At 40.0% G+C, this 288,358-nt stretch overlaps 1 protein-coding gene across 3 annotated transcripts; it reads left to right on the top strand.

Annotated features, from left to right (window-relative positions):
- The first annotated feature begins 75,902 nt into the window (after positions 1 to 75,902).
- Positions 75,903 to 284,940, top strand: LOC149181171 (uncharacterized). Of its 3 annotated transcripts, none has more exons than XM_089416479.1 (10): positions 75,903 to 76,069; positions 103,002 to 104,007; positions 104,121 to 104,198; positions 105,407 to 105,650; positions 162,762 to 162,881; positions 163,011 to 163,244; positions 163,917 to 164,028; positions 231,121 to 231,262; positions 283,722 to 284,171; positions 284,446 to 284,940. In XM_089416479.1, exons 2-10 carry the CDS (start codon positions 103,171 to 103,173, stop codon positions 284,644 to 284,646), a joined length of 2,418 nt encoding a protein of 805 aa, XP_089272605.1. In that variant the 5' UTR covers positions 75,903 to 76,069; positions 103,002 to 103,170; the 3' UTR covers positions 284,647 to 284,940. The 3 variants fall into 3 exon arrangements, with proteins under 3 accessions (XP_089272605.1, XP_089272604.1, XP_089272606.1); XM_089416478.1 differs by having other exon boundaries at positions 102,988 to 104,007; XM_089416480.1 differs by having other exon boundaries at positions 75,905 to 76,069; positions 102,988 to 104,007; positions 163,920 to 164,028.
- Positions 284,941 to 288,358: the final 3,418 nt, after the last annotated feature.

Below are 288,358 nucleotides of genomic sequence, written 5' to 3'. Positions count from 1 at the left end.
AGAATTGCTTGGCAGGGTGGTCCTTGGATTCCCCAAGCCACTAGAGTGCACAGACTCTTTTCCTTACCAGCTCTTAACCTTTTTGGTCTTTAAGGGGAGGAGCCCAATATGGTACTCGATTCCCGACAGATCCCCTCAAGGGTGGCTTGAACCTCTCAAGCTCTCTAGTGCTCGACACTACTTGTGGTCAGCTCAGCCCTCTGTCTTTCTGCTTTTTTCTTCACTATCTTTTCTTTTCTCTGTCTTTGTCTTCTTCTCTCTAATTCTTCCTCTTGGCGTCCTCTCTCTCTCTCTCTATTTTTTGTTCTCTCTTCATGGCTTTAAAGCCAATTGATCTCATGACTGTTCGATTCCTCTTCTTCCTCCATCGATTCGCCTGCTGTTGCTCGCTTGGAGTTCCCTGTCTTGGCGTCATCATCAACGGCTCACAGGGAGTGGCCACTTGTCCTCTTGCGAACTGCGCCAGCTCTTCCTCATCGGTTCAGTTCTTCAGTTTCATCGGGAAATGACTCATCCACCACCTCAGTGGTCAAATCGGACCTCAAATCCTTATAGATCGCGGCTTAGTCCCCTGTCAAATCTGGTTCTTTCATCGGGCGCGTTCTCAGCCGTTAGATCTGGGGCCTCCAGATCCAACGTCATTCGCTCATTTTGCGCGGTTGACTTGCTCGACCATTAGCATGCGATGAGCGGCGGTTTTCTCTCTCCTCCGCCTACCACGTGTCAGGCGCTGAATGGAATCGCTAGGTTTCAGCCAAATCCGCTTACTGCCCAAGGGTGCCCCCGATATATACCGTCGGCTTTTGGAGCGCGGGTTCCACCTTTAGCCTTTTGCGCTTTTCCCTGCGCTTTTCCCAGCTTCCATGCTGTTAGAGTCGGTTTAGTTATCCCTCCGTCAGAGATCAAAGCTCTTTTTTGCATTTCATGTTTAAGTGTCCCATCAGTTTCGATTAGTTGCATTTCGTTAGGCATGCCATAACTCTGACGGAATGGTTTGTGTTACTCATTCCCCTCGTTAGGTCTTGGGTTGAGTCAGTCTTGTTTTGCAAAGTCTAAGAAGACCAGCAGGCCAGAGGGATGTCCTCGATAGGTGGTTACTTCAATAATTTTCATCATTATACAGATAAATTAGGACTTCTCTTCAAAACTCTGTTTTGAAGATAAGTCGTCATCTCATTTTTGTAAAAATCTTCAAAAATTTCAGTTCTTGAATCGTCCAAGCGCAGCCTTGGTCTCCTTTGCTAGATCATATCACAGCTATCCCCGCAAAGAATTGCAAAGAAAATCATTATTTCAACCAAATTTAAGGAGGAAACCAAAAAGGTCAGAAGTCTATTAATCCTGAAAAAGTGTCAACGACAAAACATTACAAAATGGGTCATGGACCAAGCAAAAATCAAAAGGGAGTCTTTATAAAGATATTTCATGACATTTTCAACTCATTTTGCATGCCAAGAGTGAAGAACATCATTCCAAAGCGAAATTGTGAGTTTGTGAGGAAGTTGGAGCAGTTTCAGGGGTGCGTGACACATTGGACTAGGCGCGCAGCGCATCAGGAAAAAAATTGCAGTGTAAAAATACACGTGCACGGCGCATCAGAGGCGCGCGGCGCACTGGGGTTTAAGCCCAAAATTTGCTTGGAAACGCATGAACTCGCCTCCTCTCCGCACAAAATTGCAGGTAGGCTCACATCCACCACTTGTGCTTGGTTTTTGAAAGATAAATGTAATGGGTTCATGATATGTTTGCCTTAGAAATCCAAGTGGAAAGCCCTCCTTGTCAATGAAATTGTTGTAGGGTTTGAATGCAAAAAAATGCTGTAAGGGTTTCAAAAACAAAGTGTAACCAAGGTTGTCATTATTTCTCCATTTCCCTTTGTTTCCCATTCCTAAATTCACCCTTATTTTTACCCATTAATTCCCTCCTTCATCCTACACTATAATCCCTCAAATCCTAGTCCCTCACCTCTATTACAAAACACATTACCCTTATCATTTCCCTTCCCTTCTCTAAGTCCCTTGTTTTTATTTCCAAATTCCCTAATTCCCTAATGTTTCCCCTTTCCTAATATTCCCTTGTGCATTTGTGTCCCCTTGGTCACAGCATTTTTAGAGCAAAATAACAGTTTACAGGCAATTGTGCACACAGTTTATACATCAGCATATATATTCCAGCTATCTTGTTTTTGAAAACATGTTAGAAACCGAGTCAGTCTATGAGCAGGAGTATGATAGTGATTCTACACCGGAGGTAAATGTGCCAAATGTGCCACGGAGGTATCACAAAGGTGGCAAAAGTGGTCAGCATGTCAGGGAGGAGCCTACTTCTTTGGCCCAATTGCAAGCTTGCCCACTTGCAATGGATTGTTTTCGGCGTCAATCATGTTTCCAATACTGTGAGATGATCTCACAAATCCAGCATCATCGGGAACTAGTCCGTTTATTTGTTCTACATTTACAGGATGGTCATGTAAACCTTGTCGGAGTGAATTTCACCTTGTCACCCGAGACTATTGCTCAGGCCACCAGGATACCAAATGTAGGGGAGGAATGGAGTAAACGCCAGCTGTTAGACAGATTCTACTATGAGCCATATATCAAACCCAGGTATATGAGACACTTGAGCGCAGTTTTTCCTTTCAGATTCCTGAGGGATGAGTATGCACCATTGATGAAACTCATCATTCGATATTTCAGTTGCGAGGGCAGATTCTCGCGTCTCTATGCGTACCATGTCCGTTTGTTGATGCATTTCACGAGGGTACGTATGATGAACATTCCGTTTTTCATGTGTCGCAACATAGAGAGGATGGTGCCTTTAGTACAAAGGAAGAGCCCAACACATCAGCATAAGAGCATATATCATTATGCGTTGATCAAAATCATAGTGATGCATCAGTTGGCACAGCAGGGCATTACTTGGGAGGATTTCATCTCCCGTGATTACTTCGCAGCGCTACAGCCGCCTCCCGAGATAGTTCATGATGAGGGAGCGCCTTCACACCAGCTAGGCATTCCCGAGACTGAGCATATAAGTGCTCCTCCATATGTGACATACCAGCAAGGCCACAGGGCCTTATTTGCATCTACACGACGAGTACTATCTCCACCCGGGGTGGAAGGGGTCTCATTGACTTCATCAGCACAGCGAGTATTATCTCCACATCATGTGGAAAGGGTCTCGCCTTCTTCTTCAGCACAGGTACAGATCCAGGATAGGGGCAAGAGGCCCATGTTTGATGAGGGTCCTTCAGGAGGTCAGGACACGGATATCATTGATCTTGATGCGAGCTCTCCTAGCTCAGAGCTAAAAGAGATCATCCGACAGCAAAGGGCTGAAAATGACTCGCTGCAAAAGAAATTGCAGATGGCTAAGTGGACGATCAACTACTTGGAGCAGTGCAACAAACAGCTGGAAGATGAACATACACTTTATGAGCTACGGCAAATCCGGGAAGACCGAGAATTGGCCCGAAAGAGACCCGGTGATTTGACACCGATTGATCGAGAGTCTATGCTCATCCGGGTGAACACTCATTTGGAGAAATTGTTGGCGAAGGCAAACAGAGACAAGGACATGCTTCGTCATATGAAAACTCACTATTGGGCTCGCATGCATGTTTGCAAAGCAAAAATGAAGATCCTTAAGAGGCGATTGAGCAAGGCACTAAAACGGCGGAAAAAGCTCGATCCACTCCAAATTTTGGCCGAGGCTTAATTGGCGGGGCACAATACATGATAGAGGGTCTTTACTCCGAATTTGAGAAAATTCGGAGAAATTTATGTCATTTTTGAAATTTCTTTCCTAAAAACAGGTTTTTTGGCTCAACGCGTAGCACGCCGCGCGCGACCCATAAGATTGGGAGATCCAAATCACAAATGGCTTGTAGTGTTGGATTTGTCATGATGAAATATACATGCTAAGCTATGGCCAAAGCATTTCATCAAGTTCTGGGTGACCAAAAGGCTCAAAAACACCATGAAAATCACCTTTCTGCCACCTTTTGCACCAGCAGGAAGTACTTCCAGGAGAATGCACTTTTGGAGGGGAAAATGGACACCAAATTGGAAAATTCCACTTGGGTTGGAAAGTAGACATCCAAGGCTTTCCAACAAGCCAACCTGAGCTCAATTTGGATGCCGGGAAGTGCCCCAAAAACAGGTGGAAAGGTGCGCGGTGCATAGGGCTCAAGCGCACGGCGCACAGGGTTTTTTGGCACAATTTTCATCTTCAGCTCAGGAAACGAAGCCAGTTTGACCAGTTTTGACTTGTGATGTGATTTTTTCACTCCTCTTGATGTAATTAATGAAACATGATGTAATTTTGGCACTTTATTACTTGTTCTAGAAGATTCATTCACTAAAAAGTGAAAATTAAATGAATGAATCAATTTCCTACCTTATAGAGGCAAGTTGTTTTGACTGCCTAGATTGTAGTGCTTTGTTTAGAATTGGTTGAAACAGCTCCTAGGATGATGAGCTCGACCCCTAGAGGCAAGGGAATGGGTTGGCTTGCCTATATTATGTATTTTCTTAGTCATTTTCATGGTTGGACTCTTGGGGAAAAGGTTTTGAGACTCTATTGTACATTTTACTTCAGCATTTTGGCAAAGGAAAGACCAGGGTTTTGCAGCACTGTTTGGAATTCATGTGGCTTTATGTCTTGATGGTGTGCTTCTTTCAGTACTTGTAAGTTGTTATGTGTATCATTTTCCTTCTCTCATCTTCTGCAATTGAACAAATGAAGTGTTAAGGTAGAATTCATAATCTATAATGCTCTGCCTTTAAGTTTGTTTGATCTCCTATGTTTTCATCTGTTTAAGGAGAATTCTTAAGGTTTCCTTGCTCTCCTTAGCTCCTCACCTGTCTGATCCACTCACCTCATTAGCTTTTAAGGCATAAAACAATTGCCTACCTTGCTCCAATCAGACCTCTGCAGAAACTGTGTCTCATCCCCGCACCCAAAATTGCCTTTCCCTTTGATTCAACAAAAACCCCAAAAAATCACCTTTAAACCTCTACACTTAATACCTAGCCTAAGATTAGTTACAATTTTAGTCATCTCGAGCCTCATTGATTATATTTTTCTGAGATTGACCCAGAGAGAGCCCTCTCCTGTCCTCGTAGGGCTAGCTACGAGGCTGAGCGTGGTTTGATGTTGCCTTGAGTTTTGCCTTCCTCAGCCTGGGGAAAATTCGAGCGTTAACACATGCGACTGAGCGCTTCAGGGCCTTTCCATTTCGAGGGGTTTTTCCCATCGATGCACAATTAGCGCATCAGAAACTGCCTCCTTTTCCCAATCCGGGCTTCCCAGGTGCCAGTTTCACCTCCTGCACAGTCTCCATGGGCCTCGATCAGCGCGCTTTGACCGAGGTCCTCGTCGTTCCATGCTGGCTGCCAACTGCCACTATTCAGAGGTTTTTTTTTATCGCTCTGTGCTCTTGAATTCGAAGTTTGTCCCGATCTGATACAGTCATGGTACTTTGATTATTTTTCAAGATCCAATTCGGATCAATATCTATGATGATTATGTGTTTCAATGTCTTCAATTCCATTATTTTATAGTAGATAGATCTTGTATGATTTGATCATTTCTTGTTTTTGTTTCTCTTGATGCAGGTACCTTTTGAGCGGATTAAGTTCAAGTGGGAGTGATGGGAGAAATTCAAAAGAGATTTAGGAAGTGAAATACTATAAGTAAGTTCCTCTATCTCATCTATCTTCTGTAAGAAAAGGTTTACTTTCTTTCTGTTGTTCTAGGTGTAGTTACCCACCTAGGGAAAATGTGTTTATCCGTAGAAGCAAATTCCATATAACAGTGGTGTCTCAGTTTGGGGCCTCGTGATCCCTGGATCAGACTGTGGATTGTGGTAAAGCCTAAGAGACTAGGAGACAGGAAAATTCCTCACGGTGTAGGTGGAGAAATCCGATGGTATCCATGCTTGTTTTGGCCTAGTGATCTGGTGGAGATCATGGTAAAGCCTATTATTACATGTTTATTGTGTTGGCCTAGTGATCTGGGATGGATTATGGTAAAGCCTGGTTTCTATTGATGAGGGTGAGGTGATTTAGCCTCAGGATGCCCTGGTTGGTTATTTTGGTTTGATTCCCACATTCATGCTTGGAATATGGCACGTGGGTGAATGGTTGAAGAGATATTTGGCTCAGCCATTCTATGGTCAAGTGGAATGTGATAGTCCCATCCCGGGTTTGGATTTTTCATCATCAATATGATGTTATTTATCCTTGTATTTATATGAATATTATACTGGTTTATATGTGGATCATATGGTTGTGATTTCATTGGTATTTCTTTTGCTATTATGTTGGTTATGTATGTGTTTTATGACAGTGGCTATGTATGGCTCTCATCATGTTTTTACTTGTAAATGAATGGACAATGCACCTATGACCTAATAGATGATAATGCAACAAATGATATGAGGGAACAACGGTTCTTAGCAACCCTTAGATAAGTATGAGATCCCATCGCTTAAATCTGTTATTTACACCTGTAGATTACATATTTGTGATATGTTTTATAAAATGCTTGTCATGGCTAGTAGGGGTCCAGTTAAGGGCTTGTTCAAGTATTTACTTTTGCATCATTTTTTCCCTATTATCTTACTATTCTGAAGTTGTCATTCAATTCTTGGTAGTGACCTAGGCTCTAGACCCTAAAAAGTGGCTCAAATCTCAGGGACGTTGGCACAACACTGAGCAAAATAGTCCCTAGACATTGGCATGCCTTATCATGAGAGCGTCCAGAGCCTCCTAGACATTGGCAGGCCTATAGCATGGGAGCGTCTAGAGGTCAAGTGGTAAAAAACTTGGGACGCAGGGACTAGCTACCTAAGTGGTTGGTATGGTTCCTAGGAGTCTTGTAGCTAATGTGGAAGGTCCGTGTGTTGTGTTTTCATTGATTCCACTTCCTTAAGGTCACGTAGGATGTCGAATCCAATCATAGTAGCCTCTCGTCACATGTTTACCTCGGTTGGCCGGTTACTTGGGTAGATCTGGGAGGAGGGTGTTACAGTTTACTATAATTTCATAAATATGCTCTTAGGAAGTTAGGGCTCCTAAATGCTCCTGAAATATGCCTCAAACAAGTCAGCTTGGCATTTCCATTATAACTTTTTCCTGAGATGTTTTAGATAGTGAAATGTGGAGGAGATAGAGGAGAGATATCTGGGTATGTGTGGTAAAATTTTCAAAATTTGGTTCTTTATAACTTCAAAGATATGCCCTATAAGTTAGCATTACTGAATAGTCCTGGAATCAACTTCGAATAGGCCAATTTGGAATTTTTTGCTAAAACTTATTTTCTGGGACCTTTTAGATTGTGAAAAATTCATATATCCGACGAGTCATACAAAAGTGCCTTAAGTAAAAAGTTCATGTTCATATTTAAAAAATTGGATACATGGCATGTTGTACAAGTTTGTTCTTCAGAAGAGGCCAAAAACAACAAATTTTGGGAGAAATGGGCCTAGTGAAGGTAAAAGAAGCAAACATACATGGTGAAGGCATAAGTAACAAATAGATCTAGTGAAGGTAGAAGCAAATAACAGACCTAGTGAAGGTAGAGGCAACAAGTAGACCTGGTGAAGAGAGAAGAAGGCAACAGATGTGGTATAGGCAGAAGTAGCAAGTAGACTCAGTGAAGTAGGTTGGTGCCTATGAACATATTTTGGTAGAGGGAATTGGTGTCTCATGTAGGTTGGTGCTTATAAATATTGTAGCAGATGGGATTGGTGTCTACTATTGGCTGGTGCCTATAAATATTTCAATAAAAGGAATTGGCACCTCTTGTAGGTTGGTACCTATAAATATTTTAGTAGAGGGAATTGGTGTCTCTTGTAGGTTTGTGCCTACAAATCTTGTAGCAAAAGGGATTGGTGTCTCCAATAGGTTAGTTCCTACAAATATTGCAGCAAAGGGGATTGGTTTCTCTTGATGTTAGTGCTCACAAAACTTGTAGCAACAAGGATTGGTGTCTCCTATAGGTTGGTGGTTACAAAGTTTTTAATAGTAGATTGGTGCTTACAAAGTTTGCATGGGTAATTTGGTGTCTACAAATATATGTTATAAAGAAATTTTATTTATATATTATGATCCATATGTGATATTTTTTTGTTATAATTCATAAATGTTTAAATTAGTAAGAAATTTTCATATACTAATTCACACACCACCCTTCCCCCCTCTCAGTATAAGCGTGAATTCAATGTCCATCATTTTCAAATTTCAATTATTAATATTTGTATTTACTAAACAATACATTATATGTTTTTTAGGTATCATGAAGGAACTACCTTTGTAGCTAAACATAGAAACAATGAATCCTCTCTCTCTCTCTCTCTCTCTCTCTCTCTCTCTCTCTCTCTCTCTATATATATATATATATATATATATATATGGGGCAATAGTTTTTATGTTTTAGTATGTATGGTGAAGGAATTAACTTTAGAGCGAGACATAATCAATTTTCAATTCTTGCATCTCTTTCTACAACCTCATGTTCTTTTCTATTGAATTCTTTTAGATCGAACCATTGGCCTCTAGTCACCACAATTGATGAAACTACAATGCTTACATAAAAATAAGTAGTTAGTTAAAAACATTTGTTTACCATGTTAAAATTGTCCATTTTTATAGTGAAAATTGAAATGTTTTTCAAAATCCAACCCTTTGAGAGTTGAAGTAATAAAACGCTTAGTTACCAAGTTAAAAAATCATTTTTTTATATGTGAAATATTTCTAAAATTTCAATCCAATTGGGAATTTAAATTATTTCATTAGAAGTGTATTCCATATCATGCTAGAACAATGAAACAAATTATTTTCAAATTTTGTATATGATATTTGATCTATCAAATCAAATACTTTCAAATTTTAAGCTTGTAATTTAATCCCCTAAATCACTTCAAATTCTAAGTTTGAAATTTAATTCATCAAACCACTTTACCACAATGCACCACATTGGAGACAATTATCAAGTGATAATATTGTCCAAAGAAAACAAATAGATGATATGTCAAACATTGTTTAAACTGTGAGGAGGATCATATTTGTGATGTAAAAATAAATTGAACAAAAAATAAAACATATGCATATGCAGCCCACTCTAACCTTTTCAATTGGCTTTCCTATGGCCCCATATGACCATTTACAAAGGGATGATTGTAACCAATATCATGATGGCTAAAAAGAAAAATTAGTACTGACGAGAAGCCTTTTAATTGCAATACTATAATGATGTTATCCTTTTAAGAGAAGTGCATTAATGACTATTATAGATATGCAAAGTAAGTTTTCTATATTTTAGTTTTTTTCATCAAAATTTGGTGATATAATTGTTGATGATATCACAATTTTCCATTGTTTAAATCATGTTTTTTTAATGTATAAATAGATTCAATGTCCTGAAAAACTTATGGAACACTTGGATTATATAGACTCAACAACTTAAATTTGCAATTCGGTCAAATTGTGACAAGATTTCAATAAAATTGATTGGAAAAAATGCTAAAAAAAATAAATAAATAAATAAAATTAAAAAAATATATAATAATAATAATAATAATAAAATAAAAAACCAAAAAAAATAAGAAAAGAAAAGAAGAAGAAGAAAGAAAGAAAGAAGAAAAGAAAAAGAAGAATAAGAAGAAAAAAGAGAAGAAAAGATAAGATCAAAATGTAAAACATTTAAATCACACTAATATAAATATGTTTATCACAACTACATGTTACCACTAAACTTCAAAGACACGAAAAAATGTTTAAAAATTTAAACTTATGGGTAAAGCTTTCATGGAAACCTAAGTTCAAGTGTTTTGCTATTAATATAAATTTATGTACAAAATACAAACATAAAAAACATAGAGGCAAATGTCCATTAATAGTTTTTTATACTTTTTATAGTATCCTAAAGTAAGATATATTAATGTCTATGTGTTTGTCTTTCATAAATGCAAAAATAATAATTCAAAATTTAAAAGTATTTGGTGAAAATGGTTGTTGAGTCCTTTACATATTACCAATAAATTATTTTAGACAATTAAATTTTTGTCTATATCAGATGATTCATATCTAACTTCCACACTACTTATCCAATTCTTAAAATTTTATCAATAGAAAATAACTTTAAATATTATAAACATTTTTTATGCTTAAGAAAATATTAATAAAAACTAATTAAATAATTTTAAATATTATAAATTATCTCATTTTAAAAGACTATTAATATACATTGAAAACAATTAAACTCATAACAACATTTTATTATTTGTATATCAATAATAATATATATACTTAGTTTTAACAATATCAACTATCACTTTATAAAGATATCTTTTTTTTTAATAAAGTCGGTTATAATATATTCATTTGAAAAAGGGGGTGAGATAAACTCTGAGATACAAAATATTTGACCAAATCACGAAGGAAGGTTGGACAAAATTCATTGATATGTTGTTTCCTACTTTTACATGAAGCTCGAAAATTCCTAACTTTCCTACTACACTTGGTTTGTAAATTCTAACATATTGTTGAAGTAGAAGAGTACATTTGCTATTCATGAGTAACTAAGGATAGATTCAAAAAATAGATATAGGAGGTGCATTCTGGTTGTGAGAGAAATAGATTTTAATAAGTTCTGGAGTTGTCTATTCCTTTCATTCTTTGTTGATCGATTTTTCCTCATTGTGTTGGAACCCACTGCAACGATCCATTGAGTTTGAGTTCTCCCCAGACTTCTTTCCCACCATTTCTTGTAGAGACTGCAAGGCATGCTCGATATGAGTGCAACGATTGTTAAGTTTACTAATGGATTTTCTGTGCTCGGTGCATTGATAATTAAGAAAACCAATTTCATATTGGCATCGTTCCTTCCATTGGTTGTGCAAAAGCTTTATCTGCTCCAACACAACTTTGATAGATTTGTAGTGAGGACAAAAATTATTCAGATCCATCGAATGACGATCAAGGGCTCGATAAATTTAGAGAAATTAAGAGAATATAGAGGAGAGAGGGCGAGACAGGGAAACGAGGGGAAGAAAAGGGAAGGCCTGCATAATGGAAATGAAGAGAAAAGGAAGGGAGACTCGCTGCAAGGAGGAGGGAGGAGAAAGAACGAAGCTTCGAGGTGATTAGAGATAGAGAGCATAATGATGCCATGAGGGAAGCAGAGACGATATAAAGAGAGCAATGGCTCAAAGAGGAACCAGTGAGCCCAATGAATCTCCACACATTGGAAATCGACTTGTATAAAAGACAGGGGAAGCAAAAAAGAGGAGGGTCTCTTATCAACTTGGGAGAAGGAGCTTTGACTAAGAGAGATTTCATTGAGATTATGACATCAACATGATTTAGAAAGGAGGGAACTGGTTTTTTATTTTTCAGCTTTACCTAAAACATCATCAGTTATTCTGTTGTTTTCTCTGAGAACATGGAAGAATGTGACCTCTCCAAGATTTTTCTTGTAAAGTTGAACTGTGGAAACTATTTGGGCTAGATCAACATTCTTGGGTTTCGTATTCTTGACCATCTGTTGGATAAGAATAACAGAGTCACCAAATATGATTTGATTCATATAATTTCCATCACTAAGAATCTATGATCCCAACAAGAAACCATAGGCCTCTGCCCTATTATTTGATTCAATACCCAAAACCCACTCAAATGTAATAGATTTTGTTCCCAAATGATCAATTATAATACCTCCAACTCTTGTAGAACCAGGATTTGATTTGGAGGCACCAACAAAGAAAAGACAAGGCCTCTTGAGATTTTTTAACCAAGTTGAGAAATCCCTCTATTTCAATCGAACCTTCCATTTATCAGATCTGAGAGGAGTTATTCTAGGAAGGCAAACCAAAATATTGCAGATGATCTAGAACAAATTTGAGATAGATTCTTTCTTCCTGTTGAACTAGCTTCTCATCCATTTTTTTTGTCCCTTTTGATACGATGAATTCCATTGAAAGGCTCTAGGTTTTGGCAAATATTCTTCGAGATTCAGGCCTTATACTTTGAAAGATGTACTTGTTTCTTTCTAACCAAATCTGCCAGCATAAGAAGGAAGGAAAGCAGGTCTAGAATCTCTTCAGCATGTTCTTATTTTTAAAGGAATAGGGGTAGTTTGAGTTCCACTTAGAAAAAAACTCAAATAAGCTAAGACTGGAGTTGATATGGACATCAAGAGGGTTGACCAGGGTTTTCCAACATTTAGCAAAGAATTTACAAGTGATAAATAGATGGTGATTGATTTCCTCTGCGTTAGAGCATAGGGGAGAGATGGAGGGACCTTAAATACCTCTCATTCTAATATTATATTTGTAACAGCCTCCTCCCACATCTGCCCAATTAACTGGCCAACTGGGGTAAACATGTGACAAGAGGCTACTATGATCTGAGTCAACTCCCCATGTACAGATAAGGAAGTGAAACGGACACAACACAACCAATCTGACCTTCTACACATGCAACAAAACCCCCAGGAGGCATCCAACCCTTCCAGGTGACTAGCCCCTTAGACAACCTAACATTTTGATGCATTAAAGCCTCAATCTCTCCCTTGACATGGGAATGCATGTGATTGGGACCCTCCTATCGCTCCCATAGCAAGGCATGCGTTCGACTGGGTACTTTTCCAAGTAGTTTTGTGCTAGCGACTCCGAATACTGTGCCACTTTTTCAGGGTCAAGTCTCAGGCCACTACCCAGAACTCCATGAAACTTCCATAAATGGAAAGTAACATCAAAACAATGATGTAGATGCAAATACTTGAACAAGGACTTGAATGGACCCCTACTAGCCATGACAGGCATTTCGCCAAACATGTCGCAATTATGCATTTTACAGGTTTAAACAACATATCTGATCATAGGAGTCGTATACTTATCTGAGAATTACTAAGAAGCATTGGTGCCTTATCACATTAGTTGCATAATCATCTATTAGGTCATGTATTCATTGCTATTTCATTTACAAATCAAAACATGATACATTTTCACTGTCATAAAACATGTTCATAACCATAATAGAAATAATGATGATACAAAAACCATATAAGCCACAAATGAACAAATACATTTACACATAAAATACCAAGGAAAGGAACTCTTATTGATGAATGAAAAATCCAATCCGATATGGGACTACCACGTTCCACCTCTTCAGCCAATCACCCTCATGCCATATTCCAAGCATGAATTTGGGACTCATAATTGAAAGAAGAACTGAATGAGCATGGATGCCACCAGATTTCTCCACCTACACCGTGAGGAAATTTACTACCTCCTAATCCCTAGGATTTAACGCAACCCATAGTTTGATTCAGGGATTGCTAGGCCATGATCGAGACACCACCCTCCAGGCTTTACCGTATATCCCACCATTCACCAGCAAGGGTTCCTAGGTCTAATCAAGGGAAACCACCTCTAGGCTTTACCGTATATCCTGCCATTCGAGGATTCCTAGGCCCAGAGTGGCACACAATAATTGGCTTTACCGTAACCCAATATCTAGTTTAGGGGTTGTTAATCCAGTGGCTTTACAACAATCCACAGTCTGGTTCATGGATTACTAAGCCATGTGTTTTTTCTTTCAGAGATCCACCTCACTCAACTTCGAATCCATCCAGTAATCCAGCTCCACCAAAACATGAGAACCCATCACCTCAGGGTTATCCAGAAATGGAAAGGCAAGGATGAAGAACATTGTCACACCTGGAAAAACCCATGTCAATGACAGCAAGAGAACCAACAATACACATGCATAACCATGCATGCCAAATATAGCAAGGAAATCACACATGAAAATCAATACCTGCAAGTAAACTCGTTGTAGCTGCTTAATCTTGATCTTCCTTGCTTGATCTTCACTTCCTCTTTTCCTTCTTTTCCTTTCTTGATCCAATGTTGAAGTGCTCTAAGAAAACTCTAAGTTTCCAAGAGTGTGAGAGAGAGAGAATAGAGAGAGAGCTCCAAAACTGAACTGAAAAAAGATACTAACTGATCCTCAGAATCATTTTTATTAATGTGGCCTCTATTTTCTTCATTTTCCCATTATTTTCCTTTATTTTCCTCCTCACATGCAACATGTGACCTTTCACCTTCCTTTTCTCCTAATTTCCATTATTTTCATAAATAAATTACCAAAAATGTCATTTTGCCTTTCCAAAGCCTTTTCCATTTCCTTTACCAATTTCCTTAGACATAATAACCAAAATGAACACCCACACTAGGATGTTTTTTCCCAACATTCAGCTTGGAATAAGTGTCCCATAACTGTGGTTATTATTTTGCCTTTATTAACTTTTATTACATGGAATTTTGACCAAGGTTGTTACAAAACCCTCCCCCTTGGGGGAACACCATCCTCAGTGTTCAATGAAACCTACAACCAACAAGATTGTTGAAAGAAAAACATATTTCCCATGGAGCTTTATAACTTAGCCCATTGTAGTATTTACAATGATCAACCTGCTGAGAATCAAACCAACATGATAACATAACAACATGACAACCATAATGACATGACACCCATACCACTTATTGGAGCTTTATAACACAACTCATGGCGATATTTACATCCATATACATATGTACATATACCAAAACATCATACCAAAGCATATACCAAAACATATATCAAGGACATTCACTCAACCAACAAATAGAGAAGGATACATAGCCCACATCTGATACGCCATCTCCCATGTATCTTCATCGGGCCCAAAGTGCTTCCACTTCACATTAACCTGCTCGATTGCTCGGTTTTGGAGCATGAGCACATTTCTCTGCAATATACACTGAGGTTCTGGTTGGAATTCTCCATCTGGATCAACCTGCAATACAGACCAGTCAATCACATGATTAGCATCTTTAACATACTTCTTAAGCAATGACACATGGAAAACATCATGTACTTTCACTGTCAGAGGCAGTGCAAGTCGAGAGGCTACTAGTCCAATCCTTTCAATAATATTGAAAGGTCCACAAAACCAAGGTGCCAGCTTGGCACATGAACCAATCTACAAGGAGCTCTTCTTGGGATTGACACGCAAGTACACTTGTTCCCCAACCTGAGACTCCCTAAACAGCCTATTCCGATCTGTATATATTTTATGTTTGTCCTATGTTGCCTTTAGATTCTTTTTTATCACATGCATTTCTTGTTCCATTTATGCTAACATGTTTGGTCCTATCAATACCATGTTCACCAGGTCACTCCAACTGATGGGAGTATGATAACTCCACCCATACAATGACTCAAACAGACTCATCCTTGGTGACTCTTGGTAACCAATGTTATAAGAAACTCAACCAACAAAGGTACTCCTCCCATATCCTCTACTGATGCATCAGATACATCCTCAACATGTCCTCCAATATCTTGTTGACCCTCTCTGTCTGTCCATCTATCTGCAGATGATAAGTTGTACTGAAGGCCAACTTTGTGCCTAAACCTGCAAACAACTCCTTCCAAAACTTGGAAGTGAACTTTGCATCGCTGTTCGACACAATCTTCTTCAGAACACTATGCAATCTGACCACATCCTTGATGAACACCTATGCCACTTCACTAGTTGAATATGTAGTCTTCGCTGGAATGAAGTGTGCTACCTTAGTCAACCTGTCCACCACAACTGATCAGATATTGATCAATGACCTTAATGATAGCTCAAATTTCAAAGTGTTCGAAAGAGTGTCGAACATGAGAAACCAGATAGATCTCGTCTTCCTAATTCTGGTGCCGTGAATGGTTCAAAAAACTGACACCGTATGAAGGAGTTATCTTAATTTGAAAAGTCCAGTAAACTGCAATTTATGGACATTTGACCAAGATTAATTTGATTTTTGAAAATATTAAAAAAAATTATATTCCAAGGAATATACCTTGCAATATTCCCTGGAATATTCCCTTTTGGGGTAAGCACTAAACCTTTCCTTAAACATCTTTCTTTAAGTTTCGTATTGAGGACATGGGTAGTATTAGGAAAGTGGGAAATGATATTTTGTGTGGACAAAAAGATGTAAATGGTATTCTACAATTTCACACGATTAACCTTAGCAGTCGACACGTAGCATGGGAAAACTACTTTTGTCGCGTGCTCTCGACCTAATATCGGTCGTGCAAGAATCTGCGCGAGATTGCGCGACAGTCATTCGATTGGACGGGTCACATCGACGGTGGAGATCGTCTAGGTTAGTTGGTGAGTAGACGACGTGATATCTGTTGGATCGAGCGGGATAGATCGATGGTGGAGATTCCGCTATTTGAAATGCTTTTGATGTATATGTAACCACCGGTTGCAAACGGTTGACACGCGGTTGCATGACCACCAGCTCTACGAAGGATTATCCCTAACCGTTGGGATTATACCGCCTCATATGCGTGCCCAAACAGTTATGTTAACGGCTACCTCTGACGGTCCAGCTTGGAAGAGCATACAAAAAGGTAGATATGCTAAATTTAACTAGAGTTAAGTGCAGTTCACCAAATTTGGTGGAGTATCCCTAGGGGATATTGACTAAATGCACTCCAGGAGCAGTTTTCAACCAAAGGGAGAGTGAAACAAGAGGCTAGTTAGGCTAATTAGAGCCTTATGAAGCCAATGGAATAGTCCAGAGAAGTTGAAGAAGTCATATTCATAGAGATTCTCATACAGGGAGATTTTGGAGCTTAGGGCCAACAGGGGTTGGAGGCAGTTGTAGGAGCTACCAGTACTCGTTCTCAGCGAACCAATAGTCATTCCTAACTGTAATGAGAATTCTAAATCCATTGCAAGGATTTGTAGAAGCATTTGAAGACTTCTAAAGGCCGAGATATTATGGGGAAGTTTGAGGCAGCCTAGTGCCAACCGTCGAGGAAGGCCTAGTTTGGGGATGTAGTGCTCATTTGGAGCAAATGATCAGTCTATTTTTGGTGTCTGATATGTGTTGGAGATAGTAAAAGAGGTTTCAGTGATAGTTGAAGACTTTTGAAGGAGTTAGTGCCATCAAGAAGTTCAGGGTAGCTCAGAGCATTGATTGAAGGAATCACGTCTAAGGGAGATTAGATTTGTTTGCAGAGTGATGACAGCCATGACATGGATATAGATGGTATTCTAAGCCCATTGGTTCAGTTCGGTAACCTTTGGAGTTAAATGGGGAACTTGTAAAAGAAACTTTGCCATAATCCCAAAGAGCCAAGTCAAGATGACAAAAGCTCAAGGAGACGTAGCCCACGATATTCGGGTGAACTCCTAGATTAAATTTATTGTTATGTGTTGATGTTTATTTGTTGCATTATATGGTTTTTATATGTGTTTAATATCAGCAGAAACAAATGGACTTAAAGCACTTAAACAGTTAAAAACAAACAACATACACCTGTCTCAAGTATTTAATTCCGCAAATATCATACATAAGCTAGACCATTTATTTGTCAAGCTTTGAGTGGTAGGTTCTTGTAAGCATAACAAGTTATCAAACCCCCACTTCAGATAAACAACCATGATGGAATCATGTTGTCTATATGTCCTAGGCAAACTCTTTGTCTGGGTCTGCAATATTTAACACTGGAGCGTTTGTCAATAGTTGCTTTAACTGCTCAAAACTTGTTGCACTTTCCTCTGTGCATTCAAATGTCTTACCTTTCCTCCACAATGACGTAATAGGATATGAAATCTAAGAGAAATTCCTGGTGAACCTCCTATAGTAACCTGCTAGCCGCATGAATGATCTTACCTCATCTACATTTCTAGGAGTTGCCTACTCCATGATAGCTCGTATCTTCTCTGTATCTACTGTTATGCCTTCCTTGGAGACCACATGCCCCAAGTAATGTACCTCTATTTGAAAGAAACTACATTTACTGAGCTTAGTGTTATAGTGTTTTCTTCTCGAAGATGTACGGAAATAAATCACCTAAGACTCTGGATGACAAACAATCTCAACAATATAAATGGTTGCTAAACATTGTATATCTATAGCAAATGATATAAAAAAACTGCAAAAGTCTTGATCTATGCCACAACCATAGTTAAACAACAAAATGGAATAGTAATAAATGCGGGTAACTCCAGTAATCCAATGGAAACCAAATATACAAAGAATAGATTTTATTAAATAACACCTGTGAAGGGAACAAATAAGTGTTACCAGTCCCCCTCTATGGGATGGGTTCTTGGCTATCCTCAAACGTCTTCAGATTTTGTAGAGTCTCTCTCCTCTATAATGTGTAAACCCAGCAAATAAAATGTTTAAGCTCAATCGGAACTCAAATGGAAAGAAATATGGTGTGTGACAGTGATAATAATCAAAGTTACAACAATGAGTGCAATAATGAAAATGATCAAAAGTGAATAATCAATGGAAAACCCTTCTATTTATAACAAAATATTGAGTTATCCTCGAATAATGAGCAATAATAAAATATTTTTAACCCCATTCTAGGAATAACCACTTGGAATATTTTATTATATTTGATTGGGAGGGAAAAAGTATTTAAACTTTTGTTTAGAAATAATAAATAAATAAATGATTTATTTATAATCTCAAAAAATATGGTTAAGGAAAAATATGGTTAATTAGTGATTAATTAATTATTCCTAGAGAAAAATAAGATAATTAATAATTTATCTGTTTATTTTTCATAACTGGGTCAAATATGACAATGAATATTAATTAATCAATGGTTTAATTAATTATTCCTAGAATAAAATTAAATAAATAGTGATTTATTTAATTATTCTTCATGGGTTTAATTATAAATTACTTAACAAATGTGGTTTATTAAGTAATTTCTCACAGTGAAAGCAATTTTACTATGGTAAAATTGGCCTTACATGGTGTACTTCGATCCATCTAGTAAATTAAGCTAGATGATCAATTTTTTGGTGATAACAGATTGCCCCCCAACGTACGAGTGTTAGGAGAAAAACATATGACCGAAGTACGTTGTAAAGACACAATCACTAGACAACAAAGTGGAGTCAGAGAGAGAGAGAGAGACCAATAGAGCTGAAGTGAAAGAGGATAGGGATAGAGGGGGCGAGACCAATGAAAGTCTCCTTTTATGTTGTGGTACCGGATCTCAGTGAGGCAGGGGAGGCATACCTATACCCACTGAGATAACGCAGTATTAGAATAATGATGCACCCAAAAACATAAAACTGAGAAATAAAGTACATGTTGAATGGTACATGACACATTGGCATAACTGAGCCAAAAAATAATACAATCTATCCCATATACATAATGCACTTTGAAAAAACATGAGCTAGGATTGAATACAATATCATCTGAGTACATGAGATATAATGGCCCTTCCCTCAAAAAAAGGGTGGGAGGGAGGGTAGAACAACTGAAGAAGCCCTGCTGAACAGGAAAGGGCTCTGCAAAACTGAATGGATCATCTGAAGGAGACGTGCATGCTATGAACACTACGATCGGTAGGAACCAAACCCATCAAATCTGTGGAACTTCATCTAAGGTTGTAGCATAATATGAATGCATATGGGCATGTGGGGGGCTACCTAAAGGGCCACCCCCTCATGAGGTCTAAAACATCTTACACACACCCGAGAATCACTGGTACAATCTGCTGCATCACTGGACCATCAAGTGTATGAATCAGGAGCGTGAAAAAACCAAGTCAAAGGGAAATAATGAGTCCCTCTGCTTGATCTGAGGTATCAAACAAGAATGGAAGCTGGAACCAAGATACACTTCCCTCTAGGTCATTCTTCTGGAATAAATGAGTTGATGTCGATAGAATAGGGCCCGTGATAGGAGAGGCAATGAGGATCCTCAACTAAGGAAAGAGGGAAAATAGTAATGTGACCAATGGACTGAAACCAGGGATGATGGAAGAAATAGTACTGAGGGACAAACAGAAAACCTCCCTTATCAGAGCATAAAGTGCATGGTTGACCTGGCAGCGACTAACTCGACTCTAGAGGGGATGGGGGGCAGTGTGACTGGAGGCCAAAATTGGAAACACAGGATGAATGGTATGCAAATATGGAGTAGTGTGACATGATATAATGGGATGTGAAACGGACTCCATGGATGCAAAGGTGACTCATCGTAGATGCTCTGAACAAGGTTGACTCGATGACGCTGCCACACAGAATAAGCCCGGTGGGGACCATGAAAGCATGAGTAAATGATGGTTACTCATGATGAAAATTGACACGTGAGACAACAAGCATTAAGGAGAGATGATCCCTAAGGTACAAGTGTTGCATATGAAGAAATTCGATTTTGAGAGGCGACAAAGTGACCCTTCTTGGAAAAATGACTTCCTAGTGAAGTATCAAATCATCAAAAAAATGAGAAAGACCCATTATATTACTCGATGAGAGCTTTCTAGCGATTCTGACAGTTCGTCAAATGGAGCTATGGTTTGGTCGCAATGTGCAACAGAAAAATTGTGGTTTCCCCTATAAAATGGTGTTTTCCCTCCAATTTGAGAGGAGGAGAAAGCCCTAAATCTTGTGGAGATCGTAGCAGAAAAACTGACCATCGGAGCCGAGATATGAGGCTTTCAGGAAAGTGGCCTTACTTGTCTAAATATGGCCTTAATTCTTCTTGGAACGATGGTTCCTAGTGAAGAATTAAGGGAAGAGGAAAATGAGAATGAACTATTAGAGGAGGTATAGAATCATTCTCACCCACTAAGTCAAACATGAGGGCTATGTAGACATAGAGTAGAACATTTGAAGATATGGTATCAAACGTCTATGATATGTGATGTGCATATGGCTCGTTGGAGAGGCCGGTAGGACAAACTATCCAAGGAATGGGAGGATAATTGACCATACCTAGATCTGGTGGGATCGAGGTCGAGACTTCTGTTAATAAATTAAGAATATGGCCAGGGGAAAACCATCATGCCCCCAAGCATGGGATATTTCTCGCAAGTATATGTGATGGAGGGGATTGATCTGGTATGCAAAGGTGGGAATGATGCCCCCTAGTAGGAGGAGTTTGTGGAGCGCTATTGTGTTCTGAGTGCTCAAAAACGGGATTCAAGCATCTCGGCCCAACTTGGAACGAGATCCTCCAAAGGATGATAAGGATATGTAGGGGTTTATGTGCCCTTGAGTATGCTATGGGCGTACTAGATGTATTTAGAGTGGTGGACTCCAAATATGGAAGGAAGTACGCACGATGGTGCATATCGTTCCAAGGATAATCAGGGGTAGTCATGGCTTCCATGATGTCCTCATCAGAATGGAAGATGGGGGGATGGGAGGAAGATTGACTACATGATGCAGCGATTATACCTGGTGCATCAACCTGAGGAAGAAGGTACACATAAGTATCATCTGGAATGGTAGACGATGATCTACAAATGTTGAGACCTGGGATTCTATTGAAAGAGGTTCTATAGAAGCACACATAGAAATCTCAGAAAGGTTTACGTGTGAGTAACTCAAGGATGATGACAAGTAAAGGATTTGGCCCATGGAGTGCGTCATCTCGACATCGGGGGGAGGGATCACGATGGTGGGACCAGAGTCCCCCTGTTTTGGTTTACTACTGGTACTAGAATCCACGGGTAGAGGAGTAGGTGATCCACTATGAGTGGTATCATATTCGCAAATCGCCTTGAGGCAATCGTGAAATTCTTCAAACGAGGGAAACAATGGCAATAGTGACCATGATGATCACACGAGGCACAAGGGTGATTTGTGTGTAATGTTTTGAGTTTCTTGGCTAGACCCGGTAAGTTAACATGGGCCTTAGGGATACTTGACTTAGGGAATGTTTCATGAACCAAAGGTTTGAGATGAGGGAGTTCGGGACAATTATTGTTGGCATGCCCAACAACTTTACACAAATTGCACGGAGGTGACGGCTTTGGGGCCTTGGGGGTTGGAGGAACTTGGGCAGCCTTGTCCTTAGGTTCTTTCCTCTTAGCTTTGCCCCCTGCCTAGATGCGTTTGCAATAGGAGTGGGTTCATATTGAGGTTGCAATGGAACTGGAGCAACAACAGGGGCCACAGGGATTGATTGAACCAGGGTCAAAGCATGATAAGGTCTTAGCTGACCAAGAAGAGTGCTTGCAAGGGGATCGATGTACCATACTGGGATCCCCAAAATCATATTAGGGAGGACCAGCGAAGCCATGATTGGACAAAAAAATATTCTCAGAGGAAGAAAAAAGAAAGGTATCTGGACTGCAGGGTAATGTCCTGGTGGAATAGCTCCTGGATGGTTGAGACATGGAGGAACAGTTCCTGGTGGAAACATAGGAGAGGCACCCACAAACGGAGGAGGTCCTGGGGAGGTAGATCCAAATGGCTCGGCTAAGTGGGTAAAAACAGGGTAATGAGGAGTTGGTTGTTGATAAGATGTACTAGACTACTTGAGAGCAGCCTGTGACGCTTGTAACATGCAAACACTCAAAGAGTTAGGCTCATAGATGAGAGGGGGAGGACCAGGGAAAGCACCCAATAATGAGGAATATTTGTAGACTCCGGGAGAAACACCAGTGGGAGGAGTGGCAAGCTGCTTATCGGACATCGATGAGATAATGGACTCAAGAGAGGTCACCGATGTCGTCTCATAGTATGTCAACTGATCGATGGTGATGATCTTCCCTTCATGGGGGAAGCACATCTTGTGGAAAATCGCAGATGCGATGGCTGACAAGGAATATATGTAACTATGACCCAAGAGAATATTGTAATCTAAAGGAGCATCAATAACCTCGATGTCTACATGAACATTTTTTCCTACAAGAGTCACTAGAATATTGCGATACATGCTAAGAGGCTAGGAGGAGTGACTGTCCCAAGCACACAAAGTGATGGTGGATGGAGACAACCCAGGTGACTTAAGTTGTTTCTAGATGACATCAAACATCACATAAGTGGATGCACCTTCGTCAATAATGCATCGAGAGATGATGGCATTACAGACTCGGATTGGTATTTGGAAAGCAACGGATGAAGGTAATGGGGGATGTTCTGATGTATCAACTGGGAGGACAATCAAACGATTGTCGGAAGGATCTACTACACCCAAAGCAATTAGTAGATATTTCTTTTGAGATGGGCATCACTAGAGTACCTCCAGCGTCGACATGGTTGCGGGTGATTACGCCAAGTCATCTACTATACTCTATGTATGGGCAACTTGGTTAGAAGGCGCGTTACAATGTAATGGTCCCTTTTGGATCTTCGAAATTGACTCAAATTTAGGCTGAGGGATCTGTAATGGGCCATTTGGTGTCATAAGAGGATCAGTAGATGTTTTGGTTTTGGACTCAGTGGCAAAAAAAGTTGATGGCTTGTCATATTGACACGACTGAGTTTGCAAGTTGATATCAGAGGTATTAACCTCATCAGAATTCATCATGAGGATCTGGTAGTCACCAGGACCAGAAGGTTGGGGGGGATGGGCTTCCTAACTTGACTGAGGTTGAGGAACAATAAATCCTTGCTGAGGGAAAGGATTTGTAAGCATTGTCAGTTGAGATGGCGTAGGATTCTGAGGCGATTGTTGGATGGGCGGTTGACCTTTAGAAGCTGCTTGAGCTTCCCACATTTGGCACATTTGGGGTAAGAGAGGACACTCATGTGTATAATGGCCATGTACACCACAACATGCACAAGGCTTGTTCGTACGAATAGCCTTGTTCTACTTGGGCTGACTGCCCTATTGTTGGTTGTTGGTGTTAGGTTGGTTCCCCTAGGGTTCACTAGGTTGATTACCTTGATTACCCTGGTTACCCTTGTTACCTTTCCCCTTATTCTTTTTCTTTGAATTTTGGGGATTGGTCGCACTCTACTGCGCAAACACTTGACCCTGGGGGGTGGTGGCTGTTGGGGCTAAGGATGCATGGGAGGCTATGGTGCTAATGCTTGAGGGGCTAGAGCACTCGGCTGTGCATAGGGATAAGATGGTGGAGGAGCAACGTTTTGATAGACAGGTTGAGCATTAGCTGGCCTTAAAAACATGTTGCTAGCAAGAGGGGCATAAGTGTTGGAGGAACTAGTGCCCCCCTACAGATAGCCATAACTTTGTTGAGTATATGGCGAAGGATGTGAAATGGATCCAACGATACTGTTAGCAGCGTGAGATGCCCCCGATGCATTTGCACCTCCAGGATGGGGGAGGTCTAGAATGACGATATAGACATAACCGAATTGCACATAAATCAAGTCATATCTCAGAGCGGTTTGGAGAGCTTCTTCCTTTGTTTGAGGAAAATGGGACATGACATCTTTGGCAATGGGTGATAAAAGGATCCTAAGAAACCAATCTAGGTAGACATGGTCTTCGAAGGGCAGGGAACGACATGTGCTCCTCCTTCTATGCCATTCCTAAACATGATCAGAAAGGCGAGTGGCAGAGGACTGATGGAATGCAGTCAAGAGCTTCGTACCAATGTCGTATCAGAGAGGTAGCTGATAATATGAGAGGAATGCTTTAGCAAGCATCAGGAAAATGGAATGAGAGGTGACGGGCTGGTCTACATACCATTTTGCAGCATCTCCAGTGAGTGTGCATTGGAACAACCGAAGACGAATGGAGTCATCGGTAATGGAATTGGATGAACACCACATATGGAAGGAGCAGACATGATTAGTAGGTTCCTCTACAGAATTACCCTCAAACTTTGGGATGTCAGAGGGAAGCTTAGTCGGCATAGCAGGCCAACCAGCATCGTGGTGTATTAGGTCATTTATCAACTGGTTAAAATCAGGAGACTTAACCCAGCCATAAAAGGTAGCATGGGAGTTAAGAGAATGGTTCCTAAGACGGTTCCGCTATATGTGACCACCGGGGTAGAACTAGAGCCAACACCAGGTTGGGTTCCTGCACCAGCTATGGGTTTAGGCATGGTGACGATATGCGGTGAAGGAGGCTTGGAATCAAATGAACCAGGAGAAGACTCGGTATGGGGACTCGGGGGAATATGAACTCGAACCCTACGGGGAGGAGTAATATGCCCAACCGAAAACTGGGGATGAAGGCCTAAGAGTCTCCACAACAAACGCCTTGATGGTGCAATGGTGGTAAGACACAAGTGACTCATAAATGGTGAAGGGAGATCAACAAGATGCTTTTGTCTCTATGTGGGGAGATAAATTAATTATGTTTAAGTCTTGGCTTGGAAGTGTAAACCAAGCACCCTTCGCTTAAGGTGTGCAAGTGTGTTTATTAATTAAGCCCAGATCGTGTTTGAAAAAAGAAAAAGGTTGCTAAAAATAAACTGAAATTGAAAACCAAAAAAGAACAGCAAATCAATTAACTAAACCCCACCCAAACTGGGTTTGCAAAATTGTCTTGGTTGGTGGCGAAATCAACTGAAAACACACTCAAAAGGCCAAGAGATCTAAGCATCAGTGTGACTGGGATCAAATGACACTATGCTGTTGGAAAGTGGTGCAACAACAACAAAAAACCGGAGAGGGAAATCGCTGCAAAAAGATAGGGATATGGGTGAAAAACCTAGGGCAACCAATGGGACCCTGAGGCAAATGATCAAACAAGGTTAAGATGAAACTTTGGATGGAAACAACCTATCTTTGAAGATATAAAACAGAAAGGTACAGATCTGGAAAATATGGCTGAAAGCACTGCAGAAACTCATACTTCTTACTTAGCTAAACTCCTCTAGTAAAGGTGGAAGCGTACTAGAAGCCCTAAGGGGATAAATTCCACTTTGATGAGCAAAATAGAGTATATCAAGGCCTAAGTGGGATAGGACAGTGGTCAACCAACCCAGCAGACAGCTCTCGGCAAAACCCAGAAACAGATCTGAAAAATCCAAGAAAACATAAAAATCATAGGTACTAACCTGATTCCTGGGAGATCGCACTTTTTGGGCCAGAAGGCGCGCTTTGGACCTCCAGATCGCACTTTTGGGGCAAAAAAGTGTGATTTTTGCTCCTTGATTCCCAGTTGGCAAGTCTGAGAAAAAAATGTCATCTTTGTCACAGCTGTGTGACCTACGGAAAATACTAGAAAACTTCTGGAAGTTAGAAATTTGATAGATCTAGTGTTAGAAAGCTAGTAAACAGCATTAAGAGACTGAAAAAAGAACAAACCCTAACCTAAAAACTGGAAGTCACCCAGGTTTCTGGATCAAAATTAAAAACCCAGTGGAGTCGCCAATTTTGCTATAGTGTTTTCTTCTCAAAGGTGTACGGAAATAAATCACCTAAGACTGTGGATGACAAACAGTCTCAACAATATAAATGGTTGTTAAACATAGTATATCTGCAGCAAATGATAGAAACAAAACCTACCAAAGTCCTAATCTATGCCACAATCATAGTTAAACAACAAAATGGAATAGTAATAAATGTGGGTAACTCCAATAATCCAATGGAAACCAGATATACAAAGAATAGATTTTATTAAATAACACCCGTGAGGGGAACAAACAAGTGCTACCAGTCCCCCTCTATGGGATGGGTTCTTGGCTATCCTCAAATGTCTTCAGCTTTTGTAGAGTCTCTCTCCTCTATAATGTGTAAACCCAGCAAATAAAATGTTTGAGCTCAATGGGAACTAAAATGGAAAGAAAAACGGTGTGCGACAATGATAATAATCAGAGTTACAACAGTGAGTGCAATAATGAAAATGATCAAAAGTGAATAATCAATGGAAAAGCCTTCTATTTATAACAAAATATTGAGTTATCCTCGAATAATGAGCAATGATAAAATATTTTTAACCCCATTCTAGGAATAACCACTTAGAATATTTTATTATATTTGATTGGGTGGGAAAAAGTATTTAAACTTTTGTTTAGAAATAATAAATAAATAAATGATTTATTTATAATCTCAAAAAATATAGTTAAGGAATAATAAACAAATAATGATTTATTTAATTATTCTAGTCAAACTTGACAAGGAATAATAATTAATTAGTGATTAATTAATTATTCCTAGAGAAAAATAAGATAATTAATAATTTATGTGTTTATCTTTCATAACTGGGTCAAATATGACAAGGAATATTAATTAATCAATGGTTTAATTAATTATTCCTAGAATAGAATTAAATAAATAGTGGTTTATTTAATTAATCTTCATGGGTTTAATTATAAATTACTTAACAAGTGTGGTTTATTAAATAATTTCTCACACTGAAAGCAATTTTACTATGGTAAAATTGGCCTTACATGGTGTACTTCGATCCATCTAGTAAATTAAGCTAGATGATCAATTTTTTGGTGATAACACTTAGCATAAAACCAATGCTCTCTCAATAGTCTCAATGCCACTGCTAAATTCCTAGCATCCTCATTCTTAGAATATATCAAGATGTCATCAATGAATACAATAACAAACTTGTCCAAATATGGACACAACACACTATTCATCAAGCACATAAAGGTAGCTGGAGCATTAGTCAAACCAAACGGGACTACAACAAACTCATAATGATCATACCTAATCTGGAAAGTTGTCTTGTAAATATCCTCTTCCTTGATGTGTACCGAGTGGTATCCGGATCTCAAATCAATCTTTGAGAACTTTGTGGCCCCCTTCAACTGATCAAATAAGTCATCAATCCTCGGCAACGGATACTTGTTCTCGATGTTCACTTTTTTCAATTGCCTATAATCGATGCAAAACCTAAGAGTACCATCCTTCCTCTTCACAAACAATACTGGTGCACCCCATGGTGATACACTTGGCCTATTTTTCCCTTGTCAAGGATTTCCTTCAACTATAAATTCAGCTCTACTAACTCTGGAGTTCGCATCCTGTATGGTGCCTTTAATGTCAGTGTTGTCCCTAGTACTAACTCAATAGAAAAGTCTACTTCCTTGTGAGCAAAAACTTTGGAATCTCTGTTGGAAACACATCTTGAAATTGCTGCAAGATTGGGTACCTGCTCAATATATTTGCATCCTCATCCTCCTTACCTTTATCACTAGAAATGTGTATTGCAAATAACACACACGATTTCCTACAGCTCTGTTTTTCCTACATAGTTGTCACCATCCTAACTGATGTTTCTTTCTTCTTAACCTGCAGGATTCTCTACTCCCCAATGTCATCCAAGCACTTAATGGCTTGTCATAAAAATCCACTTTGGTCCTATGAAGATATAGCCAGTCCATACCCAAAAGCATATTATATGACCCCAACGATAATACATTCAGGTGTGTTGATGTAGGCATACCATTCAAATCAAATGCACAAGCTCTTACCCAATGATGAACTCTTTTCTTGGTACCTGTAGCCAACTGCACTAACCAAGACTCTACATGCACTTCTTTATTCAAACCACACTTATCCACCAAGTCAGGGTTAACATAACTATAATTAGATCCAGGGTCAATCAAAATAGAAACAACTTGATCACAAAGCTTACCGTCCATCTCAATGATAGATGCCTAATGATCTGCCTGCCTGTTATCTAGCACTGCATAGATACAAGGAATTCTCTGCCCAACATCCCCAACAGTCTGCGACTCCTATTCACTATAGATCTAAGGCTTAACACCCCGATTTTGCGGACAATCCTTCCTAAGATGCTCGTTAACACATTTCCAACACTCCAACTGCCCTATACAATTACCTATATTCTATTGTTGTGACCCATGTCCCTATCTAGTTGCATTGAACTTCTTATGTGATGCAACATTCTCTTTCTCTTTTGTATTCTGAGGTCTTGCTCTTTTCAGTTGCCATTTACCTTTATCTTTCCCTTTCCCTCCTTGCTGAGAATCATTCTTACGCTTTAACTACTCATAACAGTGCTTCAATTTCCCAATAACTTCCTCAAGTGTATGAGGCTCATCATACTCAATCCAATCTCTAAATGCTAATGGAAATCCGCTGAAAAAACTCTGAACTTTAGCCTTTTCATCCTTAAGATACAATACATACCTCAATAACTCTAGGAACTTGGTTGTATACTCCTCATCTGTCATCGATCCCATTTTAAGCTCATAGTTTCTAAAGAGTCTTTTTAATTCATGCCAACTCAACTCCTTTGTCCTGATGTCTCTGACACGTTTTACATCTTCCCACCAGATGTCTGCTTTACCTTTCAGGCTGAAGATAGTTATTATGGCCTTCATATTCTCTGTATGCAGCTCGAAGAACTTATTCATGCCAAGTAACCAAGCCTCTGCATCTTCAAGCTTCTTCAACTCACCATCAAAAGTAGGTGGCTTTTCTTTCTTAAACTCATCTGGAAAGTATCCCCTATCACTCCTCCTATAAGGGTCATAACAATGATGACCATGATGCCTATTAGAAGCAGAACTAGAATAGTACTTGTGTCCATCACCTCTCCTATCCGGAGTATCCAAGAATCTACCATCTTTTATCGTTTCATCTCTATATGACCTATGACCACCATGAGACCTACTGCCATATGCCCCATTAGTCCCATTATCCTGTCCATAGCTGATCCAAAGTGGTCCCTGTCTCTACAATTATGACAAACTCTGAAGAATTACTGCATTGACTTCTACTTGTTTCTCATGTGCCTGCATGATTCTATCATTATCTGCTTTACAACTCCTTATTTCTTCCTTCAAACTCCTCAATGTGTCTGCTAAGTTAGAAGAGTGCCCAACACCACACTACTCATTTGATTCATAGGGAGAATCTTTGTAGTCTACCATCTTGCTAGTCATCTTGATCTCTTCCTGCAAGGCACACTATGTTAGCTAAACCAAATCATAAACAAACCAATGTACCTTAGTATAACTCGGGGAGGATATCTCATCTACAAGACCGACCAAATTAGCACAATACATATATAAACATAATCATATCAACATTTAATCATCATCTCAACCATTATCTAGTCATCAATGCATGACCATACCCACCACACATCATGACCTCATGCATGGAAACTATAACCATATCACTATATGCATAACAACATATGTATGACATGCACACATACACATTACATACAAACATTGACATGCATATCTAGTGCATAACTGACATAAACTCATGATAAACACATCCAACAACAATGCCATTAAATTTTCACATGGCAACACCATTGCAAACCAACACCATGCATACACAGCCAGTACATAGACCATAAACATAAGAACACATATGCAATTGACATGAATGCATGACCAACACACCGCCCATCCAGTCCAAGGGGTGAACCATGGTCTGAAACCACTCTGTAACACCGTCCTCCCACATCTACCCAAGTAACTGGCCAACCGGGGTAAACATGTGATGAGAGGCTACTATGATTTGATTCAAATCCCCATGTATAGTTAAGAAGTGGAACCGACACAACACAACCAATCTGACCTCCTACACATGCAACAAAACCCCCAGGATCCATCCAATCCTTCTAGGTGACTAGCCCCTGAGACAACCTAACATTTTGATGCATTAAAGCCTTAGTCGCTCCCTTGACATGGGCATGCATGCGATTGGGACCCTCCAGTCGCTCCCACAACAAGGAATGCGCACAACTGGGGAATTTTCCAGGTAGTTATGTGCCAACGACTCTAGATTCCGTGCCACTTTTTCAAGGCCAGGACTCAAGTCACTACCCAGAACTCCATGAAACTTTCAGAAATGAAAAGTAACATCAAAAAAATGATGCATATGCAAGTACTTGAACAAGGAATTGATTGGAACCCTGCTAGCCATGACACGCATTTCGTCAAACATGTCACAATTATGCATTCTACAAGTTTAAACAACATATCTGAGCCTAGGGGTCTTACACTTATATGAGAATCTCTAGGAAGCATTCGCGCCTTATCACATTATGTTGGCTTGATGGGGCCTGACCTAGGTTTAGATTTAATTAGCCAAACAAATCCCTACACTACTAGCCCTTTCGGAAACAACCCACGGAGCGCGAACTGAGGTCTCACCTGAAGCAATATGGGGGGATGTTCGAACCAAGTTTCCACACACTAGAGATGTCTGAGGGGTCGATTTATTCCAACTGTGAATAGCTTCGCGCACTGTCTTGACCTGCAAGACCTTTGCGATCTATTACAATCCCCTGAGGTAGCGTTCTGTGCTAATTCCCCAAGTTACACCACGTATCTTACTTATCTTCTTATAATAGTTAGTTATCTTCATGTAAACATATACTTTATCTTATATTATCTTAGCCAACATAATCATATAAGTTCACACATCATATAAACAAGAGAAATGCAATTTATATCCGATGCACAAAATAGGAAAAAGATACACAGAAATGATGTGAAACTTCTCTTTATTACTTCTCCAAAGGTTACAGCCCTGCGCACTCAGCTGCGAACTACTAGGCCTCTGCGCACTCAGCTGCAGAGCCTTCTCCTACTCTACGACCCAAGACTTGACTCTACACTTAGATAAGACTCAATTCTTCATCTTCATTTCTCTATTGATTCCCTTGATTTACAGCTTAGAGCCTCGCTCTATTTATACATGGGTAGATCTCTAAAGCCGACATTGCATTACAAAAGTGAGGGTGGACAACCCTATGACTCATTTACAATCTCGCGCTCCGCACCCACAAAATGTAGAGTCTTTATATCGGATTTGGTCAAAATATGGGTTTTAAGCCCCAAAACTTCCCTTGGGGGATCTCACGCCCAACAGGCCCCCAACACAAACATCATGACTCACCCTCGAGTCACTCTGTCGGTGCAGAGATCTTCGCACGGAGACCTCCCAACTCTACCCGGACTACTACAAGATCGGCAGTGCACTGAGCAGCTTCCTATTGTACCTCCTGCAATCGTTGTTCAGAGACCGTGGGATCTGAACTGCTTCCTTGCATTTTCTCCTGAGTTCCCTGCATCTGCGCGAGCTTGGCTTCGATCGAGGCTGTAATGTGGAATTCCTCATCGATCCAAGGCTGGACGCGCACCTTCAAAACCCCTTCTTTATGTCGCGTCATGTCTACCTACTCCTTAAGTGCTTTGGCCTGTTGCATCCATGCGAGCCTTAGTGTGAGGGCCACCGTCTGCGTGGTCCCTTTGATGTCATCGTACTATTGCTGCAGCTCACACGCCTCTATTTCTAAGCGTTGTATGTTCGAGTCCTCCTGTAGAGTGGTGAGGACCTCAAAACACTCTTCGAATAATTTGGTGTGGTCCTTTACTGCACTAGTGATCTCCTTTATCCCCGATGTAATGGCGTTGGCACACTGTTCCCTTACCTCCAGAGGACTTGAAGGATGTGCCTTCAACTGTAGCTCTGTTATCTAAAGGTTCAGCTCCAGTTGAACCTCAGTCATTTCTTCTCGTGCCTCGCGCACCTCTGTTGCTAACCTCCAGATGCGCACCTCTGCTGGGATGGCCAACTCAGGGACCATCTGGCAGGCTTCTTCAACCACCTACACAATCTGCTGGTTCTGCGCCATGACCTCATCGCGCTGTAGGCTTAGTTGCTCCATGTTAATTCACTGCTCACTTATTACCTGTAGCATGCGACCCTCCCTAGCCCACAGTTCTGCAGTTACTCCATCTTGCAGAACATAGAGTGTCTCCCGAGGGAGTGCAGCCATGTTGATCCCCACTCCCTTGAGTGCAATGATCGTAGGCCTATCGGCCTCATTTTCTGTAACCAGTGCCCCCTCAGGCAGCACTATAGTATTGGTCATGTGGACGCGCAACATTTCCTCAACTGTGATCGTGCCTACTATGAGGTTGGTCGACAGAGTACAAGCCTGAGGAGTGTGCACCTGCAACTCCTATATCTGTGCCCGGAGGGCCCCCAATGCCATCTGATTTTCCTCTGCGGTGATGTCGCGCACCATCTCCCCTATGTCATGCAGATCCCCTTCATTGAGGGTGATCGGGTCGAAATAAGTCTTGGAGGCTTTTGACTTCTTCAGCGGCCCCACCTGCTCTCTCAGGAGTTAGTGCTTCAACTGTGTAGACGTTGTCTGTGGGTCCGTGCCACCTTCCTCTGTCTCGGGCTCTTCCTTCGGCGACGATGACTTATGGCCCTCGCGCTCCTTCTCTACTACTTGTTGTTGTTCTGCGGTGACCTTCTACTATTCTGCGACTTCCTTTGCAGCGTCCCGTGCCTCCTGTGCCTTTGTTGCTGCTACCTCTTTTCTTCTCTTCTCCGCTAACTGTGCCATCCATAGTTTTTCCTCTTTCTTCTTCCTTTGTGCAGTCAGCTTCTCTGTTTCCAACGCAGAGATGGCTGGAGTGTACCACTCCAGTGGCCATGACTCAAGTATGACGAATATGACATCGTCCATGGCCAGGTACGAGAGCTCATTCCACTTCTTCGTGAGGTCCTTGCGCACCCTGACATACACGTGATGGAATTCCGCCTTGAACTCCGCGAAGCTTTGTAGACTATTATAGACAGTTGGCGATAACTTCAGCTTGCGGTTAATCCCCATTCTAATGTTCATCTCCATGAACACCCAGAATATCTTACTGTCTCGGATCCTTTGCACGTCTTTAGTGGCCCACAACAAAGTATACTTCGCTGCCTCTGAAAGATCCCGTGCAATTGTGGGGAACTGGCTATCCTCAGGCAACTCCCAAGCCACCAGCACTATGGATAGCAGAAGTCATGCATAGTGGAAGGTCTTCCCCTGTTCCCGTGCCTCGCGACAATTCTCCAAGAACTCCTTGCACAGCTACTCCGACTAGTTAAACTGGATGCCCTCTACACACTATACGGCAAGTGCTACCACCGACGTGGGCACCTCATCCACGCAACACTTCTGCATAACCTTTCCAACCAATATCTAGGTCGCAACTTTGATTGCCTTATTGTTGATACTGGAGATCACGTACCCTCTCTTCTTCTTCTCCAACTTGAATTTTGCCTTCATGGCCTCCGCGATGGCCAAGTTGTTGCTCTTACCCTCCGAAATATCCGCTGGGTCCTCCCCTTTGCAAGGAAGTTGGGTAATTCTATGAATCAAGTGGTCCGTGATGGGGATGGGCTCCTCCAGCCACAAACACCCATCATGCACCAGGCAAAGTAGCTGCCTGATGGCAAAGATAGTTACTGGGCATGATGGTAATGTGGCACCCAGAGCAAGTTTAACAACCCTACTTTCTCTACTCTGCACAACCACTTGTGCGGCTCCAACTCTATGACTCTCACATTAGTGTTTTTCTTAGGCTTCATGAGTTGTGCGGTTGCCAAATGTGGGAACTTCTCATGGTTCGCGAGATCCCAGTCTTCAAACTTTAGGCCCGGCACCTCTCCCAAGTGCGCTCCTTCAAAGACGATATCGTCGGGTAGCAGCGGAGTCTTCAAAGAGCTCTTGCTCTCATCTAGTTCCTTGGGCACCCTTGCCTTCCCCTTTCGCAGCGAAACATATGTGGGCAACCTAGTTAGAGGGTCCGCGCCCTCGATTTCCACCTCCATGTCTTCGTCCTCCTCCTCTTCGACCAAGACTTCCTCAAGGTCTTCCTCCTCCTCATCAGTTTCTAGATTAACCACTTTCCCCTTTTCTTTCATGGTCAGTTTAGTTCGCAAAGGATTTCTAGGGGACACGTGTACCGAAACCATGGGTTTCTTATCTTTCTTGGGTCTCAATGTGCACAGTGATTTAGGGATTTCCACGACTATCCTGGCGCTCTCAAGGGAATCTCCTACTATCATCACCTGCGCGGCCTCTTCGGCGGTCATCTCTCTTATATCCCTGGCTTCTTCAGACACTGCCATCTTACTTTTCCAGAAATCTCTCAACTGCTCAGATAGGTGCTCAAACAATGCCTTCAACTCTAACAGGTCTGGGTTCAGAAATCTCTAGGCGCACGATAGCTGAATTCTCAAATGGCCAAGTGTTGTTTGTTGGGCAGCCCTTTGCAATTTATAGTGCCTTTTGAATTCGAATTCGACCATTCCCCCCAAATCTGGTCCATTAATGCTCCCTTGGCGGTATATTTTCCCAAATATAGCCCATAAAGCCTGCCTTAAATGCCTGCCGCCTACTCCATTTGGTCTCAAACCAAGCATCACATCGTGAATAGTGACTATAACAGTCACTTTCCAGCCAACCCGTGCGGCAGCGCAGCTACCCTTGCGCTGTCGTGGACCTTGTGACACTTTGCTCCTACACGCAGTCCTGTCATCGTGCAGCTCTCGGGTAGGGTATTTTATAGTCCCGTGCCTCCTTTCAACTACCTGGAGTGCTAAGACTATGCTTCCCATGGCTAGTCAGGTGGCCATGCCACCTGTATATAGCTTCAACCGTCTATCATTTACTTTTCTGGGGAAAAGTTCGCCATTCGACTTCACCAACTGCATCGCGCATTTTACCAACTGCATCGCGCCACCATCTGTGATCCCCTTAGTAACATATGGTCCAATCCAAGGCATCAAACTGATCAACTCTCGGTGGTAGTCCCCAAATTCGTCAACGTAATCGTGCGCATCCTGTTTTATCACCACGGTTTTCTTATCAAGAAAGTCCTTCTTTATTCCTTCCTCAAGCTTCTTGACTTCTTCTTCTGCCATGGCACTTTTCTCCTTCAGCCAAACTCTTTCCTTCATGAGTTCTTGGAACCTAAGATTACCCTGTTGAATCTCTTCATCAAGTCCGAAGCATTCTTCTTCGAGCTCTTCCATCTGCGCGATCCCTTCTTCCAAGGCTCTGCGATCCGTCATATCCATGGGCATTGTTATGCACGGACTAGGCATAATATACTCCATCAGGATTACAGCGTTCGTTCCATAGGTCAGCCTAGAAGGCGTCTGTCCCATCAGTTTCTTGCACGTTGTCCTATAAGCCCATAAAATTGCTAGTATGCACAGGTCCCAATCATGTCGCTGCGCATTACATACCTTGTTCAGTGCTTCGCACACTTCGTTAAATGCTTCCACGTGGATAACCTTTTGCACGCTCATTCTCTCCACAGTCTATCGTTCCAACTTGAGGAACTGTTTGCACATTTGCCCCCCCAACACATGCTTATTGACCATATTTCCCAACGCGAAGCTCATGTGCATCTGCGTAGGTTGTTTACCATATGCCTATACCCACCTGGACAGATGCACACGTGGACCATCCCATCCATTGTATTTATCTATCAATCGCACTCTAGGCTTCCCAAACCGTGTGCGCATCATCCTCCTACATGCACGCCAATCTTCAAAGCTTCCTCTATGTGTACCCCACCACCTTGCGGGTGTAGCGCGCAGTACCCAATTCAAGGCCTGGAAACGTTGCTTTTCTGGCACCTCCCTTTCAAATCTGTCCAAGAAAGCATCTACCTCACCTAATCCATCATAAGTAGGCAGATCTCTCACTTCTGTCGATACACAGTGCAGTGACCTTGTCATCATGTTTCAATTAAGCATGGTTACCTCATGTAACCAGTTCTGCCATCGTTCTATCTCCTCATCCGAATCTGAAGTGTAGGAGCTTTCACGCCCCCATGATATTCGTCCATCCGCAGTGGGATTTACCCAGTCTTGCTCTCGTGTGGTTATCTTGTAGATATAGTCCAAATCATCGTCACTTTCATAGTCACGCACTGGCTCTGTATAACAGGATCCCTCAGCAGGGTCCAAGGGTATAACTACGCACAGAGACTTCTTCTCAAAAATCATTTTGCGCTTATTCAAATTAATCACCTCATTCATGTCAGTGGCCCAATCAATTCCTAAGAGCGTAGGGTAGGGATTGTTGTCATCAATAATCTCTATCACCTCAAAGTCTGCTAGCGCGCTCACTCCCTCAATATCCACTGTGATTCCCTGCAATCGCCCCAAGGGTATTACCTTTTGTTGGTTCGCCATCCACAGCTGAATAGGAGACCACTACAGTGTAGGCCTCCCCATGTTCTCCCATGTCTGCTTTGGCAGAACGTTCACGTCATATTCTCCAATCTGTGCGGTTAGCCTCATTTCTCTCCCTGTCCTAGTCTTGTGTTTTCCAATCTTCCAGACTACGCGCGGTTCTCCTAGCGCGGTCCCAACACATCTGTTAATAAGATCCTGCAATACTTTCACTGCCTTACTGTCATGCAATAGCTTCATGCATGTTTCCAGAAACATCGTAAGCATGGACGGGTCCATCTCCGACTCTAATTTATCTTTGCTTCCTGAAGTGGAGGCATCAGCAAAGCTCTTCTTGGCTTCCATAAAGGTTTCTCGAGCACGCTCCAAATCAAACTCCACTTATTTCGCTGGAGCTTTGCGAACCCAAGTGTTATCTTCTGGTTGTTTGCCTTTATCATCTCCTGTTGTAATTCCACTTCAGAGCACAATGTTCACATTTGGATCTTCCTCGCACGACTTAGACCTCATCATCTGTAGGTTTTGAGTCGGGGGAGGTGGTAGCACTCCCCTGTCGCGTATCCTAGCTATCAGCGTAGGACAATCTTCTGTCTTATGATCAAACAAGGTGCAGTACAGACAATATGGACGCCTTGGATTCATACAATCACAGGCATAATGTCCTGGCCCTCCGCAATTTTAACATATCAGATGTCTGTGACCTCTTCCAAGTTCTCCTCCGCCTCAGCCTCATTCGTTCCCCTGAAATCCGGTTCGCGCCATCGCTACACTCGGGTCTATGGGCCGTGTTTCGGCCTGAACTCTGTAGGTGGGATTTCTATGCATCATTAACTCATAACTCCTAAAATGTGCTCATCGTGTCCAACCGACCTACAGAAATTACAGAAAAATTGTTGCATATTTTGTGTGTACGTCTGTAACAAATGGCAGTTGTCCGTAGCATGATTTCCACCTATTTGACAAATTTTGCACCATAAAGTAGGCGCCACACTTGTCCTGCTTATGCTTCTGGCCTTAATGGAATCGGTCCTCCTCCCGTGAGGTAATTCACGAACACTGGGCAGTGGTCTTTGTCATGACCCTAACCTTTGCATTTTACACACCACACTTCTTTGCGCACTTCTGGTCGAGCTGTCCTATCCTGTTTCAGACTCTGCGTCTCAAGGCATAAGTTCTTCAACTGCACATGGATCTGCTGAACTCCCAAGTTAGGGTCCTGTATTGGGGTCTCATGCAGTCTCATCACGATCTCCAAGGCCTCTGCCTGAGTCATTAACCTCTGTTGCGACAGTGCGTTCCTCAAATGCGGCATTAACGATGCTACAAACCATTCGCGGTGTTGTCCATCCGTCAAAGTCATATTAGCTTCGCGAATTGTACACTTCAGCCTTTGATCTAGCTCCCAAGGAGTCTCGCCTAGTAGCATTTTGATCTCCTTGAACCCAATGATCGACTGTTCTTCTGACTTCGGTCGAATAAATTCCTTATTTAGCGCAATTTGGATATCCGCGATTCCCGCATTTGGATTACCACTTGAGTGCTTAATGTACCAGGTCAGCGCGTGATCCTGTAGGGCACTAGCCAGTCTTTCTTTCTTTATATTGTCATCTGTAACTCCCTGCGCTTCCCATACAGCTTTTAGCACAAACCATAATTGGTCTGAGTCTTCATTTATTAATCCCTTGAACACAGGAAACTTTATCGTGCTTGCCATATTGAATCATGGTGACGGTGGAGGTGGTACGGGTGAAGATGGAGGTGATGGCGGTGAAGCTAGTGGTGGTGTGGGTGGGGGTGGTATGCGCGGAATTCTCTGCCTTATCAAATGGATTTCACTTCGTGCAGATACCTTCGCGAGCTCTTCCTCGTCCCCTCACGGAGGTGAAATCAAAGGGCTATTGTCTAGTCCCTTACTTCCTTCGTTCCTGTAGCTTTTTCCACTTCTCATAACCTCGAACATCAATGTAACTACATAATCCTCTTTTCACACAATAACATTTTAATCCAAGAATTCAAAGACCTTATGTACTTACCTCGCGATCCTTTGAGAAAGCGTTGCTCTGCCTCACTATAGCTGATTGAAGTGTCTACGGCGAATTCAGTGATGAATCCTCCTATAATCCGATCAAGCCAGTGATCCACAGCACGCACGATCTTATCTTCCAATGCTTCCAATCTGCACACCAACTCTGGGGTCCACACAATAGGACCATCAAGCTTCCACCTTCCTTGGTTATCTGCTAGCTTCGCGATCCACTCATACAACTCAGTAGGGAAAGATGTGAAGAAGATCTTGTGGATCTCTATGTACAAGTAGCAGTCTGACCACTCTTCTTTTGTCAGTCGCGGATTCTTATTCTCCTATGTCGTGAACTCGTGAATTCTCATGTCTAACCAACCTTCAATTTCCTTCTTAGTTGGATTCCAATGATACGACATCAGACATCTCTATGTAGATTCTGGTCCTGGTAATGGAACCATTTGTTGGTTTGATGGGGCTGACTCAGGTTCAGAGTTAATTAGCCAAACAAATCCCTACACTACTAGCCCTTTCGGCAACAGCCCGCGGAGCGCTGACTGAGGTCTCACCCGAAACAGTATGGGGGGATGCTGGAACCAAGTTTTTTCACCCTAGAGATGTCTGAGGGTTGATTTAGTCCAACTGTGAATAGCTTCGCACAGGTCACTTCGCGCACTGTCCTGACCTGCAAGACCTTCGCGATCTGTTACAATCGCCTTCGCGCAACCCTAACTAGGGACTGAGGTGTTTTCACTGCTGAGGTAGCGTTCTGCATTAATTCCCCAAGTTACACCACGTATCTTACTTATCTTCTTATAACAGTTAGTTATCTTCGCGTAAATAGATACTTTATCTTATATTATCTTAGCCAACATAATCATATAAGTTCGCGCATCATATAAACAATAGAAATGCAATTTATATCTGATGCACAAAATAGGAAAAAATACACAGAAGTGATGTGAAACTTCTCTTTATTACTTCTCCAAAGGCTACAGCCCTGCGCACTCAGCTGCAGGGGTCCACGCACTCAGCTGCGGACTACTAGGCCTCTGCGCACTCAGCTGCATAGCCTTCTCCTACTCTACGACCCAAGACTTGACTCTACACTTAGATAAGACTCAATTCTTCATCTTCATTTCTCTATTGATTCCCTTGATTTACAACTTAGAGCCTCGCTCTATTTATACAATCCCATGGTCTGTGGACCATGGGTAGATCTCTAAAGCCGACATTACATTACAAAAATGAGGGCGGACAACCCTATGACTCATTTACAATCTCGTGCTCTGCGCCCACAAAACGCAGAGTCTTTATATCGGATTTGGTCAAAATATGGGCTTTAAGCCCCAAAACTTCCCTTGGGGGATCCCGCGCCCAACACATTAGTTGCATTGTCATCTATTAGGTCATATATTCATTGTTAATTCATTTACAAATCAAAACATGATGACAACCATACATTTTAACTGTCAAAAAACATGTTCATAACCAACATATAAACAACATAAATAATGATGATACAATAGCCATATAAGCCACAAATGAACCAATACATTTACACATAAAATACCAAGGAACTCTTAATGATGAATGCAAAAGCCAACCCGATATGGGACTACCATGTTCCACCCAACCGTAGATTGGTTAAGCCAAGTCTCTCTTCAACCAATCATCCCCATGCCATATTCCAAGCATGAATGTTGGACTCATAACTGAAAGAAAAATCGAATGAGCATGGATGCCACCAGATTTCTCCACCTACACCGTGAGGAATTTTACTTCCTCCTAGTCCCTAGGCTTTACCACAACCCACAATCCGATTCAGGGGTCACTAGGCCATGATTAAGACACCACCCTCCAAGATTTATCATATGTCCCGCCATTCACCGGCAAGGATTCCAAGGCCTGATCAAGGGAAAACACCTTTAGGATTTACCGTATATCCTGCAATCCACTAGTCGAGGATTCTTAGGCCCACTGATGCACACGATACCTGGATTTACTGAAACCCACAGTCTGGTTCAGGGGTTACTAGGCCAATGGCTTTACTGTAATCCACAGTCTAGTTCAGGGATCACTAGGCCATGTGTTTTTCCTTTCAGAGATCCACCTCACTCAAATTTGAATCCATCCAAAAATCCTTCTCCACCAAAACATGAGAACCCATCACCTCAAGGCTATCTAGAAATGGCAAGGAAATGTTAAAGAACATTGTCACTCCTGGAAAAGCCCATGCCAATGATAACAAAAGAACCAAGAACACACATGCATAACCCTGCATGCCAAATATAGCAAGGAAATCACACATGCAAATTGACACCTACAAGTAAACTCGTTGTAGCTACTTAATCCTACTCTCCCTTGCTTGATCTTCACTTCCTCTTTGCCTTCTTTGCCTTTCTTGATCCAATGCTGAAGTGCTCCAAGAAAACTCTAAGTGTCCAAGAGTGTGTGAGAGAGAGAATAGAGAGAACTCCAAAAATGAATTGAAAAAAGGTACCAACTGATCCTCATAAGCCTTTTTATTAATGTGGCCTCTATTTTCCTCATTTTTCCATTATTCTCCTTCATTTTCTTCCTCACATGCAACCTATGACCTTTCACCTTCACTTTTTCCTAATTTCCATTATTTTCATAAATAAATTGCCAAAAATGCCATTTTTCCTTTCCAAAGCCTTTGCCATTGCCTTTGATAATTTCCTTAGCCATAATGACCGAAATGAACCCCACACTAGGATGTTTTTTCCCAACATTCAACTTGAAATAAGTGTCCCATAACCATGGTTATTATTTTTCCTATATTAACTTTTATTACATGGAATTTTCACCAGGGTCGTTACAATCTGTTGTAAGAATTTTCCCCTTAAGCATGCTCCATATAAAAAAATTGATTTTTGGGAGGCTCTCAGTTTTCCATACTAAATTCCAGATAGGCCAATCAGGTTGTTGATGGTCTTCGTGAAGTTTTCCATACCCATACTTAATTGAATATTCACCACCTGTTGGATTCCATTTAAATTTATCTTATTGTCTGGAGCTAATTGGGGTTTCTCCCTTTAGATGGTGGAGAAGCATCTTCCATTGTTGAACAAGATTAGGGGGAAATGTCAAGGGATTCCAGCCATCCCAATAATTATCATGTTGATTCCAAGAGGAAATTTGATCGAGAGTTAAGATACCTATGATTTTCTTCCAAGTCTTGAGAGGGAGAATATCTTTAAGTTCAGAGAGAGAGGGATTTCCCATTATGCTATCATTCCAAACATTTATGTCATGCCCTCCCCCAGGATTCTAGAAGTATTAGCTTTAATTGGGGAATTCCATCCAAATATACTACTATTTGCATTATTTAGAAGGCTTCTTGAGGCCTCCAAAAATTGATCCAAAATGACTTTAAATATTCTAGCAACAATGCAAGAGGCTCCACCCATGAACAAGCTATCATCGACAAATTGAGAATGATTCACACCCTTAATTCCTCTGCTGAATTGGATCCCAATGATAAGACCACACTGCTTGTTGTGCTCTAATTTCCTACTTAGTGAATCAACCATTGTGATATAGAGAAAGGGAGAAATAGGGAAGCCTTGCCTGATGCCTATGAAGATTTGAAAAAATTACCCTCGTCTTCTATTAATTAAGGGGACAATCCAAGGCCCTTAGATATAAGCTTTTATAAGGTCAATGAAGTCAGAGGAAAAACCAAAATTTTGGAGGACAACTATGAGGAAGGGATGGCTAACTCTATCAAAGGCACTGGCCATGTCAAGCTTCAAGATGGAGCCCTTCTCTTTTCTGCATAGACTAGAATGGATAACTTCTTGGATCAGCTGAATATTGTCGACTATTTTTCTATTTGGAACAAAGCCTCCATGATTTTCAGAAATCAAGAGAGGGAGGAGAATTTTGAGTCTATTTGCTAAAATATTAATTCTGATCTTGTAAGATGAATTGCACAAGGATATTGGTCTAAATCGATGGAAAGAAGAGGGTCTGATTTCTTTAGGAATAAGGGCCAAGAAAGTAGAGTTAGTATTGCCTCTGATTTTTCTCTTTTAGAAAACCCAATGAATCATCTTTAGGAGATCTTTTTTTATGAGCTCCCAGAACGAGCGATAAAAGGCAATAGAAAAACCATCATGTCCTAGAGCTTTATCAGGGTGAAGGTTCCATATTGCGATTTGGAGTTCCTCTTCTTCTACATGCTTAGTTAAAGCAACATTAGCCTCATCTGAGACTAAGCTTGGGATATGTCTAATGAAGTCTTCATAATTGGTGTTCCCTTCTTCAGCAGTAGAAATGTTTTGAAGTGATGATGCACTTCTTCTTTAATTTCTTCTTGCTTTTTGATTTCATAATTCCCTTCTCCCATGATTATCTCAATGTGATTCTTAACACTTCGCATTTTGGTAAGGTTATGAAAGAAAGTTGTATTCTTGTCACCAACATGTATCCATAAATTCCTGGATTTTAATCTCCAGGTTTCCTCCTCTCTTCTATTGGTCTTGTAGATTTCCCAATAGATCTCTTTTTCTTTCAATTGCATTTCTTTTGTAACCTCTCCAGCTTCCATACTTTCCTGGACTTGATCTAACTCCGATTGAAGCTCAAGTTTCTTTTGTTTTGGCTCTTTGTAGTGGGATCTGGCCCACTCTTTTAGTTCGATCCTGACTTTCTTTAGCTTAGTTTCCCAGATGTAGCTTGGGGAACCATTGATGCTTAAATTCCATGTAGAAGTCACCAACTTCCTGACCTCTTTGATGGAAGACCACAATGGATTATATTGAAAAGGTAGCGGCCCCAAGTTTTCACTTTCACCAAATTTAAGAGAGATGGGATTACACACAGAAGCTGTTAATGGGATAATTTTTTAGGTTACAAGTATAGTGCCAGAAATGAGGCTGACTTGAATTAGAAACCTGTCCAATATTTCTTTAATATTGCCTGGACCTGTTCTTCTATTGCTCCAGGTAAATTTTCCATTCTTAGGGACGATATCCATTAGATTTTGGGATTCTATTATGCTCTCAAGCTTGTCTCTGAATGGATCTGGCTGGAAAATGCCTCCACATTTGTCTTTTGCGTTCAATATCAAGTTGAGATCACCTCCAATTATTATTTTTCTATTGATTTATGTGTCTAGTTGATCAGTTAAGGATTGCCAGCATTGGTCCTTATCTCTAAAATGAGAGGGGGCATAGATGTTGAAGATGATGATTTGATTTCCAAAGATTTTGTTTCTGATTTCTGTTTTGATCCAATGTTGCTCCTTCATCGAACAAATTAGTTCCCAGGAGGAGTGTTTCCACGTTGTACAAATAACTCCAAAAGATCCTCTTGCATTTATTGTTATTCCATCGAAATGATTTATTTTTTGGATTATCTAATTCATTTCTTATTATGTTGACTTGGTCTCTTGAATTAGAAGAATGTCAAGGTATTCAGTTCTCACAAGATCTATTGTTGCATTTACTTTCGAGGGATGCCCGAGACCTCTACAATTCCAGGAGACCAGATTCATTATTTACTATGAGATGGAGCTGAGGATCCTTTTCCTTTCATTGTTTGATTTAATTTTTCCTTATATCCTACACCTTTGTCAATATAGGTATCCATTGGTTGTTGAGTTCCCATGGCCATGTCTTTTTGTATTGCTTCATCTCGTATTTCCTTGTTTGATTTCCTTCCATATTTTTTGTGGCTCTTGGGAGGAGCAAGAGTTTCTTTGGACTAATTTCTAGTAAGAATCATTTCAATGGAGGGAATAAGAGGGCTTAAAGAAGGACCAAGGGAGGTTGGATGAGGGAGAAGGGGAGGGGGAAGGGATGGAGTAGGAGGGGAGGAAGGGGAGAGGCAATATAGGATTCAGGAATGAGAGGCACAAAATCCTCACATCTAGAGGGAAATTCAGGAGGAAGGGACAAGGAGGCAAAATGATTGGTATCAAAGGGCTGGGAAAGCGAAGAGGAGGGGGGAGGAGTAGCTCGGGGAGGGGGTTTAGAAGATGATGGAATAAAGATCTTTGAAGGTTTGTTTCTAGATTTTTTGTGTTTGACAAGTTCCCATTGAGTTTCTTATGTTTCAACTGTTTCGTTTGCTTCTCGCTTTGGACATCTATTTGAAAAATGACCATATTCATGACATACCTTTCATTTGAAGGGTAGTTTCTCATAGTCCAATTGTTGAATGTGAGACCAGTTTTCAACCTTGATCTTTACAGCTTCTAGTAGTCCTTTGCCCAGGTCGACTTCCACACAAATTCGAGCACAAGCATGCATGTTTTCTTTTGGCTCACATCTGTTAATGTATTTTCCAAAGGCATTGTTTATATCTTTTACATAATCATCTCCCCAACAATGAAGGGGGAGATGAGGGAGACAAAACCAAATTGGAATTGCGTTAGGGACATCAATTTCATGATCAAAATCAGGAGTCCAGCGATTCATGTATAGCCCTCTGGTGTCCATGAAGTAAGGTCCGATTCTGAAGATGAGGTCTCAATATTCCTTGGATTCAAAGTAGAAAGTGAAATAACCCCTTCCACAAAAACAAATAGAGATTTGGCCTTGAGTTTCGGTAGGCCAGTTCCTTTCCACTGATTTTTGCATTGTTTTTATAGAGGGTCAAAGGTCCATGAACTAACCAACTAGACCTCTCTCAACTAGAGAAAGAGCTGCTCTATGAGGCATCGAGGGAGGCAAATCGATTTATGGAATGTATTCCATTCTTTTGATGAACTTGGACATCAAAGGCCGCTCGCGGGGGGGGGGGGCACCAAAGGAGGAAATGAGGCTAGAGAAAGCCAAAGCAACAACATCAGGAGGGGCTGCATGTGCATGGTGAGCCCCTCTGAATTAGACTCCAGATAAGTCATTAATGAAAGTAATAGAGAGGAAACTTAGATCGCAACAACTCAGAGAAAAAATGCAACATGAAAAAGCAAGTCTATAAATAATACTTCATAAAAATTTCATAATCATTCAAAAAAATCATAAAAACAAAAACAAATAAATATAATTCAGATGATTTACATGAAATTTCATCATTTATCAAATTAATCTATATTTTTAACTTTTATTTATATTTAAAATTAATTAATTAATTATTAAAAATTTAACTTAATTATTATTTTTTTAATTATAAATAATTAAATTTTGTATATATATTACATCTCTAATTTTAATATTTAAACCACTCAAATATTAATATTATGGAGAAGAAAATCTTCACTTTCCAAACAAGTTTTGAATTTAATTTTAATGAGGTGGCTTAAAAAAAATGGCAAGACAAATCAAACGCAGTGTCGAAGTTTATGAAATCAAAAGGCTACCCTTATCTTTATCTCATTTGAGTTTATGAAATCAAATGGCTACCTTTATCTTTATCTCATCTCACTCTTTTCAAAGTCCATCAAATAAAAAAGCAACTTTTATTTTCATTATTAATGTTATGAGCAAAAAAATCTTCATTTTCAAAAGAAGTTTTGAATTTAATTTTATATACTTTGCTAAAAAAAATATTACAAATTAGCACCATACGAAAGTTTATGAAATCAAATGACTACCTACGTTTATCTAACTCTTATCGAAGTCCATGAAATCAAAATACAACCTTTATTTCCATCATTAATTACTAATAATAACAAGCAATAATACGTCCATAAAATATTCACAACACCATCCAATCTGTGAACAACCATTTTTTTTTTTTTTTTTTTTTTTCCGAAGGTGGCAAAACCTATCAAACTCAGGTGTCAAACCAACAGTGAGGACAGCCATCTCTGGCTGCTATCCGCGAATGTCGGTTTGACTCATCACTGTTATCAAAGAAAACCACGCCACCTGGAATAACCCGCTGGTGGTCCGTAAGGGAGCAGGCTTTCACTCCTGCCAGATGCCTCTGGGTCTTGGGCCGTTAACCTGTTTCCTTACGTCCGAGGAAGACGAGCTCTTAGCCAAGCAGAAGCAGTTTTACGGCATACTCCAGGCCGTGTGAACAACCATTTCATCATACACCAAAGGGAAAAGTGAGGAAAATTCCAATGGATAATTTTTTGTAAAACCTGTGTCATTAATGTCATTTTGAAATAACTTCAGTAAATAGTTTTCAAGTTAATAAAGAGAACACCCATTAGTGATTGTACTTTTTACTTCTTGGTTGGTTGGCTTTTTAAGTATGGGGTGTAAAAACAATTTGGTATGCATCTCCGAATTTTGAGATGCAACCATAACCCTCATATGAGAACACATTGGTATGCATTTCCGAATTTTGAGATGCAACTATAACCCCCATATGAGAACACATTGACCACGGGTCTTTTCCTATTCACAACAACTATTCAAGGGAAGGTTTAAAGAGTATGACTCAACCTTCATATACTACTTATTTTGTTTTATAATCAATTTATATTATTGTATTAAAATGTAAATGATAGAAGACACTAAGGGAGCATGGAAATCTCAACCAAACAGAAGTGTCACCCATATTCATTTTCAATAAGAGTTAAAATACAAAAACATGGAATAATTTGGGGAAAAATTGTGATTATTTTAATAAATGTGTGGGATTTCACTCTTCATTCCTTTTTAATATATATTTTTTCATAATTTTAGTTTATAGCAAGGTTTACTAAGATTACAAGATTACTATGAACAAATTCTAATATCCATTTTCAAAAGAGTTAAAATATAAGAATATGTGTGTGGGTTTTTCTCACGAGACTTTAGATTGACGAAAAATGGGTGCATTATTAAGGCACTCCTTGTGATAAGTCATCAGTGCAAATCCCCTGTGGGTGATCCTCTTGTCTTGCCTTAAAAAAAATGTGTGGAATTTAACTATTCAACCATTTCTAATAGATTTATTCTATAGTTTTGTGCATAGCAGATTGGAGAGCACTCTAGTTTATTAAAACCACCATGAATAAATTCTTAGACTATATTGTGATTCTCCAAAATTCGTGAGTGGCAAATACAAACCTCCTCCTAAGAATGTAGGTGCCTGACAAGCATACATTTATTTTTGTTTTCTAAGTTTACCAATTTATAAAAATTTAAAAACATTTTTATGGAGTCTAACATAAAATCAAGTGAGAGTCCCCCCCTCAAGGGATCTCATTTGGCAAGTTTGTGAAAATGTAAAGTAAATGTGAGTACAAGGCCCCATGTTCAATCCCTAATTGCTTACCTGTGGTCATGTGTTGGGGGGGAACTCAATTTACCTAGGAGTTATAGTGGTAGTGATTGAAATTGCCCCTGTGTCACACAAATATGAGATCGACCCAATTGTTGATTCCTCTAGACATAAAACAATAATAATAATAATAATAACAAACAAACAAACAAACATAAAATCAAGTGCAAAAGTTTGTGTCTCGCAATCAGGGTAAAGGCACTCTTGAAAACTTCAATTGGGCATGAATTCATATACTAAGAGTTTGTGAGAATGATTTGCAAAATACCTAATCAATCCAAGCAAGTATGTTGAATGAAGAGAATGTAGGACATCAACATGTTCAAACAAATAAGCCATGACATTTAATGTATTGTTCTTATAATAGAATATGGAAAAAATAAATCTAGTTTTGATATAATAATACACATGTGATCTACCATACCATGAAAGATGAACACCACATGCACTTTGGTGAAGGGGGCCCTTAGGTAGAACTCATGAATCTAATGGACCAATATTGGGAATAATACAATCTCATCAAAGTCTTAGGATTGATAGGAATTCTTATTTTGTAAGTTTCTTTGACATGGATGCTAAGCCTCCCTCCTATGGGCCTGATGAATGTCGATGTGAAAAATATCATATTAAGAGACAAGCCTCTTAAAGCAAAAGGAAACAAAGATATCTAAATTATATTTGAAAATGAAATCAAGACATCTAAATTATTTTGAAAATGAAAGAAAGACATCTAAATTATTGTTGAAATGCAAGAATTGCATGCATAAAGGAATGCAAACACTTGTTTGCGAAATAGACAATGGTAGTGTTCATCTTGTTATTACCATTAATGGAACTTGAAAAATGTTTTGGACAATGTGGTTTGAGTTATTTTTGGATCAATTTATTTTGCAATCACAAAATCATAGATGTGGACCTTTATGTCAAATCTTACCAAGTACCTTGCTTTGCTTTGGAAAACTACATAGGGATATGTAGCAGGCTAGTTTAAGCATTTTAATAGAAATCACTTAATCGTCATTGAGAATTTATGTGTATACTTTTATGAATGCACATGCGTTGATGATGGCAAATTGACTAAAACTATTTGTAGCACCGTATAGATCTAATAAATTTAACTCTAAATCTTTTCCAAAAGAGTGACTTTCATTCTTTCACAAGTAGATGAAAGAGAGGTTAATTTGTAACAATATTAATACCAAAAGATCACATAGAGGAACAACATTCCTACAAGTCCACTAGCAACTTTTGCCACCTATGCCCTTCAACTATCATTTATGGTATTACTTTATGCTTGATGTCCATTTATGCTAGCTTTCAAGGTTACTTTGAATGTGTTTACACCATGGTTTGGGGTGCTTTATGAGATGTCAAGTGCACGGTATATGGTTAGCCCTTGACTAATCCATGATGAATTTTCATATTGGAATTGGATTACTCATTGGTTATTAAACCTCATATGGATGCTTGATTAAAATTATTCCTTTGAACATTTGAGATCCTCAAACATCTTGGTGAAATTTTATAAGTTGGCCACATTGAGGAGGTTGCTTGCTTGGGGAGTGCCTTGCATTAGTGGATGATCATTTGGAATTCCAAAGGAGCACATTGAACCCAAAACATCTTTGGGTTTCTTGGATGCTTGGATGGAGTGTTGGAGTTAACTTGGAGATGTATGGGTTGTGACAATGATAATGTAAGTGGAGTGGACATGGAGGATTACATGGCCTAAGAGAGGCATTGGAGCACTTCTCATGTGTGGGCCTACTTGCATCTTATAGGTTGCTTGTCATGGAATAGGTCCACTTGATTTATAAACCTCCCTTCGCTACTTATATAAATAAAGGAAGGAGAGAGAGCCATTTCCTTCATTCATGTTTAGAGATCTTACATCCCATATATCTAAGGTTTATAAATGTAGGAGGAGCACTAGTCTCTGTTTTTCTCTCTTGTTCATTATTCATTGTACATTATCTCTCTTGTCTTAAGTGATTATGGTTTATTGAGCATTCTCGAAGTCTAAGGTTAGAGTTTGATCCTTAAGGAAGTATTGGAGTTAGGATTTGTGGATACACCTAGGTTGTACTTCTTAAGGAGGAATAAAAGAGAAGTTGTCTTGCATGACTCCAAGGAGGACTTAGTGTGACTCTAGTTTGTTGAAGTTAAGGTTCTTGTAGTTTACTATAGTTAGGGCTTTAGAGAGTTTAGAGAGTTCTATTATCTTATCTTAAGCTGAGTATGTGCTTGAACTTCATCTCTTGTGTGTGTATGTGTGTGAAGTTTTTAGTTGTTGTATTACTACAAATATGATTTTCAGCTATAATTATCTTCATGGTTTGGTAATTTCTCTCACTTATATGTCTTGTTTATTTGACATAAGTCAAGGTTGATCGTTAAGGATTTAACATTGATATTGGAGACATGATGGAGAAATTTATTATTTTCATAAAGAGATTTGTAGATCTGGTTTGTGCATGGTAAGATTACCTTAGAAGGCTAGAACTTGTGGCAAAAGTTGGTATCTTTTCCCTTGAATTGCCTAGTAGATTAGAGATATTAAGAAGTGAAATATTGTTTGTTGTTGCTACTATTTTATTATATTACAGATCATCCCCAAGGATGTAAATTTGTAGAGACTATATACAAGAAACCTCTAGTAAATGGGTGAAACTTAATTACAATTCATGAAATTTATACATGGTATTAAAGCTTTCTTGTCGAAATCATTCTCTAGGTAAAAGAGGGAGTTAGTATTTTAGTTGTGCTTTACTTAGGATAGATTCTTGAACTTATTGAGGTTGGTACCTCATTTATCTGAGGTTGTTGGATGTGAATCCCTAGGTTGCTTGGGAGAAGTTATACAACCCTTGGAAGGGTTATCACTACTTCACTTATTGCTAATTTTTTAGTTTGCAATTTTTTTTAAGATGTGTAAGATGATTCTTGGTCTTAGAGAATGTGATAGGTTTGAAGGAGCTTCTAATTTTGTTCTTCGGAAGCTTATGTTACAAATGCTCATGAAGGAATCCAATCTTTAAGAACATGTTTTGAAATGGTTCCAAAATTTGTTGATCTGACATAGTTGATCTCTCATTGTAAGAAGGATATCAAGGAAAAGAGAAACATTCTAGATTTGGTGAAGGAAACTTTCATCATTCACATTGTAGATAAGTTGGTGGATAATGACATTTTTGGAGTTTTGGTTGATTTTTTCAAAGTTCTTGTGTTTCTTGATAGATGTTATATGACCAGGATCACAAAGTTGAGAGATCATTTGGTTGCCATTAGGGAAAAAATGGAGGATAAGGAGTTGGTGTCCATTGTTTTAAATGGACTTTTACCTTTTTTAGGCCTTGCATTCAAGGTGTCTATTCTCATGAGTATATTTGACATTTTACAAAGCCATGAAATGATCTTATGCAAGAAGAAATTGGGATATAATCCTATTCAAAGCAATAAAAGGAGGCAAAAGATATTACTCTTGTTGAGAGGATGAAGAAGGGTGGTAAAAAGGTTATAAGAAGAAGGATGGTACAAGTACAAGAAAGAAGGATTTGAGTAAGGTGAAATGTTTCGATGTCATGAGACGGGACATTATGTTAGCTATAATCCATTGAAGAAGAAGGAGAATGGGAAGAAACAACTAGTTATAGCTAAGACTATAATAGGTGTAGAGGAGGATTCCTCTCAATTTGGGACTACCATCTACATGGTCCCTTCTTTATCTTCTAACATTGTGTCTAGTGTTGCATGGTAGATGGACAATGGGGGTTCGAGACATATGACTCATGATGGGTCACTCTTCAACACACTTAAGGAGTAAGAGGGAATTATGAGTGTGGAGTTAGGTGATGACGTATTTATCCTATGAGAGGAGATGGCACCATTCACTTCTAAATTCCATCAAGTGATGTTTTCTTTGTTCTTGGATTAAGGAATAATATTCTTCTAGGTTCTTGTATGACATGTACTATGTAAAGTATCATTTGAAGAGAAACAATGCACCATCAATGATTATAGTCTAGCAAGTTTAAGGACTTTGACTAGAGGGGTGAGAGAAGGTGGAAATTATAGGTTCTTTGTTGATCCTATGGAACTTGTACATTACAATGTGAAGCTAGACGAGTCTCCTAGACTCCAGGAGGCACATGTAGAGCATGTAAGGTGTGAGGCCATGGAGACAAGTTTAGAGCCTGTTAAAGAATCAAGGATTGATTCCAAGCTTGTACTTGGTGGGAGTGTTGTAGAGTATAGGGACATAGTTATTGGAATCTATTAGGCGAAGGGAATGGACCTTGATGACACTCTTGCTTTAATATCCTCTTAAAAGGTGGGAGTTGATCTAGTTATGGTTGATATGTCAGTTATTGGAACTTTTGAGGTACATGAGTAAGATACCCATGATCATAAGTTATTGATAGTTTTTCCCCGTGATGTTGAATTGAGGGATGATGTAACTTGGTAGGTTTTTTATCGTTTAGAGTTATGTCCATTCATATTCATGGGTATTTAGTGTTCTTTAGAGGTTTGATATGTTGTGATGACATCTTGTGATGATGGATGAAATGATACTTCTAGAACTTAAATTATGATTCTACATTCCAATATAATAAAAGATAGTATTAAGAAGAGTTGTGAAATTCAATGAGGATGTGGGATCTTCTAGTTCACAAGTTTCATGATTAAGGAGAATGAGGAGGTTGTTGTTCCAAATACTAATTTAGAGACTTGAGATCAAAAAAATTTATGGGGTGGACAAGGTGATATTTCCCTCACTTTGAACTCTAGCATGTAAAAAATTGATATGGATTACCTAAACATTATCAAAGACACAATAGTAGCCAGGAGCACCTAGATGTTTAGTGAGGGTGAGTATACTTCATAAGAGATATTTTGGCCATGTTGTGTTTACTTCTTCCACTTGTGACCTGACAAGTTTTTTTGAGGAGGTTCGATGTGATGACTTGGTGGAGGAGTTTGATGGAGGGGTGGTATTTCCTTTTTAGAAGACAATGGTTGATTTTGAGACTGCAACAAGTTCAAATTTTCAAATGGTAGGTTTGGCTAAGTTGTAGAGGGAGTTGATTAATGTTGGTGAAAATGAATTCCTCATAAAGATGGACTGTTAGCTTTCAAGGTGACTTTAAAAATGTTTGCACCATGTTTATGGGTACTTCATAAGATGCATAGTGCATGTTTTATGATTAGCCCTTGATTGATCCATGATGGACTGACACATTGGTGGTGGCTTACTCATTAGTTCCTAGATATCATATAGATGCTTGATTAACATTCTTCTTTGGAAACTTGGAGATCTTTAGACAACTCGATGACATTCTACATGCTAGCCACATGGATGAGGTTTCTTTCTTAGAAAATGCCCTGCATTGGATGAGTGTTTAGTATTCCAAACAAGCAAATTGAACCCTATACATCATTGGGTTGCCTGGATGCTTGTAGTGAATCTTGGAGTTGACTTGGAGATGCTTGGGATGTGACAATGATCATGTAGGTCACGTGGACCTATAGGAGAACATGAACTAGTAGAGACATTGGAGCATTATAGACCTTGAAGGAGGAGTATTGGACCTTGGACAAGGGCTATATTTGTCTTGGGGCCTTATGGATTCTCATCACCTTGAACCTTAACATGTGTCATTTGTAGGAGGAGCACTTCATACCTATGGACCTCCTTGCATCTTGTAGGTTGCTTATAGTGAATTAGGTTCACTTGATTTTTAGACCTCCCTTCACTTCTCATATGAATAAAGGAAGGATAAAGTCATTATCACCATTCATGCTTGATAGCTTATAAATCATACATATTAGGTTTGTAAATGTAGGAGGAGAAGCATTGGTCTCTTTCTCTTTCTCTTGTTTATTTTGCATTGTACTTTATCTCTCTTGTCTTGAGGAACTAAGATTTCTTGAGCATTATTGAAGTCAAGGGTTATGGCTTAATCCTTAAGGAGGCATTGGAGTTAGGGCTTATGGCTTAATCCTTAAGGAGGCATTGGAGTTAGGGCTTATGGATAAGACCTAGGTTGTATTACTTAATGAGGAAGAGAAAAGGAGATTCCTTGCATGACGCTAAGGAGGACTTGTTAGTGTGACTCTATCTTGTTGGAATATCTTCGGCGAAGCTAAAGTTTTTCTTGTTTTCCCTATATAGGGCTTTGGAGAGTTTGGGGGGTTGTACCATTTCATCTCAAGCTAAATGTACGTACTTGAACTTTATCTTACTTATATTAGCTTGATATAAAATGGTACAACCATCCAAATTCTCCAAAGCCCTAGGTAGGGAAAACAAACAAGAACAACTCCAAAGATATTCCAACAACATACAATGACACTAGCAAGTCCTCTCTCTCTCTCTCTCTCCCCACCCCTCCCCCCCCCTCTCTCCCCCCCCCTTATGTCTCCCTCCTCTTTATAACATGCATAGTTGGTCGGGTGGCCGGTGCCCCCCCGCCCCCGATCTCATCCAACACATGGCCTCCCATCCCCATCGAGGATATATATATATATATATATATATATATATATATATATATATATATATATATATATATATATACATGAACATTTTTAGTTTTTTGAAACTGTGTTATCGCAAAATTGATTTTTGCTTATTGTTGCCTTAATGGTTTAGTAATTTCCAATGCCTATATGCCTTGTTGATTGACATAAGTTGAGGTTGAAATTGTTAAAGGTTTAAGATTAATATTGTGGACATTAGAACACATCTAACACTATGAGTATTGTTGTTATAAAAGAGATATTTAGATGCATGATATGTTTGTTACATTTTCACTACATTTTTTATTATTAAATTGGAAAGAGTATTAGTGTTGTATAATTCAATCCCTGGTTCACAACAAATACATCAGACATTACAAAGCTAATTCATCAAAATTTTCCAATTGATGGTTTTCTTTAGGAGAATATATTTGAACAACAAAAAGAGGGGTTTTATAGGTGAATGCTAAGTTATAAAACTGCCCCAACAAAACACACAATTTATAGCACACAATGTTGCTAATTGATTATGAAATCTTTCATGAGAACTTGTTGGCATGCATGTGTTTCCTCTAGTTTGCCACAAAGTCACTGGGCCCCCCAATTTTCCATTTTTATATTTTCTTGTATCAACCAATTTAACTAAACATTTTTAATAGACTTCATCAGACATTAGGGAATTATAGCAGGCTTGGTTTGGTCATTAATCTTTAATTCACTTATCTTCAATTTACACCCCTCGTTAGCATACTTGTCTGCTTATCTATTGAAGTCTCTTAGGACATGGAAATATGCTTTGGATGAGATATCTTCCACAATTTTCCCGATTATTTTCATGATGTTTTTCATAGATTTCTCCTTTGGGAGGGAGCCTTTAACCATATGATGTAGGATTAGGAGAGAACCTCCCATAACCATGAGTATGTCCACTTGATGTTCTTTGGCTAATAAAAGTCCCTGGTAGAGAACATATACCTCTGCTTGATTATATGGCATATGACCCAGACCCCATGAATACCTAAACACTTTGTCCTCCTCAGGGCCATAGAATACCCCTCCCCCTCTTGCCACCCTTGTATCTTTTCATCTAAATTACCAAGTGGACTAGTGTTGTCAAAAAATGAGATATTATTTATTATTGTTGTTATTTTAGTATATTCCAGATTCACCCTAAAACTATAAATTCTTGTGAACGCGATTTAGAAATCCTTTACAAAAAAAGGTGAAATTTTTGAATTGCAAAAAAATGGACCACACATTATAAAAAAACCTTAATCTTAATCACATATTATAAATACCATTTTAAAAAAATAAGATTTATTAAAATAATAAAATACTTTTAAAAATAACTTTTAAAGATACTCAATATTAATAAATGTGTTTGATAAACTCTCTAAGCACCATTTTCATAATAACATAATATTTATTAATAAAATAATAATTTATTATTAACATTAACAATAATTTAACATTTACATGAATATCAACATAAAAACCTAATATTGCAAGATGCAATAAAGATGTAATAAGTATTTAATATTGTGATGTCTATTAATTGGTGTAAGGGATGTGCATGCTTCATTTTTAAATGTAATACTCCATTTCTCATTATATTCATGCGTGGTTATTAATAAGTAGCACAAGAAATTTATAGCTAGACTAGCCATATAAATTAAATAGTTGGTAATTGCATAAATATTAATTTATAAAAAACATCAAAATATTTATTCATATACATCTCACATTGTCCAAAAAAAAAAAAATTACAAAAATTAACTAAATTATAATCATTGCTTGGAAAGGCGCTCTGCAACCCAATATGGAAGAGACGTTGTAAGGTTATGTTATGCTATGTGACGTTATGTTATGTAAACATTTTGACTTGGTCAAAATAAAATAAAATAAAAATAATCCTATGTTAAAATAAAAATTCTACGTTACTAATTTTTTTTATCAATTTTGGTTGTGTAGTTAAGGTAAATTTGAAATAAAAATAAAAATAACCATATGTTAAAATAAAAATTCCACATTATTATTATTTTTAAAAATATTTTGTTGGGTAGTTAAGGTAAACTTGACTTGGTCAAGTTACCAGTGGTTTTTGCGCTTGAGGTTTAATAGAACCCATGTTATTCATGTGGAACATAGCCTATTTAAAGGGGGAATTAAACCAACCTAGATCCATCTACCAAGCTTCAAGAGGGATCAAATATCTTGAGATGTGAATATCTTAAGATGAAAATATTTGATTCCTCTCCTTAGTAGATTTAGGGTTAAGAAAGAAAGAAATAAAGAAAGAAAAAATTAACGTCTATGAGGCTAAAGATAGTATATGGGACATATTGCTTCTTCATGTGGTTGATGTATTCAACCCTTTTTCTGTGAAGCCTCACAATAAACACTCCCAACTTCTCAACAAACCCCTCGCTAAACAGATTATCCCAAGAGCTAGCTGCCAAAATATCTGCATAACTTTCCCTGTTGTCTTTGAACACCTCGCATTCTAAAATGAAGTGCTTTTTTGTTTCCACTTTTCTGGAAGAACAAAAAATACACACTCTTTCCTCCCACACTTCTTTTGGTCTTTTCCAGCGCTCTATTTCACAATGGAGTTGATGAGAATTAGTCCTTAACTAAGGGATAAGAATTTTGGCTCTCCAAGAAATATTGGCCTCTATGTACATTTTTTTTTTATGATTATGAGTGGGATTAAACACTTCAATATAATATTTTTTCTTTCTCCCTAGCTCCTTATCCCAATTATGCTTGTGGAACTTATCCATAACAAAAGGTTTTATCTCTTTGCTATTTATGGGACACATGTTCAAGCAAATACCCCATTTACTAAACCATTTATTATTTTGTTATATCCCAGTTTTCTTTCTTTTGCACAATATGTCATTAAAGGCAACATTAGGCCATCTACCCTCTTCCAGTTGCTATTTTTTTTTTTTTTTTAAATACCTTATGACTTGCACCATAGCAATTGCTTCAATAAGAGCAGCCCCTATTTCACTTAACAAGATATCACAAGTAACTGCACTTTTAATGTTGAATTTGTTTGTAATCAAACACTTCTGAATTTGCTCAATTTGTTTCCACTGCATGTTAGATGTACTGCTGGCCCGCAGTTCACAACCATGGAGAATCACTAGAGTCACTAGAAGCCCAAAAAGAGTTTGAGTGGTTTTCCAGTCCCATAACTCTGCCTTTCTACATCTTTTTTTAAAATCATAAAATTCTTTCCAACCCCCCAAAGTTCTTTTCTTTCTACAAGCATCCCAACTTAGATTTTTGTTGAAGTCAATTTCGAGGTATTTGTAATCTGCAACTTCTTCCAAAATGTTGCCTTCAAAGTAGAACTTATGTTGGTTATGTTTTTTTTTTTAGAGAAAACCACTACTTTCGTTTTGCTAATATTGACTTGCATCCCTACCCTTCTACAAAAATTCTCAAGGGATAGTAAGTGCTTTTGCAAACCAAGAGCAGATTTAGCAATTAGAAAAAGGTCATCTGCATACAAAAGGAGCCTTATAGCAAACTTGCACAAATGGATACCATCACCCCCTTGAGAATTTAAACACTCCCCAAGCTTGTCGATATATAAACCAAAAATGGTAGGAGACAATGAAAAACCTTACTTGAACCTGATATCGCTTCTAAAACTTTCATAAATGCGTGCTGAAGTTCTAATTTTGACTTTCACCTTTTCATACAGCCTATGCACAACTGCTTTCAAATGTTTAGGAACCCCAAGTTCCTCCATTCTGTGCCAAAGTTGATCCCTAGGAACTATGTCAGAGACTTTTCTGAAATCAACAAGCAACAAAAAACTCCTTCCTATTCCTCCCAAACTTTTTCAATGATGTGCCTTAAAGTTATACAATGATCATTTGTGGAATGTTTAGGTCTAAAACCTGCTTTCCCTGTAGCACGCTTACCTCTTTCTTCTGCCCACTTGCTGATTTTATTTTCTAGCATGCTTCCAAATAACTTTGCAAACAAGGGGTTTATTATTATGGTCCTATAATTGGAGGTATTATTAAGGTCACCACTCTTGAAAAGAGGTATTGCCAGACTAGTTGTCCAATCTGTGGGGAACCCCTGTTGTATGATGTTGTTGAATTTTTTGTAGTGTGAGGTGCAAGAATCTTTGAGCCCCACTTTAGATACTCTGCTTAGAGTTCAGCTAAGTCTTTTGCTTTTCCAACGCCCAACTTCTTGATACCCATCTCTACCTCTTGCACCGTGAACAGTTCAGTATTAGTGTTGACCAAGGGGGGAGGGTCAACCTTGGATCCTGCTCATAGAGTTGTCTTACATAGTCAAACCATTTAGAATATGTAATACTATTTTCAGTTTGCATCTTTCTCGGTTGGAGCTCCTTCCGAAATAATTGGGATTATTTTTCCCAATGAAGTTTAGTTCTTCCCTCCTTGAAACCATGAAATCGAATTTTTTCTTTCTTAGTATCTACTTGTAAGCTTTGAGCTTTATGTTATCCTTGTTTGATTCTTTCCACATTCTCCTTGCCTTTTTGCATTTCTCGTCAAACCAAGCATTAACCAGAAAGAAATTTGTTTCAAACTTCTTAATTTTTTCTCTTTTGCACTCTTCAAGTGCGCTTTGAATTAAATGTGTTAATTCATGAATATGAAGGCTATGAATTGGGATTTTCCCTTTCTCGAAGAGCCTCTCTAGCGTCATTTTGAAGGTATTACAATTTTCTCGAGTCAAAAGAATGATACCCTTTGGAAGATTTTGTTGAACACACTAAGTTTTTAACTCTAATTACTTCTTTCCAGTCCAAGAGAAACTTAAATAAATTCCCTTATGATTTGGTTTTAAGTCCCAAAGTTGATTTCCAATCAAAACTTCCTCCATTTTCTCACACAAACCATGCAAGAAAATTACATAATCTACTACACTTGCTCCATTGTAAGTATTGCAAGTGAAATTACCGGACTTTTCCCATCTAGTCAAGCCATTACAAATTACTAAATCGAAGGCCTCACATAGAGTAAGCAATTTTTCACCAAAGAGATTGCAGCCCTTGTCCTCTGAAATTCTTTCCCACTGATGATTACTCTCTTTAGTAAGCCAAATAGGGTCACAGTCTTCTTTACAAAAAAGAATGTTAGCTTGCTCGCTTGTAGTCCTAGCATTGAAATCACCCACTATAAGGACTTCACCTAGCTGATAATATGTTGCAATATCTGCTTTTAAGGCTGCAAAGAGATCTTTGTGGTCAAACCCTCTACTTTTGTAGATTTTTGAAACTTGCGGCACAAAATAGCATGCTGCAATTCTGATGTGATTTCCATTTTCTGATATTTTAAACCAAATGAATTGTTTATTTGAGTCTTCTTTTTCTAATTGAATGAGATGACCTTCTTTTTCCCTCACTAATACCATGATACCCCCGTGTCCTTTGCCATTCCCTGCTACCTTGTTCCACACTTCCATCTTCCAATATCCTTCAAACAAAGGTGTCTTGCACCCTTCATGCTCATGTGTTTCTATGAGGCAAATTATGTCTCTATCTTTCGCAATAGGCCCTAACCCAAATACTTGTCTCCATGGGTAATCTCTGCAGTTCCAACAAACTATTATTAAGGAACCTGGGTATGACTTGATTACTATTTATTTTGACATGCAAGACTCATAGTTGAGTCTTTGTCTCTGCTTTCCCATACTGACCTTGCTTCCTAATTTCCTGTTGAAGATTTTGTTGCATCTTCTTTATTACCATCTTGATGCTCTGTTTTGGAAGGAGGTCCAAATCATGCTATCACAACTTTATCTTTATATATCCATGCTCTCTTGCCTTCATCTCTTGCTGCTCTAACGTTTGACGTTTCCTCCCTCCTTTCCTCATGTTGTCTTACAATTAAATCTTCTTCTAGAAAAAAGCGAGAACCCCTCAATAGATGCTTCTTTCTTATGATGATATATTTATCGCGCAAGCTAGGCACGATGACTTTTATGGGCCTGGCTTTCTCACCGTTAAATCTACCCATCCTCCATGCTTAACATATTTGTCCTTGCCATAACAAATTGTCTTTCAAGAATTCCCTTGCAAGGTCAAGAGTACATTCATTTTTCCCATAGTCTTTCACCCCTTTAATAATTATGTTTGCTACTCTATTTTGTCTTTCCTTGCTTTATCTATCTTACATGTTGGCAACCCAAATGTTTGTTTCTTCTTCCCTATTAGCAAAATTGTTAATAACTTGAGCCCAAGTTTTGGAAACTTTTGTGGAATCTCCTTTCCTTTCTTCTCTTGCTTTCTCTTCATGGTTGTTTATTTGGGAAATTGCTTTCCCTTTATCCTGGGATGGTTTTGCATTCACCACCTCTGTAATTTCCACTACAAATTTCTTTATGTTTTTCACATCCGCCTTCATGCGTTTCCATTCTGTCTTCCCTATTAGAAGAGCTTCCTATAGCAATGCCACTTGTTCTTTCAAAACTTTATTTCTTTCTGCTAAAGCCTTGTTTTTAGCGGTTATTATATTAATTTTATGATTTCTTTCCTACTCTTTAGCTTCTAAAACCTCCAACCTCTGTTTTGCATTTAATGATTCTTTCACATAAATATTAGATGACCAGGTGAGAGGTGTGGATGTGGGACTATAGAAGGCAGAATCATCAATGACTTTTCCTCTGGACTTGTTGTTGCCACATGCTTGCAGAGGGGACTTGTTTGAATGCTTATTGCGAAGGGCCCGAGTACTTTCCCTTTGAGACCATTTTTTCCTTGTCTGCTCCCATTTTAGACATGCTAGTCTTCGTTTTAAAATGCCCCGATACTGTTTGGCATTGACCCAAACCCACTTCCCAACTTTGGCGGATGAGGCAATTTTCACTTGTCCTAGATCATTTGTTTCCATAGGTTCTGAAATTTCTTGTCCCATTGTCCCTTGTTTGTTTTGGGCATCGACCCTCTCGCTTGATTTATATCTGCTCAATTCAACCATCTTTGCCCGCAACACCCCCACCCCCAAATTAAGTATTAAGATCTATATTGGTATTAAGTAAAAACAAAAACATAATCATAAATTCTGCAAAGAAGTTACTATTCAAAATTCCACCCATTTAACAAAAATATACCAACATCTTTAACTCTTAACCATAAAACTAGCATTTGCACCTTATGTTGCAAATGAAACGTTGTAAGGCATAGAGTGGGGAAGAATAGAGACATGTATAGAGTGGGGAAGAATAGGGACATGTGAATGGACATTGTTGAAAGCAAGGGTGGATGATAATGAGTTACAATTGCAATAGTTAGTTATGTGTATTCTGAAAATGAATATTTAGTAAATAATAATAGTTTGTGGAAGAATTTATAAAAAGTATGCCATCAACTACACAATTGATATCTACAGAAATAGAAGGCTAGCAAACAAGAATTTTAATTTATAAGATCCAATTTACATGGTTGGGCAACATGTAGAAACCCCTTGTGTCATCGCTCTGTCCAAGTGGAGAATAATAATATGACAGTGGAATCACTATTGTGAATATGCAGAGACATAATACTATGGCATGCTTATAGATCGTTGTTGGCTGAATGACTTGCAATTGGCTTTCAAGCTGCTGGTTCACCATAAGTTGGATCTACAAAATATTAGTTGGATCTGAAGAACAAATAAAGCTAGGATAAAACATCCAAATTTCTGAAATTATTGGTTTCTTCCTTCCCCACCTTTCCATTGTTGTTATTATTATTATAATACTAATAATAATATTATTATTATTACCAGATAGCTCCCTGGATGCCGTCAAACAATTAATATTTATTTTATTAGAACAAATCAAGGTACGGATAGAAAGCTAAAATTTCTGAAATTATTAGTTTCTTCCTTCCCCTCTTTTTCGCTCTTAGCATTATGACACTTCCTTTCACATCCTGATTGAACTTGCAAGAAAATTCGAGGTGAACCTTATACCTCTGCCTCTTCTGTTCATTTTTGTACAAAAGGAGGTATATACATCTTCAGTTCATATTTCTAGCCATTATCAACACCTAATACATGCTTTTGTATACGGGGAATTAAATTTTCATAATGTTTGAACTCAAATATTTGCCTTCCAAGGCTGGCTAAAATGGTTGTTGGGTTGAGGGCCTCCACTGCAAATATTTTTATTAACAATGGCCCTTACAGAGAGTTTATTTTCAAGTGGCTTCTGTGGATGAAGAAAGTGCAACAGTAGTTCTAGTAAGTTGATTCAAACTGGATCGAAAGAAGTTTTTGTCCAATGTTTATTGAGAGTAAAATTAGTCTTTTAACTAGATGTTCTGTATAGGAAATTGTTAAAAATGGTCAACTAAGGTCAAATTCCACTATGGACGGCTCCTTTGTCTGAGATGATGATGGCATTGGATTCCTCTTCTCGAGAGGACCAATTTTGACCTAAAGCACGATGGATTCTGACAGGCAGAAATGTATATTTGAAGTCAAGCCCACAATGTTGGTTTTGGTCAAGGTCAGCCCCACAGTGATGTAGGCTCATGAAGCCCAAAAGACATGACCTTTGACCCACATTGAATTGTATAAATATAATATGAGTTCACTCCATTTTGGCATCATCACACATGATTTTCTCTTTCCTCTCATGATGGATTCGACTTTCTTTGAGAAACTATCTCTCTCCCATACGTGCAATTTTTTGGAGGACGGATTTCCTGTGATTTTCTACGGCTGACTTTTCCAGTACACAGAGCAACATTGACTAGGCACTTTGACCAACTATTTGACTGCGACTTTGATGGATTATTACTCTACCAGCTAGGCCGCACTTGTGAGCAGAGGAACCGAGCACAAACTGAGGTGTTTGACCACAGGTCTGAGGTAGGTTTAACCGCAGACTGTTGACCAAGTTTTGACCAGACTTTTGAAGGCTGCCTTGACTGCATTTTAACTGCCTAGAGAGGGTGAATTTCTCTCTCCTTTTACCAAATATATTGGGCTGATTTGAGTGAGCTGTTAACCGTTGACTGCTGACTGGTTAGGATAGCTTTGACTGTTGTTGACTTCTGCATATGTGACTTTGAATTTTGGACATTTGATTGGGATCATCTATGGCAAGTCAATATATTGAGTTTGACTAATGTATCATTGTACTTATGGATTTCTCTCTCTGTGAACATTTGATATTATCAAGAAGAAAAGATCTGTGGGTTTTCCCCCTTGTCAGGTTTTGCCCTAGCTTTAAGTCTAAATCATGGTGTCCTCTTGTCTTGGCTTGTCTTTTGTATTTATGTTTGATGTTTTTTCATCAGTTACTGCCATGTGATAATGGTCAATGTGATTGCTAATGGATTAATGGAATTAATAATGGGCTAATAGATTAATGAAGTAATTGACCTCTGACCTAAGCAAATAACATGTTAACTCAAAAATTAACATGGTATTAGAGCTAGCTGAGGTCAAGCCCAAGCAAGAGGAGGAATGCAATCTCAAGAGATGAAGCAATGGACTGTTAATGTATTTGAAATCTCTTGTTGCAAGCCTTAGAAAACATGAGAGGTCTCAAAAAATAATACAAGTCTAGGTATATGCAAGAGCTGGGCTAAATAGCTCATGAAGGCCATTAATCAAATCTGAAGATGTTAAAGTCCTCCTTCAGCAGCTAAACCACGTGTCATGATAAGAAGTCAATGAAGAGTTTTGTTTTAAGAATTTGTTGATCTGAGTCCAATCTTCTCATTGGATAAAGTAGTCAACAGTATGTTTGAAGATCTGATCCCTTTGGCACCTCTGCATCATAATTTTGAAGCTAACAGTCCTTCCATCCAGTCACCTGTGCTCACATAAATTCAAGTCTTGTAAACAAAGATGTCCAACAAGAAAATTTGTTGAGGATCAAATAAGTGACTCTAGGGACACATATATTTATTTGGATTTTATTAATGAATTAAAGATAGTCCTATGGAGCAATGAAGAACCGAGTTGTTGGCCTAGTTCTTTGAACCATTAAGAAGGAGCCAAGTGTTCCTATCGTTCTGAGCACAAGAAATAATAAAGGTCTACTATGCAATGGAGCTATCTCTCTTTTACATTCTAGGCATAAGTATGCTTTTGGATAAGTCTTTTGAAAATAACTTTATTCTCCTAAGAGGCCAAGAAAAGTGCAAGAACACAAGAATATGCCAAAGGTCATTTCATGAAGCCAACCTTGGAGAAAGGATTACTCTGTTCTCGATCTTATGGTATGGAGGCAGAAATGTTATGGCTCGGTGAACTCTGTCTTATATTCTCTCTCGCTCTTCAATTCAGACAGTGAATCTGACCTATTCATGCCTCTTTGTTCTCTGAGTTATTGAAGAGAAAAAGGTTTGTTAATGTCAATTTTATTATTTAAGAAGATGCCTACTTATTCCTTGTGCTTGTAATAAGGCCAAGAAGCCTATGTCACATAAAGCACTGCTATATACTATCATGCTCTGTGAATTTGGCTGACCAATATAGGTCATTGGGGCTGTGATTTCTTGATCTCCAGGCTATAAAAGAAGAAAGGTGGTGGACTTCTCATTCCACATATTTGTAAGGAAGCGGAGAATCTTTTAAAGGATAGTTCTAAGGTCCTTCATAATTTAAGGAAGTCGAGATTTTGTATGCATATATTTGCAAGCCTTGAAAAGACAATCAGTGGGCATCCTATGTCATCTATATTAGTAAAATCAAGGAACCCTATTTTGTGTATTGAAGAAGAGGCCAAGTCCTTATCATTGTTACAAGCGCACATATATATATAGATATACATATACATATACAAGTGTTAAAACCCTGTTCCCTGGCACAGAGGTTGCGTTGGATGTGTTGAGGTGTTATGTCGATACCCTACCAAACACACACTAACGTATGGGATCTGTTAAGGTATTTCAAGCATTTTCAAGTGGCTTCTGTGGATGAAGAAAGTGCAGCAGTAGTTCTAGTAAGTTCATTCAAACTGGATCGAGAGAAGTTTTTGTCCAATGTTTATTGAGAGTAAAATTAGTCTTTTAACTAGATGTTCTGTATAGGCAATTGTTAAAAATGGTCAACTAAGGTCAAATTCCACTATGGACGGCTCCTTTGTATGAGATGATGATGGCATTGGATTCCTCTTCTCGAGAGGACCAATTTTGACCTAAAGCACGATGGATTCTGACAGGCAAAAATGTATATTTGAAGTCAAGCCCACAATGTTAGTTTTGGCCAAGGTCAGCCCCACAGTGATGTAGGCTCATGAAGCCCAAAAGACATGACCTTTGACCCACATTGAATTATATAAATATAAGATGAGTTCACTCCATTTTGGCATCATCACACATGATTTTCTCTTTCCTCTCATGATGGATTCGACTTTCTTTGAGAAACTATCTCTCTCCCATATGTGCAATTTTTTGGAGGACGAATTTCCTGTGATTTTTTGCGGTTGACTTTTCCAATACACAGAGCAGCATTGACCAGGCACTTTGACAAACTGTTTGACTGTGACTTTGATGGATTATTACTCTGCCAGCTAGGCCGCACTTGTGAGCAGAGGAACCGAGCACAAAATGAGGTGTTTGACCACAGGTCTGAGGCAGGTTTAACTGCAGATTGTTGACCAAGTTTTGACCAGACTTTTGAAGGTTGCCTTGACTGCATTTTGACTGCCTAGAGAGGGTGAATTTCTCTCTCCTTTTACCGAATAGATTGGGATGATTTGACTGAGCTGTTAACCGTTGACTGCTGATTGGTTAGGATAGCTTTGACTGTTGTTGACTTCTGCATATGTGACTTTGACTTTTGGACATTTGATTGGGATCATCTATGGCAAGTCAATATATTGAGTTTGACTAATGTATCATTGTACTTATGGATTTCTCTCTCTGTGAACATTTGATATTATCAAGAAGAAAAGATCTGTGGGTTTCCCCCCTTGTCGGGTTTTTCCCTGGCTTTAAGTCTAAATCATGGTGTCCTCTTGTCTTGGCTTGTCTTTTGCAATTATGTTTGATGTTTTTTCATCAGTTACTGTCATGTGACAATGGTAAACGTGATTGCTAATGGATTAATGGAATTAATAATGGGCTAATGGATTAATGAAGTAACTGACCTCTAACCTAAGCAAAGAACATGTTAACTCAAAAATAAACATGGTATTAGAGCTAGCTGAGGTCAAGATCAAGCAAGAGGAGGAATGCAATCTCAAGAGATGAAGCAGTGGACTGTTAATGTATTTGAAGTATCTTGTTGCAAGCCTTAGAAAACATGAGAGGTCTCGAAAAATAATACAAGTCTAGGTATATGCAAGAGCTGGGCTAAATAGCTCATGAAGGCCATTAATCAAATCTGAAGATGCTAAAGTCCTCCTTCAGCAGCTAAACCACGTGTCACGATAAGAAGTCAATGAAGAGTTTTGTTTTAAGAATTTGTTGATCTCAGTCCAATCTTCTCATTGGATAAAGCAGTCAACAGTATGTTTGAAGATCTGATCCCTTTGGCACCTCTGCATCAGAATTCTGAAGCTAGCAGTCCTTCCATCCAGTCACCTGTGCTCACATAAATTCAAGTCTTGTAAACAAAGATGTCCAACAAGCAAATTTGTTGAGGATCAAATAAGTGACTCTAGGGATACATATATTTATTTGGATTTGATCAATGAATTAAAGAGAGTCCTATGGAGCAATGAAGAACTTAGTTGTTGACCTAGTTCTCTAAATCATTAAGAAGGAGCCAAGTGTTCCTATTGTTCTGAGCACAAGAAACAATAAAGGTCTGCTATGCAATGGAGCTATCTCTCTTTTACATTCTGGGCATAAGTATGCTTTTGGATAAGTCTTTTGAAAAGAACTTTATTCTCCTAAGAGGCCAAGAAAAGTGCAAGAACACAAGAATATGCCAAAGGTCATTTCATGAAGCCAACCTTGGAGAAAGGATTACTCTGTTCTCGATCTTGTGGTATGGAGGCAGAAATGTTATGGCTCGGTGAACTCTGTCTTATATTCTCTCTCGCTCTTCAATTCAGACAGTGAATCCGACCTATTCATGCCTCTTTGTTCTCTGAGTTATTGAAGAGAAAAAGTTTTGTTAATGTCGATTGTTTTATCTAAGAAGATGCCTACTTATTCCTTGTGCTTGTAATAAGGCCAAGAAGCCTATGTCACATAAAGCACTGCTATATACTATCATGCTCTGTGAATTTGGCCGACCAGTATAGGTCATTGGGGCTGTGATTTCTTGATCTCCAGGCTATAAAAGAAGAAAGGTGGTGGACTTCTCATTCCACATATTTGTAAGGAAGCGGAGAATCTTTTAAAGGACAGTTCTAAGGCCCTTCATAATTTAAGGAAGTCGAGATTTTGTATGCATATATTTGCAAGCCTTGAAAAGACAATCAGTGGGCATCCTATGTCATCTATATTAGTAAAATCAAGGAACCCTATTTTGTGTATTGAAGAAGAGGCCAAGTCCTTATCACTGTTTTTTCTCTAAATTTAGACTAATTCTATTGATAAAAAATATGGTACAATCAAGAGAGACAGAAAACCGGAAACTGGAAATGATAGGACTATCAACCTCGGTTCCGGAGCAGAAGTGAAACAAGCAAGAAGCTCCAACAAAAGGCTGGAAGCAAAAAACACTGACTTCTACCCAGAATGGGTAGAAGCCTCAACACGAAGCTTTTTCCCTTTTCTTTTTTTGACTTCAACCCAACCATCCTGGGGTGAATGCGCAATAACAACTTGAAGATTGGGGATCTCCATAGGGAGGCCCTCCTTTTCTGAATCAGAGGAGGAGGTCAAATGAACGCGCTTCTGGGCAATGGCTGAATCGGAGGAATGTGCCAGACCAACGGTGGAAGGGTCCACCGAAGGAGGGGCTCGATCCATTTCTGCATCACTATCTTCATCTTCAGAGCTAGAGGAATCAGAATCCACAACTAGAGGTGGAGAGCAAGGAGCCCATCGTTTGGACTTGGGCCTGGAGAGGTTATCCTTATTCTTTTTTGCCGGCAGAGATGGGCAGGAGTTCTGCAGATGCCCTGAATGGTGGCAATGGCGGCAACGGAATGCAGTGTTTTCGTAATCCAGAGTCTGGGTCCAGACAAAGTCGTTTATCTTGAGATTGATTTGTTCTGGAAGTCCTTTGCTCAAATCTAGCTCCACACATATTCTGGCATATGTGTAGAGACCTTGACTCGCCCGCCAGGAATCTCCCATAAGGAAACTGCCCAAGGTGTTGCCTATCGCTTTATAGACTGCCCAATGCCATAAGTGGGCAGGTAAGTTTGGAAGCCTGATCCATACAGGTGTCCTGGTAATAACAACGGTTGCTGGATCAAAATCTGGGAACCAAGGAGTCAAGAAGAGCCCTGCAGTTCCCATGAACCACGGGCCTTCTTCTAAAGACTTTTCATAATGCTTACTGTTCTCAAATAGAACTATGAAGTATCCTTTCGAGCAGAAACTGATCTTATAATGATGAGTCTAATTTTCATGGGTCCATGCATAGAGGTCCTGAGATTGCGGCCACAGCCCGTTAAATCTACAAATGATGGCTCTTTCTGCAAATTCTTGAAGCTGGTTTGCAAGCCCTTCATGGGTGATTTCAACAGAGGGAACTTCTCTATCTTGTCAACCAAAAAAGGCCTAGGTTTAAGGGCCTCCGAGGCTTTGGGATTCTCAGAGTGAACTGCATCTTTGTAAGAGAAAGGAGGAGCAGAGGATGACTGTCCCCTTGCACCTCCTCTCAAACGAAAGGTTAACACCAAAGAGCTATGTCTGGTAATGCTGTAATAAGAGAGGGGAAGAAGGTCTTCAAGTTGTTTACCTTGAGAAAGAAGTCTCTGAAGGCTTGAAGGGATCCCAAGGCTCCTTTCTAAATCCAGTTTGAGATCCTGCACCAAATCTGAAGAACTGACCCATTGCATGATGGTTCTGCCAGTAGGATGAGAAATTTGGATCTGAAAGGAATCTAAGAAGTGCCTAGACACAGTGCCATCAATTAGTGGTGTTGTTTTCCTCCTTGTGGATTCTGCAATCTCCTCTTTGATGTTCACATGGCCCCGAGGGAAAATATCAGTTTGACTGACGCCCCAAAGGTCGCTTCCCATAGTCCTCAGCCCGCAGAATTCTAAATGCCCCATGTACAAAGTGTGACTGGTGGCCGCCTTACAGGGGAAAGCATCGCGGACAGGCAAGACGCCCATGCCATCACCCCTGCAGAACCCCATTCGCTCGACAAAATCATGGGAACTGGAACGTGCAGGTCCCTTCCAGCGCTGGGTGTGAGGTTCCACAACTACCAACCCTAAGAGGAAAATCATAGGGGTGCCCAGAAGGGCCTCCAGTGAAAAGCTCACACCATCGGCCGCCTCAGTCCTATCACAGATCATTACCTCCTCGACGCAAGTCTTTAACAGGTCTTGAAAGCTTGGAGGGAGTTCATGAACCGTCTTACACCCAGCCCAATGAGGGGCCACCACAAACATATGGGGATCCTAAGAATAGGGTGCCTGCAGCTTAACTGCATCACCAGATCCAAAGCCTGTCTCTGTCATGGCCGCCCCAACCAGGGCCCCCATCCTGGCGATAAAACCCCCATCATGAAAAACCCCGCCTGCGAGTTTCAGTGCCAGATCGAGAGTGTTGACTCTTTCATCGAGCCAACAATACGCAGACCCAGGCCAAAAAAAAAATAGCAGAGTCTTGAAAGATGAAAGCGGCGTCCAAGTTCTGTGTTCTCAGAAGCGAAGGAACCCTAATCGCCATTTTCCCTTGCTTTCAGTCTAATGCTTGATCAAACTCTTCTATTTTCTCGAGGATAATTACATTAGTGTTAATTTGGCCAAGTCCTTATCACTGTTACAAGCGCATATATATATATATATATATATATATATATATATATATATATACACACAAGTGTTAAAAGCCTGTTCCCTGGCACAGAGGTTGTGTTGGATGTGTTGAGGTGTTATGTCAATACCCTACCAAACACGCACTGACGTATGGGATTTGTTAAGGTATTTCTGAGCAAGAAAATCTGATTAATTCTCTCCGACTCAATGAAAGCTTATATACCTACGTCCAAAGACAAGTAAAATGGGTGAAGTAGAATTACAGCCCATTCAGAAAACGAGATGAGAAAGAATTCCAGGGATGACAAGATCAACCGATGTTTTTAAAAGATGCAAAAGCCTACAAGTATATTATCCCCGAGTCTCCATACAAAACTTCATCGTGGAATGAAAATGACAATATTCACCAATTTATTTTCAAGAAAAATCCTAACTGCCTCAACACAAGGAAATGCCACAAAATTCGCATCATCCAAAATCAACAAAGAAAAAAATATCTGGAGCAGTCAACCTCCGTGAAGGAGGAGTTTTTTAAAGTTGTTGCGAAAGGCAACTACAAGCATACTATCCCCGACTCTCTATACGACTTAAATAAACTGACTTAAACTGATTTTTTTCGAGATCATAAACTGGAAAAGCCCTGAAACTTTTCGAGTTCCATACCTAAACCAAGAAAATGAAAAACCATAAGAAACCATAAACCAAGAAACATTTCATGCTGGTCAGCGTTACTGATATATTCATGACTGATCATCTTTGATGGGTGTGCGTTCTGCAGATAACCAGAGACTATCAAGCAATGCATTCCTTAGCAAAAACAATCCACAGTGGATTCTTACGTGTCACCCCATATCTCAAACTACCAGCTGGTGGATTTGCGGCATCGTCCTCTGGGGTGGTGACTGTGCATATTTGTCCTGCTTTTCCTCCTTTGGCTGCGCTTCCGAAGCCTAAGGCGCAATCTGCCAGCTTCTGTTGATTTTGTTTCCAGTTTCCATTGTTCCAGCAGTTGTCAATGGGGTTGTTGTTGGCTGAAGAACACACAGAGGCCTGCAACAACACAGAAACCAAATAAGCTAATAAAATCAATTCTGCTCCAGTGATAGAGGCAGATAGTTTGAAGGCCATATCACAAGTTAAATTCCTTAAATTGACCCCCTTTCATCTGCCCAGTATTTGCAGTTGGAGCAGTATCAGATTGGATCTGAATTTATGAAAGTTTGAATCATGTTTTGGTTTGGCTGTACCTTAAACGTAATTTATATATAGGGTTCAACTGAAAAAATTCAAGCATCCATGCTTATTAAAGAGTAAAGATCTGGGAGAATCAATGTTAGTTTTAAAATCGTAACCACTGAGATATTTTTATAAAAAATAAATAAATTTGTAAAACATTGATTGATTAGTGCATAACGTTTTACATTTTTATAAAGATGTTTAAATTTATAAAAATTAATATAATTTTAGAAAAAACTAACGAACTATTTTTATATCAAATATGTTGATATAGATAAATATTTTTAAAAATCTAAAAATTTAACTTAATTTTTAAACTTCTTTTTACATATAAGGATAAAGTTGCTAAATTCATTTTTCAAATTATTATTGATATTGATTATTATCTTATCGTTTATAAAACTAACTATCATATAATAATTGTGTTCTTTACTAGTACAATTAGATTATTAAATGTAATTGATATAATAATTGTGTTCTTTACTAGGACAATTAGATTATTAAATGTAATTGATATAATAATTGTGTTCTTTACTAGGACAATTAGATTATTAAATGTAATTGATATAAGCCCGACAAGCTTATATGGACACATTTACTTGACTTATAAAACTAATAAATATATAAATAATATTGTAAATTTTCAATGATATAACATTTATTTACTTTTTAAAGATTTATTCTAAATTTTTAATGATATAACATTTATGTATTTTTCAAAAAGAATATTATTCTACCGATAAGTTTTAAAAAATAACTATATTCCTTGAGCATTGAAAAATATACATTTCTAAACTATGCTTTTTTAGTATTAAATGTTGAAAATCAAATTAAGAGTGAGCTGCACTATTTTTCTATGAGATTGGTTGATAAATACACACAAACCCAATTTCTTATAATCATTCAATTAATAAATTGATTATGGAACTGCTTATATACACGGAAAATTTTTCTTCCCAAACAACTTTACCAAATGGACAATTCAGTGAAAGATAAATCACCTCCTCGCATTCAGCACCACACAGGGGACATTGACTAGGCCCCTAAAATCATTCCTTTCCCAATGGACAATTCAGTGAAAGATAAATCACCTCCTCACATTCAGCACACGGCCCCTGAAATCTTCTCCCAATGGACAATTCAGTGAAAGATAAATCACCTCCTCACATTCAGCACCACACAGGACATTGACTAGGCCCCTGAAATCCTCTCCCAAGGAGAGATTATCTGTAACACCCTCAGATCTGAAAGTGAATTTCTATCATTGACTTTTTAATCGTTATTGTGAATGAAACCATTTAAAAAAAACAAGGATTGATAACAAATATTGATTTGTTAGATAGAAGTAATAAAGAAAAAAAACAGTTGAGAAGTTGGCATGCGGATGGGACTCATTAACTAATTCTGAATTTCCAGACACAGTTGGGAAAAGGCAGTTATCTCCTTTCTTTTCCTTGACCCGGGAGATAGAAAAGTTTCCTTGACCCTGGAGATATAGAAGATCTCAGGAGGGACCAAGCAGGGGTTGGTCAGAAGGAGAAGAAAACTACCTGAAAGAGAGAGCTTGAGTAAAACTTCCAAGAGGGTTGCCTTGAGCTGGCTAGAGCCAGTGGAAACTCTCTGATCAGAGTTAAATCTGGTATTCCAGACTAGGCCAGGAGGGTCTTGAGGTCTTGGAAGGCATTCCGATAGTCTACCTATGAAACTGTGCTCGAAGTGGAGCTAGGGGGGAATTTGGATGTAATTGTCAAATCCGTTGGAAGGAAGGGAGGAGTAGTCCCATCCTTATTCCATCTTCTGATTGTCCTACACTGCAGATAAGTAGTGATATTTTCCTGTTAATTATCTGATGAATTAACTATGTGATATAAGGCTCTATTACAGTTAGGAGAACATATGTGATATCGTAGGAAATTCTTCTAAACAAAAAGCAGGAACCGTTATTGAAATAATTTCTATATCTGTATATGAATGTTCTGGAAACAGAGTAGTGATGGGGTATGTAGGCTGTGAAGCATGATTTGATAAACAAAAAAAATTCCAATCTCAGAATAGTTTACTAATTAAGTAAGTATTCTATAATTAAATGACAGTATCCTGTTGCAGTTCTGGAAACACAGGAATTCAATGTAGATTACTGATATTCATTTAGAAACAGAACAATTTAACATGAAAATATCTGGTTGACATTCTAGAGTGTTGTAAGGAGACTATCCTGCCACCGCACTGAGGATAGAACTGCACCTATGTACGATCATAGTTGCATAACAAGGGAAAGGGGGTATCGGGTTTCCACCCTGGTATGTAAAAGAGGTCTGTAGGATTAATTAGAGTGAAACCCCTCTCAGAGGGCAGCTGAAAAGAAGGGTTGGAAATACACACCAGTTTTGGAATTAACTTGTGATCGAAAAAGACACTTTAAAATTGATTTAGATATACGAATTTCATCTCCAGGTAACAATACAGTCTATGCTATTGTTAAAGTAGTAATGGATGATTCTCAATCGAAATGTCTGGACCAAGGGACCTGTAAGCAATAGAAAACAAGGATTAAACTGTCAGCATAACCTTAGCAGCAAGGAGAGCCTAACCCTTCAATCTTTCAATTTGTGTGCCATCAGTCAAATCAAAACAAAAACAAGACCGGACTTGTTGTAATAGAACTGTAGATAACTAATAAATTTGTCATATTAAACAAGTAAGTAGCAGCGTTAACCACAAGTATAACTCCATTAATTGAGATGGTGATTAAATAGTATTTTGTACATGTCATTAACAAGCAGCAACAGAGCTATAAACAAGCTTAACATCATCAACGTAAAAATAATGTACAGTTTGAGTATGGTAACCGATTCAGAAAACAAAACCCATATCGCAACCCAGCCGAGGAAAGGCTTGGAGCCTAAACCCTCAGACATGTCGCAAGTACGAAACCGCAAAGAAAAACATCATACAATAAAGAGTAGGTCGAGAACCTTGGAGGTTTCCCATACACAGTTCACCGAACCGTAGTCCTCTGAGGACTGGTAAATATGACAGACAGACTGCAGTGAAAGACTAAGAGTTACTCGAATGCCAACCTGGGAATGGAAAATCATCGCTTCTGGGTAAATTATTGGAGCCAACGACCCTGGTGGTTGCCCTCTTTACCTGCGAAAACAGCCTGCCTGTTAGGGTTTAGCTCGATAGAAGACATATAGCTCAGAAAATAAAAGGGAAAGAAATTGGCCAACAATTTTAGAAAAGGAAACATTACCTGAGCCGGAGGTGAGTGGAGAACCTCCATGCAGTCAAAATTGTACACAGTACTACAGCGTAGCAACCAAGCCAGCAAGGAATTTAGGATTTTCTTGGTAATCCAGTGCAGAGCAGGGTCTAGATACCGAGAAACGTTGAAGTTGTAGGGATTCTGCACTATTTCCGTCCGTTGGGGAGAAGCAACTGGGAAACAAAGGCATTATTTCCTTCTGTTGGGGAGAAGCAACTGGGAGCCAGGTTACCACATCTGGAGGTGTGCCTCGAGAGCCACCCAACATCCATTAACAATGTCATGCAATGAATTAGTATCATAAATAAATTAAATGCTTGCCTACGAATTAAATTAATGGGCGACTCATTGCTGAAGCAGTTCACAAACCAAATGACGAAAACAGGGGAAATGCTTGGTAACAGAAACAAAATAGCAAGACAACCAAGAGCCTGCAAAGAAAGTGTGCCGTTAATTTTTTAGGTGCAAGACACGGAAGCTCGGCAAACCGCTCCCGGGCTATGATTTTTGCAACACGAGAAAGGGCATCTCTCCAGGTTTGAATGCTGGTGGAGTCGTATCGCGGTTTCCCTTCACCCGTTTGCGCGATTTCTATCCAGATTTCAGTTTCAGAAGGGTTTTGGGGGCATGAGGATACAGGGGATGCCATTGCCAATGCCGATTCGACTATACAAACAGAGATTGGAGCCCGTAAACTGAAACAGCCATAAACCCCATGAAACCGTAAACGGAAACAGCCATAAACTCCACGAACTCTCCCGGAAGTTCGGCGCACAGATGTCAAGTGGAAAGTGAAACATTTTTTAAGGTTTTTTAATGTTTTAAAACATTTTTTTATTAAATCAGACGGCTGATTTTTGTTCAATCGTCTAACAAAAGTTCTAACGGCTACGATTAGGACAGAAAGGCATTTGGGGGAGTTCATTTCAGAGAGAAACGCCTTACGGCTTAATGAAAAATTTAATTTAAAATATTAAATATAACAATATTTAATAAAAAATCACCTATCAACCCAATAAAAAAATAAAAACGTTTCACAACCACAAAGCAGGTTTTCATGTCCCTAGTCATTATTAAAGCTGGACATCAAATTAATGTTAAAACACTTTTTATCCCTTACTATCTTGTCCCGTCATGGGCAATGTGCCTTGACTCTTGAAAACAATGCCTTTCACAATAATTTTATTTCATCCTCGCAGATGAAACCCGATAGCCACCAGTTTTTTTAAAGTGCTACATCAGTCGGATCCGGGCACCTAATGCACTCTCTACAGGCCATAATTACGGATCAGGTATGATGGCTTATCAATATCGGAGAATATTTCTTTCAAACACACTTCAGGGCCGACAAATTTAGTCGTATACTTCAACATACATCGACTTATCCTAAGTTTCTAAAACCATTCTGCAATTTTCGAAGTTTAAACTCCATGCCGCATTAGGGAACAAAATAGTGGTTCCCACGTGGTTCTGATACTTATTTTCTTGTTTTCATTGTTGGGCTCTTTTGGGTTTTGATCATTTGTTGGGAATTTTCTGGCCAAAAATTTGCTTATTGGTTTGTTTAAATAACTCCAGTCAGTGAGCATTCTTCCATATGGAGGGGTAGATAGATACATAGAAAATAGGTTAGTTTAATATTAGTAGATATCGTTGACTATTTGTAGTAAGGTAAATTGAATTTGATTAAATTTCCATTGTTGTGAAGCATCTCCGAGCTAATTTTGAGTAGTCGTCTAAGTTACTTTTGTTATTGTGATAAGCTGACACCTACACCTTTGCATATGGAAACTGCTCATGCAAGGAAATGAGAGAACACCAGTGAATCAAGTAGGCCACGGAAACTTTAGAAAACGATTTGACTTGGAAAAGAATTTGGGTATCAGATAGATAGATACACGGCTATATTAACAAAGAACGAAACTGTCAAGAAGGGAAATCCTCGTAGAGAATAGACTAGTTAGTATAGGAATTATGCAATCTTAGCTTACAGTCCCACTATTGGGTTTTTTTGATTTTGAGCTGGTGAAGCTGAGGGCTCAAATGTAACTTTATGTTTATTAGGCACCCATGTTCCCACCATAGCTTTGGAAGTCTGCAAATGAATCTTCCACAGACTTGGTCCAGCAAAATGTTAAAATTTTAACTCATAATTAAGCTCTGCACTCAATGAATAAAACATACATCTACTAAAAGAACTGAAAACTTAGTTTTCGCCTATCAAAACTTCAGATCTGCAAGTACTAAAACTCTGTAAGATAAATTCTATGGTAAAGATACATCATTCTATGAGTTACATCAAAACAGCAGATGGATTAGATTTGATCTACATCACACAGTATTCAGGAGAGCAAGGACAGGCTTTAACAACAATTATACAAGCTCTCTATTATACAGAAATTACAACAGCAGCTAACACACAGGCTGCCAATGCTTGCTATATAGACTTCTAAGCTAATGCACCCTCTAATTTTATAGACTAAAAAGAGTGGTGGAGTTACAATAGGTAGTTACTAATCCTAGGTGGAGTGCTCCTATTGACCATGCCCACCTCAATAGGCACATCCTTATCATGAGAGAGGGCTACCCCCTTTATGAATGTACCCTATTAATCATGAATAATGCACCCAATAAGCAAGAAGTAATGTGCCCAACTGCTAAGGAGTAATTTCCAGCGTTTATGACATCTACTAAAGCACCAACCTTTAATGTGCGCCCTGTCTTACCTCATGTATGCACTGTAACTCCTTAAAAAACAAAAGCAAGATAAAAGGGCCTATAAGGTGAGCTCTCTCATCAAGATCTCCTTCAGTATTGCACTCCGTCTCCAACTCTGCACTCTCTACTGCTGCATGCCTAGTAAGAAAGGAGAACTTTGAAGCAACAAGTAATCTAACACCCCCTCTTTGTGAGGAAGGTGTTTTCCACCAAACTAGGTCTCTCCTTCATCATCTCAGTCTTCACCATCTACAAATCTATAGGAATGTAGTCCAATACTACAATGCCCTTTCAAACTCAGTTTCTTAGGAAATGGTACTAATATCAATGTGCTTAGAGTGATCATGAAAAATGAGATTCTCAAAAAGCCTAGAGCAATTCTGATTTTCACAGTAGACAACAAGGGTATCTGACATCTGATTGGTCAACTCTACAATCAAATTGCAAACCATTTGGCCTCGCAATAATTAGAAGAAGCTGTCATGTACTCTGCTTCAGTTAAACTGAATGCAATTGCCAGCTGCTTCTTGCTGAACTAGAAATTCAAACCAGATCCCAAGCTGAAACAATAACCAGAAGTACTATTCCAAGTACTCGCATCTCCAGCACAATTTGAACCTAGAAATCCATGTAGCAACAACTTGTTGAGATTTATAAATATCAACAGAAGAATCGATGAAACCAAATTTCACTCAAATTTTGAAATAGCTCCTCACAAGTGCACTAGAGAGAGAGATAGGTCTCGTGTGCTTGAGAGAGTGTAAAAAGCTAAGCACAAGGGCTGGAATCAGAAATACATAAGTGCACCTATGAGAAAGATGCCAATCACATGAGAGAATGCCAAAAGCAAGTGCCTTTACACTTATAGTACTGTATATTTCAGATCAAGAAGTTCACAAGAGGAGATGCTACAAATGTGAGCTTGAGATGTATATTTATACACAACTCAAGTGAGGCGCCCCTTTGACTGCAAAAGGGCAGAAACCACAAGAGGGTTATTTGTTGATTTCTGTAGCATCAGATGTGCTCTAGCCTCAAAATTGGCAGAGAGGCTAAGGCACATGCATTCTCCAAGGCCCAGAAATCATTCGGGAAAATTCCACCTAGAGATGGCTTAATTAAAATAATTAATCATTTTTTAATGTATTCCTAAGTCTAAACTTAGGAAATGTGATTAATTAAAGGGTATTAATTAAATCTGGTGCAAATCTTCTAGAAGAAGACGAGGATCAACTCCCAGTTAATCTTAGCCTTTGATTATGTTTTAATCTTGGCCGTTGGTGCTCCAACGAGAGATTATAAGAAGGAGCTTGATGGGCACTTGGAGAACACACCGAGATAGTGAGATCTAGAGATTGAATTTCTCAAGAGTAGCAGCGCTGAGTTGTCGGAGAGAGATTGAGTGATCTTCTTGCAGTGAGGGGCAGGGATAGTAGATTGGAGGGGATTTTTCGAGTTCCAAAGAGTGCAAGGCAGAGAAGACAATGAGAGGTTTAGACTTTAGAGAGGCAGCGTAGTGCCATGCAGAGGCAGCACAATGCTTCAAAGGGAGTCCGTAATTTTGCTGGGAGTAGTCGAGATCTAGTGCCGGAAGCCGGGGTGTGAGACCACAGGGCCAAAGAGTCGAGTTCCAGTCAGCAAAGCGGTTAGCTGGAAGGGTGACGCAACTCCTAGAAGCTGTGACGCAGTGGCTATGTAAGCCCACGCAGAGGCAACGTGGGGCTAGCCATCCAGAGCCTGGATCAGATTCAGATCGCTAGTGACAGTGTGAGAATATTTATCACTACCTCTTTGCTAGTTTATTGTCTGTATCGGATTGCCAGTTTGGGCATCTAAAGATTTGTACTCAGAAACTACTGCATAATAATTAAAACCCCCAGTTGCTGTACTGTTTTTCCCACATTGGGTTTTTCCGAGGACGTTTGTCCAAAAACAATGCTGTAATTGTGTGTGTGTTCATTTCTCTCCTGTGCAGTATTTTGTTTTTGCAATATTTTATGTTGTGAAGGCTACAATAGATTTTATTTCGATGTTTACTATGTAACACTGCTGTTGATTTGGGGTAGCATCGGATGTGCTCTAGCCACAAAATTTGGTGGAGAGGTTGGGGCACATGAGATCTCTAATATCCACAAAGGGTTCGAGCAAATTCTAAACAGATAAAGAGATATTAAAATAATTAATATTTTTAATGGAGTCCCTAAGTCTAAACTTAGGGAAAATAAAATATTAATGTGTATTAATATGAATCTGTGTTAGAATGGTCCAAAAGACATGGATCAAGCCAGATCTAATCTTAGCCATTAATTAGGGACTTAATCTCGGCCTTTGAGATGTCAACAGAAAAGGTATAAGAGGAGGCTTGAGGGGCACTTGGAGAACAGACTGAGGGAGACCAGTCAGTTCAATTTCTGGAGTGGGGTTTGCTGAGAAATTGAACCAGTGGTTTGGAGAGCAGTTAGGAGGCAACAAGTACAGAACAGAGAGACAGGAGATCAACGCAGAAGAGGCAGACGTAGAGCCAGACATAGAGGCAGTAGAGGCTGCGCAGAGCCAGAAGGGCTTGCGGCATCCACACAGAGGCTGCAGGAATGACGCAGAAGCCCAGAGAGGCTGCGCAAAGCCTCAGTAGGTTGACGCAGAGGGTTTCAGGCTGACGCAAAGGGTTTCAGGCTGTAGCAAAGGTCAATAGGGCCTACGCTGGGTTTAGGAAAGTGCTGGAAGTTTGTCTATTTATGGGTAAGCCAGTTTGGCACCCTGTTGTATAAGAAAATTGTTGAATAATAAAATCCACCCTTGCTGCACCGGTTTTCCCACATTGGGTTTTTCCGGGGACATTAGTCCAAAATAACTGTGTCAATGTGTGCATATTTTTGTTTCTATATTACAATGTGATATTTGCAGCAATATTTATTTCAATGTTTGTTGAAGTAATTTCATGAATAAGTTATGATGAAATAAGTAGGAAAAGTAAATCAGTTGCTACAGTGATAGAATTTTCACAACTCCAAATAACTTGATTTAGAAATTAACAAGTAGGAGAAATTTAATCAATTGTTGCAATAGGCAATCGGGTCACCGATTTTTCACATGGTATCAGGGCACAGATCGTAAGTTGGAGAGCTCAGAGCAGAAAGGGAGAAGGAGGGTCGAATTTTTGCGTAGGTAGCAATTCGAAACCCCATGGGTAGCGTATTTCCTTGGTCGGGAGGGTCAGTTTTTTGTGGAAATTTTACTTCTTTGAGTGAGTCGACAGAGAATAAAATTTTCCAGGTTGAAGAGTACCAGAGGCAGAGGGAGCAACAATAGTTTCCTTGCAGAGTAGATCTTCAGTTGGGACGCAGATTTTGTAGTAGTTTGCTAGTGCAAATAGCATCAGGAGGAAGGAAGAGCACACACTGAGGGAATTCTTTCCTCAGGGGACTTCTAGCCAAGAAGTTCGAATTTTCCTAGCAGAGCAACAGTAGTTGTGTGTGGAGTTTCTCACTCCAGAAGGGAGTGTGAATAGCTGGGCAACAACTGTGCAGAGGAGAAGAGGAGTTCGACATTTTCAGAGAGATGGCATCAGCTGGGTTGAGAGATCAAGATCGGTTGGACGGAGCCTCCAACTATGTGATCTGGAAGGCTAGAATTTCCTGCCTTCTAGATGAACATGATCTCAAGACTTATATCGATAGTGTGGTAGTTGTACCCGCAGATGCAGATCCGCTTAAGAAATACAAGAAGGAGATGGCGAAAGCTAAGAGGCTGATTCTCGATGGAGTTCGAGATCACATGGTATCTCAAATAGTTGGCAAAGATACAGCCCAACAGATGTGGGGGGCACTAGCTACGCTGTATGAAGGATCTTTTGAGCAACGGAAGATGTATCTTGAGGAAACCCTAAGATGCACTAGGATTCAGAAAGGGGAGCGTATAGACCCCTTCCTCCCTAGGCTTCAAGATGTCTGGGATCAACTGGCTTCAGTAGGATTAGCGCCCCAACCTACAGAGTTTGTACGATTAGCTCTGAACAACATTTCCGAAGAATGGCAAGTTTTTGTCTAGAGTATCTTGGGTAGAGAGAAACTGCCAGATTGGGAATGTGTGTGGGCTGATTTGCAGCAAGAGGAGATGAGGCGAGATCTGGTGAAGAGCACCATCAGTTGTGTTGGCAGCAGCAGTGGGACGAAGCAAGTAAAGGAGGGGGAAGATGTGGCCCTCACATCTTAAGGGGCAACAGGAGCAATGCAGGAGGAAGAAGGACATTTCCAAGATCAAGTGCTTCAGATGTGGTGAGATTGGCCACTACAACACTCAATGTCCTCTAGGAAAGAAGGACAAAAAGAAGCAGGATCAGCAGGCTGCATCCGCTGAGATCGACAGGCTGTCCTCCAAATTGGAGGAAGTGTTTGCCATGATCACCGAGTTACCTCCAGGGGTGAGGTGGGGTGATTTGGAGTTGTAGCCCCAGAGAGCTACATGATGGGAAGGATTCTTGAGGAGGTCCACCTCATGAATCAATACCTTGCTACGGGAGCCCAAAGCATGCAATAGCAGGATGGATCGTGGCAGTTGGTGCAGTCAGATGCCAGAGTGACAAATGCAGTAGCTAGTGGCTGTTAGATATTGGGCAACACAAAGCAGAGTCAGCAGCAGCGTAGAGGCTTCAGTGACAGTGCAAAGTCTAGCATCAATCAGGACTCTAGTGACAAATGCATCATACTAACCACAGTTGGTTTAGTATTTTGGATACTTTTCCGTTGCAGTTGCAACAACAATAGTTGGAGAGGGTGGCAGTGCAGATGCAGTGTTGATAGCAGTTCAGGAGGGCCAGCAGCAACACAGATGCAACAATCAGAGTTGCGTAGTAGTTGATGGGCAACAAAGCTAGACATCAGCAACACAACATGAGATGGTGTAGAGACAGAGTGATGCTTCAGTGGGTTGCAGCACTAGAGCACATTCCTCGCTAAGAGAGGGATTGTTGATTTCTATAGCATTGGATGTGCCCTAGCCTCGAGATTTTGCAGAGAGGCTAAGACGTGCATTCTCCAAGACCCAGAAATCGTTTGGGAAAATTCCACCTAGAGATGGTTTAATTAAAATAATTAATCATTTTTTAATGTATTCCTAAGTCTAAACTTAGGAAATGTGATTAATTAAAGGGTATTAATTAAATATGATGTGAATATTCTAGAAGAAGACGACAATCAACTCCCAGTTAATCTTAGCCTTTGATTATGTTTTAATCTTGTCCATTGGTGCTCCAACAAGAGATTATAAGAAGGAGCTTGATGGGCACTTGGAGAACACACCCAGATAGTGAGATCTAGAGATTGAATTTCTCAAGAGTAGCAGCGTTGAGTTGCCAGAGTGAGATTGAGTGATTTTCTTGTAGTGAGGGGCAGGGATAGTAGATTGGAGGGGATTTTTCTAGTTCCGGAGAGTGCAAGGCAGAGAAGGCAACGAGAGGTTCAAAGAGGCAGCGCAGTGCTTTAGAGGGAGTTCATAATTTTGCTGGGAGTAGTCGAGATCTAGTGTCGGAAGTCGGGGTGTGAGACTGAGGGGCCAGAGAGTCGAGTTCCAGTCAGCAAATCGATCAGCTAGAAGGGTGACACAGCTCCTAGAAGCTGTGATGCAGTGACTGCATAAGCCCACACAAAGGTAGCGTGGGGCTAGCCATCCAGAGCCTGGATCAGATTCAGATCACTAGTGACAGTGTGAGAATATTTCTCACTACCTCTTTGCCAGTTTATTCTCTGTATTAGATTGCCAGTTTGGGCATCTAAAGGTTTTTACTCAGAACTACTGCATAATAATTAAAACCCTCAGTTGTTGCACCGATTTTCCTACAGTGGGTTTTTCCGGGGATGTTTGTCCAAAAACAATGGTGTAATTGTGTGTGTGTTCATTTCTCTCATGTGCAGTATTTTGTTTCCAAAGTATTTTATGTTGTGAAGGTTGCAGAAGATTTATTTCGATGTTTATTGTGTAACGCTGTAAATAACTTGATTCAGAAATTAACAAGTAGGAGAAATTTAATTAGTTGTTGCAGTAGGGAATCAGGTCACCGATTTTTCACATGGTATCAGAGCATAGATCGTAAGCCAGAGAGCTCAGAGCAGAAAGGGAGAAGGAGGGTCGAATTTCTGCGTAGGCAACAATTTGAAACCCCAGGGGCAGCGTATTTCCTTGGCCAGGAGGGTCAATTTTTCGTGGAAATTTTACTTCTCTGAGTGAGTCGACAGAGAATAAAATTTTCCAGATCGAAGAGTACCAGAGGCAAAGGGAGTAGCAACAGTTTCCTTGCAGAGCAGATCTTCAGCTGGGACACAAATTTTGCAGCAGTTTGCTAGTGCAAATAGCATCAGGAGGAAGGAAGAGCACACACTGAGGGAATTCTTTCCTCAGGGGACTTCTAGCCAAGAAGTTCAAATTTTCCTAGCAAAGCAGTAGTAGTTGTGTGCGGAGTTTCTCACTCTAGAAGGGAGTGCAAATAACTGGGTAGCAGCTGCGCAGAGGAGAAGAGGAGGAGTTCGACATTTTCAGAGAGATGGCATCAATTGGGTTGAGAGATCAAGATCAGTTGGACGGAGCCTCCAACTATGTGATCTGGAAGGCTAGAATTTCTTGCCTTCTAGATGAACATGATCTCAAGACTTATATCGATAGTGTGGTAGCTGTACCTGTAGATGCAGATCTGCTCAAGAAATATAAGGAGATGGCGAAAGCTAAGAGGCTGATTCTTGATGGAGTTCAAGATCACATGGTATCTCACATAGCTGGCAAAGATATTGCCCGACAGATGTGGGAGGCACTAGCTACGCTGTACGAAGGATCTTCCGAGCAGCGAAAGATGTATCTTGAGGAAAAGCTGAGATGCATGAGGATGCAGAAAGGGGAGCGTATAGATGCCTTCCTTACTAGGCTTCAGGATGTCCAGGATCAGCTGGCTTTAGTAGGATCAACGCCCCAACCTACAGAGTTTGTATGATTAGCTCTGAACAACGTTTCCGAAGAATGGCAAGTTTTCGTCCAGAGTATCCTGGGCAAAGAGAAACTACCAGATTGGGAACGTGTGTGGGCTGATTTGCAGCAGGAGGAGATGAGGCGAGATCTGGTGAAGAGCACCATCAGTGGTGCTAGCAGTAGCAGTGGGACGAAATAAGTAAAGGAGGAGGAAGATGTGGCCCTTGCATCTAAGGGGCAGCAGGAGCAATGCATGAGGAAGAAGGACATTTCCAAGATCAAGTGCTTCAGGTGTGGTGAGCTTGGCCACTACAACACTCAATGTCCTCTCAGAAAGAAGGACAAAGAGGAGAAGCAGGATCAATAGGCTGTGTAAAACCCTAATTGTGCAATTTAACGAGACGGTAAATTTGTAGTGGAATTTAAAAATTAAATAGGGAAGAATACCTGGAAATCAGTTTGGAGACATTTCTTGTCTGTTGCTCCCGCTCCTGCTACCAAACCAACTCTTTTCCTCCAAGCATATCTGGGGTTTACCTATCCAGTCCCCAGATCCAGAAGACTTCAAAATGGAGATTTTTGGCCCCTGTGCCCAAAACTCCAAGAACAATTGCTCAATTATCAAATTCCTCTCAATAGATTCTGACTATTGCTTCTCTGTGTATTCCCCTTTGTCTTTGTTTTCCTCAAAGGTCAAGAACCTCCCCCTTCCCTTTGTCATCTCCTCTCTTCTTATACACCAATCCTTCCACCGCCTTCCTTTCCACCGTCTCAGGGTCTTGATTAATAAAATGTTTTCTTGGTTCTCTGTCAGTCATAGGTGGAGCGAATTTCAGCTCCCACCTTGCTCTTTCATTTCGTAGAGGCGGTCACGTTTAAGAGTAATGGACTTAAGTATTGTATTTATTTAATTCATGTTGTATTCATAGTCTACTTTATAACTCCTCATGACTTTATTTTATGCTCCTTTTAATTGCATAATATATATAATGAATTCTTTTAAGTTTGTATAGTTTGTATATTATAATTTTTCCCTTTTAGTTTAATTTCATTGTATATTTTATATTGTATTTCCTTTGCTATTTTATATATAAAATGTATTATATTCAATTTATTTTTGTACCATATATATTAAATTCCCTTTTTACTTTGTATAATACATTGTCTTTCCCTTTTATTTTGTATAGTTATATATTATGGTGGTGGTACATACATTAAGTACCTCACCCAATATATTTAATATTTTTGTGAATTAGGTATTTACTTATAACTTTCAATAATTAATCCGTTCATCTTTTACTGGGCAATTTTCATAATAAGTTAATATACATACTAGCACAGTGTATCCGATGCATGTATATGTAGCTATCATATGGATGCCTCGTATGCATGCTAATATTTTTATGCTCCCTTTAATTTGAGATGAGTCATTACAGGCTGCATTTGCTGAGATCGACAGGCTGTCCTCTAGATTGGAAGAAGAGTTTGCCATGATCACAGAGTTACCTCCATGGGTGAGGTCGGGTGATTTGGAGTTGTAGCCCTAGAGAACTACAACATGGGCAGGATTCTTGAGGAGGTCCACCTCATGAATCAATACCTTGCTACAGGAGCCCATAGCATGCAATAGCATGATGGATCAGTGGTAGTTGGTGCAGTCAGATGCCAGAGTGACAGATGCAGTAGCTAGTGGCTGTCAAATACTAGGCAGCACAGAGTACAGTCAGCAACAACGCAACAACTTCAGTGACAACGTAGATTCTAGCATCAGTCAGGACTCAGGTGACAGATGCATCATACTGACTACAGTTGGTTCAATATTTTGGATACTTTTCCGTTGCAATTGCAGCAACAACAGTTGGAGAGGGTTGCAGTGGAGATGCAGTGTTGGCAACAATTTAGCAGGGCCAACAGCAACACGGATGCAACAATCAGAGTTGTGTAGTAGTTGATGGGCAGCAGAGTCAGACATCAGCAACGCAGTAGGAGATGGTGCAGAGACTGAGTGATGCTTCAGTGGGTTGCAACACTAGAGCACATTCCTCGCTAAGGGGGGTGTTGATTTCTGTAGCATCGGATATGCTCTAGCCTCAAGATTTTGCAGAGAGGCTAAGACACATGCATTCTCCAAGACTCAGAAATCGTTTGGGAGAATTACACCTAGAGATGGTTTATTTAAAATAATTAATAAATTTTTAATGTATTCCTAAGTCTAAACTTAGGAAAAGTGATTAATTAAAGGGTATTAATTAAAATTGGTGCGAATCTTCTAGAAGAAGATGAGGATCAACTCCCAGTTATTCTTAGCCTTTGATTATGTTTTAATCTTGGCCGTTGGTGCTCCAACGAGAGATTATAAGAAGGAGCTTGATGGGCACTTGGAGAACACACCGAGATAGTGAGATCTAGACATCGAGTTTCTCAATAGTAGCAGCGCTGAGTTGTCGGAGTGAGATCGAGTGATCTTCTTGCAGTGAGGGGAAAGGATAGTAGACTGGAGGGGTTTTCCAGTTCCGGAGAGTGCAAGGTAGAGAAGGTAACGAGAGGTTAAGAGAGGCAGCACAATGCTTCAGAGGGAGTCTGTAATTTTGCTGGGAGCAGTTGAGATCTAGTGTTGGAAGTCGGGGTGTGAGACCGGAGGGCAAGAGAGTCGACTTCCACTCAACAAATCGATCAGCTGGAAGTGTGACACAACTACTAGACACTGTGATGCAGTGACTGCGTAAGCCCACACAGAGACTGCGCAAAGGTAGCGTGGGGCTAGCCATTTAGAGCCCGGATCAGATTTAGATCACCAGTGACAGTGTGAGAATATTTCTCACTACCTCTTTGCCAATTTATTCTTTGTATCAGATTTCCAGTTTGGGCATCTACAGATTTGTACTCAGAAACTACTACATAATAATTAAAACCCTCAGCTACTGCACTGGTTTTCCCACATTAGGTTTTTCCAGGGACGTTTGTCCAAAAACAATGGTGTAATTGTGTGTGTGTTCATTTCTCTCTTGTGCAGTATGTTGTTTCCGCAATATTTTATGTTGTGAATGCTGCAGTAGATTTTATTTCAATGTTTACTGTGTAACACTGTAAATAACTTGATTAAGAAATTCGCAAGTAGGAGAAATTTTATCAGTTGCTGCAGTAGGGAATCGGGTCACCGATTTTTCACATTATTGAGCCAACTTATCAAGTTTGACTAGGTCAGACTTAGTTATACCTAGTAATACAATGAATGAAATAAAACATGGCCTTAACCATAATTACAAATACATAATGATACAATTGAATGGCCTGCAACCACATGTATTAGGTTACACCAATACTTTCAAGTTTCAACACCTCCCTTGCACTAAACAAGGAGCCACAAAAGGAAGTCATATAATATAAGATTACATTTTTACTTACCCCCCATAATGTTGAATGATCCCCTTAAGTTCCACATTTTTCCTTTGTAAAGTCATCAAGATATCAGTAGATGAGATTGAGCTTCAGAGAGATTTAGGTGGGAGATGTTCAAGTTTAGGAGGGACATCAAAAAACTAAATAATGATTTGTGACGGAAAATATTCCTCCTAATAGTTCTTAAATGGGATAGCAAGAAATTCAGCTGGATTAGATTTATCTTGAAAACAATTAGCAATTTGAGCAAGAAGAGATGGAAGTGGAGGAGATTCCTATTGACACACATGAATAGATCAACAAGAAACTCTGTTGCATCAATAAGAATGGAGGTAGTCCACTTAGGCATAGGTCTTGACCTATCCAAAGGAAGACTAATTGGTGTAGATGAATCATGCAAGGTGTTGCCATTATCATTGAATAATGGAATAAAATTGTCGAGACTTGCAATGTTGCACAAAGCGGGGATTTTTTTGGAAGCGAATCATCATTTTTCAAAAGTCTAGGAAGTGAAGTGTCTACTATATATATATATATATTTTTTTTGCATTTATATTAAAAAAGACATCCAAAATACCAAATTAGTTGTAGAAGATATGAGAACATGCATATTTGTACATAAATCAAGATAGGTATGACATCCATTGTACATCAATGATTAATTATTCGAGCATCAACTATTTAGATTCCAACAATTACAAACATACATCAAATGTTTAAGCATATCATAAAACATAAAACATTTAGAAGATAAAATCATAAAACATTAAAATAACTTATCTAGCAAGTGAGCAACTGTCAACATGAGTCATGTCCAAAATTCAAATAATAATGTTTACAAAATAGGCCGCTTGGCCACCATCAACTACAAATTGAACTAGGAAGAGTAAGACAAAAATGTTCAAATTCACAACAAGACTACAAGTCTAATCTACGACAAAAGTAGTAAATTGTGACTATATCTACTAACCTCTCCTCCTTCCACCACGAATAGTACGTGAGCCTCCACATGGTTGTTGAAGAATGTAACTAGTTTTAGTCTTCATAATTGTCATTTGACTCATGTAATGAGGTAAAGGTCAAAAGAAATTTATTTATGAAAAGCATGGGTGTTATGAACAAGGTTCGTACTTCAAGTTAAATACTCCAGAAGACTTGGAATATAAAGATCTCCATTGAAGATACAAGAATATATATTAAGTGTATGAATAAGAATGATGTTACAAGTGAGAGTGAGGGCCTGCTTATATATCCTAGGCAAGTACCTTTTCACGTACGATCATGTCCTTAGAGACGTGCCTCCTCATTATTAACTACTAGTTAATTAAGTAGTATTCATTTATTTACATTATATATATATATATTTATTCATAACATTGCCTTCCTCCTCAAAAAGCTTTGTCCTCAAAGCTTGCTAATGAAAAGGTTTGATCTCTTTTTCTGTGTTGAATGTCTTCCCGTCTCGGAACTGTCATCTTCGTTGATACAAGATGATATGATCCTTTGAGTGATAAACAAAACTGTTGCACTAAGAAGGGATCAGACCATCCTAAATTAAACTTCTGTGAAACTTGGGAATTACTTGATAGCTAGGATAACTTGTTATCGTCAGACTGGATTGTGCTGACATCATTTTTCTTCGGAACACAAGTTTATTGTTTATGTTCTGAGTGATATGGATTTGTAAATTGATTGAGATGTTTGTTCTTGTGATTCGGGTGTAGATAAGGAGTTCTTTTGGTTTGTCTTTCCCTTATCATATGTGAGGCAAGATTTTGATTCACTTCAGGTTCTGATGTTGTCGAGTTGGTTACAGAATCTTCACTTGGAATTTTCATTGTCTCAACATCTGAGTGTGTTTTTTCTTTAATTGACTTGTCTTCTTCTTGAGTTGTGATATTCACTGGATCAATATTCATTCCATTTTCTTCAACTTGGTCAGCTACGTCTGAAGAATTCGATATGTTTTCTGTGTTGAGTTCTTCTAGTTTGCTTTTCAATATTTTCTTGTCATTTTTAAGTTTCTTAATTTGTGTCAATAATTTCTCGCTGTGGTCCTTGAGGCAAGTAACTTCTTCATTTTTGTCAGTGGTGATTTTGTCAATTTCCCTTTGCATATTTTGTATTACTTTTTTACTTTCTTGAGAAATTACTTTTGCGATATCTTGCATATCTTCTGGTGTTACGAAATCTAGCTTCATTGTAAGTTTGTAACATCTTGTAATGTTATCTTTTTTTTTTTGTATGAAAATGTCAAAAACTTCTTCTTCATATTTAGGATAAAAGATCCTAGTGATTCGATCCAGGGTGAACCCAGAACTATATCACTATTGTCGCAAAATAAGGTTTTAACAGTGAATTGCGAGACAAAAGTATAGTCTCCAATACTTAGTTGTAGATTGCTTATGTCATATTGTTTGTCACCTGTGTCAACAAATTTCGTTTCAATTATATTTGATTCAAGAATCACTAATTGGTTAACACATTTAATAATAATATAATTACTATTTTGAGTAGGATCAATAGAGATGATAACATCATTTCCCACAAGTGATCCTTTGATTTTAAATAGCGCACCGACACATATACTAAAAGTTTTAGGAAATCTTCCCTCTTTCATTTCTGAATTAGTCTCAATTTCTTTCTCGTCAACGATTGACTCCATTTTGCTTTGTCAAGATGAACTTGGGGTTTTTTAAAATAACCCTTTTATCCTTTATAACAATACTTTTATTTTTTTCTTTAATTTGAACTTTAATACTTAGCCCTTTAATTTTTATATCATTCCACTTAAAACTAATTCACCCTTGTTTTCATACGGTGAAACAAACTTTTGATTTCTCCACAAAACTAAATAAAAGTAATTTACCCTTATTTTCTTCACGTGGAAGGTAACTTTCATTTTTTATTTAATACTAAATTATTTAAGTTGGCATTCGTTGTAAATCTCTGAAATCTAAATACGCTTTATGGTTATTTTTATTTTAATTTGGAATCCAAAAGGCATGAGATTTGGTGACTTGTGAATTATAGAGTTGTATTCTTAATTCTCTATCTGTTTAATTATTGAAGAGTCGCAATCGTTTACCAACTTCTTGATTGATTAACTAGCTTGGCAGATTGGTAGAATGAATATGGAAGGTGAAGTGTGTGCATATAGAAAATCAGAGGCGGATGCACGAAAATGTAGTGGTCGGGTCTAACAGTGGTTGAGTATGGAAATGTATGGCCAAACTATGCACAAATTGCATTCAAAAACCTATGGCTGACACGGATTGGTGTGCAATTGGTATGGTAGTTGTTGGTAATGGTGAAGCATTAGCTCGGAGTGGTGGTGGCGATGGGTAGCAAGGGCAGACTGGTCGGTGGCAGCGAGTATGGGGTCGATCGACGGTGGAAGAAAAGGTGACAGTTTCCTGCGGACTATCAGGGCTGACATGGGAATTGTTGGTGATTTTTATATTGCGATAGAATAGGTTGCGAGTCACAACAACTGCGGCAGTGGCTGATACAGGGTCGGCTTCGACTGTTGGTTCGGGTGGCGGACTGTCGATAGCGGAGTCCAGGATGCAACACACAGGCGAAGAATCCTCTTTTTTTAAATATAATTTCTAGTTTTGTCAATTTTTGTTTCCCAATTTTTATTTTTTATAAGCCCTTTATATATATATATATATATATTTGGTAGGTAAGCACCCACGGGGATTTGAACCAATGACCTATTGCAAGGAGTGCTTTAACAATGCACTCATTCACTGTCAATCCAAAGCCCTGTGGGCTAATTTATTTTTTATTTTTTAAAAACTCCATTCTTTTTTCGATTTTTTTTGGATATATATATATATATATATATATATTTTTTTTTTCTTTTCTATATATTAATATTTTTTATTTTTTTTTCCCTACCTTTTAAATATATGTATACTATTTGTTTTGTTTTGTTTTGTTTTTTTATTATATATTTTCTCTTTTTTTTCTTATATATATATATATTTTTTTATATATACATATGATTTTTTTTTCCTCACTTTTCTTAATTCTTTTTATATATATTTATTTTCCTTTCTGTTTTTTATTTTTATTTTTTTAATATATATTTATAGACATATAGTCCTTTTTTTTCTCTCTTTCCTTTATGGCCAAAGGCCTGATGATATGCAAAATGGAGAACTCCAAACTCTTGTAGCAAAATGCTTCAATGACAACTAAGTTGATGAATTTTGACGGTCAAGGACCTGGATCGGAGAACGTGGCTCTGTGTAGCGGTTAAGCGACCAGAGGATCGAACAGCTATGATACAAATGTTATGAACAAAGTTTGTTATAGCAGGTTAAACACTCCAAAAGACTTGGAATATAAATATCTCCATTAAAGATACAAGAATATATATTAAAGTGTATGAATAAGAATGTTGTTAGAAATGAGAGTGAGGGCCTGCTTATATACCCTAGGCAGGTACCTTTTCACGTACGATCATGTCCTTAGAGATATGCCTCCTCATTATTAACTACTAATTAATTAATTGATATTCATTTATTTACATTATTTATGTTTATATATATTTTATTCAAAACAATGGGTTTCATGCTCAAGTCTTTTATCATTAGATCAAGCACCCATTGAATGCTCCTAGGGTTTACATGAATTGAAATGTCCTTGTCATATTGTAAAAGTCCCATTTGAGCATTTGTATCAAGAAAAAAATTTAATTTTGTATGTAGAAGTGTCTAAAAGACTTCCAAGACCAAGTCGGCCAACCTAGAAGATGTCGGCCTAGAGGGCTATTCGACCCCCTTGGAAAGGCTATTTAAAGGAGAAACTTTCGACCTATTGTGACACACATCAATCATACATCTCTTATATTCGATCTATAGTTGAGAAAATAGTGTGAAGGTCTTGGAAAACAAGGAGAAGGCCATCGAAGAAGAAAGAAGCCCTAGCGAGATTCTGAAGTCTATAATTTTCTCTGTGAGAGTCCATGTTTATGAATTTGTTAGGTTTTTGGGAATATAACAGGTCCGAAGATTGCAAGAAGGATTGCAGACCTCACTTGGGGAAAGAAAGGCTAGACGAGCCCTGTTTTGAAGAGATGTTGCTTCGTTGCCCTTGGAGATCTTGTCTTGCATTGAAAAAGAAATTTTGGATGGCTGGCTTGGTTCTTGGTAGAAGTCTTCATCTTGGTCTTGGGTCTTGGAAGTCTCATTTGAATTGATTCTATAAGAAGAGAAGTTCTTTTTGGGTTTTCCCCTTGGAGGGGTTTTGCCTTGGCTTGGAGCCTATATCTTGTGTTCATCTTTTTATGGTTGTGATCTTCATGGTTTTTGGCAATTGATTTGATGATAAGAACTTAACAATCAAGAAGGAAATAATTATAATATCACTAATAATTGTCAAGTTACGAGAAAATCACCCTCATGCTGCCTTAATCGATTTTCCAACATGGTTTTAGAGCTAAGGTCAAAGGCATAGGCAGCTGGAAGATCACTGTTGTTTGAAGGCAAAAGGGTTTCAAGTTTAGCAAAAAGGGGACGATTTACATTAGTCTTGAAGACCAAGCCATCTAGAAGTAAATCCAAGCAAGAAAAAGGTCATTTTTGATTGTCCCTCTAATAGGATAGACCTCTAAAAAGTAGGCCGAAGTCCTGTACAATACTGTACATGAGACCAATGTTTTTGAAGAGGACAAAAAAGATCACCCCAGGCAACAACCTCATCATTTCAGAAGATTTGAGAAGCAAGGTAATAAGCCCTTAATAGGCTGAGGGTCCTGGAAGGAAAGTCGAGACCTGAAGTGACCAAATTAAAGTTCATGTGATTTAGAAGCAACCTTTAAGCCAACGAAGAAGTCTCTGTGAAGAAAAGAAAGGACCACAGTTTTTGGCAAGTATTTTAGGCTTGTTTGTGAGGTCTTTTCAGTGGTTGTCAAAGCCCTAACCAGAGGGCCAACGTCATTATATAAACTTTAGAAATACCGAGACCTATAAAACTCGATTTTAGAGGAATCCAAGGCTAGAAGTAGCCCTACAGTCCAACAAAGTGTGGCATCTTGAAGAGGACACAAGTCCGCATCTTTTGGAGAAGTGTTAGACCTATTTTAAAAGATCATTTTTGTGCTTACTGGAAGCCCTAGTTTGAGGGCTGAGATTACAGTGAAAACTTTAGGAGTTCCAAGATCTAAAAGTTTGAAATAGGTGCTAGACCTATTGTTTAAGACAATGATTTAAGAAAAAAGACTTTTGTGTCTCATTCAAGGAATTTTGAAGCTAGTAGAAGTATAGAAGCCAAGCTTGAAGGACTATAGCAGTAACTAATTCGAAGTCAAGTAAGAACAGCAGTTAGTCCATTGAGAAGAGTATTTTGTCTTGGCATCTTTGGAAGCTTCTATTGAAGGAAATATTGAAGAAAATATCAAGCATCTTGGGACCAACTAGTGGAAGAAACCTTGAAAATCTCGTCAAAATCAAGTATTGTTTTTCTCTTTATTTCTTAATCATCTAATACAATGAGTTCGTTCTACAAGAAGAGCAATAAGCTCGATGAGTCATCTAACTTCCAAGCATGGAAGAAGAAGATAAACCTCATTCTCAGAGAGAATGATGTGATGGACTATGTCAAAGGCAAAGTTGCAGAACCAGATAAGAGCAATACAAAGGACTGGAATAAGTACTTGAAGGATGAGATTAGAATTGTGGCAGAATTGGACAAAGGACATCTATGATAGATTGACAAAGTCAAAAGCAATGAGTGTGGACATTTTAAGAGACATTGTCCTAAGAACTCTCAATATAAGAACAATAACAAGAGAAAGGAAAGGGATGGAGCACACACTATTGAAGATAGTAAAAAAACTGAAAAGAAGTCGAAGGAAGAAGATCCCAGGGATCTCCTTTATTGAGTAGCTCCATCATGATCATGTCATTGTAGATAGTGTAAGGCATGTAGATTCATTGGTAGAAGTATTTGGCATCATAGATAGCAACATCTAGAATTGGAAGAATTCATTGTACATTAGTCTGTTGCATTGGAAACAGTGATCTAGCAAGGTAGAAGGGTTCATGCAACAACTTGTTGATATTATGTCATGGCTAGGAAGGATCACATAGATCCTCTTTGAATGAAATTATGGGAAGATTTCTTCATCTAGTAGAAGAAGGACCATGATGACATTGCTGATTTATTCTACAGTTCCAGATTATAGAGCAAGCTTTCTAGAAGTTTGCAGGTTTAGTTGCAACATGAAGGAAGTCTCATATTCAAGATAGAAGCAATGGACTAGGTGACTGGCTTAAGAAAGAGGTATGAATGTTTTGTATTTTTCTTTAGTTGATTCATCTTTTTCAGATTGTTGTAGGAAAAGCAGGGTGCAAGATTATGCTTGGTTGCATAAGCATGTTTTGGATAAAGTTTGGACTCTTCTGGTTGAAGACATGATGATAGTGATCAACATCCCATATGGTCTCTTGAAGCACAAAAGTTTGCTGATTCCAGAAGGAGCTATAGAAACTTTGACAGATGTGACATTAAAGCTTGTTTGAAGAAGACTCTTGATTGAATGACTAGAAGTATGGATAAAATACTCTAGCATGAAGGTGTACCATGATGAATGATGTTGATAAGAGCAACACATTACATCTTATGAAGAAGCTGTCATGACTTGGTAACTCTGATATTGATTTGGCATTGATGGTTCGATATGACTTTGCTACCTAGAACAATATGTTGCAAGAAGTTATGTGATAGTTAGGAACTGTCTGACTGCAACTCAATTCTATGCTTGGTGGATAGCTTTGGCATATGGCCCTGTTACCACACAATCTAGCAGGGGTCCAAGGAGGGGTATCTGAAGGATGATTACTGGACCAAAAGGCAACGATGGGACAAGGACCCACTATCACCTCAGTCAATGTCCCCTGCTTTTTATGGACTTTCACAGATGGGAGGAGTCCCGGTATATAGGAAATCACTAGGGGGATAAGATCAACAACAAGGTACAACGTGATTTCCAAGCCCCATTCAGGGAGATGCTCAATAATGGTGGGCACAGTTGCTTCAAAGAAGCTAGAATAGCTGTCCGAGAAAGACCTATAAGGATACCCAAACCTAAGAGGAGAGAAAGATATTCTACAATAGCAACTATCATAGACCTAAGGGATCCTATAATAGATTAAGTCATCCTAGAAGGGTTTCAAAGATGGAATCTATACAAGGTTCTAACCCTACTAAGGAGACCTAAAGGACACTCCAAATTAGACCTAGGGTTCTAGATATGTATCTTCTTTAATGAGCACACAAGGTCAAACACAGAGGGAAAATAAGGGTCTAAATTGATGAAATTCCGTTCAGCTTTTAAGTGCAATAGACCCCTGATTCTACCACTACCAACAAGGAACCTAGACAAATTTGGTCTTATAGCTAAGGCTTGGTATATCTCTCAATCCAATCGCGGGATTGGCCTCAAAACTTGAGGTCTTCTAGGAGACTCACCAAAGTTGTTGCTTCCCAATTTGATTTGGAAGAAGCTCTCTCTAATGCATTTTGTAGGGAGCCCTAATGCATTTTGTAGGAAGCTCTCTCTAATGCATTTGCAAGGTTGCTCACATAATGGGCCCTATGAACTTGGGTGATGGCTATAATGATATGGGGTAGAGCTCATGTTGGGCTTTTGCCCACATGCTAAATTTTTGTCCTGACCATCTTTTGGATTTTATGGTACATTTCTTGTTGTAAGTGGCCAAATTATTTTTTTAACTTTCTTTTTAGCTGCTTCAACCTTCGGGGCATCATTCCAGGCCTAGCCCAAAGTGTGGACAAGAGGAAGGGGAGGCTAACTTCTTGTGGACCCAAGGGACAAATGTGGACCTGGATGGGAAATATGTGAAAAGGTGTTATAGTGAGTAGAGGGGAGTGATGTATGTGGTGTTGGGAAGTGAGACCATGCAACCAGAGTCGGGGTTTCCCATATAGTGCTACCCCTAATGCTAGCAGCCAATAAAGGAGATCCCACGTGACTACGATATAAGATTAACCACCAAATTGGGGCAAGGGAACAAGAGTACAAACCAAGCCCATTGTTTTCACTGAATCCCCCCACTAATCCATGTCCAAATGTGTCTAAGATAAGCAAGCAAAAGTACCCAATTGCATAATGAAAATCCATACCTTCGGGTTTCGAAGGCCCACCTTCAACCATACGATCATAATAAATGGGCGAGGGCACAGAATGGCTGGCTCAGGCGGCGGAGAATGGTGGCACATCGAGCTATCTTGTGGTCGTAAGGGGTTGTTGGCTGTTAGCTGAAGAAAAATCTAGGAGAAAATTTCTTCTATGCGTGTCACCCATTGGTGGTGGGTAAAATTTGGCTCCAACTGGGACATGAGCTCTCAGTAGAGTGCACAAACCATGTACTTGAACGGGGAGGTCACGAGAACACCCACAGTCTCTTGGGACCATAGACCTGCTACCTGCACATCAAAGACTAAGCACACGGGGCAACATATTTTTATGGCGTCCCTTGATTGCCCATGCTTTTGTTAGGCCATAAAATCAACAAGAAGTGAAATCCAATTCTAAATGCAATTTTAATCTAAGTGCATTTAATCTAGCATGATAATATAATATGACATCAGTTCTAATGCAAAAATCAACATGCAATGCACCCTACTCTAACATGCATATGACATCAAGTAAATTCTAAGTGTAATCATAAAGCCAAAGCAACCAACACATCATTAGATCCATTTGAGAATAGTTGCCTATATGATTACTTATCCAATAAGCCCCAAAGCCAACATAGAAGCAATCATATGGAGGATGATGTGAGTGGGGGGTGGGAAAATATGATATCCATATGGTGTAGAAAGGAGTCCTAGATGAGGGGAAGGATACCAATTTAGAGTTTTGGCGACTTTCTTGCAAGCACAAAATGGATGAAAGAATGAACAAGCTCAAGAACTCCTTATCATGATTATTGTTCATAACATCATGCTTTGTGGTCGCCCCAAGGGTATGACAAGAAGAAGAAGGGGACCGAGAACATGGAGAGACATAACAAACAAATTGCTCGATACGATGGTCATATTGAAAAGGGGCAATGATTGTGTGCTCACAATCTTGAGGGTATGGCTAGGGAGAAGGGATACATCAAATGAATAGCTTTTCCTCAACATTACACTCAAGAGGATGAAAGGATTCACCAATATCAAAAATGGTATGAGGAAACGTGAGGCAAAGGCTCGTGGATAACGTGGTTATTTGCTTAGGATCCTGGAGGAGGCAAGGAAAAGCAAGGCTCATGTCGGATTCATCATCAGTATCATAAATGGGGCTCTTGCTAGCTTCTTCTAACAATCTTTCTTCATTTATGGGAAAATAATGATCATCCCTTCCAATGGCGTGAATAGGTATATCATTATGAGTAATGGCCTGAAGAAGGGAGAATTAACCTCAACCTCATTTTCCTTGTCAGTATCGTAAATAGGATCATTGTTGAAATGATGGTTAATATCCCATTTTCCCTCATTTATATGGAAGAAATCAGAAATGTCAACCTCACAGGGATCCACAATACCCATATCCTCTAGCCCCCTTTCTTGAATGAGGGACCCCACTTCATGTTGTTCATTCTCATGGATTTCAATGGGGCTTTCATTCAAACCATATTTGTACACAATTCCCAAATCTGCAGTTCAAAAATCTTCCATGGGTTCTTCATTTGCTTGGATATCATGATTTTCCTCATGATCATTCCATTCATCCATATACCCCTTATTCTCATGAGGGTCTTCCATATCATCATCCAATTCATTGACTTCTATGGGATGACTTTGTTGCAAATTGTAATATCTTTCGTTGACTAGATCAATTAGGATATTGAAAGTACAAGTCTGGCGAGTAAGGTCAAGGAGACGGTCATGATCTCTCTCATAGTACATCGTACTTGGTAGAGTTCTTTCCCCTTCCTACTAAATTACTTGAATATGAAATCCCTATCCTTATGTTCTATCAAATACTCATAATATCAACAAATTGGCCCACACTTTCCAATAGTTCTTGAAGGTCTTCGTGGTTATGTTCATTTCAAGGAAAGCCAAGGACAATCTCTCTTTGACAATAAGCCATTTTTCATGATTTTGCATATAATACTGAAATGGAGTTGCCAGGGTGAATCTAAATGCCTTGATCAATGCTTGCTTCACCCTACAAGCATTAATATTGAAGTTCAATGAAGAACTAGGGCTTCGTTCTTCCAATGGAGTTGCCAAAAGATATATCAATGATGTCATAAGGGAATAAGAAACGCGTCTCGTGTCCCCAACAATGGCGCCAAAATGTTACCACACAATCTAGCAGGGGTCCAAGGAGGGGTACCTGAGGGACGACTACTAGACCAAAAGGCAACAATGGGACAAGGACCCACTGTCACCTCAGTGAATGTCCCCTGCTCTTTACGAACTTTCACTAATGGGAGGAGTCTTAGTATAGAGGAAATCACTAAGGGGATAAGATCAACAACAAGGTACAACGTGATTTTCAAGGCCCATTCAGGGAGAGGCTCAATAATGGGCACAATTGCTTCAAAGAAGCTAGAATAGCTCTTCGAGAAAGACCTATAAGGATACCTAGACCTAAGAGGAGAGAAAGATATTCTACGATAGCAACTATCCTAGACCTAAGGGATCCTATAATAGATTAAATCAACCTAGAAAGGTTTCAAAAATGGAATCTATACAAGGTTCTAACTCTACTAAGGAGACCTAAAGGACACTCCAAGTTAGACCTAGGGTTTAAGATATGTATCTTCTTTAATGAGTAGACAAGGTCAAACATGGAGGGAAAATAAGGGTCTAAAATTGATGAAGTTTCATTGGGATTTTAAGTTCAATAGAGCCTTTAACGTGCGATGGATCATTGGGACAACTCAAGGATTTCTTTGGCATGGGCAAGATTGCTTCATGTGATGGACTAGATGTTGGCAGGGTAGTTTCTTCATTGGATTGTGATGTTGCATACACACAATTGGAGGGATGTGCACGTATTGTGTTTGATCCAAGAGGATGAGTGCTTGTAGGATTGGGTTGCGGTGGCCCGTGTTTGATCGTAGCTCGGACTAACCTTGTAGGACACGAAATCAGTGGTAGGTTGAGTCAATGGAGATCGTGTAGACTTAGAGGGAGCAACCCTATGGAAGTGTTGAGGTCTTCAGGTTTAGATGATATGAGGTAGAGGCATTACTGAGATAGCGTGGTTCATTCTCAGGAGTATGCTGTAGTGATGGATACTAGATGGGCTAGTGTCGTAGGTATTGTTGATGGAGACTTGCTAGTGCTGGAAGTACCTCCCTCGCTAAGAGGGTGTGTTGGGATTTGTAGCTTGGGAGGTACTCCAAGCCCTAGGGTTCGGGGTTTTGGAAGGATGGGCACCACAAAAGTGGTTTGTGGGCTTAGAACCCAAGGTGGGGTTTTGTACCCAAAGGAGTTGGGCCAAAACCATGTTGAATTTTGTTGGTTTGACTTTTGGAGATTGTAGAGGACCCCAAAAGGAACTAGGGGCTGCAAAGAGTACCGAGAAAGGAGGTATAGATTGTGAAAAATCAATTTTTATATGTTTATGTGGGTAAAAGAGCCTACAAGTTCAAGTCGGCTAGCATAAGAGGTGCCCTTTTGGAGGGCTGTTCGTTGCACCCATAAGAAGCATATAAATAATGCACAAGAAGACCTCATTTACACACATCCAAATTACAACAATCATAAGGATACATCTTTGTAGTGGCTGCAGACCTTGGAGCTTGAGCGAAGGAGAGAAAAGCAGACATTTTAGGGCTGTTTTTCTCTAGATTGTTGGGCAGATTCAAGGAGGATGCAAAGGCCAAGTTTAGGAGCTGTTTGGGGCTGTTTGTGTGAAGTTTTGTGTGGGGTATTTCTCTGAGTTTGAGGCTGCAAATCCTTGTGGTAATTGCAAAGAAGGCCGAAGCCTGTAGCAGCTTCTTGGAGGGGTTGAAAGGCCTAGAAACAGGTCAGACCAACCTTCAAGGAGCAGCGAGTGGGAGCAGCCTACAAAAGAAGCCACAGCTGTAGAGAAGGTTCTGTAGCAGATTGGGAGGGCTGACGTGGACTGAAATTGTGCCCCAACCAAGCCACAAACCTACAACAGAAGTACACTAGCCTTGAGGTATGTTGTTAATGTGTTGAGTTGATGGATTGCTAGTGGATGACTGTCCTAGTGTAGGATAAAGTTGTTTGGCATCTTAAGGTTGTTGGAGGGCAACAAGTAGGTGCTAAAGGGAGCCGTAAGTGCAGTACAGGGAAGAACACTTGGACTTCTAGGAGAGGCAGATTTGGATGCTCAGGGACTGATCTTTGAAGGACTAAAGAAGGAGGTCAAAGGGAGCAGATTTGACTAGCCCAAGCTCATTGTTGGAGAAGGACATCTTGCAATGATAGGTGGCAGCCCTCTGGCCCAAAGTTGTCTTCATTGGAGCAACACAGTAAGGCATTAGAGGGAAGAAGTCCCAAAGGAGCTGAGAAGCAGCAGTTGGCAGTTGAAAGTTGTTCACAAACGAAGTTGTGAACAACTCACCAGGAGTCTCTATGTGTTGATGCGTTGAAGGACTAATGATCAACTAGAGAGTAGTTGGAGAAGCCGTGTTCAATGGCCTAAAGGAGGTGGTTCATTGATAGAGGCAGGTTGATGTTGCTGCAGATTGGAGCCAAAGGACGGGGCAAGCTGTGTTCAGGGTATGACCAAGGCAGCTGTGAGGAGCTCTACATCAGCTAGACGGTTAGTGTACTTTGTTCAGGGTAGATTGGTTGTCAAAGGACTGAAGTTTGACACCAAACCCTAGTTGTGTATTCTTGTATCAATGGATGTATGAGGGCCATTATCCCTGGTACGGGAGCCCTAGACAGTTGTATTTTAGTTTGTTAATAATAAATATAACAAAGTTGGGTTAGTGAAAATTGTAAAAAGTTATCTATATTGTGCACGTGTTGATTTACTGCTGTTTATATTCCGCTGTGCAAAGGAGTTTGTTGTGACATTTGAATTGGTAGTGTCAGAGATTCTAAGATCCTAACTTAGACTCCAGTGTCATGGAAAAACAACATCTTTTCTATGAGGCAAGCTTAAATACATTTTAATGAGTTATTAAATCTCACAAGTGAGACTTCATTTTAAGCTTTTACTGCTGATTTTATTCACCAGTCCACCTCTTGTCTAGGATTACAACTGAAAATTCCATGTTACACTGGAAAATCCTTAAGGATAATATTCAACAAGTTCTATCCAACTAGTATAACATGGCTTTTCTTTGATATGACCAATTGGTCTTTCTTTGGTGTGTTTGTGACCATTGGGTTTTCATTGTACACATGCATGCCTTACATGCACATATATTCTTTCTTGCTTTATTACTGGGGTTCATGGGTCTATATGCAAGGGTGAAAGCAGTGCTAAGTAAGAGACTTCTGGAGATTAGGTTCATGGTTGAGAAAAGAAAGAAGATCACAAGAAAAATACAAGGACAGAATAGGATTGGAAACAAGGAGTTTAGATATGCAAGCCCGTTAAAATTGTATGCAGATCTTAGTTGTATGTTTTACCCTCAATATCATAACTTCAACTACTATTCATAGGATTCTTAATGTGCCTAATGGCAACATGGGCTGGGTATTGGGTAAGTGTTGGTAGAGTAGGGTAGAATACCCTGAGTTTGGGACCAGGGTACATTGTAATTAATCAGTGTGCACAAAACCTATTAACAATTTAACATGCTTGTGTGATATCATAACTATCCCACTTTCTTTCATTTGTTTTTTGGCAATATGTTGGATTGTATAGGCCTCTTTCTCAGGTTCATCTTCTTGCAAAGATTCTTTTGAGATATAGCAATTTCGATGCTTTGATTTTACTGAAGGTCAAACTGTGTTGGCCAGTCAAGATTGGAAAAATATGCTTGATGTCCTCTTTCTTGATGGTACCCACAAATGGAAAGAATGTTCTTACAATTATGTTATGTGGATTCTGAAATAGTAGACCACTAAGAGTATGTGCAATTTTTTTGACCTGCTTCTTCTTATTCCATCTGATAAGGTGAATGTTTGGATACCAATATTAGCAGATTTTTTCTCATATAATGTGTGACAGAACTTGTTCCGCAGGAATTACTACTGGATCTTCATTGCTGAGAACTGATTTCCAAATGACAAGAAGTATTTGACTGGATCACATTTAGCTCCCTGTAACCTGTTATGCTATTATTATCCTCATGAAATTATTTCAAAATGCCTGCAAAGTCACTGGATGCTTGTGTAACAAACTAATCTGGTGATGGAGAAAATGAGACCAAAGATAAAGCTCAAAGGTGCAGCTAATAATAAGGCAGCAGACAGTGTTGAGTCAGAAAGAAGTCAAGACCAATTGAAGGGTGTGCGAGTAAATCCTGATGCAAATGCAGGTCAAGGAGAAGGTTTCTTCCCCGTACTCACTGGAGGGATCAAACGGAAGAGGGGGCCCAGGGCTGGAGAAAGGAGAGCAAAAGAGAAGCAACGGTTTACTTTTAGCAGGGGCTCAGCAGTGCCATCTGTTGTAGGAGATGAAGAATTTTCAGATCAAGATGAAAATGAGAGCAAAGAAGACACCGAAGTCAATGTTAAGATGATCGATCAAAGGCAGGTCACAACAGCTAGTAATGGCTTGATTACTGAATCAGTGGAAATAAAGGGTGCACAATCATTTCAACAAAAACAAGGACATTTGAAGGTCAGGGTTAAGGCATCGAAACTTCATGAAGAATCTAATACTCCTGAAAGGCAAAAGGTCAATGATAATGAAAATGCTAATTCATCAGAAGCTCCGAAGGAATGCCAGAAGCCAGATTTGAAACAACTTGAGAAGCCAAGCAATTTAATGTTGAAGGCTGCAAGACCCCTTGATCAGGCAAGCGCTCCAAGGCAAAGCAGGTCTAGCAAATCTAATGAAATGGCCAGCAGTCCGAATCAAAATGAGACAGAGAAGTTGCCGATTAGCTCCGAAATTCAGGAAAAGAACATGGTAGAAGTATCATCAGGACCGCATCAGAGGCATAGAAGGCAATCTCATGCAGTTGAAAAGGGTCAAAATGACCATTCTGAGTATGATGCAAAAGAATTGAAGGATGCTTTGATGGTTGGTTGGCTTACTTGGTAATTGAAAAAAAGAAGTTTATTTCATGTATAGAAGAGATAAATAACAGATTGGGACATGAATGCAACTGTTTTCTGGTGCATGTGTTTGATCAGGTTGTAAAGAAAATAATGAAAATGGATGCAGCAGAACCCTTCAATACTCCAGTAAATCCAGTTGCTCTTGGTATCCCAGTGAGTATAATTTTGGGGACATCATAAAGAAAAAAATAAAACAAAAAATTTATGGCAGTACCTGCATTTTTCTCTAGTTCTTCATGGTTTTATTCCTATTAGAATGAATTTTAAAGAAAAGAACAGTTTTCAGTTCATCCATTTATCTGTGCATTCTTTACAAGAAAATGTCAGAGACTCTGCTTTAGAAGGATTTTGTCATTCTTTTGTTGCTTTATTGGATTTGACAGACACAGTGCATGTGTACCACAAAGTTCAATTCCTTCATGTCCTAATGACAATTCATGCGACTCCACTACATCCTAATATCCACTTATGGATTTTGGTGAGGTTGTATTCTCTTTGTTTTACTTGTGAGTCAAACAGAAAGAGTACAACCTGATCAAAAGCTGTAAGTAGATATTAAGATGTAGTGGAACTAACATGAAATGCCAATAGGACATTGGATAAGTTGAAAATTGTGATGCAGTGTCTGCAGATCCAATAAATAGGATAGATAGAATCCTCTCTCTCTCTCTCTGAATTGAAAATTGTGATGCAGTGTCTGCAGATCCAAGAAATAGGATAGATAGAATTCTCTCACTCTCTCTCAATTGAAAATTGTGATGCGTGTCTGCAAATCCAAGAAATTGGATTGATAGAATCCTCTCTCTCTCTCTCTCTCAATTGAAAATTGCGATGCATGTCTGCAAATCCAAGAAATTGGATTGATAAAATCCTCTCTCTCTCTCTCTCTATATATATATATATATATAATGTATATATGTATATATACATATATATATATATAGAGAGAGAGAGAGAGAGAGAAAGAGAGAGAGATAGAGATAGAGAGAGAGAGCTGTACTTCTTATGGCATTAACTTGTCTGAATCTTCAACCCTTGGTCTGTGTATTCCATCATTGCCATTGAAGGAAATGCTGGTGCCATTTTAACCATTTTTGAGGCCGCTCTGCTGTTCCTGTATTTGAGAAATATGAAAAGAGTAAATAGTCAAATAAAGAGCAAAATGAGATTCATGATTGAGAGATTAAGTCTGTATTTGCTTCTATTTCACTTATCCTGTTCCTCTCCATTTATAATGTAAGAAAGTTCTAATGTCTACAATTTTAACTGGCCTTAGGATTATTTTGATGTCTCACTCATCCTGTTCCTCTCCATTTATAATGCAAGAAAGTGCTAACGTCTACAATTTTTACTGGCCTTAGGATTATTTTGATGTCATTGACACACCAATGGACCTGGGCACAGTATGCAGTGCACTGGAAAGAGGTGAAAAGTACATGAATTCCCGGGATGTTTTTAAGGATGTTCAATTTATCTGGGAGAATTGCTATAAATATAATAGTAAAGGTGATCCCATTTTGGATCTTATGAAAAGGGTGAAGAAGAATTTTGTAAAGTATTGGACTGCAGCTGGTTTATATTATGAGTCACCTAAGAGGACAACTGGTGTGTCTCTCTCTCTATCTTTGGTATATTTTGGATAATTTTTTTTCCATTGTTATTATTTTCTTCTGTTTTTGATAATTAAATACACAGCTTCTTAGGATAAAGAAGAATATAATAGTCACAGTAATCTGGGTTCAATGGGTTGTTTATAACAAGACAGATGGTTATATTCATATATAACTCTTTGCTCGTTTTCTCCTTTTACGCTAGACACATTCAAAGACAGTATTCATTTAAATTTTACAAATTCTGAAAATATTTGCTGAATTGATTGAAATATTAACCTTGCACTATTCATTCCTTGATTCCTAACAATTTAGAGAATAGCAATGCAGTTTCAAGATAAATTGTCTGTAAAGGTACCGCAAAATTATATTTTGTGCAAGTACCACATCATTGAATGTGAGCAGGGGCCAAGACAGTTTGCCATTAACGTTACACCTAATCAAGATCATTCAGAATCCTTTCCTTTCAGTACTTTTTGATATTTTTTTCCCTTTGAGATAAATCCTTGGGAAACTTCTGGGCGTTTACCCCATTCCTAGGGTGGTACCTGTTGCTGCCTATTCCACACCTAGGCTACCGTGGAGAAAATCTTTAATCCACTTGGTGTGGCCTTGGGGGCAAGTCTCAAGTTGAGTAGCTGTCACTCAATTCTAAACTCCTCCATCTAGGCTAACTCTTGGTGAAGCCAAGGGGGAAGTCCCTAAAAAACAACTAAGGCTCAACTAAGCCATAACAAAGTAAGAAATGTTCTAGGAGGTAATTGAATAACACAAGAATACATTCAACCATCAACATGTAATATGAAAGATAGATGAACAAGTAATCACATTCACCATCAATATACAAGATGAGCAAGATAGATAAGCAAATGATCAAATGAAAGAAATGAAAGGCAATATAGACTAGTGCCAAAAGTTAAATGCTTATGCTGGAAAGTGAAATGCTCAAAGAAATTGCTTGTTACTTGTTAGAGCCTAGATTTGCCTCAAGTTGAAAAGACAAGGTTCTAGGTCCACATCAAACCACGCTCAGCCTCGTATCTAGCCCTATGAGGACAGGAGAGGGCTCTCTCCAGGTCAATCTCGGCAAAAGACAAGCGATGGGGCTCAAGATGACTAAAATAAAAGCTAATTTTAGGCTAGGTATGAAGTGCAAAGGATTTGATTTGAGTTTTTGAGGGTTTTGTGTTGGAAATGGGGAAAGGCAAATTGGGCTCGGGGATGAGGCATAGTTTCTGCAGAGTTCTGATTGGGGCAAAGAAGGCAATCGTTTTGATGCTTTAAAGTGAGTGAATGGATAGATCAGACTGGTGAGGAGCTAAGGAGAGCAAGAGAGTCTCAAGAATTCTCCTTAAACAAATGAAAACATGGAAATTTAAACAAATTCAAAGGCAGAGCATAACAGTTAATGGATTCCACCTTAATCACTCATTTGTTCAAATTCAGAAGAAAAGAGAGGAAAATGATACACATAACACTAATGAGCTTACAATTACTTAGAGAATAACACCATCAAAACATAAAGCCACATGGATCCCAAACAGTGCTGCAAAACCCTGGTCTTTCCTTAGCCAAAAATGCAGAGATAGAATGTACAATGATATACCGAAGCAATCCCAAGTGTCTAACCCTGAAAATGACGTAGAAATTACATGATATAGACTAGCCCAACCCATTCCCTTGCCTCTAGGGGTCGAGCTCATCATTCTAGGAGGTGTTTGAACCAATTCTAAACAAGGAACTGAAAACTAGGTAGTCAAACAACTTACCCCTAGATGCTAGGAAACTGATTCATTCACTCACATTTCACCTTTTGGTGAATGAATCTTCTAGAACAAGTAAAAATGTGCCAATATTACATCATGGTTGTCAAATTACATCATGAAAAGTCAAGAATAACTTCAAAAAGCAAAACTGGGCGAATTGCTGAGCTGAACAGTGAAAAACAAGCCAAAATTCTCTATGCGCCACGCCAAAATTTGTATGCGTCGCGCCAAATTGGAGTTGATTTTGAGGCACTTCTTGAAGTCCAAATTGAGCCCAAGATAGCTCATTGGAAAGCCCTGTCTATCTACTTTCCAACCCAAGTGGAATTTTTCAATTTGGATGTCATTTGCCCCTCCAAAACTTCAATCTCCCAAGACTGCTTCCTGTGTGTCAAAATAGGGGCAGTGAGGTCATTTTTTGAGGGTGTTTGACCTCCTGAGGACTCAAAATTTGCCCAAACTTCTTGGCCACGCACCAGCAGTCATGATTTTTCATGACAAATCCAAAAATATAAAGTTTTTGCCATTTGGAGCTTCCTATCAAAAGCGCGTGCCAAGTGGTGCGGCGCACAGGGAGAAAAACCCTATTTTTTGTGCAAAAAATTTCCAAAATGTCAAAAATGCCCCAAATTTCTTGAAATTTGGGCTGGAGCTTCTTCATTAAGTGTTATGTTGGGCTAAAGAGGCTTCGGCCAGTACCTGAAGACGATCAAGCTCCCTTTGCCTCTTTTGCTTCCTTATTGCCTTTCTCAATTTTGCCTTTAAATTCCTGATTCGTGCCTTGCAGACCTTGTTTCGTGCCATGTAGTGGAAAGCCATGTGTCTCAGCAATGCATGGTCTTTGTCGGCCTTGTCCAACAGCCTCTCTAAGTGCATGTTAACTCTCTCGAGATTAGCCTCCCGATCCTCATTAATCTCTTGCTCCAATGATGTGAGCTCAATTCTTCTCCTTTGTGCAGCTTGGCGATGCTCGCGAATGTTTTGCAGCTCCATGATTGCTTGCTGATCTTCAAGCTATTTGTTCCTCTGCTCCAAGTATTTCATGGTCCACTTAGCTCTCTCCAAGTCAAGGGATAAGGCTTGGATCTCTGTTTGCTGCTCCTGGATGATCTCTCTAAGCTGTGCACTTTGCGGACCCGTATCTGTATCATCATCATGAAGGAGAATGAAGTCGGTCTCTCGTTCACCTGATGGCCCCTCATCCTGCATTGGCCTCTTGCCTTTGTCCTGTACCTGTGGTGCTGATGTTGGAAACGAGGCCCCTTCCACCCCGGGTGGAGATAACACTCGCTTTGCTGCTGCAAACAAATGTCTGGTGCCTCTCTGATATGTGATGAATACCAGCACACTAGCGGTCTCATGGCGCTCATACTGATGAGAAGGTCCACCTTCATGCTTAACCTCTGATAATCCCTGTGAAGCTCTAAAGAAGTCACGAGAGATGAAATCATCCCAAGTGATACCCTGTAATCCAAGCTGATGAACCACCAAAATCTTAATAAGAGCAAAATGATAAACACTGTTAAGTTGCTGCTGAGGTGTTTTGTGCTGCACAAGGGTTGTCATCCTCTCTATGTTCCGGCAAATGAAATACGGGATGTTCATCATCCGCACCCTGGTGAAATGCATGAGCAACCTGATGTGATAAGCATATAGACGAGAGAACCGTCCCTCACAGCTGAAATATTTCATGATCAATTTCATTAGTGGAGCATATTCATCTTTCAGATATCGGAATGGAAACACTCTCTTGAGCTGCCTCAAGAAACCGGTTTTAATGTATGGCTCATAATGCTGCCGGTCAATCTTCTGCTTCTTGTTCCATGGTTCTCCAATGTTCGGCATGCCGGTTGCTAATGAGACAGATTCTGGTGTAAGTGTGAAGGTGACACCGGCTAAGGTAGCTTGATCTCCATGTAAGTGCAGCACGAATAGACGAGCCAGTTCATGATGAAATTGAACACTAGCCACCTTTTGACAAAACTCATAGCATGACTGATGCTGAAAACACGACATAGCAAGAGGGCAGGCCTGCAATTCTGTAAGGGTGGTTGGTTCTTCTCTAACATGTTTGCCACCTTTATGAGGCCTCCAGGGTGCCTGTTCTTCCAAGGGTGAGTCACTTTGGGTTTCCACTTCATAGTCCGATGAATGCTCAGATGCCATTACTGCTGTTTTTCAACTGCCTTAGAGAAAAAGATACTGTTGTATGAAAACTGTTTTGACTGCTCTTTAGAGTGCAAAGTCTGCCACCAAAGGAGAAAACAAATGAAACAGGGACTGTTAGGAAGGGGAAATAATAGTGAGGAATGGGAATTATTGGGTGAAATTTGATAGGGAAATATGGGAGAGGGTTTGAAGAATTTATGTATGGGAATAGGGTTTAGGGTTTGGAATTGTTGTATAGGGTTTGAGGTGTGAGGTTGGAAGATTTGGGACAGAGCATGTAGGAGAAGGGAATAATGAACTTAGGTGATAGGGAATTAGGGATTGGTGAGGACAAGGGAACAATGGGAAGGAGAAATGATTTTGGTGGCAAAACAGTGAGTTCTGAAACCCTGACAGCAAGTTTGCTTATGTTTATAGAAGGAGGGTTTGATATATGTGTTCACCCATTGTCATCCATAAACCACCATCACTAATCACAACATTGGATGAAATATCAAAATAGCAACACTACCTGGCAAATCCACGCAAGTTATGAGCAAATTGGTGAAATTTGAAACAATTTCGGGCTTTCAGGTGTATGCGCCGCGCCACATACCCAGTGCGCCGCGCCTGTGTAAATTTACACTGGGCAATTTCTCCCAGTGCGCCGCGCTCCTCCAGTGCGTCGCACCACCTGTTGTATGCGCCGCGCTAGCCAAGCTTCCTCCGATTTCACCCAAGTTACTCACTTGCTCACCCAATTTACTTTGAAATGCTTCCCTTTGACCTTGGCATGTAAAATGACATTGATCCTCATGGAATTATCTTTATAAAGACATGGAGACATGGATTTGATTTTTGATTCTCCAAAACCCATTTTTATAATGTTTTGAAATTGGCACTTTTTCACAATTAATACAACTCTGTCTTTTTGTTTCCTCCTTGATTTTTTGGTTGAAATGATGAAATTCTTGGCAATTTTTTGTAGGAATAGCTGACATGGAATTTGGCAAAGGAGACCAGGGCTGCGCCTGAAGAATTCAAGAACTGAAAATTTTTGAAAATTATTACAAAAAACGAAATGTCGACTTGTCTTCAAAAAAAGTCATAATCCATCCATATGACGATGAAAATATTTGAAATGAAAACTTATTAAGAACCTCCCTCTGGCCTGCTGGCTTTATTGGACATTGTGAAGACACAGCTTGTGAAACCCTAGACCTATGATTGACATGACTCTTTGTCCATTAAAAGATCAAACATTGACTGTCATGGACTTTAATAAACATTGACGAAAAGATCTAGGCCAGCAGGTACAAGACATGAGGGAAATGAATGACAAAGCCCTTCCGTCAGATTTATGGCATACTCCTAGCGGAATTCAACTGAGTGAATCAAGTGAGACACCTAAAAATGAAATGCAAAAAGAGTTTTGATCTCTGACGGAGGGATGACTAGACCGACTCTAACATTACTCAAAGTAAATATGGCAAATGAAATATCAACCCAATGCTATAAAAGTATATGTTGTGTAGAATGTTCTTGGTAAATTTTATTAAGTTAGATTTCACTTGGATTTAGATAAATTAGTGAAGTAAGATGACAGATATGTGGTGATTCGTATGAATGCATGATTGAGGTGTGTGATTGCAAGAAAAGTAAATATAATCTAAGGTGTGTTCCCCCTTGATCTTTATCCTTCGAATGAGGTAGAGAGGGCGGCAAGGAGATCCAATGGGAGGAAGCTAGCTTCAATGTCTCAGCTGATTTCACAAGTCGACCAGTGGTCGGAGAATCTAGCTCCTAGCCTGATTTCGCAGGTCAACCTTTACCTTCCCCCAATTTCACAATAAATGATAGAATTGGTTTTCCCTAATTAAACTAAGTCACCAACAAGCTCTTTTTGGATACCGTGCAAGGATCAAGCTAGGCTTGCAATGATAGAGAGCATAAGAGAGTTTGATGGGGTTCGTTACTCTTTGCAATAATTGAAACAATGAAATCTAATCTGATAACATAAAATAAAATCTAATCTATGAAATTGAAACCTACTCTAATGTTTTGCGGTGTTAAGTAAATTTTAACGCAATGAAAACAAATGACAAAAGATGAGACACATCACAAGAGGCCTCCATTGGATAGGGGGCGGGGGGTGCCTAGGAGACTCTCCTAGCTCCCAAGAAATTACAATGCTTAGTAGATGGTATCCCTTATGAATAAAGGTTGAGAAATGTTTTTGTGAAGTTACAATGGTGGAAGAAATGCTTGTTTTACGAGGTAGATGGTTATAGGTCCCTTTTGGGTGCTTTAGATCTTCAAATTGACCAAATTTTGGTAGCACCTCCCCCTGTACAATAGATGACCTGCTAAAAACCAGCAAGCAAAGTTATGCAAAAAGTGCCCAAAATGCTTATGGAACACTCAAGAATGTTAGTGTACTAAAAGTTAAAACCCAAAAACACCACGTGAAATACTAGAATCAAAATATTGAATTTCTACATTATTGAACTAGGGAAAAACCAAGATGCTTGGTTTTTTCTTAGCTAATTTGACTATTGTTAGGACAACAACCTATTTAGCGTTCACAATGCTAGATAAATCAATGAGTCACTTATAATAGAACCAAGAATTGTTGAAAAATTTTTAGAACTCTATATGAGGAGAGAAGAGAGAGTTTTGGGGCTTTCATGGCACTTGGAGGCACTTAATGCTAAGTGGGAGTAATGCTTTGTTTTTGATTGAAGATGGGTGCTCCAATCGAGGAGGTCCCCAATCTCGAAGCTAGAGGAACCTGCAAAACCTTATGATCTTGCCAAGAAATCAGTAGTCATAGGTGTAGCTTGCATAATGAAAATGAATAAACATTCTATCCAACTGAGAAACACATGTAATATTCAATTCAATAATACAAACTATCAAGAAGACAAACAAAAAATTGTTTGTCTTCTCCTTCGGACAACAATGTCCCTATTAAGGCCTAGGATACAAACTCAAAGCAACGAAATTAAAATGATACAAGGTTACCTCAAGAAAAATTTCCAAGCAAAACACACAAATCACAACACCATAAGCCTCCAAAGCCTTCTTTTATTAATCAATGATGGAACAATTACAAAATAGCAGCACTTCGCCAAGCTCTCAAACTTCCATACTACTTTGCTCAAGAGAGGAGCCTTAAATTTATAGAAAAAGAGGGGTGGAAATCTCCAAAAATTGTTGATCCCAAGAGAGGTATGAATTGATCCAAGTGTAGCATAGGCTGCCAAGAAGATTATGCAATTTACTCCATGTGTGCGATGTAAGTTGCAAGCGTGAAGTGAGCTGCCAAGAAGGGGATGCATATCTCCTGAAGAGCTGATGCATATGGCCAAGTGTGGGCTGTGTAGTATGGTGAAGGGAGCACATATGGCCAAGCGTGAAGTGAAGAGGGAGTGAACTCCCACTCACTTCACTTAACTGCCCCTCAAACTTGGCCAACTCATCAACAAATTCGGCCTCACTTGAGTCCCCAAATCCGTTAGCTTTATGAGAGCCAATTCATCCCCCAATTCGTGGGCCTGAGTCGGCCTCACTTGACATACAAATTGGCTTCCATTAATGAGAGTCAACTCATCCTGCTTACTCAATCTTGAGTGCTTGTGACTCTTCACTTAACTGTTTGAGAGACTTAGTAAACAAGGAAAATGTTTTTAATATGTTCCCAATTATTAATTTCCTGCTTTTTCTTGTCTTTTCTCACTTTTATGAGTAAAAGTGATTTTTTCATGGAAAAAATTAATATTTTCCACCCCAAAGTGGTTATTAGGATAATATTGGTGCTCTAAGGATGAAAATCGAGTACTTACATGCCATGCAACACTTCCTAGTGCCATTTTTTATTTGTTACATAAAAAATAATTAAAAATTCCCTTCCTACAAGAAATTTTTAATTATTAAAAATTCCCATTAGAACCTAAAAGTGATTTTTTCATGGAAAAAATTAATATTTTCCACCCCAAAGTGGTTATTAGGATAATATTGGTGCTCTAAGGATGAAAATCGAGTACTTACATGCCATGCAACACTTCCTAGTGCCATTTTTTATTTGTTACATAAAAAATAATTAAAAATTCCCTTCCTACAGGAAATTTTTAATTATTAAAAATTCCCACTAGAACCTAATACAATTCAATGAGACTCAAGATAATGCCTAGCATGGTAATATAAATTGACCTTAGTCTTAGAAAACACACTCAAGGCCTAGTTATTAAGATGTGTTCCAACTTTGGAGGACATGGGTGAAAAAACTCAATTAATTATTTACCGCAAAAAAACCAAAATAATTGATTAAGTGAAAAAACCACTCTAGAGTGACTTCCTTAGTAACCAGTTCCCAAGGGTCTAAGTCTTTAATAAAAGTTCATCATGTTAGCTGTGAAATTTCCACTAATCGCAACAACTGGATTTATTCTCCTAACTTATGCAGTTTATTTGTCTTCTATTAATTTTTAATGACAAATATCGAATAACTCACACTACAATTCTTCACAAATAAAATACACTGTGGAAAAAATAAAATATACTAGAACTGAGAAGTAATTGCACACACACTCAACTAAAATTGACACCAATATTTCTGGACAAGTGTCCCTGGAAAAACTCCTAAGGGAAAACTAGTGTAGCAGATGGGGGTTTATATTATTCTTCAACAACATAGAGAATTGCAAATGGTTGCCTTTTCGGCAAAGCTTCGATAGTTTATCTCAACTAGAAAATATCTGGGAAATCACTTTTCCCTTTAGCAAATCGAGCTGGTCTCCTCCAAGCCACTCGCACTCCTCTCTAACACTCACACTGTTGCTTGGAATGCGCACTGCCTTCGTAGATTAATTCACACAGCTTTCGGGACTCACTCCCTGCAAGTCGATCTGCCTCCCTCTGCCTACTGAAGCTACTTGCACCTCCTTCGACACTTCTTCTGACAACTGGAAGTGAAATACTGCCCCTGTTACTTGCACAGGGAAAACTGGCTACTCGCACTAGCTAAGTACGACCTCCTCTGCTGGAAAACTCGACCTCCCTTCCTAGCACTGGAATGCTGGAAATCCTCCTGAAAATTTCTTCGAAAATTCTCATTGCTGAAACCCCTGCTACTGACTCTCTCTGGCTGGAATTGCGCCTTGCTCTCTGCAACTGGCTAATTCACATTGCCTCCCTCTGTGTCTCAACTATCTCGTGTGTCTTCTCCAAACCCCATCGATTTGCTCTTATAATCTTCTATTGGGCACTAAACGACCATGATCACATCTCAATTGATGGCTAAGATCATCTTGACTCCATCAAATGACTTTTTTGGGAAGTCTCTAAAGCAAATCAATTTCCCTCAATTAATCTGATTTAATTAACCAATTTAACTAAGTTAGACTTATGAAATATTTAATTATTGGCTAATTAATCTAATTGAGGTGTTTCTAAGGCTTTTCTTACGAAACCTTTTTTGGGTTTGGAGATCTCGTGTTCCTTAGCCTCTTAGACACCATAGAGACTAGAACACTTGTCTGTTGCTACCAAAAACTAACATTCCCTCTTAGCGAGAAAGGTTTTCTCCATTTCTCTCGTTTTCTCTCCGAAAATTACAAACTTAGCCTTGCCCAAGGCCTTTGTGAGTATATTAGCAACTTGCTGATCTATGGGAACATGATGTAGCGGAGTTGATCTACGTTTCTGGTGTCTAACATCTGTGATACAACTAGTTGCCATAAATTAGCAAACCTTCGGTAAATTTATTTCTTCACTTCCGCTAGCTGATCTTTCTCCTGGAAGTAACTCGACCCCTCTAAGTCAATTCGGTCTCCCTCAAAGACCCTGAACCGACTCTACAACTACGTTCCAAAAATTTATTGCATCCTCTCCGATAAACTCGCACTGTTGGAAATAACCACCAATTCCACTGGAAAATCGAGCCACAAACTGGCAACTACTTTTCCTTTGCAAATCAATTTGACTAGCAAAGTACCTCGTTTCCCCTACAACTCCCTTTGCCTCAGTCAAGTCGCATTACTGAAGAGATTGCATCCTCCCTGGAGGCAAACACACTCCACTTCCGCAGATAAGATCAATCTCCCTCTCCCATTGAGAAAATGGAAATCTTGTGAAGAAAATCCTCCGGCAATCACTGTCCACCATGCTACTGCACGGCTCTGATTCTCCTACTACATGCTGTAGCTAAACCAATCTGCTTCCACTGTGCTACTCTAATCTCATGCTGCTGATGCCACTGAGCTGCCTCTGCACTACTGCTATCACTGCGATAGTGATTCTTGATCTCACTGCTACTTTTAATACTTGGGCTCTCGTAACAAAGGTAATGGTCCAACTGAGGAATCATATACACAGGAATTGGACTTGATCTACTGATCAAGCGCTCCTTGGCTATGATCTAGATCTCCTTGCTACTCCCTCCTCGGACCTTGCATGATCTAGCACACTGGAGTGTCATACTCCTCCTCTTGAGGATAATGCCACTATAAGTGCAAATTCATCCTCTAATTTGGAAGACAAATCCTCAATCTTTGCATAAGCACTGTCTGCTTCCCCTTCTTGTCCTTCTTCTAATTAGGACATTGGATGACATCGTGACCAAGTTCACCATAGCCAAAACACTTGACCTTTGACAGGTCCTTCTTCTTCTTTTATCCTTTCAAGTCTTGTCCCTAGCTGGGACCCTTCTTCGCTTTACCATTTCCTATAAGAGCGACTTTCTCTTACTCCTCCTTCACCTTCGCTGGCTTGCCACTATTGCTGGTAGTTCCCTTGGCTAAGCTGAGCCTCAACTCCTCTTGAGTGAAATCACTCCATAGGCTCTCCCATCCTGGAAGTGTGTCTCGCCCAAAAATCACCTGGACGAACGTGCGCCATTCCTTGGTAAACCCACTTAGTGCTATACACACTAGCTTGTCATATGCTGGCTTCTCCCTTATTGCAACGAGTTAATCTTTGACAGACTAAATCCTGGTGAGATAGATGGTTACATATTTGCCCTTGTTCATCTTGACAGTTCTCAACTTTTCTTTGAGGATCATTTTCCAGTTCTCTGACGGATCCTGGTATAGCTTGACGTTGGCATTCCACATTTCCTTCATTGTTCCCTTTTCTGCGATATGTGGAACGAAGTGATCTCTAACTCCATCAAGGATCATCCTCTTTGCTTTGGTGTTGTCCCTCTTGTACTCATGAAACTGGATGGGATTTGTTGGTACAACAATAACTGTTGTAGCAAACTCCTTCATACCATGCTTGTCCAATAGAAACAACATCCTGGCCTTCCAGATGCCAAAGTTGGAGGCTCCATCCAACTTGTCTTGATCTCTCAATCTTGTTGCGGCCATCTCTGGCAAATCTGCAAACCCAAATAATCCAGAGAAATTAATAAACTGGGTTATGAAATCCTTGTGCTTTCTCTTCTAGGTCAGGCGCTGATTTACTCTTGCAAAACCCTTTTGCTACAAACACTCTGCGCTAGATTTTCTCTTAGAAATTCGGTCTACCTTCAGAAACCCTTTTTGGCAACCTCACTGCTTGCTGCTGCTCACTGAGATAACATGCACTTGCTCCGGATCACCTCCCTAGATTGGAAATCGAACTACTGCCTCTGAAACACCCACTGGATGACGGGCCTATCTGCTCTTTAGTGCCCTGATATCTTTGATCTGCAACACCCTCGCTCTGATCAATAGCAACCTTGCTTTGATACCATGTGAAATTTCTACGAATCACAACAACTGGATATTATTCTTCTAACTTATGCAGTTTATTTGTCTTTTGTTAATTATGTACGACAAATATCGAATAACTCACACAACAATTCTTCACAAATAAAATACATTGCAGAAAAAATAAAATATGCTAGAACTTAAGAAATAATTGCACACACACACACAATCAAATTTGACACCAATATTTTGGACAATCTTCCTTCGGAAAAACCCGAAGGGAAAACCAGTGGAGTAGATGAGGGTTTATATTATTCTTCAGCAAAATAGAGAATTATAACTACTTGCCTCTCTTGCAAAGCTCCGACAATTTATCTCAACCGGAAAATATCTAGGAAATCACTTTTCCCTTCGACAAATCGATCTGGCCTCCTCAAAGCCACTCACACTCCTCTCTAGCACTCGCACTGCTGCTTGGAATGTGCACTGCTTGCTTAGATTAATTCGCACAACCTCCAAGACTCACTCCTTGCAAGTTGATCTACCTCCCTCTGCCTCATGAAGCTACTCACACTTCCTTTGGCACTTCTTTTGGCAACTAGAAGTGAAATACTGCTCTTGCTACTCGCATTGGGGAAATTGAATACATGAACTAGCTGAATACGACCTGCTTTGTTGGAAAACTCGACCTCCCTTCTTGACACTGGAATGCTGGAAAACTTCCTGAAAATTTCTTCAGAAATTCTCACTGTTGAAACCCCTGCTATTGACTCTCTCTAGCTAGAACTGTGCCTCTCTCTGCAACTGGCTAATTCACACTGCCTCCCTTTGTGTCTCAACTGCCTCGTGTGTCTTCTCCAAACCCCATCGACTTGCTCTTATAATCTTCTGTTGGGCATTCAACGACCATGATCACAGCTCAATCAATGGCTAAGATCATTTATACTTCATCAAATGACTTTTTCGAAAGTCTCTAGAGAAAAATCAATTTCCCTCATTTAATTTGATTTAATTAACTAGTTTTCCTAAGTTAGACTTAGGGAATTTTTTAATTATTGGCTAATTAATCTAATTGAGGTGTTTCTAAGGTTTTTCTGATGAAACCTTTTATGGGTTTTGGAGATCTCGTGTTCCTTAGCCTCGTAGACACCATAGAGACTAGAACACTTGTCCACCGCCACCAAAAACTAACACTAGCAACATTTTATACAACTCCCCCATGGGGGCACGCAATTTGCATGAAGAAGGTAGAGAGAGAAGATAGAAGAGTAGAGAGAGAAAAAGGGGCAAAATTTGCCCTAATGGATTTGTGAACTTGAAAAATTTGATTGGTGCCTTGTACATTGGGCCATGAGGTCTTCATTTCCTTCTAGGTACAACTTAGCAGGTAACAGTACCAATGTAAAGTGGGCAACATAGACTTGGTGCAATAACCTTGTAGGACTCAAACTGGGGACCTACAAAGTGCGCTGAATTACTTGCAACGTCCCAACAATTGTGGCACAGATTGATTTGTTAGTTTTTGTAGCATCAAAGGTGTTCTAGTCTCAAAACTTTGTGGAGAGGCTAAAACACAGGATTTCTCCATAACCCATAAATCGTTTTTGAAAATTCCACCTAGAAGTGTCTCAATTAGATTATTAACTAATTTTTAAATATTTCCTAAGTCTAGACTTAGGAAAAATGGTTAATTAATCAATATTAATTGAGAAAGGTGAGAACTCTCTAGAAATTCACACTAATCGACTAGGAAATAATCGCAGCCATTAATTAAGTTTTAATCTTGGAGTCCCACAGTGAGATTATAAGAAGAAGTCGATGGGTAGATGGAGAAACACACTTGTGACACTTGAGGTCGATTTCCTTGGATAATTTGATTTCTCTAGAGAGAAACAACAATTGCCAGAAGAGTTCAAGCCAGAGAAGGGAAGCAGAGAGGGGCAAAGATAATGAGTTCGGAGGAATTTTTCCAGTTTCAGAGAGTCAGAAAGAGGAGGCCGAGATTTTCTGCAGGAGGCTACACAGATGTAAGCTCAGAGCCTCAAGAGGGCAATTCGATCCAGTTGAAGAGGAAGACGTTTTCAGTTCTAGAGGTCAGGAAAGTTTTCCAGAGAGCCAGAGAAGCATTTTCCTAGTCAGCAGTAAGTAGAACGACTAGATTGGCAGCCAATTCAAGCAAAGCGTGTGAAGGACCGCACTAAGGTGATGTAGGGCCTGCATAGAGCTAGCTGGACAACTAGATTTTCAGAGGCAGTCAAGTGTCGGGATTGCTCGGAGAGAGGGTAAATCCCTCGAAGAATTTTTGCTAGTATGTCTCTAGGATAGGTTCGCTAGTTTGGCAATATTTATTGTACTCATAATTTCTCACTGCTGCTTAATAATCAAGACCCTCAGCAACTGCACCAATTTTCCCTAGTTGGGTTTTTACGGGGACTTTTGTCCAAAATAACTGTGTCATAATTTTGTGTGTGCCAGTATTTTCTCAGTATCCAATTTATCTTCCGTAGTTTTTTTATTTGTGACGATTGCAGTGTGATTAATTCGTTGTTGTTGTAGCAATAAACTGCTAAATAAATTAACAATTAGAAAAATTAATTCCAATTGCTGCAATAGAATTTCCAGTAGTGAAATTCTCACATGGTATTAGAGCAATTTTGATCAAACGGGAAGCTCAAAAGTGGAAGCAGAAAAATTCACTGTTCAAAGGGAGTAGTAGGACCATTTTTCTAGGGGCTGTGCAGTGCCTAAGCTAGGTGTGAATTGTTGGGCAAGGGTTCGATTTTCCAGTTGCAGGTTGGCAGAAAAATTCGGCTTGTCAGTTTGATTGATTCCACCAGGCAGAGGGGCAGTTGTAGCTCTGAGCAGATTCCTTGTTTGGGTGCATAAGCATTTTGCAGCAGTTTTCAGTAGCAGAATCAATGCCGAGTAGAAGAGAAAGTGCACACATAGGGAATTTCTCTCAGAGGGTTTCAAGTTGAGAAATCCGATTTTTCCAATTGCAATCGGCAGTAGCTGCAAGTAGATTTTATAACTCGAGAAGGGAGTGCGAATAGTTGATTCAGCAGCTGAGCAAGTGAAAGAGGGGGTTTTCCATATTCAGTTTCAGAGATGGCCACAACTGGGCTTAGAGATCAACATAGGTTGGAGGGAGCCTCCAACTATGTCATTTGGAAGGCCAGGATGTCCTTCCTGCTATATGGATTTGGCCTGAAGACCTATGTAGAGAACGTTGTGGCAGTACCAACAAATGTAGATCAACTCTGAGAGTATAGGAAAGAGATGGCAAAGGCGAAGCGGATGATCTTGGATGGAGTCTGAGACCATATAGTCTTGCATATATCTAGCAAGAACACTGCCAAGTAGATGTGGGATGCTCTCACTCTGCTATATCAGAATCCTTTCGAGCAACAGAAGATGTTCCTGCAAGAGAAGCTGAGAAACATCAGGATGCAGAAAGGTGAAGGCATAGATCCCTTTGTCACCAAAATTCAGAAAATCCGGGATCAACTTGCAATCGTTGGGGAGGCGCTACAACCTACAGAGATTGTGCATTTGGCCCTAAATAGTGTTTCAGAGGAATGACAAGTCTTTGTCAAAAGAATCTTGGAACGAGACACATTACCAGGGTGAGATAGGATGTGGTCAAACTTGTAGCAGGAGGAGATGAGGTGAGCTCTAGTTAAGAGCTCCATCAGCGGAAGAAACAACAAGGGTTTGAAGGGTGAGAATGAAAAGGAGAATGTGGCCCTTGCATCAAAGGGTCCCAATCATGGACAAGGGGAGAAGAAGAAAAATGACCTATCTAAGGTCAAGTGCTTCAGGTGTGGCGAGTTTATCCACTACAATACTCAATTTCCTCTCAGGAAGAAGGACAAGCAGGACAAGCAGGACTAGGTGGCAACATTCACAGAGATAGACAAATCGTCCTCTAGGAGTGAGGTGGGGCGATATGAAGTTATTGTCCCAGAGTTGCACAAAGATTGGGCAGGGTCCATTGAGGTGTCTTCCTCATGGATTATTACCTTGCTACAGGGGCCCACAATATTTAGTAACATGATGGATCAATGTTAGTTGATGCAGTTAGTTCCAGAGTGATAGTTGTAGACTAGTTGCAGTCGAGTGCTCAGGATCGCAGAGCAGTGTTGACAGCAGAGTAGGAGGCTTAGTAGCAAAGTCAACAACAATGCAGATTACTTCAATGGACAGTGTAGAGGCTAGTAGCAGTAAGATGCCTAGGTGACAGATGCAGCACAAAGACATAGTTGATTCAGTATTTCAGATGCTTTTCAGTTGTAATAGTTGCAGTAACAATAGCAACAGATGAGAGGGAGTCGCAGTGCAGATGCAGAGTTGGCAAGAGTATAGTAATGTCAGCAACAACACAGATGCAACATCAAAGTTGCGTAGTGGTTGATGGGCAGCGGCAGGCAGTCACAGTGGCTAGACGTCAACAATGTACAGAGGGTGATGTAGAGACAAGGTGTTGGAGTAGTTCAACACTAGAACACCTTCCTTGCTAAGAGGGAGTGTTAGTTTTTGTAGAATTGGAGGTGTTCTAGTCGCAAAACTTTGTGGAGAGGCTAAAACACAGGAGTTTTCGATAACCCATAAATCGTTTTTAGAAATTCCACCTAGAAGTGTCTCTATTAGATTATTAACCAATTTTTAAATATTTCCTAAGTTTAAACTTAGGAAAACTGGTTAATTAATCAATATTAATTGAGAAGGTGAGAATTCTCTCGAAACTCACACAGATCTACTAAGAAATAATCTCAGTTGATTAAAGTTTAATCTTGGCTGTTGAAGTCCCACAAGAGATTATAAGAAGTCGATGGGTAGATGGAGAAACACACTTGTGACACTTGAGATTGATTTTCTTGGGCAGTTCGATTTCTCCAGAGAGCAACAATAGTTGTCAGAAGAGTTCGAGCCAGAGAAGGGAAACAAAGAGGGGTAGAGATAGTGAGTCTGGAGGAATTTTTCCAGTTCCAGAGAGTCAAAAAGAGGAGGCCAAGATTTTCTCCAGGAGGTTGTGCAGAGGCAGTGTAGAGCCTCAAGAGGGCAATTCGATCTAGCTGAAGAGGAAGACGTTTTCAGTTCCAGAGGTCGGGAAAGTTTTCTAGAGGGTCAAAGAAGCATTTTCCTAGTCAGCAGTAGGCAAGACGACTAGATTGGCAGCCAATTCAGGCAGAACGTGTGAGGGATTGTGCTAGGGTGACGCAGGGCCTACGCAGAGCTGGTTGGACGACTAGCTTTTCAGAGGCAGTCAAGTGCCAGGATTGCTCGGAGAGGGTAATTTCCCTCATAGAATTTTTGCTAGTATTTCTCTTGGATAGATTCGCTAGTTTGGCAATATTTATTGTACTCAGAATTTCTCACTGCTGCTTAATAATAAAACCCCTCAGCTGCTGCACCGAATTTCCCAAGTTGGGTTTTTCTGGGGACTTTTGTCCAAAATAATTGTGTCATAATTTTGTGTGTGCACGCCAGTATTTTCTCAGATTCTAGCTTATCTTCCACAATATTTTTATTGTGAAGATTGCAGTGTGATTAATTCGTTGTTGCCATAGCAATAAACTGCTAAATAAATTAACAGTTAGAAGTATTAATTCCAGTTGCTGCAATAGAATTTCTGCTAGTGAAATTCTCACATGATTGAGCTAGGCCTTGGGGCTACTTTAATACTTCTGGTATTTTGCTTGCATAAGCTAAACATTTTATTTGAATTTTCTATTTGCCAAGCACCCATCTTTCCTAATTCTTGTGCATGCATCCGGTGCTACAAATGGAATTTTTGTCCTTGTTTCACAAACAAAATTGTTTCAAGAACTGATTGGCTTGAAATATAAGGAAATATGCTTGATACACTCTTGGAATTCCAGTGACCCACTAATTGCAGCTTCAATTTTGTCTGTAGACTACTATGAGTACAAATACCATTTGCATGCCATGATCCTATCCTGCGATATTTTGTCTATGACTCATAGCAGCAGACCTGTAGTGGTTGCAGCATTCAAGCACTGAAAGGAAGATGTGTTTTCATTTAGCTCCAAGGAAAAAGAGGATTTGTTGTCATTTAGCAACCTGGAAGACATCTTCTGTAGAGAGCTATCTTGACATGATGAAGCTCAAGGCATATTAAGTCTCAAATTTCAACAATTCTAATTTGAAGATGGGTTGTGATTTATGATGACCTTCAACACCTCTTTACAACTATAGTGACCTATTTTACCAAGGTGATTTGTTTTACTAAACACTCCAATATAAGATCCAAGCTATGAACTATATATAATGTCTATAAAACATGATTATTCTTGCTCCCTTTGCAAACTGTTGGATTGTCATTGATAAAGGCTAATTTGATGATCCAACACTCCTAGTTGCCATCACATGCAATTTCCCCATCCAGGTTGCACATTTTGGAAAGACAAGAACATAGTTAATTATAAGGTGCATGTGCATGTGATGCTCATAACTCATACACATGAACACAAGTAATGCCGGAAAGTGTACTCAGCACAATGTTCATATATATTATATGTTGGTGGTGATGATGCAGTTTGGGTTTTGAAGGGCCTCATTATACCCATGAGTTGACACACTATATGACTATTGGAATTTGGAAAATGTTGGTTCACCAATGCACTTGACATATAATGCACATAACACACATGTATACTAAATACATGTGCATGCATGCTAATTACCTTGTGCCTTGTAAATTTTACATGACCCTCATAATACATCACACTCTTTTTACATGTACATAACAATAATACTCGTATTAATGACCATTTTAGGGATGACGTCCGCTCCCTCCTTAAAATTGAGTGTGCTCACTCAAGCCTGTGAAAATTTCCAAGCCTAGGTGACTAATGTCCTTATTATCTCAATTAAAAATAAAATTGCTGAATTTAAATAATGCTGAAATTTCAAAGCATAGCATCAATCACATAATAGCCGAAAATTAAATAGGGAAAGTATAAAACACAGTTTTAAACATACATAGGTTATGGAGGTTTCTTTCGAAAAGCTTAAAAGGAAAACTCCATAAGCTGCTCAAAAAACAACACTACATTGTTACCGAATCACCCTGAACTTGAGCAGAATGGTTTCCTGAGAAGTACGGTCTGTTGTACAGACTATACAGTTTCTGTTTGTTTGTACAGATATGTATAGTCCTGTTCATATGACTGTACAGACTTCCATACCGCTGTATGGAAGTGTTCAGTACGACTGTATAGAACTGTGCGCTGCCCCCAAACGCTTCTTTCCTGGTTGTCTTCACCCTCTCTCTCTCACAGTTGCTCAACATGCTCAATTGCTCAACAACTCAACTGTGTGTGCAAACCTCTATCTTGACATGTCCTTATTCTTTTAGTTGAGACCAAAACCTCAATCTACTATTTTCGGGTTTAGTCCTATTTTATGTTATGCATGCATGAGATACACTTTTCTAGACTTAATAGCTAAATATAAAATTCTAACTTTTATACTAAAGTGAATTACAAAATAGAATTTCTTTTAAAAAAATATCTCGAATTATTTTATGCTTGTTCACACTGAATTTTCATGGAAGTTCTTATTCGAGGTATAATTCTGAACACTCCCTTTTAGCAAGGAAGGAATTTTGCACCAATCCAAATCTATCTTTGAATACCTCATACTTCTCTTTTGCAAAGGGCTTGGTCAGAATATTGGCTACCAGCTGATCCATGGGAATATACTAGAGCTTCACTGCTCCTGTTTGTATCCTATCTTGTATGAAGTGATCTCTGCTCTCTATTGAGTTATGATCCTTCGAAGTCTATATTTTATTAAACTAGGATACCATTGCCGATCCCAATCTAAAGTAACACCTTGAGGTGCTCTTCCTGTTTGATGCACTGCCTACCCAATATGAGTCTGAATAACCCTGCAACTGCACTTCACCATATCCAAGATATCTCATACCATACTCCACTGTGTCCCTCAAATCCACAAGCACATGTTTTGTTGCTATCTAACACTGCTGCCTGTGAAAATTCTATTGCAAATGCTGAATAAAAACACCACTGCGGTTCCACCAAAAATAAATCACGAAAATTGAGAAAATAACACACATAAAAATTGGACACTGATATTTTGGGCAAAATAGTCTTTAGAAAAATCCCAATGTGGGGAAAACCAGTTTCAGATGAGAGCTTTATTATTAATATATTCAGTAATAAATTTGTAATGGAGAAATACAATATGTGTGCCTCTCACTGGCAAAGCTCTGGGAAAATGTTTTCTTCACTTCCGCAAGTCAAATTGACCCCCCTGGAAGCTAATCAACTCACTGGAAGCAACTCGGCCAACCTTTGACAATTCGCATTGCCTCAAACTGGCAACTCGCACTGCCTCAGCCAACTCGCATTGCTTTCTGGAAATGCGCACTACCTCTGGGAATTATTTCAGCAAGATAAACTTCCTCCAGCAACCCCCTAAAGCCACACCATTACCTCCAACAAATATCACTAGCAACTGGTAAATCAGTCTGTGACTCCAGCGATACGCACTGGAAAACTAGCTACTCGCTCTGGTAAATTCAGCCTCCCTTTGCATAAATAAATTGACCTCCTTTTGTCTCTCAGAAACTGGAGGCAACTGTGAAGAATTCTCTTCGAAAAACTCTTCCTCCATCACCACTGTTGAAACCCTCCCTGGTGTCTCCCACACTATCACTGCGCACTTGCTATCACTGCAAATTTGTTCTCCTGAATTGTTTGAATGATCTCCAAAGACCCCATCGATCTCCTCTTATAATCTCTCGTTGACGAATCAACAACCATGATCTAATTCCAATCAATGGCTAAGATCATCTTGACTTCTTCAAATCACTTTTCTAGAAGTCACTAGAGAAAAATCGATTTGTCTCAATTAATCCCGATTAATTAAACCATTTTCCTAAGCTAAACTTAGGAAAATAATTAAATTTAGCTAATAAATCGAATTAAGATATTTTCACTTAGAAACTTTTTATGGGTATTGGAGATAATTAATACATTTGTGTTCCTAGCCTCACAGATACCACTTGATACTAGAAAACTTGTCTGAGTTACAAAAACTAACACTCCCTCTTAGCGAGGAAGGTGTTCTCCACAACTCCCAACTTATCCCTGAAGAAAACAAACTTTGCTTTACCCAAGGCCTTCGTCAAAATATCTGCAACCTACTGATCTGTGGAAACATATTGCCGAACTGATCCACGCTGTACACAATCCTTGATGAAGTGGTATTTGATGTCAATGTGTTTTGACCTATCATGAAACATTGGATTCTCAAAGAGCTTGATGCAACTCTGATTATTACAGTAGATACTGGTCGACTCCATCCTTTGACCAAATAGTGCCACTAGCAGCGTCCGAAGCCATATAGCCTCACATGTAGCCATGCTTGTTGCCATGTATTCTGCTTTTGCAGAACTCAGTGCCATGGACTTTTGCTTCCTACTGTACCAAGAGACAACCCCTAATCCAATGTTGAAGCAACACCCTGAGGTACTTTTCCGGTCCATTGCGCTACTTGTCCTGTTTGTGTCTGTATACCCCATCAACCTGACACCATCACCTCGAGTATATCTCAACCCATACTTGACTATACCTCGTAGATATTGTAGCACATGCTTCACTATTGTCCAATGCACCCTCTTTGGTTCAACCATGAACTAACTGAGAGTGTTGACCACAAAGCAAATGTCTGGCCTTGTGTTGACTAGATACATAAGAGAGCCAATAAGCTGTCTATACAAGGTGGGGTTCACTGCTTCCTGCTCTGACGCATCTATCTTCCTCCAATTGGTAATCATAGGTGTAGACATGGGTCTATAGTCCAACATCCTAAATTTCTTCAAGATCTCCATAGCATATCTCCCTTGACCAAGGAAGATCTCCCCATCTGTCTGCCATACCTCCAGACCTAGAAAATAATGCATTAGCCCCAAATCCTTCATCTCGAACTCTGCTTCCAAGTCCCTCTTACAGTCCTCTATGAGCCCTGGTGACCCAATTAGAAATAAATCATCCACATACAACACAAGAATGAGAGGCTCCCTTGCTACCATCAAATAGTAGAGGTTCGAATTTGCCTTACTCTTTACGAAGCCCATTTGCTGCAAGTAACTATCAGTTCGACCATACCATGCTTTGGTAGCTTGCTTGAGTCCATATAGTGCTCTCTTTAATCTGCATACATGGGTATCCCTCCCATGCGTCTCAAATCCCTTTGGCTGTTCGATGTACACCTCCTCTTCTATCACTCCATTCAGAAAAGTTATCTTGACATCCATCTGATGAATCTGCCATCCTATCTGCACTGCTAGTGAGATCACGACCTTAATGGAAGTGTATTTGGCCACTGGAGCGAAAGTCACTTCATAGTCTGGCCTTGTACTTCTCCACATTTCCATTTGCATCATGTTTGATATTGTTGACACCTAATCCTCATGATTGGGTGAATTTATGTAAATAATTAAATTAGAAATGTGAACAGTCATCGGGAGATGAACTGAACAGTCACTCCCTGTTGTATATAACAAAGACCTACCTGATGGAATAATACACGAATCAGTTTTTGCTTAATGGAGTTACTGCCTGGCCTGACATGGTATCAGAGCCAACTCCTTTTTTTAGCCTTTATGTCTTTGTAACTCCCTAGTCTGCTCCTCTGCTCTCCATATAATTCAGTGACTGAGTGCCTGTACGCCTGTCTGACATTGCCTGCGTTCTGTCTGCCATATTCCTTTACCTGCGCTCTCTGTCCATAAACGTTTCGTAATTTTAGCGCTGTCCTTCACCAACTACAGGTGCCTCCACGCAGGACATGACAATCGAGGTTTCCTTGAGACTATAGTCCGGAGGCTGCATCGACCTCTACATCTTGGTCTTCTAATTTTGGTTTCACTCAGCTACTCTTTTTTTGTCTTTGAATTCTCATGAAATGGTCACACTGTAGTCTGCCTGCGGTTCATATCCTTGGACGGGTTCTTTTTAGTACATTTTCAAGCTAGTTTTTTGGAATGTAGAGGCAACTTTTTAACTTTACTGGTAACTCCTTCCTGCATCCTTCATGCCTCTGTTCTGCATTTTTTGTACACTATCATCTTTGTCAAATCTCTATAAAATCCCGTGGCTGGATGGCTAAATGCGTTGGTTCATTTCTACGACTCTACGTTGAAGCATTCAAATTCCGCGTGCTGTTATTGAAGTGGTTATTGGTAATGGAGCATGGAAACCTCTGCATTGCCGCGTTAGAAAAAAAAACTAGTTGAATGGGCTACGTTACTCCACCTTAAATTAAAGGCCGTGGTCGTGGTATGTATATTCAAGTCCATGATGCGTTGAGCTCTTTTAAAAAGAGGCCGTATGGTATGAAGAATTGGCTTTGTATGCTGCGAATGTTTTTATTGGTGGCCGTGTATGTTTTGAAGGTCATTTTTTCTCTGTGTATTGAAGTTGTGATGGCCGTGATTCAATGGGTACATGAAAACCTTGTGTTAGAAGTTTTTAGTGGACGATAACATTTGCTGAATAGGTTTTTTTTTTAAAAAGGCCGTATATGTGGGTCACATGGTGGATTTGAAATCTTTTGAGAATGCCCTTTTGAGTACAATTTTATTGTATATTGGCAGAAGTATTTTTTCTATCAGCAAAAGTATTTTTTTACAGAATGCATTCAATCATATCCATGGTGGGAACAGTTCTCACTGGCAAGGAGAACTATCCTGAATGGTCCCGGATGATAAAACACACCCTCATTTTCAATGAGTTGTGGAAAGGAGTGTGTGTCGGAGAAGGAGACAATGACCCAGTGCAGCCTACCTCAGATAAAGAGCTCGTCATTTGGGAAAAAAAGAACAGCAAAGCTTATGCATTAATTGCAGCATCTGTAAATGAAGAGGTGAGTCGCCATATTTCGTCATATTCAGCTGCCTTTGAAGCCTTACAAAAGTTGAAAGAACTCTATGACTCACATTTTGCACTTGAAGTTGTCCAACTCATGATTAAACTCTTCACTCTTGAACTGCAAAATAATGATCCTCTTGCTCTTGCATCTGAAGTAAAGTCTATAATGCATGATATCAAATCCACTAAGGTTGAATTGGATATTCCTCTTATCGCTTTTCTCAAGGCACTTTATCCTACTTACTCCAATTATCTTGAGTCATTGCAAGCAAATGGAAATCTCAAAGATATAACCTTTGAATCTCTTGTGAAAAAGTTTGCTGAAAGAGAGAAAGCTTTTGGAAAGAAGACAACCCCTGAATCTTCTGAAGAAACTGTGTGCCTTGCTCATAAAGAAAAGCATCCTGCTCAAGATTCTACAAGAGGAAGAGGTGGTCGAAGAGGAAGAGGAAGATATTTCAGAGGCAGGGGGGCAGACATTCTCAAGGAGAAAAGGCAGATTTGCACTGTATTCGCTGCAAAAGAAATGGATCACATGATGCCTCTACATGCAAGCTACCATGGGACAAAATTGAGCAGAAAAGAAACCAACAGAAAGGTAAAACTGATGATACAGACAAAGGTAAAGCACCTGAATCCACTCACTATGTTGTGGCACAATGTAATATTGGAGTAAACGAAGATTTATTTAATGCTTCACTTGATTCTTGGAAAAGTGATTGGTTGCTTGATTCAGGAGCAACCTGCCACATGAATCATAGAAAAGATTTTTTTGAAGATTTCACTGACAATGTTGATGGAGCAGTATACTTTGCAGATCAATAAAAAATCAAGCCATCAGGGCTTAGCACAATCAGGCTTAAACTGCCTGGTCTTCCAGACTTTCTTCTGCATCATGTTCTATATCTCCCATAGCTCAAGAGAAACTTGTTGTCCTTGGTCCACATCTGCCAGCAAGGTCACTCCATTCATATATTTGATGGCAAGCTTGAGGTAAGAAAAACATCTGACCACTCACTTGTCATGAGGGGAATAGAAGAAGAAAGGCTTATCAAGCTGCAAGGAACTTCTGCTCATGCACAACATTTCTTATACAATTCTCATCATGAAGAAGGTACACTTCCATCAAGTTTATTATGGTATGCTAGATTTGGACATTTGAACTATGACAGTTTCCGCTTGTTGAAGAAAAATGGTGTTGCTGGTTTGCCTACAATTTCTAGGAAACTTAAGCAATGTGATGCTTGCATTCTAGGAAAGCATAGCAAACAGTCCTTTCATGATTCAATTCAAGAGCACATAGAAAACTTGAACTCATTCATTTAGATTTATGTGGTCCAATGCCTGTTCCTTTTGCAAATGGAAATAAATATATCATGACATTTATTGATGACTACACCAGAATGTGTTGGGTTTATTTTTTGAAGAACAAATCTGATGCTTTTCAAACATTCAAGAATTTTCATAAATGGATTGAAAATGATGCACAATCTCATATTGGGTCTATTCGCACTGATAATGGAAAAGAATACATATCAAATGAATTTGAAAACTATCTTCGCCAACCTAGGATCAAACATCAAACAACTGTGCCTTATAATCCCCAACAGAATGGTGTAGCTGAAAGAATGAATAGGACAATCTTAAATATGGTACGATCCATGCTCTTTTTCAAGAATGTAAAGATAATGTTTTGGGCTGATGCTGCTCTATGTGCTACATATATAAAGAATAGATGTCCATCTAATGCTATAAGAAACAAGACTCCATATGAAATGTGGTATGGACATGTTCCTTCGGTAAAGCATCTCAGGGTCTTTGGTTCCACTTGTTATGCCTTGATACCAAAGGTACATAGAAACAAACTTGGTGCTAGAAGTTGTAAGTGTATCTTCCTGGGGTATTCAAACACCTCCAAAGCATACCACCTCTATGATGAAGTAAATAAGAAGTTTGTTGTATCTAGAGATGTAATTTTCCTTGAATCATCCAAAACTGACAATGTTGTTGAGCGGCAACTTGATCGCTTGGATAGATTCGCAAAAGCAAAATCATTTCAAGAATTTGATAATCAGATTCCACATCTTGAAGGGGGGATTCCTATACTAGATCAACATGTGGAATCTTCTTCTGAAGAACACTCTCCCCCGCATGAAACTCCAACAACGGATGATGCTTTAAGTGATGTGATTGATAGAATTGGGAGACTCAATCTTGATTCAGTCCCAACTCAATCAACAGAGCAGCCTGGACCATCTAAAAAAGGTCCCCCAAAGTGGGTGACAAAGACACTTGAAAGTGTTCATCCTGATGAAGTTGGAAAGACAGGAACCAGAAATTCAAACCGGCAAAATGGAGGTGATGTAGATGACTCTAATTCACCTGTTGATATGGATGTTTCTTATGATTGTGAATTGAACTTGTCTACATATTTTGAACCAACTTCCTTCAAAGAAGCTGCTTCTCATGATGAATGGAAAGAAGCGATGCAAAAGGACTATGATGCCCTCATAAAGAATGGCACTTGGAAGTTGGATGATCCTCCATTAGGAATCAAACTAATTGGCTACAAGTGGGTCTACAAGAACAAGTATAAAGCTGATGGCTCACTTGACAAGCACAAAGCTAGGCTTGTGGCAAAAGGTTTTGCATAGAAGGAAGGGGTCGATTATGAGGAGACTTTTGCTCCCACAGCAAAATGGGCTACCATCCGGACACTCTTTGCACTAGCAACTCAGAACGGTTGGAAAGTCCATCAAATGGATGTAAAAACTGCTTTCTTGAATGGAGATCTAAAAGAGAATGTTTTTATGTCCCAGCGTAAAGGATTTGCTGTGAAAGGACATGAACATAAAGTATGCAAACTTGTGAAGTCCTTGTATGGCCTCAAACAAGCACCGCGAGCCTGGTATGAAAAATTCACTGAGCATCTTCTGAAACTCAATTTCAAACATTTTGATCTTGATGATGCAACTTTATTTGTCAAGAAAGTTGGCAAAACAGTTGTATATCTTGTGGCATATGTAGATGATCTTTTGATGACAGGGAACAATGAAAGCTACATTGCATCCATAAAGAAGGAATTGGGGAAAAGTTTTGAAATGACTGACTTGGGCTATGTTCATTACTATCTTGGCATTGAAGTAACCCAACATCCAAAGTCCATATTTCTTTCTCAAAAGAAATACATTGGAGATCTGTTGAACAGGTTTGGCATGATAGAGTGCAATCCTCTTACTACTCCAATGGAACAAAACTTAAAGCTCGCATCTATTGAAGGAAAGGAATTTGAGGATGCAACAAGTATACAACAGTCTCAACTACCTAACTACTACTAGACTAGACATTTCATTTGCTGTTGGAATCCTCTCCAGGTTTATGCAAAAGCCTTGTGAGGGACATTGGTCTGCTGCAAAAAGAGTTCTAAGGTACTTGAAGGGAACTCAAGACTTTGGAATCAAGTATAGACAGGTGGACAACTTCAGCTTGATTGGATACTCTGATTCAGACTTCGATGGAGACAAAGAAACTGGGGTATCTACTTCAAGATATGCTATGAGTCTTGGATCAGGCACTGTCTCCTAGAGATCACGCAAACGATCAGTTCCTGTAGATTCCACAACAGAAGCAGAATACGTGGCAGCAACTGAAGCAACAAAAGAAATTGTGTGGCTCAGGAAAATTCTTGAAGATTTGCAGGTAAAACAAGTACAATCAACTCCACTCATGATTGACAATACCTCTGCAATAAAGTTGGCCAAGAACCCAAAGTTCCATGATCGAACAAAGCACATCAATACTAAATATCATCTGATTCAACATCATGTTGAGGCCAAAACAATCCATCTCCGTCATTGTTCCACAAATGAGCAAATTGCAGACATCTTCACCAAAGCGCTTGGAAGAGAAAAGCTTGAACGATTCAGAACGATGCTTGGACTCACCAACATCCCTTCAGAGTAAGGGGGGGAATGTTGACACCTAATCCCCATGATTGGGTGAATTTATGTAAATAATTAAAAAATGTGAACAGTCATCGGGAGATGAACTGAACAGTCACTTCCTGTTGTATATAACAAAGAACTACCTGATGGAATAATACACGAATCAATTTTTGCTTAATGGAGTTACTGCCTGGCCTGATAGATATTGTAGATCCAACGGGAACCAACCACTGCCTTGTCCAATGGTCCAGGTACGACCTCTCACACATCATTTAGCATGATGGAGTTATACTCCTCCACCATCGTGTCTTGCCACACCTGATGTTGTGCAGCCTCTTGATAACTGGAAGGCTCATGCCAATGAGCTCAGTCATCAATGCGTTATACCTTGAATACCCTTTTGGCGGTTTCCTATCCCTGGTGCTCGATGTAGGAGCTCCCACAAACTACCGTGCTTCTCTCAACATCTGTAGTACCCTCTCTATTCCTGCTACCACTAGTGGTGGTGGAGCTTCATGCTCCTCATCCAACTGTCACTTCTCCACTTGCTGCGAACTCTCCTCTGCACCTGTACTTGCGCTTGTACTAATCACTATACTCATACTAATCCCCTGAGCTTGATATCCTTGTTCATCCGTTAGAGCTTTTGTTGGCTCACTCTGGTCAATTGCTGGCAATTCATGAGATCTCCCGAAGGCTTTCTCCTCTCAGAACTTTACATTTCGTCTCACGATAATCTTACTACTACCTAAAATGTAGATCCTGTATGCCTTGTATGTTTTGCTGTAATGAAATATCCATTTTCTGCAGTCGAATCCAACTTGGTGCGCTAATCATTTGGAATGTGACAATAAGCTATGCTGCCAAAAATCTTGAAGTGTTCGACTTTTGGCTTCTTTCCTGTAAACGCCTCCTCAGGTGTCAACTTCACCAATGCCTTGTGCGGGATACTTTTCTGAATGTATACTGTTGTACTACATGCCTCTTACTAGAGATATCTAGGCATGTCATGGTCATATAGCATCCCCCTCGTTGATCAAACTATCGTCCTGTTCTTTCTTTCTACAACCCCATTCTGTTGTGGGTTGTATGGAGTTGTCCATTCTCTCTTGATTCCTTCCTTTGTGTAGAATTCCTTGAAGGTTTTCTTGATGTACTCGCCTCCATTATATGTCCAAAGAATATTTATCTTCTTTTTTATTGAGTTCTCCATAAGAGTCTTAAACTCTTGGAAGTGACTGAAGACTTCATCCCTTGTCTTCAAGAAGTAAATCCAGGTCTTCCTGGAGAAGTCATCAATGAAGGTCACAAAGTACTCATAATCCCTGAGAGATTTCATAGACAACAGGGCACATATATCAGAATGTATCAAATCTAGCACATCCTTTGCTCTACTGTCACTCCTTGGAAATGTTGCTTTTCCAAACATTCCAAGTACGCACCCTTTGCACACATCATCGTGTTCCGTGCTTATTTCTGGAGCTCCTGTCACAATCTCCCTGAGCAATTTGAGTGCTCCATGATGGATATGCCCCATCCTCCCATGCCATAATTGTCCCACATCTTTGCTACTATTGCTGCTCACTAATGCCTTTGGAGCGTCCAACTGCAACCGATATAACTTGTTGCTTCTCACCACAATCTCTTTCACTGACTTCCAATCTTGGTGCATTATGTACACTCCGCGAAAGTAGAAATTGTATCCCTTATCTTGAAGAGAAGAAACTAAAGTTAAGTCCATTCCTAAACCTGACACATACGACACATCTGTAACACAAGTACTCTTGCTTGACTCCCTTTGAAATGTAACTGTCCCCCTCCCAACTAGAGTGCACTTGGACTTATTTCCCATATGAATCTGGAAGCCCATCTCCTCCTTCTCTTAACTAAAGAAGTATTCTCTAATCACTATCATGTGACATGACACCCCACTGTTAATATACTAGACCCCTGTGGAGGTAGAGCTAGATAAGCAAGCTATGAGAGCGAACTCATCCTCAAGTCTTGAAGATAGCTCATCAATATCCCCCGAAGTTGTTGTCTCTTGCTTCTTCTTATCACCCTTCTTTCTATTCAGACATTAACTGACATAGTGTCCTTGCTGACCGCATCCAAAACACTTGATTTTACTCAAGTCCTTTTTCTTCTTCTCTCCCTTGGAATTAGACCCTTTGCTAGAGTCCTTCTTGGCTTTGCCTTTTCTTGCTAGGGTTACATTCTTGTCATCCTCTCATTTCTGGGTCTTACTGCTGCTGTGACTGACAAGACTCAGTCTAAGCTCCTCCTAAGTGAAATCACTCCATAAATGATCCCAACTTAGTAGGGTATCTCGTCCATTAATCACTTGAATGAATATGTCCCACTACTTTGAGAACCCATTCAAGACTGTTCTCACGAGCTCGTCATCAGTTAATTGATCTCCGATAGCTGCTAACTCGTCCTTGAGAAGAAAGAATCTGGTGAGGTAACTGTTACCCACCATTTTGTGGGTGATATCCCTACGAGATTTTTTTTCTCCAAGATGGTCCTCAGCCGGCAACAAGCAACCCCTTGCAACCACCTGCTAGCTCATTGTGCCATTTCTCCGCCACCTGAGACAACCATGTGGTCCCTCATCCATCTGCCATGATCGTATGTTTGAAGGTGGGCCTTCCGAACCTAAAGGTATGCCTTGTCATTTGGTAATTGAGTATTGTAGTTTGCTTATCATGGACACTTATGGGCATGGATTAATGGGGGGATTCAACAGAAAGAATGGGTTAGGTCTGTGCTCTTGTCCCCTAGACCCCTTTTGGATATTAACCTTGGATTCTAGTCACGTGGGATTGTTGATTTGGGGTAGCATCAAATGTGCTCTAGCCATGAAAATTGGTGGAGAGGCTAAAGCACATGAGATATCCAGGACCTAGAAATGGTTTAGGAAAATTCTACCCGGTGAAGGAGATATTAAAATAATTAATATTTTTAATGGGTTCTGTTGACCACTACGTGTCAATGACCCATAGCAGTACACCCCACTTTTTCACAAAAGGGATAGTGCCTGATCGATGTGTTCGTGTTGTCCCGCTATAATCATCAACTTGATCATCATCTTATAATGTAAACCCATTCTGCATGTGTATAATGTAAATAACCTCAACAAATCCATGTCGTGTATGTAATTACCTAGGTAAACCTACTTTTTTGGTGACAATCTACATTCCGGGAGGTTTTTTGTCTCACCGATCCATTTTTGGATGGTCGACAGAGTTTTCCTTCAGCCTTACCCCAAAGCCAGAATGGATTTTGTCACTGGGATCTTAGTGGAGTCCTAGTGTTCTAGATCGAGTCTATGTAAAAGTGATTTGCAAATAATCCTAACTATTCGGTTAGGTTATTTTATTACAAATTGCTTGGTTTGCTAGATTATATTTGTGTCGCAGAATTGGGTAGTTTGTGAGGGTATTTTGCAAAAGGGGTTTTTCCCTTTGAGATGTAAAAAATGTAAAAATCATAATGTAAAGTGTCTTGAGGGTTGGAAAAATAATTTATCCCCTCATGGGTTGATTAATTAAATTTTCTGGGCAAAATTAATTAAAATCCTAAGTTAGAAATTTAATTAATTCTAGGTCCTAGGTAAATTTAAGCCTTTGGTCCCTCAGGTTAAGTCAAAGTCAAAATTTTGAGGAAATTAATTGAAAAATTTAATTTTTGAATTAATTAAAATACATTTAATTGAAAAATTCAAATTTCCTCAAGAATTTAAAATTTCGACGGATGATATTAAAATAAATTTTGATCCTCATCAATGGTCGAGATTGCTTTGACGAGGATCACTTGAACTAGCCATTGGAGGATTTATCTTTAAATAGGAGGTCATTTGTCAGTAAATAGATCCGATCTTTTGATCGTCTGCTAAGCGAAAAGCTCTCTTGTAATCTTTTTTATGAGCAATAAAGAAAGACTTTGGGGTTAATTTCTGCTGGTGTTACTCTTCATGGAAATACTGTAAGATGTGTCATTTTCATGCATAGATTTCTTTTTAGCCATTGATGTAGCTTTTTGAAGAGTGATTTGAGTACAGGTATCTTGCTCAGTCGCTGGGGTTTGAATGATAATTTAAGTTTTGAATATAATAGCAGGTATCTCTATTTATCTGAATTTTATTATCATTTTCTCGCTCTATGTTGATGGCTGAATCGAGTTTTGCAGGAAAGTCTTGATTTTTAGATCATCGGGCGTTCAGGGAAGTTTTCAGTTGGACCAGCCAACTCCCGATCCGTGTTTTCTGAAGAGCCCAACTTAATTTGATCCCGGGCTTATCATAAGATATTTTTTTGGGTGATGCATGAAGGGTTTTGAGCTCAGCACCTCCTTTAAAATTCAAAAAATTTAATTAATTAATTAATTAATTTATTTTTTTTGTTCTGTTTTAAATCGATAGATCTGGCTGTTGAGAGCCTCAGATTATCAGATCTGGGAGCGAAGTTGGACTCACACTCCCTAGATCTGATAGATCTGCCATTCATGTATATAGATCTGTAATTATTTTTTGTTTTTCTGACTTGGGTTTTTCTGGGCTTCTGTATATATTGTTTGAGTGTTTTATTGTTGTCTTGCAGCGACAAATTTGAAGGAGAAAAATGTGTAGAGTCCAGATTTAGGCCCCGAAGGGTAAGATCTAGATCTCTGGGGTTCATCAACATCATTTTTGTAGGGATTCTATCCAAATTTTGCAGTCCAGGGTTTCAATTTTATTTTATTTTTTTTATTTTTTTTTGGAGAATTTTTTTAAGGGTTTTCATTGATAAATCTGAAGCAAGTGGATTCAAAATTTTAAATTATTAAGATTTTTGGGAATTTTTTAAAGAGGTTTTGGTGGATTTAAAGAGTTTCTGGGCCACCTTTTTTGTAGATTTTGATTTGTTGCCTGGTTTTAGGGTTTACTGTGCAAATTTCGATAGTTTTTTATAGTCTGTGCTGTCATATCTCTCTGCCTGCGTTTTCTCCATATCTCCTCTCTTCACGCAATCCATTACCTGCTGTCCCTCCTTTTTTCCCTTCGATCTGCTGTCCACACTTTCTGTTTGCAGCCTCCTCCTGCGATTTCCGTCACTTCTCCATTCGACTGTCCTGTCCGCACTTGCAGTCCCTTTTCCTTCCACGCAGTCCTCCAAACGCTGCTCGATAACCATCCTCACTCCCGCATCCATTTAAACCACAAACCTTCGCTCCCATTCCTCCGTCCACCTGCGTGTTGCCCTTCCATTAGCCGCTACCAACTTCGCTCTCCTACCCTCTCGCTCTGTCCGCAGCTCCATGTTTGCGACCCTTCGAAGCTTCTTTCTTCTCAACCCATCAGTCTTCATCCCTCTCGCTGTCCTTCGAGTAGCTGTCAGGCTCACCTGCAAACAACAAACAACAAAAACATTTCGACCTTTTTTTTATTTTGTATGGGTTTAGTTAGGTTAGTGTATTCACATTTTTTTTTAAAGTTTCGACTTAGGGTTAGATAGGTAGCATTAATTTTTTATTTTATGAAGTTTGTTGTCTTAAAAATTTTAAAAATCAAAAGTTCGATTTTGGTTTCATTTTGTTTTATTTAGATTTTATTTTTCATTGTTTTATTTTGACTTTGATTTTTTTTGTTTTTGTTTTTTCTTAATTTAAATTTAAAAAATCATAAAAAATTTCTAAAAATTAAAAACTTTAAAAAATCATAAAAAACTTCTAAATCATAAAAAAAATTCCTAAACATTTAAAAATCCTAAAAAAATTTAAAATTCTCAAAATATAAAAAATCATAAAAAATCTAATTGTGGTGACTAAAGAAATAAATTAAAGGACTTGCGCTTTCACATTAAAATTTTTAATGTGGCCTATGGCCCATTAAAATTTCGATTTATTGATCCTTTCGATTTACTTTGTCATTAAAAAAAATTGATTTCTTCATTTGCCACATTTAATTAATTTCCTAAGGAACAATTGAATTGCTAACTTAAAATTTCTTGGTGTTTTTGGTGTTAATAGAAAAATCTAAAATTTTCATGATTTTTCTATGTCAAGTGCGATAAATGTTTTAAATCATATTGATTGTTGGAGGAAGTTAAATGTTCTAGATATGAATTCTTAACGATAATCATTTTAAATCTGGAATCTCTTGCATGATACAGTTTTGGGCGTTTATATTGATCATACCTGATTGTCACTATTCGTCACATATTGGAAAATTGTTCTGGATAGCTTGTTTTATTTAGTCTATGGTTAATGCTCACATTAAAGGCACTGGTCTGTAGTCATTTTTATCTTGTGATTTTGTCTATCTATCTCAATTGATCGAGACTTATTCTAAATTCATCAAGTTGTCCATCATTAAAATCTCCTAGAGTCTGTGTTTCACAGGCTATCCTCATCCATTTACCTTAGGGACTACCCCCCTTGACTTGTCTAGGAGAGAGTCTAAACGGAGTGAGTAAGGATTAAGAGTGACAACCCTTACTCTGAGCATTGTCGTGCTGCCTAGACACTTTGTGTGACAACATTTTTTGGCGCCATTGCCGAGGACCGATTTATTAGGCCTTGGCTTTACGACATTCATCTTTCATCTTTCTCATCTCTCATTCGAGTCAGCAAAGCCAACACTTCTTGGCATTTCCACCAAGGGCAAAGTTTTTTATGTCCTTGGTTTCTTCAACATCATTTTAATCATCTCATCTTTTCTGCCATTCATTAGCCTGTCAAGCGGCACAACATTTCCTGGCGTCATTTGATCTTTTCATCGCCCTATCTTTCGTCATCTCATTAATCGTTTCATCTACGCCTTTAGCACCTGGACATTTCGGTTCATTTTTTGTTTGGCTGGCGACTCGACTTCTTTCATTTATTATTTGTCAAACAAGAAACCCTCCCTTATATCCAGTTGTTTACCTTTTGGATCTTAGAGCTAGATTCATGTTCAAGTGGCGACTCCACTTTTTTCATTTATTACAAGAATATCTACTACAAGCTCGCTTCTTGTGGATCTCTTGATTTTCTTGAGCAGGGGTCTCTCTCTAGCATCCATTTGGTCCCTCCTTATCCCTTCAAACAAGTCATCATGGATGATTCGTTTACCCCATGTCATTTTACTGATTTTCTCCATGATATACTGGCAAAGGCCATTCGTAAATTGCCTTTGTTTTCAGGTGGTGATTCAGTTACTGTTAGAAAGCATCTATGCAGATTTACTCGTACAATAATCAAATATTGTAGTTCTCCCCAATATAAACATGAAGATGTCAAGATGCGTCTATTTGCCTTTTCTTTAGAGGGTGATGCTTTGAATTGGTTTAATAATTGTCTTGAAGATTCTTTCGCTTCTTTATAAGACATCATGAATGCTTTTTCAAATAGATATGGTTATCAAGGTAGCTCGCCTTGTGCCCCTAAAATTATGCAACAAAATGAAAGTGATCTTGTAAAGGATCCAACTATCAATGAAAGATTTCAAGACAATTCTCCATATCAGAATGTGCCATCCACTTGTACTGTTGCAAGACAAGTCCATGATAGTGGAAAAGCAGGAACAAGTTATCAAATCAGTGTCGACAATGAAAGGGAGAATGATAAGCATCTTATCGAAGAAATAAGCAGTTGGTTAAAGACATGCAGTTCGGTCAAACACAATTGGTAAAAAATATGGAGCTTAATCAAGAAAAAATTATAACCGATTACGTCAAGCATATGAGAACTTTGTACACTCAACTGGAAAAACGTGATGAGGAGATGGAAATCATGAAAATTAAACACTCCGATCACGTAACCACCGTAGTAAAAAGTATGTTCAAAATATGGAGGATATGAGGACCGACATGTAGAGTCAGCATGCTAAGGAAATGGAAACCATGAAAGCTAATCATGACAGAGAAACTAATTCTATGCAAAGCAAGTTATTAGCCCGTGAGAAAAAGATGATGATCATGGAATTCAATCATTCAAATCAAGTGACTACCATGGAAGCAAGTTATCAAGAAGAAATAAATTCGATTCAGAACAAATTGTCAACTATGGATGAAGAAATGACCATCATGAGATTCAATTATAATAATCAGTTAGCTACCATGCAAGCAAATCATAAGAAAGAGATAAACTATATGCAAAACTGTTTCATGGGCATGAAAGCAAAGAATGATAAAATTATAAAGGACATGGAAGTTGGTCAAATATCTCTTTAGAATAGATTATTGGCCATAGAAGAAAAGCAGGTACCATGTGTCATAAATACAAATGGAATACATATCATCAAAAACAGATTAAAAATAATGGAATTTAATCATTCTAATCAAATGTCTATTATTCAAAATCAAATAAAGGCTATGCAAGATAATCATGTCACTCTGCAAGAAAGATTCGTGAAAACTGAACTCAATCAAGCGAAGTTAATAGTAAGACATGCCATAGAAATGGCTTCATTACATAAGAGGCTAGAATATCCCAAGAAAGAGGCTAACTCCATTAACGAAGATTTAAGTAAGAATGATATGATCAAAGAAGAAATTCAAAAAGGTCAAGTTAAAACTCATGACACCTGTGCGACTGATCCATCATTTTTGACAGAGCAGATGCAAAATGAAAAAAGACATGTCATGCATATCTTACATACTTCATCTAAGAGTTTTGAAGCAGAATGTTCCACGTCATCAGTGATACATCCTACCACAAAAAAAAGACGCAAGAGAAAGAGAATGAGAAAGCGATTTGATGCATCAGATGGTCGCGAGCAACTTGATTTTCAGATAGGAAAAAGTCCTATCGTATGCAGGATTGGACATGACACATCTGAGAAACAACCAACAGATTTGCCTGAAAGTAGGCAAATGCTCAGTATACACTATATTGAACACATCTGATATCATGGGGCATATTTGTATTGTAATTTTAACCTTATATCCTGTTATTTCAATATTTCGTTTTGTAGTTAGATGTGTTTTTCATGTTGTTAGATAGTTAATTAATGAAGAGCTTATATCTTTCCTGTGCTTAATGTTATATGATGATTTTTGGATGGACGCTACTTATGTTTTGTTGTGTGTTGCTTGGATGCAGATTCTAGATTCTCATATTCCTCCAGGTCAGCGACGTGTCCCCAAGTAGAGCCAGATGTTGACCACTACGTGTCAACGACCCATAGCAGTACACCCTCTTTTTTCGCAAAAGAGTTAGTGCTTGATTGATGTGTTCGTGTTGTCTCGCTATCATCATCAACTTGATCATCATCTTATAATGTAAATCCATTCTGCATGCGTATAATGTAAACAATCTTAGCAGATTCGTGTCGTGTATGCAATTACTTAGGTAAACCTACTTTTCTAGTGACGATCTACATTCCGAGAGGTTTTTTGTCTCACCGATCCATTCTCGGATGGTCGGCAAAGTTTTCCTTCAACCTTACCCCAAAGTCGGAATGGATTTTGTCACTGGGATCTTAGGGTAGTCCTAGTGTTCTAGATCGAGTCTATGTAAAAGTGATTTGGGAATAATTCTAACTATTTGGTTAGGTTATTTTATTACAAATTGCTTGGTATGCTAGATTATATTTGTGTCGCAGAATTAGTTAGTCTGTGAGTGCCTTTTGCAAAAGGGGTTTTCCTCCTTGAGATGTAAAAAATGTAAAAATCATGATGTAAAGTGTCTTGAGGGTTGGAAAAATAATTTATCCCCTCATAGGTTGATTAATTAAATTTTTTGGCCAAAATTAATTAAAATCCTAAGCTAGAAATTTAATTAATTCTAGGTTTTAGGTAAATTTAAATTCTTTGAAGGCAAAATTCGTCGGTCCTTAAAAATTAAATTTTAAGAGGTCCAGGGACTAAGGTAAATTAATTATTTTGCTAAATTTTAAGCCTTTGGTCCTTAGGGTTAAGTCAAAGTCAAAATTTTGAGGAAATTGATTGAAAAATTTAATTTTTGAATTAATTAAAATACATTTAATTGAAAAATTCAAATTTCCTCAAGACTTTAAAATTTCGACGGATTAGATTAAAAGAAATTTTGATCCTCATCAACGGTCGATATTGTTTTGACGAGGATCACTCGAACTAGCCATTGGAGGATTTATCTTTAAATAGGAGGTCATTTGTTAGTCAATAGATTCGATCTTTTGATCGTGTGTTAAGCGAAAGGCTCTCTTGTAATCTTTTTTATGAATAATAAAGAAAGACTTTGGGGTTAATTTCTGCTGGTGTTACTCTTCGTGGAAATACTATAAGATGTGTCATTTTCATGCATAGATTTCTTTTTAGCCATTGATGTAGCTTTCGGAAGAGTGATTTGAGTACATGTATCTTGCTTAGTCGTTGGGGTTTGAATGATAATTTAAGTTTTGAATATAATAGCAGGTATCTCTATTTATTTGAATTTTATTATCGTTTTCTCGCTCTATGTTGATGGCTGAATTGAGTTTTGCAGGAAAGTCTTGATTTTTAGATCATCGGGCGTTTGGGGAAGTTTTCAATTGGACCAACCAACTCCCGATCCATGTTTTCTGAAGAGCCCAACTTAATTTGATCCCGGGCTTATCATAAGATATTTTTTATGGATGATGCATGAAGGGTTTTGAGCTCAGAACCTCCTTTAAAATTCAAAAAAATTTAATTATTTTCTGTGTTAAATCAATAGATCTGGCCATTGAGAGCCTTAGATTATTAGATCTGGGAGCAGAGTTGGACTCACACTCCCTAGATCTGATAGATCTGCCATTCATGTATATAGATCTGTAATTATTTTTTGTTTTTCTGATTTGGATTTTTCTGGGTTTCTGTATATATCATTTGGGTGTTTTATTGTCGCCTTGCAACTACAAATCTGAAGGAGAAAAACGTGTAGAGTCCAGATCTAGGCCCTGAAGGGTAAGATCTGGATCTCTGAGGTTCATCAACATCATTTTTGCAGGGATTCTATCCAGATTTTGCAGTCCAGGGTTTCATTTATTTATTTATTTATTTTTAATCTGGAGAATTTTTTTAAGGGTTTTCATTGATAAATCTGAAGCAAGTGGATTCAAGGTTTTAAATTATTAAGATTTCCAGGAATTTTGTCAAGAGGTTTTGGTGGATTTAAAAAGTTTCTAGGCCACCCTTTTTGCAGATTTTGATTTGCTGCCTTGTTTTAGGGGTTACTGTGAAAATTTCGAATTTCTTTTACAGTCCTCACTGTCATATCTCTCTGCCTGTGTTTTCTCCATATCTCCTCTCTTCACGCAGTCCATTACCTACTGTCCCTCCTTTTTTCCCTTCGATCTGCTGTCCACGCTTTCTGTTTGCATGCTCCTCCTGTGATTTCCGTCACCTCTCCATTCAACTGTCTTGTCCATCACCTGCAGTCCCTTTTCCTTCCACACAATCCTCCAAACGCTGCTCGATAACCATCCTCACTCCCGCATCGATTTAAACTGCAAACCTTCGCTCCCATTCTGCCATCCACCTGTGTGTTGCCCTTCCATTAGCAGCTGCCTCACTTTTCTCTCCTACCCTCTCGCTTCGTCCGCGACTTCATACTTGCAACCCTTCGAAGCTCCTTTTTGCTCAACCCATCAGTGTTCATCCCTCTCGCTGTCCGTCGAGCAGCTGTTGGGTTCACCTGCAAACAACAAACAACAAAAACGTTTCGACCTTTTTTTTATTTTGTATGGGTTTAGTTAGGTTAGTGTATTCAGATTTTTTTTTTTTTTTAAATTTTTGACTTAGGGTTAGATAGGTAGCATTAATTTTTTATTTTATGAAGTTTGTTGTCTTAAAAATTTAAAACATCAAAAGTTCGATTTTGGTTTCATTTTGTTTTATTTAGATTTTATTTTTCATTGTTTTATTTTGACTTTGATTTTTTTTTTTGTTTATTTTTTATTTATTCTAAAATTTAAAAAATCATAAAAAATTTCTAAAAATTAAAAACTTAAAAAAATCATAAAAAACTTCTAAATAAAAAAAAGATCCCAAACATTTAAAAATTCTAAGTTTTTTTAAAATTCTCAAAATATAAAAAATCATAAAAAATCTAATTTTGGTGACTAAAGAAATAAATTAAAGGACTTGCGCTTGCACATTAAAAATTTTAATGTGGCCTATGGCGCATTAAAATTTCGATTTATTGATCCTTTCGATTTACTTTGTTATTATAAAAAAAAGAAATTGATTTCTTCATTTGCCACATTTAATTAATTTCCTAAGGAACAATTGAATTGCTAACTTAAAATTTCTTGGTGTTTCTGGTGTTAAGAGCAAAATCTAAAATTTTCATGATTTTTCTATGTCAAGTGCGATAAACGTTTTAAATCATATTGACTATTGGAGGAAGTTAAATGTTCTAGATCTGAATTCTTAACGATAATCATTTTAAATCTAGTATCTCTTGCATGATACTGTTTTGGGCGTTTATATTGATCATACCTGATTGTCACTATTTGTCACATATTGGAAAATTGTTCTGGATAGCTTGTTTTATTTAGTCTATGGTTAATGCTCACATTAAAGGCATTGGTTTGTAATCATTTTTATCTGGTGATTTTGTCTATCTATCTCAATTGACCGAGACTTATTCTAAATTCATCAAGTTGTCCATCATTAAAATCTCCTAGAGTCTGTGTTTCACAAGCTATCCTCATCCATTTACCTTAGGGACTACCCCCCTTGACTTGTCTACGAGAGAGTCTAAACGGAGTAAGGATTAAGAGTGACAACCCTTACTCTGAGCGTTGTCATGCTGCCTAGGCACTTTGTGCGACAACAGGTTCCTCGGTCTAAACTTAGGAAAATAAAAATTTTAATGGGTATTATTATAAAACTGGGTTAAAAGGTTCTAAATGACATGGGTCAAGCTCTAATCTTAGCTGTTGATTAGAGATGTAATCTCGGCTGTTGAAGACTCAACAAAAAAAGTATAAGAGGAGGCTTGAGGGTCAGTTGGAGATACACCAGAGTGATCAGTCAGTTTGATTTTCTAGAGCGGGGTTTGCGAAGAGAAATCGAACCAGTGATCAATATTGCAGTGAGGGGCAATGAGTGCAAGGCATACAGATAGAGATAGTGCCAGAAGACCAATGCAGAGGCAGAGAGGCAGACACAAGAGGAGCCACGTAGAGGCCAGCAGGGACTGCGTAGAGGGCCAGAGAGGCTGCGTAGAGCCTCAAAGGGCTGACACAGAGGCCAGAAGGGCTGACGCTGAGCCTCAGAGAGGTGCTGGAGAGGGTTTCGTGGAGCAGAATTTCAGAATATCTGCTTCCGAAGAGAGGTATTATTGCGAGATTTTTTTATCTCTATCAGGTGAGCTAGTTTGGCACCTAGTGTACTCAAGAAAAGCTGCTTAATAATAAAACCCTCAGAACTGCTGCACCGGTTTTCCCAAGTTGGGTTTTTTCGGGGACAATTGTCCAAAAATAATGGTGTCCCTTGTGTGTTTGTCTATTTCTTTCAGCTGTTGATCTGTAGATGCTCGAGACTGTATTGTGTTTATTTCAGTATTTATATGGTTAAATAACTTGTTAGGAATTAAACACTTAGGAAAAATAAACCAGAGAATACAGAAAATTTTTTGACGGGTAATACTTAGAAATCTCAACAGGGATCTCTTTTACTGATCATTTGGGTTTAGGGATGGTATTTCACGGGAAACCCTGATTTTGGTTATGTGGTCCTGCTCCTTTATCCACATATATTACCCCATTCATCATTTCTCCCACCTGGGTCCACATTCCTCCACTGGGTTCACATAGGGCTGACTCATCCCTTCCCCTTGCCCACACCTTGGGTCAGGCCTAGAATGATGCCCCGGAGGTTGATGCAGCTAAAAAGAGAGGTAAAAGCATATTTGGCCACGTTGAATAGGAAAATGTACCACAAAATGTAAAAGATGGCCGGGACAAACACATTTAACACTTGGGCAAAAGCCAATACTTGAACTCTGCCTCATCATCATGGCCATCACCCTGGTTCCTACAGGTTTTATGAGCCTCCTTCATCATATAGGAACCCATGATTGTCCCAACTCCTGGTGGGCAATGAATTGCCCTACCTTAAAAGGGGGTATTTACTGCTATATCTTATGCATCATGCTCTTACCCCTTGAGCCCCGAGCAATTAATCAAGTAACAGCATGAAAAAGCAAAAGGCATATAAAGAAGGTGGAAAAATCAAGGCTGAGGCACCTCATGTACCACAGTTGCTCCCTCTTATACATTATAAGCCCAAATGTGGAGTTCCCTTTTATTAGCCACCCTTGTACCCTAGGATGTGGCCCAGGGTTGCCCCTCCTCATCCCCTACTTCATTCACCTATCTATCATATGCCACCACCTTTTGAAGGATGTACCTTGAACATATTATCCCCTTTAGAAGTAGAAACCACCTAATAGGATACTTGGTTAGCCCCATTTGGAGTTTAAGAGATGTTGGCACATCCCAAAGCCCATTATGGAAGGGCAGGCCATTATGAAGTCCCCACCTATGGTCCATGGTTGGTAAGCTCATTTACTTGATTTCGCTAATGACTTGTTATACTGGAAGGCTAGGGGACACATTGGATCTTATGCATTATTGAGATGGTCTCCATCTTGAGTTTGGTCTCCTTATACAGGGTCTTAACCCTCCAAAGGGCTACACTGGCACATGTAGGGTGTGTGTTTAGAGCCATGGGCCTCCACAGCAGTAGCCAATACTCCATGGATCCCCGAGGATGTTCAAAGATGCTCAAGATTCACCCAATGGACGAGGAATATGCACTTGGCTCACCTTTGCCCAACCGGCCCCACAAATGCACCATACACTTGGCAGCTGACCCAAGACTTGTAGGATGATGTGGCATCACCTACACCATCATCAAAGCCCTTGCAGATGATCTACAAGCATCTTTGAGTCATTTGGAGACCCATGAGGTTATTATTGTGCCCCCACACCCACTAGGAGCACCACAGGTTTATTGTTTGGAGAACTAGGGGCCAACCCCTTGTCCATCACTTTTTAGGGTCCTATTCTTCATTATGGTACCTATGAACCTCATCAGGCTACTTGGAGGGTCCTACGACATGTATTATTCATTATCTCACCTCTTAAGAGGCTTTTTATTTCATTTGTGAGATAGTTTGGTGGGCTTGTCACCAAAAGTTAGATTATTAGCACATTATTTTATTTTTGGGGCTTATGTTGGCCTAGGAGACTAATTTGAAATCCTCATTAGTATATAAATACAAGTGAGATGAGTTCATTTTCTCATCGTCACTTTGGATTAGATCTCTTCTCTCTCTTGAGAATTTCACACTTTTTCTTGGAGGATGAATTGGAGTTTTATGGATGAATTTTGATGTTTGGATTTGGTTTATCTTATCTTGGAGCTTCTTTATTGTCAAATTGTGGATGGTTGGATATGTTCTATTACATGTAAGTACATGCTTTTAATGCTGTTCTTGTTTTACTTTGTCATATACATTGGATTGGGAATTTCGCTATTTTTAGGGCTAATTGCTGCATGCATTTACTGCTTGCATTGTGGAATTTTGTCTCTATATAACACCTCTCAATGTATGGGCCATGTAATTTTGAATGAAATTTCTTAGGGATAATTCTATTAATGAATTCATCTTGATAAGCCATCACTTTTTGCAAGTCGAAGTATAAAGTTGTAAGGTTGCTTCCATTTTCCCTAGAGGGCAAGCGAGGTAGCCTTAAGGCCTCCTTGACTAAGAAACAAGGTCCTCATTCATATTTATCTTAGACTCCATTCTCCCAAGACTAAGGCACTGATATACCAAGAGGTGTTCACTCAAAAATCAACTCTTTTTCGCCTTCTTCTAGGTCTAGCCAAGTTGGATCACCTAGGGCATCATTTTCCCGACAAAGTAGCCCTCCAAAAAGTTCGATCTCCTAGCCTCTCTTGCGCTGGTGTGTCCTCAAGGCCTCCTCCAATTTTGAAGCCATTCCGACGGTGGAGTTGTGAGATAACCCAAGCCTTAGCTCTGAGATCAAACTTTGTGCTGGTATCCCCAAGGCTAGTGCCTCATAGGATCAATTTGACACCTTTAAGTGAAAATTCTTGCTTTGATCCTTCCCCCTCCTTGTCTGGGTAAAGAATATTATTGGTTGCTAAATTCTTGCCTCTTAACCTATGCTGGGTCCACTTGGTCCCGTGTGGTCCCACTCCATTCTTCAAGAACCATCTAGGATACCAATTTCAATAAGGATTTCAGGAATTGGGAAACTCTTTTACAAGTTATATTCCCTAAACCTAATTCTCAAATCCCCACATCCTTCTCCTAGAAGACATTGTACCTTGCTTAGAAAGCAAGCAAGTCCCATTCTTGACCCTCTTCTGGGAAGGGCTTATTAGGGTCACTTTATATCCATTTGTTGATTTATCCTTCATTTGTGACTCCATATATACTAGGTTTCCTCCCATTGGTGAAAGTCTGTAAATAGTAGGGCGCCTTAGCTGAGGTGACAGTGGTCTAAGTCTCCATTTGTTGCCCTTGGCCTAGCATTTGACCCTTTAGGAATCCCCTTTATGTCCCCTGCTAGTTTGAGCGGTAACAGTAACTAACAACATCTTCGCCCTTATTCATTCAGTTATTTCTCATCTTCTCTTTGAGAATCAACTTCCTATTTACGATAACATTGTGGAACAACTTTAAAATGGCATCCCCCATCTTTGCTATGTCCAAATTTGTGATATGTGGAACAATATGATTCTTAACCCCATCTAGGGTTATCTTCTTGCCTTGGCATCTTCCTTCTTGTAAGCAAGAAGTTGTGTTGGATCTGCCATTGTGGCTACAAAACTGGTTGCATATTCTTTAAGACCTTTCTCTTCCAACAATAATGAAATCTTAGCTTTCTAGGCACCAAAGTTAGAAGCTTCATCCAATCTGTCTTGATCTCATTATCTGGTTGAAGCCTTTTTTGAAAACCCTTGGAAAATAACCTGCAACTTCGACCCTGCAATTTTGGCCTTGCAACTTCCTCAAGAACCCTAATCCAACCTCCTCCTAAGACCTTCCTAGAGCAAAACAACTCTCCCATCCTAGAGCAAAACAACTCTTCCCAAGGTCAACGAGGTCTAGACAGAGTATTCTCTTTTCCAGCTACAAGTTACTGCACTTTGTCCTCCTGCAACTTGGACCTGCAACTTTGGCCTCTTCTTGTAGCCCAGAAACCTTATAATTTCACAGTTGTGAGAGATAGAGCCCAAAAATAAGATAATTTCGTCCTTCTAGCTTCTTCTAGACCTTCGCTCTTCTTCCTCTTGGTTCCCAACTTCATATCGAACTCTTTCTCGATAGATCGAAGTTGTGGAGTGAGTGTGTCCAAATGAGGTTGAACTACTTCTTTATATAGCCTTCTCAAGGGGTTGAATTCCATTCTTTAGGCCAACTTGTACTTTTGGAGTTTCCTAGACTACCTAGACTTTAAAATAATTCTTTTTATAATTACATTTTGCCTGGAAGGGTCTTATAAACATGATGTTGACTCCTTTGACTCATGACAATAAATCATAAGACCTAACAAACCCTACAAGCACAAAGAACATGCTTTTACCTAGAAGACCGTCAATAAAGAGCATGAAACCTATGCTTTAATGATAATAACTTTTTCTTTTCTTTTCTTGTTTGTTACATAGGATCATATTGAAATGAGTACAACAACAATTATGAAGACCGAAACTAGTTACATTTTCAACACTCCTTAGGATGAGAAAATTCATTGCTTATTAGGGTTGGGACATGCAAGGGTTCCTATTGATGTAAAGGAGCATCATATGCTTAGGAACCGGGTGATGGCCAATGAGGAGGATAGAGCTCATGCTAAGATTTTTCCCACACGGTAACTTATGTCTCGACAATCTTTTGCATTTTGATTTTCTTCTTTTTCTTTCGTCGTGGCCATGATATGCTTTTCCATTTTTTAGCCGCATCAACCTCCAAAGCAATGTTTTATGGCCCTACTCAAGGAGTGTTGACATGTGGGTACCAAATCCCAAAGAGCCAATGAGAAGTAAGACTAGAAGATTGGATGTGTCATATGGGGTTTGTAATGTGTGATGGAAAGTGTCAAGTATGGTGCAGGGGATAATGAACACGCTATCTCAATCTGAGTTTTCCAAGTAGTGCCCCTCCTATAACCCTAAGGCCTTAAGAGAGGTCCCATTGGACTAGGGTTAAAGCTTAATCCCCTTGGTAAGGTGAGAGAACAAATTTACAACCAAGGTCTGTCAATCTTCTAGATCACCTATTTATCCATCCTAAATGCCCAAAACAAACAAGTATAAGCACCTGATTGCAAAATGATCAAAGTACCTTTTGGATAGCAGCCCGCTACATCCAAGTGGTAATGCCGAATGGCTAGAGGCATATGGCTAATGCAAATGGTGGAGGCAGATGGCATATCATCATTAAATGGTGGTCGTCAGGGGTTGCTAGCTGGATGGCTGTTTGGCTGATTGTAAATGCAGGAGAAAAGTTTTCTTCTATGGGTTTAGCCATTTGGTGGGTAACAAGTCCAAATGTTCGATGTCTAGCAAGCCTGAAAAGTGATGGGGAACGATAGTCAAGACATATTTCGTATACAATTTTTGCAACAACGTTGTCACCAATCAAGTGATTCATCTCAATATACAATGGGAACTTATTAAAGATAAAGTTTTGGGAAAGTGGAGTGTTAATCATTTTGTCCATTTCTTGAGAGTTTCCATCCATCTACCTCCAAGGGATTAGTTTGTCTTTGTTGCAGTATGTAGCTTTGTCCCACACAACTGGACACATAAATATGGTTCTGCAACCTTGGCAAGAAAGGGAGTTTTCCAATTAATGTTGAACTCTCTTAAATTGAGCAGCCAAACATTGTACACATCACGCTGGATGTTTTTTCCTTCTGTGTCAATTGTTGGAATAAGCAAATATAAGCTCTCATCATCGCACACAAAGACCACATTAATGTCGTTTTAATATTATAGATTGGAGGTAGTGGAAGCGTTCCTTATACCATGAGATGAATTCCACACATAGAGATTGGTATCTATATCACAAAGCTCGTACTCATGTTGTCATTAAAAAACACAGTATACAATGAATTTTCCGTTGATGCTAGCAATAAGGGTATAAGCATGATCACACAATAATGGGGAATGCCCCGCCATGGTATTGGCCCACGATCGACTCAACAAGCTCAAGATTGGCCGCTTATCTTGTGGCATTGCTTGAGATAATTGAGGAATGACTTCACCCAAAATGACATCATCACTAAGTCCAAAAACTAAGTCTCTTTGTGAGATGAATGTCTGATATATCCCATCGACACTTGTCTTTGTGATTTTCTTCCTTTGTTGTTGCGTTTTATAGATTATAAAAGCCATTGACAAGCTTAGAAGCACAATTTGAACATTTGCATCCATTTTATCCAGCAAGGAATTTTGGCCTCATGAACTCCATCAAGCAGCTTTTAACAGACATTGGAATAACTGCGTCCTTCCTATCTTCCGTGGTTTCAGTAATTACAGACCTAGCCTTAAAGGAATTATCTCCGTCTTTAAACTGTTTGTCATCATTTCTCTGATTTCAATCATCACTACTCATTGTTGCAACCTAGTCTTGGGTGAAGTGGTCTGCATGGCCCTTGCGAGTAGCATTTGAACCTACACTTACAATATCTTTACCTTGAATACTCCTTGAATATTCCCTTTCTTTGATGGCAATTTCGATTTTAGGTGCTGAATCCAACATTTTAACATCCTTCGGCCATTTTGTAATTAGTTCTTTGATTTCCTATAACAATTATTTTCTTGATACTTTGAATCCCCTTAATTCATAGAAAAGTGTCTTGGTTTTCCTAATTTTAGGATTTAAAAACATAATGGTATCCCCTAAAATTGGCTCTAATACTAATGTAACAAATAGTTCCTGTTTGTATTGAAGATAGAACATAATTGTAATCATATCAATGTATTGATAGATAAATAATTTATAGAATACCTGTTTGTATTGAAGATAGAACATAATTGTAATCATATAAATGTATTGATAGATAAATAATTTATAGAATGATGAATATTACAACAAGGGCCCCCTATTATAAATACCTAGGTGGTGTGCCTTTTCACTAATGGACATATCTTTCTGATAAGACACATCATTTCATTAACTAATTAACTCATCATTATTTATTATATTATTATTATGTTCATAACATGAACTAGTAGTAGAAAACGCTGAACTCCAACTTAACATTGCTCACGCCATTGTCGAAAGGGATGTCACTAGCTTTGTTGCCATTGATGCTTTGCCCCAAAGCTACTAAATGGTTCGGCTACCCCTCATGTTAGCAGGGTACATACAAATTTTTGTAGTCTATTTCACCATCATTGTAAGGCCAAGGTCACAAGTCAAAAGCATTGTAACAACCATGTGAGCCTTGTATTAGATGTCCTAGATGTTGTGTTTGTGTGTCTTAGACATTGTGTTTGGTCGGACCAATGTTACTTGGGAGTGGGAGCGACGTTTTTAGAAGCTCCCGGTTTGGGAGTGAATCTCGGAGTGATTTTTTAAAAATATATATATTTTTTAATTTTTGATACATATATGTAAACAAAAACATGTAGAATGATGAATTAGATATAAAAAACATAAAAAAAACATAGATTGATCATTGAACCATATCACATCAATCATCTAGAAGTTATAATCTTCATCAACCATGTCCACAAGTTAGTAACATACATATTACAACTGCAACATATTGAGTCTCGTGAATCATGATTCATCAAATTCAATCTTAAAGTTTCAACTTCAAGCTTTCAAATTTGAAAATTCAATATATAACATTTATCATCATTAATCACCAAAGTTGTACTTGTAAGCTAAGTTTAACCATTACAAGAAATAATATCTTAGATATTTCTAAGTTCTAAGTTCTAACTGTTAACATGAAATGAAATGTTATAAAATGAAACATGAATAATGAAATGAAATGAGACAACTTTAGTCTTTCACAAAGCATCATATTCATAATTCACAATCATTACCAATGAGTTATAATTGCCAACTTCAAACTTCAAATTTTCATTGTCACAGTCATATATTGTTTACAAAAAATATCATTATGATATGAAAGAGTCAAGAGTCAAGAGTCAAGGACTCAAGACTCAACAGTTATGAAAAATAATAGAAACTAGAAAAGACAAGTAAACTATAAATCTACATGTGGCCCTTGCCACGAGAGTCTCCAGGAGTATAAGCAGGTCGTGGTGGTCTTCTAGGAGTCTCCCGCACAGACCGACGACCAGAACTAGAAGGCACATGCCCTCCATGTGAGGGTGTAGATGGAGGTGGCGACAACAAAGGAACAAGACTCGGAACTCGAGCACTGCTACTGGATGGTGGAGGTGGCATGGCTGCTGCAGCTGCTTCATCTTCATCCCTTATAAGTTCCTCTTCCAGTTCTTCAAGATGTATAGTGCCATCCTCCAAATTGTCTTCCTCTGGGTGGTTGTCCCAAATTTTATATGTGGGATCCTCATAAGCCTAATCATAGTAATGACTCAACAACCTCAAGTTGTAGTGCACATAAACCAAGCTTTCTGCTCGGTTTTCATTAAGTCTGTTTCTTTTCACATTATGTATGAAGCTCTAGGTGCTCCAACACCAGCAACACCTCTCTATAGAAGAAGTATTTACAACCTGTGATAGAACTTTTTTTGCCAATTTTGGCAAAAGTCCATGGCCGCCATATGTTTCCCACCATGTGAGAGCATCAAATCTGTCTCTGTCTTCCATTGCATGGAAGGTACCAAACAAACAAGTGCCATTGAAGTATTTGCCTATTTCAAGGCGCACAGCTGCACATTCCTCCCTGTCAGGTATCAACTTTTCCAATGCTTGCAAATATCCACTAGTTATCTTTGCATCTAAATGGGGTTTGGTCCTAATCCCACCCCCTGGTGCAGGTTGGCCCAACCAAGCTATAGAATAGTATTTTGGTGTAAGGATATATGCCAAGCAATGTAGTGGAAGATTAAGTTTATTCCACCGTACACACACAAAATTGTGAATCATTTTGTACAAGTCGGGATCTCTGTTATGAACAATATCTTTTGTTTGCCCCAACATGGTATCCATCTGCTCATACACCTCTCCAATCACTGGTTTATCTGTATCTGCAAACCGAATCATGTGATAAATGGGCTTGGTGAAATCCAATACTTGCCTCACACTTGACCAAAACTGACCATCAAGAGCAGCCTCCTCCACCAGTTCAAAACCTCGCCTGTCAGCTGCATTTGTAGCCCTTTCCTTTAATACCTGCCGATGTGGACTTGATACCATGCTAGCCAATGACTCTCTTACCTTCAAAAGGCGCATGAAGGTGAGGTAATAGCTACCAAATTTGGTCTTCGCAATCTTCAACAACTCCAATCTTGAGTGACTGCGGAAAAGGCCATGGGTATTGCTATGATTTGTAATAAATTTTATCATTTGTTTGCCTTTCTTGTACAAATCACCAATCCATTTGTATTGTGCATTTTTGTTCTTGACAACATCATGCATCAGAAGGTTCAATTTGTGAACCAAACATCCAGACCAAAATATGTTGGGGTATTTATCCTCAATAATTGCTCCCGTTGCCTTACAATTAGGAGCATTATCAGTGATGACTTGGATGACATTGTATGGCCCAATACGGTCAATTGTTTCAAGTAATGCTTCTGTAATGTTGATGGCGGTCTTGAACTTGTCTGAGTAATCATATGCAGTTAGAAATATGGCACCACTAACAGACACAGCAAGAACACTTATCAATGGTTTGCCTTTTACATTTGTCCATCCATCAGATACAATGGACACCATAGTCAGTCCAAGAACTTGTCATTCTATTCAAAGAATGTGATATTTTTGCTTTTTCATGATCAAGTCCAATGGTTCTTGCCTTGTCATACCCAGGGCTCTTGTATCCTTTAGGGGCATCATTTATGACAGAAACCATTTCGTGCAAATAAGGTGAGCGAAGAACATTTAATGGTATCCCACATGCATAGAAAAACCTGTAAACCTTTGAATCCACATCATTCCTACACCCCTCATCAAGGAAATTTGATATGGTTCTACGCCTTAAAGCTGGTGACCCTGTGCCTCCATATCCACTGCCTTAGGAGGATGCTGAAGGAGTTCTTTGTGCTTGTGATTGTGAGCTTGGTTCAAAGAAACCCCTTGATTTTTTAGATTTGTATTGGGCTTCCTCCTCTTCCCTTATGTATTTGGCTCTATTTGCTGTTGACACAACTGCACAAGTTTTGATTCCTATTTGTTTATCTCCATCCCATGGCCTTTTCCCGCAGAGGTGTTTTCTAGCATGGGTGTATGAACCTGTGTAATTATTGTTGCAATGGGGGCAATGAAATTTAGTGGTTCCACCCCCTTTCCCTGCTTCAGGCCTGTTAACATATTTCCACAATGTGGTTTGGTCTTGTTTAGTTTTTTGAGAGTCGCGTTCACCCTCCTCCAGCTCCTCCTCATCGGGGTTTTCATCAAATCCACTTTCTCCAGCTTCTTCATCCCCCTCTTCGTTTTGGCCCCTCCATTTCCTACTCTCCAGCACCATAATAACCAGAAAAGGGACCAAGAAGAGGAAAATGCCAAGACATATAGCCAGGTCCATGATGTTTGATATTTGTAGGCTTTTGAATCTGCAAAATTTAATGGGAATGGGAATGGGAATATGAATGAGAAAATTAATTTAATCTATCTAGATTAATTAATTTAATTTATTAATTGTATTTAGATTCAAGATTTTTTTTACTAAATAAATTAAACTAAACTAAATTAAACTAACTAAACTAACTAAACTATACTAAATTACTACCTAACTAAGGTTTAAAATACTAAATTACTAAGTTACTAACGTAACTAACCTCTTTGCAGGCTTGCTCCTTGCTCCTCGGCACTTGCTCCTCGCTTCTCCTCGCTCCTTTGCTCTTGCTCTCCAGCTTCTCCTCAACTCATTCAAGTGACAATGAATTTTTTTTTGCCCCCAAGTCATTTTAAAACATAATTTTTTTAAAATTAATTTTTTTCGCGTCCGCAATTTTTTTTTTTTTTTGTTTAATTTATTTAATTTATTTATTTATTGATTTATTTGTTTATTTATTTTTTTGCCCGGATCGCTCCCGGCGTCGCTCGAATCGCTCCCGAAGCGAAAATTAAATGCTTGGGAGAAATCGAGAGCGATCACTCCCTGATCGCTCCCGAGCTGTAATTTTCGCTCCGGGAGCGGCGGGAGCGAAATCGCTCCCAATTTTGGCAGGGAGTGCAATTTTTTTTTATTAGGAGCGCGCTCCTGAGCCACTCCTGCCCGGAGCGCAGATTGGGAGCGGGTTTGAAGGGGGGGGAGCGCTCCCCCGCAACTCTGGGTCGGACCATGACCAATCCCTTTGGGTTCATTTCTAGCTCCTTTCATCTTGGATGGGATTGGATTGTCTTGGATGGGCTTACTTGGGGACTCATCGTTCTAGGGGAGCCTGATTTTGTAGGGCTGATCATCGATGTATGGGCTAGTCCAGCTTGCATCAAGGTGCACCTATGTCTTACCACATGGTTATGTGTCTATTTAGCCTTGGCTTTGGTGTATTATCCCTCATATAATTCTCATACATGGCAGTCTTACAAAGTCATCTATTCACATTTCTCCAGGTAGTTCATGTTTTCCAATGCAAGTGGTCTTGGAAGTGAAAAAGTCAACTTGGTCTCATATTGTTCAGCTTGATGAGAGGGTGACATGCCACATAAGCTTTTCAAAACAATGAAGGGAGTGGCAAGTTACAGTTGGTCAAAGGTGGTCAACATGTATTACAGGTTTCTAGGTGGCATAATAGGGTCAACATTGGGTAGTTGTGGGCATGCATTACTTCAAAAGTGGTCTACAAAAGAAAAATAACAAACCCCAAGTTTCAGTTTTCTTAGATTCCTCAAGGCATTATATTACCAGGAAAGGGGCATGATGATGTGGCAACACAGGGTAGGACATAGACAAATGGTCAAAGATCTAGTTGAGATTAGGCCATTTTACAACAAACTGAAGTGGCAAAATAGTCCAAGTAATCAAGGTGTTAGAGATCTCAAGCAAGGGTGGTCAAGTTGAGTTTGCTATCTAAGGAAATTCAAGTCAACTAGTTGAGTTTACGATCTAAGGAAATTAAGTCAACTAGCTGTTATAATGGATAAGGTAGCTGTTTGAAGGGTCAAAGTGGAACGTTGAGCCTAGGGGACCAAGAAGTTAGAAAAGGGACAAATGACTAGCTGTTATAAAGTAAAAAAGGCATCCAATGGACCAAATCAAACCATTTCCAAGCAAGTCGAATTGTTATGGACCTAATTGAGCTTCCAGAGGGACATTGGAGTGGAATGTTGAGCTTCTTGAGGGTATTATTCTTTGTTGCTTAGTATTTCAAGCCACAAGCAAAGGGAATGTTGGACCTATTTGGGATTTGTGAACTAATTTGATCCCTTAGTGGGCAATTTCGTGGTTGTAATGTAATATTTTATTAAAAAACTACTAAGTCTCCAACATGTGAATGACTAGTAAATACTATTCTAGAGGAGGAATCCAACTAGACATTAGTTAGCCATTGAAAAAGTTTTATTAAAAGATAGCCTTCCCTCTAGCAAAAGGCTGTTGTTTCTTTGTGAGATTAGTGCCATTAATAAAAGAACTTCATTTGCAAATTTGTGTATTCTTTACATTGTGTGAGTTGGATTTTACTATCTTTTTTCTTCTTGGTTTATTGTGGTAACCAGTTTAATCTAAGTTTTTCTCCACTGAGTAAGATCACATAGAAGTTACAATTTTGATCCATTGAGGGGCCATAAAACCACGTGGAGGAGGCAAACTAGGGTGCAAGCCCACTTTTTTTTTGTTTTAGTTGTAGGTGGGTCAGTTCGACAAAGGTTGGACCATTTCAATAGGGGGCTTCAACCAAGAGAGGGGTTTGTAGTTCACCACATAGTTGAATCAAAGTTCGGAGAACGGCACATTAGGGGCCACTCCTAGTTGGGTCTGAAAAGTGGAGAAGATTTTAAGTCACAAGTGGGTGCAAATTCTCTCCGAGACCAATTTCACTTCCCTAATCTATTGCAAAGGCCAACTTAGAGAGGACTGTGTTTCACAACTCATCTCATGAGGTAAAGTTATTGTGGTTCAAGGTAAGGATTTGCAGCGGCCAACTTATATATTTTAAAAATCCAAAATTTTTCATTTTCTGTTTTAGTTTAGGTTTCTTTACTTGCTGATTTTAAAGTTTTGTTCACAAGTTAGAAAGTCTATTTACCTTGGGACATTGAGAACAAAGCTAGATCTTAGCCAAGGTTTAATACATTGAGTTGAATCATTATTGGATATCTTTTACCCTTTGTATCAAGTGCTTTTCCTGCAATTCTATGTGTTTCATTTGCTGTTACAGGGGAAATCTGCAATATTTCCAAGGTTCCATGCTCTTGACAAGTACGTTTTTCATTTGGAATCTTGTAATTAATTAAAAGTCACCCACTTATCAATTTAGAGTTAAAAAAGTAACCATGTCCAACTGTTATTTAAGTAGATTTTTTGTTGGAAATTTTCTGCGCATGACACCCAGAGAGATTTTATCCCAGAATTGCAAAAATTCAATTTCCAGCTTGCTGGAAATGGTAATTTATTGCTGTCCAGAGATTTGTAAGTGATCTCTCAAGATAAATTTAACACCTTACAACTCTTCCACCCCTAGATCAGTGATCTAGTAGTCCTTTAGCACTATTTGGGTGGCCTTTTAAAGCAAATTAGATTGCTGTCCTTGCAATTTTCTGCAGACTCTACAGTATGCAATCATAGGGTAGCAAACTGATTTGTTCTAAAACCCCTCTAACTAGTGATTCAAATATAAAAAACTTTTGATGTGGTTAGTACATTTTCTCTACATCAATTTTGACTACTTACATGCATATCTAACATAATTGAGTGGTGTTTTGCTTGTTTTATTTTTCTGCTGTAGATTTACATACAGAAAATCAACAGGGCAGCTTCTAATTAACTCCTCCATCTCCGCTTTTGACTTCATTTAAAACACTAGTCTTACTTGGAGTGATTGAGGTATTGAATGGGAATCTTCCCTTGGCCTTTTAGGAGGAAGTTGGGCCTAAAGAGAGGGGTTCGAGCCGAGGTGACAGTGGGCTCTTATCCTGTGTGGGCGCATTGTAGCAGGTTGCATGGACCTTTGCAATCTTGCCAATCTGATTAGTACTAAATCCTTAAGGTTTCCATGGATTAGTTGAACATGGCCGAGCAAACACACTTGGTTTACGACCTACTCGCCTTCCATTGTATTAAATGCGACTACAAGTTCTCATATCTAGTCAATTGGCATCAAGAACAACTTTTCGATAATTTCACCATGTCAAAATGTGTTCAGGATAATGCCAACACCTGGTTGCAAACTTGACACAAGTGGACTGCTATCGTTGAACATAAAAGCTAGATCATTGTGAGTGTGCATGGTAGTACATTAACTTACCATTCTTTTTGGCCTCACCCAACCAATGGCATGCCATCCACAATTGCACCTAGTCCTAGTGGCAACGACTTCTCAACATGACCCAAAACCCTATTGAGGTTGTCGAGCTACTCTCGAAATAGTCTACATTTGGCAGCAGCTGCATGATGAGCTCTAGACATTCAGACAATTAGGAAAATAGGGGGCCTTTTCTAGGAGCAAAATGTGGCTCAGATCTTGGTTGAGATTGATGTCTCTTCTTCTCTCTTGCTTGGTTGCCTACAATATGCCTTGCCACTTCCTAGTTCTCCCCCACCCATGGAAATTTTGGTCCAATTTTTTCATTTTTTTCTTCTAAATCTATTGTGCACAAGCTTCACCTTGTGCAGTGAATGTCCTTGCTACAGGGTTCCAATTTCCAACCATCTTCGACAATCATCTCATCACTGATTTTGGACACCTGAAGCTTTCCAACACTCAAAATATCGAGGTACCAGATTGTATTCAATGAAGCTTGGAGGATGAAGCACCATTTAAGGGTTGGATAGTGTTGCACCAATACTGTGTGCCACTATGCTTGGCACTAATGTAGTGAGTAGAGGTCCCTTGTTACTAAATGTTAGTGCATCATCTCCAGTTAGTGCAACATCTAATAGTGTTGTCCCACTGATCTCCAAAAGTCCAAAGTTCAAACACACACCAGTTGGAAGAAATTTGATTGACACATGCAGGTTTGAGCTTTAATAGTCTTCCACTTTGGAATCACGTGACAAAATCCTTGCCACATTTGTGTTAGTGCCTCCCAATTTGCAGGTGTCTCTAACAAATATTTCTTGGAAAGAGTGGGTGTGATTTTCAATGCACACCCACTACCTATACTTAATGTTACTATGCCGGAGCATGGTTTTGTGATCCATGCATGATTAGTAGTTAGTTGATGTGTTAATTGTGCTATTAGGCACTTGATCAGTATATACTATATATACTTGAGCAATCCACATAGAAAATGTTTCAGTTGTTAACTCTGTATAAGTAATTCAGTAATAAGTTGCTCAAGACTTACTAAATTGACACTGTTTAACTCACATCAGTACAAACAAGTGTTAACTCTGTATTTAATAGCCACAGACCTAGGCTACTAGCTGACACAATCATCCCACTGGTTGACTTCCATGGGCTGTTTGGGCAACTAGTCATGGTTCTGCACTTGTGGTGGTGTCACAAGCTCTTTTGCTTCCTTGGATGTACTGGACTTGTATGGTAAGAGAGGCAACTGTTATATAGCTTTGAGAGACACCACGATCCATCAAGATCTTGCACTTAATTAAGATCCATGTTAGTGGTTTTTTGCAAAATTTTATAAAAAATTACCAAGGAGACATGCCTCTTGACCATCACTGACAACTGTTTGGCACACAATTCCTTTTTTCTACTTGTTAGGTGGTTTATCACTTTATAGTTATAATCCTATATCTGCATGTCTTCTTTTCAAAACTTATTTTGGACATAGGTTGGAGATGCCTTGAGAACTCATGTGATGTATTGCCCTTGATGTAATATCCTGCCCCTCACATGGAGGAACATTATACAAATTCTTTCTCCTCCTCTCCCAACATCCTCTAGAACAATTCCAGTTTGTCTAGCTGAATCTTGAATATTGATGGCTCACTTATCAGTAAAAAATTGGCCTTACATGCTTTTGTCAAATGAGTCTTAATCTTAAATGTATCATATATACCAGTGTTGCAAACATCCTGATTTTTATCCCAAGACAATTGCGAAATCATGATTTTTTGGCCTAGCTGATGTTTGCCGATATTTTCTCGGTTTTTACATTTTTTTGGTCCTTTGGACCGTTTCCGATTTTATCCAGATGCTGATGTTTGCAACATTGATATATACCACTAAATGGCTCTAAATCTCAAGAGCATATGATCTTCTTTTATATTTTAAGTTTGTTTGTCTTAGTCCCATATCAACCTTTTGGTCTTATTTTTTCCCTTCAGTTATAGCTCATTCCTGACACTATTTAGTATAAAGTGCTTTAAAATATTTAAACTTTAGGTGTGCAACTCTCTGGGCAAGGAGATACTGTGACTAATTGTGAATATGGTGGAATGAATAAATCAGGGACAGAGCATGAAGGTGTTGATAACCCAGCTGGAAATGAAGATCCACAAACAGGGAAAACAAAATTGATAGAAACTGTACAGTCTTGTTTGAGAAGTCCAAAATCAAGGGATGAACAAGGTGGGATGGGGTTAACATATGCTGTATACGACTCTATGTATATTGTAACCTTATTAGGAAAGTTATGTTCCTTTTTGTTCAATAGTTGCTCTTGATTGCATCCTGTTGACTATTTTGTAGTTTTTTCAGTTGAACAGGTTATTCCAGCGAGCGAGGCAAGGGAACAAGTCCATGAGAAAAATGTTGAATCAACTCAGGTTCAACGATGTGCCAAAGAATCGGATACTGAGATAGATATTTTGCAACCTCCTCAAACAGACCCTGTGGTCAAAAGCAAGGGGATGAAACTTAGGATTAAGAAATCAAAGTCTGAACATGAACAAGAGAAGACTGTGTCAATTACTGAAAAGACAGATGGCATTGGTACTTGTTTCTTTCCTTACATTTATATTCACATTGAGAATCATCCTTTCATATTGCAGTGCAGGCAGATTTATCTGTGTTTTGGTGAGACACCAGAATATATCTGTTGTGAAATTCAATACATGCTAATGAATTTCACATGTTTGCTGTATATTTTACATATATATTATTGTGAGAACTAAAGCTGTTTCACGCAATCATACAAAAGATTCCTTTATATGGTGAAGGTTTCAAGGTGGTTGTCAAATCGTAAAAAATGGTCTAGTGCTATGAATAATGTTAAGCTTGAAAGCAGCAGTGTCTTGTCAGAGAGGATGATTTGGCTGTAAAGCCTTGCCATCGTGGCTCCAGATTATAACAATATCAATACAGAAGAAGCATGTTGGACAGTTGAATTTGATGGTTGTGTCATGTGCTTTCGCATCATTAAATATTTTATTCTGAGATTTATTTTTAATGATATGTTCATTTTATCTGTAACTTATCACTAAGTGGAAATATCTTGGAAGTTATCAAAGGTGTAGGGTTATTTACTCTTGTTTTTTTGACAAGTAGAAACTTCTATTACTATCTGGAAATGTCTTGGAAGCTATCAGAGGTATAGGGTTGATTACTCTTGGTGCTTTTACAAGTAAAAAGTTCCTACAAAAGATGAACTTTTGTTATTTTTAGCAGGAACTGATGAAGAGTCTGGACCTAAAGTTGGTGATTCTGCTCAATCCTTCGAGGAAGATGCTCAACAGAAGGATCTAACTGTAAAATCCAAGACACGACGTCGACATGGGTAATTCTTTTTTATGTTTCCTTTTGAAGAAATCTTTTGTCTGTTTACATGGGACTATTCTTCGGCAGAGAAAGCTAGTGCTCATGAAGCTTTTTGCAGGTCAGCAGTTTCATTTGTGAGCCTGTTGAACAACTTATTGGGTCCATTTATAAAATTCAATTTAAAAAATAAATATTATAAGTTTTGTATTAGCTCAACTTTTCCAAATTTTTTGCTAGGTCTAAGTTGAACTCTTACTCTCTTCCGTTGTAATATTCCTAATGGAAAAATCAACAGTAATACCAAAACATGCACTAGGAACAACAAGAAAAATATGAAATCAAAGCACCCAATTTAGAATACCAGTGAATAGAAGCAAAAAATCTGAGCCATTTTATTAAGATGGGAAAAATTTGAGTACAAGTGTGAGAACAATGGAACCTGGGCTTGTTCATGCAAGCAATGCAAAATTCAGGTGAAAGACTGAAGATCCAAGTGCCGGAAAAACTCCTCACAAAGTCTGCGCACTGCCTAGAAATATGCTGCTACTGGCTGCCAACTGGAACAAAATCTCCCACTCAGAATATTGCCAGGATTAATCTGAAATCGCAGCCACAGACTCGCCTCCAAAATCCCACAAAAACCCAGAAAGGGCTTGGCTTAACTCCCAGTCAAGATTGAGCCTACCAAGTGATGCGAATTACCCGGCTGACTAGTAAAATGCAGTGCTGTAGAAATGTTGATTTCTAGCCCGAATACTGCCTGGAATGTCATGTCCCTTCCCAAATATATTTGTAACAGGTTTTGGTCTCTCCACAATTTTGCATAAATTTTGGTGAATGAAGGAACCCATGCATTTTTGACTTAGGGACTTAGGAGAAAAGAGGTTGAATTAGATTGCTAGTGGAAGGTGGGGGCCACCCACGTGGGAAATCACACTTGGGCACTTGGGCAATTCGAATTGCCTTGGAGGGGAATCAAATGGCTTGGAGAGGGGCCCACATGGGGAAAGGAAGGCTCACAAAGATATAAGGAGGAGGAGCTCCCCAACTCAAGGCATGATTTGACCATTGAACTCATTTGTGTTGCTCCAGCTGCTTAGCCGAATTACCCAGCGGTTTAGCATTGAGTTTTCCAGGTAGGAGACTCAACCTTCTTCAGGGGACTTCGAGTGCTACCCTAGGAAGGAAATTCGCACTACCTTAGAGGAGAATTGGAGGAGTTTTACAGCCACATCACTCGGCCTTCGATTCAGCAGTGTGTATTTCTGGGCACGCAGAAGGGGAACACACAGTAGTGATTTGGGGGTGCTGCTAGGCAGCGTTTTCTAGGAAATTTTGGGAGTTGAAGTTTCATTAGAAGATCAACCCTTGGGGAGAGTTTTGGATTGGGAGATTGCTGCTTCTAGGCAGCTCGACTTACAGTGATTGAGGACTTCGCAAAGGTTCATTCCTGGGCTCACGTGGGAGTTGGGAGAAGGAGCTACAGAGCTGGAGTTAGCCGGGAGGAGAGAGGAAAGCCATAGGGGACAACATCTCAGCATTTGGGGGTGATTTGGAGAGCCTTTTCAGCCATTTCCAGACAGGCCGTGATTCCCAGCGTGAGGAGGAGGACGTGGTACTTGGGGGTCGATTTTCGGGGGTCTGAACTAGGCCAAACCCTTTTTGGGTTTTGGTGGGTTTTTGTTGAGGAGTCGGGAGCTAAAGTTGCAGCATTTTCTGAGCACGAGAAGTGGAGTTTCTAGCATATCCTTTCCAACAGGCAACGCAGTTTTCGGGTAGCGCAGATCATCTTTGGAGCAGCAGTTAGGCAGCACTAGGGCCATCATTTGCTTACCTGGGTTTGGTCACGCTTGTCCCTTGAGACAAGGCCAGGTGCACCATTCCATCACTATTGTACTTGCTCCAGAAAGAATTAATAAAATGGCTCAGATGATCTTTATTTCCAATGATTTTATGGGTGTTTATTGATTGTGTCTCATTGTTGGATGTTGGTTTCTTTATTTGCTTGTATATCACTGAATTTCCTAATTAGGAACATTACATGGAATGATCTGAAACTTCACCCTTGATCTCCTCTCCTAATACCCACGAAAACTCAGAAAGGGTTTGGGGCCTGGGCTAATTCCGAGTGATGAAATTACCCTCTAAGTGGTGCAAGTGGCCCTTTGACTAGCTACACTCACTGCTGGGATATGCTGCGACTAATCTCCAACAAATCACCATTGGAAAAATCCAACAAGCCCCTCTACAATTTATCTTCGGAAACCCAACCTTTTTCCAATCCCTTGCTCCAAGGATCGACTCTCTCTTAATGCTTGCGTAGGTTGTATCCAGGAACCTCTGCACACTCCCCAAATTAACAAATTCGACCCACAATATTTCCCTCACTTCAATGTTGCAAACTATTGCCAAAATCCCGACATCAAATAGAGAAAACCACCTACAAAATAGCTGGAACTCCAACCCACAATAACTGATCCTCCAATGAACAACTCGAACTGCCTCTACGCCCAAGGAATGCGCAAAACTGAGTGAACACCTGCAATAAACCTCTGTGGAAATTCTAGATTGGAATCCCCAAATTTTTTCACTAGGGAGACTCTCGAAGTTCTTCGAAATAAGGGTGGAATTCCGCTTGGAAATCCTGTGTTAAAGAGACACTTCTCTTCTTGTGCTAAACAACCCCATGAGAAGATGAAAGGTGAGGTGTAATAGTTGAAAGATACCCAACAAATGAGCCTCTCCTCCTTTTATAATTTCTCTCCATGCTTCTAGACTTCTTTTAGTATTATTTGATTAGTGGGGGGCCATTTTCCACTTAATAACTTTTTTCCGCCATTTAATAAAATAATAATTTTCACCATTCTTCAATAAAATATTATTTTGCAGCACTTCTCTAACAAAAATAATATTTGCCCCCTTTTAATCAAAATTGGGCAAAACCGCTTAACAATTCTTGCACTCACAAAATTGGGGATATCACAGTCCTCCCCGCTAAAAATTGCTTGTCCTCAAGCAATATCACCATATGCTGAGGCTGCCAAGTTGGCCTAGCTAATGCTAGGGTCGCAAATGTGCCGCTAAACCACTCATTGCTGCGCCACCATCACCTGAAAAAATCCCATGACAATAGTGCCCCAAACCATCCTGATTTATGTGAGGCCCCCTTCACTCCACTCGTTGTCCAACAAGAAATAGTGGCTAGAAGCCCTCCACATATTGCCGGTAAGTAGAGCACCCTAATCATGTGGAACCATGATCAACTCCTCAAGAAGCTGCCCTATTGAGAAACCAATTGAATGCATTTCAAGAGTATACTCTTGAAGATACAATCCAACCCCTGTGGAGATGAATCCTCTCCCACCTAAACTCTCTATGATCTCCTCTTGGTAATTATCTTTCCATATTGGTGAAGTGCCCCGTGCCAATAGCGGATCACCAGGGAGCGAAACACCCTCTGTAAAATTGAAACCCAATGGAAGATTTCCCTGATCTCCTATAGAAAACAGTTCATCCCTGAATGTAGCTGAACTGCCAATCCCTATGATGTTGGTGTCCTATGCTAATCTCAAAATGATGCCATCATGTTGAGACTGGCGGCTACGCCACTCTGACTATAACTGATTGCCTGCAGTGCGTAGAACACACCCTCCTCTCGTGGAACTTGACAGCAAAACATCTGTAATGGCCAAATGCATCCTTCCTAGGCATCTCCATAATGTCAAAGCCTACTTGCCCAAGGCTAATCCCGATCCCAGGGAAAACCTGCCTCGCCATATGACGAAGGCATCTGTGATCCCCCATGTGCCAACTCGAGAATGAATTGGATCACCTGCTACCATAACCATACTCGCTAAGAAATGGAGTATCCTACCAATCAAATGAATCCGTGGATCCCATAGCCAAGTTGGAAGTTCACAAGTCCCAATCCCCACCAACTACGACTGTGAAGTGCTGCTAATTGTTGGAATCCGTCTGTGCCTTGCCTCTGAACCCTGTATGTAATCAATAGATGAACACTGGGCATCGAAAACCAGCCCTCTACATGTCAAACTGCTCTACCCCTGCCATATCACACAACGAGATCTGCTACCCTATCTCTTGATAATTTATGTGGATACTGTCTCCTAGTCATCTTCTTGCTAATGAGGGCTATCGTCCACTATACCTCATGCTCATGTAATGCCTCAGATTGTCTCGCCGATGGGGCATCATGCAACGCCCTCGCGATCATCTCCTTAAGTGTGAACTTAGGGGTGGGATATATGCTACCTTAGTGATATCTAAAAACTCGCACACCAATCATAAGCCTCAATTGGAAAGTCTCCCTCCTGTCCATGATGCATTGTGTCTCATCCAACTGTCTCGGGTGAGCCTCCCATGTCCTACTACACATATTGGGAGCATCAAGGGACAACAACCAAACTCCATGCGACTGTAAGCAATACTAGAGAGTGATAGGTGTGTGGATTGTTAGTTTTTGTATCATTGGATGTGTTCTAGCCACAAAATTTGGTGGAGAGGCTAGAATGCATGAGATCTCAAAAACCCAGAAATTGTTTTTGGAAATTCCACCTAGAGATGACTTAATTAGATTATTAACCTATTTTTTAATGTTTCCTAAGTCTAAACTTTGGAAAATTGGTTAATTAATCATAATTAAATAATTCAAGGTGAGAATAGTCTAGAAACTCACACGGATAGACTTCAAGATGATTCTAGCCCTTGATTAAGTTTTAATCTTGGTTGTTGGTGCTCCAACAGAGGATTATAAGAAGTTGACGGGCACTTGGAGAATTCGATTTTCCAGAGTAGTAGCAGTCAATTGTTGGAGAGTTCGAGCTCTAGTGAGGAAGCAGAGTCAATGAGGGGTAGAGACAATGATTTAGAGGAAGTTTTCCAGATCCGGAGTGGCAACAAGGAGGCCAAGTTATTCCTAGTGTGGCAACATAGAGGACTGCTGATCCAGGTGGTTATTGGCAGCCACCCGCTTATTCCACTTGGACCCCCATCACTGTCTCTTTTAGTTTTTCAGTTTCCTTAATTGTAGCACAATTTATTATTTTTGGTAGTTTTTCTATTCTAGAACAACTAGAGCCGTTTTGAGGCCCTAAACGACATTTTTTGGGAAAAACGGGTAAACATGAGTCATTAACTGATGTTTGCATTAGAAAGTTGTAGTCCTCGGATAGATCTTTCTAACGAGGTATTGTGCGTGTCAAACAGAGATCGTTTGCCAAAGTTACGACCTCGGGAAGTTGATGTACCAATTTGCCCAAACATGGCCCATAGTTTTAGCGCTTCATTTCTTAGGGTTAGGTTTTTGGATGTTTAGGGTTTTCCATTGTTTTTCAATAATAAATAGGCCTTCAAGCCTCATTGTAACACAGTTCAGAGGCATGTAGCGCCACATCTCTTCTTAGAGATAAGCTATCATCGTCCGAGCTAGTTTTATTTCCATTCTATTTGTAAGCATATTTCGGCATTTGATATTAATGAAATGAAGTGTTATTTCTATGACATCTCTATATTGATGGTTATATCTGTAATTTGTTGCGTCCCTGTTTAACTTTGGATCAGTGGTATCATAGCAGTCTGCTCTTTCTTTGTTTTTCTTTGCATGTCCCTAACGAGGTCGGGATATAAGTAGTTAGGGCTCGAACTAATCGAACCTTTGCAAGACCAACCTCTCAAATCCCGACGGCCTCCCATGGCGAAAGAAAAGAAAGATGAGGGGGCAGGAGATCCTTTCAAAATCTTGCTGAAAGAAGCCGTCGAGCGATAAAGGAACGCAATGATGGACAACTTTGCCCAAATCCTTCAGCGGCTACCCAAAGGTGACACATCTCCTTCTAGCAGCGACTCTGGAAGCAACACACCCTTTCAGGTACACGTTAACTTTGATATCCCCATATTTGAAGGTCAGATAGATGCAAATGTCGTAGATAAATGGTTAAATATGCTAGAAGGATATTTTCTGTTCATGATTTTTCCAGTCAAGAAAATATCACTTTTGCACTTCTCAAAGATGTCCCCCACGTCAAGGACTGGTGGGAAAACTACTATGAGAAGAAGGACGAAAGTACACGCTCACTATTTTCAGCCGCACCCTCTTGGAATTCATTCCAGGATGCCATCGAGGAGCAGTACTCTCCTGTCGAGAGCTATGAGGATAAATACATAAAGTAGATGACACTGCGGTAGGGAAGGGACCAAGACGTGTTGGATTTTACCAATGATTTTCACACCCTTCACATGAAGTTAGGTATCAAGGATTATGAACAACATTTGGTACTCAAGTACCGCGAATGCCTACACAGATACATCTAGAATGAGATGGAGTTCCTGGACCTCTCCTTGCTCGGCACGACATATCGATATGCTGTCAAGATTGAGTAGAAGTTTAATCAGAAGAAGTGAGACTTTGGATCTACGAATCTGAAGCAAGGGAAAGGCACCCCCAAACCGCAAAGGACAAAGCCAAGGCGAGGCGACCCAGGACAACCCGCGAAGCCACAAGCAAAGAACAACACCCCGAAGACAAAGAAGGACATGGGAAAATGGTGTGAGTTCCATAAGAGCTCCACTCACAACACAAGTGAGTGTTGGGCCAAGCAGTCACTGGTGGCCGAGCTGAAGGCTTCTGAATCAGACGCATGTTTTGACTCTGAGTCAGAACCCGACAAGGGGAATGACAAAGGGAAACAAATCATTGACGCGGAGCCCAGTGCCACCATGGCCACCACCAAGATCCAGAAGAATGAGCCTGAAGATCCAGAAGAGGGAGAACGCCTCTTCCACTCACAGATGTGGGTGAAGGGTTCTCCGCTACAGTTCATTGTCGATAGCGGGAGCCAAAAGAACCTCATTTCAGCAGAGGTCGTGAAGCGGTGGGTTTTACCGACTACAACACATCCGCAACTATACACCATTGGGTGGCTTTCACCAAGGACTAGATCTCCGCGTCAGCCAATAGTGTTGCCTTCCCTACAGCATCAAGCCCTTCACGGATGAGGCATTGTGTGATGTTGCTCCTCTTGAAGTTTGTGCTGTATTATTAGGACAACCATACTTGTGGAAGCGACATGCTGTATATGAGTCTAGACCTCGCTTTGTGATTATTTCTTTGGGCAATAAGTTGTACAGGATACCGGAGGTAGCGCTGCCTACTGCCATCTCTTTGATCTCTGCAAGGCAGTGCAGTAAGATCATTTCACAGACCAAGAAATTTGTTTTCCTTATGATTCGCCCTCAGGGCAAGAAGAAGATTGTAACCATGAATTCCAAACAGGTCTCCTCCGCACAACCGTAGCAGATGCATATGGTCGTGGAGAAGTACTGGGAAAATTTCGCCTTACCTAGGGGGGTACCTCTGCACTGTTAGGTCAAGTACTCCATCGATTTGATTCCAGGTGCGCCACTACCCAATGGACCAATCTATCGACGCTCTGTTATGGAGAACGATGAGATCAAGAGGTAGATTCAGGAGCTGTTGCAGAAAGGGCACATTAGACCAAGCTCGTCACCCTATGTGAGCCCGATTGTATTGGTACAGAAGAAGGACAGGACCTGGAGACTTTATATTGACTATCGGGTGTTGAACAAGATCACTGTCCAGAATAGGTACCTAATCCCCCGGATTGATGACATTCTGGACAAGCTCAAGGGGGCCAAATATTTCAGCAAGATTGACTTGAGGTCTGGTTATCACTAGGTGCCTATTGAACCCTTTGATGTGTGGAAGACTACCTTCAAATCCAAGGAGGACCTTTTCAAATCGTTGGTCATGCCTTTTGGGTTGACGAATGGCCCTGCAACCTTCATGAGATTGATGGACGACATCTTGCAACCCTTCACCAATGCATTCACGGTGGTGTATTTAGATGACACCTTGATCTTCAACGAGAATTGTGAAGATCACCTACCATATTCGACAGGTCCTCCAAATCCCGCGACAACACAAGTTGTGTGCCAATATGGAGAAATGCACTTTTGGCATGACCCAGGTTCAATATCTAGGGTACATCATTGATGAGCAGGGTGTGCATGTGGACCCAACCAAGATACAAGTCATTCGGGATTGGCCAGCCCCAACCACTCTAACAGAGCTCCACAGCTTTCTGGGCCTTGCCAATTTCTACTGCAGGTTCATGTTGGGGTTCTCTCATATCACTTGGCCTTTAAGTAAAGTCACCAAGGGCGGAGCAAAATCAAAGTTCTTTTCTTCTGAAACCCAACATAAGGCATTTGTCGAGTTGAAGCTGCACCTCCGCTCTACATTAGTGCTCACATTACCAAACTTGCAACAACCATTTGAGATTGAGACAGATGCCTTCGACTATGCTATTGGTGCAATTCTTACTCAACAAGGGGCATCCAGTGGCTTACCACAGTGAGACACTTTCAGACATAGTTCAAAAGTATCCCACCTATGACAAAGAAATGTATTCCATTGTGGAGGCCTGCTGTGAATGGAAACATTACATTATGGGGAAGGAAACGGTCATCCACACAGACCACCGACCCCTGTAGTTCATATAGACACAAGGGAAGTTGTAGAACAATCGCCATAAGAAATGGTCCACATACCTACAACAATTCCATTTGAACATTAAGTACAAGAAGGGCAGCACCAATAATGTTGCAGACTACCTCAGCTGACCACCAGTCATGGCGTTGATCAATGTGCTCAACTTCCATAGACACGAGACTTCAGGGTGGCCACATCTTTACGAGAGCGATCCAGAATTCGACAGCACATACCAGACACTCCTGGAAGGTAAGAAAGTTCCAAATTTTCATCTCCAGGATGCACTGTTATGCCACCTGGGACACATATGTGTTCCTTCAAGTGAGCGTGCCAAGATGATTTGGGAGGTGCACTACAGTCGGGTCGCTGAACATTTCGGAGTAGAGAAAACAATGGCAATACTGCAGAAGTATTTTTATTGGCCGAACCTTTGTTAGGATGTTGGGAGGTACATTAAATCTTGCACTGCCTATGCCATTGCCAAACCAACCATCAAGAAGCAAGGCCTATATACTTCTTTGCCCACTCCTAGTCGACCTTGGGAATCCGTCTCCGTGGATTACATTTCGGACCTTCCTTCTATTAAGCATGGAAATGATTGCATTTCGTAGTCGTCAACAGATTCTCTAAGATGGCCATTATGGCGACCTGCAAGAAGAGTATCACAATAGAGGCCACTGCTAAGCTCTTCTTTGAGCGAGTGTGGGCTCACTTTGGGTTTCCACAACCCATTGTCTCAGATCGAGACAATAGATTCCTAAGTGCATTTTGGTCAAGTCTTTGGTCGATGCTGATACCAAACTCACTAAGTCCACGACTTTCCATCCCCAAACTGATGGCCAAACATAGGTCGTCAATAGGATGATCGTACACATCTTGTGCATGTACAACTTGAAGCATCCAAGCACATGAGATGAAAGCCTCCCCTATGTCCAACACAACTACAATAGAGCTCTCCACATCTCAACGGGCCACAACACGTTTCAGGTAGGGTTGGGATTTCAACCATTATGTCCCATTGATGTGGCCATACCATTTGCAGCCACTCAGGTAGATTCGACTCATGTCCAGTGCGAAGCCGACAGGGGTAACAGTTTCATTGAGCGCATTCAACACATCTGCCAGTAGTTCCATGATATATTGGACAGAGCCAATGCTAAGTACAAGCAGCGCCATGATCAATGTCGGGTGCTGCACAAGTTCTAGGTGGGCGACAAAGTTTGGCTACATTTGCAGAAGGAGTGCCTCACTGGACCCCATTGCAAGCTTTGCCCGCTCTGATATGGACCATACACCATCACCACGGCTGTAGGGGACGATGCCTTCGAGCTCAACATTCCACTGTTCCTTCCTCTGCACCTAGTGTTCAATGTAGACCGCCTTCGGCCATACTTTTCACCATTGCTGGACACATCCGACATTGCAGAACAACTCACACCAACAGAGCTAAACCCAAACTGCACGGAACAGGCCACAACTGATCGGATCATGGACACAAATCAAGAACACTCGCCATTAGAAGATCCAACTATATCGGGTTGTCAAAGCTGGCCAACTCCGGGACCAAGGCAAGTGGCTCACCAAGGATCAAGTTTAGCAGAAGTTTCCCCATCTCATGGAGGCACTCAACGCAATGGGGACCATTGCTTCGTAAGGAGGGAGGATTGATATTGGTGGATATTGGTGGCCACCCGCCTATTTCACTTGCATGCCCAACATTATCTCTTCAGTTTTTTAGTTTCCTTAATTGTAACACAATTTATTATTTTTGGCAGTTTTTCGGGTCTTGAACTTCCGGAGCTCTTTTGAGGCCCTAAACGGCGTTTTTTGGGAAAAATGAGCAAACATCGTTGATGCTCGCATTCAAAAGTTGTAGTCCTTGGATAGATCTTTCCAACGAGGTATTGTGCATGTCAAACAAAGATCATATGCCAAAGTTACGACCCCGGGAAGTTGATGTACCAATTTATTCAAACAGGGCCCATAGTTTTGGTGCTTCATCTCCTAGGGTTAGGTTTTTGGATGTTTAGGGTTTTCCATTGTTTCTCAATAATAAATAGGCCTTCGAGCCTCATTGTAACACAATTCAGAGGCATGTAGCTACCACATCTCTTCTCAGAGATAAGCTACCATCACTTGAGCTAGTTTTATTTCCATTTTGTTTGGAAGCATATTTCAGTATTTGATATTAATAAAACAAAGTGTTATTTCTGCTGCATCTCTGTATTGATGGTTATATCTATAATTAGTTGTGTCCCTATTTAAGTTCAGATCAACTGCGCAGTTGCTTTAGAAAAGCAATTCGATTTGGCTAGAGGAAAAATCGATTCAGCTTCTAGAGGCCAGGAAAGTCTTCTAGAGGGCCGGAGAATCATTTTCCTCAGTAGAGATTATAATATCCCCAATTTTGATTTTTGCATGAGAGACGATTTTTGGAAGAGGAGGCAATTTTGGCATTGGGACTTAGGAGGAAAAAGGGAAATCACAGCTTTAGTGGAGAGTGGGGACCACAAGGACCTAAGTGGCAATTTGCACTAGTGAGAAGAGAGAGAGAAAGGAAGGTGTTTGAATTAGTGGAAGGTGGGGATCACCAAGGGAGAGAGGGCCAACAACTATAAATAGATCTTGGAGGCCTCCATTTGGCATCTTTGATCATTTTTACAAATCAACTCTAGTTCCCTTGAGCTGCTTAGCCAAGACAACTTGTGCTGTTTAGCACAAGGAATTCCCAAGCGGGAATTCCAGCCTCTCTTTCGGTGGACTTCGAGTGCCACCCTAAGGAGGAATTTTTGAACTCAGTGGGAGGTAAATTTGCTAGAGATTGTGGTACCTTTCAAGCCCATTTCTCAGCCAGTTTGATTTCCAGGGAGGATGCAGGGATCAAAATCGTACCACTGAGTTGGGCAGAGAAAAGGGGTATTTTGGCCTGAGAATTTAGCAGAAATTTCCCTCAGGTTGGACTAGCATTTGTGGAGATTTTCAGGGCTGGAAGTTGCAACTTTTGTGAGAGCCAAATATGCCACTCTAGGGCTTGCGCAATAGTGACACTGGGTAAAATTCGTGGGGCTGAATACTTCATGCTTGTGCGGGTTTTTGGGAAGGAAATCCACTCACCTCTTCAGAGGTAATTTCTAGGGCAGTTCTACAACAAATTGAGGAGAACCAAGTGTCAAATCTAACAGTTGAAGTGTGGGGGACGTAGTTTCTGCCAGGAAGGATGTAGCACCAAAAATTAGGTAATTTTAGGAGGTTGGAAGTATCTCAATTCCTTTTTGGGTTTTGTCGGTCAGGGATCAGGAAGTTTGCTCCTAATTTTGCAGAATTTTTGGAGGTGTTTTGGTGCCCCAAAACAACAAGACTATTTGGTAGCTAGTTAGGAGAAGTGAGCTTAAATCTTGGGTCCCGGGTGGCCGGTAAAATTTTCCCAAACCCCTTCAAAAATTTTGGTGGAGAGCTCATGATTAATTTCGCAAAATTTTCTGAGCACTTTTGGAGGCTCAAACAGGGGTTTCTTCTAGCCAGCGGTTGCAAAATTTCCAGAGCCAACGCAAAATATTGAGAAGAATCCTTTCCTCTACATCTAGTTAGCATCTTTCTCACCTGGGATTGTTTAGCTTGCTTTGGAAAGCCCAGGTGCACGCATTTCACGAATTGTACTCTTTTCCATATATAATAAAATCGCTGAATTTTGGTGTCGTTCCGGTGTATATTGTGGGTGTTTGGTTGTTGTTTAAATATTTCGGTGTTGTATGGTATTTTGCTTTGTTTATCACTATTATTTCCTTTTTGGAACATTACAGTGGCAACAAAGCCATAATCTTGGCTCAGCTTGTGGGAAACCCTTCATTCTATGGCAAGACCAAAAAAAAAAAAACTAGGAAATCCCCTGCTCCAAAGAAAGGTTAAAATCAAACAACATGGCAGTAACCTTGAATGAGGTGATTAGGATGCAACAAATGCTAGTTGATGTGGGGAAGCAGTTGATTCATACAACAATTGAGAATCAAGACCATTCTCAATTATACAACAAATTCACTATGCCCAAAATTGTGGATAATGTATCAAGATGGCAAGACATGATTGCAACTAATATGAAGTTATTGGCAACAAGTTTGAGGGCATATCAATCATTGGGACATGGCATTCTAGCATCCCTCTCTTTTTGGGAGATTTGTGAACTAAGAGACATGCACAAATTAGTGGGAATTCAGTGGAATTATGCAGGGATGATGCGGAGGATTAAGGTAGAAGATGAAAGAGTAGTTGAAGGGGCCATGGTTAACAAGGAGACAACTAAGCATACACCCGTTGGTGAGATGCCATTCGTTGTTGAGGTATCCATTGATGAGGTATCCGGGGTTGTGATCGAATTCTCAAGTGATAGCATCGCACCACAAGTCGATGAGGTGCCATGAGACATCTCCACCGTTGTTGAGGAGCCGATAGGTACAGAGTCATCCAGATCTATGACAGAGTTTTCGGAAGACAATCACCTGCATCTGACTTGTGAGCATGTCTTGTGTGTTGGGTTGTCTGTGGAGGAGCAGTTGGAGGCTCATGTTGAGTCCATGATGGAGGAGGATGTGTTGATTTCTGGTAGCATCGAATGTGCTCTAAGTCTCAATATTTGCAGGGAGGCTAGGACCCGTATTCCAGAATACCCAGAAATCGTTTTGGGAAATTCCACCTAGAGAAGGTTTTATTAAAATTATTAATTATTTTTAATGAAGGCCTAAGTATAAACTTAGGAATTTAAAATAATTAAAGGGTATTAATCAAACTAGGGGTGAAACTTCTAGAAGAAGACGAGGATCAAGCCAAAATGATCTGAGCCATTGATTAGAATCTAATCTGGGCTATTGGTTACTCAACGAGAAGATTATAAGAAGAGGCTTGATGGGCATTTGGAAGACACATCAAGTGAGAGGTCAAGAGTTTGATTTTTGAAGAGAGCGGCACAGCAGTTGTCGGAGAAGTGATCGAGGTGATTTCTTGCAGTGAGCGGCAAAGATAGTTTTCCGGTTGGAAAGTTTTCCTGATTCGGGGATACATTGCAGAGGAGGCAGAGAGAGATCTAGAAGAGGCAGCGCAGGTCCACGCTGGGTTGCGTAGAGCCATGCTGAGGCAGTGCAGAGCCTGAGAGGAGATTCGAAATTTGCTGGAGAGTCTAGTTCTAGAGCCAAAAGCTGGGGTGTGAGACCGGAAGGGCAGGAAGTCGAAGTCCAGAGGCAAATCGATCAGCGAAAGGAGTGACGACAGTGATAATGTGAGGTGTATCTCACTCATCTCTCTGTCAGTCAGATTCTCTGAATTGGATAGCCAGTAAGGCATCCAAAGATTGTATTTAGAAAACTACTGCTCAATAATACAAACCCTTAGTCGCTGCACCAGTTTTCCCACATTGGGTTTTTTCGAGGACATTGGTCAAAAAACAACGGTGTCACTTGTGTGTTATTTCTTTCTTGCTTAGATTCTTGTTTTCGCATATTATTTGAAGTTGTGAAGGCTGTAGTTGTATTTTCTTCGATATTTACAGTAGAACACAGTAAATAACTTGCATCGATTAACAAGTAGGAGAAGTAATATCAGTTTTCTGCAGTAGTGATTCAGGTGGATTCTGGATTCTTGAATTTTCACAGGATGTGCAGCGATCCTTTGGGCTAGCCATTGATGAGGGGCAACATAGAGGCCATGCATTGGGATTTCATCACAGTTTGCTTGAGAGGCACACTGACAGGATCTACAATGTTATTAGCCCACCCTTACACATTGGATTGAGGGAGGCAGAGTTGTCTAGACATACCCGAGGGGATGGCCAGGTTAGCACAACTGAGCGACATGAGCTGAGCATGACACGACATCAACTTAGAGGGCTTGTTCCTTCCACAGGGGATTGTAAATTCGATCCCTTCTTTGGGATTGGATGGCAAGAGGCACTACGCTAGTACTTGATGGAGCAGGCTAGGCGATTGGATACATCCATGGCCACATTTTAGCAGAGGCCATGGATTACCAGAGGGACACAAGGGCCAGATTGTTGTTGGGATCTAGGTGGGATTTCCCATCACATCATAGAGCTGATAGGTGATGGTAGTAGTTGCGTGATGGATCTGATGTTTGAGCGCACACATTTTTAGATCTCCATCAGAGCCCCGAACAACACTAGTGACAGGATGGGTTGACAGGGGAGCAGACAAATTTCATGATTTGTCTTGGCATATTGACTGTGCGTGGAATCACGGGTGATTAGCCTACTGTGGCAGGAGCTGGTAGGAGGAGGTGGCATCAACAAGCCACCAGACAGGGCATTACATGGAGACGGTGCTCTCTCATTGGTATATTGGACACTGAAGCTAGTCAGGATAGGCACAATAGTGTCATCCCTGTTGGCATGTGAGGAGTCGAGCCACTCAGGTCTTTCAAGGAAGATGGGGAAATGTAACCCACATCATGGAGGGTTTACTAGCAGAGTGGTGGATACTTTGGCACATGTAGGATACCGTATGTTACAAGGTGGTACGATAGTGGGCAATGGTACACAGGACTGCACAAAGTTATGTCGTAGGGTCTAGTGTTATGTAGAGGATGTAGATTGATGCATATAGACCCCATTTTAGGCCATAGCATCCAATGGTGTGCAGGAGCAGTGGCCTGCAGAGGGGCATGGAGATGCATGGTGGTGTGTCGTAGCATGTTGGTTTACACTGTGGAGTAGGAGTGACTCGCATTGCATTGAGTACTCGTAGGGAGTGTCAAGTACAGTAACATAGGCAGGACATGAGGTGATATAGGATGGGTCAGTAGTAGCAAGGGGTATCCAGCGGTGTACAGGGGTAGGTTGCAATGTACAGTGGCATGTCGATACAAGGGTGCTCGGTGATATGCAAAGGTGTATGGTGTTGCACAACAGGGTCTTGGAGTGTTGCCTCTAGGGAGACTTATGGACAGAGACACCGGGCATACCTTTGGGTGTAGTTCACACAGGATCCACATGTTCTCAAATGAGCAATACTTGATGGTATCCATGGGGATTCACACGCCTGTCCCTCTTCTACATTACTTACAGGCATAAAGGATTTGGCTATTGTCCCTTGACATTCTGGGCAAGAGCAGCAGGGGGATGGGAGCTCACATAAGATATATGGAGGGGACTCAGCGCACTAGGAGAGACTCCTCAGCGATGACATTGGGTTAGGGCATGAGCTGACAGGTACAGGTTTGGGGAGTGCATGGGTTACTGTAGCGGTAGCGTATGTTTCACCCTTGAGTTCACACTTAAGGGGATACATGACACATTTCAGGCGAGGCACTCAGAGGTGTCATGGGAACATATACAATAGGTGGATGACCTCTCTTGTGGATGGATGTTTAGGCTCCAGGCAGTATCGAGCTGTGCTTTTAGGATGCAGGATCGCAGGTTTAACGATGTGGTATGGCAGGCACAGGGCAGTTTTGACTCTTGAGTCACCAGGTTGATTCATGATATGCAAAGTCTATGTATTGATCACTTGCAGGGAGCAGAGATGTGGAACAGGAGGGTTCCAACAGTCATCAGGACTATGTCGTAATGGATCTGGTTATGGGGTCCAGGGATTCAGTTGGCTGATAGGTCACTCTATTTTGTGATGAGCAGGGTCATGGCAGAGGGTGATCTAGCTCACTTTGGGGTTGACTCATGGGGGATTGCTAAGGCCTCCATTGTATGGTGAGGCAGGTTTTTCCAGTTATTGCTCAGGATCAGGATTAGCAATGGATGGGTAGATATTGACATCATAGAGATACCTGGGCATGATGAGCTTGATCTTCGTCGATATTTCGCCACCAGGTTTCAGGGGAGGAGGATACAATGTGCCCACGATGGGCAGCCCGTCAAAGCCAGAGTGGCACAATGGAAACATGGTGGCACCCTTCTGAGACTAGCATGGGACCCGGGCATCGCAGTACTGGACAACTCAATGACCTTGAGGGATGAGCTGGCTACCACAGGGGGAGATCATTCAAATCTTCCATTGGGCTTTTGTGACTCGCTGATGGCATGGGGGACTTCATCAACATGGTAGGTTGGTCAGCAGGAGGATATCAGGGGAAGCCCATGCAGGAGAGATTTCATCCCCATGGGGATTGGATTGTATCTTCAAGAGTTTACTCTTGGAGTGCAGGAGGTGGACTACTCGGCAGGGCAGTTTCATGGGGAGTTGGACAGAGTCATACATTATCATAATGTTTTACTTATTGATAGTATGCAGAGGGCTTCTGGTACCTATTCCTTGCTGGACAATGAGGGGAGCAAGGGGTGCTTCACAGTGATCAGGATGGCTTGGGATTCGGGTATCAAGGGATTCCTTCATGACTAGATAGTGCAGAGATCAGGGATGACTCAGTGGCACATTTGGGACCCTAGTATTATTGATGGTGATAGTGGTGATCAACAGTCAGAGGGGGCACTTGTTCAGGCATTGCTTGAGGACAAGCAATTTTTGGCAGGGAGGACTGTAATATCCCCAATTTTGATTTTCTGCATTAGAGATGATTTTTGGAAGAGGAGGCAATTCCGGCATTGGGACTTAGGAGGAAAAAGGGAAATCACAACTTTAGTGGAGAGTGGGGACCACAAGGAGAGAAATTCGACCCAAGTGGCAATTCACACTAGTGAGAAGAGAGAGAGAAAGGAAGGGGTGCGAATTAGTGGAAGGTGGGGACCACCAAGGGAGAGAGGGCCAATAATTATAAATAGAGCTTGGGGGCATCCATTTGGCATCTTTGATCATTTTTACAAATCAACTCTAGTTCTCTTGCGCTGCTTAGCCAAGACAACCCGTGTTGTTTAGCACAAGGAATTCCCAAGCGAGAATTCCAGCCTCTTTCGGTGGACTTCGAGTGCCACCCTAAGGAGGAATTTCTGAACTTAGTGGGAGGTAAATTTGCTGGAGATTGTGGTATCTTTCAGCCCATTTCTCAGCGAGTTCGATTTCTAGGGAGGATGCAAGGATCAAAATCGTACCACTGAGTTGGGTAGAGAAAAGGTGTATTTTGGCCTAAGAATTTAGCAGAAATTTCCCTCAGGTTGGACTAAGATTTGTGAAGATTTTCAGGGTTGGAAATTGCAACTTTTGTGAGAGCCAAATATGCCACTCTAGGGCTTGCGCAGTAGTGGCACTGGGTAAAATTCGTGGGGCTAAATACGTCATGCTTGTGCGGGTTTCTAGGAAGGAAATCCACTCACCTCTCTAAAGCTAAATCCAGGGCAGTTCTGCAACAAATTGAGGAGAACCAAGTGCCAAATCTAATCGCTGAAGTGTGGGGGACGCAGTTTCTGCCAAGAAGGGCATAACACCTAAAATTGGGTAATTTCGGGAGGTCAGAATTAGTCCAATTCTTTTTTGGGTTTTGTCGGTCAGGAAATCTGCACCTAATCTTGCAGAATTTTTGGAGGTGTTTTGGTGCCCCAGAACAACAGGGCTATTTGGCAGCCAGTTAGGAGAAGTGAGCTTAAATTTTGGGTCCTAGGTGGTCGGTAAAATTTTCCCAAACCCTTTCTGGGTTTTTGGTGGAGAGCTCAAGATCAATTTGGTAGAATTTTCTGAGTGCTTTTAGAAGCTCAAATAGGGGTTTCTTCTAGGCTACAGTTGCAAAATTTCCAGGGCCAGCGCAGAACATTGAGGAGAAGCCTTTCCTCTGCATCCGGGTAGCATCTTTCTCACCTGAGATTGTTTAGCTTGCGTTCAAAAGTCTAGGTGCACGCATTTCATGCATTGTACTCTTCTCCATATATAATAAAATGGCTGCATTTAGGTGCAGTTCCGGTGTAAATTGTGGGTTTTTGATTGTTGTGTAAATATTTCGGTGTTGTAGAGTATTTTGCTTTGTTTATCACTATTATTTCCTTTTTGGAACATTACAGAGACGGCCATAACGACTTCATCATAGGCAATTTCGAGCTTTAGACATCCAAGGGTCTGTGCAAAGGGTGCAGGAGAAAGAATTTTCTGAAGGGAACTTGTGCCGGGGTTGCTTGTGGAAGAAGGGAAATTCCCTTAAATAATTTTGGCTAGATTTTCTTACTGTTTGGATTTCCAGTTGGGCATCCATAGACTGTACTCAAAATTTCACTGCCGCATAATAATAATAACTCTTAGTTGCTGCACTGGTTTTCCCAAGTTGGGTTTTTCCGGGGACTTTTGTCCAAAAATAACAGTGTCATTTTTATTGTGTGTGCTAGTATTTTCTCAGTTTCCAGTGCTATTTATTTCCACAGTTTTATTTGTGAAGGTTGCAGTGTGATTAATTTGGTATTTGCCGTAGAAAATAAATTGTTAAATTAATTAACAATTAGAAGAATTAATTCCAGTTGCTGCAATAGGATTTCAGTTTTGAAATTTTCACATGGTATCAAAGCGTGATTGATAAGCCGGGAAGCGAAAGAAGTGAATTTCACTGTTCAGAGGGAGCAACAAGCCGAAATTCTCAGAGACTGTGTAGTGCCTAGCCAGTGAGTGCGAATTGCTGGGCAAATTTCAATTGCCCAGAATAGTGATTCGAGCAGGTAGAGGGAGAAGAAACAGCTAAGATTTTCCCTGAGCAAATTCCTTTGTTGGATGCAGAGGGTTTTGCAGCAACAAAATCAACGTCGGGTGGAAGAGAAAAGCACACATAGAGGCAAATTTCTCTCAGGGAACTTCGAGTCTTAGAAGTTTGATTTTCCAACAGCAGATTGGTAGTAGTTGAGTGTAGATTCTCTTACTCTAGAATGGAGCGCATATAGCAGAACCAATAGCTAAGCATAAGGAAAGAGGGAGTTTTTAACAGATTCAGAGATGGCCACAGCGGGGCTTAGAGATCAGGATAGGTTCGATGGAGCTTCCAACTATGTCATCTGGAAGGCTAGGATGTCCTTCCTTTTAGATGAATATGGCCTAAAATCCTACATAAATAATGTGGTGGTAGTTCCCCAGGATGCGAATCAGCTCAAAGAATACAGGAAGGAGATGACGAGGCGAAGCGGTTGATCTTGGATGGAGTCTAAGATCATATAGTCTCACATTTGGAAGACAAAGGTACAACCAGAGAAATGTGGGTAACTCTCTCCACGCTATATTAGAGTTCTTCCAAGTAGCAGAAGATGTTCTTGGAAGAAAAGCTCAGATGCATCAGGATGCAGAAGGGAGAAGGCATAGATCCCTTCCTCACCAGGATTCAGGAGGTCCGAGATCAGCTTGTAGCTGTTGGGGTAGTGCCTCAACCATCAGAGCTAGTACGGTTGGCACTAAACAGTGTCTTAGAGGATTGGCAAGTCTTCGTCCAAAGTATATTGGGCAGAGACACGCTACCTAGATGGGACAGGATGTGGGCCGATTTGCAGTAGGAGGAAATGAGGCAAGCTTTGCTTAAGAGCTCCATCAGTGGCAGCAATAGCAACAAATCAAAGGGTGTGAAGGAGGAGAATGTGGCCCTAGCATCAAAGGGTCCTGTCAGGGGCAGGGGGAGTAGAAGAAGAATAAAGACCTGTCAAAGGTCAGGTGCTTCAGGTGTGGCGAGTTTGGCCACTATAGTACTCAGTGTCCTGTCAGGAAGAACGACAAGCAGGAGAAGCGGGACCAATAGGCAGCATCAGCTGAGATTGACAAGTTGTCCTCCAGGTTGGAGGAAGACTTCACGATGATGGCAACTATACCTCAAGGAGTGCAGTGGGGTGATTTGGTGCTATAGCCCTAGAGAGCTACAAAGATGGGAAGTGTCATTGAGGAGTCCACCTCATGTATTATTACTTAGCTATGGAGGCCCACAATATTTAGTAGTAGGATGGATCAGTAGCAGTTGATGCAGTCAATACCAAAGTGATAGTTGCAGACTAGTAGCAGTCAGATGCTGAGGAGCGCAGTGCAGTGTTGATAGTAGAGCAGGTGACTTAGTGCAGAGTTAGCAGCAGTGCAAATTCTTCAGCGACAGTGCAGAGGCTAGTAGCAGTTAGGACTCAAGAGATAGATGCATCATACTGAACACAAATGATTCAGTATTTTGGATGCTTCTTAATTGCAGTTGCAGCAACAACAAATGAGAGAGAGTTGCAGTGTAGATGTAGTGTTTGTAGTAGTATGGCAGTGTCAGCAACAACATAGATGCAACATCAAAGTTGCGTAGTGGTTGGTGGGCAATATGGCCAGACATCAGCAGCGTAATAGAGGATGATATAGAGACAGTGTTGTAGCAGGGTGTGTAGCAACAAAACACGATCCTCGCTAAAGAGGGAGTGTTAGTTTTTGTAGCATCGGATGTGTTCTAGCCACGTATTTTGGTGAAGAGGCTAGAATGTATGACATCTCCAAAACCCATAAATTGTTTCTGGAAATTCCACCTAGAAATGACTTAATTAGATTATATTATTTAATGTTTCGTAAGTCTAAACTTAGGAAAATTGGTTAATTAATCAAAATTAACTAAGTCAAGGTGAGAATAGACTAGAAACTCACACAGATTGACTTCAAGATGAACCTAGCCCTTGATAAATTTTTAATCTTGGTCGTTGGTGCTCCAACAGAGAATTATAAGAAGAAGTCGATGGGTGCTTGGAGAATACTCTAGTCACTTGGAGATTTTGATTTTCTAGAGTAGCAGCAGTCAGTTGTTGAAGAGTTCGAGCTTCAATGAGGGGCAAAGACAATGATCCAGAGGAAGTTTTCCAAATCTGGAGAGACAACAACAAGGAGGCCGAGTTATTCCCAGTAAGGCAGCGTAGAGGACTATGCAATGGCTTCAGATAAGCAATTCGATTTGGTTGGAGGAAAAATCGATTTAGCTTCTAGAGGCCAGGAAAGTCTTCCAGAGGGTCAGAGAATCAATTTCCTTAGCAGAGACAAGCATAACGACTTCATCAGAGGTAGTTCCGGGCTTAGACGTCCAAGGGTCTACGCAAGCACTGTGTAAAGGCTGACGCAGAGGGTCTAGGAGGACAAATTTTCTAAAGGGAAGTTGTGCTGGGGTTGCTTGTGGAAGAAGGGAAATTCCCTTAAATAATTTTGGCTATATTTTCTTGCTGTTTGGATTGCCAGTTGAGCATCCATAGATTGTACTCAAAATTTCACTATTGCATAATAATAAAAAACCTCAGCTGCTGCACCAGTTTTCCCAAGTTGGTTTTTTCAGGGACTTTTGTCCAAAAATAACAGTCATTTGTATTTTGTGTGCTAGTATTTTTTTAGTTTCCAACGGTATTTATTTCTGCAGTTTTATTTGTGAAGGTTGCAGTGTTATTAATTTGGTATTTGTCGTAGAAAATAAATTGTTAAATTAATTAACAATTAGAAGAATTAATTCCAGTTGCTGCAATAGGATTTTAGTTTTGAATTTTTCACATGGATACCCAAGGGTGTGATATTCTCAAAGGTAATCCTATGGATGTCTCTCTCTCTGCCTCAGATTTGCTGATACCTCAATCGAAGGCCACTCTCCACTGAACATGATGTCCTCAGATGCTCATTCGTCCCCTCACCAAGTCCGGGAAAGCCAAACCCAATGGTATGCGTCCATGTCAGGAGGTCTCCTTGGGGGCAACACTCCAAGATCCCACTATGTAGCACCATACACCACAACACACAACCATGTATCCCTATACTCCTTTGCATACCACTGTGCCATGTGGCATACCTCTATATGCCACTGGGTACCAAGTTACCAACACTTGTTGCTGTGTCTCCTTGTACCGTCTGGTGTCTTGTACGTGCCAATGTATTTGTCCCTCCACTAGTAAATCCAACGTAATGTGAATCACCCCTCCTAATCTGTTCTAATAAATCCGAGCAGTATAGCTCCTCACATGCCCATGACGGTGTCACTGTTGCACTCATCCTCGCTGATCCTTGCACCAGTGGAAAAATAGCGTCTCCACTCAAGACCCTGTTGGGCGGCCTGCCAATGCCACCCCCTCCCTAGCTCTTGCTAGTGTGGGCTAATCACCTTGAAACCCCACACATAGTCAATATGCCAAGACGACTCATGAAATATGCCTGCTCCCTTGTCCATCCAACCTGTCACCAAATGCTATCCGGGGCTCTAATGGAGATCTAAAAGTGTGTGCGCGCCTAACCACAAGATCCATCATGCAACCACTACCATCACCTGTCTGCTTTATAATGTGATGGGGAATCCCAACTGGATCCCAATAATAGCCTGGCCCTTAAGCCCCTCTAGAAATCCATGGTCTCTGTTGAATTGTGGCCATGGATGTATCCAACCACCTAGCTTGCTGCATTGGGTATCAACTCAGTACCTCTCGCCATCCAATCCCAAAGGATGAATCAAATGCATAATATCCTGTGTACAGAACAAGCCCTCGATGATGATGTTGTGCCATACTCAGCTCATGTCGATCAATCTTAATGACCTCGTCATCTCTTGTGGTCTGCCTAGACAACTCCGCCTCTCTTTGTTGAATGCATAGAGATGAGCTATTGATGCCAAAGGCTCCGTCATCGTTCCTCTGAAGTGAATCGTGCTGAAGTTCCATTATGTGTTCCCTTCGCTGCCCCTCATCGTTGGCTAGCCCCAGAGTCAACAACACATCTTTCTCCATCATGGGCTCAACTTGAGCCTCCAACTGCTTCTCCATATGCAAAACATCCTCACCATCTCGCTAAAGATGGTTGTCATCTCACAACTTTGTCATGGACCTGGATGCCTCTGTGCCCACTGACATCTCGTTAATGGATGGTCCTATGAGTGTGTGCTCCACTCTCTCTTCCAATGTCTCAACCTGTGCCATCAATGAGCTCTCCAATAGTGGTGACCTTGGAGTCACACTAGGCTGATCTATGTCCTCATAACCATTGGGGTTATCTGCCTCATGCGCAATCTCCTCCTCATGCTTGATGTCAGGAATCACCTCCATGTAGTGGGCTTTGCCCTCAGTGTACCTGCGCCCTATGGTCCATGACTCATGACCTGTGAAACCAAAGTTCCTCCTCCTAAGGTCCCTCCTGGTCTCGTGATCAAGTTGTCGCCATCTATATGATGATCCAACCCCTGATCTATGCTTCTCCTTCAAATGGAAAAAATCCTTAAATGATAGAGCCCTCTTGATCCTGGGGTCCAACGCATCATACTCATCCATCCCATCTGAGAAATACCTCAACAAATTTGAAAAAGTATTTGGCTTTCTCCTCCTCTTAGGTTCATCCAAAAAATGAGGCATGGTAGGACTGCTAGTATGGCCATATGTATGGGGGTTGTTTTGTTGGGTTGTACGTGCATGTGTGTGGCTTCATTCTCCTGTCCGGGAACCACCTTTTCCATTATTGGCTGGACCCTATTGGTTCTGCATTTGAAGTCCCATCACTTGTTGCATCATCTCTAGAACCTGCTAGTTCTGCCTCACCAACTGTTGGTTCTACCTCATAAACTCTAGAAATTATCCCTGGCCACCCTGTTTACGCTGCTTGTTGTTCTCCTGGTTCTCCATGTGTTCTCTTCTTCCTAACGTCACTGGAAAATGATTATTTGCTGAAAAAGAAAAGGGCTGACTTAGTGTGGAGGAAGTTTGTGTCTAAGTCAAGGATCTTGGATTATCTTAAGAAAACTATTGAAGGAAGAGTTGTTGACTGGGTTTTCCCCAAGATTGGGGTTTTTCCCTAGTTGTCCACCTACATTTGGTGTCCTTAATCTTCATGCTATTGTTTTCGTAATTGCTTGATGAACTAAGATAAAAGAACATAAGAAAGTTAATAAGAACACAAGAATATCACAAGTAATTATCAAGTATAAGAAAATCTTTCTTCCTTTCCTATTTTCTAACATGGTATTAGAGCTAAGGTGAAGAAGAAAGAAAAAGGCAAGTTGAAGATCTATTGAAAGAAGACTAAGGAATCTCAAGAAGTTGAGCAAGGGATCATATAAGGAGACCTTACAAGGAAAGAAGTTTACTACCTTCAAGGACAATGTCTAACTCCATAAAGGGAGAGAACAAATTAGAAGGAGCATCAAATTACAGGTCATGGAAAAAGAGGATAGATCTAATCCTCGAAAAGAATAAAGTTTTGGATCTAGTCAAAGGAAAAGTAAAGAAGCCTACAAATGAATCAAGTGAAGCAAAGAAAGCAAAGTTTAGAGAAACAAATATTTTGGCCATGAGCCTAATAGTGGATGGAATGCATGTAGTCAAGAAGGAGTCAAAATATCTTTAGTAATCAACAAGGAGAGTGAAGAAGAGAAAATCTTGAATGATTGTTTCACTCATCACAAGAAGAAAGGAACCTTCAAGAAGTCCAAAGGGCCAATGATACAGTTGTCACAAGATGGGTCACTATAAAAGGGATTGTCCTAAGAATCCAGGGAATAAAAGGAGGAACAAGGATCAAGCAAACTTTGCCGAAGAAGTTTCACCAAAGAAGAACAAGATGGAAGGATCCAAAGTCAAAGACCTATTTGTTAGGGACTCTATCCCTTACGTATCCCTCAAGTTTGGATTAAGAGGGAGCCCTCACCACTTTCCAAAGATAAGTATCTTACTCCTTGTATTATCTTTTATATTTGGTTTCCCTTACTTATCTAAGTTTGTTTATATTAAATACTAATCACATTTCTATTCATATTTTCCTTGTTTAGGAAAGACTTATTGAATAGTCAAGGATTATGAAAGAATGTCTCATAAGACAAAGCATTAGGATTACAAGGTTTGTTAAGAAACAAAGGTATGCCTTAGACCATAAACTTTGTTCTCTTCATGATAAAGGTATATTCATTCTTTTTGGCAATCTATTCTACATTACTAACATTGTTGTGCCTATCACTCTTGAATCAGAAAGATTCTTGATTGGGTGATTCATCATTAGATAAATCTACCCTCCTCACATCTTTGATTATTCTTGTGGAACCCTAAAAAGGTTCTCTGTAAAACCCTAACTTAAGGGTATGTCGATGATAATGTGTGAAACCCTAGCCTACTTAGGGTTATTGATGAAGTCTAAAGAAAATGTTTGATTCTTTGATGATGTCATGTTTGGGGTTTTGGTATGGTTATGAAAACCCTAACTTGTTAGGGTTGAAAGGTGATATCTAAAATCCCAAACCTTTGAAGTTTTGGTAATTTAGGGTTTGCTATGTTATGTATTGAAACCCTAGATCTTTAGGGTTTATGAGCAAGACCCTTATCTCCTAGGAATGAATCCCCAGGTATATGTTTGTCCATCTGATCAAGTTTGTTATATGTCCGACTTTAATGTGTTTGTGTCATTGGATTTCCCTGACATATGTTATTATGATATGCTTTTGCATGATGATGAAATCCTAGATATGCATATGTGCTGACCTAATTATTGATGGTCATAAGTCCTAGGGTTTGGAACTAAGCCCTAGTCGAAGTTTGATATTCTAGGATGATATTGTTTGTGAATTCTAGGGTTTTGTAGCTAAACCTTAGTAGAAGTTAAATTCTCTAGTATATGATTTGACAAATCTTGGATTTATGAAAGGTTGATAAAAACCTGAAATTGTATTGTGATCAGTTTGATTGCTGAGAATTAGTAAATGAAAATCTAGGGTTTACATCAAACCCTAGTAGAATCTAGTCATGTTGTTGATTGAGCTATGATTGGTTTTTGAATCTCATGTATGAAATCCTAGTAGGAAGTCTAACATGAATTCTGAAATTTTTTAGATGCATTGTTATACTAATCTCTAGGGTTTGCTATATGTTATAAAAGAGTTTGTCATATCTCTGAAAGAAATATTGAAGCCTTAGATATAATGAGATTGATATCTTGAGTTGTTGATGTGATTTAGGGTTTGTAACAAACCTTGGGCAAGAAGTTGAAGTATAGAAGTAAAGTCTCTTGATGATTATGTTTATAAAGTCTAATGCTTCCATTATTATATGATTTTGATGAGGTTAACTTCATGCTTCTATAGATTTGGTTGTACTTGCTATCTAAGTTGTGCAGGTACATAATCTTCAAGATGGTGAAGATGTTCGTAAGTAAAGTTGATATGATAAGCATGATGAAGGAAGATATATGAATGTTGATGATCAACATGAGAAGGATGGAAGCCATGAAAGTTTCTCCAATGTCATAAGAAGAAGTTGATCTCCCTAAGTTAAGAGGGAGCCTGGATAGAAGAAATCTCCCTAGTTAAGAGGGAGGGCATATCATAGTCATGATGGTTACCTTGAAAGAAGAAATTGGAGAATGCATTTTGAGGTTCTGCTGAAAGAAGGAAGGCAGGATCCGGTTGTAGAATATATCGCTGCATGTAAAGTAGGAAAGGAAGCCGTATGGTTGAGGAATCTTCTGTTAGGATTCATTTGGAAAGCTCTAATTCCTATTGTGAAAAGTTGAGAAGCAACATCAAGTTGTCTAAAAGACCCCAGAGGTTTGTGTTTACTTATGTACATGTGAAAGTTTGTTACTGATTGGGGTTGTTGTGTTTATACAGGTAAATCTCTCAGAGGTCTGATAACATGTTTTACTTGCTTGTTGTTATCGATCAGTTTGATCGGGAGAGATTTGTTGTTACCGATCTATTTGATTGGGATGGATTTGCTACTAATTGTAAAAAATCGGATTTGTTGAGGCTTTGTGAGTGAAGCATTGCCTGGGAGGACATCAGGCCGACACTATGTGTTGATGTCTAGATACCGAAGTAGGGAGGGTGGCGTTGGTCATAGAGCTCTAACCTTGGATACACACCTAGATCCTTGGGTTGGTGGTTAGCAAGTAAGCTTGATGGTACCTAGAGGGGCTCCATCTTAGTACCACTTGGATAGATTACCTTGGTCAGGAATCTAGTCTGTGGCATTACAGTGCCTAAATTGTTGAGACCTTGGATAGATTGCCCTGGTCAGGAATCTAGTCCATGGCATTGCAGTGCCTAAACTCTTCATAGTTCACATAGTTGGAGATCTTCCTTGTACTTGTATATGATGAATACCTCCCTAGTTAAGAGGGAGTGTTGAAAAATGTAACTAGGTTCGGTCTTCATAATTGTATTTAAGTCATAATAAAATGTACTTATAAAAAATAATGAAAGAAATTATTATTATTATTATGACTTATTAAAGCATGGGTTTCATGCTTGGGTCATCATGTTTTAGGTCAAAGTCCCCATTAAGGACTTCTAGGATTTATTCTAAGTCAATAGAGTCATTGTACATTTAAAGAGACCCTTCTTGGGCTTTTGAATCATGTAAAAAGAATTATTTTTGAGTAAAAAATGAATTATGTCACCTCCACACCAAGTCGGCCTCAAGAAAGGTAATTTGACCTCACCAGAAGCCTATATATTGAAGTAGTTCGATTCATTTGGAGGACAATCACTCACACAAGTTCGATCTCCTAGAAAAAGCCGTGAAAAATGGTGAAGTTGCAGTGGAAGAAGGAGAATTGCAGGATCAAAGGTTTTGGGTTATCTCCCTCTATCAAACGTGTGATTTTCTGGGGTACAACACCAAGGTCGAAGTTCTGCTACAACATGAAGAAGTTTTGTTACGACATTAAGGTTGAAGTACGTCATCAAGATTGAAGTACGACATCAAGGTCGAAGTACTTCATCAAGGTTGAAGTGCTGATTCAAGGTAGAAGTGTTGCTGCAAGGTCGAAGTTATTGCATTAAGATCGAAGTTGCTAGGTCGAAGATACTACTGCACCGAAGTGCTGCTGCTACTACTATTGCATCTAGGTCAAAGACAATACTGGAAAATGATAATCTGCTAAAAAAGGAAAGGGCTGACTTAGTGTGGAGGAAGTTTGTGTCTAAGTCAAGAGTCTTGGATTATCTTAAGAAAACTATTGAAGGAAGAGTTGTTCACTGAGTTTTCCCCAAGATTGGGGTTTTGCCCTGGTTGTCTACTTACATCTGCTGCCCTTAATCTTCGTGCTATTGTTTTGGTAATTTCTTGATGAACTAAGATAAGAGAACATAAGAAAGTTAATAAGAACACAAGAATATCACAAGTAATTATCAAGTATAAGAAAATATTTATGCTTTTCTGATTTTCTAAAACCTCCTAACCCTTGTGCAGACCAACCAATGACCCTTTGGGCATGCCTAGAAGTTGCCCAATTTGCTCCTAGAATTTCCTCCAAATTCAGGCTTGTAAAACACCACTAACCAGGAGCAAAAACCCAAGGGAAAAGGCCCCCAAAAGCCCGTAATTTGATTTGTACTAATGCTAGTTCTCCCAAGGGGTGCGAGTTCCTCTTTTGTGCCCAGTTTGCCAATAGAATCATTGGAAATGACTGAAATTGCCTTCGGATAAGCTACCAAAATGTGTGCTAAACTCTCCTAGGGATGGCATTCGAAGTTCACCAAAGGAAGAGGTGAGGTTTCTGCTTGGAAACCTTGTGTGCTGAACAACACGGTGTAGACTTGACTCGAGAGCTCAAACGTACAAGAGTTTATTTATCAAACTAGCAAAAAGTCCCAAAATGAGGCCCTCCACATCTATTTATCTTTGCTGTTCCCTTGCTTCCTCCATGTGGGTCCCTTAAGTCGAATTTGCTCCTTTCTCCTTCCCACAAGTCGAATTCTCCTAGGGGGTGAGAATTCCCTTTTGGAGTGGCCCCCACATCCTACTTTACCTTTGATTTATCTTCTCTTCTAGTGTTTGTGAGCCTTCTTTCCTCAAAAAGTCAAGTGGGGTCCTCCTAACCCACTTTTCCTAAGTTAAGTATGCCAAAATGCCAAAATTGTGCAAAAATGTATTTACTTAGCAAAACATGCCAAGTGGGGACATTACAGATCACCAAGGATTGAGACCAATGCCTAGACAATTGTGGAGAATGGAGTCAAAGTGAATTTGATTTTAGGATTTTCGCTCTACCAAGGAGTCCTATTGCAACTTTGCAAGCTTTAGAGAGGCAACTACAAGGTCACAACAAGGAATTTCTACTTTGCTTTGCAAAATTTATGGAGTTTCAAGGTGAAAGGTATCAACCTGTTGAGAAATCAATGGTTATAGGAAATAGGATTTTATTCCTCTTTCTTGATAATTACTTGCTAATTATGTTGGCTTCTTTTACTTATTTATTAGTTTATCTTTCATCAAACAATTACCAAATTATATGTATATGAAGACCACAAGATGTAGGCACTCAGTCAGGGTAAAACCCCTTCAAGGGGAAAACTCAGTTCAACTCTTCCACTAGTAGATTCAAATCAATATGAGAGAATCCAAGACCCTTTAGACCTAGACAAATACCTCCTCCAATCACCAGGTCAACCATTCCTTCCAATAGATGATCCCTATCAAAGTCTCCAAGTGACAACTTCCTAGTAGCAGCTACAATCCAAAATTTCAGCCCCCAATGACATATTTTCAGCCCCAAAGCTATAGAATTTTGGACTTGCAATAGATTCAGAATTTCAACCCCAACAACTACCCAGAAACTTCGCACGTGTGAGAGATAGATAGCCCAAGAACTCGTTTTAGGTCTTCCCAGCTTCTTTCGTCCTTCTCCAACTACTTCGCTCTCTTTTTTGCTTCTCTTCCTTGTAGATCAAACTTGTTGAGTGAGTGTGACAAATAGGTCGAACTGCCTCTCTATATATAGCCTTTCTACTGGGTCGAATTGCCCTAATGTAGGCCGACTTCATGGGGACAGGGCTGACTTGGTGTGGAGGTGACAAATAACCTTTTTGACTCAAAAATAATTCTTTTTACATGATACAAAAGCCCAAGAAGGGTCTAATAAAAATGACAATGACTCTATTGACTCAAGACAAAACCTAGAAGCCTTCAATGGAGGCTTTGACCTAGAAAACATTGACCCAAGCATGAAACCCATGCTTTAATAAGTCATTTTCTTTAATAATAAAATTTCTTTTGACAAGTACAATTATGAAGACCGACACTAGTTACATTCTTCAACACTCCCTCTTAACTAGGGAGGTATTCATAATTACATACATATAAAGGTACATGGAGATTTCAAAATGATATGAACTATGAAGAGTTTTAGCACGCGCAATGCTACAGACTAGATACCTGACTAATTGGGTGGGACTAAGGTGAAATCAAACTTTAGCCACTCTAGGTACCATCAGGCTTTTAAGCTCTATCACCAACCTAGGGATCTAGGTGCAGATCCATGGTCAGAGCTCCATGACCAACGCCGCCCTCCCTACTTCGGGATTTAGACATCAACACAGTCTGGACAGATGCCCTCCCAAGCATCTTGTTGCCACAAGATGCTTCATGTCTCCCTATCAACTAAATCTGTAATATCAACCAATCCAAGAATGCTTCTGAAATATTCAAACTTCTTTTTCGGAAGAGATTTCGTCAATACGTAAGCTACCTATTCATCTGTTGGAATATATTGTAGCTTCACAACCCCAGTTTGTACCAAACTCCTAATGTAGTGGTACTTGTTGATATGCTTTGTCTTGACACGAAATACGGGGTCTTCAAACATCTTGATGCTGCTTTGATTATCATAATTTATCATTTTAGGATCTAGAGGCTTTCTAAACAAATCTAAAAATAGTTTTCTTAACCAAAGAACTTCCTTTCTTACTTCACATGTAGCAACATATTTTGCTTCGGCACTACTTAACACAATAGGATCTTGTTTTCTACTCATCCATGAAATCATTGCAGATCCCAAATTGAAACAACCACTGGTAGTGCTTCTTCCATCAGTCTCATTGCCACCCCAATCGAAATCGGTAAAACCTGTTAACTTGACTTCCTTTCCATCATACTTTAGGCAATGATGAATTGTACCACATAGTTATTTCAAGATATGCTTGGCAACTATCCAATGGTCATGACGAGGCTCCAACTGAAATTGACTAAGAACATTTACAACAAAACATATATCGAGTCTTATATTCACCAAGTACATCAGAGAGCCCTCCAACTTACGATAGCTTGTAGGATTGATGAGACTAGAGTCAGAGCTTCTCAACTTCTTGAGATTTGTGATCATGGGAGTTGTCATAGGCTTGGAATCCATCAATACTGAACTTTTGTAACATCTTGTCATGTCCCTTCTTAAACACATTAGTAACAAGGTGCTGCTACACAATTTTTGACATTTTTGACTAAGGAAGAGGACCCCACACTTTCGACTTAGGGACTTAGGGGCCAAATTGGCTTTATTTAGCTGCTAGTGGAATGTAGGGGCCACCCACGTGGGAGTTCGAATTAGCCATTCGATATGCTTGGAGGGAAAATCGAATGGGTGGATGGAAGGGCGCACATGAGGCTAAGGAGGCCCAATGAGCTATAAGGAGAGATCAACTCTCATTTTAGTTTTCATCTTTGACATTTGCAGACAACTACTCAATTGTTCACTCTGTTGTTTAGCTGAGACAATCGACTGTTTAGCCACGAGTCTCTCAAGCAGGGGATTCAACCTCTACTTCGGGGGACCATCTGTGCCTGCCCTAGGGAGGCTGTTCCACAAGATTTTTCAGTTGTTTCGGGGCAGTAACATATACCAACAACCAACACAGAGCAAGGAGTGCATATTTCTGGGCAGCCAGGAAACACGCATAGGGAGATTGAGGCAAGCAGAGATCCGATTGCTTGCCCAGGAGTTAGGGAGCTAAGGTAACAACACTAGACCAGCGTTCTTGTTAGGTTTCATAGCCAGCTGAGCCAACATTCTAGCAATTCGAACTGCTGGGCTGAGGGACAACGCAGAGGCCACTTAGCAGATTTTCGCGGAGCCTGGGAGTAGGTGATTTTGGCCAAGAGCTCATCCGGGAAGTCAGGGGTTTGATAGCAAGGGTGAACTCAACACTTTAGAGGAGTTTTTAGGTGGATTTATAGGCATTTTTCTAGCAGGCCGAGTTTTGCAGCTACCGTTGAGGTGAGGCTCCAAGAGGGTCAAAAATCAGAAGTCCAAACCAGCGAAAATCCCTTCTGGGTTTTTCTGGGTTTAGGCCAAGGAGTCCGGGGTTAAAAGCATACAAATTTCTGGGCAGTATTAGGGCACTTCCAGCCATTCAAACTTCAGCAGAAAGTTAGTTTTTGGTAGCGTAGTGCAGATTAGTGCCGCAGTTGGGCAGCGTTCAGTTCAGCCATTTTCCCACCTGGGTTTGGTCATGCTTGTCCATTGAGACAAGCCCGGGTGCACCATCTTGTTATCTATTGTATTTTGCTTTCAAAAATTAAATAAAATGGCTCAGAAGTTCTCCATTTGCAAGTTTTCTATGGGTGCTTGATGAATATTTCGTTTTTGTAATTTGCTGCATAGAATATTTGCTGTTATCACTGGTATTCCTATTTAGGATCATTACACATCTTGATTATGTATTTAACTTGACCAAGATATATCTCACCGTGTTTCTGCTAAACTTACAGGCCCAAGTAATAGTGCATGAGTCCCAGATCTTTCATTTCAAATTTTGCTGCCAACATTTTCTTGCATTCTAGAATTTTGCGCTCCACACCTGTAATAAACAAATCATCCACATATAGTAGTATAATGATAGGTTCATTCTTCACTATCTTGATGTAGAGGTTTTCATCGACAGAACTTTTGACGAACCCAATCCTTAAGAGATATGCATCCATTCTTGCATACCAAGCCCTAGGAGCTTGCTTCAAGCCATATAGAGATTTCTTGAGTCTGCAAACATGTGTATCCCTGCTATTTATTTCAAAGCCTTCCAGTTGTTCAATGTATACTTCTTCATCAATGGTTCCATTTAGAAATGCTGTTTTGACATCCATTTGATGGATATTCCATCCCATAGTAGCAACTAGCGAAACCAAAGATCTTATAGTAGTATACCTGGCAGTAGGAGCAAAGGTTTCTTCATAGTCTATTGCTTCCTTTTGTGAGAAACCCCTTACGTTGAATCCAGCTTCCTTTTGTGAGTAATTGTAGGGATTGAAAGGGCTTCATTTTTTTTTTTTTGGAAAAAGGAAAGGAAATGAGAGTAATATAAGGTTACGAAGACCAGTGCCAATATTCAAGGGAAATAGGCGAGGTCACAATCAACTCTTCCTTTTGGATCAGATGCGGTGAGTTGGGAGTGAAACTATCCCACTCAAGCCAGTCTCGGTTAACCCATAGGGAACACAACTTCACTAGGAGGATTTGCTCATTCGTGATGGCTCAACCTTTGTACTAACAATGGTCACCAATATCCCACAAATTCATTAGACTCCCCCTAAAGGGGATAAACCTACCCTTGAAAATGTGTACTTTAATGAGAGCTAAGGGTGAGAAATGAAATGAAATGAAATGATATTTTAAGGTCCACAAGACTAAAAATAGTCTATGAGACCATTAGTTCTCTGTTTTTCGCTCTTTGCAATTTAGTCCTTTGCCGATTCAAATTGACAATGAGCTGACCCAACCTTCCAACAATCCCCTCGCTAAAAAGACAATGCCAAGAAACTGATGCTAACATGTTCTCATAACTTTCTTTGATGTCTTTAAATGTATCACATTCCAAAATGAAATGTTTTTCCGATTCCACAGCCTCAGACGTGCAAAATGTACACACCCTTTCTTCCCAAGCTTCTTTAGGCCTTTTCCACCGTCCTGTTTCACACTGAAGTTGATGTGAGTTGGTCCTTAATTGAGCAATAATAACCTTTGACCTCCACAAAATGCTAGCTCCAATGGACTCTTTTTGTTGTAAATCACACGTAGGGTTGAATTCCTCATTGTAATATTTCTTCTTTCTACCTAACTCTTTTCCCCATACCTTTTTACGAAACTTCTCCGTAACAAAATCCTTTAGCTCCTTGCTATTTGTGGGATAGGCATTGAGATAGATATTCCATTTTTGCATCCATGTGTAGTTTTGTTTCATCCATGTTTTCTTTCTTTCACTGATGCCTTCATTGAAGATAACATTAGGCCATCTACCTACTCTAATTTGTTCAATTCTTTTTAGATATCTTATGTGCCGCACCATAGCAATTGCTTCAATGGAAGTTGCTCCTGTTTCACTCATCATTATCTCATAAGGTACGGAACTTTTTATTTTGAACTTGCTCATGATTAAGCATTTTTGGATTTTCTCAATTTCTCAATTTGTTTCCATTTTGAGACGGGAGTGCTGCTAGCCCACAATTCACACCCATATAGCATCACTGGACAAACTAGGAGTCCAAAAAGCACTTTAATTGTTTTCCAATCCCATAACTCTGCCTCTCTACATCTGTTTTGAAGAGCATATAATGCTTTCCACCCTCCTAAAATTCACTTCTTTCTGTAGCCCTCCCAATTGAGTTTGTTGTTGAAATCAATCCCAAGGTACTTGTACTCCTTTACTTCTTCAAGAATGTTATCTTCAAAGAAGAAAGTATGCTGGTTCTGCTTCCTTTTATTAGAAAAAATCATTATTTTGGTCTTGCTAGTATTGACTTGCATCCCCATTGCTCTACAAAAATGCTTAAGGGCATATAAGTGCATTTGCAATCCATGGGCCGATTTAGAAATCAATACAATATCATCAGCATATAAAAGAAGCTTTATCACAAACTCCCCCAACCGAACACCATCTCTACCTTGCAGATTTAGCCACTCTTCCAATTTATCAATATGTAGACCAAAAAGAGTGAGGGATAGAGGGCAACCTTGCTTGACCCCAATGTTACTTCTAAAGCTTCTTGAAATACCTGCTGAGGTTCTAATTTTGACTTTCACTTCTTCATAAAGTCTATGGACAATGGCTCTATAATGCACAGGAATTTCAAGTTCTTCCATTTTACGCCACAACTTATCCCTAGGGATTGTGTCAAATGCTTTTTTGAAGTCAACAAAGCAGCAAAATACTTCTTCTTTGTCCTCCCAAACCTTTTCAACAATGTGTCTCAACGTGATGCCATGATCCACTGTAGAATGTTTCGGCCTAAAACCTGCTTGTCCTCTTGCCCTCTTTTCCTTTACTTCTGACCTCTTGCTAATTCTGTCTTCTACCACGCTGCCAAAAAGCTTTGCAAACAAAGGATTGATCATAATTGTTCTATAGGCGGATGGATTATTAATGTCTCCACTTTTAAAAAGGGGTATTGCTAGGCTAGTTTTCTAGTGTCTTGGGAATCCTTGCTAAATGATGTTGTTGAATATTTTCATGATGTGCGGTGCAAGAGCGTTCATTCCCATTTTAGATACTTTGCTTGAAGTTCAACCAAATCCTTTGCCTTTCCTGTTTTTAGCTTCTTAATTCCATTCTCCACCTCCTGTAATGTGAAGAGCTTTGAATTTGTGTTAATCCTAGGGGGAGACTCTTCCTCAGATTCTTCCTCATAGAGTTGCCTTGCATATTCAAACCATTCATTGGCTGTAATATTATTTTCAATTTGCTTCTTCCTTGGTTGCAGTTCTTGCCAGAAAAACTTTGGATTATTCTTGCTTAAATATATTAACTCTTCTCTCCTTGTTTGCATGAACTCATCTTTTCTCCTTTTTAGTATCTGCTTATATAACTTTACATTCATTATCTCTTTTCCTACCTTTTTCAAGGTTCTCCTTGCCATTTTGCATTCCTCATCAAACCAAGCATTTACAGGAAAGCAATTTGATTCTGATTTCCTATTTTTTGCTCTTTTGCACTTCTCAAGTGCACTCTGGATTATATTTGTTAATTCATGGCTGCTGAAGCGTTTAAAACTAGTTTTCTCCTTCTGAATTAATCTCTCTAATATTGTCTTGAAGATAGTACCATTTTCTTGTGTTAGAAGAATTTTGCCCCTTGATAGTGATTGTCGAGAGCATTGGGTTTTCCTTCTATGATGCCTTTCTTCTAACCATGATAACCTTATAAAAATTGGGTTATGGTCTGATTTTAAGTCCCAAATATGCTCTCCAATACTAACTTCATCTATCTTTTCTATTAAGCTTTGTGAACACATCACATAGTCAACGACACTTGCTCCATTGCATGTGTTGCAAGTGAAGTTCCCATACCTTTCCATCTATCTAGACCATTGCAAATAATTAAGTTGAAAGCCCTACATACTGTAAGCAACTCATCTCCAAAATGATCGCTAACTTTGTCATCTTCTGAACACCTCACCCATTGGGGATTCTTCTCTTCAGTGAGCCAAATAGGATTGTTATCCTCTTTGCAACAAAGGATGCTAGCTTGATTATTTGTTGTTCTAGCATTGAAATCTCCCACTAAAAGAACTTCTCCCTGCTGAGAGTACATGACAATATCTTGTTTTAACGCTGCATATGGATCCTTGCTATCAAGCCCCTTATTTTTGTAAGTTTTTGAGACTTGAGGGGCAAAATAGCATGCTGCAATTCTTATGTGATTTTCGTTCTCTGATATTTTCAACCATAGATATTGTTTATTTGCATCTTCTTTAATTAACTGAATGTGATGACTTTCTTTTTCTTTCACTAAAATTAGTATTCCCCCATACCCTTTGCCATTTTTTGCTACTTTGTTCGAAACTGCCAACTTCAAATAACCGTCAAACACAGGAGTTTTGCAACCATCATGTTCATGAGTTTCCGTGAGACAAATTATGTCTCTACCTTTTGCAATAGGCCCTAAAGCAGGGCCCCTCCTCCAAGGGTAACCTCTACAATTCCAACAAACTAAACTTAGGTAGACCTTGGTAGGATTTGACTGCTATGCAGTTTGGCACATAAGACTCAAATTTGAGTCTTCACCTCGTTTTGTCCATGCTGCTCTTGTTGTTTTCGTCTCTATTATTGAATTCTCTGTTTTTTCTTCACTGTCAGCTTGCTGCCTTGATTTGCCTGGAGGCCTAAACACTGCAATAACAGCTTTCCCATTGTACAACCATGCCCTTTTCCCTTCATTTCTTGCTGTTCTAATTTTCTCCACTTCATCCCTTCTCTCCTCTTGTTGTTTTTTGGTTAAATCTTCATCGAGGAAGAAGTATGAGCCTTTCAAGAGTTTCTTTTGCCAAAAAGCTGTCGTTTTTCTTGTACACTTGCCATGAAGATAGAAGCGTAGACCTCCCCTTCTCGGTCACTGTGTCACTCAATAAAACAGTGAAACAATTTTGTGATCACCGATCTGTCTCTGCAGAATTAACTTAATTAAAACACAACTTATAGACAAGAGCTAGGAAGTATAGAAAAATCAACCTGAAAAATAACAACTATAAACCAAATATTTTTTTATTAATCCTCAATGAGAATAATATTCTCACTCTCCAACCATGATTACAAATGAAAAAAGAGCCTCTCTTCATAGGAGGCTTTAACTCCTTTGCAATAATATTTATAGAGCACGTAAGTGTAAAAAAACACCGCCTTTCTAAAAACCTAAATAAAATAATGAAAAAGTTCAAGTGCACAAAGCCACATTCACAATGATAATTTTAGAACGCACTTACAAATATATCTACTTATGGGAGAAATTAATTTAATAATTTTCTCTTAGATATAAGGTTCAACGTCGTTTTTGACTAAAGTTCAACTTGAATTAATTTACCCACATCTTTCTTGGAAATGGCCAAATCCACATGCTGGCTTGGTTCGACAACTTGGTGGGATAGGTGACCCATGCTCTAGCCGTTAGCCCTGCACAGACCCTCTCTCTGTTCAAATTGGGTAAAATTTCCGATTCGTTGCTCTCGGTATCAAATCTCCCGACGCTTCTTTTCCCCGAATCCACAAAAGGGCCCTCGAGCCTCTTGTTCGACAGATCCCCGACAACATGAATGTATTTCCCAATGCTCCCACAGACAAAACATCTCCGTTTCCTCATGTTCATGGATGGTAAAACAACCCAATAGTCATTGTGTTTTTTACAGTGTAGGACATAGCTAAACATTAGAGTTACATCGTAAGCAAAACTTTGCGTGACGCCAATAATTAGAATCCAAGCTTTTCCAGAGACATTTGGACGCAGAGGAAAACTTTCGGCGCGGTTAGAAGCCGATCTGGTGAAAATGGAATGCCTGGCAATAAAAGCAAGGACTCAGGCTGCGTGTTTTCACTCTTCTTTGTTACAGATCTCCTTTCTAGCTTGATTCCTTTGAATGTCACTTTCATAACCACCGCCCCTATGCTGCCCAATTCTGTGCAGCAGATCTCATAAACACTCTTGCTTTTTTTTTTGTTCTTTTAAATGTGGGATTTGTTGTCGCACAGATTGTCACGACAACACTCAGACCGGGGGCTGTCACTCTTATCCCCGATCTCTCTGTTTAAGCCTGTCTCCCGCGGCTAAGGGGGGTAGACCCTATAGGAAAATGAATGACCAACTGTGAACCAGTTGGGTTGGGAGACACGAGGGGGAACAAGCACTTAATTGATTTAGAAGATAATGGACCAGTGCCTGATTAAACGATTATTTATCAAATGCTGCAAAGATATGAACTCATTAACAATCGTTTTACCCTCAAACAACAAAGATTAACTTTTACCACATGCAAGATAATCATTAAATGCTTAATGGCTTAAAGATACTCTAGCAATTAAAATCTCGAAAAATAAAGTGCTTTAAACAATCACGTAAGATGCTAGCCAGAGATTACATTCATATAGTTAATCTTCGAATGAACATTTAAGCATGTTAAAAATGATAAACATTAATTCCCATGTCAAAATTTTTAGAAAAGATAAAACATAACAAATTCCTGAGCCAAGACTCAAACTGGCAAAAAATTTTCAAAAAATATTTTTTATATTTTTCAAAGAAAATTAAAGACTAAATGAAACTTTGAACCAAAAAATCTAAATAAAACTAAACTAAAAACATTTTTATTTTTATTTTTATTTTTTTATTTATTTAAATCAAACAACTAACTAAATCCAAACTCTAAAACTAAAAAAAGAAACTTTTTATGTCTTTTTACATTTTATATTTTTATAATTTTTTATGATTTTAAAATTTTAAATTTAAAATGAAACAAAACTTACTATCTAACAAAAAATCGATTTTGATATTTTTTATAAAGATTCAAAAATAAAAGTAAAACTAAAATCTAAAACGAAACTTAAATCTAAATTTAAAACTAAAATCTATTAAAAACAAAATGGAGCTTTTTATGAATTTTTTTGATTCAAATCTAACTTTAAACAAAAGTCTAATAAAAATGCACTTTAATTTATTTATTTATTGATTTGAATCAAAAGTCTAATAAAAATGAACTTTTTAACTTTTTTATTTTTTATTGATTAATAAAAATAAAACTTAAACTAAACTATAGAATTAAAATCTAGAACCTTTTTTTTATGATTTTATAATTTTTATGAATTTTATGATTAAAAAAATAGGACTTGAAATCAAAATTTCAACTGAAACTAAAGTCTAAAAAGGATTTCTATTTATTTTTATTTTTATTTTTAAATGAACTTAAAACTTGAAACAAAAATAACCTAGAGCCTATACAAATTAAGCTAAGCCTAAAGGATCTAATGCTAAAATCAAAGCTTAATAAAAATTTCAAACCTACATAAAAAATGAAACATCAATATATATATCAAAAAATCTAAAAAATCTAAAAGCAAAATTGAAATTCTTTATTTTGAATTTTATAAACCTAAAACAAATCAAACAAAAAAAAAGACCTACGTTAACTCCTATTCATGAAATAAAATGAAATCTAAAACTAAGCTTAACATTACCTTACCTTTCAACGCATAAAAAAAAAGACTTGGCCCGTTTGAATAAAAACGAATGAGCTCTTGCAGGTTTGCGACGACAATTGCGGAATGGGTACTGGTTCTGCTGCAAGTTAGAGGCAGAGACGTTGATGATAGGAGAGCTTGGATGCTGCAGGAGTAGTTGCGTAAGGGAGGAAATGGACGTAGCAGCGTTGGTTTGCAACAAATAGAGCCGCCGGTTGAGGATTAGATGCAGGAGGGACTGGGAGATGGGATTCGACTCCTTTTTTTTGTTGTTGTTGCAGGTTGATCGATGAAGAGCAGATGGGGTTTGATGGAGCTGCGTAGATAGATGCTGATCTGGCTGTGTGTAACGCTGCTCGTGGACAGGCTGCAGGCTTCATGTGAGGGATGAGAGGACGCAAGGCTCCAGGTTTTGAGTGAGCTGGATGGAACAACGCAGGGAGAAAGGGAAAAACCAGCGTGCAGGCAGAGGTTACAATTTTCGGACAGCGTGGATTTGCTGAGGGAGGACCGACGGTTCAGTGGCAGCGTGGAGCGTTTGGGAGCAGATCTGAAAATCGATTTAAAAAAAAAATGATACGCTATCCTCAGAACCTGATCATGCCATTCCACACAAAACAGATCTTTGACGTTTTTTTTTTTATATTCTTTTGCTTGTCGTTTGTTGCGCAGGTTCGAAGAATGATTGGTGACAGCAGCTGAAGGGAGACTTGAGTGTGCAGGGTAGCAACAAAAACTGCGATCCCTTAAAAAAAAATTTCGAAATTTTTTTGTAGCAGTAAAACCCCAGGCAACAGTGAAAAATGAAAACGCAGTTTGCAAACCTGCAGTCCAGAAACCTGATAAAAAATTTAAATCTTTCCTGCTCCAAACTGCCTGTTGAAACCTTGAAAATTTCTCAAAGCCTGTACCTGCAACCTGCAATGACAAAGAACCGAAAACCCAAAAATAATATGTGCAAGAAACGAAGCTGAAAACCCTAAACCTAGCTAAAAATTTACAGTATTTACAGATCTAAGGCTCTTTAGCAGCCAGATTTGTCAATAATCCACAGTTATATTTTCAGAATTTCAAACTTAATGTGAGGTGCTTTAGAAAACCCTGCATGCATTAAAAAAAAAAATTCAAATGATAAGCCCGAGATCAAGAACTGGTGGGCTCTTTCAGAAAACACAATCCGGGAGTTGGCTGGTTCAGCCGAGAACTTCCCCTAATGCCCGGTAATCTGAAAAAAAGGATTTCCTGCACAGCTTAAAATCAACCATTAGCATAGAGGGAGAAAACAATAGTGAAACCCAGATCAAATGGAGATACCTGCCACTATATTTCAGAATCTAAACCATCATTCAAACCCCAAAGACCAGACAAGATACCTGTGCCTAGATCAATCTTCATTAAGCTATCCTCAATGGCTGAAAATAAAATTATGCAGAAAAATAAAACAATCTTACAACATTTCCAGAAGAGTAACACCAGCAAGATTTTTAACCTCAAAGTCTTTCTTTATTGCACAAAAAATGACTACAAGAGAGCTTTCTTTAGCACCAGACTCTCAGATCAAATCTGATCTCAAATGACCCCTAGCACCCTATTTAAAGGAAAAATCCCCAACAGCTAGTTCGAGTGATCCATGTCAAACTAATCTCGACCGTCGATGAAGATCAAGATATCTCTTAATCTCATCCGTCGAATTTTTAATGTATTAAAAATTGAAATTCTGCATTTATTTACTCAAAAATATTATTTTATTATTTTTAAGTTTTTATTTTATTTTATTATTTATTTATTTTGATTTTTCAATTTTTTAATTTTTAATTTATTTTTAAATGGATCCTCGAACTTAGCCTTTGGAAAAATCACCTAGGACCTAGGACTTAGGACTTATGAGGGGATTAAAACATTTTCTAACCCTCAAGACACTTTACATCATGACTTTTACAATTTTACATCTCAAGGGGGAGAACCCATTTGACATAGACCCTCATAAACCACCCAGTTCTGCGACACAACTATAATCTAGCAGATTAACACACTAGGATTCTCCTAAGATTCTAATGACAAAATCCATTCCGGCTTTGGGGTTAGGCTGAAGGAAAACTCTGCCGATCATGGATCGGTGAGACAAAAAACCTTCTGGAACGTAGATTATCACTAGAAAATTAGGTCCACCTAGGCAATTTACATAAATGACTCATATCTGCTAAGATTATTTACAATTCACACATGCAGACTAGGTTTACAACATAATATGATCAAGTCAATGATGACTGTCGAATGGCAGAGACATGTCGATCAAGCTCTATCCCTTTTGCGAAAAAAGGGGGTGTACTGCTATGGGAAGTTGACACGTAGTGGTCAACAGGATTCATGCCGCTTGAGCTGTTTCTTCGTCTTTGGAAATTTCATGCACTAAGCATTGTCCTTCGTACTGTTGACCCGGATTCATATTTGTAAGGATGCACCAAAGGCGTCTAATTCTGGAATAAAACCTAGGTATAGAAATATGAAACAATATAGGTCACAGAGTATGGTTAACAACTGTCGCAGATGCATAAAAGGTCCAGGGGTGGCAGAAATTTCCAATGGTGACACCAAAACAAGTTTGTTGCTGCCCAGAACGATCAATAGAGTCCTTGTTGATACTCCTTCGCGATATGCTTCATAATAAACTTCGACATGCATAAATTATGCCATGCCTCCATATTGAAATATACTCTAAAATAACATACTTGAGATATGATGATGTTGTTATATCCTTTAGACCGTTTTGTAATTGCTTTTTTGGGGGCATCAAAATTAGCTCAAAACAAAACAGATGACCTCCATTATATGAAACAACAAACTTGTGGGTAACATGGACAAATATCCTTCTTGGGGTACATGAGAATCTCAGAATCTCATGAATTTTTCAATGTAGTTCTGTCTACACCTGTGCTTGACTATCATGGAGAACAGTGACACATTTATACTGCAATGCAGATAGGGTGAAATTTCTATCAACATTGTATTGAGAATAAGTTTGGGTACTTGCAGGTCAATGATATTCTCAAAAGTTTAACCCAAGTGGTCCAAACTACTATATGAACTATATACCCACTTCTAGATAGGACTGTCATAGTCATGGGATTGTCTGAATGCCCGTGAAAGAGAAAAAAATGATATAGTTACCCTTGCTGGAAGAGAGGTAACAGGGTGGAAAAGGTAGGCCAAGGAAAGAGGTAACTTATGCCTCTATGATTGCTCCCTCCATTACAACATCTATACACTCGTGATGTGGACTCTCACTAGCTGGTTCCCTAACCATGGCACTTGGCCATGAAGTCATTTCCCTCCGTTGCCACCTATTCTCACTAACACCTATGGATTGAAGGGTTGATCTTGGAAATGCCTCCTGCCCTTAGGGGCTGGAAGCACCTAATAAGGTTGATTACTTAGCCACCCCTACAGAGGTAGGAAACACTTTTATGGGACGTGGTCTAGTTAGATGTTTGAAGGTGATCCCGGTTTGAAGTAATATTATGCCCTTAAGTTAAGTACAGTCCACTTAGATGCATCTATTGTTATTGTCTCTAATGAATGATTTCTTTCACCTGAGTTTGAGATGGTTTTGCTAGGTGGTTTTGCACAAAGCAGGTGAGGCCTTAAGGGCACATTACCCCACTCCTACTCCACATGATGCCAGGCCATACAACCCTTCCGGAGAGTATGATGACCTTACAAATGCAACATTGCCCTTATTTAGCTGAGCGTTGCACACATAGATGATCATGGTAGTTGATGAACACCCTAAAGCACCCTCGGATGCCAAAACACTAAGCTTATCTTGCTTAGCATTGAGGTTTCTTGATGATGTACCAGTGAACCCAACATGCCCCCAGGTTGGCCTTGACATTACTTGGTGGACATGCCTTGATTAAGAGCCTAAATTAGATTATCCCCCAAGATGATTGAGGAGGGCTTGTTGCACTTGATGGAGCCCCAAGCTGGAGAGAGAGTACACCACGTTGTCTACATGGAACACATATAGATGATATAGGGCACCCAAAGCTGGCTTTTGGACACATGTGTTGTAACATCATCAGTTTCGATAATTTAAATTTGCTGGTATAATAGGTTTTAGTAGTTTAGAAATAATAAATGGGCCTGCAAGAGTAAATGCGCCCTCAAAATTTAAATTTAAGTTTCATTAGCTTGTTGATTTAGTTAATCACGCATTTAAACATGATTAAATGATGTAATAAAGTAAATTCAAACATGGTTTAGAAACAATTAAGAACGAATTTTCAAAAACTGAAAGAGGTTTTTGTTGATAACATCCTCGTGTACAAAAACCTCTCAGTTTTCTAACAGCTATTATGGTTTGGGAGATGCAAATGCATCTTTGAAGGCATGTTTTCAAGAAATTTCCTGTTTTAGTCACCTTTTTGCAGAGGATATTTTGACTAAAAAAAGATGAATATTTGGAAACTGGAAGAGGTTTTGGTTCATAAGATTCCAAAATACAAAAGCCTATCTCACTTTTCACACAGGTGTCAGGGGTTGGGAGATACACTCTCATCATGTTTAGCCTATTTTTCCGACTGTGCAATGTCCTGTTTAAGCCACCTTTTTGCAAAAACTATTATGGATAATCAAAGATGAATCTTGGGAAACTAGAGGAGTTTTTGTTCCTAAGATACTAGACTACAAAAACCTCTCTCAGTTTTCACATAGCTAGCTCGGATTGAGATATTCGAAGGGATGACTGGACCCTATTTTTCAGAAATTCGGGAGGAAAAAGCTCAAGACAGTTAGTGACTTGGAGGCCACCTCATCAAATATGAGTTGCAATCAAATTCGAATTTCTCTTCTTTATCAACAGAAATCCTCAAGGATAGTACAAGAACTCTTCAAATAGTTTTAGTTACCTTTATTTGTGTTCTATTTTTGTAATAGAGTTTTCAGATATTTGTAATAGCTCTTGATATTTTTATCAAGATATTTTGTGAGGAAATTATATAAATCCATGTTGCTTGGGGGCGGGAGCGGGAGCGAAAACGGGAGTGGGAGCGACCATTTTTAGAAGCTCCCGGTTTGGGAGCGAATCCGGGAGCAATTTTTAAAAAATATATATATTTTTTATATTTTTTAATTTTTGATACATATATGTCAACAAAAACATGTAGAATGATGAATTAGACATAAAAAACATAAAAAAACATAGATTGATCATTGAACCATATCACATCAATCATCTAGAAATTATAATTGTCATCAACCATGTCCACAAGTTAGTAAAATACATATTACAACTGTAACATATTGAGTCTCATGAATCATGATTCATCAAATTCAATCTTAAAGTTTCAACTTCAAGCTTTCAAAATTGAAAATTCAATAACATTTATTATCATTGATCACCAAATTTGTACTTGTAAGCTAAGTTTAACCATTACAAGAAGTAATATCTAAGATATTTCTAAGTCCTAACTACTAACTGTTAACATGATATGAAATGTTATAAATTTATAAAATGAAACATGAATAATGAAATGAAATGAAACAACTTTAGTCTTTCACGAAGCATCATATTCATAATTCACAATCATTACCACTGAGTTATAATTGCCAAGGCCCAACTTCAAACTTCAAATTTTCATTGTCACAGTGATATATTGTTTACAAAAAATATCATTATGATATGAAAGAGTCAAGAGTCAAGGACTCAAAACTCAACAGTTATGAAAACTAAAGTCTAATAGAAACTAAAAAAGACAAGTAAACTGTAAATCTACATGTGGCCCTTGCCACGAGAGTCTCCAGGAGTATAAGCAGGTCGTGGTGGTCTTCTAGGAGTCTCCCGCACAGACTGACGGCCAGAACTAGAACCTCCACGTGAGGGTGTAGATGGAGGTGGCGACAGCAAAGGAACAAGACTCGGACCTCGAGCACTGCTACTGGATGGTGGAGGTGGAGGTGGAGGTGGCATGGCTGCTGCAGCTGCTTCATCGTCATCCCTTACAAGTTCCTCTTCCAGTTCTTCAATATGTACAATGCCATCCTCCAAATTGTCATCCTCTGGGTGATTGTCCCAAATTTTATATGTGGGATCCTCATAAGCCCGATCACAGTAATGACTCAACAACCTCAAGTTGTAGTGCACATAAACCAAGCTTTCTGCTCAGTTTTCATTGAGTCTGCTTCTTTTCACATTATGTATGTAGCTGTAGGTGCTCCAACACCTCTCTGCAGAAGAAGTATTTACAACCTGTGAAAGAACTTTTTTTTGACAATTTTGGCAAAAGTCCATGCCCGCCATATGTTTCCCACCATGTGAGAGTATCAAATCTATCTTTGTCGTCCATTGCATGGAAGTTACCATACAAACCAGTGCCACTGAAGTATCTACCTATTTCAAAGCGCACCGCTGCACATTCCTCCCTGTCAGGTACCAACTTTTCTAAGGCTTCCAAATATCCTCTAGTTACCTCTGGATCTAAATGGGGTTTGGTCCTAACCCCACCCCCTGTTGCAGGTTGGCCCAACCAAGATGTAGAGTAGTATTTTGGTGTAAGGATATATGCCAAGCAATGTAGTGGAAGATTAAGTCTATTCCACCGTTCACACACACAATCGTGAATCAGTTTGTACAAGTCGGGATCTCTGTTATGAACAATATCTTTTATTTCCCCCAACATGGTATCCATCTGCTCATACACCTCGCCAATCACTGGTTTGTCTGTATCTGCAAACCGAATCATGTGATAAATGGGCTTGGTGAAATCCAATACTTGCCTCACAGTTGTCCAAAATTGACCATCAAGAGCGGCCTCCTCCACCATTTCAAAACCTCCCCTGTCAGCTGCATTTGTAGCCCTTTCCTTTAATACTTGCCAATGTGGACTTGATACCATGCTAGCCAATGCCTCTCTTACCTTCAAAAGGCGCCCAAAGGTGAGGTAATAGCTACCAAATCTGGTCTTCGCAATCTTCAACAACTCCAATCTCGAGTGACTGCGGAAAAGGCCATGGGTATTGCTATGATTTGTAATAAATTTTATCATTTGTTTGCCTTTCTTGTACAAATCACCAATCCATTGGTATTGTTCATTTTTGTTCTTGAGAATATCATGCAATAGAAGGTTCAATGTGTGAACCAAACATCCAGACCAAAATATGTTGGGGTATTTATCCTCAATAATTGCACCCGCTGCCTTACAATTAGGAGCATTATCAGTGATGACTTGGATGACATTGTATGGCCCAATACACTCAATTGTTTCAAGTAATGCTTCTGCAATGTTGATGGCGGTCTTGAACTTGTCTGAGTAATCATGTGCAGTTAGAAAGATGGGACCACTAACAGACATAGCAAGAACACTTATCAATGGCTTGCCTTTTACATTTGTCCATCCATCAGATACAATGGACACCCCATGGTCAGTCCAAGAACTTGTCATTCTATTCAAAGAATGTGATATTTTTGCTTTTTCATGATCAAGGCCAACGGTTCTTGCCTTGTCATACCCAGGGCTCTTGTATCCTTTAGGGGCATCATTTGTGGCAGAAACCATTTCGTGCCAATAAGGTGAGCGAAGAACATTGAATGGTATCCCACATGCATAGAGAAACCTATAAATCTTTGAATCCACATCATTCCTACACCCCTCATCAAGGAAATCTGATATGGTTCTACGCCTTAAAGATGATGACCCTGTGCCTCCATATCCACTGCCTTGGGAGGATGCTGAAGGAGTTCTTTGTGATTGTGAGCTTGGTTCAAAGAAACCCCTTGATTTTTTTGATTTGTATTGGGCTTCCTCCTCTTCCCTTATGTATTTAGCTCTATCCGCTGCTGACACCGTTGTACAAGTTTTGATTCCTATTTGTTTGTCTCCATCCCATGGCCTTTTCCCACAGAGGTGTCTTCTAGCACGGGTGTATGAACCTGTGTAATCAGTGTTGCAATGGGGGCAATGAAATTTAGTGGTTCCACCCCCTCTCCCTGTTTCAACCCTGTTAACATATTTCCACAATGGAGTTTGGTCTTGTTTAGTTTTTTGAGGGTCATGTTCACCCTCCTCCAGCTCCTCCTCACCGGAGTTTTCACCAATTTGACTTTCTCCAGCGTCTTCATCCCCCTCTTTAGTTTGGCCCCTCCGTTTCCTACTCTCCGGCACCATAATAACCATAAAAGGGACCAAGAAGAGGAAAATGCCAATAAATATAGCCAGGTCCATGGTGTTTGATGTTTGTAAGGTTTTGATTCTTGAATCTGCAAATTAATTTAATTTATTGGGATTAATTAATTTAATTTAAATTCATGATTTTTAAACTAAATAAACTAAATTAAATTAACTAAATTACTACCTAATTAAATTAAACTAACTAAACTAACTAAATTACTAAGTTACTTATCTCTGTAGGCTTGCTCCTCGCTTCTCGGCACTTGCTCCTCGCTCCTCAGCACTTGCTCCTCGCTCCTCAGCACTTGCTCCTTGCTTCTCCTTGCTTCTTTGCTCTTGCTGTCCAACAAACTCAACTCAATGAAGTGATAATGAAGTTTTTTTAGGCCCATTAGGCTTTTAAAACAATATTTTTTTTTTCAAATTTAATTTTTTTTTGAGGTCCGTGGATTTTTTTTCCGCCGGATCGCTCTCGACGCCGCTCGAAACGCTCCCGGAGCGATTTTTTAATGCCCGGGAGCGATCGCTCCCCGATTGCTCTCGGGCTTAAAAATTCGCTCCGGGAGCGACGGAGCGACCGCTCCCTACAACGCTCTCGAAAATGGCAGGGAGCGCAATTTTTTTTTGGGAGCGCGCTCCCGAAAATTGCTCCCGTCCGGGAGCGATTTTGGGAGTGCGCTCCGGAGCCGCTCCCGCCCGGAGCGCGATTCGGGAGCGGGTTTTGGGGGGGGGGGGCACTCCCCCGCAACTATGGTATAAATACTTCATCAATTGAAGTAATATGGGTGGGATTTTGATGCCATGGCTCTTAAACTATATAATAGCTTCTCTTGTAGAATTCTAATGAAAGCCTTCCGCTCCAGTTATGACAGAATTTTGTGTTTCTCGTATGTCTTTCTGGTGTTTTCATAACTTGTTTCTACATATGTTCAAAGCAATTGTAGGAAGCTTTGGGTAAGGTAGATTAAGTCTTAATCTCTCTGTAATTCCTTGCAAAATCATAACCTTTAGAAAGAGATTAGCTTATTGGACTGTTTGTTCAAGATAACTCCTCTTTGACTGGTTTTTGCTTTATGTTTTCTGATAGCCATTAAAAGAGATTAGCTTATTAGACTATCTGTCTGAAATAGCTCCTCTTGGAATCAATTTCACTTTGGCCTTATGTTACCTTTGAATATGTTTTTGTTGGGCTTTAGAAATCTTCTACATGCATCCAAATTTCCCTAGTTGTTAAGTAGTCAGTCTGACTGCTCAATTATTAGGAATCCCCTTACATTCTTCTACCATAATTCTTGAAAAAGCTAAGTCATTCTGTCAGGCTGGAAGCTGACACTTTCAGAAGGGACCCTGTGAGAGAGGCCTTTAATCATGATTAGGGATTATCATTGATCGCCAACCACCCCTAATTAAAACCATAAATCTGGTCATTGTGCTTCATAGGCTGCTGTTCAGTGACAGATGAACAACGTTAAACAAAGCCTCGTAACCACTAAGGGAGCTCCCTCTGGTTCGTGGGCCAGCTTGAACCTAAAGGCTGGTTGAGTTGGTTTCCTAGCGTAGTTTTTGCAGCCAAGCACTACCTATGGGAAACAAGTACAACAACATGGAGATGCTTTGAGGCTTGATTTGAAGACCCTTTCTCAAATTGAGGGTGATCATGATGCTTGGAGACTCATCCAACTCTTCCATTACACTTTTGGAGCATTTTGAGCCCTAAAAGGGCATGGCATCATGCTTATTGAGGGCTTATGGCTCACAAGTGTGGGCATGTATTGGCATATTTTATTATTGAGCTAGTGGTTTGGCTTGTAACCCTTTTTATTTTGTGTCTACTCAAAATTAAACTTGTTTTAGGGGCTTTTAGTGGATTATTAGAGGTGATAGACCTCATATAAAAAGAGGATCACCTCTTTTCATTTATCATCATCACACTTGTGGATTTCAGCCTCTCTAGAAAAGCCTGACTTAGCTTATTATATTTTGCTGCTTGAGGAGATGTGATTTGATGTGGATTTTTGCTATTGGAGACTAGTTTTTGTGTTGAAGACATCATTTTGGGATTGAAAGAAGGCATGTTCTTGGATAATTTGTGAGTATTTACTACATATCTTAAATGGTATTCCATGTAATAAAATACTGCTAGGTTTCTATTTGTTCCTTGTCTAATTGCAAATTTTTATTGGAAATTCTTGGTAAATTGTTGCATGTTCAAACTTCAATCTATTATCCTTCAACTCCCTATAAAACCTCCTAATGAGCATTTCTCTAATTACTTTCTCCCCTCATATAGCTAGGGTTAGAAAGTGAAAAGTAGGGTTTTCCCTCTTACCCACGCAAAAATTTGATATCTCTATTGTTTAAATTCCTAAAACTCCATCACCCAAGTAGGGAAAAGACAACACCAGGATTCCTTTTGATGATAAAAAATATTGAAAAACTTTTGTCTTTTCCTCTTCCTTACATTTTCGGCCCTTCAAGGCAAGTTGCTAGGGAAAGTGCAAGGGCTGAATCCAACTAGGGCTTGAATAAGTGCAATGTTGGATCTGATTTGGCATCTTCCATGATTAAAATTGCCTCATTAGGGCTGATGTCATCAACCCTAGGCAATTTAGAGCCTCTTAAAACCATAGTTCTGCAAAAAGGCTTCAACTTAGGGCTTGTTGAAGGTTTACCATTCCATATTGTTGATTATATCCTTAAAGTAAACCTTTTCTTATACTTGTATGCCTAGATTCTCTCTTATTGAATCATATCTTGAAAACCTAGGTCTCAAGTATTCTTTTTAAGGCCTATTTCATGGTACATTGTTCCTTAGCATAAAGAATTGTGCCCTTATCAAAGTGAGAAGTACCTTGACTAATCCTTTCTATTACATCACCTTAAGCCTATTGACTTAAAATACCCTTTAGGTGATATGTACTAGGAAGCCTCCTATGTGGTGAAATTCCACTAAAGAGCAGGAGGTGGAGTGCTAAAGTGACAGTGGCAGCCACCTCATTGTGTTAAGTTATGGTATGTTCTATGCTTATAACAGTTTACTTCTTTTTCTTATTATATTCCACCGATTAGCAATCACATGCACATAAAGTAAAGTGCAGATAGAACATTAAACGATCGACAGAAAACAAGCCAAGACAAGAGACACAAGATGTGGCGGCTAGCCAAGGACAAACCCCACAATGTGTGGGGAAACCCTTTGATCAAATCTTCTTTTATCTTCAATAATTCAGCAGAGAGAAATAGTACAATAAATATGATTCATATCAGCAGTAGCAAACCCTAGATCAATAGCATCAGCATTAGCGGCTTCATTATCAAACTAGGGCAGACCATATCTCACAAACCGATCGTCGGATTGACTTCATTCCACCACCAGAAGTTTCGGCTTCCAGAGGAGGTTCAGATGAACCTACAGCGCAGTTCAGATGAGGAGATCTTCTAGGCCACGCAAGTCAATCTTTACTTCTGCAGTTGCAGCTTCAGTTTCAGCAGTTTCCTGCTTCAAACTAGGGCAGTCGATATCTTGCAAACCGTTCGTTGGATTGACTTCATTCCACCACCAAAAGTTGCGGCTTTCAGAGGAGGTTCAGATGAACCTACAACGCAGTTCCAAAGAGGAGATCTTCTAGGCCACGCAAGTCAATCTTTACTTCTGCAGTTGCAACTTCAAATTCAGCAGTTTCCGGCTTCACATGTGTGAGAGAGAGACCCATTTCAGCGCAATAGAGAAGAGACTCATTTCTGCGTAGTAGAGAGAGAGAGAGATGTGATGAGATGAGTGAGTCTAAATGAGGAAAAGTCCTCTTATATTTATACACAACGTTGGTGGGTGAATAGATGCGACTGTTGGGCTTCTGAGCCTACATGAGTTGTAGGTCGGCTTGATAATAATTCCATAATCAAAATAAATTCATATCTCCATGAATACTTATCGGAATCGGATGATCTTTATATCAATCCTACACCTCTCGACGAGAGGAATCTAATAAAAATATTATCAGCCATGAATAAGATGGCCCACATGAAGTTTTGCCCTAGTTGCCAATTTTAACACTCCCTCTCAACCATGGAGAACTTTATCTGCAATCTGTCTATCGGTCGTTACTATTCATCCATCAAATGCACTGCCCTGTACAGCCTGACCCTTGCCCTGCTCTGCTCTATTCTGCCTGTTCTGCTTTGTCTTGTTCTGCCTGCACTGATCTGTACTGTTTTTCTCTGTTCTGCTCTGCTCTTGCATTGTTCTATTCTGCTCTGCTTTTGTCCGAATTATGAAGAAGAAGAAATGATCGAGGATGTATCATACTGACTCAAAGTCAGTCTCAGAGTATGTACCACTGGTCCCAGACCAGTCTCAACCAACCCAAAGTCAGCGTCATAGTGAGTACAACTCCAATGGTCCCAGACCAATATCATCCTCCACTGACTCAAAGTCAGTCTCAGAGTATGTACCACTGATCCCAGACCAGTCTCAACCGACCCGAAGTCAGCGTCATAGTATGGTACAACTCCTACCACTGGTCCCAGACCAGTATCATTGATCCCAGATCAATGGAGGTCATCCTAGCGTAGGGAGTACGATAGTTACAACGAGCTCAATGTATGCAACATGCAGGACCCTTGTACAAAGGTTTCTTGCTGACTCCAAGTCGTTTGGGAAAATCACAGATTAGATCTTTCCTGGGGGCTTTGACAAGGTGTATCAACCTGTACATCATCTTAATGTGATGGAGCTTCCTTGCTCATCGACTTACCATATTCCAGATGATGTCTATCTGCTGGAGCAATTGACGAATACGGGATTCCTCAATAATCGAATCCCACCTCTGGTTGTTACAGAGAATCATAGTGGTATCCAATGTAAATCCAAACAGCTCACTGAAGAGCTTTCGCAACCAGATTGCCTCACACGAGGTTATGCTAGCAACAATATATCCTGCTTCGGTGGTGCTCAAAGCCACCAACTTCTGCTTCCTGCTCATCCAGGATATCGAAGCAGATCCCAAGGTGAAACAGTACCCGGAAGTGCTCTTACGGTCCACCACACTGCCTACCTAATCAACATCAGTATATCCAAGTAGTTTCACATCTCCGGCAGTGTATCTTAATCCATGAGAGATTGTGTCCTGAAGACATCTCAGAAGATTCATGGCATCAATCCAGTGAGGCTCAACCAAATATGAGCTCACAATGCTAACTGCAAAACATATGTTCGGACGGAGGTTCACCAAGAACATCAATGCGAATGAGTTTTTGAAACTCAGAGGCATTTCCCAAGTCTGGTCCGACATCACTACCATATAACTTCTAAAAGTTAAGATCCTCGAGGTAGTCACAGGCTTGTAGTCCATCATACCGAATCTTTCCAATATATTTACCACATATTTTCCTTGAGATAGGAAAATTTCCCTTGGCTTCTGCCACACTTCAAGTCCTAGGAAGTAGTGCATCAGTCCTAGGTCTTTCATTTCAAATTCAGAGGCCAGCTCCCTCTTACATTTGTGAATGAGAGGGTCTGCACCTGTTAGAAAGAGGTCATCCACATACAACACCAGTATGAGAGGCTTGTCATCTTCAAACTTAAAGTAAAGGTTAGGATCGGCTTCACTCCTAGCGAATCCCAGCTTCATCAAGTAGCTATCGATCCTCTCATACCATGCTCGGGGTGCTTGCTTCAGCCCATAGAGAGCTTTCTTCAACCTGCATACATGAGATTTTCGATCATAAATCTCAAATCCTTCGGGTTGCTCCACGTAGACCTCTTCTTTGATCGAGCCATGCAAGAACGCAGTCTTGACATCCATCTGATATAGGTTCCATCCTTGTGAAGCGGCAAGGGCTATGATCGAGCGGATGGTCGTATATCTGGCAACAGGTGCAAATATCTCATCATAGTCTATACCTTCCTTTTGGGAGAAACCTCGAGCAACAAAACGAGCCTTATACTTTTCTGTGCTTCCATCTGCTGCATGCTTTATCTTGTAAAGCCATTTGGAAGTAACAACAGTCTTGTCCTGGGGTCTGGGAACTACTTCCCAAACATCATTCTTTATGATAGACTCATATTCTTTGGTCATAGCATCCTTCCATACTTGATGCTTGACAACATCTGAGAATGACGAAGGCTCATTTTGTATGATCGTGCTCATGATGGTCAGGTATCCTTGATACCTATTAGGTTTCTTACTTTCACGAAAGGTTCCTCGGGGTGCAGCATGTCCTTCAGCATCATCAAGTAACCCCTTAAGCCATGAAGGCCTCTTCCTAGAAGAGGAAGGCTCATATGGAGGAGGATCAATCGGATCCATGGGTTCTTCTACATCAGGCATTGATTCATCATCCTTTTCTTTCGGTTCCCTGGTGTCGGCTTCTTGAGAGCTACTCAAAGTCAGCAGATTTTCCACCTTGCTGAGAGCCATATCTTCGTCAAAGGTGACATCATGACTAATTATGACTTCCCTTTGACCGGCTACATAGATTCTATAGCCTTTAGTATTTTCACCATAGCCCACGAAAATTCCCTTCTTTCCAGATGCTCCCAATTTATTTCTTTTCTCTTTCGGCACATGAAAGTATACAGGGCTTCCAAAATTTTTAAAATGAGAAACATCTGGTTTCTTACCGGTGAATTTTTCTTCAGGAGTCTTGGAACCCAATGCTTGATGAGGGCATCGATTTTGTAAATATACGGCAGTGTTTGCAGCTTCAGCCCATAGAAACTTTGGAAGTCTTTGATCATGTAGCATGGCCCGAACAACTTCCATCATCGTGTGGTTCTTCCTTCCCACCACACCATTCTGCTCAGGAGTATGTGGTGTAGTAGTCTCCTTCTTAATGCCAGCCTCAGATATGCCTGAGTGAACCAACTGTAATACATCGGAGGTCTTGCTTTGGCTTGAGGGGAACGGTCCCCTTTTGAGCTTTCCTTCGACACATCCCGGACATACACCTTCTTTCTCTACTTGGAATTCGGGCATCCCTGTCACCATTTGTTTTACACCAAGTAGAGCTTTGTAATGAAGGTGGGCAAACCTCTGATGCCAAAGTTCGGACTGAAGAGTTGTGTCACAAGACATGACACCTAGCGGACTTCCATAGACCTGATATAATGAATCAACACTAAACCCAAGAGTAAAGGCATCTTTAACATTATTTTTCCATATACATACCTTGCCATTGCTGAAGGTTACCTTGTAGCCTCTGTCTTCCATTGCCAGAATGGACACTAGGTTCCTTTTGAGGTCAGGTGCATTTAATACATCCTAGAATTTCTAGCCTTCTTGAATGCTTGTCCTCTTCCTTGATTCCCAGCTCTCCTCTTACCTTTGCTATTGAATTTGTCATTCCTTTGATTGCCATCAGAGGGATTTTGATCATCATCCTAGTGTGAATACTTTCTATCAGGGCACTTCCTTGCATAGTGACCTGCTACATCGCAGATGAAACATCGTCCTTTTCTTCCACCCTTAGATCCATCCTTTCCTTTTGATTTAGACCCAGAATTATTTCTTCCCTTAGCATGAGAAGAAAAAGCAGTAGGAGGACCTTTAGGCATGGGCATTTCTTGCTCTTCTTCCCTTGTTTCTTCTTGAATGCATCTAGCCATTAATTCCTCGAAACCAGGAATTACATTATAGTTCAAAAGAGTAGTCCTGAACACATACCATTCAAATGGCAATCCTCCAAGAGTTGTAAGTGCCATTTCTCTGTCAGTAATAGTTTCCTCAATAGATAGGAGATCGTTCTTGATCTCGGTGATTCTTAAGAAGTATGCTTGCATACTTTCATCTTTACCCTTCTTGATTTCCCTCAACTTATTTCTAAGAAACAAAACTTGATTTGCATCATTAACTTTAAATCTATGTTGCAGGAAACGTGGCATAGAGGTCCGTTTCCGTATGGAAACGCGTTTGGTACGGCCGTGAAATGCGTTTCCGGCCATACTGCCACGTTTCCTGAAACGGAAACGTGGCCAGTATGGCCGGAAACGTGTTTCAGGGCCATACGACCCACGTTTCCTCATTAACTTGTGTTTTTTTTTTTTTAATTTAATTTGTTTTTTAATTTACTTTTAGGGTATGTTAGTGACTTCTAGATGTGTGTCTAAAGTTATAAAAGTGAATTTTTGCCCTAGTGTTGATATGCAATTCATCAGGAAGTTTGAGGCATATGCAGTTCATGGTAATGTTAAATTCTTAAAGTAAAAGTGATATTCTCCTTTATTTTTCATTTTCATCCTTTTACTTAAATTTTTAACATTACCATGAAATGACTCAGGATGTTTGAGAGTGGTTTCGCCCTCATTGGATTTCATATGGAGAAAGTAGAATTTTAGATCTCACTCAAAATCCAGCAGACTTATTTGTTTTTCAGGATTTCAGGGTTGGGGGGATTGTAATGTTTCCATTGGATTTTATCATGTACTAAGGTATGGAACTTGTATTTAATCAAGAGAATCAAGCCCTCTATGCAAGGGAAACTCCTAATAATCAAGATCATGTAGGGTACTAAGGTATGAAACGTGTATTTAATCAAGAGCACTAAGGTCGTTCGACTATGTAGGAGGAGACTCCCAATACAACAGTGGTCCTTCTAAAGAATGGGATGTGGATGCAGAAAATCCTGATTTGGATCTCTCTCTTGCAGCCTTATAATCTTTATTGTACTTGCAGCTTCATATATTAATATAAATAAAGGCTGATTTTGAGATTTGGATATATAATAAACGTTGCTTTTGCATATTCCGATATTTTTATTCTCATTATGTGATCATTCATGAGTAAATGTGATGTAAATTAAATCTTAATGTTTAAGTGTAATAAATTATAATGTATCATTTATGCTTTATGATTGCACATATATATATATATATATATATATATTCGCGTTTCCCCGTTTCCAAAATTTGGGGAGGTCGCGTTTCGTATCGCTTCCCGTTTCGGAAACTTGTACCCGTTTCCCCGTTTTGTGCAACTTAGCTTTAAATAAACTCACCAGTCTGTCGTAGATTTCCTTGGAGGTGTCTAGATCAGAGATGTAGGCCACCAAGCGCTTGTCGATAGAGTCCCGGATGATCTTCTTTGTTTTGACTTCTCCATGTTTCCATTTGTTCCAGGCAGCAGCAGATGCATTTGATGAAGGCTCAACAATATTGCCTCTTACATGGTCCAGCACTCCTTGATCTTCAAGGGTTAGATCGATAGACATCTTCCATCCGTGATAGTCAGCTTTCTCATGGAGCTTGTCTTCGGCAGGAAAGAGTGTTGAGGACCCCATAGTTCTTTTAGGATAGCCTTGCCAATCTTCTCTTCAATGATTGCTCTTGCTCTTGCTCGGGCTTTGTCTTCACCTCAGCTCTGATACCATGTTAAGTTATGGTATGTTCTATGCTTATAACAATTTACTTCTTTTTCTTATTATATTCCACCGATTAGCAATCACATGTACATAAAGTAAAGTGCAGATAGAACATTAAATGATCGACAGAAAACAAGCCAAGACAAGAGACACAAGATGTGGCAGCTAGCCAGGGACAAACCCCACAATGTGTGGGGAAACCCTTTGATCAAATCTTCTTTTATCTTCAATAATTCAGCAGAGAGAAATAGTACAATAAATATGATTCATATCAGCAGTAGCAAACCCTAGATCAATAGCATCAGCATTAGCGGCTTCATTATCAAACTAGGGCAGACCATATCTCACAAACCGACCGTCGGATTGACTTCATTCCACCACCAAAAGTTTCAGCTTCCAGAGGAGGTTCAGATGAACCTACAGCGCAGTTCAGATGAGGAGATCTTCTAGGCTACGCAAGTCAATCTTTACTTCTGCAGTTGCAGCTTCAGTTTCAGCAGTTTCCGGCTTCAAACTAGGGCAGTCGATATCTTGCAAACCGTTCGTTGGATTGACTTCATTCCACCACCAAAAGTTGCGGCTTTCAGAGGAGGTTCAGATGAACCTACAGCGCAGTTCCAAAGAGGAGATCTTCTAGGCCACGCAAGTCAATCTTTACTTCTGCAGTTGCAGCTTCAAATTCAGCAGTTTCCGGCTTCACATGTGTGAGAGAGAGACCCATTTCAGCGTAGTAGAGAAGAGACTCATTTCTGCGTAGTAGCGAGAGAGAGAGAGATGTGATGAGATGAGTGAGTCTAAATGAGGAAAAGTCCTCTTATATTTATACACAACGTTGGTGGGTGAATAGATGCGACTGTTGGGCTTCTGAGCCTACATGAGTTGTAGGTCGGCTTGATAATAATTCCATAATCAAAATAAATTCATATCTCCATGAATACTTATCAGAATCGGATGATATTTATATAAATCCTACATCTCTCGACGAGAGGAATCTAATAAAAATATTATCAGCCATGAATAAGATGACCCACATGAAGTTTTGCCCTAGTTGCCAATTTTAACACATTGTTGTATCTTATTCTAGTTCTTTCCTTGGCATCTCACAAGCCCTGTTAGATTTTGAGGCAACAAGTCCAATAAAGACAATGCATCCTTGACTTCATTCTTGTTGTAGATGAATATACTGCTAGGAATGTTCTTCACTAGGTTTTGGGTGATTTTAATGTCATTTATGGTGGCTAATTGTTTGTTAGTTTCACATAGTTGGCAAGTGATTTTAATGTCATTTACGGTGGCTAATTGTTTGTTAGTTTCACATAGTTGGCTTTTGCAAAGTATATTCGACATAACTAATCTATGTTTGCTATAGTGATATATTTTAGTTGATTTCTTTTTTTTTTGAAATGCTACTTTTATTAATTCATGGAACAAATAAGTACATCACAGGTTAGAGAGTTACATAATTACATTGCATGAACAATAATGGTAACGGGGAAATCATGCCCTAAAAGAGACAAAAGAGGAAGCATATGCCCCTCTATACTGAGTTTGACTTTCACAATTAAAGCCAACTCCTACATGAAACTTCACAAATCCCCTAAGCTAAAAGGGGAAGGGACCTCCTGAAAAGTAATTTTACATTGTTGTCTAAAGAAATCCAATAACAAGCAACTGTATTGAGTGCCACAATGTTCTATTGCTTCCTTAAATCAGCCAAGTGTTTCCCAAAAGGAACCTTTCCATGAAAGCAAAGCAACGAGGAAGAAGTGATACTCAGCTTGAAACCATGATGGAAAAGACTTTTGCAGTGTGGCATCTACAAAAAACATGTTACACTAGTTCATCCTTGCCACACCCAACACAAACAACATTTGTAACACCAATTTAATGAAGCCTATGCTTGACAACCAACAATTTTTGGGGTGGAAGCCACCCCACACCACCTTTCTAAAAGAGACGTGATTTGCAAATAGACTGGCACCTCGAAAATCAACATGCCACAAGTTCCTTCATCCCCAAATTTTGTTTAGACGGGTGACAATGTCAAAGGTGTGCCTTATCATACTATAAAGATTCTTGGTCACGTAAGTGTAGAAGGACTTCCTATTCCTCCATTGCTAGCCCCTCCAAAATGGTCTTGACCCAAGCAACTACATTTTAAAAAGACAATCACTAGGAATAATGTGAGAAAGGCCCTCTAATATTATTATATTGTTAAAAATAAATTCAAGTCTCTCAATCATGTCATATGTAACTCCCCTCAATTAATGCATATGTTACTCTCTCTCTCTTGATGGATTCATTCCTCTCTCTTTTTAATGCTCTTACGCATCTTACACTCTCTTACACACTTTAATGACTCGTCATAAAAAAATTCCTCTTACAACTCTTTAATGGATAAGTTACACTTCTCTCCTAAGTGCATAAGTTACACTCCTTTCTTTTATGGCATAAGTTACACTCCTATTTTGACATATGTTACTCCTCCTCAAGGCGTGCGTATTGCTCCTCCTTTATGTCAATAATTCATTGACCCTCCTATATATATGTGTCTCATATCATCTCATCTCACCTCACTTACTTGTGCATTGTGAATTCGAATTTGAGAGAGAGTTGGAGAGACTTGGATGAGATTGTGAGAGAGAGAGACTTGTAGAGTAAGAGCAGATTTTGGAGAGCCAAAGTGATTTAGTGTTTGCATCAACCACTGCTATCAAATATATTCTTCAGATTTGGGTGAACTTTTTCATTCTCTAATTGTACTTTGTATTTTTGTTGAACAATTGATTTTTAATAGAAGAAGAATTTGGTGGGGTTTTCCCCTTGTGGGTTTTGCCCTGGTCATTGACCTAACTTCTCTGTGCCTCATTGATTTTTTGGTTGTGTTTCATTGTGCATATGGTTTCTATGGTTTATGTTCTATCTACAAATACATAACTTATTTTGCAACATAAAGAAGTTTTGGATTTAAATGATTGTAACAGCATAGAACATCAAAATTTCAACATGGTATCAGAACTTTGGTGAAGACAAGCTCCAATTACAACTCTCTTTCTATTGAAATATCTCTTGTTGTCTACTCCATTTCCAACTCTCTTTCTACTAGAATATCTTTTTCTATCCGCTCCATTTCCAACGCTCTTTTTGCTAAAATATATTTTGCTGTCCGCTCCATTTGCAGCTCTCTTTCTGCTGAAATATATCTTGCTGTCCGCTCCATTTGCAACTCTCTTTCTGCTGAAATATATCTTGCTGTCCGCTCCATTTGCAACGCTCTTTTGCTGAAATATATCTTGCTGTCCGCTCCATTTGCAGCTCTCTTTTGCTGAAATATCTCTTGCTGTCCGCTCCATTGACATCTCTTTTTTCTGTTCAAATATCTCTTGTTGTCTGCTCCATTTGTAGCTCTTTTTTTTGTTGAAATATCTCTTGTTGTTCCTTCTATTTGCTGCTCATTTTCTGTTGAAATATTTCCTCTTTTATTGCTGAAATTTTACTGTTGAATTTTATAGTCGTAATTTTGTTGTTGAAATTTTGCTGTTGAAATTTTACTGCTGAAATTTTGTTGTTGAAATTTTATTGCTACTGTTCTTCCAAGATTTCAAGGAACCCAAGATATGATAGTAATTAAGGTGTTGCATGTGTTTAATAGTTGCAGTTTTGGTACTTGTTAATGCATGCAAAAGTAAAGAGTAGTTTTATTTCTATTTATGCATGTGCAAGAAAGTGTTGTCTTGAAAATAAGTATAATGCATTGAAGATTATGAACAAATAACTGATAGAAATTAAATGCTAAAGATAGGGCAGTTTTGACTCTTTCACATTATATGAGAATGGTCTTAATCTTATGGGTTTTGGTAATTTTGATATTAAAGTTTACTAACAATAGTGGTTGTAGGTAAGAATCATGACTTTTGCAAAAGATGAGATGAATATTTTCTAAATTAACCTCCTTTGCAACTATCAAAGATGGATTATAACTAATATCATTGCAGACAATGAAGTCAATATGTGTAATTATTATTACATGCCTTCACTCTGGAATCAAAATTTGAAAATCTATATAAAATCAATGGAAGACCTATTTATGCATTGATTCATGATAAGTAATTATCAATATAAACTGTGGCACCAAAAGTTCACTCATCTTCATTATAAAGCATTACGTCATGTGAGAAATATGGTGTTCGAAATTCCTGAGATTAGAGTGGATCATGATGGAGTTTTCAAAGTGGTGATCAAGAAGATGCATTTCTTTTGCCAATGACATATGACTTATGGACAGTGGTAACCTATAGAGGCCAAATCAAGAGGGAGCTGAGAACTTCCTTCAATCCCAAAGTATTTTCAAGTCTTATGTTGTTTTTTTGTGTCACTGTTCTTGTTTAAGATTTATCTTTGTAGATCATTGGTTATTTTTCTTGCATGAGTATTTGTATGATTCGTTCACTATCTTCTTGATGAGAATGTGATCAAGAAAAATAGATCCTGAAGATCATCAGGGTGCAGAATAGTGCAAAAAGAGTAAACTCCAAGAGGAAGCTGGTGCAAGGATAATGAAAGAGCCACTCTCACATCTAGAAAAGAAAGAAATCCCTGCCTCATCACCAGGTATACTTTCATTATGTTTATTTACTTTCCTACTATTGCTCTTGCTCTTGTTCTGGGATCACCAGGTACATTTGATGAATGTGAGAACCAAGTCCTTTGTATCAAGATTGAGGAAGGTCTCGAGCCATCCCATGACTTGAGTGGACATGAAGTGAAGATCATCAGGGTGCAGAATAGTGCAAAAAGAGTAAACTCCAAGAGGAAGCTGGTGGAAGGATAATGAAAGAGCCACTCTCACATCTAGAAAAGAAAGAAATACCTGCCTCATCACCAGGTATACTTTCATTATGTTTATTTACTTTGCTACTATTGCTCTTGCTCTTGTTCTGGGATCAACAGGTACATTTGATGAATGTGAGAACCAAGTCCTTTGTATCAAGATTGAGGAAGGTGTCGAGCCATCCCATGACTTGAGTGGACATGAAGTGGACAAGAGCTCAAGACTTCTACAAAGAAGTTGGAATCAAGAAAGAGACCACTGTATGATATAACCCAGAACAAAATGGGCACTTAAGGATCTTTGACTGCCCTATCTACTTTCATGTGCCAAAGGGAAAGGGTACCAAGCTGGAAGCTTAAGGTAAGAAAGATATTATTGTTGGTTATTGTGAAAATTTTAAAGCTCATAGAATATATGTACCTGGACAAAGAAATATAGAGTTTAGCAGAGATATAACATTTGATGAAGATGCAACTAACACTCCTCCTCCTGCTAATGTTGAAAGACAGGATGATGCCTTGGATGCACAAGAAGATCCCAAGCCTGAACCTAATCTTGCTAATGAACCCATGGATCCCATGGACTACTTGGATCCTTCTCCATGTGCTAGAAAAAGATGATTATGGTTTCGTGACACTTTACTGGATGTTGATAGACATGCTGCTTCAGAGAAAGCAAGAAACCATGCCGACCTAGGAATACGTGGTAACCATGATCAACATTATTTAGGATGAACCATGTACTTTTGAAGAAGTAGTGAAAGATCAAGTGTGGAAAGATGTAATGGCTAAAGAATATGAGTCCATAATTCATAATGATGTATGGGAAGTGATTCCAAGACAACAAGAGGGTTCGCTCAGAAAGAGGGAATAAACTATGATGAAATCTTTGCACCCATTGCCCATTATACAAGCATCTGATTTATTGTGGCTCTAGCTACTTGTCGAGGATGGCCCTTCACCAAATGAATGAGAAGTTTGCTTTTCTGCATGACTTCCTCAAGGAAGAAGTATTTGTGGAGCAACCACAAGGCTTTGAAGTACATGGCCAAAAAACTCATGTGTTCAGACTGAAGAAATCCCTCTATGGTTTGAAGCAAGCTCCAAGAGCTTGGTATGCCTGCATTGGTAGCTTCTTGATGAAGCTTGTTTTTACTAGAAGTAATGTTGATCCAAATCTTTACTTCAAGATAGTCCAAGGTATGCCTTTTGATTTTGGTATTATATGTTTATGATTTATTTCTGACCAGTGGTGAACCTCTTATCCTCCAGTGTAAGGAGTTAGGTTCTTAACTTGAAATAAAATATCTTCATTTGATGCACTACTTTGTGGGTCTTGAATTATGGCAAAGACCTGGGGAGATTTTCCTTTCTCAAGGAAAACATGTTGTCAAGCTATTGGAATGATTTGGTATGACATAATGCAAGTCTATGAATTCTCCAATGGAAATGAATTTCAAGAAGCTATGTGGTGAAGTTGTAGGTCTTGATTTGGCAAATCCTTCTGAGTATCGTCAACTAATTGGGGCACTGATGTTCTTAGTGAACACTAGACCAAACATATGTTTTGCGGTCAATACTTTGAGCGAATATATGATTAAGCCATCACATGCACACTGGATTGTTGCAAAGCATGTGTTGATATACCTACATGGGACCATCAATCTTGGATTGAGATATATTGCTGAAAATGTAAGACTTCATGGATATACTGATGCTAATTGGGTTGATAACTTTGTTGATAGAAAGAGCACTTCTAGGCGCTGCTTTAGCTTGGGATATTCCATGATCTCTTGGATGAGCAGAAAGCAAAAAGTCTGTTGCACTGGGTACAAGGGAAGATGAGTACATTGCAGCTAGAATGGCTAACTATGAGGTAGTATGGCTGAGGAAGCTCTTTGGAGAGCTATTTGAGCAAGTTGCAGACACAACGATTATATATTGTGACAATAAGAGTGGGATTCATCTTGCAGAAAATCCTATGTTCCATGACAAATCCAAGCACATTGAGATAAAAAATCACTATATTCGAGATATGGTGCAGAGAGGAGCAATGATGCTCCATCATATTGTGACTGATGATTAGATAGCTAACATTCTTACCAAGCCTTTACCAAAAGGAAAGTTCTTGGTTTTTAGAGAGCAGCTTGGACTTATGGATGTGACCCTTCCGGGAAGCGGTCACAACTGATCAAGAACACTGAGCTACCTTTCCCCCTGCTAGAGCTCACAGGATTAGGGAATGATGCTAAAAAGCTCCTGAGGATGAGGGACCTCTTGTGTAGTGTGTGCCACAAGAGTAGGCCTCAGTATGCATCTGACCCACAGTCTGGGACGTGGGAAGAGCCACCTATCTGGCCAATAGGTGTAGTGAGACTTGTCTGTGTGACTTGTCTAGGATGTAGGTGTTCCACCACTTGACATTTAATGAGACTTGGATGTGCGAGATCCTTGTCATGTGTTGACAAGTGGATCCCCCCAAGCAGTGATGAGCCTTGGATGTGCGAGATCCTTGTCATGTGTTGATAAGTGGATCCCCCCAAGCAGTGATGAGACTTGGATGTGCGAGATCCTTGTCATGTGTTGACAAGTGGACCCCCCAAGCAGAGATGAGCCTTGGATGTGCGAGATCCTTGTCATGTGTTGACAAGTGGACCCCCCCAAGCAGTGATGAGACTTGGATGTGCGAGATCCTTGCATGTGTTGACAAGTGGACCCCTCGAGCATAGATGAGCCTTGGATGTACAAGATCCTTGTCATGTGTTGACAAGTGGATCCCCCCAAGCAGAGATGAGACTTGGTTGTGCGAGATCCTTGTCATATGTTGGCAAGTGGCATTGCCCCCAAGTGAATATAGGGTGATGGATGAATCTCCCCTATGATGATTCTTCTTCATTAGAGTGAGACATCATTGTTCTAGATGATACATAGTAGAGATGAACAGAGATGAGTAGAGAAATCAAATATCTTTTTTTTGCAAGAAAAAAAATTCCTCCCTAGCTGAGAGGGAGTGTTGAAAATTGGCAGCTCAGGGATGAATTTATAAAAATAAAAAGTCTAAAAATAGAATTTCTAAAAATAGAAAGTCTCAAGTATGACTTTCCAAAAATAGTAAATCACCTTGCATCAATTGGTAATCAAGCATTGTTGATGGAAAATCCCTTTTGATCATCAATCAATCTTAATAGTTCAATTTTGACTTAATCATCAATATTATTATTATTATTTTTATGATATTATTATATTATTAAAAAGAAATTCAAGTCTCTCAATCATGTCATATGTACCTCCCCTCAATTAATTCATATGTTATTCTCTCTCTCTTAATGGATTCATTCCTCTCTTTTTAATGCTCTTACGTATCTTACACTCTTTTACACACTTTAATGACTCGTAATAAAAAGATTCCTCTTACACCTCTTTAATGGATAAGTTACACTTCTCTCCTAAATGCATAAGTTACACTCTACTTTATGGCATAAGTTACACTCCTATTTTGGCATATGTAACTCCTCCTCAAGGCATGTGTATTGCTCTTCCTTTATGTCAATAATTCATTGACCCTCCTATATATATGTGTCTCATATCATCTCACCTCACTTGTGCATTGTGAATTCGAACTTGAGAGAGAGCTGGAGAGACTTGGAGGAGATTGTGAGAGAGAGAGACTTGGAGAGTAAGAGCCGATCTTGGAGAGCCAAAGTGATGCAGTGTTTGCATCAACTACTGCTATCAAATATATTCTTCAGATTTGGGTGAACTTCTTCATTCTCTAATTGTACTTTGTATCTCCATTGAACAATTGATTTCTAATAGAAGAAGAATTTGGTTGGGTTTTCCCCTTGTGGGTTGTGCCCTGGTCATTGATGTAACTTCTTTATGTCTCATTGAGTTCTTGGTTGTTTTTAATTGTGCATATGGTTTATATGGTTTATGTTCTATCTACAATTACTTAACTTATTTTGCAGCATAAAGAAGTTCTGGATTTAAGTGATTGTAACAACATAGAACATCAGAATTTCAACATCATGCCTCTTTAATGCACTGACCACCCATTTGCTGCAAAACCACCCTTTGTGCTCTTATGTTGGGGATTCCCAAACCCCCTTGGCCCCTTACAGTATGTACTCATCACGTGACCTAGAGAAGTTTTCTTTGGGGCATACATGGGGGACTTATCCTTTTCTTCACTTTTGTCTTATATATTTATAATGCTAAGCTTACATATATATTTTTCTTGTAGAAACATCTAACACTCTTTAATTGGATGTAACTTAGATGCTGATTTGTGTTTCAGTCCCAACTTCCATTGACCATTATATTGATCATTTGAGGATATTAAAGTTTAATATAATTTCAATTCCAACTTCAGTTTCCTTGATAAGTTCTGAATTATTCCCATATGTTTATTTTACTAGTTCTGATTTTGTAAAGTTGTATTCATCTATGCATGATAAATATTGTTTTATTTATCTTGAGGAACTAGAAATAAACCAAACACAAAATATATTTAATTTGTAATTGCCTTATATTAGCTTCAGACACAGCAGATACAAGTTTTTCCTTCAATGTTTTAAGAGAAAGAATAGACGAAACAGAGAGAACTTATTTGCCAACATAAAGATCTAGAACATTTACTTTATGGATTTTATGAGTGGTGAAAATGTTATTTTGAGTCTTTATGCTATATTTCATTGGTTGTTATGCAGCAAATATCACCATAAAGATGGCTGCCTATGTGCAGTCTGCAATGCAAAACGACGTAGGCATGAACGTGAAGAAAATGCCCAGCTAGCTAAGAACCAAAGTACAATGGTTGATGGTGATATATCAGAAAAAATGAAGGAAAAGGTGAGTTAGTGGAGCAGCTCTTGGATTACTGCAAATTGCCATTGGAATTTTGTTCAACAAACCTTTTGGCCACTAAATTGGTTTTGCAAGTACAGATTTCCTAGTAACAAGTTTGTGATGCTCTGGATCTCTTTTGGTTCCCAATAACTGTGCAACTCGTAGGTAATTCTGAATGTTAATGTTATCATGTATGCAACTGATCATTTTACTTGCTTTTCCTTAACAAATTTCATAGGTTGAATAGCAGATAGTGTATTTATGTTCTTATATTTGAGCTGGTTAGTAACTTAGCTATTTACATTTCAAGATTGGCAGAAGAAATTTAATAGCCACCTTTTCTTTCATGTTGGTAGGATATCACTAAACAGTAGTACTTGTTCTGCCAGTATCCATGTAAATTACATGGTTTGCAGATCTATTGGTTGTTTGACATCTCCATACACTGACATCCTCAATTCTTGGTCCAGTAGTGTAAATTTTTGGTATGTTCTATGCTTAGAGCAATTTATTTCAATTTTTCCATTTAGCTCAATATCAATTCCAGATTACCAATCACATCAGCATGATAGTAAATTGCAGATAGAACATAAACATAAACATGAGAAAACAAGCCAAGACAAGAGGACACAAGATGTGGTGCCAGCCAGGGACAAACCCCATTGTGGGGAAACCCTTGACCAATTCTTCTTATATATTCTTCAATTGTTCAGCAGAGAGAGAGAGATAGTACATATACATTAGAAGTCAACATTTTGACTTATCAAAATAAGAGCAAAGGTCTTCTTTATGAAGATAACACATGAGGTAGCTGATCTGAACTCAGGCGAAGGCATACTGCTTCAACTGATCCTTCAAGGTGACTCCATCACCATGCTGCACCCATCGCTGTGCTCAATGTTTTTAAAACCGGAACCGGTGACCGGACTGGTCCACCTAATGAACTGGTTTACCGACCGGAACCGGTCTAACTGGGACTAGTTTGGTCTAAACGAACTGGTTTTAAAAAAATACATTAAATAATTAATTTTTAATGAAACGAAACTGTTTTTAAGATTTAAAACCATGATTCCAAGCCAATAGAGACAAAATATGCAAAGTTTGCTCATTTATATACCATGTAAAGGTGAATATATCAAAATGGCATCGAGTGCAATACATATCATCAACAAAATAGCAAAATACATAAGCAATGAGGCTCTAAATGGCATATAAAGTCCAAAAACAATGCTGCAAGCTATGAGGCCATTGGCCTACTACAAGTCTATAGTGTACACATGATCAATCATCAAGTTCATCACCACTACTAGCCACAAGATCATCATCAGGAGATACATAGACATCATCTGGTTCAGAGTCTGAGGATGCCCCAGCCTGATCTGCAACCTCAGTATCAATGCCACCAATAACAATAGAAGTGGACCTAATGGAAGCACAAGTTTGTTGACCTGCATGACTAGTGCCTTCCATTGGTTCTTTGCCTTTCCTTGATGCTGCCACTGATCCTGGTTTTGATGCCACCACATAATCTGCTTCATCCCCCGCTAAAGCCATGTCGATATCAAAATCAGCCTCAAAAGCTGGTTCTTCAGTCTCCTTCACCCATTCTGATGTTGGATCAATATCATCCAACACAATGGGATCTAGATCAGCTGTTTTGCTCATCATTTGGTTCCTCCTCAGTCGAAGGTTGTATTGCACGAAAACAAGATCATTTAACCATTTTTGTTCCAAACAATTTCTCTTCTTTATGTGTATGCACTAAAAAGCAGACCAATTGCGCTCACAACCTGAAGCACTACAAGTTTGACTAAGGACTCTAAATGCAAACCTTTGCAATTAAGGACACTGGCCACCAAATGACTCCCACCAATGTGCTGCAAAGAAAAAGACATTAATTAGTAACTTAGTTTATAATTTGAATTGTAAAGAACATAAACAATTTTAACTTGAAAAGAAAAACAAATTGGAAATTGGAATTGCTTACCTGGTTGGTCCACATCTCTTGCCATCTTTGCCAAGTTTTTGCCAAAGGTACCACCTGCCATAGTGAAAACAGTGAGTTGTCTATGTATTTCCAACTGGTCTGCATGGGTAGGGACCATGCGCTCCAAGCAATCAATCAATCCAGCTCTGACCTCCCCATCATGTAGATCTCCTAGCCGATTTTTATAATGATACTTTGGGTTCAAAAAAGACCCAGCTGCATGTATAGGACAATGGAGCAGGAATAACCTTGTATAATGGACATTGCAGAGATTGAAGGATTAGACATTCTCGGCATATCTATTTTAGCATACAAATCTACCTAGACATATCACAATTGCACAGCTAGTGATCTCGACATACCTGTGAGGATCTCAACTGAATGGAGTAGCAAAGATCTAGGACAAAGGCACAGTGTCAATGGATCTCGCATAGCAGTCTTGGCATCAAGGCCTTGGTGATACTCCTGTAGAAGTCTAGACTCTAGACAAAGAACAACAGTGATAGAACCTCTCTCTCGGCCTAATAAGATTGATGTTAGACGTTGTCTCAATCACATACATATATATATATATATATATATATATATATATATATATATATATATATATATATATATATATATATATATATATATATATATATATATACACTACAATTGTGGCACAATAACAAAGCCGCAGAAATGATCATTCTCAGAGGATACAATCCCTGCATAACAAAGAGCCACAGTAACCATTATAGTCTCGGAATAAATGAGACAGTAAGGACCTCAGTATAGTGAGGAATAGTATCTCATCTCGGTGGATCTATTTCTTAACAGTCAATGTATATATATATGTAATGGAAAGATCTTCGGATCCCTCACTATCTTTACATGATCTCACTGTCTCGGTGTAAGAAAGATCACAATGATCCTGCAGTCATGGAATACACTCTCGCATGATCACAGTCAACATGATGGTCTAGAGTACAGTGATGAAGGTAGGATAAAACAGCTATCATGGCTGTCATAATGAAGTTCTCAGTGCATCATTAAAAAAATCGAACCTTAAAAAATTCGTTAAAATTCACCTTTAGGTTCGTTGAGGTTCGAGTTCGTTCAGGTTCGACTTGAGGTTCGAATTTCAGGTTCGGCGAACCTGAACGAATTTCAATTTTTTTTTTCAGGTTCGCCGAATTAGGTTCGCCGAACCCTGTGACATAGCATATAGGGCTTGGTGCTCTTGATTAAATGCCAATCACATACCCTGATACATGATATAATCTAATGAAATGGCACAATCCCATTGATCCTGAATTCCTGAAAATTGTTACAGTCCACTGAATTTTGAATAGGATATGAAATTCTATTTTCTCCATATGAAGTCCGATGAGGCTAGAACCACTCTCAAACATCTTGAGTCATTGCATGGTAATGTTAAAAATTTAAGTAAAAGGATGAAAATGAAAGATAAAGGAGAATGCCACTTTTACTTTTAAGAATTTAACATTACCATGAGGGGGCATCCAGGAAGCATCTAAGGAGCATCAAGGGAGCACCTTGGGAGTGTCCGAGAAGCCCCAACCCAACTTAAGTCAAAGAAAAAAAATTAGAACCTCGTGGAACCACGAGTCTCCCTACGGATTCACTTGGATCCATGTCCAATCCGTCGCGGATCTGCGGTTCGGAAATCCAGAATTGCAGATCAGGTTGGCACGGTTTTGAATTTCTAGGAACTGTCTTTGCCGACCCGATTTGTTGTTCTAGATTTCCCAATTGCGGATTCGACAACAGGTACCCCACAGATCTATATGGGATGCAGTTCTCGGTTTGGATCCTTCGCGGGGGGGGGGCATTTCGTGCAACATTGGTCAGGAATATGGGCATTTCAAGAGAGATTGTCCGAAACTCAAAAAGGACAACAAGAAAAGGAAAGAAAGAATTGAAGCCCATATCATCGAAGAAGTAGAAGAACCTGATGAGAAGAAATCTATGAAGGAAGCAATAGATATTCACTATTAAGGTCTCTCAGGTACATAGCAAGGAAATGTAGAAGGTGAAAAGGCCTCTACTATGATTAAGAGATTACTATCAAGAGAGAAGCGTCGTAAGTACGATAGCGTGCATCATATTAGGAGATGGCATCATATTAGAAGCACACGATTGGAGAAAGAGCTTATGGCATCATTATAGAAGCTTGAAAGGATAGCTGAAGTAAAAGTCTACATGGTTGTAGCAGTCATAATGATAGTAGCTCATACCGAAGTAGTAATATGATTGGAAGAAATTCATCTAGCATAGAAAGAAATCATCATACATCATCTATAAGAAGGAGCATTTGCAGGGATGAGGATAATCAAGATCCTCCATTGGAATCTTCATTAGAAGGTTCACTTCTACTTAGAAAAAGCAAGTGTCTCGCTGGTGTACTACATTCCACCTTGTGTGGGATCTTTTGTTTAGAAGGATGATGGTATGATGACAAAGGAGTACAACATGTCAAGTACTTTCAAGCAAGGAAAGGAAGCTGCCAAAGGAGGTCTAGATGACCAAAAGGAGAAAAGAGGTATGTATGCATGTATTTGATAGATTAAGTCATGTCATCATATAGTTGCAGATAACATGGGTGAATGCTCTATCTCATGAGCATGATCGAAAAACAAGGATCTCTTCCTTTAGAAAGATGCATGAAGGCATATACCTTGAACTAGTTCACATATTGATAAAATGAAGTCAACATAATATGTCCTCATATGGAATATGAGGTAGTTGACAAGATGAAGGAACTATGTATGGAAGTTCCTAGGGAACAATATGTGAAGAAAGGAAGGAGAGTCTGTGAAAGATGCAACTATGGTCATGTAAGATAAGATAAGTGATCAACATCCAATGACTAAAAGAATTGGCTATGATATCTCCATAGAAAGGATATGAAGACTTTGATAAAGTCTGTAAAGAAAAGAGACCCTTGACATTGAAAGTCTTGGAGATATATTTATGAATGTGTAGGATGTTGATGTTGCAAGAAGCAAATGTCATGATGAAAGGCCATCACAAAAGGTAACTTTGATTTGATGTTCATTTTTTATTTTTGAGCAACTTCTGAATGGGTTGATACATGGCTATCGAAAGAGAGTTGTAGTTGTCACCTACAACTAGCACTCATGTGGTTGGATGGAAGATCCTGAAGGAAACATGACTTGGAGGAGGTAGCTGTATGAAGAGAAGCCATATGTGGACTGGAAGACCACTTTCTGATGAAAAGGATGACATGACTATATTCCTTTTATAAGAATGAGTTGGTTGTCCCTGGTTAAGAGGGAGTGACAGATATGGTTCTCTACTTCATGTGTCATGCACTAGACCAGGACTAACAACCGTGAGTCGTAGTGAAGGCCATGAGGAGAGATAGACACATCATTCTTGTTTTCATATTGTGAAGAAAGAATGGAGGATTGGGTAAGCATCTGGATTGATTCCGATACTCTTTGAGGATGTGGTAGGGAATCTAAGATGTAAGAGAAGTCGAAGAGGGAATTCCTTGAGGATGTGTTATTCCAAGATAGGAATTGTCCTAAAAGGACATACCTCATGAACACCCGAGTTGAGTATGTGCCTTAAGAGACAATGATGATGGTGTCTGTCAGTCATTGGTCTCCCCAGCCTTGTGCTCTGAAATTATGGAGAGATAGAGCTGTTAGTCAAGGCCTTGATATGTGACAATGCTGGTTGGTATGAGAAGATGCTCTGGTATAAGTTGATAAGATAGCTTATGACATGGCTTACCAATCCAACTCTTCTTATGAGAATTCTTTAGTTTGAGAATGTCCAAGTACCTTGTATGGATTATGAATACCTCCCTAGTTAAGAGGGAGTGTTGAAATATTTAACTAGGTTCGGTCTTCATAGTGACATATGTAATCATGATTTTATGTATTTATTGTAAAGAGAAAAGTAAATTTACTATTGTCATTCTTGAGGCATGGGTTTCATGCTCAAGGGAAATTTTTTTTTAGGTCAAGCACCCATTAACTGCTTCTAAGGCTTGTCTTTGAGTCAACAGGTCACAAGAGTCATTGTCATGTATGAAAGACCATTTTGGGCATGTCATATATAAAGAAAAAATTATTTGAGTTAAATTAGAGTCAAAGACCCTCCAAGACTTTGTCATGGTGCCTCAAGCAAGTTGGCCTCAAGGAAGCAATTCATATCCCTGGAAAGCCTATATATAAGAAGGAACTCAACCTCATTTGGACACACCTCAAGCAAGTTCGATCTCCTCAAGAAAGAAGTTTGAAAAGGACGAAAATCAAGGATAAGAAGAAGAAAAGCAAGATCGAAGTTTTTGGATCTCTCTCTCTCTCTTGTATTAGGGTTTCTAAAGTTGTTGTGCAAAGTTGAGTTGCCGAAAAGTTGCTGGGCAAGTTGAGGTTCTGGAAAGTTGTTGGGTAAGTCGAAGTGCTGGAAAGTTGCTGGGAAAATCAAAGTGCTGGAAAGTTGTTGGGCAAGGCAAAGTGCTAGAAAGTTGATGGGCAAGTCGAAGTACTGGAAAGTTGTTGGGCAAGTCGAATTGCTGGAAAGTTGTTGGGGTCGGATTTGCAAAAGAAACTGCTGGGGTCGAAGTTGTAGAAGAAATTGCTGGGGTCGAAGTTGTAGAAGAAAGTTTTGGGGTCGAAATTGTAGAAGAAACTGCTAGGGTCAAAGTTGCTAAAGAAGTTGTTGGGGTCGAAATTGCTGGAAAGAAAGCTCATTAAGGAGAAAGGTTGACTTGGTCTTAAGGGGTCTTTGTCAAGGGTCTTAAGTCTTGGAATTCATCATTCGAAGATTCTATAAGAAGAAAAGAATTCTTGTGGGTTTTCCTCTCAGGAGGAGATGTTATGGCCCTGGCTGATCGCCTACATATTGTGTCTTCTTCTCTCATTGTTCTTTATGATTTGGTAGCTTTTTGGTGATAAGAACACTAAATATAATCAAGAGAAAGAAGAAGCTAATTAAGTTAAGTAAAAATACGTCACAAGCAATAACACTTGTCCTGATGATGAACCACACTAGTTGGTTCAAAACGCGTCGACAAATGATACTCCATGTGATTTTCGCTGAAAAATCTTTCACAATCTTGATATGGATCACAGAAGCCTGAACTCTATAAGCAATAACACTCTCTGCATACTCATTCAGTACATATTCATCCAATAGGAATTTCATTCTAGCTTTCCACACACCAAAATTAGAGGCTTCATCCAATCTGTCCTGATCTCTCAAAGCTGTTGCGGCCATCTCTGAAAATCTAGAAATATAACAAAACTCAAAAAATGAAACCGGAGAATAATAAACTGGGTTATAAACCTTCGACTTTTCTCTTCTTATGCCCTACACTAATTTATTCCTACAAACCCTATGCGTTGATCAACTTTGATACCATGTGAAATTTCCTTAATTGCAACAACTGGGATTTAATCTTCCATCTACTAGAGATTATTTGTCTTTAGAAATTTAATTACGACAAATAACAATTAAATCACTACTGCAATTTTCGCAAATAACGACATGAATAGAGAAATAGTGCACACACAAATAATTGAAACAACATTTTTGGACAAATTATCCCTAGAATAACACAGTGTGGGGAAAACTAGTTCTGCATATGAGGGTTTTATTATTAATTCTTTAGCAAAAATTGAGAATTACAATATGCTTGTTTCTCACTGACAAAGCTTCGACAAATATTTTTCTCTTCACAAAAGTGATCTAGAAACACAAAAGTCTCCCTCTGCGGATGTTTCTACCTCCTTGGACAACTGGCACTCCTCTTGGCAACTTGCACTCCTCCTGGCAACTCGCACTAGTTACTCCTGTAATTCGCACTGCCTCTGGGAAAATTCTTCTTCAAGCAAAACTACCTCCAATACCTCATCTGACCCACTCGCTTTGTCTCCCGGTGATAGATCTGACACTGGCAAACAGAAACAAACTCCTCTCTGTCACTCGCACTGGCTAACTGGCTACTCGCATCACTGAATTCAACCTTCTCTTCTGTTGATGAAATCGACCTCTTTCCTCCCACTGGAAACTAGAAATCAGTAGGAAAATTCCTGCGAAAATTTCTCTCCAATCTTCTCAGTTGAAACCCTTCTGTCGGTGTCTCCCTCGTTCAAACTGCGCCCTTGCTAATTACTGCAATTGGGTAAGTCAAACTCCTTAATGTGTCTTCAACTGACCCATCAATTTGCTCTTATAATCTCTCGTTGAGCAACCAATGGCCATCATCTAATCACAATTGATGGCTAAGATCGTCTTGATTCCATCAAAGTGACTTTTCCGAAAGTCTCTAGAGGAAAATCAATTTACCTCAATTAATTTGATTTAATTGACCAATTTTCCTAAGTTAGACTTAGGAAAATAATTAATAATTGGCTAATTAATCTAATTAAGGCATTTTCCTTAGAAACTTTTTTTGGGTCTTGGAGATATTTATCTTCTTGTGTTCCTTAGCCTCTTAGACACCATAGAGACTATAACACATGTCTGTTGCTACCAAAACAAACAGAGGAGAATGGGTTTTAAGTTTTAACCGATGAGTGCTTCACAAGTCGAAGGGAAGTTAGTTCCAATTCGACAGGCATAATGGCCTCTTGGCTGTAAAGCAATTGGAATGGGGAAAGTCCAGTACTAGACTTAGCAGTACTTCAATCAACCCATAAAGCAAAGTTCACAAGAGAATGCCATTGCCTAGGCTTGTCATTAATAATCTTTTTTCAAGATTTTCATCAGATTCTTGTTGGTGGATTAAGCTTGACCATACCCCTTGGGGTAATAAGTCAAGGAAGTATAGTGTTTAACCCATAGTTGGTACAAAATTGAGCGAATTTTGCAGATATAAATGCAGGTATGTTATCAGAAACTATTTCAATAGGTAGACTAAACCTTGAGAAAATATTATTTGTAACAAAACAATAACTTGTTCATCTTTGGCATTCTTGAGAGGAACAACCTATGTCCACTTTGTGAAGTAGTTAGTGGCTGTAAGAATGAAAATGTGTCTAGTATACAAAGAAGGGCTGATAGGTCCAATGAGGTCTAGACCCCATTTTGAGAAAGGAAAATTAGGTATGATAGGCTACAAGGTAAAGCATGTAACTTCTTTCTATTTGAAGACCTCTAGCATTGCTCACAACTTTGAACAAACTTATAATAGTCTCTAAAGATTGAGGGCCAATAGTAACCAACCCTTAATATTTTATGAGCAATAGACTTGGTGGCGAAATGACCACCAATATGAATGTCACAATCAACAAAACTGTGCAGTTCTCTGTAATGGCCCCTATGAATTAATTGGCCTGAGGGTTGAAATAGCCTATTTAGCCTCGTAAGCTATAGTCCTGATAAAGGGGTAAAAACCCAATTCTTCTAATTTTGGGGCAACATTGTGCAAAAGTTGGGTTGATTGGGGAAAGAAACCCAAAATTGGGGGTTGCACCCACAACTCTTTACATTTGGGAGCCCATGGAGAAATCTATAAATAGAGGAGAGTTGGAATCAAATTATGGTCATTGGATTGGATCAATTTACCTCTATTTTCTTTGTGCTTGAGGCTTTGAGGGTTTTAAGATCCCTTTTCTATTCCTAACTAGTTTCGGTGGAGGTGATCCCACCTTACATAGTCACCCTTTTTCATTCTTTGGCACAGGTCATTGGAACTGTTTTGTTTGGTTTGAGAATTGAATATTTTCTCTTTTTTTTGGCACAGAAAGCGAATATTGGTGCTCCCTTCCTTGAGGCAGGTTTGTTTTCTATAGCAAAATTTTGGATTCATTCTAGGAAATTCTCGGTGGATTGTTCTATTTTAATTTCTCTTAGGGCTATATTGTTCTTTTCTTTGATATTGCATTTCTTCATTTACGCATTAAATTCACCCCATAACATCATATAACATTATTCAAATTTACATCCTTATTCAACAACATATGCAACTATGTAAAAGAACAATATCATCATCATCAATGCAACGGAACATAATGGAATGATAGAAGAAAAACATTTACACATAGAGACACCAGGATTGGTTGGAGACCAGGGCAAAATCCACTATGGGAAAAACCCTTTCAAATTCTTCTTCTTATTAGATTGTAATTGAATGATTCAACAAAAGGGAGCACAATAATCCATATCTTCATCCATACAACTATCTAGCAAAAATCAATTAAACAATATCCATGAGATGAACCCAACCATGCTCATACTCAAAAACTCTGATTCAGAAGCCTGTAATGAACTGTCACTGTTTGCGGTCAACCGCTGAACTCTGCAATCAACAAGCAAAAACTTTGGTCAATAGAAAAATACAACTTTAGGTCCTAGTCACAGGGAGGAAGTGGGCATGCAAGCGACTGGGAGCTTTCAGTCGCTCCCTTGAGCCTGCAAGCTAGCGACCAGTCGAATCTATCCTTTGAAAAGCCTGCGATTGAGAAACAAAACCCTAGAAACATACGTGCGAGCTTCGAACCCTGCAATTTCACCTTAGAGCGAACCCGTTCCTCGAACCTACCTCAGACCTGAGCGAGCCAAAAAAAGGAAAGAGAATAGAAGAATGATCCATGATGATGTCCAAATGAGGTAGACATCACTTGTATTTATAGCCTTCCAAGGGTGTCCAATTTGCTTTAGGGCCGACCTGATCAAATATGCACATGGCTCATAATTCAAAAATATACTTTCCCTTTTCCAAATTTGATGATCTTTAGGTTGATTTTGGTCCTCTCAAAAGAGGAATTTAGTGCAATCATCATCTCCATCAAATGAGATGTCCAAAGTGGAATTTGGCTCTAGTTGCTAATTTTAACACTCCCTCTCAACTAGGGAGAATTCTACCTGCATCATGTCATCTGTATCCTATCATCAAATCATATCTAATCTCAAGTATCTCATCATCACTTATCATAACTGTTCATTCGGTTTCATCTCTTGCTTATTCCTACTTATCTCTTGATTGTCCCTGCTCATATGCTGAGCATTCTCGAATCTAAAAAAGAAGAATTTGACATCGGAGGGGAGCTCAATCTTCCACCTTCTATCCATCGGAAGCCACTGCTACCACTCAGAATCTCTGCCAACAGGGAGCCCAATGCTACCACTCAGGAAACATAACACGGGGAGCCAAATCTATGACTCACATCAACATTGAAGAGCTTAGCTCAATTCGGAACAACATCGGGGCGCTTAATCTCAACCCAGAATCTCATGGGGGACCTAAACATCTACAACCCCATATCGAGCAATAGGTGATATAGGGGAGCACATCTCAACCCATCCTATTGCATACCAATCTTCCCAACAATGAACCTCAAGAGTCATGTGGTAGAACACCTGCATCATAATCCGAGCTTGGGCTAGATACTTGACTTACCAACAGGTAAGGATCACATGCCCCAAGTCTCCTTAACCCATTGGCCAGATGGGGAGGGACAATCCCAACAAGCCCGACTTGTGGGTATGATGCCAACTGGGGTATACTTTGCAAAGACCAAGATAGGGGAGAAACATCTCCAACCCTATGGGTAATAGATTGGGGAGCAACATCTACGACCCTATTGTCCAGAGATTCTTCAACCCCAAGAGCCCTCCATCTCAATTCCACACCCTGGGAGCTCAAACAGGGGGAAGAGCTAGCTTAGTGTCCTTGATCAATGATGCTCTCTGTAGATCAACAACATATCATCGTGCTCATATCTGTTAATCATCATGTCTCATAATAGATTGGGGAGCAACATCTACGACTCTACTATCCAGAGATCCTTCAACCCCAAGAGCCCACCATCTCAATTCCACACCCTGGGAGCTCAAACAGGGGGAAGAGCTAGCTCAATGTCCTTGATCAACGATGCTCTCTGTAGATCAACAACATATCATCGTGCTCATATCTGTTAATCATCATGTCTCAATAGCAATTGTCTCTTATTCATACAGGACATCAAATCAAATATCATATTAGAACAATATATATATATATCACAAAAATGATACCATATTCATCCTCCTCCTTCTCACAGAGGCAGCAATTACAAGCCTAAGCTTGTTTCATAGAGCAACACTGTCTCAATATATGAAGGCATCTCAGTCCTAGATATACACAAGATTCTTTTCCAATTGGTTCCCACTCTTTGTCATCGCAATGTATCCATGTCATATCCAAAACCTGTTCAAACATCTCTTCAAAGAGCTTCTTGATCCTGCCTCACAGCTAGCCATGCTAGTAACATCGTACTCAACCCCGGTTGTGCTTAAAGCGACAAACTTCTCATCCAAAATATAATGTGTAATATTCCTAATTAGCCATGGCTAATTGGAATATTCGATTTTGCTCAATTTTGCCTTCTATAGCTATTTATAAATAAAAAGGTGAGGAAAGGGGGACATACTCACTTTATGAATAAAGACACTCCCTAGTACCACAACGTTGTAACTTAAGAGGTGAGCCAAGGGGGGCCAAAGAACCATGTAGAAGAGGGGCCCACGTAGACACTTGGAGTGACTGCGCAGATGGTGAGGAACACGTGGCAAGAGGAAGGCTACGTTGGAGGAGCTGAGCCTTGGGATTGAGAGAGGCCAACGCTATAAAGGAGAGAGGAGCCTCCTCATTTTGGCATTCGATTATGTGCATTTGAGCTAGTCACTTTGACTTAGAGCATGCTTGTTGTTTAGCTTGTCTGTAGCACTGTTTAGTGCATCGAGTGTCTCCGTTCGGAGATCTCACCCTTAGCCCCGAGGGACTTTGAGTGCCTGCTCGGGCAAGGTAGTTTTCAATAGTCTTTTGCAGTAGGATTGATATTTGGAGTTGAGGTGGAGCTGAGCAGATTATGACTGCGCAGTCTTGAGAGAGGGACGCAGTTACTTTTGGTAGGAGTTCCAGATTGAGGTTTGAGGAGGATTTGAGCTGGGAGATTGAGCAAGGGATCAACTCTTGCATGTTGGAGGATTTTGGTAGAGTTTTGGGCTGAGTTTTGGAGGATTCTATCCAGTGGTAGCGCAGAGCCTTGAGGGACAGCATAGATTCCCAAGGGGGTGATTTTCGGGGGTTGGCTATTCCAGAAAAGCTTTCTGGGTTTCTTGAGTAGAGCTTGTTTCCAAAGTTTCAACATTTTCTGAGGAGGGGAACAACCCCAAATCCTCATTGATTTCCAGCAGTAGCAGCAGCACGACTGTTTTCCAGTAGCTTGGACGTAGTTCAGAGAGAGGCCATTCCTTTACTGTTCTAAGTGTATTTCTTCACTTGCCTTGTGCAAGTCGAGGTGCCATCTTTCTGATCACCTCCTGTACTCATTCCATTACTCAGTATAATAAAATGGCTTAGCATTTCTCTCTGCATTTCTTGAGTATCTGCTTATATTTCATGTTTACATTATTATATGTTGCACCACTGTTATTTTTATCACGTTGAGCTTCCCGGTTACTATATCATTTGTACGTATTTGGTTAGAGTTTGCTTGGGTTTGAGGGATATCTCGAAATCGGGATATTACAGTGGTATCAGAGCATAGATCTGGCTCAGCCTGTGGAGTTAGCAATCTATGACACTGAGGGAAAAGCCCTACATTTGGTACAGAGGTAGGAGATACAGAGACACCAGGCGTAGGTTGGAGAACACCTACGGAGAGGGAGACTGTGTTCGGGTGGTGGACACAAAACAGGAGGAGCCTGTAGTGAATGCAAAATAGGAGGAACCTGTGGTGGACGCAGAGTAGGAGAATCCGATGGCAGATGATGACGGGGAGAGATTTGCGGACATGCTCCTCAAATTAGTACAGGATCTATCGAGGCAGATCAAGGTGATGGGGTAGAGATTCACGGCAGTGGAGGCTAGACAGCGTGAGAACCCACAGGTTTTCTAGGTTGGTGAGGGATCGGGTACATCCCACCATCTTCTAGAGCAGGGTGCCACTCAGCATGATACTACTTAGCAGATGGCCTCACATGCCCCTACACGTTCTTCCTTGCCCACTTTCCTAGGAGCAGACACGGGGGCCAGAGCCCCGCAAGAGGCAGAGCCTGGTCATATGGGTGATTATTTTGTAGAGTACCAGGCCTATGGGTAGAAGTTCCGGGATGCTCTCTCATTTAGAGACTTTGTTCAGCTCCAGCGGGATAGTAGACCCCGCGACCATCACAAAGGACGTCGGCATTATCATGATGGAGACACCCACCGCACAACTAGTAGATTCCACTTGCCTACGTTTGATGGTTCATTCAACAGTTCGGCGAGGTCTTGGGTGGAGAAGCTGGATATCTATTTCCAGCTTAACCTGATGTCGGAGGCAGAGGCCATCAAGGTGGCAACATTACATTTGGATGGTGAGGCCCAAGATTGGTGGTTCCATGGGTTGGTTACACTCGGACACTCCACAGTGACGACATATGCTGAGTTCACCAGGAGATTAATAGAGAGGTTTGACCGGAGGGATCCGGAACAACATTTTGTTGAGCTGACGAGGCCCAAACAGACTAGGAGCCGAGAGACCTATATTGCAGATTTCTTGAGGGTTTCAGTGATGGTACCAGATCTGTCCGCGGCATGGAGGATCTACATGTATTTTGAGGGGTTAGCAAAGCCACTTCGGGGTCTAGTCAGATCCACCAGACCTGCCACACTCCAAGATGCTATTAGCAGGACCCGGGACTTACAGGATGCCTTACCCAGGAACCGGACACCTTAGCCCCAGAGACAGACTTTCCAGCCTAAGGGGAAGGATGTGAGGATTCTGCCTCCAAAGGGGAATCCAGGACGATCACAGATTGATGATGATGCTAGGAGGGAGTTGAAGAAGAAGCGATTGTGCTTTACCTGTTAGGAGCCGTGGGCACTGGGACATAGATGTGCTGCTGGCAAAGCACATTTTATTGAGGTCTTCTTCGAGAGCAGCGGGGAAGAGGATGAGGAGGATGATGTGGAGGCAGGAGGTAGCCATGCAGCACAACATCCCTTGCCACCTCCACCACCAGCAGCAGGTGGTGCAACTTTCGCACCTACCGGAGGGACCCTTGCAGCATTGCGAGGAGTTCCCAAGTATTTGATGCTGCGCGTACGGGGACAGTACGTGGCCAGCGAGTCTCAGTTTTGGTTGACAGTGGGGCAACCCACAACTTCATCGATGCACAGATGGTTGAGTGGAGAGGTATACAGACAAAGAGCTTCGATGGGTTTTCAGTTTCGGTCCCAGAAGAACAGACCATGGTGTGTGCTCGTTATGTTCCGGAGTTATCAGTGACAATGGGCACCTACACACTGACTGATCACTTTTTCGTGGTCGATATTCCGGACACCAACATGATACTGGGTGTTCAATGGCTCATCACTCTAGGGAAGGTCACGACAGATTGGAAGACCCTAGAGATGGAGTGGGATGATGAGAAGACAGGGAGGCATGAGAAGATATGGGGACAACACACATATCCGCCTTAGACTGTTTAGGCTCATCGGATGGAGGCAGTCTTCCGGAAGGGAGACATAGAGTGGGCAGTGGAGTTGCGTGCAACAGAGGCAGGGACTGCAGGGCAGATGGTGCACCCAGAGATACAGTCCATCCTTGACCAGTATGCCACAGTGTTTGGGGAGATTCCACCAAGACAGCCACCGGACCGGGGGTTTGAGCACACCATTGAGCTTGAGCAGGGCAGACAGGCAGTGATTACTACCCCCTATAGGCATCCTAAGGCCTATTGGGATGAGATTGAGCGGGTCATTCAGGAGTTGCTAGCTCTTGGGCACATTCGGCTGAGCACGAGTCCTTTTGCTTCTTACGTGGTGTTGGTGAAGAAGAAGGACGACACATTGAGGATGTGCATTGACTATAGGGCCCTAAATAAGAAGACCCTGAAGAACAGGTACCCTATTCCCAGGATCGATGAGTTAATGGATGAGTTGAGAGGAGTGCGGTTCTTCTCAAAGATTGATTTGAGATCTGGGTACCATCAGAGTCGCATGAGGGAGCAGGACATTCCCAAGACCACTTCAGGTGTCACTATGGGCACTTTGAGTTCTTGGTGATGCCTTTCGGGCTAACCAACACCCCAACTACATTCCAGTCTTGCATGAATCACATCTTCCGCAGTCACTTAAGGAAGTTTATGTTGGTGTTCTTTGATGATATCCTCATTTATAGCAGGACTTGGGAGGAGCATCTTCAGCACATTGAGATAGTATTACGCATCTTGGAGGAGTAGTAGTTCTATGCCAAGCTCTCCAAGTGTGAGTTTGGGTTGACGAAGATGTTGTACTTGGGACACATCATAGGGGTGGACGGAGTGAGGGTTCACGAGGAGAAGATCAGGGCCATCAGAGATTGGCCAGAGCCGAGGAACGTGACAGAACTTCGAGGATTCATTGGCATTTGTACTTACTACCAGAAGTTCGTCAAGAGTTTCTCACAGCTTGCTGCACCTGTGATCGATCTGTCGAGGAAGGGGGACAACGAGCCTTTGACAGGCTCAAGGAGGTTATGAGCAGCTGCCCAGTGCTTGCATTGCTAGATTTTACGCAGCCATTTGTTTTGGAGTGTGATGCGTCGGGAGAGGGGATCGTTGCAGTGTTGATGCAGGGAGGTCACCCTATAGCCTTTGAGAGCCGGAAGCTCCTTCCGCATGAGAGGTTGTATTCTATATACGACAAGGAGATGCTGGCCATCATGCATGCATTGGCCAAGTTCCGGCAGTATTTAGTGGGTAACAGGTTCAGGGTGAGGAATGATCACAACAACCTCAGGTTCTTTTTGGAGCAGAAGCAGCTACAGGGGAGGCAACACAAGTGGATCAGTAAGATCCAAGCGTATGACTTTGACATTGAGTATGTCAAAGGTAAGAACAACGTGGTAGAAGATGCCCTTTCATGTAGACCAGCTATGTTGTCTCTTATGAGCTTGGACACAGACTGGAGGGCTCAACTCTTAATTGAGTACTCCAAGGAGAGATTTGCATGTGAGGTTCTGGATGGGCAGGTGGTGGATGACAGGTACAGGGTGATAGATGAGATCATCTACTACAGGGACCGGATCTTCTTGACTGAGGGATCTCAGCTCAAGAAGAAGATACTTCAGGCATCACATGATTCACCATTGGCCGGCCATCAGGGGTTTACCAAAACCTACAGGGCCATTAGAGAGAGGTTCTCATGGAAGGGCCTCAAGGAGGATGTACTCCAGCATGTCCGGGAGTGCGATGTTTGCCAGAGGAACAAGGGGTAGATGAGCCATCCTGCAGGATTATTGCAGCCTCTTCCCATTCTGGAGGGGAAATGGGAGAGTATTTCGATGGACTTCATCATGGGGTTGCCCATGGTACCGAGCAAGGATTGTATCTTTGTCGTCGTTGATCGACTGACGAAGTACGCACATTTTTTCGCCATATCCGTACACTACACAGCAGCACAGGTGGCCGAGCTATTCTTCAGAGAGGTCTTTAGGCTACATGGTCTTCCTAAGACCATCATCAGTGACAGGGACAGCCGTTTCATGGGCGGGTTTTGGCAGGATCTTTTCCGGTTGGTGGGGATGGAGTTGACACCGAGTACCAGTTATCACCCACAGACAGACGAGCAGACAGAGATAGTTAACAAGTGGCTGGAGGGCTACTTGCGTAACTATGTCAGTGGGTAGCAGCGAGCATGGCTGAAGTGACCGCATCTGGGGGAGTATTGCTACAACACTACACATCACATGTCCATTGGTATGTCACAGTTTTATGCTTTGTATGGATATCATCCCTTATCTTTTGCTGACGTGATGTTTGGAGCTAGCAAGGCTCCGAGAGCCAAGATTTGGATCCAAGAGAGTCAGGATATTCTCCGAGCTCTCAAGGATAATATGGCTACAGCGCAGAACCAGCAGAAGCTGTATGCTGATAGGGGTCAGGTGGAGACATAGTTTGAGGTAGGGGACTTGGTCTACCTAAGATTATAGCCATACCGACAGCCGTCACTGAAGCAGACGGGGGTTGAGAAGCTCAAGCCCCGCTTTTATGGGCCATACAGGGTGATACGCAGGATTGGACAGGTTGCATATGAGTTGGAGTTGCCCCAAGGCAGCAAGATTCATAATATTTATCATGTATCATGCCTGAAGAAGGCATTGGGGCAGCATGTGACAGTGACAGAGGAGCTACCACCCATGGATGATGAGCGGCATTTGGTGTTACAGCGAGAGGCTATTATTGATACCAGGGAGAGGCAGCTGCGGAGCAGGACGGTCTGAGAATTCTTGGTGAGGTGGAAGAATTTGCCGGATGAGGATGCCACTTGGGAGAGTGAGAAAATTTTGCAGCGTCCATCACTTCAGTTGCTTCAGGACAAGCAACATTTTGCCGGGGGAGACTGTAATATTCCTAATTAGCCATGGCTAATTGGAATATTCGATTTTGCTCAATTTTGCCTTCTATAGCTATTTATAAAGGTGAGGAAAGGGGGACATACTCACTTTATGAATAAAGACACTCCCTAGTACCACAACGTTGTAACTTAAGAGGTGAGCCAAGGGGGGCCAAAGAACCACGTAGAAGAGGGGCCCACGTAGACAGTTGGAGTGACTGCGCAGATAGTGAGGAACACGTGGCAAGAGGAAGGCTACGTTGGAGGAGGTGAGCCTTGGGATTGAGAGAGGCCACTGCTATAAAGGAGAGAGGAGCCTCCTCATTTTGGCATTCGATTATGCGCATTTGAGCTAGTCACTTCGACTTAGAGCACGTTGGCTGTTTAGCCTGTCTGCAACACTGTTTAGTGCATTGAGTGTCTCTGTTCGGAAATCTCACCCTTAGCCCCAGGGGACTTCGAGTGCCCGCTCGGGCAAAGTAGTTTTCAGTAGTCTTTTGCAGTAGGATTGATATTTGGAGTTGAGGTGGAGCTGAGCAGATTATGACTGCGTAGTCTTGAGAGAGGGACGCAGTTACTTTTGGCAGGAGTTCTGGATTGAGGTTTGAGGAAGATTTCAGCTGGGAGATTGAGCAAGGGATCAGCTCTTGCATATTGGAGGATTTTGGCAGAGTTTCGGGCTGAGTTTTGGAGGATTCTATCCAGTGGCAGCGCAGAGCCTTGAGGGACAACGTAGATTCCCAAGGGGGGCGATTTTCGGGGGTCGGCTATTCTAAAAAAGCTTTTTGGGTTTTTTTGGGTTTCTTGAGTAGAGCTTGTTTCTAGAGTTTCAACATTTTCTAAGGAGGGGAACAGCCCCAAATCCTCATTGATTTCCAGCAGTAGTGGCAGCACGGTAGTTTTCCAGCAGCTTGGACGCAGTTCAGAGAGAGGCCATTTTTTTACTGTTCTAAGTGTATTTCTTCACTTGCCTTGTGCAAGTCGAGGTGCCATCTTTCTGATCACCTCCTGTACTCATTCCATTACTTAGTATAATAAAATGGCTTAGCATTTCTCTTTGCATTTCTTGAGTATCTACTTATATTTCATGTTTACATTATTATATGTTGCACCACTATTATTTTCATCACATTGAGCTTTCCGATTACTATATCATTTGTACGTATTTGGTTAGAGTTTGCTTGGGTTTGAGGGATATCCCGAAATCGGGATATTACATCATGACAAATATCATACTAAGGCAACACCCAAATGTGCTTATCTCATTAACAAATATCCCGAACAACATCAGTACATCCATGCAATCACATATCACAAGAAGAATGTCTCGGACCAAAAATAGATCAACTCATGCAAATATCTCGAACTGAGCTTGACGGTAACTCAATGTGTATGAAGCGGCTCAATCATGCATTGACTCAGAATATACGGATGGGTGTTCACATGGAACATCAATGGTTCAATCAACTATCGGTTGCCAAGATAGGTTCAACAATATCTTTTCATAACTTCTTGAAATTTGATTGGAGTGTCCAAGGATTTGCATTTCCACTTCTTTAATAGCTTCACTATATAGATTTTATTTTTCCAACTTTAGGACGTAATACATCATGCCATGATTCTTCATTTCGAACTTTAGAGGCCATCTCCCTCTTACTTTGATCATCAGAGGCTCATTTCTTGTCAAGAATAGACCATTAGTATATAAAACCAAAATCAAAGCCATACCTTGGACCACTTTTGAAGTAGAGGTTTGGATCAACACATCATCTTGGTTTCACCAGATAACTGTTAATGCAGACATATCAGGATCGGGGAGCTTGCTTCATACAATGCTTTCTGCAAACATAACACTTGACCAAAGCAATATGTTTAGCCTTACACAAATCAATACTATGCAATCAAATCAACTAAGTCAACTTATCAAAGTTTAGATGCCAGATCAAAACTAATATCAAACTCATCAATATCACTTTAACAAATTCTTTGGACCAGGTGACTGGTAGAGCTCATATCCAAATGTCAAGTTACAACACTATCAATCAAACTTTATCAAGCCATACTCATGATCATAGCATGAATCTAAATATGAATGGATACATCAAGGACAAGTCATATAAGTTTCATTCATACAAGTTTCATCCATTCATAGTGAGATTGTTGCATACTGAATCACAACTATTTATACTTCAATCAATGTGTCAAAGCTAATGATGTCAACAAAGAATATCTATTGAATACCAATATAAGTCACTGGAAGTCACTATGCCTATATAGCATTGTTATCAAGGCAAATCATCAATCGTCAAATCAAATCAAATCATTAGTCATTAGGTCAAAACCCAAGTGTGCTATCACAGTGAGATCTATAGTCCAAAACATATATCAAGATCAAGTCAAAGTTCTAAATCATTTTCAAGCATCATGACTTAACAGAATGTAAGATACTTGTCCAATACCAAGTGCACCATCTCATCATACGTACCATGAATCAAACTTACTTTCATATGCATACATGAGCCATTTGTGAAGGTGATGTACTCATCATATCTTATGGCTTACCTTGCCATCCAATATTGCAGTTGAGACAACATTGAAACAATACACCATACATACCTTGTAGTATTCAGATACCTGTGCACCTCCTTATTTGACATTGGCAGCATGAGCACTTTGTCAACTTCTTTGTCATGGACAATTGTAGCCCTTCTCTTCCTGCACTAGACATATTTTCCTGCATTTTAGATGATCCTCAAGAAGGATCCACTTATCACATCTCATTAAGAAGTTAGAGGTATCCAAATACTCACATCTACATGCAGGAAGTATAAGTAATAATCAAAACAATAATCAGATCAATAAAGGAGCACCATAAATTAAAATATACTTATCTTCCATGAGAGGTGATCATCTCCTTCTTGAAACAACTTTCAAGGGCCATCACTGTCTATTATCCATCAATATTTCTACCTACTTTATCAACAATCAGGCCTAATAGACACTGCCCTATCTAGGGCTTCATCAAATCTGTCTTCACATTGACCATGCTAGGCTTTCTAGATTTCATATCTCAAATATTTGCCATAATCCAGGGTTTCTCTCAAACCATAACCTCATAATATCCATCAAACCCTAATACACAAATTGCCTAGGGTTTCCTTCAAACCCTAGAATTCTTTTAGGTCTCCTCCATCTTCTCATGCTTCCATCAAAGGTGTCTTCATAAGGGTGATCTTCAATGACTTTTCTTCAGCCCAACTCTGATTCCATGTTAATTTTTCTTAGGGCTATATTATTCTTTGCTTTAACAATTGCATTTCTTCATTTACACATTAAATTCACTCCATAACATCATAACATTATTCAGATTCACATCATTATTCAACAACATATGCAACTATGTAGAAAGAACAATATCATCATCATTAATGCAGTGGAACATAAAGGAACAATAGAAGAAAAACATTTACACATAGAGACACCAGGATTGATCAGAGACCAAGGCAAAACCCACTATGGAGAAAACCCTTTCAAATTCTTCTTCTTATTAGATTGTCATTGAATGATTCAACAAAAGAGACTCCAATGATCCATATCTTCATCCATACAACTATCTAGCAAAAATCAACTAAACAATATCCATGAGATGAATCCAACCAGTTCATACTCAAAAACCCTGATTCAGAGGCTTGTAATGAATTGTCAATGTCTGTGGTCAATGAGCAAAAATTTCGGTCAACAGAAATATACAACTTTAGGTCCCAGTGGCATGGAGGAAGTGGGCATGCGAGTGTCTGGGAGCATTCAGTTGCTCCCTTGAGCCTGCAATCCAACAACCAGTCGAATCTGTGCTTTAGAAAGCTTGCGACTTAGAAACAAAACCCTATAAAAATACGCGCGAGCTTCGGACCTGATCAAATATGCACATGTGGGCTCATAATTCAAAAATATACTTTCCCTTGTCCAAATGTGATGATATTTAGGTCGATTTTGGTCTTCTCGAAAAGAGGAATTCAATGAAATCATCATCTCGATCAAATGAGTTATCCAAAGTGGAATTTTGCCCTAGTTGCCAATTTTAACATTCTGAGGCCAGTTCGGCCCTGTTACCCACCACTTCGTGGGTGATATCCACAGGTTAAATTTTTCTCCATGATGAGTGTCAGCTGGCAGCCAGCAGCCCCTTGTAGCCTCCTACTAGCTCGTTGTGCCAGTTCTCTACCACCTGAGCCAGCCATGTGGTCCCTCATCGTCCTGTATTGGTCGTATGTTTGAAGGTGGGCCTCCCGAATCTAAAGGTATGTCTTTCCATTTAGTAATTGAGTATTGGGTTTACTTATCATGGATACTTCTAGGTATGGATTGACAGGGGGATTTGGTGGAAAGGGTGGGCTTAGTTTGTGCTCTTGTCCCCTTGATCTATTTTGGTTGTTACCCTTGGATCTTAGTCCCATGGTATCTCCTTTATTGACCATTTGGTTTTAGGGTGGTACTATTTGGGAAACCCGGACTTTGGGTGCATGGTCCTGTTCCTTTACTCGCATATATTACTCCTTTTCCGCTTGCTATACCCCATTCATCATTTCTCCCACTTGGGTCCACATTTCCATTTTGGGTCCACATAGGGCTAGCCTCCCTATCCCCTTGCCCCCACGTTGGGTCAGGCCTGGAATGATGCCCCGGAGGTTGAGGCAATTAAAAGAAAAAGAAAAAAGAGCATAATGGGCCACATTTAACAGGAAATTGTACCGCAAAATGCAAAAGATGGTCGGGGCAAAATAATTAGCATGTGGGCAAAAGCCAATGTGTGAGCTCTACCCCAATCCATGGCCATCACCCTGCTTACATAGGCCCTAGATGAACCTCCTTTATCATTCAGGAACCCATGATTGTCCCAACCCTTGGAGGGCAATGAATCGCCCTACCTAAAAGGGGTAGTCATTGCTATATCTTACACATCATGCTCTTGTCCATTGAGCCCCGAGTAGTTAATTAAAGAAAATTCATAAAATGCAAAAGGCATATAAAAAAGGGTGGGAAAATCAAGGTCAGGGCACCTCATGTATCACGATTGCTTCCTCCTACACATTACATACCCAGGTATGGGCTTCCCGTTATCTAGCTACCCCTATGCCCCAATATGTGGCCCAGGATTGCCCCTCTCATTCCCTACTCCATTGCACTTATTTATCGCTTGCTACCCCCATTAGAGGGATGTACCTTGGACATACTATCCTTTTTAACGGATGAAACCACCTAATAAGGTACTTGGTTAACCCCCTTTGGATCTTGGAGAGACTAGCACATGCCAAAGCCCACCATGGAAGGGCATGTCATTAGGAAGTGCTCACTTTGTTATCCATGATTCGTAAATTCTTTTACCCAATTATTTTAATGACTTGTACTGGAAGCCTAGGAGATGCATTCGATCTTATGCAGGATTACAGGTGGTTTCCATTTGGGTTTGGTCTCCCTATACGGGATCCTAACCCCAGAGGTCTACATTGGCACATATAGGGTGTGCATAGAGAGCCATTGGCCTCCACAACAGCAGACAACACTCCACGGATCTTCATCGATGCTCAGAGACTACTAGTGATCCACTTTTGGGATGATGGTGATATGCTTGGTACATTGTGCTCAACAGGCCCCCACAACAGTCCCACACTCTTGGCAGGTGTCCCAAGACTTGTACGATGTCATGCCAACATTCATTCCACCACTCGGACCCTTGCAGAGGATCTACAAGCATCTCTGATTCATATGGAGACCCATGGGGTCATTTATGTGCCCTTAGACCCACTAGGAGCACCAGAAGTCTACTACTTGGAGAACAAGGGGCTACCCCCTTGTCCATCATATTTCGACGAATTTATTCCTCAGTATGGCACTTCAGAACATTATTAGGCCTTTGGGGGGCCCCACGACATGTACATATTATTATTTGGCCCTTTGTGAGGCTTATTTTTCCACTTGTGAGCTAGTTTGGTGGGCTTGTCACCAATACGGGTTTTATTTGCACATTATTTTATCATTACGGGCTAATTTAGGCCCATAGGCTATTTCAAACTCCTTAGGAGGCTATATATTGATGTTAGATACATTCATTTGTATCATCACTTGAATTGGGATCTCTCTAATATAAAGAACTTCACATTTTTTCCTTGGAGAATATTTTTTGGAGATGGATGAATTTTGACGTATGGATTTGGGATATTTATCTTCTCTTGGAGCTTTGCCTTGTAAACATAATGCTGGTTGGATATACTCTATAACGTTGTAAGTAAATTTTGATGTTATTATTCTTGTTGCCATATGCTGCTAAAATTAGGGCTAGTTGCTGCATGATTGAAATGTGGAATTGAGCATGTTTTAGCTAATTTAATGTATGGGTCAATGTTATATGAATGAAATGTCCTTGAGATTATCTGTCTCGATAATCTTGCATCGTTGCTTTGAAGTATAAATGCTTGAAGGTCACTTTTCTTTTCTTTCTCTCAACATTGGATGAAGCTGACTTTCTGGATCTCCTTGATCAAGAAACCAAGTTTTTACTCATCATCATCCTTGACTCCATATCCCCAAGTGAATTAGGCATTGATCCCTGAAAAAGGGTGGTCACCCCCTTCACCTTTTTCACCTTTTATCACTTTTTCCCAGGTCTAGCCCTCAAAGGTCACTTAGGGCATCAATTTCCCGGGAATTGACCCAAGGAAAAACTTCGATCTCCTACAGGCTACTGCGTTGGTGGGTCCCCTCCCTCTCCTCCAAATTTGAGGCAATTCTAACAGTGGAATCTCCGGGAATCCCAAGCCCTAGCTCTAGGATTGAATTTTTCCTAGGCATCCCCAAGGCTAGACCTCAATAGGATCAATTCAACCTTTTGAAGTAAATATTCTTGTTTGGTCTTTTCCCTTCACCTTGTCTAAGATAGGAACATCATTGGTTGCTGCATTCCATCCTCGAACCTGGGCTGGGTCCACTTGGCCCCGTGTGGTCCCACTTCTCAATAAAGATTATTTGTCAAGGACCATTTGGGAATCCAAGTTTCCCAAGGATTATAGGGATTGAGAACCTCGTCTGTAAGTCTATTCCTTCTCCCTCAACCCTCCATTCCTCACCCCTTACCCTTGGAAGACCAAGAACCTTGCTTAAAGAGAAAGCAAGTTCCATTCTTCACTCCATCCTCGGGAAAGGGGTTTCTAGGGTCACCTTCTACCTATTCCTTGACATATACTTTACAAGTGATCCCTACACTACCGAGACTCCTCCCATCGTTGTAAGTCCGTAAAGAGCAGGGAGACTTAGTTGTGGTGATAGTGGGCTAAGCCTCCACCGTTGCCCTGAGCCTAGCAGTTGCCCGCTTTGGAACCCCTTTAGGTCCCCTGCTGGTTTGAGTGGTAACAGGCCCTACGACCTATGCCTAAGGCAGAGCTCGCCCCCCCTCTGTGGCACTTCAGTCTCCCTGAGGCATAACTCAACCCCTCTCTATGGTATTGGAGCCTCCCTGAGGGAGAACTCAACCCCCTCTCTATGGCAATTCAACCTTCTTGAGGCAGTCTCAATGGGCCTTCCTTGGGCACTTCAGGCTCTTTGCAGTCAATTTGGATGATTACTTCTATTGAAGTTCCTGAGCGAAATTATTCAACTAAAGAACAATGAAGTTTTGGCGAGAGATCTGAAGCAAAGACAATTGAAATTATCTTGAGGCTATATGAATCTATTCTAAGGCAAAAAAGTGACGAATTTCTTGAGGTAGACGGGACTCTGAGGTTGAGACTATGCGAAATTATTCTAAGGAAGACCAACAATAAAAGCTTCTGAACAGCGACAAAGATCATTGAAGAAGAAATCGAGCTCTCCCTAACAATATTTGAAGTACTGGATAGAGTCTGTGGCAAGCTGAAACTTCCTGAGACAATACAATGCCCCCTGAGACAGATTTTGGAGGAGTTCTAAAGTAATTCATAGGAAGATTTAAGACAAACCCTGAGACAGAATTCGATCATCCTCTTAGACAACTCGCTTATCACCCTGAGAACTTGCAAGGAGTTACAGGTAGTGTTATTGGAATCGGACTGGAGTCGGTTGGTCTGACCGGTTTGGGTCCAAAACCGTTCCGGTTCGGGCTTCGCAACCGGAATAGGTTGGTTCTATATAAGATCAACCTATTTCATTGAACTGGCCGGTTCGGGACTAGTTTCATGCGATTTGTACATGCACGAGTAAGCTTAAAAAAAATGTTTTTTTTTTTCATTTTTTCATTTGATTCGTACCAGCAACAACGAGTCGAGTTACAGCAACAGGGAAATCCACAACAACGCAGGGATTGCACAGTCTTAGCTAGAGGCACTCCGAGAAGTTGAGGAGTGAGGGGAGTTTGTGGAGGAAACTTGGAGGGAAGGCCTAGGGAGCCTTCTAATAGGGTTTGCAGCCATTTTTGGAGCATTTAGCAGCAAAATCTTCAGGTGGGTTGATTTGCTCAGCAGGAGAGCCAGTCAAGCCCAAGAGGGTCGAATTTTCAGGGTCAAGCTTTGGCCAAACGTGGGTTATTCTGGGTGTCTTGAGTAGAGGCCAAGATTAACTTCCCAGAATTTTTTGAGCAGTGGAGAGGGCTCTAGCAGCAAATCATTTCAGGCAGTATCATCATTTCTGGGCATTTACATCGCAACACTTGGGTCAAATTTGCAGTAGAATGGAGGAGGGTGATTCATTGATCATTTTGGGCTTTTTCTAGCTTGCCTAGAGCAAGCCCAGGTGCACTCATTCCAACACCTTGTTGTACACCTCTTTCCATTAATAAAATGAGTACACAGTGTAGTTTTGGATGCAAATTCGTGGTCTGATTGTTTGTTTTGATTTCATGGTGTGTTTGTCTATTTTGCTTTGCATATTTACTATTAATTTTCCCTTAGGGATATTACAGTGGTATCAGAGCTCATAGACTTGGCACAACCTGTGGGAGCAACACAGTCTATGACACCGGAGGATAGGTAGAACGTGACATACCAGAGGCAGAGGTATAGAAGCAAGGAACAACAGTTAGAGATCACCCCTGATCCTGTGACTACAAAACTGGAGGTAGAAGAAACCAACATGGGGGACAATGATAATTGATCATTTTGGGCTTTTGCTAGCTTTGTCTAGAGCAAGCCCAGGTGCACTCATTCCAGAACCTTGTTGTACACCTCTTTCCATTCTTAAAATGAGTACACAGTGTAGTTTTGGATGCAAATTCGTGGTCTGATTGTTTGTTTTGATTTCATGGTGTGTTTGTGTATTTTGCTTTGCATATTTACTGTTAGTTTTCCCTTTAGGGATATTACAGTGGTATCAGAGCTCATAGACTTGGCAAAGCTTGTGGGTGTAGCACAGTCTATGACATCGGAGGATAGGCAGAACGTGACATACTGGAGGTAGAGGTATAGAAGCAAGGAACGACAGTTAGAGATCACCCCTGATCCTGTGACTACAAAATCAGAGGTAGAAGAAACCAACATGGGGGACAATGAAGGAGACAAAAGGGAGGAGGAGAAGGAGTTTTCCCAACTCCTACTAAAGGCAGTGCAGGATTTATCTTGAAACATTCAAGGAATGGGCCAGCAAAATGGAAATGGAAACAAGGGTAAGGGAGTCCAAGGGGATTTCCACTATGGAGAAGGATCTAGCACCTCACAGCACCATGCATCTCTCCATGCCAACATGCCATTGATTCAGAACACACCCCCTAGATCCACCATTCCTACATTCCTACAATCTGGAGCAGGTGGGCAGCGAGAGTAAGAGGAGGCACCTTATGGGGACTATTTCCTGGAGTATCAGTCTTATGGGCTTGATTTTGGGAGGGTCATTACTTTCAAAGATTTCTGTGAATTGAAGGGCAACAATAAGCCCAAGGGACAGAGTGGAGGAGGTTACATGCAGGGGACAAATTTGCAATGCATGGTGGGGAGGCTATTTCTCCCAACCTTCGATGGGTCCTCCAAGAGCTCGACCAAGGCATGGGTCGAAAAGCTGGATGTTTACTTCCAGCTAAACCAAATGACAAAGTAGAGGCAATCAAGATTGCCACGTTGCATCTGGAAGGGGAAGCCCACGATTGGTGGTTTGATAGATTGACCATGTTGGGACATACGAGAGTAACTGCCTATGATGATTTCACCAGGAGGGTGTTGGAGCAGTGCACTCATTATGTGCCAGCCTTGATAGTGACCATGGGGAACTACTCCATGATAGATCATTTCTTTGTGGTGGATGTACCGGACACCAACGTAGTGTTGGGAGTCCAGTGGCTCTATACACTTGGCAGAGTCACAACAGACTGGAGGAAGTTGGAGATGGAGTTTGTAGGGCTAGATGGCAAGACTGTGTTGCTTCGGGGGATGCACTCATACCCACCACAGACTATTTTGGCCCACAAGATGGAGGCTGACTTGAGACATGGAGACATTGAGTGGGTTGTGGAGTTGAGGATCTCAGAGGCTGGGGGAAAGCCCAAGCCACCCCATCCGAAGATATAGGCTATTCTTGACAGGTCTCCAGTGATGTTTGGGGACATACCACCAGGTCAACCACTTGACCGGGGGTTTGAGCACACTATCGAGTTGGAGCCAAGGGTGCAGGTCATCATCACCACCCCTTATTGACATCCCAAGGCTTATCGGGATGAGATGGGGAGGGCCATCCATGAGCTATTGGCACTTGGGCATATCAGGCCCAACTCTAGCCCTTTTGCCTCATCAGTTGTGCTGGTGAAGAAGAAGGATGAGCCCTTATAGATGTGCATTGATTACAGGGCCCACAATAAGAAGACACTGAAGAACCGCTATCCTGTTCCCGATATATATGAGCTGATGGATGAGTTGAGGGGAGCTAAGTTCTTCTCGAAGATTGATCTGTGATCGGGGTACCATCAGATCTGGGTGAGGGACTAAGATGTTCTGAAGACGAAATTTCGGTGCCATTATGGGCACTTCGAGTCCCTAGTTATGCACTTTAGGTTGACCAACACACCTGTGACATTCCAATCATGCATGAACCACGTGTTTCGTGGGCAGTTGAGGAGGTTCGTGCTGGTGTTCTTTGATGACATATTGATTTACAATTGGACGTGGGAAGAGCATTTGCAACACCTGGAGGCAGTTCTGCACATTCTAGAGGAGCAACAGTTCTATGCCAAACTATCCAAGTGCGAGTTTGGGTTGACCGAGATGCTTTACCTAGGGCACATCATTGGGGACGATGGTGTCAGAGTACATGAAGAGAAGATTAGGGCTATCTGGGGTTGGCCAAAGCCCCAGAATGTGAACGAGCTGAGGGGTTTTGTGGGCATTTGCACTTATTACAGGAAGTTTGTGAAGGGCTTCTCCCAGTTGGCACACCCCTCACAGACTTGACGAAGAAGGGGGCCTTTGAGTGGACCACTACAACACAGGAGGCATTTGATCGCCTCAAGGAGGTCATGAGTAGTTGTTCGGTGCTGGCACTTCCTGTCTTCACTCAGCTTTTCGTGTTGGAGCGTGATGCATCAAGAGTGGGTGTGGGGGCCGTATTGATGCAACGGGGCACCCCATAGCATTTGAGAGTCGGAAGCTACTGCTCCATTGTGAAAATTTCTGAATCTATACAAACAGAAATCCTACTACAGTCACTGGTTTATCATCTCCTACTTGTTATTTCGTTCAATAGGTTATTTAATTATAAACAATGATGAAAAACACTACTGCAGACTACACTGACATACAGATCATAAACTGAAACAATAGATGAGACAAACACATAAGGGACACCGTTATTTTTAGATAAGATGTCCCCGGAAAAACCCAATGCCGTGCAACAGATACAGGGTTTGTATTATTAAGCAAGTAGAATTTGAGTGCAATAGGTTGCCTCTCACACCGGCTAACCTTTCAGAGAAATCACGGCAGCAAGAAATACCTACAAGGGTTTACCTTGTTCTCCAAGTCACAATTGATCCACTGAGTGACTTGACTCCGACAAACACTACAAAATCCCAGTGCAATCACTGCTTGGGCCAGTGTCTTGCCTCTAGGAGACTGCATCACCCCTTCTGCTGGATTGATTTGCTGGAGGAAGACTGCTGTTCAGCTCTCCTGTCTCAGAACCTCGCTTCTCCAACAAAATCTTGAACTTCTGATGAATATCCTACACTGCCATTGCAAGAGACCCTCTTGGCCTGCGTCAGCACTGCGTGAGCCCCATTCTGGGCTGCGTAGGCCTCTGCACTGCCTCTCTAATGCTACTGCTGCCTCTCTGCCCGATACTCTTTGGCTCGGAACTCCTTTCCGATCCAAGTCTTTGCTTCTGCCCCTCACTGCAACTCAAATCACTAGTTCAATTTTCTCAGCAAACCTCGCCCCAGAAAAATCGAATTTATTGATCAACTTGGTGTCTCTCCAATTGACCCTCAAGCCTCCTCTTATACTTTTCTTGTTGATGAATCAACGATCGAGATTAAGTCTCTAATCAACGACTAAGATTAAATTAGACTTGATCCTCGTATCTTAGAAGCTTCTCACCCATATTTTCATTAATACCCATTAATATTTTTATTTTCCTAAGTTTAGGCTTAGGAACCCCATTAAAAATATTAATTATTTTAATAAAATACAATCCGTGTGGAATTTCACCAAACGATTTTTGGGTCTTGGAGATCTAATGTGTTCTAGCCCCTCCACAAAATTTCGGAGCTAGAGCACATCAGATGCTACCGAAAATCAACACTCCCTCTTAGTGAGGAATGTGTTCTAGAAATACCTCCTAATAGAAGTATCACACTGATCCACGGCATTGGTCCTCTATGCTGTTGATGCTTGGCCTACTGCTCTTCATCCACTGCACTGCTGCGCATGACACCGTCACTGTCACTGTTGCATCTGTACTACAACTCCCTCTCAATATGCTGCATCATGCTGCCCATAGCACTGTCACTGCTAACTGCTGCACTGCAACTCAGTTGCTGAGAAGTAAGCAATTGAAAATCCACACAAAAGCTGACATGCTGGTCAGTCTGGATGCCCCTTGACGTTGAAGCTACCTCTGCTGCTAGTCTATGTTGACCCTATGATGCTACTGTGCTGTAGTTGTATCTGCTCTGTGCCTCCTGCATTGCTGCAACACTCTATTGCGTTGCTTCAAATTTTGGCACTCTAGCGCTGCCACTGTTGCTCCATCATCCCTCGCACCAATTGACTTTTGTCAATCTGCTACTGTCATTAAGGGCTCCTGTAGCCGTATGTGATCCAGGAGTTTGGGCACCTCAAGGATCCTGCCCCTTTTGTGTAGTCCTCCTGACTACAACTCTATGTCGCCCCGCCTCTTCTCTAGAGGTGCATGAGCACTTATGGCACAATCCTTGTCATCGTCCTCCTTGTTAGCTTTCGTTGGAGCAGCCTTCGAGTCAAACTTCTCTTCCTTGCCCTTCTTCCGAGGGCACTGAGTGGTGAAATGTCCCAGTTCCCCACACCTGAAGCATCTGACTTTGGTTATATCCTTTTTCTTCCTCTTTTGCTGCCCTTGTTGTCCCGATGATGCGAGAGTTGCATCCTCCTCCTCCTCCTTCTTGATTCTGACTCCTTTACCGCTACTTCCTGCCTTGGTTAACCGCCTGATCTCTTCCTGTCGAAGAGTTGCCCACATATCCTCCCAACTGGGAAGAGAAGCCCTGCCCAAGATGCTCTGGACAAAGATTTCCCAGTCTTTAGTGACTGCATTAAGGGCAGTCTTGACCATGAACTCAGGATCTGGTGTAGACTCCACAGAAGTCAGCTGGTCTCGAATCCCTTGCAACCTGAGAAGGAAGGGATCAATTTCTTCTCCCTTCTGCATTTGATACTGTCTCAACTGGTTCTCAAGCAACATCTTTCGTTGGACGGAAGTTCCCTCATACAAGGTGGTCAAGGCCTCCCACATCTCCCTTGCTGTTTCCTTTTCAGCAATATGTCGGATCACATGATCCTTGACCCTGTCTAAGACCATGCACTTCGACTTTGCCTGAGCCTCCTCGTATTTCTTGAGAGGATTAGCGTCGACTGGTACAACAACTACTTTCAAGGCATAATCCTTGATGCGATTCTTGTCCAAGACTGCCAGGATCCTGGCCTTCCAAATGAAAAAGTTGGATGTTCCATCTAATCTGTCCTGATCCCTGAGTCCATTGATTGCCATCTCTGCTCAAACAAGTGTAGAACAGGTTCTCTTTTTCCTCTCTTACTACTGCCCCAACAAGACTCAGATTTGGGTTTTTTTGGTGCTAGAAATCCTCTAAGAAACAAGTTCTTTCTAGAATCCCTCTGAGTCCTGATTTCCTTCATGGATCCTCTCTCCAAATGTCGAATCACTCCTCTCCAATCCTCCTTTGCTGCTGCTCGGAAACCCGGATCTAGATTTCTTTGGCAAGAAATCTGCTAAGGTAGTGACTCCCTCTACCTTAGCTTTGTCTCCTCAGACACTGTTCTACACCAACAATAACAACGTCCTACCAGCACCACAGATCGAATCTGCACTGCTTCTCCTACCCCGACAATTGACTGAGCTGAGCCTCTTAGGCTCTGCGTTGGCCAAGAGAGCTGACGCAGCCAATGCGTGAGCTCCTCTTGGGTACTGCGTCACCCTCCACTAGCTCAAAATGCTAACGCAGGCACTGCGCCACTCCTTCAACTGCTCCTTTGGCTCTAAAACAATGCTATCAATCGGGACAAGTGCTTTTCGGCAACAGTTTCACTGGATCTCCTGGTTGATGGCTTCAGTGTCCTATGATCTGCAATGCTCTGATACCATGTGAAAATTTCTGAATCTATACAAATAGAAATCCTACTGCAATCATTGGTTTATCATCTCCTACTTGTTATTTCGTTCAACAAGTTATTTAATTATAAACAATGATGAAAAACACTACTGCAGACTACACTGACACACAGATCATAAACTGAAACAATAGATGAGACAAACACACAAGGGACACCGTTTTTTTGGTCAACATGTCCTTGGAAAAACCCAATGCAGGAAAACCGGTGCGACAAATAGAAGGTTTGTATTATTAAGCAAACAAAGTCTGAGTACAATAGGTTGCCTCTCACACCGGCTAACCTTTTAGAGAAATCACGACAGCAGGAAATACATACGAGGGTTTACCTCATTCTCCAAGTCACAACTGATCTACGGAGTGGCCTGACTCCGACAAACACTGCGAAATCCCAACACAATCACTGCTTGGGCCAGCGTCTTTCCTCTAGGAGACTGCGTCACCCCTTCTGTTGGATCGATTTTCTGGAGGAAGACTGTTGTTCAACCCTCCTAGCTCAGAACCTTGCTTCTCCTTCAAAATCTCGAACTTTTGACGAATATCCTGCATTGCCACTGCAAGAGACCCTCTTGGCCTGCATCAGCACTGCGTGAGCCCCTTCCTGGGCTGCGTAGGCCTCTGCACTACCTCTCTGATGCTACTACTGCCTCTCTGCCCGGTACTCTTTGGCTCAGAATTCCTTTCCGATCCAAATCTCTGCTTCTGCCCCTCTCACTACAACTCCGATCACTAGTTCGATTTTCTCAGCAAACCTCGCCCCAGAAAAGTCGAACTGACTGATCAACTTAGTGTCTCTCCAACTAACCCTCAAGCCTCCACTTATACTTTTCTTGTTGATGAATCAATGACCGAGATTAAGTCTCCAATCAACGACTAAGATTAAATTAGACTTGATCCTCTTCTCTTAGAAACTTCTCACCCATATTTTCATTAATACCCATTAATATTTTTATTTTCCTAAGTTTAGACTTGGGTACCCCATTAAAAATATTAATTACTTTAAGATGGAATTTCACCAAACGATTTCTGGGTCTTGGAGATCTCATTTGTTCTAGCCCCTCCACAAAATTTCGGAGCTAGGGCACATCAGATGCTACCCAAAATCAACACCCATGAGCTACTTTACTCCATCTGTGATAAGGAGATGTTGGCCATCATGCATGCGTTGGCCAAGTTTAGGCAGTATTTGGTGGGGAACAGGTTTAAGGGCAAGACCGTTCATAACAACCTTAGGTTCTTTTTGGAGTAGAAACAACTGCAGGAGAGGCAACAGAGGTGGGTGAGCAAATTATAGGCATATGACTTTGGCATTGAGTATGTCAAAGGGAAGCACAACATAGTGGTTGATACGTTTTCCAAGAGGCCAACCACTCTTTCCTTGATGAGCATTGCCCCAGATTGGAGGGCGTAGTTATTAGTGGAGGACTCCAAGGACAAGTTTGCATGTGAGATCCTTGATGGGTTGGTGATAGATGTTTGGTATCAGGGTGATTAACGAGGTGATCTACTACCGAGACCGGATTTATTTGGTACCCAACTCTCCATTGAGGGAGAAGATTCTACAGGCTGCTCATGATTCACCATTAGCAGGGCACCAAGGGTTCACAAAGGCATATCAGACCATCAAGGAGCACTTTGCATGGAAAGGCCTCAAGGATGATGTTCTGAGGCATATCCGGAGTGTGATAGATGCCAGCAGAACTAGGGAGAGTAGACACACCCGGCGGGCCTATTGTAGCTGCGTCCCATTCTAGAGGGGAAATGGGAGAGCATATCGATGGATTTCATTACTGGGCTGCCCACAATACAGGGCAAAGATAGCATCTATGTAGTGGTGCGCTGCTTGACAAAGTACACTCACTTCTTCGCCGTTCTAGCTCGGTACTTGGCCTCACAGGTGGCCAAATTGTTTTTTAGGGAGGTGTTTCGTCTACATGGTCTCCTGAAGACCATCGTCAGTGATCGGGACAATAGGTTCATGGGTGGATTTTTGCAGGTGCTATTCTGGTTGGTGGGTACTGAGCTCACCCCGAGTACTAGTTACCACCCTCAAACAGACAGGCAGACGGAGATAGTTAACAAGTGGCTGGAGGGCTACTTGCATAACTATGTGACAGGGCAGCAGAGAGCGTGGATACGGTGGCTGCACTTGGGTGAATACTGCTACAACACTACACATCACATGTCTATAGGTATGTTGCCATTTCGAGCTCTGTATGGTTATGATGCGTTATCTTTCGCTGACATTATGTTTGGAGACAGCAGGGCCCCAAGGGCCAAGGACTGGATATAGGAGAGCCAAGATATCTTGAGGGCTCTGAAGGACAACCTGCAAATGGCCCAAAATCAGCAGAAGCTTTATGCAAACAGGGGCAGAGTTGAGAGGCAGTTTGAAGTAGGAGACTTGGTATTTTTGAGGCTCCAACCGTACAGGTAGTCTACGACTCTACACTCAAGTAGAAGGGGGTCGAGAAGCTCAAACCCCGCTTCTATGGGCCTTATCGTGTCACTCGGAGGGTGGGGGAGGTAGCATATGAGCTGGAGCTACCCCTGGGGAGCCGAGTGCACAACATTTTTCACGTGTCTTGCCTAAAGAAGGCACTGGGACAACAAGTTAGAGTTGTTACAGAGTTAACCCCCTATGGACGATGAGGGGCATTTAGTGTTGGAACTGGAGGCCATTTTGGACACCAGGGAGAGACATCTGCGTAACAGGGTCATCAGGGAGTTTTTGATTTAATGGAGGAATCTATCAGATGAGGATGCCACCTGGGAGGGGGAACAGATACTACAACAGGACAAGCAACGCTTTGGCGGGGAGGACTGTGATATTCCTACTTAGTGTTTCACTAAGTAAATATCAAATTTTGCTCAATTTTGGAGTATTACATTAGTAAAAGTGGGCTTAGGGGACCCACATTTGATTTTTGGCATGAGAAGCACCACAACAGTAGAGTTCGATGGAAAGATTGCGGCTTTGGTGGAGTGTGGGGGCCACCACAAGGGAATTTCGGCCCACATGGAGAGTACGCTCTCATTGGAGCAAAATTGGTGAGGGAAATTCGATGTGGGTCCACATGGGCAACCTTGGAGGCAAATCGACAAAAGGAAGGAGGGGCTCTCATTTTTCTCATCTATTATCATTTTTTGAATTTGTCTTTTTACATAGCACGCTTGAGCAGTGAGCTAAGTCTGCATGTGCTGTTCAGGACACCGGGTGTTTCTGAGTGGAAATCCCAGCCTTTGCTTCAGTGGACTTCGAGTGCCGGCCCAAGGAGGGAGTTCTACTTCATCCTTATTCGTACCAGCAACAGTGAGTCGAGTTACAGTAGCAGGGAAAGCCACAACGTCGCTGGGACTGCAGAGTCTTAGCTAGAGGCACTCTGGGAAGTTGAGGATTGAGGGGAGTTTGTGGAGGAAACTTGGAGGGAAGGCCTAGGGAGCCTTCTAATAGGGTTTGCAGTCATTTTTGGAGCATTCGGCAGCAAGATCTTCAGGTGGGTTGATTTGCCTAGCAGGAGAGCCAGTCAAGCCCAAGAGGGTTGAATTTTTGGGGTCAAGCTTTGGCCAAACCTTTCGTGGCTTATTCTGGGTTTCTTGAGTAGAGGTTGGGATCAATTTCCCGGAATTTTCTGAGTAGCGGAGAGGGCTCTAGCAGCAGATCATTTCAGGCAACAACATCATTTCTAGGCATTTGCAGCGCAACACTTGGGCCAAATTTGGAGTAGATTGGAGGAGGGTGATTCATTGATCATTTTGGGCTTTTGCTAGCTTGCCTAGAGCAAGCCCAGTTGCACTCATTCCAACACCTTGTTGTACACCTCTTTCCATTAATAAAATGAGTAAACAGTGTAGTTTTGGATGCAAACACATGGTTTGATTGTTTATTTTGATTTCATGATGTGTTTGTCTATTTTATTTTGCATATTTACTGTTAGTTTTCCCTTAGGAATATTACACAATTCTTGTAGGCAGTAAACAATCTTGGTAATAATATGACTAATGGATTGAATGTGGGTAACAAAACTAGTGCTGAAGGAAGCAACAACCATAATTTGTGCCCCATCAATACTTTTGCACAACCTAACGCATGGCAATCAACAAAAGTAAACAAAGACCCTTACTTCCTAGGTTTTTGGATAGTCAACGAACCACAACCCAAGGAGCAAATGAACAAGATGGACTCTTTAACGAGTACTTTCGGGAGTATGCAACACTAGAAGAAAATAGAAGAGAAACCCTCACTTCTCAAGAATATAGCAACATCAAATACCAGAATAGACCCAGGGAACAACAAAATCCGGATTTGATGTGCAAGGTAGGAAAATTGCCCATTCCCTCTTTTGATGGGTCACTAAAATGCTCAATAGGGGCTTGGGTACAAAAGTTGGACACCTATTTCCGGCTTAATCCCATGCACGAAACAAATGCTATTCAATTTGCCACTTTGCATTTGGAGGGGGAAGCACACCATTGGTGGTACCATGGATTAGTCACCTTGGGATACTTTAGCATAACAACTTATATGGACTTCACCCAACGATTGATAGAGCAGTTTGATCGAAGGGATCCTAACATACATTTGAGGGAGTTGGTATAAATCAAACAGACAAGGACACCAAATGAGTACTTTGCAGAATTTGAGCGGACAACAGTCATGGTAACAAACCTCTCGGAGCAGAGATGGTCATGCTCTTCGTAGAAGGTCTAGTTGAACCACTACACAGATGGGTCAAAGCTTTCAATCCTACCACATTACAGGAGGCCATCACCGACTCGAGATATCGGGGTTCAACACCAAAAGTGAAGGCCCCACCCATGCCACAAGTCCCTCCAAAAGACAAGGGCAAGAAGATATCTTTGGACAATGAAACTAAGAAGGATTGATTGGATGAAGAGACTCGAAATGAGCTTAGAAGAAAGAAGCTTTGTTTCACTTTCAAAGAGCCATGGGAACTTGGTCACTAATGATTGGGAAATGGAAAGATTCATTACATTGAAGTTCTGCCCGATAGCGACAATGAAGATGATACAACACAACCACCAAGCAAGGAGCTTAGCATTTCTGAAGAAGCACCACCCCTAAAAGCAGTGAGGAGGCCATTTCCTAGAATTGAAGGAGGTAATATTGCTAGTCTCCGAGGAGTCCCTAATTATCACACATTCAAAATCAAGGGTGCTATACAGGGACAACGAATCATAGCATTGATAGATGGTGGAGCAATATACAATTTTATTGATGTAGAAGTGGTGGTAAGGAGAGGCATCCCTGCCCACGAATTTGAGGGATTCGAAGTAAGGGCAACTGATGGGTATCATATGACATACACTCAGGTAGTTCCACAATTAAGCGTCACACTTGGTAAGTATACACTTTCTGATGATTTTTATGTGATAGAATTCGCAGATACCAATGTGGTGCTGGTAGTACAATGATTGTACTCATTAGGAAGATTCGTAATGAACTACCAAGCGATGGAAATGGAATTCCGAGGACCAAAAGACATCAAGGTAGTACTAAGAGGCATGATCAACGGTGGTCCTCGAGTTGTAACAACCCAACAAATGGAGGTCTCACCCAAACAAGGCGAAGTACTTTGCATGGCATCTCATAGAGGTACAAATAACAACTTATAATCTAATGAGCCGAGATATGAAGAAAATGCTGAGCATGGTACATTCTCGAGAGATTGAAAATCTCACCTCTCAGTAGAGTACTCCAAGAATAAGTTTTCTTGTGAATTATTGGACCGATTCATTTATGGTGATAGGTACAAGGTGGAAGACAAGGTCATCTTCTATGAGGATGAGATATATTTTGCCCTCGAATCTACACTCAAGGAAAAATTCCTTGGGACCACACCCATTAGGCCTATTGAAGTCGCAATGAAGTCTTGCCCTCAAGACAGGGATTGCATAGACAATGGAAACTTAATTGCAACAATAAAAGAAGACAAGAAGACAAGATAAATTGGGTATAAGAAGCACCATACAAAGCATAAAAGGGCATGCAGGCACAATGTCCAACCAACACCAATATTCCCTATGTTGACCAACTTCTTGTTGAATGGATGGGGTCAAACAAGACTATGGCAATTTTTCTAGGCATGATTCTGAACCTATCGTGTTGTAAAGCGTGCTAGCAGACTTGAGTGTACAATGCAAAATATCACTGATTCACTATTGACAAGTTTCCCTCATAGGTGTTATTCCAATATTGTGTGCAATGAAAGGTGTAAAGCAATGTGGAAAAAGTCGAAGTCGGGATTAATTCGGAAAGGGTCCAAAAGTTGAAAAACTCGGCAAAGTCGGCAAAATTAAAAAAACACAAAATTATTCATTTTTAATTTTTTTTTTTTAACATCTAGAGTATCCATAACATCAAATAAATGTGTTTCCACATAAACATGTAAAGAAAGCTAATATATAATATGTATATGAAGTCTAGTGCTACATCACATATCAAAATAGTGAATCAACTCCTGAATTTTGAGTCCTGTCTGAGTCTCAACTCTCAAGAGTCAAAATATCAACAAAAAATATAATAAATGTACATCATGAGTCATCTAAAAGTCATCAAGTAATCAGTCACTGAGATCCTCTTCCCCTTTTACGGGAATAGGGAATGGCTTTGCCTTTTCCTCTAGAGGAAGAAGACCCTGCCCCTGGGGATACAAAATCAAATGGACTCAATCGTCCTCTAGAAGCCGATGGAAGAGGTGGCCTCTGTGCTATGCTGCTGCTGTTGCCCATCCTAGATGGTGTCACCTCCTCCTCAGCATCCTCATCCAGCTCTGCTACTGCCTCCTGACCCTGATGTTGCTCCACCTCCTCCTCCTCTATCTCTGGCTCTCCCTCCTCTGCAACTGCTACATCCTCTAGATCCACACCTAACCAATCCGGGATCAAGTCCAAGATCAGCCTCTCAGTCTCAACTCTCCATGAAGAGGTGGTATCAATATTGTCCAATGAGATGGCTTCCACATCAGTAGGTTTCTGAAGCTGTCTCACCCACAATCGAAGATTGTAGTAGACGTAGACCATGTCATTGAGGCGTTGGGACTCCAATCTGTATTAGGGTCATAGATTGTAAATTAGTACTTAGAAAATTTAAATATTAAAATTAATCAAATGAATTCAAAAAATTTAATTTGAAATCTTTTTAGTTTTTACTTGTTGCGCTTTTTGGAGTGTATTTTGTCAAATACACTCTAGTTGTGCTCACACCCAGAGGAACTGCATGTTTGGCTGAGCACTCGAATGGCAAGCTTTTGGAGATGGGGTATTCTGGCACCATAGCTTGTCCACCAAGCATCTACAAGTTAAAAGAAAAATGAGAAACATAAAAAAAAACATTGAAATTCTAAACTTGAAAGTTTGAAACAAACTGAAGCTTACCTAGCATTTTGGTCGTCCTATTCTTAATAGCCATGTTAAAACCAAATGTGCCACCTCCCATCCTATAGACCTCCATTTCTTTAGAAATCTCCTCACGTTCTTGGTTAGATGACACCATCCTCTCGACACAAGTGAAGAATCCATCCATCACCTCGACATCAAATCTGAAACCACAAGCGTAAGAAAATGCAGGGTTGAGGTAGACACCTGCAGCATGAATGGGTCGATGGAGGGTATTGTTCCATCGCTGATCAATCACTCTCCATATGCCCTGTTGTTTCTCTAACCCCTCGTCTCCCTTATCTACATAATAAGCACGAATGGCTTCTTTGGCCCTATCCATGGCCTCATACAAGTAGCCCATTGCGAGCTTGTCTCCATCAACCAACCGAAGAACCTTTACCAAAGGTTCTGAAATGGCACACACCTCCTCTACTCCTGCCCAAAAGCTCTGATCATATGAAACTAGTCTGCATCTGCCCTCTCCCTCCGGTTTGCGGCTAATAGCTAAAGAACGCCAATCCGCTGAGAGAAACATGCTCTTCACCTCCCACATAGAATTCAACAGACACTAAAGAGATATGAAAGTAGTGGCAAATCGTGAAATGGCAGGTCGAACCAACTCTTTGTTGTTGGTGAATCTTCTCATCAAGCTAAGCACAGATGAATGATTATATATAAATTTTGTTATGCTCTTGGATGATTCAACAATATCCCTCAGAGTAGGAATCTTACCTATATCCTCCAACATCAAGTCAATGCAATGAGCAGCACAAGGTGTCCAAAACAAGTTAGGATACCTCTCCATAAGCATCTTGCCAGCTGCAACATAATTTGCAGTGTTGTCTGTTATGACTTGGACAACATTGCGTGGGCCTACTTCCTGAATGAGGAGGTCCAACAACTCACATAATGTACGTGCATCATTAATGTGTGTAGATGCATCAACAGATTTCATAAACATTGTCCCCTTGGGACAACTAACCAATGTTTTAAGACTCCGACTCCGACTCCGACTCGGCCGAGGATCGACTCCGACTCCAACTCCGAAACGGTAATGACTCGGTCGGCTCGATTTCAATGACTCGGTCGTTGTAAAAAATACATTAAATATTTATTTTTATTTATAAAAAAACATAATTTTAAAGATTTTAAACATAATTTTAAAGATTTTAAACATAATTTTAAAGATTTTCATTCATGTTTCCAAACACACAGCATTATAATATAGATGGAAGACAACATATGATCAAAGTAGGCTCATGAACCAATCCATTATATCAAAATGGTACCCAATGGCAATACATAGTCAACTGTCATACATGATCGAAGACTCAAAACAAAAAACACATAACCAAGGAGGCTAGAAATGGCCTCTACAACAAAAGTAAACTGTGACGGTGACCAGACTCCAGTACTAGTACTACAGTACTACTGGCTAGTAGCTACTGTCAGAGGAGCCAAGATCATGTCGATCAATCTCTAGATCATCATCATCAGAGTCAGACAGGGGGCCCCATGGCTCCTCCTCCTCATCATCATCCCCAACTACAACTGTAGAAGTGGTACCACTAGCAGGCTGTGCAACTGCAGCAGATGCAAGCTGAGATAGAGTAGATATGCGGCTGCGCTTCTGTCGTGGCTGAGCAGAGGAAGCACCTACAACTGGAGTCCTTGCTGGCTGTGAGACTGAGGCTGGTGGATTGGGATCTGCATTCAACTGAACAGGCTGAAGTTGAACAACATGTTCAAGTTCAACTGATGTCTCCATATCTAAATCTAAATCAAGATCCTCATCAGGATCAAACTCTGCTGGACAACTCTCCACTACCCAATCTGATGTTGGATCAATGTCTTCCAACACAATGGGATCTGAATCAGGTCTTTTGTTCAGCAAATGGTTTCGTCTGAGCCGAAGGTTGTATTGGACATAAACTAGATCATTTAATCGTTTTTGATCCAAACGGTTTTTCTTCTTTGTGTGAATCCTCTCAAAGACAGCCCAATTGCGCTCACACCCAGATGCACTGCAAGTTTGACTCAAAATACGAATTGCAAACCTTTGCAATTCAGGACAATGGCCACCAAAGGCCTCCCACCATTGTGCTGCAAAAAACATAGGAGTGTAATGAGTTAGCTCAACAAAATTACAAATTATATCTAACTTTCAAATTATAAACGATTTAACAAACTTTAAAAAAAAAAGTAAAACTATTAAGAATTTGAAAATTGAAATTTTTGTTTACTTGGCTCATCTGCTTCTCTTGCAATCTTTGCTAGGTTCTTCCCAAAGGTACCTGCTGCATTGCTGAAGATATTGGCCTGTCGGTGTATCTCCAGCTGATGAGACTCCAATGGGATCATGCGTTCAATGCAATCAACCAGTCCATCTCTGACCTCCCCCCTTAAAGCTCCTGACTCCTTAGCTTTATAATGATACCGTGGGTTCAAAAAATACCCAGCTGCATGTATAGGGCGATGGAGTTAATTGTTCCATCTTTCATCAATGATTGCCCAAATGGGCCCATACTTTGCCACTCTATCCTTGTATACTGTCTTTATTTGCTCCTTTGCTTGATCCATAGCCTCATAAATGAAGCCCATAGACAACCTTTCCCCATCCACCAACCGCAACACCTTAACTAGTGGCTCTCAAGCTTCACAATCTCTGCTGCCTTTCTCCAAAAAGTTTCTTCATGGACTTTCCTTTTCAATTCTTTGCCTTCTGGTTTGTTAGACCAATTGCTTTGATTCCATTCATCACTAGAAAACATCTTTTGCAAGTTTCTATGTTGGGAAAGCATAGATTGCAATGTCAAAAAATGTGTAGCAAATCTAGTGATGGCAGGCCTAATAATATCCTTGCCCCCAGTGTGTTTCCTCATGAGGCTCAAAACCAATGTATGATTGTAGATAAATTTTGTTATGCTTTTGGCATGATCTATAGTGTTTTTGACCCAATCTAATTTTCCAATATCCTCAAGCATGAGGTCTATGCAATGTGCAGCGCATGGGGTCCAAAAGATGGTCTTGTGTTTTTCCTCTAAGAGTTTACCAGCAAGAACATAGTTAGAGGCATTATCTGTGATGATTTGAACAACATTAGCCACCCCCACCTCCTCAACAACCTGATCCAATAGCTGAAACAACAAGTGGCCATCTTTTATCTTATTAGATGCATCAACTGATTTTAAAAACATGGTTCCCTATGGGCAGAAGACAAGAAAGTTTATGATGGTACGGTTTCTTTGATTAGTCCATCCATCTGACATGATGGTACACCCTGTTCTTGCCCATGAGTCCCTGAACTCTTGCAAATACTCATTAATGGATTGAATTTCTTTCTGCAAACGAAACCCCCTTAGCTCATGCATAGTAGGGCCTTTGAAGCCTTTTCCAGCAGCATGTATGGCATCAAACATAGGCTCATAATATGGTGAACGAGCAGCATTAAAGGGGATATCAGCATCATACCACCATCTAGCTATGTAATCACAAGCAGTCTCCCTCAATTCTTTCTTCCAATGGTCATCTAAAGTGGGCTGCATTTGAGTTTTACTAACTTCAGGACCATGTGCATCTGATGGAGAGGAGGGAGTGAAATAACTTTTGATAGTCACATCACCCTTTTTCATTGACATTCTACCCTTTCCCTTATCTTGAACAGAACCAAAAGAGGGAGGAACATATCGGAAAGGGTTGGATGTATCAGTTTGAGGGATAGAGGAAGAACCCTCAAAATCATAATGGGGGTTGGCAGCCATCATTTTTTGTATCTCCCTCTTCCTCCCAATTTCAGCCTGTATGTCTCTTTGCCTAGCCTTATCTTCTTTAAATTTCTCAAAGCTGGCCAACAAATTCTTCCTAATCTCCCCAATTTCTGGTGAGGTACATGGGGTAATTTGGCCTCTAATTCCTGCCAAGTGTTGTTTCAGCCTATTAATGCCCCCAGAACCTTCCTTAATTTTCCTATGGCAAAATTTGCATTGCATTTGACTATCAACCATTTCAACATATGCCCAAGCAGGATCTCTTGCTCTAGGTGCCGTTTTTTGACTAGGAAATGAAAACAAACAATCTGAAAATGAAAAAAAAAAAAAACCTTGATTCAATGTTCATTTATTTGACAAAAAACACTCTCTAAGATTTCTAGATATGCACCTAAAATTTACTAAGCAAAAACAGATTTATAGAGGTGAAAAAAAATACCTCCAGGCACAAACTGTTTCCTCAAGCTTGCCCCAAGAATCAGCTCCTCAATGCTGCTCCAAATCGCTGCCCAAGAAGCTCCTCACTCCAGCTACAATGCTCCTCCAAGACTCCTCACTGCTGCTCCAAAACAAGCTCAAGCACTGCTCACTAACTCTCACTCAAATGCATAAGATTGCTGTGAGTGAATGAGAGCACTTGGGTGTGTTAAATAGGGTTTGGGGGGGGGGGGGGAATGGACCCCAAAAATCATTTAGCAAATTCATATACCTATTTGGAGTCCAAACCAACCAAAAAACCATTTAAAAATCCATTAAACTTTTATAAATCCGCTGTTTGATGTGATGCTGGGCGTTTTTTTGTGACTCGGCCGAGTCATAACGGAAACGGCCGAGTTGGCCGAGTCACCCATGACTCGGCCAACTAAACCGTTTCCATGGCCGGGTCATAACTTGGGCCAATAACTCGGATCAACCACGCCGTTTCTTAAAACAATGCAACTAACCAAGAAGTTAAGAAGGGTCCTACTCTTCTGGTCAGTACAACCATCTGACATGACTGTGCATCCAGTGTGTTCCCATGATGCCTTAAACTTTGCCAATCTAGTAGTGCAATCAGTGTTTTCATCTTGAAGAAGAGGCCCTCTCAACTCTGCAAAGGTGGGGGCTTTGTACCCCGGGCCAACGACAGAAACAACATCAAACATAGGCTGGTCGAATGGGTTTGTCTTGGCAATGTTGAAAGGAACATCACTCCATAGAAGACACCTATTAACCAACCTGTCAGCTTCTGCCTTTTCCTTTTTTTTCATTGATGATTTGATCCCAAGTTGTGAACCAGCTGTTGTTTTAGGAACAAAAAAAATATGAGATAGAAGGATGAGTACCCATGGGTGAGGAAGGTGATGCTGCTGTAGAAGCACTGCCACTCTCAATTCCCCCCACTCTTGAGCCCCCTACAAGTTGGTTTCTTAGTGTTGCCCTGGTGTCTTTTCCGTCCTCTTTATCCATCAATGATTGAATGGCCTGTCGGATGATTTCTGGAGTTGTTTTTGAGCAAAGTTCAATATTTTGCCTCGGAATTTGCCCCAAATGGAATTTTAATCTGTTGATGCCTCCTGACATATGCTTGCCACACAATTTGCAAGTCAAATACATTCTATTGACCCCCCTAGTTTCGGGTGTAGTATCAGGCTCACCAAACTCCCACATAGCATCCAAAATCCTTGGCATTTTGTTTTAAACTTTGAGTTTGAATTTAAAGTTTAAACCTGGGCACAAAAAAAATTGAAACAAATTAAATTAGCAATGATCCATCAAAATAGTAGCAATGATCCATCAATTTAATGACAAAACAAAATGTCACTGTAAGAAGAATTTTTTTTTGAAGAAAACAATGGATTTAACAGGGACAGGTTGCTTGGTTATTTAATAACCCTTTAAAATATGTGGATGAAATAAATGAAGTCTTCCTTCAGGTATTTTAAGATGGATGGCAGAACTTATTGAATAGACTTTTGTTGATTTGCCATAATCATCAAAGAAAATTTGCTTTTGAATTAAAAATTAATTGGTTATCATAAGTTTTTTCTTGAATTTATTTAAATAATTACTGTGAATAAATCTGGCTAATTGGTAGAGGTACGTTTACTGGCATGGGATGCAGATTGCTGTGGATAAGTTTGTGCAGAGTTGGATGCTGTAGCACTTTTAAAAGTGCAAATCAATAGTTGGGTTTCTAACTTTCTATACCTCTCTCTTGGTATCATCTAGGGCATGGGCATGTATTGTAATGGACTTGGTTTGTTTGTAGAAAAAGAGGTGGAGTTGTTGCAATGACTGTTGGCCACATTTACATGGTTTAGTTTATATTAATTAGACATCACATCATCTAATACCCATGGAAAACACTTCACTCCAGCAACATGTAATTTATATTGCACTTTGAAGGGAAAATAGCCCACTAACAAAGCTTGTAACAACAGTATAATTTCAAGTCTATAATTTGAGATTCTGATATGAAGTTATGAACATTACATCATGATAAAATATTAAAATGATGAACCTAAATATGTTGCAGCAAGAAGATTTCATTGACTTCCTCCTGCAGCTCGAATAGGTAAACATAATATCAAGTAGATGTCCAAAGATAATATAAACAACAGTGCAACAACTTACGTTAAATTCAAATGGGTACATATCACTGGAAGATGGTTATAGCAGCCACAAAACTCAGATTTCTCCTCTGAAATATTTCAGGAAAACTACAGGAATATATGGTTACCTTCAGCAATAACAGCTGCACTTAATCAGCGCCCAAATCTGACTTATATGGTTTGGAAATTTCTCTCTGTGCACAACCGTCCAACTCAGCCACAAGAAAGGGTTTAAAGTTCTGCTACACGGGTCTGTCAGCGAGTTAAGGGTTTGGTGTTAAGTTATAAACTCAGAACTGTTTAACTGTGACTGTTGAGTGTTGACAATGGACTGTGGACATACCTTGCTAGCTCCTCTCCACGCAATGGCAGTTGCAAACGGAAGTTGGATTTGCCAATTTGGAACGTAACCCTCGTTCTCTCGATTCTCCACAGTAGCCAAAACAGCGAACAATGAAAACACACAGCAAAAACTAAATCGAAATCACCCTTTGCGGCTCTTTATCCACGAAAAAAATTCATGCTGATTTTTTCCATCGACTCGCGATTTAATCTGGATTATTTCGATAAAATCGCGATTTTTTCGTTTACGAAAAAATCGCCAAAAAGTTGCCCGATTTAATCCTTTTGCCCAAAAAATCGCAATTTTAGGAATAAATCTCGATTTTTTCGGGACTTTTTCCACAATGATTTTATGTAAAGTAACCTTACTTGCAAAAAGGTCTTTGCATCAGGTTCAAGATGGATCACTTCTTGATGTCATAAGGAATGCCTATGATCTCCTCATATCTTGTACTGTCCCAATGCATGAGGTTGAAGATAATGGTTGCTATCTATATTATGGACCACTTTTCCTTGTTTTTCTACATCTTGAACCAATTTGGGAGATGGTTAGGTAGAAGCTTTATGGAGGTTCTGCTACATAAAGTTCTGAAGTACAACTAGAAATTGGAGGATTTTCCTGGGAGGTTGTGGAGCAAGATGGAGGTCTAACTGTTTTGGCTGAAAACATAATGGGTCGTCTAAATGCTACAGAACAGGGAGAAGAAAATTTTCAGCGTGAACAATAGCGTGAAAGATGCAACCTGCACATTATTGAAATCTATAACAAAGGAATTGGTTGTAACTTGTAATTTATCAACAATTGTATATTGGCAGCAGAAGTCCAAAGATTGGAACTAGAGAAGATTGTGCCTCATAGAAGTACAAAATTTGAAGCATACGATATTTTTGAAGTTTCTGAAGGTCATCATCTTCGAGTAAGTAATGAAGATATGGGCAAAGGTAGTGGAATGCAACCTCTAATGGACGAAATGACATCTTGTAGTGCTGGTATGTTCGAAATGGTAGTTGCAGTTGACCCAGAGAAGATTGTGCCTCATGGAAGTACAAAATTTGAAGCATACGATATTTTTGAAGTTCTTGAAGGTCACCATCTTCGAGTAAGTAATGAAGATATGGGTGAAGGAAGTGGAATGCAACCTCTAATGGATGAAATGGCATCTCTTAGTGTTGGTATGTTTGAAATGGTAGTTGTGGTTGCAACATGTAAGCTTGTGGTTGACCTGATATTCTCTAAGTGTCATGCATTATGGCAAGGACTAACAACCATAAGCCTAGTGAAGGCACTGATGAGGAGGGGTCACGACTGATCGAGGACACTGAGCTGTGCTCTTCCCCCCCTGTTTAAACTCCTAGGGAGAGGAATTGAGATGAAGATCTCCTGAGGTTGAGGTAACTCTGGACAATAGGAGAGTTGTGATCCTTACCTCATGGTAAGTAGTATCTTGCCTATTGTCTGACAATAGGATAGTTGCGATCCTTACCTCATGGTAAGTAGTACCCTGCCTATTGTCACCTTTGGATGTGGCAGGGTATACTCCAATATGCATCCTGTCCATAAGGCAGGCTTGTTGGGATTGCCACCCATCTGGCCAATGGGTGAGGAGACTTGGGATTGCTGTGATCCTTACCATTTATGGTAAGTAGTACCCTACCCAAGTGAGGGGATGCAGGTGTTCTATCTTTGACTCTTGAGGATCAAGGTAGGAAGATCAACAGACAATAGGATAGAGTGTGATCCTTACCCTTGGTGGTAAGTGTATCCTGCCTATTGTCGCCAAACATTAGGATAGGCGTGATCCTTACCTCTCATGGTAAGTTGTATCCCTCCTATTGTCTATGGGTATAGGGTGGTAGCTAGGCTCCCCTATGATGATTCTTCTTCTTTAGATCATGGCATCATTGTTCAACTGATGATCAAAGGAATCAAGTTGAGATGAGATATGATGAGATAGATGTTCTGTTGATGTAGATGAGATGGAGGGCATATGATTTGACTTGGAAACTAGTAGGGTTTTGAGGATTGATCTCCCCTACTTTTGATTGTGCATTATTCTTCTATAAGATGAAACGAGATGCTGTGATGAGATAAGACATAATGCATACATGACGAGATATGATGGCATGATGTGGCAATTGTATATTACAGTTGGAATTCCTCCCTAGCTGAGAGGGAGCGTTAAAATTGGCAGCTAGGGAGAAATTCACATTTTGCCTCTTCCTACATTTGATCCGGAAATTTAATTAGGCAAAAGAAATATTGATGATGCTAAAGTCGGCTCTAATTTTTATGAGGGAAAAATATTATTAAAAGGGAATTTGAATTTCCCTCCAAGAATATGTTCAGGTCGACCCTCAAAGATTCATCTCGGCTTGCCCCAACAATCACGAACTTTCGCTCATAGAGATAACTATAAATTACCCATCGTTGTGCCTCAAATAAACACACGAGTATCACATACATTCTCTCTGTGGTTCATATGTTCTATTGGCTCATATTTTTTGTGGCAATTCACATCTATACTATCGACTTGATTATATGATTTGTGGCTCGGATCTCAGACAGGGCTCACTTCTGTTTATCCTGTGGAACGTTCTACATAGCGTGTATATGTATGTATATATATATATATATATATAGAACAAGGCAGAATTATGATGTGCGAGTTACAGAACTCTGCCAATGAATGTGAGCCTCCACAGAACTTTGACAACCCACTGTTGGAGATCAATGCAATGGAAGAAATAATGATATATATAGTATGATGCCTTGTCTGAGATATAGATGTGGCCCACAAGATTTTATATATATATATATATATATATATATATATAATCTTGTGGGTCACCATCATCATTGAATGAGTGAGCTGAGCATGATATATGAGGCATCTGCAGGCTGCTATATGTGGAGAATGCTGGTAGTCATGACTGCAATTGCTGTTCAGTGTTTACAATGTTGATCATTGAAGAAATAACCTCCTGTAGTTGCCCCAAGGTGAGAGGGTTAACATGGCTCATTCATGAGAACTCTTGTGCATGAAATGTTTGAGTCATCTTGTGGGGTTTATTGAATGTATATTATCTTGGGTTCTTGTTTTCACACTTTTGTTCTGCAAGTTGAATGGCCAAGAACTCATTCTGCAATCATTTCTGCTCTTGTCACTGATCAACCAGCAGATGGCTTAGGTTAAAATCCCACAAGGCTTTTGATTCTTTCAGAGCAGGTTGTGTTTCCCTGAGAAATGTTTTATAAGGCATTAACCAGAAGTCCATAGCTGGGACTGCAGGCTTTTCAAAAAGGAACTGCAGAATTTCAAATCTGTAACGTCGGTTTGTGGGGAAGAAGCATGGGCTGTAAGGAAAAACCATGAATAGTGCAAATATGATCCTGTAGTAGGAACTGGGACTTGGTATAAATCAGTGTACCATGGACTGCAACAATGGTAGCATCACTTTATAAAAAGGTCAGAACGATGAAGAAAAATAAAAAACTTCTGAGAAAAAGCTTAAAAGATAAGGAGGTACTTTGCTTTAGCTACCTGCAAAGGAGTGAGGAAGGTGTTGGTGGTTGTGAATCACTCAAACAATCAACAAAATTTTTGTTTGGGAACTTTGAGTGACGGTTGAAAACATCCTAAGAGAACCCGAGATGAGGAGCTCAAAGCAGAACTCTGGATGAAAGGTGACTAGCATTGTAGAACTTCAAAGGTCGAATTGAAGGAAATCCAGGGCAAGGGTAGAAGATAATGACAAATAAAACATCCATATTTTCAAGAAGCTGAGACATGAGCAATTGTTCATTGCTGTAGGAGAGATCTGGGTTCGGGATGCACTAGGAAACCACTTGGATTCAAAACCTGGATCATGTGGTGCAGAAAAAGAGGATCTTTCAGTGTAGGCAAAAATCTTGAAATGAACCAAAGAGTGATGAAACTTGATCTTGGGTAGTAGGTTAGTAAGCCAAAAGAAGAACCAGCATCATGATTCAGTGAGCCTTGATCGAAGGATTTGATACCGACTGATGTTAATTTTCATTAGTGACAATCATATTTTGCTGTGTAGAGTATTTTGTCTTTAATGACATAAACATCTGAATAATGAAAGTATTATTATTATATAGTGATGTACTTTACTACTTTATGAAATGAGTTGGTCACAAAGTCATTACGAAGATGCCATAAGGATGTCCTAGTTAGGAAATCCATTTTTTAAGTGAAGTTGAGTTTTGTCTTATCCCTTTGCACTACTAGGTGCGATTACAACAATAGTGAGAACACAGTTGTAAGTAGGTGCCCAAGCCCAAGAATCAATGGTAGCTAGCTTGGATAGTCAGAAATGCCTTCTTAGCTTGAGATCCAAATGCTAGCTGCCCTGGGTAATGATTACCACATGCGTGTCATTGTCCCCATCTATGGAATCTAAGGCTTGTGTTTGACCAATTCTCCACTTTTCTATTAGATTTCAAGTTCATGTCCTTCAAGAAGTCTGAATTAATTTGATGAACGTTGTATTCCCCAAGTGTTGTGTACATGGACCCACCCCACATCTTGAATTGAATGATCATCATGAGTGGAGGCATTCTTGTTGTATATGTGAATCATACATTTATCTTCTTGTTCTTGTGTGCACTACATATGTATGTAAATAGACTGCAAGTTGGAGTAAGAGCTTCAATGAAAATTCCTGCATTTTTTTGAATTATGTCAATTCCTTCCTCTTATTTATGTAAGTCATATGCACGTATATTATTGCCTTAACTGTTCTGATTGTTATTTCCAAACTCGTAACTTTGGGTGGAATCACTTTCAACAATCATCCAGAGACTATGCAATTGCAATTTCTCTTAGTTTGCGAATGTTATGATGTTTACCACCTAAGCCATTTTGACAAGTCTCTTATAAATTCCCTTTAAAGGATCCCATTGTTTGATGCTGGGGAGGCTATATATTATAGTCTTTAGATATTTAAATTACTTATTTACTATTTTTCTTTTTCTTCTTGAAAATCTTTCGCAGTCCATGCATTGAATGACAGGAATTATGCTGAAATAAGGAAATAAAAAATCAGATGAGCATATGAAATGAAAGATGACTATTTCTCCGATGTTGATAAAAAGTAGTCACTTTTGCTGTCCTCTCTTTCTTCCTTATTAGAGAGTATAATTTACAGCTCTATTTTTGCTACCCCACCTCATGTGATAGTGCTTACTGCTAGGTAAGTGTGTTTGTGGAGGAGCCTGTTTGTGAAGAGGGTAGAACGAAACCAGTGTATGCATCAAATACAGGTTTAATTGTCGAGACAGAAGAGCAAGAGCGTAAGGTCAAGGTAGAAACAAGAAAACAGAAAGTGAAGGCAGAACTCCAAGATGAACAGGAGGTGCATATGCATGAAGACAGAGAAACACGTGGTAAAGAAAGCAGAAAGGCACAACTACAAGTAGAACATGGATTACAAATGCAGTGGGAAAAAGAGGAACAGAAAAAGGAACCAGAAACGCAACAGGAGGAGGATGAGAAGGAATCACTAATGCAAGATGCAGATGAGGAACAGCAGCAGGAGGGAAAAGACTTGCAAAATCAAGACGAGGTTCAACAGGAAGAAGCAAGAGGGAAAATGCAAGAGGAAGCAGGGACGCCACTGCAAGAAGGAGATATACAACAAGAGGTAAAAGCAATTTCTGATTCACTTTTTACTCTGTCAAAAGTTATCATAGTTCCTTCTTTTTTTATTTGTTTATGCTCAGATGAAACGGTATTTTCTGGGTCCGTTGGAATAGCTTTATAGCTACTGCGTAAATTTTGTTATTTTCTTCCTATAGCTTATGCCCAACTAGAATTAGTTTTATAGTTTTCGTTTGTAATGCAGTGGGAATCCACTGGTCTTCAGAATGCATGAGCTACTATATGTGTACTCACAGTACTTCTGGTTAAAATGACAGGGTGAGTTTGGGAGGTATTATCCTGCGGATTATGAGATCCCAGTGCAATATGCAAGTCCTTCAATAATGCAAATTTGCAAGGTCCTGTTTACTCGTAACCATTATTCTGTGTGGAATCGGGCACATTCATTGACTTATGAACCTTCAAAAACAATCTCAGAGAATAATATCCTGGCTGCTATTTCAACGTTTATGGAGTAGAATCACTATTTTTCTAGGTGTTTGTATTATGGTCAGGATAGTTGTTGTATTGAGAACTCCTTTATGCTAAAATTTAAGCATTGGAATTGATTATATTTATTTCCTCCTTTGTAAAGTGAGAAAAACTTGTTAATGTTAAATATGTTTGTTTAGTGTGTGGATAAATATTCATCACTCCTTTAGTGTATTGGTTATTGCTATATAACTACAACTAGCACACCCCCATTATGGGAGATTGGTGACGTGGAAAACCATTTTATCATGAAAGGAATAATGATGTATTGTATTTTTAAAGAGTGGTAATGTTATGAATGATTATTTTGCTTTGGATTCCTATTCTCAATTGAGCAGAAGGCCATCTTTGCTTGCCAAGTCTGCCACCGAGTTGTTCCCTTACAACTATTTGTAGGATTCATCTGTAATATTTCCTGCGGACTTTGAATACGTATTTTAATTTTTGATATGTTGAACCATACCCATTTTGATTTTTTTAATTCAATTGTTTAAGCTCCGTTTTGCGATATCTAAGCAATGATTTCTATCCTGAGCGAAATATTTTGTGTCACTTGGTTGAGTTTTGTTTGTTGTTTGAAATGACCAGCTATAGAATAGGATTATTGTTAGTTATCATTATAACGTTGCTATTCAGTTCTTTGATGAGGATTAATGTTAGCTATAAGTACAGCGCTGCTATTCATTTCGTTAGTAGGTAGTTCTTTATCAGTTTATGGTCATTCAGTGTTTGTTAAGTGCTTGGCTTTGATCGAATGGCTTATATAGTGTGGTGATCAGTGTATTACAAATGGAAGCCGTCTCCTCCTTGTTGCTTTTAAGAATGCCTGAGAACAGGGCTTCGATAGTGAAATATATGCTACGATAAAAGCTTAACCAATCAAAGACAAACAGAAGACAAATTTTGAATAGTCTTTACTATTTAGGACAACTTTAAATTTCGAACATGTTCTGATTTGAGGTATTATCAAGTTAAAATATATATGATATGACTTTAGAGGATTAGATTCCTCTCCCATATGTCACTACCCACACTAGAATATGCACGAACAGCAAAACAAGGCACGGAGTTGAACAATTAGAAATTATACAACATCGTCATGGATATTACATTTTCTAAAGTCATATGCTATGGCAACTGAAATAACTTGCCTTTTTCAAGCTACAGGTATGAATAATATGGACAAGAACATGACTCAACCAGTGAATGCGATGAAATCCACCTAGTAAAAACAAGTTATAAAATAATTATAAAAGAATAATGATGCAACGGAAAAAGGGGAAATAATAGAATGTAAAGGGGAAATAATAGAATGTAAATAGTGATCAAGGTCTGATATTATTCATTACAATCTAAGCTAATATACTTATGAAGATAAGCTTTATACACGGGGAATGTGGAAAAATTTCCGTTTTCTTTCTCCACTGGTGATTAGTCATGTTACACACTTTTTAGTTCTCAAGGTATATGGTTGTCTAATTAATGTTAGAGTTTGGGCACTTCTCAAGGTATATGGTATGGTTGTCTAATTACTGTTGAGTGTTTGGAGTGCCCATATGGCTTGTTATGAGGATCTTCAATATTGTCCCTGCAGGGGAAATTACTTTTAGGCTACCCTCTTAGGGGTACATTGGTGTTGTTTTACGACCTCTCTTGCCCATCTCTGTTGATTTAGAGTTCATTCAATGCTTCCATTAGATATATGATGATCATCCAGCCTTACATCATCCATGGGTTCTTTTAGGTGACTTTAGCATGCTATATCAACTCCTTTTCCTTAGACCTAAAATGTTAGGTACTTCATGCATAATATTTTTTGTTGATGTGTTATAATTTCATATGTGAGTTTCCTGCTTAGACATTGTGTGATGGTTATTTTTTCTAGTCGTGGAAGTAATAAACTTTCAACAGGATCTAATAATACACCTTAACAATATAGATCCTATTATTTTGTCTCATGTACCATCAGGGGACATAATTGTCCTTGGATAATTGTTCTTTTGACTTGGAACAAATCATACTATTGGTGATAACTCTCTATAAAGCTCCCATTCAAAGAATAACAAGTACAAAAAATGAAAATTCCTGGCTCAAAGAATCTAGTTGGACTAGTTGGAAGACATTTTACATCATCAAATATGACTTTAAGGGTGAAAACATAAGGTTTCCCTTCCCTTTTCCATTAAACAAGACTCTTCACTTTGCACTTTACATGTGTGGAATAAGAAAATGTGGAAATGTGGGAAGGAGACTTGGACATTAAAAGAAAATGAAACAAGACTATACTCCACATTCGACATGTGAAATGTGGAAAAGCTTAAATATAAGGAGGTTTGGAAATGGGGAGAAAGAAAAATAAAAATGCACCCTATGCATTCCACATATGAAATGTTGAAAAATGGAAATGAGAGAATTTTAAGATTTGCCATGGGGTAAAACAACAATATGACTATTTTTTTTATTCTACATGTGGATTGCAAATTGTGAAAATCCATAAAAGGAAAGAAAAAATTAGCTTTTGTTATCTCCCTACTATTATATCTAGATCTCATAGGTTAGATAGAAATTTTGATATTGTGAAGAAAAATTGTTAGTATTGAAGAGCATCATATATAGAATTGTTAGACATTTGATAGATGTCCTAGCAAGGATGTCCTTTTCTCTATGCCAAATAATATATCTCGGGGGGGGGGGGGGACAGGGAGGGTTACGAAATGTTGATGATGCAATACATGTTAATGTTGAAGAGACCTATGCATTTTAGAGTCAATTACATGGTATCATTAATTGCCCAAGAAGTCTTATGATTGAGTTTGTGTTTTACACACACATACATGTGCGCGCACACACACAAATCATAAGAAATATTTATATATTTGTGCATGTGTAGGAACAAAGATCTTATTTTATCACTTTCAAAAATTTGATATGGATTCCTAACCTATTCTTCATATATTCTATAATCTCTTCATTATATAATTTTAATAGAAGCAAGTATAGTCTTATCCAAACTAGCACATGGAAGAAATATTCTCTATGTAATTGAATATTGCATATGAAATTTGAAAGAAGTAAATATATGGTCTCATTTCAAATATCCTCTAAATGTCCTCCATGTGTGAAAAAATCATTGAATGTTTGACCATATTGACTATAGAGTTGGTAAATCTGACAATATATTTGACCATATGGTTATTCATGTTGACTCTACACTTGACCATATGGTTAACCATATTAACTCTATAGTTGACCAAATAATTACCATATAGAAAATGTTTGACCATATGGTTAGTTATGTTCACTCCGTTTAAGTTTTTATTATTAATGATAACATATAATGTTCTAAATTGATGTTTAATCGGCCTCAATCAAATGCTAATGGGGAGGCATTCATGGTTTGGGTTGAATTTAAGTTAATGGTGAGACATTCATAGTTAATATTCACTTTAAGTTAATGGGGAGACATTCACGATTAGGATTGACTTTAAGGTCATGTGTCACCACTGACAAAATAGCATTTCCTTTCCTTGTCAATGAATAAATTTAGAGATGACCTTGTTTACTTATTCCAATTATAAACTCTTTCATGAGTCAATTTTTTTTATTGGCGAGTGAAGCAATGCTTTTATTTGTGTAATTTTTTATTTACAATTAAAGAGTTAATTTTTTAGAAGAAAGACATTTTCTATATTGAGGATA

The sequence above is a fragment of the Pinus tabuliformis genome, chromosome 3_2, assembly GCF_031772625.1.
Source record: "Pinus tabuliformis cultivar Carrire ecotype Pingquan chromosome 3_2, CPIR1, whole genome shotgun sequence".
Lineage (NCBI taxonomy): Eukaryota > Viridiplantae > Streptophyta > Pinopsida > Pinales > Pinaceae > Pinus > Pinus tabuliformis.
This window is presented reverse-complemented; position numbering and strand designations above follow the sequence as displayed.

Coding starts and splice junctions, on each gene's coding strand:
- LOC149181171 (XM_089416479.1), top strand. CDS start 103,171: ATGGAGAAAATGAGACCAAAGATAAAGCTCAAAGGTGCAGCTAATAAT. Junction 164,029..231,120: donor AAGACACGACGTCGACATGG/GTAATTCTTTTT, acceptor GTTGTTATGCAG/CAAATATCACCATAAAGATG. Junction 231,263..283,721: donor CAGAAAAAATGAAGGAAAAG/GTGAGTTAGTGG, acceptor GCTTACTGCTAG/GTAAGTGTGTTTGTGGAGGA.